This window comes from Palaemon carinicauda, chromosome 16 (genome assembly GCF_036898095.1).
Source record: "Palaemon carinicauda isolate YSFRI2023 chromosome 16, ASM3689809v2, whole genome shotgun sequence".
Classification (NCBI taxonomy): Eukaryota; Metazoa; Arthropoda; class Malacostraca; order Decapoda; family Palaemonidae; genus Palaemon; species Palaemon carinicauda.
In genome coordinates this window covers 111,737,615-112,025,972 of record NC_090740.1, presented here as the reverse complement: position 1 = coordinate 112,025,972, position 288,358 = coordinate 111,737,615, and the positions used below count along the sequence as shown (strand labels likewise).

The following is a 288,358-nucleotide window of genomic DNA, read 5'->3' as shown; positions in this document are numbered from 1 at the left end:
AGGTCCTTTAGTATGGGTTGCAGCCCTTTATACTTCAGCACCTTAGAGTTGTTCAGCCTCCTAAGAGGAACGCTGCGCTCAGTAAGGAAGACTAACTTATTAAAGGCAGAGTAATGGTTCAAGTCGACTTCCTTACCAGGTACTTATAATTTCATTGTTATTTTGAATAACTGATAATATGAAATACGGGATACTTAGCTTCTTGATTAACATGTACACTGGTTTTCACCCACCTCCCTGGGTGTGAATCAGCTACATGATTATCGGGTAAGATTAATATTGAAAAATGTTATTTTCATTAGTAAAATAAATTTTTGAATATACTTACCCGATAATCATGATTTAATTGACCCACCCTTCCTCCCCATAGAGAACCAGTGGACCGAGGAAAAATTGAGGTGGTGTTGACAAGAAGTACTGCAGTACCTGGCCACAGGTGGCGCTGGTGAGTACACCCCCCTCTTGTATAGCGATCGCTGGCGTATCCCGTCCGTAGAATTCTGTCGGGCAACGGAGTTGACAGCTACATGATTATCGGGTAAGTATATTCAAAAATTTATTTTACTAATGAAAATAACATTTTAACACTGTTCTTCATTTAATAGATAGATTAATAATAATGTATGTCTTTGCTGGTTTTAGAATACATTTATACCCTAAAGGTTCAGTGAATGGGCTATGATTAGATAAAGATATTCATTCATGTGCCTTATGCCAAGGCCAACAATATGATTTGAAGTGTAGTTTGGAATGTATAAAGTATCCAGAGAAACTTCTTATAGAATTCATCTAGTTCCAAATTGGATTTGTTGTAGAGGCTTAAAGTGGAAGGGGAATGAAGATAATAAATCAGGTTCAAGTGTCAAGTACTTGTGGTCTCTTCTACGTGGGAATATTTCCTTTACGATCTGAAACTAATCTAATTGATAAGGCTGATTGAGTTTACGACTTGGTCCCATTCATGGTGACTAGTCAAGATAGGAATTTGTAAAGCCATTGTTTGTATTTGTGATCCATATGATTGTTTTAGATATTTTCTATTTAAACTTTAATGGAATGCTTTTTTTTCAGGTACATAAGTGGGAGTGATTTGCTAGTGTGTGGCGAGCACATATATAACCATTATCATGACTGCCAAGATTCTAGCTACTTCCTAGCTCCTGACAAGATTAATGACGTCATTTCTCTTCCAGCAGAAAAGGTAGGCTTTACTTATCTTTACTAAAGCCTTATAAAATTCATTGTTTTCGTAACACTGACCAAAAATTCATAGCTATTCCTTCAAAAAAGAGAAATGTTTAGACTACATACATACATACATATAACAAGGCACTTCCCCCAATTTGGGGGGTAGCCGACATCAACAAATGAAACAAAACAAAAAGGGGACCTCTACTCTCTACATTCCTCCCAGCCTGACAAGGGACTCAACTGAGTTCAGCTGGTACTGCTAGGGTGCCACAGCCCACCCTCCCCCGTTATCCACCACAGATGAAGCTTCATAATCCTGAATCCCCTACTGCTGCTACCTCCGTGGTTATCTAAGGCACCGGAGAAAGCAGCAGGGCCTACCGGAACTGCGTCACAATCGTTCGTCATTCATTCCTATTTCTAGCACGCTCTCTTGACTCTCTCACATCTATCCTCCTATCACCCAGAGCTTTCTTCACTCCATCCATCCACCCAAACCTTGGCCTTTCTCTTGTACTTCTCCTATCAGCTCTTGCATTCATCACCTTCTTTAGCAGACAGCCATTTTCCATTCTCTCAACATGTTTAGACTAATGATAGAAAAATAGTTTACCCTTACCAGACATTGTAGTAGTGGAAAGGTTGATGGCACACAGCTTGATCCACTTCAGCCACCTCACTGATAAACAAACTAAACCTTTTGAAACGGTAACAGTTTGACAATATAAACTTGCTTATTTTGGTTCTTCTCCCAAATTTTAAGCGGAATATCGGTTTAACTTGATTCTTTTTAATTCTTTAGCTATGGTAAGCAGCCCTTATGCAATCCTTTTCTGACCAGGGTACCTATTAATTTTTCTTTTCCAGGAATTTTGTTGAAACATTCATGTCAGTATCCTATAAACTACAACAACATGATTTTCTCTAATTCCCTCAGGAAGAGAATGTAATTTTATTCTTTTCTCAATGGTGTCGTAAATAAAGTTTTGCTGCATGTATCTCTTAAATTTTATTCATTGTATTTCTATGTCTTACTTTAAATACGGTATTTACATTTCTTATGTTATGGTTATGTTGAAAGTGTCAGATGCGATAACTAGCTTCAGTCTCTGACGCCAATAGAAAAGAGTGGAAGCTTTTAACCTGGAGATGGCAAAATCATAAAGGTTATTGGTATGCACCTAGTCATCATATGATATTGCCTCTCCCAGGAGTTTAGAAGAAAAAATAACTTAGCTATAGTGTCACTCAATTTTGAACATCTACCTGGATGTCCAACACAGCATTAGGTATTTGGAGATAAAATTGGAATCTTTTCTTTGACTTTCACTCCACCTTATGCTAAGCTGCTTATTGCCAATACCTCCATCTGAGGCTATGGCTTTCTCACAAGACAAAACTCACAAATCCAGGAGAGGGGTTCATCAAAAGAGGTTTCATTCCTCTACAAAGGTGGAGCCTCTACACCATCATTAATAGTCGTCTTATCAGGTAATATCTAGGCTAAATGATGGCTGGGAAAGTGTAAATCTGTACCATCTGTTATTTTAGTAAAAGAAGATGTGGCCAGTTTCTGTCATTGTAGTTGACCCTGACATTCTTAAATGAGTCACCAGCTATTCATTTCAAATGGTATTCTCATTTGCGGTCAGAAGGGTTGTAGTCGAGTTTTTTTGGTGGCTGGAACTACTGGTTGTATAATGAATAGGAGATAGGTCAACAGTGTGATGTGAATTGATGGCAGAAACAAGCCCACAAGCTAGTATGTAGCAAGAGTAAGAAGAGTGGATGTGTGGAGGAGACTTGGTAAGTGTGCAATTGGAAGCAGTTGGGTGTTGTCTTTGCAAGAGGAGAATGGTTAGCTTATAGAATTTGTTGAGGATTGGGAACTGAAGCAAGGTCATCTGCTGGAGTGAAATTAACAGTAGAATGATTATTGGAGTTATGATCGTGATTGTGTCTGTTGGCTGCATCTGATACTTTGATTAAAACGAGTACCAGGTGTTTGAGGTAAATGAACTGACATACGAGAATGGAGGATCACTAAGTTAGACTCGCTTATGCTTGCTTATTGATAAGAGATGTACCCTCAAGCATGAGGAATTGTCTGATGCAATTAGCAAACACATTTTCTAACTCATGGAACTTAGAACACAAGAAATAAGTTAATGGAGTAGTAAGTTAATCATATTCAAGCTTATCTAAAGAAACATGGGCCTTAGTACAGCTGGCACCAAAATGAGTAGAAGTAGAAGACACCAGGAAAGTTTTAGACGTTAAAGAATTACCATCCTGAGAGTATCTTTGGGACTACTACTGTCAAGGAAAATCTCATAAGAATTCAACAAACTATGGTATGCTTCAATGCCAGCTAAAGACTAACCTGGATAGGTGTGCTCTTTGTTGTTTATTGTATTGTTTCCTGCTGAGATGATACTTACATTGAACAGGAGACCTGTTATAACCACCAGAACATGTTATATCTGGTGACAAGCCTTACCTCTGAAGCACAACTCAAGTGATGAGAAACCCTACCATAGCTGGCCGTGGAGAAACCAGAGAGCTTAACAGGAAACCCAATGCACCTACATTGAGGCATGATAGTGTATAAGTAAATATAATGCAGCATGATTAAGAAAATATCCTGTGGAAAATTTCTGCTATCAATTGAAAACAAACTGTACTAAAAGTCAAAATACTTAATATCAAGCTACTTATTGATAATTCATGAAATAATCTTACTAGGAACAGGAGTCAGTGAATGAACAAAATCTTTCTAAAAAATTGGAAAAAGCAGTTAGCTTGCCAAGGGTGCGAAAACAAACAGTAAGTAACTTATTAAATGAAAATTTATAATTAGGAATAGAATCATTCAAAGCTGACATAAACTGCACATATTAACAAATATTGTAGTGCAATCTAATTATTTACTCAAACATAAGCAATATCATATAATCTTAGATAATGTGGCAAATTGGAAAACAGAACACCACCAGCTGATTTTTATTATTTCTATGCCATGTACAGAATGTAGCTGTTCATAACTATAGTCCATTTCATTTAGCGAGTCATATTTGCACAGACTCGCAGCGGTGCCCTTTTAGCTCGGAAAAGTTTCCTGATCGCTGATTGGTTGGACAAGATAATTCTAACCAATCAGCGACCAGGAAATTTTTCTGAGCTAAAAGGGCACCGTTGCGAGTTGGTGCAAATATGACTCGCTAAAAGAAATGGACTATAGTAACAAAGATTAATGGAACTCTACACATAAATGCGTCTGTGTAAATTAAATTAACTCGGAGAAAATGGCAAAATATATAAGTGAAATGAGGTGAAAATAGCTCTTCCTCTCTAAGACCAATGTCAGGCATATTGCAATCCGAGAAATCATTTATTTGGGAATCACAGATCTATGCTCGGTACAATAATCCCTTGGGTATTGCAGGTGTTACGTTCCAAGCCCATCTGCAATCGCTGGAAAACCATGAAGTACATACAGAAATGTACGGAATATATTTTTCTTTAATTTTATGATTTTTCATGTTTTTATTATATTTTTAAATGTAAGCTTTTATAAGAGCAAAATTGAGAACTTTATTCTAATACTAAAATAATCAAAATATAAGATTTACCTCTTCAAAAACCCCAATACAAAGAGGAGTCTACGATATACAATTTTACATATGATATAAATCCATTACCTGTATATACAGTGGAAGTAATCGGTGAACCGCAATATGGTGAGGGATTACTGTATTGCTCTATAAGTAGAAACAGGTCCTCTTATTTATGGTGATCTCTGGGATACTTGGTATGCATAAAAGGCTATAATAAAAAAGTAATGATCAGAAATGATCCTACTGTTAGAGTTATATTACTAATTGGTTCACATACGCCTTGTAGCCAGTTGTGGTGGAAATATATATGGTTAACTCCCCGTACAGTGGATGGTCATAACCTGTTTATTGACATTTTCCTTTTGTTTTAAATAGGAAGTCAGGATTTAGTTTTCTTTATCAGGTTTTATAATGAAAGTAAAGGAAGGCCTTTGTATCCGTGGACTATGAAAAGTATTTTAAGTTGTTATTTTTGCATTTCCAGTTTGAATTCTTAAAGACAACGCTGTTTTCTGGAGAGGAGGTAATTTAAAAGTAGATTTGCATCACACAGATCAGTGCATTGTAGTTTTTTTAGAATTTTCTTTCTTTTAGACTTGCACATCTGTACTCAATGTTTCACCCAGCATAGCATAAGCTAATTAAATGTGCTGTATATATTTTTCAGTTAATATGTCCTTACCTCCAAATCAACCTATATTTACTGTATGTATAATCTTCCAACTTTATTCTCTTACCTGTGATATTTTTAAGTTACATTATATTATGTAGATTTCCATTAAGTATAGATTTATTCTTTATTATGTTAGTGTTATTGATATGTGCTGTGTAAAATCAATACTATTTGTAATACAAAATTCATTTTCACACAAGCCCATTACTTATGACTAGCTCTTTCGCTGTAAGCTATAGTCGCTGTTAAAACTTCAGTCTGTCGGTATCCTTGTAAACCTATGGGAGGACCCAACAGCCTGAACTAACTTTCTTAATTATAGTTGATACAATGGAAAAAGTCAGTAGGTTAAGAGGAACTCACATTAGAAATAATTCTTCAGGAAATTTAATTTCATATTTTAAACATCTCTAAGTTGTGTAACTTCTATGAGAGGACCCAACAGCCTGGACTAACTTCTTTTTTTTTATTTAGCATTTTGTAATCAATCACTACTGTAGCATGACAGATGAGCCATTTCTGCACAATATCTATACAGATACAAAAGAAAGTCCTCTAGATTTACTGGTACAGTATTTTATTTTTATGAATATTTTTTATTTATTTTTTATTTTTTGCATATGGGTGATAGTAAGACTGGGCAATTGATTTGTTTTATAGATTTGTGAATGGTATTGCTGGAGATATAAGGTCTTGATAACAGAAGAAGAAGAATTAGGAAGAATTTTTTCCGCCTGTAACAACAATGTATTCACTCTTAACTGTATAAAGAGTAGAAAACTTTGGAGAATTAATAATACCAATTCCCTAATATCGCAAGAGGGTCTGCCACCCTCTTTTATTCTTCTCCTGTACTTCTCTTTCTCCCTATTTCCTTAATCTTTCCCATTATTATTATTATTACTATCCAAGCTACAACCCTAGTTGGAAAAGCAAGATGCTATAAGCCCAGGGGCTCCAACAGGGAAAAATAGCTCAGTGAGGAAAGGAAATAAGGAAACAAATAAATGAAGAGAACAAATTAACAATAAATCATTCTAAAATAAGAAACAACATCAAAACAGACATGTCATATAATAAACTATCAACAACATCAAAAACAAATATGTCATAAATAAACTATAAAAAGACTATGTCTGCCTGGTCAACAAAAAAGCATTTGCTCCAACTTTGAACTTTTGAAGTTCTACGGATTCAACCACCCGATTAGGAAGATCATTCCACAACTTGGTCACAGCTGGAATAAAACTTCTTAGAGTACTGCGTAGTATTGAGCCTGGTGATGGAAAAGGCCTGGCTATTAGAATTAACTGCCTGCCTAGTATTACGAACAGGATAGAATTGTCCAGGGAGATCTGAATGTAAAGGATGGTCAGAGTTGTGAAAAATCTTATGCAACATACATAATGAACTAATTGAACGACGGTGCCAGAGATTAATATCTAGATCAGGAATAAGAAATTTAATAGACCGTAAGTTTCTGTCCAACAAATTAAGATGAGAATCAGCAGCTGAAGACCAGACAGGAGAACAATACCGAGTACCTTCCTTTGAGCTATTAACTGGATTGTATCCTGGGGTACTCTTCCTTTCCCCATATTCCCCACTTCCCCATTCTTATTATTATTATTAATTATTAAAGTCATCTCAGAAATAGCAATGGTAGACTACATATTAGAAAAGAATAATCAGAACTTACCTGAGTTAACTTATTCTTGAAGACAAACTTATATACCTCCGAGTCAATCTCTTCTCTGTATTATCCTCCCCTTCAGGATCTTGGTCTGGTAATCTTCAGGGCTTACCTTTTGTTTACCACTACTGTAATGGCAACCTTCTCTTCTGCACCAGGCAAGGGATTCATTTCAGCAGTTGAGGTCGTAGCTTCTATGTTAATGCTACCAGGAAAAATTCAAGATGAACTAGTGGCCAAGCTTACATTGGGCTGATCCACACTTCCATCCAGAACATGGGTCCACTATTTCTCAACTTCAACTGAAGCTTTTGAAAGATTATTCTAAAAATCTGTGTCTCCTTTCACAAGGATGATGTAATATATCATTTTATTGATGATTGTGTAAAATGGTTGCTCATGAATGTTGACTTCAGTGGTTGGAGAAATATTAGGATCCAGACTTCCAGCCAGTCTTCTGCCTCAGAATTCAAGGGTCGTATAAAGCTGACTGGATCACCTAAAGATGAGGATTTTGCCATAGAAGGACATGAAGTCATTTGAGAGTGCAAGGGCTTGAAGATAGGCAATCAATTTTAAAATGCACTGTGTACCAATAAAACCTTTACTGTTTGGTACACCAGAAATGCTAAGCACAACTTTCAGAGCTAGGATTCAGAATAGGAGAGGTTAGGATAGGATCATTGCCTTTGTTTGATGACTAGCTTACCTCTTCAGATTGTACAAACAAAGCAAAATCACCTAAAAGCTTGTGAAGTTAACTACTATCGACCCCAGCAAGCTTGGTAATATCCAGAGTGGCATTATACTCTATCCACTCCTTGATAGTAAGATAAGCAGAACTTGAGTGGGGACCGGTGTGTCAAAGCATGTCAAAATTAAGCATTTCCACTCTCATTGTATGGTATATAAAGCCAGTAAAAGATATACAACACAAATGTAATTGGTTTCTGAAATTTTTTTTTGCCAATTATTAAATGCTCTCCTAATTCTTTAGCTTCAAACAACAATGAAACAAAACGTTTCTTCTTATATGTGGCAGAAAAATTTTACAGCGCTGCCAGTTCGTATCTGAGGTGTTAAGGTGACTACTATCAGGCTTGGTAATATCCAATGTGGTATTAGCAGCCGTACTCTCAACTTATCTCAACTAGCCTAGTCTTCTCTGCCATTTTCCCAGAACTGAAAGTCGATTTTCTTCTACAACTGGAATCCTTTATGTGGGTAGCTATTAACTGTTAAGGAACTACGTTCATCACAACTGCTAATCAAATCATTCTTTTTGCCCTGGCACTGACGCAAGAGAATTTGACGTAGGCCCAATATACATTTGATGTGTACTCTACCTTTTGAGCATGCTGATTATTCCAATTACGATTGTAGGTTTGTATCTAAGAAACACATTTTGAATATTCATATACAGTATAAGTTGCTGTTCTCTTACACTTGCAATCACAGATTCATGATTCATAAGGAAACTGTACAAAGAGCACGTAAGCTGAAGTAATTAGGCCATGGAGTGCTTATTAACGTTTGCAGATGATTTTTGAAATGAAAATTTCTGTAAAGTATAAAGTACATGTAGTATTGTTTTTAAAATGAAAATCTCTGTAAAGTATGAAATGCACACCATATTGGTAATGCACTTTGATGGTATTACATGAGAAGTTACGACTATTGGATAGATTTGCATTACACTTCATATCACGAAATATATCCCCTGTATTTTAAATGTGCACTGTACTTTTTTATGCACTGCAAGGTTAGATATTAGAATATAGGATAATGTTATTCAAACTTCAATTTCTGTGAATGAGGATATGATTTTGTTCTTCTAAGTTATATGAAAATGTAGCAAATTTCAGTAGGATAGATTTTGGTTTTGAAAGGTATGTTAGACTAAATTTATCTCACAAGAAACCCATTACTGTATTTGTAATCATTTTATTTTCTAAGTCTTCAAAAAACCTAGAAACTCCTTCCTAATTAAATAAGAATAATCTGCCTGCTAGTAATACAAATTATTGGTTCACTTTTCATGTAGAGTATATACACTAATTGTGAAAAGCTTTTGTTTACCTATTTACCTACATCAATAGGCATTGGAGATAGTGATGATGATTATGTATTTCAGCTGATCGAACTCCCAGATTTGATTAATCAGTTCCCCTTTAATTTTACTGTAGTTTCATAAGAATTTATTTTAGGGTCCTCATTGATTTCTTTTGTTAGGGTTTAAAAATATTTAAATGAAATCCTAGGTGAAGTTGTCATTGCTAACTGAGTGGTGTTCCATAATCTTTTTTCTGTCTCCCCAAATGGTACTGTATTTATCAAAAGAAAAGTGTATAGGAATTATTTTGGCTCCTCATTAGGTAGTTTAATGTTGTATTAGATAGTATAATGTTTGTTTTTCTGGGGGTTAATGTGCTGTGTTGTCTCCAAGGACTTTTTTTTTTTTGTGAAAGACTAGAACATGAAATCAAATGCGACTTGAATACCAAAGAAATACTGTTTCCCCTGCTCCGGGTTCAGTATATCAACGTACAAAGCACGTACTCGGTGTATATAAAGAAAACCTTTTGAGTTCAGCCTCGATTGAATTCGACACAGCACCTCTAATGTTGAAATCCATCTACTGTACTATGGGTGACGTCATTAATATATCATCACCTCATGGAGAAAAACTATCGTCCCAGTCAGAGACAGTGCTACAAACGCATCACTTTGCGCCCAACCACCATCTACGTATTCATCGGGTCCAACCGACAATGCCTCTAAATGTCTCTTCTTCGAAGTGGAAAAGCAGAATGGAAACATTAGGATGAATAACAGCAAAGGAATAGGTTTTTCCTCATTTTGGCAATTTACCGCTAAAATACGAGTTTAATTTTGGTCAAATGCGCCGGCAGTTGATTACTGTAATTGTATTTGTTATTTCGATTCATTCATCATTGTTAGCAGTTACCTGGCTTCATGTAAACATTGATGAGTTTTATCAGTCAAACTTTCTCAGTGTTAAAATTTGACATCATTTTCTAATTGATTAATGAACTCAGATAATTTTTGTATTATTTTAGCTTGTATAGCGAACTAATTTCCATCATTCGTAACGTTATTCAGTCTTTCGAAGATTTTGGTTTTTGGGTTTCAAATTACTGGTATCTTTCATTTTTTTCATTCTGGTTATTTTGTTTAGCACGAGTGTATATATACACTCAGTGAGGGTATGAAACTGAATTGGAATTTAGCTAAATCTTATTATTTACCTATAATTATGGGTAGGCTAGTGTAATCTGATGTTGGTGTTTTCGAGTCAATTTACAAATAGTTAATTATTAACACAGTAGAGATTAACTACAAATCCTTCACTGATTGATAAAATTAGGCAGTTTCCTGACTAAATTCAATGTTTTTTTTCACATACAGGAATGGATATGGGAAAACAGATAATTTGTGGAGCGGGGTTCTCCTTTCCCCCAATGGTCAAAGTTGATGAATGTGATCTTTGCTGTTACATCACAAGAAATTTTTTATCAATGAATCAACTGTAGGTCTCTTTTTGATATGCAACATAACTTTTTAGAATTGTCATTGCTCCATTTTCATTTTCCATTCCGGATCAAATATCTGGTGAGCCCTATAAGAGATCTAAGTAAATGATTGATGATGATGGTGATTCTCTCTCTCTCTCTCTCTCTCTCTCTCTCTCTCTCTCTCTCTCTCTCTCTCTCTCTCTCTCTCTCTCTCTCATGAAATATATGATGTATATTATGTTTGTTTTTTCTCGGCAGATGAAGACACTTGTCCCCGTCTTAGCGTGCGAAGATCGACTCCTAAGAGTAATGTCAGGTTCTGATGTCTCCTATTCTGTTGAGCTTCCCTCACCTCCCTCCAGCCTCCAGCTGTTTTATAATGATGGCGGGGAACATGGAGACCAGTTACTTTATGGCACCTCGGATGGCAAGATTGGTCTAGTCCAGTTGGGAAGGTAAGATCTGGATACAAGTACGATACGTGTTTCTTCATTCGGAAGGAAATGTTTCTATGTGTTAATGTGCATGTGAATTGTAATAGTGAATGTAGGGAAATATTATTTTTATCCACATTCAAAATATTGTAAACATTTATTCACCATATACCATTTTCTTCTTTAGTCTTTCTTTTACCTTTTCACATACTACAGGCATTATGATTTGGCTGCTGCGCAAGGTTGCATACTGATATATAGGAATACAGTAGTAATAATAATGATGATTTCCTGTGATTTCCTCTGGTACTGTTCTCAGTTTTCCTCTACCGGATGGAATGGCGTTATCCAGATTGATTTTTAATATCCATCCATATACCAAGGCACTTCCCCCAATTTTGGGGGGTAGCCGACATCAACAAGAAACAAAACAAAAAAGGGGACCTCTACTCCAGCCTAACAAGGGACTCAACCGAGTTCAGCTGGTACTGCTAGGGTGCCAAAGCCCACCCTCCCACATTATCCACCACAGATGAAGCTTCATATTGCTGAATCTCCTACTGCTGCTACCTCCGCGGTCATCTAAGGCATCGGAGGCAGCAGCAGGGCCTACCGGAACTGCGTCACAATCGCTCGCCATTCATTCCTATTTCTAGCACGCTCTCTTGCCTCTCTCACATCTATCCTCCTATCACCCAGAGCTTTCTTCACTCCATCCATCCACCCAAACCTTGGCCTTCCTCTTGTACTTCTCCCATCAACTCTTGCATTCATCACCTTCTTTAGCAGACAGCCATTTTTCATTCTCTCAACATGGCCAAACCACCTCAACACATTCATATCCACTCTAGCTGCTAACTCATTTCCTACACCCGTTCTCACTCTCACCACTTCGTTCCTAACCCTATCTACTCGAGATACACCAGCCATGCTCCTTAGACACTTCATCTCAAACACATTCAATTTCTGTCTCTCCGTCACTTTCATTCCCCACAACTCCGATCCATACACCACAGTTGGTACAATCACTTTCTCATATAGAACTCTTTTTACATTCATGCCCAACCCTCTATTTCTTACTACTCCCTTAACTGCCCCCAACTCTTTGCAACCTTCATTCACTCTCTGACGTACATCTGTTCTTAAAATATTCTATTTTAATTGTTCATTACTTCTCGTGTAGTTTATTTATTTCCTTGTTTCCTTTCCTCCCTACGCTATTTTTCCCTGTTGGAGCACTTGGACTTATAGCATCCTGCTATTCCAGCTAGGGTTGTAGCCTAGCTAGTAATAATAATAATAATAATAATAATAATAATAATCCCACCAAAATAGTATTTTGCTTTGGTTTATATATTTTAGGGAGAAATTAAGACTTTTTGTTATAACTACTTTACAAGGATTGATATGTCAAGAAAGTTCCATATACAGAAATGCCTCTCACAGTCTGGATCGGGCATTCACTGTTCTGTGGTGTTGGGTAACAGTTAGCCTTACCAGATGTGTAGTAAATTTGTTTGGACATTTAAATTCTTTGCACTTGCAATAAAAATCCATGTGCTGTTTTAGAAATATTATACCTATTTGTACTATATGCGGTATATGTTAGGTCTAGGGTGATATTTAATGAAGTTTTCTATGCCTTATATTGTTTGGTGTGTTGAAGGATGTTAAGAATATTTCATATTCATTGAACATACTTAGGTCATGCTTTGAGCTTAATAGTGCTGCTAATTTATGGTCATCATGCTATGAGAAAAAAAAAGCTATTTTTACTAACTTTGTCACCAAAATGGAGAGGATCTTTATCGCTTTTACCCCCAGGCTATTTGGAACTTTCCAACCCTTAACCCCCTTGGGTTATTTTTTTTCAAGCACATTTGGTAGTATATATTTTTTAAAATTGCTCTAACAGCCTTAATTTTTGTCATAGAGAGGTCAGGTTGATCTCATTCTCTTGGAAAATGCCTGAAGTTTCTCAAAAAATTATAGAATATATGCAAAAAAAAAAAATGTAAATAGCAGTTTTTTGCAAGGACGTACCAGTACGTCCATGGGGGTAAAGGGATGAGTTTTGTGAAACGTACCAGTACGTCCTTGGGGGGTAAAAGGGTTAAGAACAATATTTTGGTCCAAATAGTTTTTGCAAAGGAAGAGAAAATTTAGATGACAACTCGCTGCATTTATTGAAAAAACATCTCTTTCTTTATAGCTAAGTTATTCTACTGGATATTTTCAGAGGCTCTGCAGCACACCGTTGGGTTTATGATGGAAGTTCGAACACTGGAAACATTACCGCATCTCGTTATGGGGGCATCACCTGTATGGATCACTACGATATGACTGGGGATGGCGTGAGAGATCTCCTTGTGGGCAGAGATGATGGTCATATCGAGGTGTTTTCTTATGAGGATGGTGATGAATCAGAACCAACTCTTCGATTTTCATTGGTAAGTACAGTGTTGTTACACTAATTTACTATACTATACTATACTATACTATACTTTTGGAGCCCTTGGGCATATAGCATCCTAATTTACCTACTAGCATTGTATCTTAGCTTATAATAATAACTTTACTAGTGAAATCGCTGGTAGTCCCTTAACGGATGTGAAAGGTGATGAAATTATTTAGGACATTTGATGGGAAGTGGTATGGAATAGTTTGTAGCAAAAGCATAAACTTGAAAGAAGAAAATGGGACAAATGAAGACTTAAACCTGACTAGAGATCTGGAAAATCACACAAAAAAAGAAACTTCTTTCCAAAATTTTATTGATTCTGTTTGATTTCAAGTTAATGTATGTAATTTTATTTATCATATAAAGATAATTGAGTATACATCATCTTGGAGTAAAATTTATGTAACGTTCTTATCGGTTTTTCCTTTACCTTTCAGGCATGTAACGAGAGTGTGACTGGAGTTCAAGGTGCAGTAGTTGGAAATGCTGGCTATGACGAGATAGTAGCATCTACGTACACTGGTAAGTGTAATGATGTTCATTCATCTGTTCATAGGTGGCAATTTGTGATTTTGTATGTGTCGAGTCTTTCTTGTCTCTGGACTAATTCCACTCTTGCTGTGGCCTGATTGGTAACGTCTCTGCTTGGTGTTTGCCAGTCGGGGGTTCGAGTCCCGCTCAGACTCGTTAGTGCCATTAGTGTCTGCAACCTTACCATCCTTGTGAGCTAAGGTTGGGGGAGCCTATAGGTCTATCTGTTGAGTCATCAGCAGCCACTGCCTGGCCCTCCCTGGTCCTAGCTTGGGTGGAGAGGGGGCTTGGGCACTGATTATATAATATATGGTCAGTCTCTAGGACATTGTCCTAATCGCTAGAGCAATGTCACTGTCCCTTGCCTCTGCCATTCATGAGCGACCTTTAAACCTTTAGACCATTGTATATTGATTTTTACGCTAAGTCTTTATGCAGTTTGGCTGAAAGTTTAAGATTCTTGAAACTGTTGTTCAACTCCTCTGAATATTACAAGTATTGTTTGGACTGATTTCTATAAGTTCTTTGGATTTTGACATAGTTCAACATTGTAAGATATATAGGTGAGTCTCCTGTGTAAAGAACAAGGGTTTATATCTATGTAGGAACAATGACCAATTTGAAAGTAATCTTTATTTTTCCTAACGATACAAACCTGAGTTTCTTTACAAATACTTGTTCCACCATCACCTTCCTCCCAGTAAATACTGCCTGCAATCAAAAGAGGTCTTGGTAGTGAGTGTGCGGGTGGGCCTGGCTTACCCCCCGCTAGTTTTTATGGCCATTTACGCCAGTTCACGCAGAATCTTTTATGCAGAGAACTTCAGGTTTGTGGGAGTAGATATAGGTGGCTGGGTAGCCCCCAGCCACTCTCCTCTACCTACCCACTGTAGTGGTTAGGTAGGGTTGCCACCTCGCACTTAAAATCTAATGGCAGCCTTCCAGCTACCGCTAGAAGTAATATCCAATGAATAGCTACAGGTCTGTATTAGTTAGGGAAAAATACCAATTATCTCAGATTTTGTCATGGTTATATTTAGGAAAAATACTATTTTAAACATAAAACTTACCCGCTGGTTATATAAGAATGGCTAGCGTTCCCGACGCCAGCCATTCTTATATAACCAGCGGGTAAGTATGTTCAAAAATTTATTTTATTATGAAAATATCATATTACTTCGAAAATTTTCATATTTCTAGAATACTGGTGTTTTACATAAAATTTAGTTGTAAGCCAATAAATTTTATTATAAATAGATTTTAAGTATTTTCAGATTTTCACGTACTGTAATTTACTTTCATTTTATTTACCTGCTTTTAGGCACATTACATTTAAAAGATGTGAATTTACTCGTGTCATATAACATGATGCAAAAATATATTCGTTGATTAAGTCATCAAATTTTAGAATCCCAGTGAAGTACAGATTCCTTTGTGTGAACACGCTGTTCTATCTTATTTCTCCTCCTCTTGTTTGTTTTTAAGTTTTTATAGCTTATAAAAGATCTAATTTAATGTTGTTACCATTCTTAGAATATTTTATTTTGATTGTTTAATACTTCTCTTGTAGCTTATTTCTTTATTTCCTTTCCTCACTGAGCTATTTTTCCCTGTTGTAGCCCTTGGGCTTATAGCATCTTGCTTTTCCAACTAGGGTCATAGCTTGGCTTGTAGAATAATAATAATAATAATAATAATAATAATAATAATAATAATAATAATAATAATAATAACTGTTACTAAATCTAGAAATGTCAGTTAATGGTCTCATAAAACTTAATTTTCAATATTAAACTTACCCGATGATCATATAGCTGTCAGCTCTGCTGCCCGACAGAAAAACCTACGGGCGGAATACGCCAGCGATCGCTATACAGGTGGGGGTGTACATCAACAGCGCCATCTGTCAAGTAGGTACTCAAGTACTCGATGTCAACATAGAACCAATTTTCTCTCTGTCGTGCCACTGGCAAGACCTACTAAATACGCTGTTACTAACTGGATTTGTTTTCACAACGATTTGGTGAAGTACACTATTCCAGTTTTGAGCTTTCGCTATGCAGGGGTTTTATCTTCATTTCAAAACTTGAACTCGTTTTGGATAGATTTAATTATGGTGACGAAGAGAGTATGGACTCTCTTTCACTTTTAAATGGAAGACCCTTCCCTTAGACGGAAGTGTGTTTAGGTTTTTGGTAATTTTGCTTAACACGTTATAGATCTATATATTTTATATCTCTCCGCCTTTATAGGCCTCTTCGATTAACTTTCCATTTATTATAAACATATAACAATAAATTTTTATGTTTGTTTATATGCGACCTTTCCTGATAGTAGGCGGTCCTAACTTGGAACCGAAGTTAATTAACATTGAGCCCGTTATATCGTATTTAACCTTTAAAGAATTTAATACTTTTTAAATTTTAATGTTTTATGAAAGAATTTCTTTGATAGTCTCGTACTGTTTTCAAAGATGAACTAACGTTTAGTTTTTAGTCTACGCAGTTGTTGACGTTCAGGACGTTCAACATGCGCTCTATCGTTACGATAGAGAGAGAGTGTATCACGGTTTCACTTTGCAGTAAGAGTAAACCGATTCTGGCGTTTCGTTCATTCTTTCTTAGCTTAAATGGTTTAAATTCTAAATTAAAGGAACTTTTTATTTGGAAAACCTTTCAGTTTTTTCCTTTAGCAAATAACATGTTTTAACGATATATAATTGGGCTCTTCTCTCAGGTGCAAAATCAAGAGAGAAAGAGAGAGAGAGATAGAGACGGAGGGAGAGAGAGGAGAATAAACGTTTCGTTCAAGCTGGTAACGTTGTTCTCGTTTTTTACTCTCCTCCCTAGTCGCTGTAGGGGAAGAAGGTAAAACGTTTCTAGGCTTTTATTCTTGTTCCCAGGCTATGTGCGGTGAGAGATTTTAAACGTAGTTTATTTGATCTAGTGTTTAGTCTCTTTCCCAGCCACTGAATTCTTTATCTTTATTTATGTTTTCTGTTGCATTGTACGACTGTTTTTCGCAATTACTACCTTTTAATGAAGGATAGGATTGCGTGTTTCAGGTAGAAATCAGTTAAAGTTTCGATTTCAGTGAAATAAGTGCAAAACAGAAAATCAAAGTGATAAAGTGATATGCGCAAAGTGTTACAGTGTTGCGTCCGAGGGTTCGTCTGTTCGTGCCAGTCGTTCACCTAGTCCGGGACCTCTTACAAGCTCCCAAGCCCAGGGGAGAAGTAATGTCGAACGACTTATGGGTTCCACAGGCCTTGATCAACGAACAGACTTTTTTTTTTCCCTCCGTGGTTTCGGGCGTATCTACCCAAGATCGCCCCACCCACACAAAGACGAGAGAGCCCATTTATTCCTCGTCTGCGGAAGAGGTTTCTCGTAAGAAACCATGGACCACATCTCGCAGCTTTTTAAGTGCAAGTCGGTCCCTTCCGCGCAAGTCCAACGGCCCAGGTGTAGCCACTGGGTCAGTTCGGACTCGCTGCAGTCATCCGACGACTGCACACCTCCCAAGAGAGGCAAGGTGGTACCGCAACAGGCAGTAACTCCGTCTGTTGCCGCACCAGCTGTTTTAGACCCTCAGTCACAACGGACAGTAGCTCCGTCTGTTGCCGCTTTTGTAGACCCTAAGTGGTCTTTACTGCAGTCTATGCAGACTCAGTTAGCTGCGGTTATGCAGGAGTTTCGTGCGGAGAAGGTTGACACTGCTCCCGTTAGCCTACAACCTGCCACAGTTGTGCGCCCAGCTCACGCTGAGGCTGCCTGCTCCCACACTCCGGCTGTGGAGAGCTCCACCACCGATGCGCAGTCGACCCTGCCAGACGCATGTTGACGTTAGCCGACGTGCGGCACCCTCCGTTGACATGCGTGAGCTACCGCATCAGCAGTGGGAAGGTGGAGTCAAGCTGCCGTGTTTTGACGCGATGCGTTAGTTTCCGCAACCCACGGCAGTCCCCACCACGCACCACCACTCCGCTTTGGTTGTTGCCTGCTCCCACACTCCGACTGCGGAGAAGGTTGACGATGCTCCCGTTTGCCTACAACCTGCCACGGTTGTGCGCCCAGTAGATGCTGCGGCTGCCTGCTCCCACACTCTTGTTGTGAGAGCTCCTCCACCCATGCGCAGTCGACCCTGCCAGACGCATGCTGACTCCCACAGACACACGGAGCACTCCGTTGCCGTGCGTGAGCTACCACAAGCTGCCGTGTTTTGACACGGTGTGTCAGCCTCCGCAACCCACTGTGGTTACCGCCACTCGCCCGCAGCAGACTAGTCAGTCAGGAGTTGAGGCTTCCCCACACAGCTTTGGTTGTTGCCAGCTCACAGACTGTCAAGCAGTTACATGACGTTGCCTTCTGGTCTGCTACTAATGCACCAGTGCTGTATGTCCTCACGCACCTGTTGTGGTTGACAGTTCACAGACTGTCAGGCAGTTACATAACGTTGCCTTCTGGTCTGCTGCTAATGCACCAGTGCTGTATGTCCTCACGCACCTGTTGTGGTTGACAGTTCAGTTTTTGACAGTTCACAGACTGTCAAGCAGTTTCATAACGTTGCCTTCTGGTCTGCTGCTTATGCACCAGTGAGACCCTCACTGAGATCACCTAGCTTTTCTCGGACATGGTTCCTGTAGATGAGAAAGTGCTGTTCTCCCTCCTACTGATATTCCTTTGAGGACTCTGTCATTTGGAGAGGAGCCTTAAGCTGCTTAGCCTCCTATGGACTTTAATTAAAGCATAACAAGGCTTCCAGGGATGGTAAATGGTTCCGCTTCAGTCGCTAACCCCGTCTGTTGCCACACCTGCTCCCGTAGACCCTAATGGGCTTTGCTGCAAGACATGCAGTCCAAGCTTGTGTCCTTGATAGAGGATTTTTTACGGAGAAGAACCTTCTGGCCAACAACCTTCCTACCGGTTGGTTGTGCGCCCTGTTGACGCTGAGGTATCCTACTCGCGTCCGCCAGTTGAGGTGGTTCCTCCACCGTGCGACCCAGTGTGGGTTGCCAGTCGCACGTTGACGTTAAGCGACTCTCGGAGGTGGTTGTGGACGTTCAGTGTGTCACTAGGAAGACGTTCAACAACCAGCAGAGGTGACTTGTTGTGACGCAGTGCGGCAACCTCAGCAACCCGGTAGGGGGTTGACTGCACAACCCAGACAGTCTTGACAGTTGCGGGTTGACGCTGTACTTCCTCGCGTCCCCATGGTTGACAGTTCACAGACTGTGCAGCAGTACCATGATATTGTGTCCGGCTCCGTCACGCATCCACCAGTGCGACCGGATTCAGCGAGTCAGACGTTGCCCACTCCGTTGCCGTTTCCTCATCAGTTTCGGATGAGGAACCCTCTGATGAGGACATTGCTGAACAAGACGATCAACCCCCAGCCCTGCTATCCATCCAGAAGATGCTGAAGAAGGAACGCTGCCCTGTCAGGCTGTGGATGAGTCTGGTTAGGACACTGTCATCCGTGGATCAATTTGTGTCACTAGGAAGACTACACCTCCGTCCTCTTCTATACCATCTAACTTTTCACTGGAAAAGGACAAGACGCTAGAAGCGGTCTCGATCCCGGTTTCCGGAAAGATAAAGTCTGGTCTGACTTGGTGAAAGGACTTTATCAACCTTTGAAAGGGTCTTCCCCTGACTGTTCAGACTCCCAACCACGTTCTCTTCTCGGACGCATCGGACGTAGGCTGGGGTGCGACATTAGGCGGTAGGGAATGCTCGGGATTATGGAACTCGAGTCAAAGGACAATGCATTTCAACTGCAAGAAGCTACTGGCAGTACGTCTGACCTGGAAAAGCTTCAGGTCTCTCCTTCAAGGCAAAGTGGTGGAGGTGAACACGGACAACACCCTGCTTTGACGTACATCTCCAAGCAAGGAGGGACCTACTCTCTGACATGGTACGAGTTCGCAAGAGACCTCCTCACCTGGTCAACAGGTCTAGACTTTTCACTAGTAACGAGGTTCATCCAAGGCAACTTGAATGTCATAGCAGATTGTCTCAGTAGGAAGGGACAAATAATTCCAACAGATTGGACCCTCCACAAGGATGTATGCAAGAGACTTTGGGCCACCTGGGGCCAGCCAACCATAGATCTCTTCGCAACCTCGATGACCAAGAGGCTCCCAATAGTTTGCTCACCTATCCCGGACCCAGCAGTAGTTCATATAGATGCCTTTCTACTAGATTGGTCACATCTAGATCTATATGCATTCCCTCCGTTCTAGATTGTCAACAAGGTACAGCTGAAGTTCGCCTCTCACGAAGGGACAAAGTTGACGCTAGTTGCTTCCCTCTGGCCCGCGAGAGAATAACTCACCGAGGTACTTTGATGGCTAGTAGACGTTCCCAGAACACTTCCTCTAAGGGTGGACCTGCTACGTCAGCCACGCGTAAAGAAGGTACTCCAAGGCCTCCACGCTCTTTGTCTGACTGCCTTCAGACTATTGAAGGACTCGAGAGCTAGAGGTTTTTCGAAGGAGGCAACCAGAGTGTTTGCTAGAGCAAGGAGAACATCCACCCTTAGAGTCTACCAATCGAAGTGGGAAATCTTCCGAAACTGGTGCAAGTCAGTATCCGTATCCTCGACCAGTACCTCTGTAACTCAATAGCTGACTTTCTCTTATATCTGAGGAAAGAACGATCTCTTTCAGCTCCCACTATCAAGGGTTACAGAAGCATGTTGGCATCAGTCTTCCGTCACAGAGGCTTAGATCTTTCCAACAATAAAGATCTACAAGACCTCCTTAAGTCTTTTGAGACCACGAAGGAGCGTCGTTTGGTTACACCTGGTTGGAATTTAGACGTGGTTCTAAGATTCCTTATGTCAGACAGGTTCGAACCGCTTCAATCAGCCTCCCTGAAAGATCTCACCTTTAAGACTCTTTTCCTGATATGCTTAACCACAGCTAAAAGAGTCAGTGAGATTCATGCCTTCAACAAGAACATCGGATTCTCATCCGAAACGGCTTCATGTTCTACAACTTGGTTTTCTAGCCAAACACGAGCTGCCTTCTCGGCCTTGACCAATATCGTTCGATATTCCAAACTTATCGTATGGTTGGAAATGAACTAGAAAGAGTATTATGTCCTGTAAGAGCTCTTAAGTTCTATTTTAAAAACCTTTACGAGGCCCGTCTGAAGCTTTATGGTGTTCAGTTAAGAATCCATCTTTGCCTATGTCAGAGAATTCTTTATCCTATTTTATCAGACTGTTAATACGAGAAGCTCATTCCCATCTGAATGAGGAAGACCAAGCTTGGCTGAAGGTAAGGACACACGAAGTTAGAGCTGTCGCAACTTCCGTGGCCTTTAAACAAAATAGATCTCTGCAAAGTATATTCGACGCAACCTAATGGAAAAGCAAATCAGTGTTCGCGTCTTTTATCTTAAGAATGTCCAGTCTCTTTACGAGAACTGCTACACTCTGGGACCATTCGTAGCAACGAGTGCAGTAGTGGTGAGGGCTCCACCACTACAATTCCCTAATTCCATAACCTTTTTAATCTTTCTCTTGAAATGTTTTATTAATATTTTTGGGTTGTCCGGAAGGCTAAGAAGCCTTTCGCATCCTACTTGATTTGGCGGGTGGTCAAAGTCATTTCTTGAGAAGCGCCTAGATTAGAGGTTTTGATGAGGACCTTTAGTATGGGTTGCAACCCTTCATACTTCAGCTCCTAGGAGTCGCTCAGCATCCTATGAGGATCGCGAGGCTCAGTAAGGAAGACGTACTTAAAAAGGCAGAGTATTGTTCAAGTCGACTTCCTTACCAGGTACTTATTTATTTTATGCTTGTTATTTTGAATAACTGCTAAAATGAAATACGGAATACTTAGCTCATAATAATGTCAACATGTAATGCTGGTCTCTACCCACCCCCCTGGGTGTGAATCAGCTATATGATCATCGGGTAAGTTTAATATTGAAAAATGTTATTTTCATTAGTAAAATAAATTTTTGAATATACTTACCCGATGATCATAAATTAAAGGACCCACCCTTCCTCCCCAATAGAGACCCAGTGGACAGAGGAGAAAATTGGTTCTATGTTGACATCGAGTACTTGAGTACCTACTTGACAGATGGCGCTGTTGATGTACACTCCCACCTGTATAGCGATCGCTGGCGTATTCCGCCCGTAGGTTTTTCTGTCGGGCAGCAGAGCTGACAGCTATATGATCATCGGGTAAGTATATTCAAAAATTTATTTTACTAATGAAAATAACATTTTATAATGATAATGAAGATGAAAATAACTTTTATGATATTATTTAACGCTTCAAATTAGTGGAAGTATTTTGATTATTTAATCCTATGGACGATTCCAGGCTGGATATTTGGGGTCACCTCTGAGCCAATGGATCGTCATATCACTTCCGAGTCGGGAATCGTACACATCTCGCAAGAATCAAAACAAAAGATACAGAAGTTGAGGTACTTTGTAAAGGGCTTTACGGCACATGTAGATGATTTCAAGTTCTAATGCACTCTCTCTCTCTCTCTCTCTCTCTCTCTCTCTCTCTCTCTCTCTCTCTCTCTCTCTCTCTCTCTCTGCGTGCGTGTGTGTGTGTAAGAGAGAGAGAAGAGAGAGCCAGCCTTAAAGACACTAACTGCACAGAACATTAAGGGTGATTCTTTTACTGTAAATAAAAGTGGACTTTACATTACACTTTTGACAGACTCCATCTGGATGGAGGAGATAAAAAAAAAAAAAAAAAAACAGCCGCACGGGTCAATAATCTAAGCCTCATACCAGTCCTGAGTGTGAGAAAGTTTTGACAAACATTTTTTTTTTTTTTTTTTAGAAAGCTTTTCCCACTACCATAGATATGTGTGAAATTTTTCCAGTTAATATAATCTTTTTTCTCTTTTCAGGAGTGAAATAGAGGAGCTACAGGAGAGAGTCTTAAAAGAACGGGATCAGTACCAAGCCGCAACACAGAGTGCATTTCCTGGTATTTCCGCTGTTCCTTTTTTCTCAGTTAATGACAAGGTAATTAGAAAAAAACTTGTCTTAAACCAAACCTTGTATTTAGGGCTCCAGCCATCCGTTGAGATACTACCGATAGAGAGTTATTGGGTCCTTTGACTGGTTAGACAGTACTACATTAGATCCCTCTCTCTGGTTATGGCACATTTTTCCATTGCCTTTGTTCATTGCTTCTCTTGTAGTTTATTTATTTCCTTGTTTCCTTTCCTGACTAGGATATTCTTCCCTGTTGGAGCCCTTGGGCTTATAGTATCTTTTTTTAAATATTTAACTTAGCCGGTGAATATATAATAGCTGCAACTCTGTTGCTCGACAGACACATACATAAAAAACTCGCGAGCGATCGCTATGCAGGTTGCGGGTGTGCCCACCAGCGCCAACTGTCGGCCAGATACCACTCTCGGATGTAAACAAAACCTTCAATTTCTTCTCTGTCGACGTGTCGACAAGACGTACTTTTACTCGCTGTAGAACCTGGAGTTTTTCCCATCATATTTGGTGAAGTACTTTAATTTGGTTTGAGCTTTCGCAGTACAGGTGTTTTTCTTCAAATAAATGCTTGAACTCTTTTTTGAATCGGATTAATTGTTGATGACTTAGATCGTTTTTTGGAATTTTCCCTTGACTAATTCAAAATGGCTGACCCTTCTCAAGTTCCCAAGTTTCAAAAGTGTAATGCTAGGGACTGTAATAGGCGTCTTCCAAAGGCTTCTCTCGACCCTCACACTGTTTGTTCCAATTGTCGGGGTAAAACCTGTCAATTGGGAGATCGGTGTGAGGAATGCATGGGCCTTTCGGAATTCGATTTTATCGAATTTGATAAATATACACGCAGACTAGAGAGAGATAGGGTAAGGAGAAGTTCTTCTAGGTCTGTAGATTTTTCCTCTCCACATGCCCCTGAACCTAATCCTTCCCCTGTAGTGGTTGTTCCTAACCCCCCTCCTAGCACTCAGGAACCGTCTATGCAAGACATGATGCGTGCTATTCATGCCTTGGGGGAGAGAGTTGAGGCTTTAGCAAGTGACCGGAATCAACTCATGGCAGACGTGAAGGAACTCAAGTGCCAAAGTGCCACGGCGGAAAGTGTCAAAGTGCCTAGTGTTACGCAAAGTTTTGTGAACAGTGTTGCGACCGAGGGTTCGTCTGTTCGTGCCTGTCGTCCACCTAGTCCGGGACCTCTTGCAAGCTCCCAAGCCCAGGGGAGAAGCAATGTCGTACGACTTATGGGTTCGAGAGGCCTTGATCAGCGAACAGACGTTCCCTCTTTGGTATCAGGCGTATCTCGTCAAGATCGCCCCTACCATAAGACGAGAGAGCCCATTTTTACCTCGTCGTCCGAAGGTGTTTCACGTAAGAAACCTTGGACCAAGGTCTCTAGACCTTTAAAACGTAAGTCGGTCCCTTCAGGACAAGTCCAACGTCCCGGATGTAGCCACTGGGACAGTTCGGACCCGTTGCCGTCATCTGATGACTGCTCGCCGCCTAAGAGAGGCAAAGTTGTGCCGTCTCATTCGCTAACCCCGTCTGTTACCGCACCTGCTTCCGTAGACCCTAAATGGGTGTTACTGCAAGACATGCAGTCTAAGCTTGCGTCCTTGATGGAGGACTACAACGCTGAGAAGGTTTCCGTTGAACCTACTGGCCATCAGCCATCCAAGCGTTCTGTTGTGCGTCCTGTTGACGTGGATGTAGCTTTCTCGCGTCAACCAGTTGGGGTTGTACCTCCACCGATGCGACCCAGTGTGGATTTCCAGCCGCACGTTGACGTTAGGCAACGCACTGATGCGATTGGTGACGTTCAGGACGTTCACCAACCATCAGAGTTGACTTGTTTTGACGCGGTGCGTCAACCTCCGCAACCCGTTATGGTGTTGACTGCACAACCCAGACGGTCTAAACAGTCTCGGGTGGACGCTGTGCGTCCTCGCGCACCTGTTGTTGTTAACAGTTCCCAGACTGTTCAGCTGTTCCAGGACGCTGCGTCCTGCTCCGTCACGTATGCACCAGTGCGACCGGACTCTGCGAGTCAAACGTTGCCTACACCTTTGCCGTTTTCTCATCAGTTATCGGATGAGGAACTGTCAGATGAGGACGTTGCTGAACCACAGCCTGAGGATCAGCCTTCAGAATTAGATGAGCCTAAAGCAGTTCAACCATCCTTGGACTTTAGAAAAGTCATGGTTGTTTTTAAAGAGTTGTTCCCTGATCACTTTATTTCTGTGGCTCCTCGTTCGCCGCCGTCCGAGTTTGTCTTAGGCGTTCCTGCTACCATGCCTGCCTTTACGAAACTCGTTCTCTCTCGCTCATCCAAGAGAGCTTTACGGCTGTTAGGCGATTGGTTAGAGACCAAGAGGAGTTTAGGGAAGACGGCATTTGCCTTCCCCCCATCTAAACTCTCGTCTAGATCGAGCGTCTGGTATGCCACGGGAGAAGTTCTCGGCTTGGGAGTTCCTGCCTCTGCCCAGGGCGACTTCTCAAGTCTTGTAGACTCTCCCCGCCGCCTTGCCATGAGACGCTCGAAGATTAGTTGGTCACCCTCGGACCTGGACCACCTTCTTAAAGGCATATTTAGGGCGTTTGAAGTCTTTAACTTCCTGGACTGGTGTTTGGGAGCCTTGAGTAGGAAAATCTCATCTGCCGATAGGGATGTTTCCTTACTCATTATGTCCTGCATGGACAAGGCCGTCCGCGATGGGTCCAACGAGCTTGCCGCTTCATTCACGTCCGGAGTCCTTAAGAAACGAGAGTCTCTGTGCTCTTTTCTGTCAGCAGGAGTAACGCCATGCCAAAGATCTGAGCTACTCTTTGCGCCCTTGTCTAAGTGCTTGTTTCCTGAAGTCTTGGTTAAGGAAATTGCCTTGTCTTTAGTGCAGAAGGACACCCACGATTTAGTTCCGTCCTCGGCTCGCAAAGCTCCCCCTTTGCCTGCCTTGTCTGCTAGACCTAGGATAGACACTCCAGCGTCCAGGTTTATCCCGCCCTTTCGTGGCAGAGCCTCCAGCAGGGGAGGTGCTCGTGCCGAAGGGAAGAGAGGAAAGAGGAAAGGATCCAAGTCCTCTAAGGGCAGAGTCTGACTGCCCGCAACTTCAGACAGCAGTAGGTGCCAGACTCAAGAACTTCTGGCAAGCCTGGGAGAAGAGAGGCGCAGATCAACAATCTGTGAGGTTGCTCAGAGAGGGGTACAAAATCCCTTTTGTACGCAGACCTCCTCTAGCGACGTCCCCCATCGATCTCTCTCCCAGGTACCGAGAGGAAGAAAAGAAACAAGCCCTGAAACTGGAAGTGTCTCTTTTGCTAGAGAAGGGAGCGGTGGTCAAAGTCTCGGACCTTCAATCACCGGGGTTTTACAACCGTCTCTTCCTAGTTTCAAAGAAGACAGGAGGTTGGAGACCGGTGCTAGACGTCAGTGCTCTGAATGTCTTTGTCACAAAGACGAAGTTTACCATGGAGACCACAAAGTCAGTCCTAGCAGCGGTCAGAAAGGGAGACTGGATGGTCTCTCTAGACCTAAGGGACGCTTACTTCCACATCCCCATTCACTCAGACTCCCAACCTTTTCTGAGATTCGTCTTCGACGATGTGGTGTACCAGTTTCGGGCCCTGTGCTTTGGCCTAAGCACAGCTCCTCTCGTGTTTACGAGGCTTATGAGGAATGTGGCAAAATTCCTCCATTTATCGGACATCCGAGCCTCCCTTTATTTGGACGACTGGCTTCTCAGAGCCTCTTCCAGTCATCGCTGTCTGAAGGATCTCAATTGGACTCTAGATCTGACCAAGGAATTGGGACTCCTAGTCAACTTGGAAAAGTCTCAGCTGGTCCCATCCCAAACTATTCTGTATTTAGGGATGGAGATTCACAGTCAAGTTTTTCGGGCTTTTCCGTCGGCCCCCAGAATAGATCAAGCCCTGCTCGTCATCCAGAAGATGTTGAAGAAAGAACGCTGCTCAGTCAGGCTTTGGATGAGTCTGGTAGGAACGCTGTCATCCCTGGAGCAATTTGTCTCGCTAGGAAGGCTACACCTCCGACCTCTACAATTCCATCTGGCTTTTCACTGGAAAAAGGACAAGACGCTAGAGGCGGTCTCGATCCCGATTTCCGAAAAGATAAAGACTTGTCTGACTTGGTGGAAAGACAATATCAGCCTACGAGAGGGTCTTCCCCTGGCAGTTCAGAAACCCAACCACGTTCTCTTCTCGGACGCATTGGACTTGGGCTGGGGCGCGACGCTGGACGGTCGGGAATGCTCAGGTCTGTGGAACTCGAGTCAGAGGAGCATGCATATCAACAGCAAAGAGCTTTTGGCGGTTCATCTGGCCTTGATAAGCTTCGAGAATCTCCTTCGAGGCAAGGTGGTGGAGGTCAACTCGGACAACACCACGGCCTTGGCGTACATTTCCAAACAGGGAGGTACCCACTCATTGACTCTGTACGAGATCGCAAGGGACCTGCTCATCTGGTCAAAAGATCGAGGCATCTCCCTAGTAACGAGGTTCATCCAGGGCGACTTGAACGTCCTAGCGGATTGTCTCAGTCGGAAAGGTCAAGTAATTCCAACCGAATGGACCCTCCACAAGGATGTGTGCAAGAGACTTTGGGCGGCTTGGGGTCAACCCACCATAGATCTCTTTGCAACCTCGCTGACCAAGAGGCTTCCAATCTATTGCTCTCCAGTCCCAGACCCAGCAGCAATACATATAGATGCCTTCCTCCTAGATTGGTCATACCTAGATCTTTACGCATTCCCACCATTCAAGATTGTCAACAAGGTATTGCAGAAATTCGCCTCTCACGAAGGGACAAGGTTGACGTTAGTTGCTCCCCTCTGGCCCGCGAGAGAATGGTTCACCGAGGTACTTGATGGCTGGTAGACGTTCCCAGAAGTCTTCCTCTAAGAGTAGACCTTTTACGTCAGCCACACGTAAAGAAGGTACACCAAAGCCTCCACGCTCTTCGTCTGACTGCCTTCAGACTATCGAAAGACTCTCGAGAGCTAGAGGCTTTTCGAAGGAGGCAGCCAGTGCGATTGCTAGAGCGAGGAGAGCGTCTACCATTAGAGTTTACTAATCGAAGTGGGAAGTCTTCCGAGACTGGTGCAAGTCAGTTTCCGTATCCTCGTCCAGTACCTCTGTAGCCCAAATAGCTGATTTTCTCTTATACCTGAGAAAAGTTCGCTCCCTTTCAGCTCCTACGATCAAGGGCTACAGAAGCATGTTGGCCTCGGTCTTCCGGCATAGAGGCTTAGATCTTTCCAACAATAAAGATCTGCAAGACCTCCTTAAGTCTTTTGAGACCTCTAAGGAACGTCGTTTGGCTACACCTGGGTGGAATTTAGACGTGGTCCTAAGATTCCTCATGTCAGACAGGTTTGAGCCTTTACATTCAGCCTCCCTGAAAGATCTCACTCTTAAGACTCTTTTCCTGGTATGCTTGGCCTCGGCTAAAAGAGTCAGTGAGCTTCATGCCTTCAGCAAGAACATCGGGTTTTCGTCAGAAAAAGCTACTTGTTCTCTGCAGCTTGGTTTCCTAGCCAAGAATGAGCTACCTTCTCGTCCTTGGCCTAAATCTTTCGATATTCCTAGCTTATCGGAGATCGTAGGCAATGAACTAGAAAGAGTATTATGCCCTGTTAGAGCTCTTAAGTTCTACTTAACTCGTACTAAACCTTTACGAGGCCAATCTGAAGCGTTATGGTGTTCGGTTAAGAAACCATCCTTGCCTATGTCAAAGAATGCTTTGTCATATTTTATCAGATTGTTAATACGAGAAGCTCATTCACACTTGAGTGAGGACGACCGATCTTTGCTTAAGGTTAAGACGCACGAGGTTAGAGCTGTAGCAACTTCCGTGGCCTTTAAGCAAAATAGATCTCTGCAAAGTATCATGGACGCAACCTATTGGAGAAGCAAGTCAGTGTTCGCGTCATTTTACTTGAAAGATGTCCAGACTCTTTACGAGAACTGCTACACACTGGGACCATTCGTAGCAGCAAGTGCAGTAGTGGGTGAGGGCTCAACCACTACAATTCCCTAATTCCATATCCTTTTAATCTGTCTCTTGAAATGTTTTTAATGTTGGTTTTTATGGGTTGTTCGGAAGGCTAAGAAGCCTTTCGCATCCTGGTTGATTTGGCGGGTGGTCAAAGTCATTTCTTGAGAGCGCCCAGATTAGGGGTTTGATGAGGTCCTGTTGTATGGGTTGCAGCCCTTGATACTTCAGCTCCTGGGAGTCTGTCAGCATCCTAAGAGGATCGCGAGGCTCCGTAAGGAAGACAGACTTACAAGGCAGAGTAATCGTCTAAGTCGACTTCCTTACCAGGTACCTATTTATTTTGGTTTTGTTATATTGATAACTGTCAAAATGAAAAAACTCTTAGCTTATACGATGTAAACATATTTAACTCTGGTCTCTACCCACCTCCTTGGGTGTGAATCAGCTATTATATATTCACCGGCTAAGTTAAATATTTAAAAATGATATTTTAATTATAAAATAAATTTTTGAATATACTTACCCGGTGAATATATAAATTAAACGACCCTCCCTTCCTCCCCAATAGAGACGCAGTGGGATGAGAAGAAATTGAAGGTTTTGTTTACATCCGAGAGTGGTATCTGGCCGACAGTTGGCGCTGGTGGGCACACCCGCAACCTGCATAGGGATCGCTCGCGAGTTTTTTTATGTATGTGTCTGTCGAGCAACAGAGTTGCAGCTATTATATATTCACCGGGTAAGTATATTCAAAAATTTATTTTATAATTAAAATATCATATTTTCCAACTAAGTTTGTAGCTTAGCTATTAATAATAATGTGTTATCTTATGAGGTTATAGTAAAGTGGTCTACATGTATATATAATTTCATATTTTAATAAATCTTATTTTTATTCATGTAAAATTTCTTGATAATGGTAAAACCATCTAGTGACATTTTTATTGCTAATAAGCTTTTTTTATCACAACCCTATCATTTGTGATTACCCATTTTTATTTTCCTATAGGTGAGTCCCAGACAAAATGTAGAAAATAAGGACAGTCAACCTATAGCCTTCTTTAAAAGAATTTACTTGGTCATGATCTATCAAATATAAGAAATATTAGTGACTGTATATCTATGAGTATGGTTTTGTGAAAAAAGTTATTATACTTGAAGATTTTCAATAATTTTACGATTTTTTTTTTATAGATAACACTGAATCGCTCTGATGCATCCTACCTCCTAAGCCTAGAGGTTCAGACTGCGGTCGATAATGTTCTCCTACAGAGTGATGTTCCGATCGACCTTCTGGATGTTGAAAAGAACTCGGCTGTTGTCAGCTACAGCACATGTGATCCAGAAGTAATTCTAGCTCATTATTGAACTTTTGCGTAAATCATATCCTGATTCATCTCTGGCTGAAAATTATCTGATGGAATATTGATTATCAGTTTTATTCACTATAATTTCATAAGATGTCTTTTTGGTAGTATATATTGTTTTTAGCTTGGATGGTCAGACATATTTTCAACAATTAAAAGTTTAATATTTGTCCATCGTCACTGATGACGACATTCAGCATGTGTGTATATTTTTATTTCAAACTATTTTGAAGCAAGTTAAGCATTAAAGTCTCACCCATTTTTATTATCTGTGAAAGTAGGTGTACAGCTACTGAATTGTATTCTATAGTTCCATGTATTTTAGACAAGGAATTTTATTTATTTATGTTTGATTTTTGGAAGCATTATTTTTGTTTACCTTTCAAAGAAAATCTGTAAGATTATTTTTTAAATAGAAAAATAAGGAAGCTTTAAATGACCTGAACAAGTTACTAAGATCATTTTTCTTTCTTTTTTTTTTTTGGCAGAGTGGAAATTTCCTGCTTGCTACTTACCGGTGTCAAGCAAATACTACGAGATTGGAAGTTCGCATTCGCACTATAGAGGGCCAATACGGTACTTTACAGGCTTACATCACTCCAAGACTTCAGCCAAAGTGTTGTCAGGTAACATATTGTGATAAGGAGTAATACCTTATTTCTTGTGAAAAGTGTATATACTGCATGTGTTATAATTGTAAACTGATATTGTTGGTGGCTAATAAGGGTCTTAACAGAAAGGCGAACTGGACATGATTGGGTTATTCCAAATGACATGACAAGCTTTTAGTGCAAGATATATATATATATATATATATATATATATATATATATATATATATATATATATATATATATATATATATATATATATATATATATATATATATATATATATAAAATATATATATATATATATATATATATATATATATATATATATAGGTATAATATATATATATACTGTATATATGTGTGTGTGTGTGTTGATGGACATAGTGTGCAATGAAGTAAAAAGAATCGCTTGGAAGTAATGCTTGATTTTTATTGCAGATTTAAAATATAAGCAAGGATGATATTGTCCAAGTGTGAATGAAGCAAAAGTATGATGTACCTAAAGTCTAGATTATTGTATGTGGAAACCTTTATAATTGTTTTTCACCCTCTATGGCAGTTTGTGAATTGAAACCTTTTCAGAAGAAGTGCAATTTTCATTCACTTCAACACTTTCTTCTAGGTTCGTCAGTATCGCATCAAGCCGCTGTCCCTGCATTCTAGAATCCACAGCTTCGATCCAAATAGGCCATATAATGTGTTAATACTTAAAGGACAATTTAGTCTTCCTGAGATGCATTCCTGGGTCGTGTTTTGCTTACCAGAGTTGCCTGAAAGAACCCCGGCAGAAGAAGAAGCAGAATTTACCTTTGTTTCTACATTTCTTGATACCCAGGTTTGTGGTAGATTATGATTAAATTATTAAAATCTTATAGGAATGTTTGTGGAAGCTTGTGATAAAATTGATGTAAGATTAATATTGGTCTCATAAATAGAAGTTACTCTGTAAATTGACCAAAAACATTAATTTTATGTCTTCAGTGATTGATAAATTCTGGCATCATGACATCAACGGTCATTGATGTTTATGTCCTCAAAGGATAACATTACAGTCCGTGTTAAATGGTCTCTAAGTAAGTTAAGTATACTTTTGCCAGCCTTAGATTTATGTGTGGTATATCTTATTTTATGTAAAAAATTTCTCATAGATATGTTGAATCTTTCCATATGGCATTCTTTTATATCAAGAAGGGTTTACATGCCATCTTAGTAATCAATGTTCCAACTATCACTGATAACTTGTGTTCAGTTCTGATGCATTTTTAAATGCAAATAAGAAATACAGCGTGCCTTGATAGAATTTGTATTTGAGGAATATTCGTATTTTGTTACAGCTCCAGTGTGTTTATCGCGCTGGTGAAGCCACCTTTAAGTCAGATAACATTTCAACGATATCTATCCTGAAAGATGTGCTTACTAAAGAAGCAACACGTAAAAAGGTAAGACTTCGTTGTTCACACTAAGCTTCCAAAGGGTTGGTAGAAAGAAGCAAAATACAAATTGGTGTATGGGGATGCACACTTTCCTTGTTGAAATATTGTACCTTAAACATGGAAAAAAAAGATGTTAGCATTTCTTCTTAATTTAGTGAATGTCTGTGTATAAAGCTCTTCACTTGATAGAGTTAGAGCAATATTGTATGTCACAATTTTATACAAAATTTCCTTAAAGTTTATCATGATCTGTAAAGCGATAGAATAAGTTTCAATTCAGAGTACTAGAATTAGGTTCATTGGCAGACGTCTGTAGGAAAATTACGCTAGTCGACTGGGCTCAATTCTAAATAACAATTGAGGTTATGAGCAAATCAGGACAGTTGTTTCAGGAATATGAGTACTGAAGGTGTGTTCATTAAGTTCACATATTGAAATGAGTTAATATATGTAGATTTGTATATAGAATAGAATATAGAAATAGAACTAATGCCTGATGAAACTTACATTGCCTGTCGACAAAGAGGAACCGGCTAAAAGATTTCATGCTGTATAAGGAGAAATCTTACAATTTTTCCTTTTCATTGCGTCTGAAGAACCACATTTAAATCTGTCATACAAAACCATGAATTTATTATTTTTTGAACCAGAAAATTGCTGTATGTCCTTGGGTCGTACTAACATTTAAGTGATGTTATTTACATAATCACAAACTTACCTCACAGTAATACAGCGAACAGTGTCTTTGCACTAGTAACTGGTATGTAAAATATTTTACATAAGTACATCGTAATGGACCTTACCCTTTGATTTTACTGCAGTCATTTATTTTGCTTTTTTAATTGTGCTTCAATAGCATGACTCGAACCCATTCAAACGATGTTATTTTCGTGTTACTGCACACCGTAGTTACTCTTTTGTTTCTAGATCAATTTATTTCATGTAAAAAGCATTTGAAAGATAATTGTTCTGACGTAAATATAAACCCTCTGGTCTGGTCTTTGAATTCATCTCTAAACTCATTCTAGTTTGTATAGCAAAGAAAATACAAATAACTTTTTTTTTATGTATATTTGACCATATATTATAAACAAGATACAGTATGTAATTTTAAATACAGTAATGCATGATAGTCATTGTAGCAACATTGAAAATAGATTATATTTAGGAACAATGATAAAGATTAAAATACCAACTAGTCTTTTCATATTTTCAAGATTCTTTTCAAGTATTCAACTAACTTAAACAAGGTTTAAGCAGTTAGTAACTCAAAAAAATCAATACTCTAGTTATAAGATATTTAAAGGTATACATAGTACTAGATTTACAAGATTCTTATATCACTAAATTTTTTTCTTATTTTTGCCACCTGAAAAGTAACAACATTTTCTTAATTTCAGAGTTTAATAGGATTTTTTCTACATTTTATATTAATGACTTGATAAAAAATGTCCTTTTTAAAATAATATTTGCTGTTTTAGGTACGTCTTGACATCTCGTGTGAAGTCAGCGAAGAGAGTGTCGTTCATGCCTTACATCTTCTTCATCCTCGCTTGGAGGCTCAGCTTATGTTGGCAAAGCAGGTTTGAAATTTTATTGAAGTTTTAAATCTAAAACTTATCCATTGTATATTATTTTACCCCAATTTTTTTTTTTGGTTAAAGATGCTTGATTTTTGTTCCTCCATTTTTGTTTAGTTATCCTCAGAAAGGATTTAGCATCACTTTCATTGGAAATACGAATTTATGTGATGAAAATTTTTTACTTATAATGAAACTATATTCTAATCCAAGTTAAGTCAAGGTTCATGATTGGAGTTGTCTGCATTTTGAGGGCAAGTAGCATATAATTCACAAAAGTGAGGTGGAATCTTGGAGGGCTATTGCTGAAGGCCGGGAAAATACAGGAACTGATTGACGAGGTCAGGAACCAGGTGTCCAAAACCAATCTCATGAACTATAGACAGTCTTACACCTTGATAGTGAAGTAATGCTATGTATTTGAGCTGTTTCAACATGGAACTGAGGTCAACTCACCATTCATGTGAAACAGTATGCTTATAGATCTAGAAAACAAAGAAGTTTCTCAATAAATGAGGGATGGATAAAGATGAAAGAAAATTGCTATACATCTGCTATATGCAGAACATGATCTGCCACAGTTAATGTTCCCAACAGTTATACATACATATACCAAAGGCACTTCCCCCAATTTTGGGGGGTAGCCGACATCAACAAGAACAAAACAAAAAAGGGGACCTCTACTCTCTATGTTCCTCCAGCCTAACCAGGGACTCAGCCGAGTTCAGCTGGTACTGCTAGGGTGCCACAGCCCAACCTCCCAACAGTTATAATCAGGTAAAATTTGCAGATGTTAACTGATATCATGTATCTACTTTATGGTGGCAGCAACTTCAGGCTTCCTCATAACAGCAATGAAAGCAAAGAGGGCCATCATCACATGCAGTTACTCTTGACACACCTCAGCAGAATAGCCTACTTAGCCAGAAGGACACTTGGTGATAAGAGAGTGTCTTACATCATCCTTCAATAATTATTCTGTTTTTTGTAACATAGTTGCCCCTCCATATTCGTGGGTATTACGGTTGGATGCCCCCTATCAAATAACTAAATCTGTGGATAATGGGCAACCAAAATTATACAGTTGTTAAACAATTTTCCTATGTAAAATATACCATTTTGATAGAGAAAAAAATATCTCTTCACTGAATACAAATAATCCTCTATTATATTCACATCATCATACTCAGACTCGTAAGGGTAACAAAACCACTCATGATTTATCAAACTAAAGTAACCCTGTGATGATCTAGAGGTTGAGCTTCCAAGCAAATGGAAATGCACCATCATCCAAAACACCATTTGATTGCCCATCTTTAGCTGATACATCACCTAAATGCCAAATTTTCTTGAATGAATTTTATCACTATTTTTATTTATTGTTAAAAGGTAATAAATTGATATGTAATTCATCATGGGATGTGTTACAGTAGACCTAAAGACTGCTATTGGTACATATAAATGTGCTGTTTAACAAGGCTAATGGACTTACAAAATGTGTAAAAAGTAGTTTGATACTAGAAGTCGTATTACTGTATGTAGAAAACACTGTGATATATGATAATTTTCAAGGCATTGAAATGCTCATTAGCATCCGCCTTGAAGTTTATTGAATAACACAAAGGCTTGTAAAGTATTTTAGTAGCTTCTTTTGATATTTTCCTTCTCTACAGGGATTTTAGAAAGCTTAAATTGAATAAAACTGTTATAATTCCATTATAGTTTCCTTCACTGGTACTTTCAAGCTTTTTAAATGAAATAATTCAATGCATATGATTTTTCTAGGTATCTCTTATTGATGCTCTAAGAGAGCTGGGGTCTCATGAGTCAGACACAAGCTTCCTCTCACCAGAATATCAGCATATTTTAGATAATGCCGATGACCTCTTGGCTCAATATAGAAAACAACCTTGCCATCTCGAGAGGCTTTATGGTGAGTAGTTTATATATTTGTTTTGTTTCATGAAAATTTTTTAATAATAGAATCTTAACAGTTGGAAGTTGTGGAAAGAAAAATCAGTTTAAAAGCATAGTAAGCAGATGAGGGAGAATGTTGTTCAGCTAGCAAATAAATAATTTTCAAGCTTTGAATCAGATGAATATCTAAGTAAAAATGTGCTTATAATTGACAACATTTTGGAGTTAGGGTAGTTTCTTAATGCTTCAGTAGAAAACAGCCTTGATCTTTGTGTCATCTCATCTATAGGCTGCAAAAAAGAAATAGTAAGGTTAAGAGTAAGGATTCACATTAAAAGTATGGTAATGGGCTTGTATTGAATAAAACATAATTTGAATCATAATATTTATTATTTCTATTAACCTCTCCTGATGTTCATATTACTTTCAATTCTGTAAGCCTCATACAGTATATCTGTTGCACGTTAAAATGAAGAAATTTCCTATTTTCTTTCCTGCTAATATGCTAATACCTCTAATGCAATGAAACTGCTAGTAGACATTGGACTTACACAGCATGTACTTCACAGCTTCAGGTGTTGTTTTTTTCTAGTGTTATACTTAATTTAGTGTTTTTAAGATGTTTTTCTCCAAGTTTGTTAGCAATTGATGCATTTTTGTGCATGAGAATTGTTTTCGGGTGATCATTTTCTCAGTGTTATACTGTATAAATGAGTTTTCCGGCCCTTGTGTAATACTTTGATGGCTTTATATCTTTCCTATCAAGGCTTGTTCTGTATTTGATGATATATAACTGAGAATAGATACCACTCAATCTTGTTTTATAAAATGCTCGCCTTTCTTGTAAATATTGAAATTTTTTAATGGTTAATCTGACTGTATAGTACTTCTGAATTTCACACAAAAAGCTCTATTATTCATTCCTTTAAATCTCGTACCGATCACAACTCTAATTCTATCTGTAAGCATACCATTAATTCTCGTGACAATTGTGCCACTGTATCATGCCTTTTCAGCGCATACTTTCATGGGGCTTGGAGCACTATGGATTAGAATTGAACACACTTCTACATATTTTCAGTTTGACTACAGTATATTCACTACTAGAAAACTCACAATTTTACCTTCATTGTTAATCTCAAACCTAACCTTTCTATCTATTTTATACAACAGGTACTGAACTACACCATAGAGGTTTCACTTGTATCATCATGAAAGCACCACATATTATTTACCACAATAAGTTATGCTACTTAATTTATGCAGTACAGTATTCAATTTCAGTGAAATTAATATTAAATCAATATTCCTCAGTCGCAATGATTACTTTATTCGTAAATCTAATACATAATTACAAGCAGACACTAACACCCTACACCAATATAGTTGGTCTCCTCAGCCACACTCGTGCTAAGATAAACATCACTACTCGTATCATGATGTTTGAATTCACAAACTCGTGCTCATTCGAATCCACGAAGAAACTATGACTAGTATATATCTGTATCTTAATCTAATCTAGTTAATATCATTTCAGGTACTGGAACTTCACTTAAGATAGGATTCACACATTTGGATGTATCTAAATCATTACCAACAATAATATTAACACCATCAACTGGTAACTTGTCCACTATTGCTAGCTTTACATCTTGACACTCCTTGACTTTCTAAGTTCATATTCAACAAGGCACAAACAAGACGAGTGTTCTGAAACCCAACTAACTTCACTTTTTTTTTCATGCTGATTACTGCCCTTATTAGCACACTATCTCTCCTAATGAGAGAGACAGAATGGGGTCATGAACAAAGCAAGGGTACCACTCTCAGATCACCTCCTTTAAGAGAAGAAACTACACTTTCAGATATAAACTTCATAATGTTTCCTAGTTTCTTTCGTAATGTCATTCTTACTTGATGAAAGATTATTAACTAGAAATACTCATTTCTTAAAATTTTTCCCTTCTGCTACACAATTCCTTGGTAGATGCCCTTTGTTATTACATTGGAAACAAGTTTAACTCGGAACTTCTAACTGTCCATTTGTTCTTACAAACCCTAAAAGTATAATTAAGTTTCCCACATGTATGACAATAGTAGGATAGTCACTTTTCCCTATTATACTAATACTTTAACTGATTTTACTATATTGCATTCTACCTGCTGAAGGATCACTTTTCTTCTTACTCTTACCTAAGCTATGGGTTTAACTACTCATCTGCAAAAGATTTGTTAGGTTTTCCAATCTCAAAACAAAAGGGATTCATTAACTGCAGTTGAAAAATTGAAAATGAATATGAAGAATCTTACCAAAAGAAACCATGTTTATTCTCAAACTTGTTCACAAAGGAAATCAGTGTTGCTGCTCCTTTACTTTCAATGCCTAAAGTGAGATGCATGTTTGTTGTTTGAAGGGGAGACTCAGTCAGAACCGTAACCCTGTCCGACTTTTGATTTTCTTAACACTTTTTTCCCTATCTCATTCTTTTCTCTCTCCTCGAAGCTTATACTGTATACCCATGCGTGGGCGGAGCTAATTATGAAGGGCAATGGACATTGCCTTATAAGGAGTTTTATGTTTTTTTTTTATATCCTGCATCTTGATTGGTTCCATTTAAAGTGCCCACTTCTGCACACCATGGTAGAGCAAGTTTTCTGGTGCAGTGTGGACCCATCGTGACACCATATAGCAAAAGCACTTCATGGGAAAGCCAGGTAGTGACGCTTCCAGAAAGAAAAGGATTTTCATCGAAGCTCGGTTTGTCCCAGAATTACTGCCAACGGTAATAAATGTGATGCAGTCTTTTGGTATAAGCTAACTGGATTTCTTCTCTTGGAGAAGAGATACAGTTTTCATATATATACATCTTTAATATTATGCATCTGCTTATTACAGCCCTCAACATTTAACCCATGTTGAGATAAGGTTGAAAGCACCATCAAAATGGCCACTAAAAGTCTTATATTAAATGGAATTTCATTGGACCCATTCAGGATGTCTAATCATCATACAGTATAATCTAGTGTGTTGTATCTAAGACACTCCAGTCTTATTTCTGTTATATTTTACTTATCATAATTTAGTTTAAGTTTTCAGATATGTACTAATTTTCTTTTTGTAATTTGTCCTACATCTTTTTTCAATTTCAGGTATGATTACTGACTTGTACATTGACAAATTCAAGTTTAAAGGAGTCAATGTAAAGAGTCGGGTGCCTCAGCTTTTAGAGATTCTTGACAATTATGGAAGCCTTGATCTCCAGCACCTAATAAATTTCTTCCAGTCATAGGGATATGGTAAAAAGTATAATTTTTATCAAGACCTTTCTTTTATAAGAGTATCTATAACTTTATGCTAGGTAATGTAAAATATACTTTTTCAATGCAATTTCAGTTTTTCTAATATTTATTTTAAAATCTGTTTTTGTAAATTAAAATGTTTAGTATACTTTACATTTAAGAGTAACGCATTTGTTTTTTGTTTTTATCATGTACAGGGTATATGATCTGTTATGTTTTTATGTATCAGTTCATGATTTCCTATCTCTTTGAAAATCTATATTTTCAAGGAGTTAATATTAGTTTGATTTTGTTTATATATATTTTTAATAGGATTTAAACAAGTAAACAGTTCTATACAATATCTTTATTTTTAACTATTTATTTCAATTTATTTATTTATTTATATTTATTTTGATGTTGTTACTCTTCTTAGATTATTTTATTTTTCCTTGTTTCCGTTCCACACTGGGCTGTTTTCCCTGTTGGAGCCCCTGGGCTTATAGCATCCTGCTTTTTAAACTAGGGTTGTAGCTTAGCAAGTAATAATAATAATAATAATAATAATAAAAAGGGAATAATAGAGCTTCTTAATCAAATGACAAGGCTTTAATCTCATGTCTACTTAAGAAGATTGTTGAGCATAATTAGAATAATATGTGCCATTCCCCAAGAAACACTGGTTACCGTAGTAGCTATAAGTATTGGGACCACATAATCATCATCATCCCCTCCTACGCCTATTGACGCAAAGACCTCGGTTAGATTTCGCCAGTCGCCCCTATCTTGAGCTTTTAATTCAATACTTGTCCATTCATGATCTCCTACTTCAAGCTTCATAGTCCTCAGCCATGCTCTTCGCACTCCCCGAGAGAGATTAGTTCACCAAATGTTCAGCTGGGCTCCACAAGGCACTGGAAGAGTTGGAAGACCCATATAATCAAGGATGATAATTTTTATGCATTTTGAGAAGCAGGTCTCTAATTCCAGTTTGCTTTTCACGCTAGCAGATGTTGTTTTACTTATCTTTAAAATATAATAAAACTTTTCAAAGGCTGAATTCTTTCATTCTCGATTGAATTCTATGATCAACCCTGTGGATCAACATCTTGATCTTTTCAATGTGTTTGATAGATGAGATAACCCTGGCATCTTTAGAATATGTTCAATACAAAACTTGAGTCTCTCTGAAGAATTTTTTAGTTTTTAAATGAGATTTGTTACAAACCCCCATTTCAAAATCTCTCCTTACCACGAACCCTCTTGATCTTTATTTTGTGTTTTGTGGTGCTTTTTGGTGTAGTTCTTTTATCTTGCAGTTTTAGGTGTAGAAATACCCTGTTTAGTAAAGCAAATTTTCATCTTAATGGGGCTGTCATTAGCACAAAAACCAGCCTGGTATCCTAATAATCTACATTTATCAAGAGGTGTTCTTTCACAGAGTAGATCTTTCATTTTTCTTTTTTACAAACTAGCATTTTTGTAGTTTCTCCACATTACAGTTCCGGTACGCCCTGCTGCTTCCTCCGGTCGCCTTGGTGACCGCGGAGGTAGCAGCAGTAGGGGATTCAGCGAATGACACTTCATTTGTGGTAGATAACGGGGGAGGGTGGTCTGTGGAACCCTAGCAGTACCAGCCAAACTCGGCTGAAACCCTCATCAGGCTGGGAGGAGTGCCTTGGTAAATAGATAGATAGAACAGTTGTCAGATGAAGCTTCTGGGTAGGAGTTTAAAGTTACTAGTTTTGTGGAAACTTTACTGCACAGGAAGTTCATCTACAAATCTGCATTTAAGGGGTGATTAATGAAGTTAATTCATTTGTTCTCCTCCGGAGCCAACCTCTATTAGCAGAACTGCTTTAATGTTGAAGAAATTTCAATTCAAGTCTTCAAATACAGTATTTATTTTATAAGGTGTAAGTTCCTAATTTTATTTAACATTGCTATTTATCCTGAATTTTTTTGTTTCTTCTTTTTTTTTTTTTTTTTTTTTGATACTTTATTCTTTACCTATGTTTCTTTTCCCTATTAGCATAATGATGTTATAAATACCTTGGGATTGTGATATTATGCTTTTCCAGCTATGATTGCTGCTTAGCTTTCAATAATAATAGTAATAACAGCAAAAAAAATAATTGTTTTAAAGAGAAATTTATTGTGTTGAAGTGTTCGATTAGAAATAATTTCATTACATTCTATAATGTTGTGTATTGTAGACATAAGAGTATGCACATAGTGCAAACTATGTTAAGTAAATTTCAACTCTAACAAAGCTTCTAAGAAACACAACTTGCCTGTTTCTTTTTCAATTGCACAAAAAATGGCCTTATTGAGAAAGTCTTTTCAGATTTTTGGTTATCAATCTCTCCTGAGGAAATGTTTTAATCATTTCATTCTGCCATGTTTTAAATATTGTTCTCATATGGTCTTCAACTGCTGACTCATTTTAATTTGTTGGACAGAAACTTGGAGTCCATTTAATTCCTTATCCCTGACTTGGATATTAATCGCTGGCGCCATCCCTTAGCTCTTTGTCCGTGTTGCATAAGATTGTTAAATATTCAGAGCATCATTTGCGTTCAGATCTTCTCAGACTATACCATCTAATATGGAATACTTGATACGATGTTAATTCTATGTCTTTACCTTCTCCATCATAAGGCCCAATACTACATAGTGTTCTAGAAATATTATTCCAGTCTTAACCAGTTTATGGAATGGTCTTCTTAATCTGGTAGTTAAATCAGTGGAACTTCGGAAGTTTGGATGCGTTGTAAATGCTTTTCTTTTTAAAAGATTAAACATAAGTTTCATTTCATAGTTTATATATACTGTATATAACTTACCTATTTCATGTTACTGATATTAATATATTTAATATTTTTTTCTTCAACTCATAGTTTATTTATTACCTCTCATTTATTTGGACTTGGTTACTTTTCCTCTTAGAGTCCTTAGGCTTGTAGGATTTTTCTTTTCGAATAATGAGGGTGTTAGCCAAGATAGTAGTATTAATAGTAATAAACCTCAGAGTGTAATTGCCATTAGGTCTAGGACATTAAATTCTCCCATCCAGATATTTTCATTGATAGCATTTCATTAATAAATAAAAGTTTTTTAAAATTCTATACTAAGTGCCTTGAGAGAATTTAACCTTTTTTAAACATTCCCAGTCTACCCTTTCCTCAGTTACATAAAGGCCTGATATATTAAGAAAGTCTTTCAAGATTTTTCGGAAATCCGTCTATACTAAGCAAGTGTTTTCATTCTTATAATCTCTTATGTTTTGGATATTATTCTATGGTTTAGCCTTTGGCAGCACACTTGAAACTTGAATTGTAGGATATAGTAAACATTTGATATTTCATTAGGTTTCTTATTCCATATCTTGGCATTAATCTTTGGCGCCATTATTCGATGAGCTCATTACAGGTTTTATAAAGTCTTTGATAATTTTGGGATTCCTTTGCACTCAGGTCTCCCTAGACTATACTGTCCACAACTCGCATTTAATTCCAACACAATTTTTTAAGATAATAAATCAGGTAATGATCTTGCTAATAATCATTAGAATTCCTAAGTTCAAACTGGGGGCCAATGCTCTTATGTAGTTTCTTTTCATAATGTACAGTAATTGATTTTTCCTTTTTATAATTTATTTTGATAATATTTACCATATTTATTTTTCCCTACTTGTCTGTTTCCTATGGGAGCTTTGGCTTTTAGCATACTGTTTCCGAATGGCATTGTAGGTTAGCTGGTAATAGTAATAATGATAATGAAAATTATATTTGTATACAAGGCAGAAACTTTATATTCATTTGTCACTCATAATAAATTTCTTCAAAATGTATTACCAACTAAGTTGCTTGAAAGATTATTAAATAAAATTTGAATGTAAAAATTACTTTCTCTACTAAGTTAAACTTTGTTAGGAAACTGAAGTTCTTGGATATTCTTTTAATTCTAGTCATGTAATAATAGTAATGTAAAGTTAGACATGCTATTCATACCAAAGAATTTCTTGTATGCTTTTGTATTCAGACACTCGAGTATTTTACATTATTAAGAAGGGTACAGTTTCTTGCCCAATGTTTTTAATGTTAAGTGTCTGAATTTGTCTAATTGAAATACAGTATAATAATTGACAAATATTACAAGCATTATACTTCCTATTCTGTTATATTTATATTTTTTAACCTTTTTGAATTTTAAAATGCAGGCATTGTAATCCATCCTTTACTGTCCATGATTTTACTTTATTCTTCCCTTTGCCCTCCTACAAGTAAGACGCTTATAAGATATTATGAAGGTTAAGTGTACTTAACAGCTTTAACCGTCCAATGAGGTAAATTTTGTGCATTGTATTTTATTTTTATAGTGTTCAATAAATGCAATATTTTCTTGTTTTCTTCCTCTTTCCTTAATATTGCTTCTTAACCATATTCAGTACTGTATATTAGAGTAAATAAATTATTATATACTTTGTTTGACATCCATAATTCATAAAATTCTAAACTTTGTACGTGGTACTTTATATATGTGATGTGATTAATTGGTAGAGAAAAAGTTACGGTAATCACAAACAGAAGAAAAATATGAAATTTTTAAAGAATTTTATATGCTAGTGTTATGAGAAAACTTATTTTATTTTTAATAGTCTCTGCATACAGGTCAAGGTGCTTCTGTGGGTGGATTTTGAAGAAGGAGCACCACTACTGTATAGACTTGGAAACTGCCAAAATGTACTTGCAAAACCAAGAACAATTCTTCTCTTTTCCAAACTTATATTTTCTCAATTCACCACCTTGCAATTTTTGACTGCTAGCACTTGACTCTTATATTAATACAAGAGAAACAGAAGTTGTAGTGCAACATGCTTAACAAAATCAGAATGTGTGTATTTTCAGGTGGTGGCATTTTTCAAATACCTTGAAATCATTGTTTCCTTCACCAGTGAGTTTGACGATGATGTACTCAATAAGATAAACAGAGCTCATATTTTTAGCAGGCTGAGAACCAGGGTTTTCCAGGACAATGATCCAAAAGAGACTACCAGCATTCAGGTATTTAAAACAGTGTGTGTCTCTACTCTTCTAAGGGGGTAAAATCTGGACTTATCCTTTTTGTGAAAAATTCAGACCTTTCATTGTATTATCTGATTCCAAACACTGATTCTGGAATGAACAGGGTATGCACAATCATAAAAACTATGCACTCCAAATGCCAACTATGTTGGCTTGGTTACTTAATCCTTATGCAGGACAAACTGCTCCCAAGATAAATTCAAACAGCCTACCAAGGATCTGGTTGCCCCAGGAAGAGGTACAAAACCAAAATGTAAAATTTCACAAATTACTCTGAGAACCCTTACCAATGACTGTATGGTTTGGAGAATGATTATTAAGAATGAAGTCCTAACACTGGTGAGGGATTATATAGTAAATCTCACTTTAAAAGGTCTGAAGCAGCACACCTGGTAAGGAGTACCTGTAGTTTCAGATAAGGTGTTGAACTTGAAGTTCAGGATTTTCCTGTAAGCCATAATAATGCACTTAGAAAGAGTAGCAGCACCGTATCTGAAAAGTCATAATACTAAGGAACATTGAATGTTGTCATCGGTTACAATGGGCTGCTTAAAAAAGTAGGCCTTCAATATGAGAGAAAATCTCATCTCTTTTGCCAGTTGCTGACTCAACATATTATGGATAAGGTGTCTTAGGCTTCCCTTGGTTAAAGAGAGCTTCTATAAAATTTTGCTGCAGCCAATATGTCATCTATTCCTTTGTGAATCAGTTAAGTATTTGTGTCATGCTTAAAAAGAAAATCTATTATCATCTGAAGTACCTAAAATGGTTGTCCAGCCTCAAAGAGACTAGACATAATCAACTTTTGCCATCTGGATTTCTATAACTTTTGAACAGAATGCGTGTCCATAGCTTGTGATCTTACTAAAGATGAATTTCACTTTGTAGAATTATATTGGTTAGGGAAGAGCTAGCTTTGAGAGGGTCAGTATTAAAAATTAAAAAATGCTACCATACAGTGAATAAGTTAATTCATGTGAAATCATACTTAAAGGATTCAGTCTGCACCTTAATCCCCGTATAGTAGTGAATAATGATGATGATTTTGAGCCACCCACCCAACAAGAACATTATGATTAAATCTAACCACTCCCTTTGGAATGCTCTACGTTATTTCAATGCAAACAGTTTAATGAGATCATTAGTCTCTGGAGCAAGCTGTAAACAAATATATGTAGCCTACTTTGTTGTAGAATTCCTGTTGTAATGTTCTATTTTCATTTACTAGTAATATTAAAACTCATCATAACATTAGAAAATGTTGTTTTAATAAGCATTACAAAATTGCATTATGCTGACTTCTGTGGCTCTGAGGATGGTCCAAAGCGGAGCCCATTCTTACACCTATCCGGGAAATGACCTACCTGATATGTGGTAGCAGATGTAGTAAAGTCCTTGACTGGTGAACGCCAGACTTGGGTTCTAGTCCCGCTCAAACTCGTTAGTTCATTTGGTCGCTGCAATCTCACCATCCTTATGAGCTAAGGGAAAGGGTTTTAGGGGAACCTATAGGTCTACCTTATGAGTAATCAACAGCCATTGCCTGGCCCTCCTTGGTGGAGAAGGGACTTTGATACTGATCATGACCAGGTTAACTGATGAATTGAATATCAGGGAGTTGTTGGACTCCCTTTCCTTGCCTCCATGGGTACCAGGAAGGATAATATCTCCTAGAAAGAAAAAAGATTCCAGTTATTATTATTATTATTATTATTATTATTATTATTACTATCCAAGCTACAACCCTAATTGGAAAAGCAAGATGCTATAAGCCCAAGGGCTCCAATAGGGACAAATAGCCCAGTGAGGAAAGGAAATAAATAACTGAAGAGAACAAATTAACAATAAATCATTCTAAAAAAGTAATGTCAAAAGAGATATGTCATATATAAACTATTAACAACGTCAAAAACAAATATGTCATATATAAACTATAAAAAGACTCATGTCCGCCTGGTCAACAAAAAAGCATTTGCTCCAACTTTGAACTTGAAGTTCTACTGATTCAACTACCCGATTAGGAAGATCATTCCACAACTTGGTAACAGCTGGAATAAAACTTCTAGAGTACTGCGTAGTATTGAGTCTTATGATGGAGAAGGCCTGGCTATTAGAATTAACTGCTTGCCTAGTAGGCTATTACGAACAGGATAGAATTGTCCAGGGAGATCTGAATGTAAAGGATGGTCAGAGTTATGAAAAATCTTATGTAACATGCATAATGAACTAATTGAACGACGGTGCCAGAGAATATCTAGATTAGGAATAAGAAATTTAATAGACCGTAAGTTTCTGTCCAACAAATTAAGATGAGAATCAGCAGCTGAAGACCAGACAGGAGACAGGGAACTTCCTCCCTATCAATGAATGACCCTCCCCATTTTAAAAGACAAAAGATTTCCATATGAGTAAGAACAACTAACACATTTTAAATGTAATTTTTTATTAGTGTTTTGAATCATAATTCTAACCACACCCATCACTCAGTCCAAGGCCTAAGAACGAAAGTGGCTATTGTGAGACTATTTATTCCATTTCCTCTCTAACAGGCTGGCAGAATAGGGCTTCTCATTGGCACCTTAGATGTCAGGATGCTAGAAAACCTCAAATCAATCAATCAATCTTTGGCACCACCTGTCACCAACCAAATACCTTGTAAGATATTCTATCTCTGCTGAAGATATATTACTATTTCAAAGGACCCAGGTTTATAGAACTAATATTTTGGTGTTTTCTGATAGTTTTCCTTTATCTTATTTGGAAATGTTTCCACTTATCTCTTGTGCTAATTCCAATACAACTTTTGTTAGTCACTGTTCATTTCTTCTTTACTTATCTTTTTTTCATATTACAGGAGTGTTTATTTTCTTCCTAATAATTAATTTTTCTCCTCCTCCTATATCTAAACATATTTTAGTTCTTGCCAGTCTATATTGCTTGGCTTTTACTTGGTGCCCAAAGGTACATAGAAGAAAATGTTTAGGAATTTACTTTAAGAACAGTCTGAATAGAAGTGTATGCTATATGATAATTTATAAGATTGCTTTGTAATTATAGAAAATAAGTCTATTGACTTGTCTGAGAAACAATATGTATAAAAACGGGTTTCGATTGTTTTCTAACCTTTCTATAGAAAAATATATGAATAAGATCAATAAATTAACACGTAAGAAAACTCTAAGGTTCATGTTTTATTTTGGAAAACCTAAAACATCGCCAACGAAGCATACCTAACGATTTAAGAGGACTAAAATGAAGGTATCAATTTAGATTTTAAAAAATCCTTATAGGCCTATATATTGGATAAAAGAATGGAAAATCGATTACCCATTGCCATACCAAACATTTATTCATAGAAATCTCCAATTAAGGTAAACTAATTGACTAAATTTTAAGAAAATTTGGCTTCAGATCATGTTTTTAACTAAACTTATACAGGGATATTTCCAAAATGACTACTGTAATTTCATTTGCAAGGGAAATTCCCCAGTCTTAGATTACATGTTTTAAAAGGCAGATACAATACCATAGATATCCTATAGTGAATACTATAAAATATCAATACAAAGAAGAAAAATCTGCCTATATATATATATATATATATATATATATATATATATATATATATATATATATATATATATATATATATATATTCGTTCTTAATCAACAAAATTAAAGATATCTAAACAAGTACGACTCGTTTCTTGCGCTTCGAAACGTTCTTCTGTTTTATTGTTTACGATTTTCCTTGGGACCTTGGGAACGGTCTTCATGTGAAACATTTTGATTGTCAACGTTAACGTTCGTGAGTAGAAAATTTATCTCCCAACATCTTTCCTATGTTATATATATAAACCTTCAATATTTTTGATAAACGTTCTTTAATACTTGGACAGTGTATTAAATAGCCAATTGAGTTACGTTTAATAGTAAATAACTTAATAAAATGAAATAAGTTTGGACGTTGAAGATGTCGCATCTCTGTTTTATGAGAGTTCTATATATTTGCAATAGTTTTCATGGACATTAATTAACCAAAACGCTTGTTAACATGTCATTGGGTGTGTATTGCAGTATTTTGTTAAATTTTGAACCTTTTAGTCGAATTTCTGTTTGCACCAGTAAGCGTGTTAATGAAAGGTTCGGTCAATAGAGTTTTCGAAAGTTATTAAATGCCTTTACCGGTAAATGCTATAATAACTTGTAAGTTATTACGGTAATATTTCGCATTACAACCCACTCTGTCAAATAAGTATAAGGTAGGAATGAAACTCCATTTTGTGCTACATGTGGTTTTGAGTTCTCAGCTAAGGCACGAGTTGCAGTTCCTAGGGTAAAGTTTTAAAACGGTAATGGAGGCTTTGCATAACGACGGACTTAAATTCTCCCAACCATAATAAGTAGGAATTTCATTTGAGTTATCCCGGCCTCTAATCCGTGGCCATCGTACAACAAAATCCGTGTCCTGTGTTTCGTGAAATCACTACCTAACCTTCAATCCCTGTCCTTACCCACTAACTAACGTGACCCCCATAGACTGCCATAATTTTAGCATCTGTTTCACTACCTGCTTCACTCCTAGCAAGGTAACACAATCTTATTTCAAGGAAGTCGTGCGTAACCATTAGAATCCCACTCAGCAGCACTTATTTTAATTCCATTGTTCGTGATTACGTGTGAAACCAAGACAAGTAGCCCCTCTGTAATGACAGACAGGACCTCCTGCATGCATGGAACACTACTTGGTTGTATTATAGTTACGGACGGGAAAACTTTGCTATTAAAAAAAACGCCTTATATCTATAGGAAAACTCGTGTTTTCTTCAAAAAACTTCTTTTCACCATAAATTCATACTTGGTGAATTATATATATATTTTAATTATATAACCGTTGATAACGGCGAACCCCTAGTGGGACCCTGGGGGTTTTGGGTGGGGAAAACGGCATATATAGGTAAAAAACCTTCCGTAACTATCATGAAACCCATTTTCTCGATACATTATATTTTTGGATGTATAATAAGGACATGGAAAACTGCACAAATTGTCTACATCTTACACTACTGGTATATTTTTCATTTGTTTGTTGAAATTCTACAAAACATATTTGCTCCCGTTCATTCGTTTGTACATACTGTATCTGTTAACCAGTTAGGGTAGAATGTAGTTTGTTGACAGGTGACATCTTTCTTATTACCTGTCAGATTGTTAATAATAATAATAATAATAATAATGTTTATTGGACAAAAAATATTTACATTCAAAGATTTACAAAAAGAAAAAAAGACTCAGTCCAAGCCCATGTGGAGCAGAGCTCTTCGGGCAATAATACAACAAAATAATATCATCAATTAAGTAAAAATAAAAAATAAAGTAAATATGGATATAGATATACAAAATGTACGCATACATATACATAATCATATGTATACAAATAGATACATATAAATGAGAATCTTAGCCTAAAAACAAATGGAAATGCATATTTATATGATAAGGAAAGATGGTATATGAAAGCTAATTGTATATACATTGAAAAAATTGTAGATATTAAGCAAAAAACTCAGTAAAAGAACTAGTTTTACAAATAAAAAAATATTCTAAACAATGAAACATACTTGCGTTGTGGTTAGGTAGGCAAGTATAAATATTTATTAATAAAGCTTAATACCCAGATAACAGGAGATTTGTATATGATTTCTTAAAAGACCGAACGCTAAGCAGTGCCTTTAGATAAGCGGGCAGAGTATTCCAAAGTTTAATACCTTGGTATAGATACGATTGCTCGCATCTATTAATACGTATGAAAGGGAGAGTTAAGTTTGAATTTCTTGTTCCATATGGATGAACTGATTGTTCCTGAATTATTTTTCGTCTTAAATCTGGAAATTTTCAATATTAATCTTACCCGATAATCATGTAGCTGTCAACTCTGTTGCCGACAGAAATCTATGGTAGGGATACGCCAGCGATCGCTATACAGGTGGGGGTGAACACCACAGCGCCATCTGTGGTCAGGTACTCTAGTACTTCTTGTCAACACCACCTCAATTTTTCCTCTGTCGGGCCTCCGGCTAGACCTACATGGATACGCTGTTGATTCTGGAGTTATTGCTCACGATTTGGTGATGTATTTGCTCTAGAGTTTAGCCTTCGCTATTCAGGAAGCTATATCATTAGCTTAGCAAGTTTTTGGAATTAATTTGATTTAATTTTTGATTTAATTTTGGTACGAAGAGAGTATGAACTCTTTCACTTTTAAATGGCCGACCCTTCCCTTAGACGGAAGTGTTGGTGTCGAAGAGAGTATAGACTCTTAATTTTGCTTAACAAAGTTATAGATTTATTTTATATCTCTCCGCCTTTTATAGGCCTCTTTGATTAACTTCCTTTTATTATAAACTTATTAAAATTAATTTTTATATTTGTTTATATTCGACCTTTCCTAATAGTAGGCGGTCTTTTCTTGGAACCGAAGTTAATTAACTTTAAGCCCGTCATTTCGTTTTTACCTGTTAACATATTATGCCATTTTAATGTTTTTGAAAGAATTTCTTTGATAGTCTTGTACTGTTTTCAAAGTTGAACTAACGTTTTGTTTTGTCTCTGCAGTTGTTGACGTTCAGAACGTTCAACTTGCGCTCTATCGTTACGATAGAGAGAGAGTCTATCACGGTGTCACGTTGCAGTAAGAGTAAACCGATTCTAGCGTTTTGTTCATTCTTTCTTAGCTTAAATGGTTCTATTCTAATAAAGGAACTTTTTATTTGGGAAACCTTTCAGTTTTTTTCCTTTAACAATAATATGTTTTAACGATATATATAATTGGGCTCTTCTCTCAGGTGCTAAGTCAAGAGAGAGAGAGAGAGAGAGATAGAGACGGAGGGAGAGAGAGGAGGGTAAACGTTTCGTTCAAGCGGGTAACGTTGTTATCGTTTTTGCTCTTCTCCCTAGTCTCTTTAGGGGAAGAAGGTAAACGTTTCTAGAGTTTTATTCTTGTTCTCAGACTTTATGCGGTGAGAGATTTTAAACGTAGTTTATTTGATCTAGTGTTTAATCTCTTTTCCAGCCACTGAATTATTTATCTTTCATTATGTTTTTCTGTTACATTGTAATACTGTTTTCGCAATTACTAACTTTTAATGAAGGATAGAATTGCGTGTTTCAGGTACAAACCACTTAAAGTTTTGAGTTCAGTGAAATAAGTGCAAACAGAAAATCAAAAGTGATAAAGTGATAAGCGCATAGTGTTACAGTGTTGCGTTCGAGGGTTCGTCTGTTCGTGCCAGTTGTTCGCCTAGTCTGGGACCTCTTACAAGCTCCCAAGCCCAGGGGAGAAGTAATGTCGAAGGACTTATGGGTTCAGCAGGCCTCGATCGACGAACAGACGTTTCCCTCCGTGGTTTCGGGTGTAACCAACTCACGTAGCCGACGTGATCACCCCACCCACACAAAGACGAGAGAGCCCTTTTATTCCTCGTCTGCGGAAGAGGTTTCTCGCAGAAACCATGGACCAAATCTTGCAGCTTTTAAGTGCAAGTCGGTCCCTTCCGCGCAAGTCCAACTCCTAGGTGTAGCCATTAGCACTGGGTCAGTTCGGACTTGCTGCAGTACGACAACTGCACACCTCCCAGAGAGGCAAGGTGGTATCGCAACAGACAGTAACTCCGTCTGTTGCCGCACCAGCTGTTTTAGACCCTCAGTTTCAACGGACAGTAGCTCCGTTTGTTGTTGTCTTTCTTAAACTCTAGTGGTCTATGCTGCTGACAATGCAGTCTCAGCTTGCGGTGTTGATGCAGGAGTTTCAGGCAGAGAAGGTTAACACACCTCCTCCTGCGAGCGCTACTCCACCTCTACGCAGTCCAGCCTGCCAGACGTATGATGTTGAGGTTCCTCAAGCTACCTCCATGCGTGAGCTGCCGCGTTGGGAGTTGCCAGATACCAGCTCTGTGCAGCAACCTCCCCTTTCCTTGAGGCAGGAGCCTCTTGCCACGCGGCAACCTCCTCAACACTTGAGGCAGGATCCTTATGCTTTGCAGCAACCTCCTCTACCCTTGAGGTAGGAGCTTCTTGCGTTGCGACTACCTCCTCCATCCTCGAGGCAGCTACCTCTTGCGGTGCGACAACCTCCACCATCCTCGAGGCAGCAACCTCAACTCCACCTCTGCGCAGTCCACCCTGCCAGACGTATGATGTTGAGGTTCCTCAACCTACCTCCACGCGTGAGCTGCCGCATTGGGAGTTGCCAGATACCAGCGCTATGCAGCAACCTCCACCATCCTTGAGGCAGCAACCTCCACTCTTGAGGCAAGAACCTCAACTCTTGAATGGGCTCTCGTGGCATGGTTGGTTTCGACCTGGCCTTTCATTAGAAGGGGCTAGCGTTCGATCCCAAGTATGAGGTAGAAATTTATTTCTATTTGAACACGATGTTGTGTTGATATTTATCCATATTGACTCATTAGGGGTAATTTGAATGAATTACTACCAATTGTGTCACGTGGTGGCCCGGGGAAATCTGGTAAAACTCGCTGGTAAAGAGACTGATGTCTCACCAGGTAAATCCTCGGACAGCTAGATTAGTGTCAGGTTCAGATTTCTTTAAAAAATCCTCCTCTACCCATCAGGCAGCCTCATGCTTATGAGGAGCCTCATGCTATGCGGCATCCTCCTCAAACCATGAGGCAAAAGCCTCATGCTATGCGGCAACCGCCTCAACCCATGAGGCAGGAGCCTCATACTATGCGGCATCCTCCTCAACGCATGCGGCATAAGCCTCATCCCTTGCAGCTTGAGCCTCATCCCATGCAGCATGAGTCTCATACCATGCAGCATGAGCCTCATCCCATGCAGCATAAGCCGCACGCCATGCAACATGCTCTGCTTACCTTACAGCATGCTCTGCATACCTTACCGCATGCTTCTCAGTCACACATCTTTGGTTGTTGCCAACTCACTAGACTGTCAAGCAGTTTCATAACGTTGCCTTCTAGTCTGCTGCTTTTGCACCAGTGAAACCCTCACTGAGAGAACTTAGCTTTTCTCGGATATGGTTCCTGTAGATGAGAAAGTGCTATTCTCCCTCCTTCTGATTTTATAATAATAATAATAATAATAATAATGTTTATTGGACAAAAGATATTTACATTCAAAGATTTACAAAAAGAAAAAAAGACTCAGTCCAAGCCCATGTGGAGCAGAGCTCTTCGGGCAATAATACAGCAAAATAATATCATCAATTAAGTAAAAATAAAAAATAAAGTAAATATGGATATAGATATACAAAATGTACGCATACAAATACATAATCATATGTATACAAATAGATATGTTTGGTCGCTAGTTTTGGATATGAATGATCAAATTTTAATTAAAATAGAATAGATTAATGAGAACATTTTTGTAATACATGAATAGAACAAGACGGAGCTCTACAACACATGTTTGGTCAGAACATTTTTGTTATACATGAATAGAATAAGACGGAGCTCTACAACACATGTTTGGTCAGAACATTTTTGTTATACATGAATAGAACAAGACGGAGCTCTACAACACATGTTTGGTCAGAACATTTTTGTAATACATGAATAGAACAAGACGTTGGAGCTCTACGACACATAATAATAATAATAATAATAATAATAATAATAATAATAATGTTTATTGGACAAAAAATATTTACATTCAAAGATTTACAAAAAGAAAAAAAGACTCAGTCCAAGCCCATGTGGAGCAGAGCTCTTCGGGCAATAATACAACAAAATAATATCATCAATTAAGTAAAAATAAAAAATAAAGTAAATATGGATATAGATATACAAAATGTACACATACATATACATAATCATATGTATACAAATAGATACATATAAATGAGAATCTTAGCCTAAGAACAAATGGAAATGCATATTTATATGATAAGGAAAGATGGTATATGAAAGCTAATGGTATATACATTGAAAAAATTGTAGATATTAAGCAAAAAACTCAGTAAAAGAACTAGTTTTACAAATAAAAAAATATTCTAAACAATGAAACATACTTGCGTTGTGGTTAGGTAGGCAAGTATAAATATTTATTAATAAAGCTTAATACCCAGATAACAGGAGATTTGTATATGATTTCTTAAAAGACCGAACGCTAAGCAGTGCCTTTAGATAAGCGGGCAGAGTATTCCAAAGTTTAATACCTTGGTATAGATACGATTGCTCGCATCTATTAATACGTATGAAAGGGAGAGTTAAGTTTGAATTTCTTGTTCCATATGGATGAACTGATTGTTCCTGAATTATTTTTCGTCTTAAATCTGGAAATTTGTTCAAAATAAGTGTTTGGAACATCATATTCATTAAGGAGAGCTTATAATTGTCTTCCAGCTTCAATATCGAGAGAGACCGGAAAAGTGGCGATGTATGAGCTAAGTAATCACTGGAGCTTATGATTCTTACCAGTCTTTTTTGAATTACAATTAATGGTTGCAAGACATTTCTACTACTACTCCCCCACGCCGTATTGCAGTAATTTAGGTGAGGAGATACTAACGAGTGATACAATTGTTTTATAATATATAAGGGGAAATACTCTTTTAAGATTTGAGTAAAGCCTTTGACACAGTGTCTCATGATGTGCTGCTTAAAAAGCTCGAACATTATGGAATACGTGGAAATGCGTTACTCTTACTAAAATCCTACTTAACGAGTCGAAAACAATTTGTGACCCTCGATGGCCATCTCTCAGAGGTTATGGATGTCAAAATAGGTGTTCCCCAGGGATCAGTCCTAGGACCGTTATTTTTCCTCGCCTATATCAATGATCTACCTCGATCAGTAGGTAGGTTAAGCTCCATACTCTTTGCCGATGACACTACGCTTCATTTTAGACATAAAAATATCTACTCCCTCTGTGATACACTAACCAATGATTTAACTTGTGTAAAAAACTGGCTACTAGCAAATAAGTTAACCTTAAATGAAAGAAAGACATACTTCATTATCTTTTCTCTACGAAGAGTTCCTGTTAACATAAGGGTTGCTATAGGAAATCACACTCTGGATCAGAAGTCCAGTGGTAAATTTTTAGGGATAATTCTTGATAATAAACTAACTTTCTGTGAGCATGTAAATATGACAGTTAATAAAATTGCCAAAGTAATGGGTATCATATATAGATTAAAAGAGTATTTCCCCTTATATATTATAAAACAATTGTATCACTCGTTAGTATCTCCTCACCTAAATTACTGCAATACGGCGTGGGGGAGTAGTAGTAGAAATGTCTTGCAACCATTAATTGTAATTCAAAAAAGACTGATAAGAATCATAAGCTCCAGTGATTACTTAGCTCATACATCGCCACTTTTCCGGTCTCTCTCGATATTGAAGCTGGAAGACAATTATAAGCTCTCCTTAATGAATATGATGTTCCAAACACTTATTTTGAACAAATTTCCAGATTTAAGACGAAAAATAATTCAGGAACAATCAGTTCATCCATACGGAACAAGAAATTCAAACTTAACTCTTCCTTTCATACGTATTAATAGATGCGAGCAATCCTATCTATACCAAGGTATTAAACTTTGGAATACTCTGCCCGCTTATCTAAAGGCACTGCTTAGCGTTCGGTCTTTTAAGAAATCATATACAAATCTCCTGTTATCTGGGTATTAAGCTTTATTAATAAATATTTATACTTGCCTACCTAACCACATCGCAAGTATGTTTCATTGTTTAGAATATTTTTTTTTTTTTTTTTTTTTTTTTTTTTTTTTTTTTTTTTTTTTTTTGTAAAACTAGTTCTTTTACTGAGTTTTTTGCTTAATATCTACAATTTTTTCAATGTATATACCATTAGCTTTCATATACCATCTTTCCTTATCATATAAATATGCATTTCCATTTGTTTTTAGGCTAAGATTCTCATTTATATGTATGCGTACATTTTGTATATCTATATCCATATTTACTTTATTTTTTATTTTTACTTAATTGATGATATTATTTTGTTGTATTATTGCCCGAAGAGCTCTGCTCCACATGGGCTTGGACTGAGTCTTTTTTTCTTTTTGTAAATCTTTGAATGTAAATATCTTTTGTCCAATAAACATTATTATTATTATTATATTATTATTAATCTATATATGATACCCATTACTTTGGCAATTTTATTAACTGTCATATTTACATGCTCACAGAAAGTTAGTTTATTATCAAGAATTATCCCTAAAAATTTACCACTGGACTTCTGATCCAGAGTGTGATTTCCAATAGAAACCCTTATGTTATCAGGAACTCTTCGTAGAGAAAAGATTATGAAGTATGTCTTTCTTTCATTTAAGGTTAACTTATTTGCTAGTAGCCAGTTTTTTACACGAGTTAAATCATTGGTTAGTGTATCACAGAGGGAGTAGATATTTTTATGTCTAAAGTGAAGCGTAGTGTCATCGGCAAAGAGTATGGAGCTTAACCTACCTACTGATCGAGGTAGATCATTGATATAGGCGAGGAAAAATAACGGTCCTAGGACTGATCCCTGGGGAACACCTATTTTGACATCCATAACCTCTGAGAGATGGCCATCGAGGGTCACAAATTGTTTTCGACTCGTTAAGTAGGATTTTAGTAAGAGTAACGCATTTCCACGTATTCCATAATGTTCGAGCTTTTTAAGCAGCACATCATGAGACACTGTGTCAAAGGCTTTACTCAAATCTAAAAAGACCGCACCAAGGTATTCATTTTTATTCATCGCATTGTAGATATTTTCAAGAAGGTCATTTACAGCATCACTTGTACTAACGCCACGCAGAAAGCCATACTGACAGGAAGAAAAGATATTACATCTAGTAAAGAAAGAGTAGAGTCGATTGTACAATAATTTTTCAAAAATTTTATTCAATAAGGGAAGGCAACTTATTGGTCTATAGTTATTGACATCCGATTTATCACCAGACTTATGTAGCACAGTAACGCATGCTATTTTAAAAATGTCAGGATAAATGCCAGAGGCAATACAACGGTTGAACAATAAGGATATAGGAAAGGCAAGTAAACTAGCATTATTCTTATATAGTTTAGTAGGGGGAGAATGAATATTTGCTTTTTTGTTCTTTAGTTTTTTTATAATGTTGATTACTTCAAGTGGAGAAGATGGGGTCAAATAAATAGAGTGCTGATTTGAAGGAGGTAAATAGGAATGAAAATCTAACTGATTATTTTGAGGCAGGGCATCTCGGAGAGTAATGCCAATTGTAGAGAAATGAAGATTAAAAGCATTTGCAATCTGTTGGCTGTCAGTAATAGTTTCGCCGTTACGACCAATGAGTTTTCTTAGCGAAGTGCGCTTTTTCTTTCCAGGCCTAAGGGACGAATTTATGAGATCCCAGGATTTTTTAGCATCATTTCGGAGTTGATCAAAAGTACTATCAAAATATTTTTTCTTTGCCATGCGAATTAATGTAAGCAACATATTACAATAGTTTCTATAGCGTTGGGCACTATAAGCACCCAATTTCATTATTCGATATAAATTATGTTTAATGTTAATTGATTTCAGTAGCCCTTTGGAGAGCCACTTATTCACCAATCTTTTAACACTTACATATTTTGTTTTTAAAGGAAAGCATTCATTGAAAAAGCTGTCTATTTCATCCGTAAAAGAGGCCGCCCCCAGGTGAGGATCTAATGAGGCTTGACCATATTCGGTCCAGTCTTTCCCCCTCAGGAGTTCCGTGAATTTCCTGTCATTCACTTCGCTCATATCTCTGAATTGAATTTTTATTTTGTTGTCTACGTTGTTTAATATAGGCATTAATACAGAAAATTGGGAAATGATCTGTGATATCTGCTAAGAATATCCCACTATTACCAACAAGATTATTATTTGCCCAAATATGGTCAATACAAGACAGCGAGTCATTCGAGCCGACTCTTGTTGGTCTAGTTATTGACGGGCGAAAGTCAAAAGATCGCATTGTGTTAATCAGTCTGCGGGTGGTCTCGCTCTCCCCTTCCCTCATTAAGCAGATGTTAAAGTCCCCAGTGACAATTGTATTCATAGGAGAGATACCTGGATTTCTTAGCACCTCCTCTAACGAGTCGAAAAACATATTTCCGTTACCTCCTGGACGTCTGTAGATACCTAAGATTACTGTTTTATGAGGCGAGTTTGGTATAGAAACCGTTACACCGACACTTTCAAAATTATCATTAGAAATGTTGAAGAAGTCATCAAGAGGTTGAAAATCAATAGAGTCTTTAACGAAAATGCTCACACCGCCGCCCCTACGACCTTCCCGATAATTGTGACACGCATTATACCCAGGAAGATAATTCATGCAGTGAGTTTCTTCCTTAGCCCATGTTTCGGTCAATACAATGATATCAAATTCATGGTTGCAGTTATTTAAGTAGCCAATAAATTCGTCATGGTTTTTCTTGAAACTTCGAATATTAAAACTTATTAATGAAAGGCATTGCCGCATATGATTAGGGAGAGAATCATTAAATGTGTCAGTAGTGTAATATTTACAGGAAAACAGATCAGATGTGTATAATATTAACAAAAATAGTAGTAATAAAAAAGGAGAAAAAAAAAATAATAATGATATTAATATCAGTAAAAGTAAAAATGGTAAATTTGATAATAGTAATGATATTGCTAACAATAGTGGAAATGGCAGTGTTAAAAGTAAAATAATGCAATTTGAAAAAAAGAAAAAATTGTGAGTGTAAATTCAAAAATTTAAATGTGAAAAAACTAATGAGGTTAGAAAAAATGGTTACAGAAACTGAAAACAATGGAGTATTTAGCACATATTTTGAAATCACTCAGGGGCACTGAGCCCTGTACTACTGTAGAATAGATCAAGGTCCTTTCGGGTACGGATAGCAAAAGTTTTGCCCGCTGAGGAAGTTTTCACTTTAATAACTCCGTCGCGAGTATGTAGGAACAGACCGGTATACTGCTGTCTTTTCACTCTACGTAATTCATAAAAAAGCTTATCACGTTTCTTTGTGAGCGCTTCGCCTATAAAGAAACCTTTTGCAGTGTCATTCCTGTGTTGAAAACACGAGTGTCTGATGTCCGCCTTCACAGCTCGCGACATCACTTTCAGCAAGATGTTGTTGTTTTCAAAAGACCCATCGACCCTTCTCTTACCGATCCTTCGCCCTTCAAGGAAGACGTGGTCAGGAAAATTCTTTTGGACACACCTTTCCACGAGATCTCGGCCTATATTCCGTGTATCCTCGTTTGGTTGGGGAGCGGGCAAAGCAGGGCCAGACAGGACAAGATTATCACATATCATTTGGGCTTCCATCTCATCCAGCTTCTCCTCGAGAATTTCCATTTCTCTAGATGTGTCTGGCCTGGCTTCAAGTGTCGCCACCCTATTTGTTAGGTCGGTAATTATTTTGTCCTTTTCACTAATTTTACGGTCTATCTCTTCTAGATGGTGGCGTAGTTTGTCCTCCACCGCAGCAGTGACCCTTTCCTCAATAGACTCCATTTTGTCCTTTAGATCACTCACTTGTGATACGAGGTTAGAAATTTGACCCGAGAGTAACGATTTCAGGGCCTGAATTTCAGCACACAGGTCGGGAGGCGAGTTCACTACACTGGAGGCTTGGAGAACTCCATTCACGTTTTTAGAGATTTTGGTTACAAGCGGCTGGCCACTCAAGACCTGGGATTTATTGACTTCTTCAGCAGAATGCATTTTCAGATCACTATTTAAAAATACAGAAAAGACAAAAAGATGTGGAGTAATAAAGAGAGCACGGAAACGATTTGTTTTCAGCAGTTCAGCAAAAAGTTTAGCACCTCATTAGTTTCACGGGGTGGTCGCTACCTCATGGGCCTAACTGAGCGGGAGGTCAGGTCAGGAGGAGAAAATAACACGTCTGATCAGTAACCAGGTCAATCCCAGACTGTTATTCTTTTTAGGCAAAAAATGTTCTTTAATATGATCTGATGTATCATAAGTTATTTTATCATTTTACATAATATGAATTGCCTTTGCCATAGCAATATTAGTTCAGCCTTGTTCACACACAAGTCACGGGTAGCTCCTGCATGGTTTCAAAATTTCCCAATACATAGTCCCATCAATATTCATTCTTACATCGGTTAATTTTGTAGTTGGTTGAGACATGTCCTTTATTATTATTATTATTATTATTTGCTAAGCTACAACCCTAGCTGGAAAAGCAAAATGCTATAAGCCCAGGGGCCCCAACAGGGAAAATAGCCCAGTAAGGAAAGGAAAGAAGGAAAAATAAAATATTTTAAGAAGAGTAACATTAAAATAAATATTTCCTATATAAACTATGAAAACTTTAACAAAACAAGAGGAAGAGAAATTAAATAGAATAGTGTGCCTGATTGTACCCTCAGGGGTATTTAATACTGATGTAATAATTATCAAGAAATGTTAGGTAGGGAGAAGTTTGTTGTAATGCATCGGTCGCTGAAGCCTCAACCAAGTTAATCTATTGTAAAATTTCCCCCCTACTATTGCTTCCTGCCTGACTTCGAGGTCGGCCTTTCTAATGTTAACCCCCGTAACGGACAGACGTGTGTCCTATAGATTTTCTTTGAGCGATGTGGTTTGAATTTATTACTTGTATCAATCGGCTTCATGCTTTGAGGGTGATCGCGTATAATTGGAGTTGCAATTGTAAAATAATCACAAAGGTAATCCTGTGTAACATTTTTATTACAGATTATTTTATATAATTTGAAGTGCTGCGCATCGCTTTTATTGGTTAGGAGAGAGATTTGCATGTTATTCACTTTATCATAAGAATTTATTTTTTATTTTGTTTTAGTTTGGGACCAAGGAAGGGGGTTTGGGGCTTGCCCCTGGATAGGGGTTGTGACCTGGGAACTAATAGGTAAGGTTAGGTTCTATTGCCTTTTACAATTTTGCTAGGGGTTGTGACCTGTGATGGGGGTCCGGGGCCTTAACTATCTGGCGTAGGCATTGTGACCTTGGAACTAACAGGTTAGGTATCATATTTACAAATTATGCTAGGGGTCGTGACCGGGGAAGGGGGTCCGATGGTTGGCCTCCGGTTAGGGGTTGTGACCTGGGAACTACTAGGTTAGGTTGATTTTTGTATACCTAGAGTCACAGGTTCCCACCTGTGTCGTTCGGGAAGGGGTTTTCCAACACATTCATACACAATGTTCCTAGTATGTAGAACGTTGGGACAAAATTGGGTTTTTCTTGGCATTCCAACTTATGTTTTGTTGGCCGTTCTCACACGTTTCCCCCATACATGCGCTGAGTGGTCCTAGTATGTAGATTGTTGGGACAAGCATTTCCAAAACTAGTAAATTCATTAATATTTCATTTGGTTATAGTTCCTGTGAAAAAACGGCTGATTGCTGACGTTTTTACTTTATTTTCTGGTGATCCCAACCCTGTCCTAGTACAGTACAGTATATAGTTTGTTGGGACAAGTATTCATAAAACTTTTTGATTCATTCTGTAATGATTCCCTTGTAAAATAGCCGATTTCTGGCGATCCCAGCCCAGTTCCAACAAATGTCAAAGGCTCCGGGCTCCACGAGGCACTAGAATAGTTGTACGACCCAGGCCTACAAGGCTGAAGCGTGAAATAAATGATGAGTGGAGAAGTATTAATTTAAAAGCTCAAGATTGAGACGAATAGCGAAATCTAATAGAGGCCCTTTTGCGTCAATAGGTGTATGAGGAGGAGATGAAGAATTCTGATTGGTCACGGGGATCCGATTTTGTTTCAAAGTACTGCAGATGCTGATTAGTTAAGTGTTCCGCTGTCAAATTGATCAAAACTTCATTTTCGGTGAATTCTAGGAAGTCTGGGCACGAGAAAGTACGTGTCTGTATTTGTTACTTATACTTTGAGGATAGGCCTTTGCAACGGCTCCTCTATTCTTTTCTTTATATGGTATAGTCATTTGTCACTCGATGTCTGGTTTTATTATTTTTTCTTATTTTCCAGATTTTTCAGTTCTTGGATAAGATTTTTTTTTTTTTTGAGCTCGTTCATTCATAATATGAGATTTAATGAGGTACAATTGAATGAGTGATAGTTTTTACCTCAAAATTTTAAGTAGGATCAAACTTTTCATCTACGGTAATGTTTGCTTTTAGTGAGCCCTGTACCTAACAAAAGCAGTTCCAATTACAGAATATTGGCTGGGAGCTGTTACATCATTATGTTATGTTGTCATATTGGGTTTCATAACCAATCACAAACTACTTCAGTAAAAACCAAGTTTCACTAGGATTTGAGTGGAGTAATAAATTTAACTGACCAGTATTCTTAGGTATCCTTGTCGGTCCGAATTCTTCGAATAAATAAGAAAGAATACGTATTTCATCTTGGCAGAGGGATTGGATGGCGTTGGTTTTGATAGATTTCCTATGGGTTACGGCAAAGTTTACCTTTGTTTGTCCAGTGGTCGTATAGAAGTAGCGCTTTAATGTTCAAAGACATAATTTAAATCTTAAGCAAAAGCATTGCGAGTGTTGTGGTGCTATTTGTACGACGGAGCTTTCAAATGTTTATGCACAAATTCCAAAAAAATTGTTCTACAATGGCCATTTTTTTTCCACCCTCCCTTTCAGTTCTAGCATGAATGTAATCACATGATGTCCAAATGTAGTGTTATTTCATGGCAATTTGATTATGTTGAAAGGAACCAACGTTTTTAGGGCAGTTCAGTGTATAGCTATGTGCTCTTGTGAAAAATATCCCCGAAATAACCTATTGGGCTGGTGTGCACAGTTCATTCATGTAATGCTTGTCAAAGCAAGGGAGTGGTGATATAATGTTAATTTTGTGAGTGTAGTGAGCTATGGGGTAGCCCAAAAAACAGGAGGAGGAGGAAATTTGAACCATTGATAATTATCATGCTTTATTTTCCTGCCGCTTACGTGAACCATATAGTTTTTCAACTAGTTATCGTGTGTTTATTATGCCTTTTTGACGTTCATCATTGCTCCAAGGGTTATGCCTTTTTGACATTAGTCATTGCTTCAAGGGTCTGGTGTTTTTTTTTTTTTGTGGAAGGGGGGGGGGGTTCAACCAAACCTCTAATTCCCAACTGGGGCAGGAATGAGGTCACTTTTCCTCAGAAATAAGGTCAGATTCATTGAATAGTACACCATAAAATGAAGAATTAACTATTTTTTTTTTTTTTTTAGGAAATGGCTATGTGGGTTGCTTCTTAAGAATTATAAAATATTCTGAAGTTTTTATTAAATACTGTGCAAGTTTGCGATAGGACTGAAAATTATAGTTATGTAGCTTTGTTGCTGTTATACATACACCTTATTTTGTTTTTATGTACTTTTAACTTTACTACTGGCCGCTGATGTACGAAGGCTCCTTTTTTACGATTGTTGAACTTTATTAGGACGACTAGCAAAGTAAAGAAAGGTATTAATAACATAATAAGACTTGCATTGTGATTGTATGTATTCTAAGGTATTTTAAATATTATTGAAGACAATATTTGGTGTAAATTGATAGCCTTTCAGTTATGGTAGTACACCATAGGTGGGGAAGAATCTAGTGTTAATTTTATTTATACTTACTCTTTTCAAATTACTAATGGCTATAAATACTAATAATACAGAAGATGGGAAAAGAAAGTGTACTGAACCACCTGTCGGGAATTTTATGAACTATTCTCTGGTTGTTCTTGTGTCATACTCATTGTGACCCCCTATTTTCTGGGTCTTCTTGTGTCATACTCATTGTGACCCCCTATTCTCTGGGTCTTCTGGTGTCGTACTCATTGTGACCCCCTATTCTCTGGGTCTTCTGGTGTCGTACTCAATGTGACCCCCTATTCTCGGGGTTGTCTTGTGTCATACTCATTGTGACCCCCTATTCTCTGGGTCTTCTTTTGTCATACTCATTGTGACCCCCTATTTTCTGGGTCGTCTTGTGTTATATTCAATGTGACCCCCTATTTTCTGGGTCTTCTTGTGTCATACTCATTGTGACCCCCTATTCTCTGGGTCTTCTGGTGTCGTACTCATTGTGACCCCCTATTCTCTGGGTCTTCTGGTGTCGTACTCATTGTGACCCCCTATTCTCTGGGTCTTCTGGTGTCGTACTCAATGTGACCCCCTATTCTCTGGGTCTTCTTGTGTCATACTCATTGTGACCCCCTATTTTCTGGGTCGTCTTGTGTCGTACTCATTGTGACCCCCTATTCTCTGGGTCTTCTGGTGTCGTACTCAATGTGACCCCCTATTCTCGGGGTTGTCTTGTGTCATACTCATTGTGACCCCCTATTCTCTGGGTCTTTTGTCATACTCATTGTGACCCCCTATTTTCTGGGTCGTCTTGTGTCATACTCATTGTGACCCCCTATTTTCTGGGTCTTCTTGTGTCATACTCTTGTGACCCAAAGAAGGAAGTTGAAAGAACTTTTCAGGTTATGGTGTTCAAACTAATATTTTATTGAGGTGATATTTGAAATGTTTGTAAAAATTTGTCTACAGATTTATGCCTCAGTAAAGTAAAACTACAAAACCATGTTTCTTTCAAAGGGATTTTGCATCCAAACAATGTTTCACTTTGACAAACTCCTTGGGGTAGTTATACTTTTCTTTAATCTTACACAGCTGGTGGAATGGGTATACATTTTAACATCAGGAAATAGGTTATTGTAATGATAGTGGAAATTTAATCATTAACCATACTGATAGAAGCACCTCAAAGTAATTCATTAGGGTCGTTGCATTTTTGGATATGCAAATGTTTATTTTTTAAAGAGCCTACTTCACTTGATTATAGTGATTGTTGGATGCCTAGTATGTTAGTTTATTAAGAATTATAACATCGGCTGTGTTGCTTCTTCATAAAGTGTACTGGAGTCGTATGATGCAGCACATATAATTAACTAATGTTCCTCTATATTATTTCCAGGAGGACGTCCTAAGAATTCAGCAACATGTCTGATGGGGAAGGGTAAGTTTATACTCTACTGCTTGTGCATACTCATATTCCCTCTAGGGGTACTCTTCTGAATATTTTTATCTTCTACTTATAGTAATATTGATTGCAAATTATTTAATGTAGAAAAACATTAGTTTGATAGAGTAATGATTTTCTTGTACATTATTCATGTTAAGTAGTCAGCAATACATTTTTAATTGTTTTATAAATTCGTTGTCAAGTTTTACTATGCAATACAACCCTAATATTTGTTGTGTATATTGATGTGCTATATACAAAAGAATTTATTATATTGTATTTAATTCAAATTTGACATCACAGTACAGTTTCGTGTTTATTACAGAGACGTTAGCGTTACTGTGGCCGTGGGTGGCCCTATGGACTTGAACACCGCAGTCCAGGAGGTATTAAAGCAAGCTCTGATGGCAGATGGCCTTGCAAGGGGACTTCACGAGGCAGTTAAGGCCTTAGACAAGTAAGGGAGACTTGTGAATCAATTGTAAATTAGTTCTTGCAAATTTAATGATATAACAAGTTGATTACAAAATTTTTTTGATATAGTTTATGTATACACAAACATACATATGCATAAATTTTCCTATTTGTATATCGTTAATTTATATCGATAATTAAACTTTCAGACGTAGGGCGTTGCTGTGCTTGTTGGCCAACAATTGTGATGAGCCTGGCTATTCCAAGCTTGTAGAGGCCTTGTGCCAAGAACATCAGATCAAGCTGCTCAAGGTTGATAATAATAAAATGCTCGGAGAGTGGGCTGGTCTATGCAAGATTGACAGAGAAGGCAAGGCCAGGAAAGTCGTCGGCTGTTCATGCATCGTTGTAACGGTAAGATATTTGTTTTATAGATACGATCAGAATTTTATTGTCAGTTTTAATGTTTATTATATATTGCTTATTAGATTCTGTATCTAGAATACATTCTTATTAAGGAATATGGAGAGTCCAGTTACATTTGTCAGAAATTATAATGGTGTTGCTTGAAGAATTTGTTGGTGAAGTGACCAGAAACGGGTTTGTTTACTTCAATTCTGTAGTAGCATATCTTGAGTGTATGTTTGCATTGAAGTTTTTATGCTTGTTAGAAAGGTAATACAACTAAGAGCTGTAAGAATAACTATAATACCTTACAAATGTATCTGCTTGGGTAAAATATGCACACGCAAATAGCTACAGTACTAAGCAAAGTATCTATTTATTATATATACTTTTAACAGAGAGAGTATTCCAGATTAATTGGCCTGTCCATTTTTTATTGTAGTAATTACTATTTGTTCCAACACGGAGTACTTACCTCGAACTACTTTCTTAGGAGTATCTGGGATTCTCCTCCCAACCGACCAGAATTTTGTGTAGTTTTCCCCATCTCCGTTTTCTATAGTGGGTCCTTCTGTTTAGTATATCAGTTTAAGGTAGTCCTAGGTGGTGGTGTGTATATTATTCATCTTAATTCTTTTCTTCTTTCTTTTTCTTCTTCTTCTTTCTTCTAAATTGTGGGCATGGATGAGAAAAACAATTGCACATAGTGCTAGATGGCTTCCCATCTGTTGCATTATTGCCTAGTTTTGCTAAAGAGCATATAGTTTCCAGACTTGAGTTTGGGAGTTGCATACTTCTTAGGCTCCTGGTTGAAAAAATTTTATTACCCCTATTTAGACTTCTTAATCCGTTCTGCTACTTTATGCTTCAGGGAAATTTTTTCTTCCCTCTCTTTGCAGTTGTTGAGATTCCTTGATAGTGACCTTTCTACATCTTGAAGCAGTCCCTTTTAATTTGTTCTATACTGCAGTGTCTTTGCAACCCAAAGAGCTGCTATTGATTTCCTTGCTTTCTCAATGTACTTACCTTTCATCTTGTTACATTTGGCTATGGCTAATGTAAATGCTGTTCACACCTGTCCCTTCTCAGATGCTGCTTCAAGCCCAGTCTCATTTCTGCTGGAAAATGCTGTCATTCCCCACTATTGCCTCTGCAATTATCCTCAGTGTACACAGCAAAGGGAAAGTGGCTAGTTCCTGTTCAGCAGAAAAGTACTTCTTTAACAGTGGGCCAACAGAGATGATTTTCAATTTGCAGATCTGACACATTGGTGGAATGTGGCAGGCTGGTGCTTATATTCCTTTAGCAGGGTACCCATTACTCTTTAACTGGTCTCTTAGTCACATTAGTGGTGGTACTGTGTACAGTACTTACATTTTTTGAGAGAATTGTCAATTAAACAGCAGCATAATTCCTGTTAAGTGGCTGAATTAAAGAGATGTTATCTTTTAAATTATCATTGTGGCTTACTTTAATTAAATTCAGGCTCTGTTTTTATGGGAAAAAGTAAAAACTAAGTGGTTTTGCTCTGTTTTTATGGGAAAAAGTAAAAACTATAATGTGGTTTCAATTTTTAAACGCGAGAGCATCGAATCTCAATCTTGGTCTATTGGTCTCGATATATTTCAGTCATGAGCCTGCTTGAATTGTGTATATGAAAATTTATTGGTATGTAATTGAATCATTAAAGGATAAGAATTGAAATATACACTTACATTTTATATTAGGTATATTCTTAAATATATGATTAAAAAAGTTAATTAGAAAAGGGAAATAATTCTTTCATTTTTGAACGATAATGAAAGTACAGTTGCTGTCACATAGAAATGTGAACGTGCTGTATGCAGTGTCTGTCTTGAACTGTGCATCATCCATGTTTGGTACTATAGATCCTAAGCAGAGATTTGCCCCTTTATTCTCGGACAGTAAAGGCAACTGCTTTGCAGCTAGGGTAGCTGTATCTAATCCCCACTCCATGGGTTGCTAGAGTCATATTCCCTAGGCCTTGTCATTAGTGTGTTCAAGTTTTATATAGTGAGGGAGGTAAACCCAAGCCCTACAGATTTGTTCAATAGACACTTGACTAAATCAACTGCATTTGTCTAGTAAGGTTTATTTAATTTTCTTTTTTATTTCATATTTAGATGTTATTGGTTTCATAGGTTGAAATACCTTTTGGTTGGTTAATTTGTATCCTATAGCAGTGGATGGGCTTACTGACTTTTGAGCGCCATAATTTCAAGATCGGTTATTACCATCGTTGATCATGAACTTGCTCTCAAAAATAAATGGTTACAATCGTTAAAATAATTTTATATTCAAAATATTATTAAACAATCTTGATGGGTTTACTGAAGGGGAAAAAAGTAAATACAACGTTTTTAGTGGTGATCTGTTATGACGTAAATAAAAATCTACACAAATCATTAAAAACATGAATGTGACCAAATTTTTATTTCTTTCAGTAAATATCTCAATTCATAATGCGTCTTCTTCAATCTAATATAAAAAAGATAGCAATCTTGTTTATGAAATCTCGGTCATCACTACCGGAGTCGTAAGCAAAGAAATTTTCCCCATCCTACGTTGAAACCCGTTTTTGAGCTTTGCCTATTTCCCGTGTTGTTGAGGGCAAACAGTGGCAATCCTTTTCAGATCATTAGTTATTTGGAATAACAGCAACTACCACTAATAAAATATAAATTGTTGGGAGCTTTTAATGTTTCACCCTTTCACTAAACTGCATCATTGATGAGCTATCCACTAACTAAGCAGAATCTAATGCATGATCGTGATCATTACCACATACGTATTCATCTTCAAAAGTGTATGTTCCTCCTTTGCATTTTCCAGTTACACAACACCTTGACTCTTCGCTACACTTGAGCATTTTCGATTCTGTAACTGTAACCTTCCTGCAATGTATTTTCTTTTCCTTTGGACGATGTTATCTTCTCTACATCGTTGGTTCTGCGAAATAAAATGAATCAAAGGGGCTTTAATATTTAGAAATATATTGTTTTAGTTTCCTAAACAGATTGATTTGAATGATAATGATTTTAATCAAACAATATACACTCGCACGAGCATACTCAGAGATTTTACGGAGTTTACTTGGGAATAGAATGATTTTAACAAGTAACCCATCAACTATTAAGAGAGAGAGAACGAATTATCAAGCGACTGTAATAACCGGCTTTTGAATTGTTGGCACTTAATTGTCTATTTATTGTCCAATCCTTTTACTTTTCTTATGTCCTATTGTTTAACCTCAACATAAATTACCACTACACGGATTTTCCACCAGTTTATGCATAATGGCCTTGTTTTTGGGCTTGATTTTTATTTGTTCCAACACAGAGTACTTACCTCGAACTACTTTCTTAGGAGTATCTGGGATCTCCTCCCTAACCGACCAAGAATTTTGCGCGGTTCCCCTTATCTCCGTTTATGCTAAAAAGGGATAAATTGCATACAAGTTATAGTGTGTTATGGCACTAGTCAGGACTAGGTGTTTGGTAGTGGCTAAAGGCCTTCAGTGACATTGCTCTTGCAAATCCTGCCATCCTTTACGTACATGCATATGCAGTTGTTTAAAAGTATTTCCTACATTGAGATGAATGTTTACTGTATATTTACTTGATATGAAGACCTCTAATTCTGTACACAAGTTTACATAATTTGTATAATTTCTCATCCTAATTTTTTTTTCTAGGATTGGGGTAAGGAGTCTCAAGCCCATGATGTTGTCAATGAGTACTTCAAGAGCAAAGGTCAATAAGTAATTGAATGGTGAGTAGTGTATGGTTATGATTAGTACACTTGAACATTCTGAATTATACAAAAGAATTTGCTTTTACTCTAGCTAAAGTCATATGTTCCGGTAAAACTTTGTGATGAAAATTTCAATATCCAGACTACCTATGATGGTAATAAAAACTGATTTAATGAGGCTGATACAGGTTATGGTAAGAATTCATAGGAAATTAGAAATTAAGATTTCAAAACTTTATTTCTGGTTTCAGGAAACCACTGTTCAACTACTGACGTAGCAGTCGACAGAATTGCCAACAGGAATAAAGAAAAAAATAAAAAAAAAAATTGCATATAATATTTTTTATTTAGACCTTTTTAATAGTATATTAATAGGTTTATTTCTAAGTGTGCCGTCTTTCAAAACTACACATGAAAACATCTTTATACTGAATTTATTTGTAAAAACTAAATCAGTCCTATAACTCAACTACATTCTGGAAAGTAAAATATTCAGGGCTTTACATTGGTTAATTCTGATAAATGAAAGGTAGGTCACCTTAATGAAGAAAGGTAGGTCACCTTAATGAAGACAAATCAATGTAGGATAAATTATAGTAACTTAGACCTTGGTGTGCAATTATAGAACTAACTCGATGCCCATAGCATCAAAGAAAACTTTCCAGTCTAAGTTAATCTAAAAATGGAACGTGAGGCCAGTCTGGAAAGTATTTTCCCTTGGCTGGAGTAGTTGATCCCAAGATTTTTTCCGGATATTTCATCTTATGTCCTCAAAAACCCAGTTATCTGAAAAAGGCAAGGAGTATTATTGGTAAGTTGTAAATGAAAGTTGTTTTGTTGCTTTGTGTGAATGCCCAGTTCTTAAATTAATACATTATCTAGTACCATTGGAGCACCTGATGCAGGACACTTAATGTTTCAATGTTTTGCAACATCCCTTTGATCCTTATCTCCACATTTTTTTAAAATTTAACATATACCTTGCTTATTTATATAAATGTTTTCAAAGTTCTCTCACCATTAGCTCTACTACAAAGTTTTCATCAGTTGAGAGTAGATGCAGAAATACCTCGCCTTACCTTTTTATCACTATTCTTATACTTTAAACCCTGTAGAAATTTGCATAGGGTACTAAAGGTTAAATTACATATAGAATAGTTGCATTTATTGCAATGACCAACCTCAGGTTAATAGTGGCTGAAGGTCTTCAATGAACCCTGAAAATAAAATTTAATATCACAAATGCTGATATACTTTTCATACTAGCTCATCTGGATGTTTCAAAACTTTTCTTACGTTTAATTGGGTGTAGACATTAGCTTGATTTGAGACTTCACATAGTGAAAGTTTTTCTAATTTTATCAAATTTACTTCAGGATTTTCTGGTATGGAGTTGTCAGTGATGTCAACGGTTATTTCTGGTATGGAGTCGCCCGTGATGTCAACGACTATTTCTGGTATGGAGTTGCCAGTGATGTCAACGAGTATTTCTGGTGTGGAGTCGCACGTGATGTCAACGAGTATTTCTGGTGTGGAGTCGCCCGTGATGTCAACGAGTATTTCTGGTACGGAGTCGCCCGTGATGTCAACGACTATTTCTGGTACGGAGTTGCCAGTGATGTCAAGTATTTCTGGTACGGAGTTGCCAGTGATGTCAAGTATTTCTGGTACGGAGTTACCAGTGATGTCAAGTATTTCTGGTACGGAGTTGCCAGTGATGTTAACGAGTATTTCTGGTACGGAGTCGCCCCTGATGTCAACGAGTATTTCTGGTATGGAGTCGCCCCTGATGTCAACGAGTAATTCTGGCATGGAGTCGCCCGTGATGTCAACAAGTATTTCAAAAGCAAGGGTCAATAGATAATTTTAAGGTAAGTAGTGTGGGGTTATCACTGGGTCGTATTGTATTCTTGAACATTCTGAAATACTGTATACAGATTTGCTCTAGTAAAACTGATGAAAACGTCAATATCCAGAATACCTATGATGGTAATAAAACTGATTTAATGAGGCTGATATATTGTATAACATTTAATAGGAAATTAAAAAATTGGATTTAATTAAATCTTTCTCTTCTGTTTTCAGGAAACACCCAGTTCACCTAATATACTTGCTTACCAGTCGACTGATTTATATCGATGGATGTTTAGTTTCTAAAGCAAAGGTCGACAGGTACCTGAATGGTGAGTAGTGCATGGTTATTACTGGTTGGAATTTGTAGACATGAACATTATGAAATACTCGACATTTTTGCTGTTACTCTTGCTAAATTCATGTTCTAGTAAATTTTGTGATGAAAATTTCAATATCCAGAAAACCTATGATGGTAATAAAACTGATTTAATGAGGCTGATACAGGTTTTACTGGAAATTGATATGAAATTTAAAGGTTGGATTTAAATCTTTCGCTTCTGCTTTCAGGAAACATCCAATTCACCTGTACTTCTCTACCAATCAACTTTGTTTGGTATCGATGAATATTTGCAAAAGAAAGGTCTATAGGTAACTGAACGGTGAGTAGTGTATGGTTATCACTGATTGGGATTAGTACACTTGAACAATCTGAAATATACAGACATTTGCTAGAACTAATGCTAAAGTCATATGTTCCATTAAAACTTTGTGCTTTGTGATGAAAATTTAACTCCATAATACCCATGATGGTAATAAAACTGATTTAATGAGGCTGATACAAGTTATACTGAAAATTAATAGAAAATTGGAAAAAATGGAAATAAATTCAATCTTTTGCTTTCAGGAAACCTCAAGTTCACCTGCGGTACTATGTACCATTGAGACTACCACTGGAGTTTTTGGTTCCTTCGATTGGCCTGACAGTACTACATTGGAGGATCCATCTCTGCAATACGGCTCATTTTGTCTTTGCCTACACGTACACCGAATAGTCTGGCCTATTGTTTCCACTTTCTCCTGTCCTCGTATGCCTAACAACACCAAGTTAACCAGACAATTTTTTGCTCCAAGAATTGCACGTTAGTTGTTCAGTGGCTAACTTTCCCTTTGGTAACTGTCGAAAGAGAGACTAGCCATTGTAAGCCGCACTTTCCTCTTGGTATGGTAGAAGAGACTAGCTATAGTAAGCAGCTCGTCTGAGAAAAGGACACTCCAAAATTAAGCTTCTTCTCTAGTCTTGGGTAGTGTCATAACCTTTGTATCATGGTCTTCCACTGTCTTGGGTTTAGAGTTCTTTTGCTTGAGGGTACCCTTATTTCTCTTTCTTTCAGGATTTTTTTTAACGGTTTTTATAGTTGATAAATGTAATAAATTTTTATGAAGTTTCTACAGTATTTGAGATCTAATTTAATGTTATTGTTCTTAAAATATTTTATTTTAGTTATTTCTCTTGTGGATTATTTTCTCCTTGTTTTCTTTCATCACTATAGCCAATTTATGAGTCCTTGGGCAAATAGTATTTTGCTTTATAAACTAGGGGTTTAGATTAGCATGTGATGATAAGTGTTTTGTCCCTAAAAAAAAAATTGGAAATAAAATAAATATGGTGCATACAAAGATTTTCCTTAAGCCTTTTCATAGTAAACTATGTAATTTACTTGTGCAATTATATCTAGTTCTCAAAACGTGAAACTAATTTATTCCTACGTCTATACAAACTTCTGAATCACTTAAATGGAGTTTCTACTAATCATATTTTTTATGACCAGCCAATTAGAATTTGGTTGATTCCATTATGCTTTGGGCTGCCCCGAGTAAATGCAGCGCATATGCAAGGAACAAGATAGAGGTAGCTCACAGTGTCTCTAAACAACACAGCCCTTTTTTTTTTTTTTTTTCTTCCCCTGATTCAGTCATTTGAGTGACTACTTCCTTAGGCTGCTACTCTCAGTTAAAAGTCCAGTAAATATCAGCATTGTTTTTTGCTCGGGACCGAGTAGTGACTATTGCAGCGTTCTTTTGAAACAGGTGGACATACACACGCACCCTCTGTATCCCTCTAGCATAGATGACATGTTCAAGGGAATAATAACTTAGGGAGTGAACTCCCAATGGGAGAGATTTTTCTTGTCACAGGAACCCTAACAAGATTTCAACGCTGCAGTGTTCCCCCCAACAGGAGTTAGAAAAAAAGATTATCGACTCGTTCCTGGTGGAACTAGGTGAGCCTGTCATTTCCCCCTCTACCGAAGTAGCCTTAGTGGAAGATCCTGATTACCATGCCAGCTCATATGCCTAAGGGTCCTTGGCAGAAAACTTAAAGGGTACAAGAAATCTGTCATCTCTATTGTGTGACCACTTTGGCTGCATCCCCCAACAAGAGATGACAATGCCTATATGTTCATGCAGGCATCTTCCAACCCTAATGATGCTCATGACAAATCTTCGTAGGGCATTATGATCCTTAAGATTTTCCAGAGTCACAGTGGGATATTGCTCTAGACAAAAAGTCGAACCATGAATAGGTACGGATCGCACACCCAGCTGCTATTTCCATGTTCATTATTTGTGTACCTGAAAAACTGAGAGAGAATGCAGATACTTCCTTAGTTAGCAAAGTTTTCAGGGAATGGTAATGGGCTCTGAGAGGTCCCGGAGAGAACCAATCTACCTGCTCGGACAGGGACAGGTGGTAAGCCTGGGGACCTGTTTGTTCTACAAGAATTATCCGAGGAGGTAACCTGCATGTTAAATAGGTTTAGCGTCTACAGTATTTTGTTTTAGGCCGTAAATGAGTTCAGGATTCTGTGTTAGCGAATGAATCTTGTCTCTTGGTTTTCTCAGTGACAGGTTTCCCTAGGAAAGACTGTCTTATTTCCTCTAGGTCAGGGGTATGCAACCTTTTCAAGAGATGATAATGCTTTTATGTTCATGCAGGCATCTCTTCCAACCCTAATAATGCTGTGAAGTTGAATGTAACTATTCCTGTCCTACCCAGAATTTCTTCGAGGAATACAGTTAGACAACATTCAAATTAACAATCCGAATGCATCACTGTATCTAATCAGGATGACATCCCTGCACGCTGCCTTATAACGCGTAATGATGGCTTACAACTCATCTCAGGGTAATCCCCACAAGGACAGATCATACGTTAGGCCTACTATATTCCTAAAATGTTTTTTCGTCGACACAGAGAGAGTGAGAGAGAGGGGGGGGTGTTGTTTGCTGTAGCCTTAACCCAATCATGGAAATACAACTCGTGTTAGCTAGGTTTGGACTGGATTACAAGAATTTAGTTTGCTTTACAACAGATGAGGCTCCTGCGATGGTAGATAAAAATAATACGTTGAGGATTGTTGAAGGGTAGAATGGAGGCTCAAAAAAATGACCGTCTTCACTTACTGTCCTGTATTGTATTAGACACCAGAAAGCATTTAATGTGTAAAAACAATAAACTTCGTTAGGTCAAAAGGCCTTAATCATTGCCAGTTTAAAGTTACTGGCATATACTGAACCACAATACAGTGATTTGAAGTATTGTAAAGTCAGGTGGCTAAGTAAAGCAGAAATGCTGAAAAGAGCTATGTTAGTAATCATATTCTCCTTTTAGAATTAACCAGATCAGGTAGATTTTTACTTGAATTTTTCTACATCTTTCCTCTTTAATGTCCAGGGACTTTACAAGCTCATCTCTCAAGAAGTACAGGAACGAACAAAGTGCTCCGACATCCCTGGTCTGTGGACTCCCTCAGGTCAGAAACAAAGCTGTTCTTCCTGAACATGGATGGCCTGTTGGCTAATGCCTAAAACAAAATTATTATTTCTAGGGTTAGTCGCCAAGGACAGTGCCGGAAAAACGTTGAGTTTTGCACCCAGTGAATTGCAAGGTTTAATGGGAGATCAAAATGGCACATCTTCAAGCCTAAAACAAAAGTGAGGTTCTCACTGGGTGACCGTGAGCTGGTTGGCCGGTCTATCTCCCCGCTATCCCTGCTAACTAGCAGAGGGTTCTTGACTCTGCACATAAAAATTTTATGGTTAGATTCCAGGTACGCTGAAAACATATACCTGTATCCGTATTACAGAGCACAGGGTTTGAATTCGTGTAGGAACAAATAAGATTGCTATAAAGAGAAAGAACTGAAATGCATTAACATTACATAACTTGAAGCAACACATACACATTACATATGTGACAGCACACTACCCTCCTAATTTCATGGGAAAATTACAACAAACCAATAACTATTTTAGGTGCATAGTGGCAATGAAAGAAAAGTATGCAAAAATACAGTAAATACATATATACACAAATTGTATTTTCCCCAACTATACAGACCTGAGCTCTTTAATTGACAGATGTCAATGCAAGCTGGCAAATGGCTGTAAAACTTTTAATGAAATGTTAACAACCATACCGGATGTTACCAGTGGTAGCGGGAGTAATTATGAGGCCCCCCTCACTCATAGGTGATGGCTGGTAAAGTACTGTGGGTAATGAGCTCAGGTTTGTCTAATTAGAAAAAATACAAATTACTCCCTAATTTGTCATTTGTGCCTACATGAATACAAACCATTCACTCTTTGCTATGGAAACTCACCTCTTTAAGTAGGTGGAAGCCCCTTCGACTGGCTGAAACTTTTGACCAGGGATCGCTGCATCCGAGCATGGTAATGTGAGGGATGAGCATCCTGCCACCTCATAAACCAGAGGCCTGACAATACCAGTGGCTTTACGCCCCTTGTGAAAGTGATTATGAGCGTAGGAATGTAACTGTGATTGTTATGGTCTATATATAATTCACAGGTTTGTGAATCTAAACAAATGGGACCACACGTCCCAACTCCCCCTCATAAGGAGATTGGGGATGTAACAGGGAATATAAATTCACATATAGTTACCAGTGATATGGGTCATACCTTCAGTCAGAGAGATCCAGCTGAAAGGTCTTCAGACATGCCCTAAGATGGGAAGATTGAATTAAAGAACAAGGCCAGGCAATTCCTTTTCATTCATCCGAGACTAACACTCCTACCTATGTACTTGAACGACTGCTAATAATCCTGAGAGGAAGTACAGTAGCTAATCCACTCGTGCAGCTACTACAGGACCTATCAAAAAGGGTCCTGTGTGTACGTCTTGCAGGTAGAGGGTAGTGAAAGTAGATTGATCCTTCCAAACCCCCATTAGAAGTACTTTCATCACAAAAGTTCTATTCAAATCTGCTCTAGCAGTATACAAAAGCAGACGACAAGGATTGTGGGTTCTGAATTTGAGTCCAGCAATGAACTTGAGAATGAAGATGACCGAGACTTGCCTCCATTCCCAAGAATGGGCATTGTCATAGTGGAGATCAAGCGACTCGGTAACCAGTTAACGCAGTGAGTGCTCCTTTTCGGGAACGGACACTGTGCGACAAAGGTGGTTTCATTTTGACTAAGGACAACCCTGTTCAGACTGCATGAGCATGGACAGCTCTATCGTGGAGGAAATAGCAACCCCATTTGTTCTAAAACCTTGGCTTGAGGTTGAAGGATAGCTTGACTGCTGAGGCTGAGCAGTTTTTCCTCTCAAAGAAAACGAGTAGTGCGGTTCCTAGTAGACCCTTCTCCTAGCTCTTAAATTTAAATTAGCTCACATGAATGCAATACTGTATTAAATTTAGACTTGGTTTTTGTTTCTTTTTTTTTTTATACCTGTGGCCATTTGGGAGTGATCATGATCAAGATGAATCTTGCTATCGTAGACTGATTGTTGAGCAATCTGCAAAACAGTGGCTGGAAAGGGGGCAGTATGTAGTATCCCTATGGATTTTCTCCCTTCCATGATGCTGACCACACAAGATAGCCTACTTTGGCTGAGGTCAGGGCCCTCCCGAGGTATCCAGACATTTGTTTTGCTACTAGTTGTGAAAACCCTCTCTCAGTGAGATGCTGGATAACCCCCTTGCATGGAGAACCCACTGTTTGATTGTAAATCTAAGCATGTGGTTGGTGTAGCAAGTCCTGGAGAAAAACTCTTCAGAACCTTTGTCAGCAGCAGAAGGAGGTCAAGGTACTAGGCTAATTGCAAAGTTACTGTGAAATAAATCTCAATTGCTTGTTTGAATGTAACCCCAACGAAGTTGTTAAAAACCCAGGTCAGTTGCTGACCTGACTCGACACAGTTCGTTGGCCCTATGCTGCAGCAAGTGGGTGCCCACTCCCCTCTTTAGATGCATCTATGAAGAGCATCAACTCGGGAGAAGGAGAAAGATCGACCCTATTGAGACAGCCCAAGATCCAACAATTCAAATTTCCCCCTTGCTCCAATCTCCCCAGACTGAGTATTTCCGGAGAATACCTGCCCTGAGACCTAAAGATCATCACCTGACACTGAAGTGACTACGTGCAAAGGCTACCGTGGGGCACTAGACACTGACAAGGCCAGGTGATCCAGCAGGTACTGCCATGGATGGGCTTGTAGTGAGGTTCGTATCAGTAACTGACGAGCCACTTTGAATATTGAGATCCTACCTATGGTGGGAAAACTTTCCTTTGTGTCTGTCTGCATTTTAAGATATATTTAAGTCCTGCTTGGGTTTCAAGGAGGATTTCTCCAAGTTTTTCCATGCAAAACTCGAGAAGCACGCTCAAAAATGGAGTTTGGTGTATCTTTCCGTGTAGAAAGAACCTTTGGTAGTTCCTCAAAGACAGATAGCAAGCTTACCTGGCGAGCGAGGCTGGGGGTTCATGGAGTCTTGGGATACCCCAGTGGCAAGGTACAGGGTAGCAGGAGGATTGCATAAATTTCTGCGTGCACTGGAGTGCTTCATTTTGAAGAGCCAGCGCTCTCTGGCAACAAGTCGCACTGGAACATATATCAGGAATGTGACTTGCCATTGGTTTGCAATCTTAATCAAGACTTGCCACTGGCATGCACTTGTGAAACTGAAACGAGATTCACTTCTGGCCCATGCCCTATTGAGAGCTTGTGAAACAAAACTCGCCCCTGGCGAGAGCTCTTGAAACGACACTTTCCCCCTGCCAGTGCATGCAAAACAAGATTCCCCCCCTCTTGAAATGAGACTCGCCACTAGCACAAACCTGTGAAATGAGACTCGCTCCCGTTGTATGCTTGTGATCAAGACTGCCACTTGCACTTGCTTGTGATCAGGACTCGGCACCAACGTGTGATCATGAACAAGACTGGCCACAGGTTTAAAGGCTGCTCATGAATGGCAGTGACATTGCCCTAGAGCAGTGGTTCTTAACCCCAGGAAGTCCACCAAGGATTTGTGGACTTCCTATTCAAAATATTATCAAAGTATTAATCCTGAATGTAGAATTCTTAAGTCATTATTATCTAATGTTAAGCAAAACATTGAGACAGACGATTTGATTGCAGCAATAAAAAAGAGTGGGCACTTCAGTCTCCAACTGGACGAGTCAACTGATGTTAGTGATGATCCCCAACTCATGACATACGTACGATATCAAGGTCCAGAAGATATGGAAGAAGAGTTTCTGTTTTGCCGGCCATTGCAAACCACAACTACTGGAGAAGACATTTTCATGAAGGTAGATTCATTCTTCAAGGAAGAAGGACTTCTCTGGAGGCAGTGTTACAGTGTTTGTTGTGATGGAGCACCAGCAATGTTGAGAGCACGTCAGGGCTTCATAGCGCGTGTTAAGCAAGAAAATTCGAGTGTGATGGTTGTTCACTGTATACTTCACTGTGAAAATCTTGCTTCTCAGAAGTTATCACATGAGTTACAGAAGGTGATGCAGCAAGTAACTCGGATTGTTAATTTCATTAAAGCTAGGGCTCTGAACTCAAGATTATTCACTCAATGTGTTCTGACTTTGGTTCTGAGCACATAAACATCTGTTGTACCACTCTGAGGTTAGGTGGCTATCACGAGGAAAGGTGCTCCAACGACTGTTGGAATTGCAGACCGAGACTAAGCTATTTTTGACAGAAAAAGGGTCATCCATTGGCCCACAAATTCTCAGATTCAAAATGGTTGATGCAAGTAGCTTATTTTGCAGATATGTTTGCTGAGATAAATTCCTTGAACATTTCGATGCAAGGTCATGATCAGACATTGGTTGGGCTTTCTGAGAAGCTATTAGCATTCAAAGGAAAACTGAAGTTGTGGATGAATAAAATAAAATCTGGAAAGACTGCATCATTTCCATCTTTTAACCTACTTCTGGAGGATGAAAGATTTTCTCCCATCCAAGTCCAAGGCATTATTGAAGGACATATATCCAAGCTAATTAGAGTGTTTGATCATTACATTCCAGAAAATACACTCAACTACAGTTGGGTAAGAAACCACTTCAACATTGAAGCTGAAGACTTGCCTGATGAAATTGCAAACATCAGCAAGCTACAGGAGGAGCTTATTGAGATCCAGAATGACGCAACACTTCATTACAATTTCAAAAGGCAAAAGGAATCACGGAGCTCATTTTGGATCAAAGTTCACAAAGAAAAGCCCAATCTTGGAGGTGAAGCCCTGAAAACGCCAATTCCCTTTGCTACAACTTTCCTGTGTGAGGCAGGATTTTCAGCCCTCACAGTCATAAAGACAAAATACAGAAACCGTTTGCAACCAGAGGATGACCTAAGATGCAGCCTATCATCAAAATCACTCAGATTTGAAGAGCTGACCAAAACAATCCAGTATCAAGGATCTTATTGATTTTAACCACTTCACTACGGACGAGGAGAAGAAGGAATGGAGGGAGCGAAAGAAGGGGTGAAGAAAAGGAGACAGAGGGGTAGGGAATGGAGAGATTGAAATGAGGGACGAAGGTAGGGAAAGGGACAATTAGGAACGGAGGAATCGGAGAAACAAAGGAAGGAAGAGAAGTGGAGGGCAGAGGCACGGATGGAAGGGGTTAATACTATATTTCATGTCAAATAGTCTTGTATGAATAATTTCCCTTTTCAACAATGGTAAATTATAGCCTAATTATACATTTTTTTTATATTAAGAAACATTTTTATTTTTATTTTAGAAAATCTCAGTGCATTGTTTTATTTCTCATGGATCATTATTAAATAGATGCACTACTTGCATTAATAAAAATGTTTGCATGTGATTTTTGTTTCTGTCACACATTTTTACAGGCAAAAGTATTTTATGATTTAAAAAAAAGTATTTATGAAGGTAAGGGTCGCCATGGTTGATCTGGACAGGATTTTGGGTCGCAGCCATAAAAGGTTATGAACCACTGCCCTAGAGACTAACCATAATACATATGATCAGCTCCAAAGCCCCCTCATGATCAGCTCCAAAGCCCCTCTCCACCCATGCTAGGACCAAGGAGGGCCAGGCAATGTCTGCTGATGACTCAGCAGATAGACTTATAGGCTTCCCCAACCACGCCATCCTTAGCTCACAAGGATGGAGAGGTTGCAGTGACCAGAGGAACTAACGATTTTGAGCAGGACTCAAACCCCAGTCTGGCAATCACCAGGCAAGGATGCTACCACCAGGTGCTAACTTGTGTCCCGCGAAGGAAAGCAACACAAATATTTGGGCTGAGAGTATGAGCCAGTGTCTGCCATGGAACCCCGAAGAGTAGGCAAGCTCAGAGAGTTGACAATAAAGGTGCCTATCATTGCACTGACCGACTTCACCGAATGCGTGCTGGAGAAGCGGTCTCGATAGCACTATCTTGCAGATCCTCAAAGAAAGACGTATGAATTCTAGTTGCTTTCTCTAAGATAGAGTCAAATGCTCGACTGTAATAGTGTATTCATAAAAGAAGTTAAAAGTAAGAAAAAGTAAAATCCTTCAAACTTTTTATTTCTTGTAGTAAAGACTCGGGCTCTCTAAGGAATTTGTTTCCATAAACACTTTCTTGAAATGTAAACGCTGGATAGAGTATGCATACAATTAGCTATCACAGGAGCACAGGATTCTCGTACGAAAGCAACCTTGAGCTCTAAGGCACAAGTGATGTCCATGTAGAAGCAATAAAACCACTTATTCGAGATTCCTAACTGCTTCATGAACGTTAAGGGCCTAGTCTGACAGTCACTACTCACTGTGAACTTTAATTGCATTCACGAGATGAGAAATCGCTTGTGTAAAGCAATTCCCAGGTGAAAGTCTCGCCGAGAGACTGAATCATGTTGCGAGCCGAACTCGTAAGGGGGAGAGAGATTGCTGGCTTCAAGAAAACTCTCGGGAGTAAGCCTAGCATTCAATTTTGGTGATGTAATCCAGGCTTGTTTTAGCCTGAAACATGTCACTAGGTGGTGGGAGGTTACTAACACAAGTGAAGCCTTCAGGTGAAAGAAAAACCTTCACTTACACTTGTTGAGAGCTTGGATCTCATGCAAGCTTGGGTTGCGAGGCGGTGAGAGATCGCCTGCTCATGCAAACCTCTCAGGTGAAAGGCTCTGGTGCAGCAGTTCCGCAAATAGTGATCTGAGGAATTGAGAGATCACTTGTTTCAAGCAAGCCTCTTGGGTAAAAAGTAGTTTTCACCTGTAGCTTGATCATGTCGTGAAGAGGTGAGAGATCATTTACATTATTAAGCAAACTCTCAGGTGAAAGGCTCGCTTCCACCTTTGACCCCCTCGGTCACTGAGACAGCGGCCTGGTTCTTCCAGTAACTTCGAAGAGGTACAGCCTTTTCACGTTGAAACATGAGAGCTTCTGAGCTACCTGGATAGAAAAACTACCAGGCTAGCACAGCAGATCGCGCTAACAACTGCGTTTGCCGGAAATCCCGAAGGGTCGGCTTGCTCAGGAGACAAAAGAATGCATATCTCTTTAAGTGAAAGACTAACTTCCACTTGAGTGCTCAAGGGCACCGGGAAGTAATGTAGCTTAAAAAGCTAACCTATGATTGATCACTGACTAAGTCAGGCGATTAATCGCAAAGCAACTGCTTCCAATAAGCAAGGTTGGACTCCAAACGCCGGGCCGCAAGTTGTTTGTGAATGTTTGCCTATGGATGGGCAAACACAGCCAGAACAGACTTCCCCTCGTGAGGATTACTGATCCTAAGACATCAGAGAACACTAACTCCTCAAGGCAGTAAAGTAAGTCCCTAGCTACAGTTGTTCACCATTAACCAACCTAAAAATTTACTGGAGTCACGAGTCTAATCAATTGGCCAACTCGAGGAAAAATCCCTGAGAAGCAAGAGTCAAAAGTAGTTTCATTTGCCATAGCCAGTAAATGTGAAAGGAGACATCTGTCTCCTATCACAGCTTAGATCAAAGTGAAGAAAGTACGAGTAAGTGGATAGTGGGGTACTTTCCCTGCTACCACTGGTAACAACTGGAGTGGTTGTTGACACCTCGTTAAAAGTTTTATAGCCATTTGGTAGCTTGCGCTAAAATCTAAATCCATAATAAAGAGCGAATGGTTTGTATTCGTGTAAGAATAAATTAAATGACTAAAATCTGTAAAAAAATAAATGGTCCCTTCTTTATAGAGCTATATAAAACAGAGTACTAATTAAAACTCTTCATCATCAGACACATTTATGTAAAAAAAAATTACTGTTTCTGATATAAGGCATCAAGTCTCTCGTAAGATTAAATTTTCTGCAATTTTCTTCATCATTAATGCATTCATAGCTGCATTTACAGATGAGGTACTCAGTACTTGAGTGTCCCAATGATGGGCTGGGCAATGGCGGTGGGGTAGTTTATCCACCCTGGCAGGCTCAACCATACCGCTAAGGCCAGTTCTGAGAGACCAGACCAAGACTGGACCCCTATAGGCCTTCTCCTTTATTTTAAGATAGGCAAAGGCTAGGAGAAGGAAAACTCCAAAATCAAACCAAACAAGACCCCAACGGCGGAGCTTCCCAGCGCCGGCGGAAGAGGGCAATGCCTGTCGGGCAGGCAACAAGGCGGGCCTTGACATAACAAGAACCCGGCAGCCCGATGCAACCAACATCAGAGAAGCCGCCTGTCTCATATGTCTTGAGCTGCGGTGAAAATGATGTGGGCCAAGTGTGTGTGCGTGGCCGTTGCAAAGCCACGACCACCCAAAACAATATACCCAGCTACTGGCATTCTGTCGTTTCCTCCACCCTTCTTCATCTCTTTCTCACCATCATCATCATCATCACCATCAGCAAGTCCTGAGGCGACAGCACCGTGGGTGAAGGGGGCAGGCCTGGATAGCTGGAAGCCCTTAGCCCACGACTGCACTCAGGCGGCGAGTCTAAGATTCAGTCGCACTCTGGTGACGGTGCCGTGACACCAGAGTTCGGCAGCTGGACCCGTGACTGGGCTGGCCTATTGAGGACACCGCAGCCCACCCCACATGGGGAGGCCCCTAGAAAAGGTGGGGTAAACATCGGACACGGCAAACCCGTCTGGTCAGCTCACCGCGGCTGGCGGACATCCCACTAATGCGGTCGAAATAACAAGAAAAAAATATTAACCTTAGGTGCATGGAACATCCGCACCCTCCAAGACGTGACAAACACCAACCGCCCGGAACGACGTACAGCCCTCGTCTGCAAGGAGCTAGCCCACTTCAATGTTGATGTGGCGGCTCTTAGCGAGACCAGACTACCCGAAGAGGGCAACATCAGGGAAGCTGGAACAGGCTACACCATCTTCTGGAAAGGCAAGGCCCTAGAGGAGCCTCGCATCCACGGTGTCGGCTTCGCCATCCGTTCCCAGCTAGTGCAGCAGCACAACCTCGCTCCCAAGGCCATCAGTGAGCGCCTGATGACTGTCCGCATCCCCATCACGCGGGACAGACATCTCACCCTGATCTCTGTCTACGCCCCGACTATGACCTCAACCGATGATAACAAAGCTGCCTTCTACACCCAGCTCGACCGCACCATCCAGGCAGTGCCCGCCAATGACAAGCTCGTTGTGCTTGGCGACTTTAATGCCCGAGTAGGCAAAGACCATCGCCTGTGGGAGGGAATCATTGGCCGCCATGGCATTGGAAATTGCAACACCAATGGCCAACTCCTACTGGGTCTGTGTGCAGAACACCAACTTGTGGTAACCAACACCATCTTCCAGTTACCAAAGCGACAAAAGACCACATGGAGACACCCACGGTCTAAACACTGGCACACCCTGGACTACGTCCTGACCAGAGCCAGAGATCGAGGAGACGTCCGCATCACCCGATCCATGCCCGGAGCGGACGACTGCTGGACAGACCACAGACTCCTCATCTCCCGACTCTCCATGACGACCCTACGACCACCCAGAAGGGCACCTGACAGCGTACCACACCAACTCTTTGATTGTAGTAAGCTCCGCAACCCACAGGTGGCACAGAACTACAAGGAGGCCTGCGAACAATACCTCGCAGACCCTGTGGGTCAGGCCACTGTTGAGCACCACTGGACCACCCTCAGAAACGCCATGGCCCGTGCCGCGGAGGAAACACTAGGCTACACCACAAAGAAACGGCAGGATTGGTTTGATGAGAATGATGCTACCATCTCTCTTCTCATTGAAACCAAACGACAAGCACGCCTGACTTTGGAAAACCAACCAACAGCAGCTAACAAATGTGCTCACAAGGTGGCTGAAGCTGGTTGCCAGAGAGGTATCCGTAAAGCCCAGAACATCTGGTGGCAAAGAAAAGCTGCAGAAATACAGAGCTTCGCTGACCAACGTGACCTGCGCAGATTCTATGCAGCAACAAAGGAAATATTCGGTCCCACACGGTCATCAGTGGGCAGCCTGAAGGACGCAGATGGGGCCACGACTATCACCGACAGCGAGGGCATCCTGGCCAGGTGGAGGTCTCACTTTGAGAACCTCCTCAATGACCAAGCAGACACCCCAGACGATCTCTTGCGAATGACCCCGCAGCATCCCGTCCGTCACTGGATGGCACTACCACCCTCCATCCATGACTTCAACAAGGCCCTGCAGCGCATGAAGCCCGGCAAAGCCCCAAGGCCAGACAACATCCCGTTGGAGCTCCTCACTCACGGTGGCCCCGGCTTGAGGAACCGTTTGATGCTCCTTATACTGAAAATATGGGAGACCAAGACCCCCCCCAGTGACTTCCGCGATGCGAACATCACTACCATCTTCAAGAAGGGAGACAGGGAGAACTGTAACAACTACCGGGGAATATCACTACTAAGTATCACGAGTAAGATTTTCGCTCGGATTCTCCTTGACCGCCTCCTTATTCTCGCAGAAGACGTCCTGCCAGAGTCCCAGTGCGGCTTTCGACCTTCCCGCGGGACCATAGACATGATCTTCTGTGCGCGACAACTACAAGAGAAGAGCCTCGAACAACAACAGCCCATAATGTTCATCTTCTGGGATTTGAAAAAGGCCTTCGACAAAGTACCTCAACCTGCCATGTGGGCTGTCCTCAAAAGATATGGCTGCCCACCCGATTTTGTCAAGCTGGTGCGTGCCCTCCATGACGGAATGGTTGGGAGAGTCTGCCACTAGAACTCTCTTTCAGACCCATTCCCCATCAACGGCGGCCTGAAGCAGGACTGTGTTCTGGCCCCGACGTGTTCCTCGCTATACACCGCAGCAATGCTCAACGAAATTCCCCCAGACACACCTTCAGTCAACCTACGTTTCCGCATGGATGGAGGCGCTTTCAACCTCGCTAGACTCCGCGCCAGAACCAAGACCACCTTGTGTGCAGTGCGAGAACTGCAGTATGCTGACGACAATGCCACCCCAGGTCAGACGGCAGAGGACCTGCAGTCGTTAGCTGATGCATACAACTCTGCCTACGAACGTTTTGGGATGCAAGTCAACTCAGACAAAACCAAGACCCTCGTCCAACATCCACCAGGACTGATGCTCCCCAACTTCAATACCACAGTGAATGACCAACCGTTAGAACAGGTGGACCAGTTCTCCTACCTAGGGAGCATCCTAACATCAACTCCCACAAGCAAAAAGGACATGGAGAACAGGATCAGGGCAGCCCACTTCGCCTTTGGCCGACTCAACTGCCGCGTATTTAACAACCACGCACTGACAATGACCACCAAAATAATGGTGTTCAGGGCAGTAGTCCTCTCCACGCTCCTGTATGCATGTGAAACATGGAGGCTATATAAAAACGATATTAAAAACCTAGAACGCTTCCAACAAATGAAACAGAGGCAGATCTTGAAAATCCCCTGGGAGAGCCACACCACCAACATTGAAGTCTTAGAACGTGCCTCGCTGACCAGCGTGGAGGCCATCATCATCCACCACCGCCTCCGCTGGATAGGACACGTGCATAGGATGGATCCATCTAGGCTCCCAAAGAAAATATTCTACGGAGAACTGACCCAGGGCACCAGACCACGAGGAGCCCCGAAAATGCGCTATAAAGATCAACTAAAGCGCACCCTGGCTCTAACTGACATCGATCCTTCCTCATGGGAAGAAACAGCCAGGGACAGGAAAACCTGGAGGAGTACAGTACACCATGGCACTGTGGACTTCGAGGAGAGGAGGAGACAAAATGAGGAGGCTAGGAGGAGAAGAAGGAGAGAGCGATTAGAACAGCCCCGCCCACCACCTACCCTCCCTTGTGAACACTGTCCGCGACTCTTCCACCACAGACTAGGACTTAACAGCCACATCAGGCATAAGCACCCACCCCACAGATAGGAGGCTGATGGCTAACGACAGAACCCAATACTCGGACACGAGTGGGCGCCGACGACGACTCAGCTTATTTCTTTGTTTGCTTTTTAATAATCAAATTTACTGAATATCCCCTCACATTCAGCATTGGAATGGAGTAGACTTAGAATTTCTGAAAAAATACGACAAATTCGGAGATAATTTGTATTTTCCCTAACCATACAAACCTTAGCTATTTAGATTGGGTTTACCTTTCGGCGTACCTGAAATGACAAGCCAATAGTTTTTAACGAGGGTTAACTACCCCCGCGCTAGTTAGCGGGCGTAGGGGAAGGGATAGCTTGCTATCCCTCCCCCCCCACACACCAGTGATTTGTTTCACTTCACTTAGAGGTAGGACTTGACTTGGGGACCAGGGTTGGCGGGCAAATATGTGTAAATAGCTAAGGTTTGTATGGTTAGGAAAAATACAAATTATCTCCGAATTTGTCATTTGTTCCGTAACCGAAATACAAACCAAGCTATTTACATTGGGTGACTTACCCCTTAGGAAGGGTGGAAAGTCCCCAGCCTTACTGACTTTGGCTTTGCCAGGGGGCTCCGCCTCCCAGTGAGTAGCACTTGAGAGAAGGAGCCCCTGCACCTCACAAGTTCCTTGCTTCGCTAGGAACAAGTGGCCTACATAAGTTGTGTGTGGAGGAAAGCGTGACTCGTCCTATGAAGTTGACCTTGAGACCTTTAAATAGGAATCTAGGATAGGACATTCCCAATACCACCTCGTCAGGGTATGGGGGACGCGACAGTATTAAACTTAATACTAGGAGCACAAGGAAGCATGGGTTACCTGCAGAGGTCGAGGTCAGCTATGCGAAGACCAGGATGCTGCTTCCCAAAGAGAGGGGAGAATGAAGAAAGAAATAAGGGTCAGACATACTCTTTCATTCACGCAGACTAAAACCGGGTAACAACGCCCTCAACCTACTGCTACTTGTCCATAAAGGAGCCTGAGGTTAGACCAGCTGTTGTGCCGCCACCACAGGGCCGATAGAAAACGTATCGAGGCTCCTGTGGGTCACGTCTTGCAGGTACTGTAGTGGGCTGTGAAGGTCGTCTGACGCTTCCAGACCCCAGCTTGAAGCAACTGCATCACAGAGAAGTTTCTCTTGAAGGCCAGGGACGTGGCAACGCCCCTGGCGTTGTGTGCCCTAGGGCGACGTGACGGAGTAGGGTCTGGATTCAAGGCGTGGTGGATAACCCTTCGAATCCAAGCCGAGATGGTGTTCCTGGTGACCCTCCTCTTCGTCCTGCCTGTGCTTACAAACAGTGCCCGCACTTGAGGACGAACTGCAGCTGTTCTCTTCAAGTAGTACCTCAGACACCTCACTGGACATAGGAGCAGCTGGTCTGGGTCGCTTGTTACAGAACGGAGACTCGCGATCCTGAAAGAGTCGAACCGTGGATCCGGCACTCCAGGATTCTGAGTCTTGGCAACAAACTTAGGGACAAACCTGAACGTTACCTCCCCCCATCCCCTTGAATGGGCGATGTCGTACGAGAGACCATGAAGTTCACTAACTCGCTTGGCCGAAGCTAAAGCGAGCAGGCAAGCAATCTTCCAAGACAGGTGGCGATCAGAGGCCTGGCGTAATGGTTCGAAGGGAGGTCTCTTAAGAGCCCTGAGAACCCGAACCACATTCCAAGGAGGAGGTCTCACTTCCGACTGGGGGCAGGTAAGCTCATAGCTACGTATGAGTAGAGAGAGTTCTAGCGAGGAAGAAATGTCCACGCCTTTCAGCCTGAAAGCCAAGCTTAAGGCTGAGCGATAGCCTTTCACTGCCGAGATAGAAAGGCGCATTTCCTCCCGCAGATATACGAGGAACTCCGCTATTGCTGGAATAGTGGTATCAAGTGGAGAGATACCCCTCCCACGACATCAACCACAAAAGACTCTCCACTTCGCCTGGTAGACTCCCTCGGAGGACTTTCGCAGGTGCCGAGACATTCTCTCCGCAACCTGTTGTGAAAAGCCTCTCTCCGTGAGGAGACGCTGGATAGTCTCCAGGCGTGAAGCCAAAGCGGGGCTACGGCCTTTTGAGGGATGTTGGAGTGGGGTTGTCTGAGAACCTCGCGTCGTGGGGGAAGTTCTCTCGGGAGCTCCGTCAGGAGCTGCAGAAGGTCCGGTAACCATTCCGCGTGATGCCATAGCGGAGCTATCAGAGTCATCGAACAGTTGACCGATAGTCTGGTCCTCTTGAGCACCCTTCTCATCAGACAGAACGGTGGGAAGGCGTACACGTCGATGTTGTCCCACCGTTGCTGGAAAGCATCTTGCCAGAGAGCCTTGGGGTCCGGGACTGGGGAGCAGTACTGAGGCAGCTTGAAATTCAACGCTGTCGCGAACAGGTCCACGGTCGGGGAACCCCACAAAGTCAAGACTTTTTTGGCTATCTGAGGATCCAAAGACCACTCGGTACTCACTATCTGCGAAGCCCTGCTCAGACTGTCGGCGAGCACATTTCTCTTGCCAGGAATGAAGCGAGCTGATAGTGTTATCGAGTGGACTTCGGTCCACCTCAGAACCTCTACTGCAAGATGGGATAGCTGCTGCGAAAAAGTACCTCCCTGCTTGTTGATATAAGCCACTACCGTGGTGTCGTCACTCATCACCACCACGGAGTGACCCGCCAGGGTCCGTTGGAACTGTTGAAGAGCCAGAAAGACGGCCTTCAACTCTAGCAGGTTGATGTGCAGGCACTTTTCTGATTATGACCAAAGGCCTGAGGTCCTCTGGTTCAGAACGTGCGCCCCCCACCCTTCTTTTGACGCGTCCGAAAACAGTGTCAATTCCGGGGGGAGGACGAGAAGATTCACTCCCTTTCGCAAGTTCTCGTCGACCAGCCACCACAGCAGGTCCGTCCGTTCCAAAGATCCTATCGGGATCTGTATGTCCGGGGAATCGGATCCTTGACTCCACCGGGACTTGAGCCGCCATTGAAGGGATCTCATCCTGAGGCGGCCGTTTGGAACCAGATAAGCCAGGGAGGACAGGTGACCTAAGAGACGCAACCACGATTGGGCGGGAAGCTCTTCTCGCCTGAGGAAGGGTTCCGCCACCCTCCTCAGCCTTGCTATCCTGTCGTCTGATGGAAAAGCTTTGTGGAGATTGGTGTCTATTAGCATGCCTAGATAAACCAGTCGTTCGGACGGCTGCAGAGAGGACTTCTCGAGGTTTACCACGACCCCCAGATCCTGTCAAGGCCCAGAAGCCTGTCTCGGTGCCAAAGAAGGGTCGACTCCGAGTCTGCTAGGATCACCCAGTCGTCCAGATAGCGAAGGAGACGAATGCCGTTCCTGTGCGCCCAAGATGAAATCAGGGTGAACACATTGGTGAACACCTGAGGTGCTGTGGAGAGACCGAAACACAGCACCTTGAACTGATAGGTCTTGTCGTCTAGGCTAAATCTCAAGTACTTCCTGGAAGACGGATGGATTGGGATCTGGAAGTACGCGTCCTTTAGATCCAGTGTGCACATGAAGTCTAGAGGTCTCACCGCAAGTCTGACCGTGTCCGCTGTCTCCATGCTGAACAGAGTTTGCTTGACAAACCGGTTCAGAGCCGAGAGGTCGATGACAGGTCTCCAGCCTCCAGACGCCTTCTTTACAAGAAAGAGTCGACTGAAGAAGCCTGGGGAGCCGTCGACGACCTCCTGGAGAGCATCCTTCTTGAGCATGGTGTCGACTTCTGCCCGAAGGGCTAGTCCCTTTACCGATCCCATGGCATAGGAGCTCAACGACACTGGATTCTCTGTCAGGGGAGGTTGAGATGTTATGAACGGGACGCGATAGCCTTGGCCGATCACAGAAATAGTCCATGCATCGGCCCCGTGTTGCTGCCACCTGTGCACGCAACGTCGAAGGCATCCCCCCACAGGTGGACGCGGGGGGACTGCCACTCCTAGTGTTTGCAGCCGCGGTCGCTCCCTCTAGGAGTCTTGCCTCCCCTGGAGGACTTACCGCCCCTCTTGACCTTGGCTGGAAAGGGCTGGGGCTTAGACACCACTTTCTTAGCTGCCGGTGCCTGCTTTGATGTCTTGCGAGGCTGCTGCTGCTGCTGCTGTTGCTGCGGAGCTGGAGGCTTATAGGGCCGAGCTGTAAGGGCCCTATGGAGGAGGGAGTCCTGGCTAGATTTCCTCCATTTCTCAGCCGTTCGTTCCATATCCTGGGGCTCCAACAGATTCTCCCCAAGGAGGGAAGCATGTCTGAGCCTACAGACATCTACGGCGGGGACCTTCGGGTGGAACTTCTCGGTCACCACATCACGCCGCTTCAATACCGAGTTGGCCCACAGGGTTGTGACCTGATGTGCCAGGAACTCGATGGAGCAGGTGCCCGAGAGTAAGAAGGTCTCCAGGGCCTTCATATTGGTCTCCTTAGACAAGTCCTCGGAGCGCAATAGGATGCCCAGAGTCCCTAGCCATATATCCAGCCACGAAGTGGCCTGCATGGCGCACTTCGCGACCTTCTCATGGCTCAGGATCTCCGACACCGAGAATGTCACCTGCCGGGCGGAGAGCTTCTCGAGAGGAACTCCCTTAGCAAGCTCTTCAACGGAATGATGGAGAGGAAGAGTGAGACTAGACTCCCCCAAGATCTCAAAATACCTCCTCTGCTGGAGACGAGGAGGTGGGATGAGTTTGTTCCCGGCAGAGGAACGACTGGAGGAAGCAAGAGTCGCGAGTTGGGCATTGGCCCTGGCTCTGGCACTCTTCAACCCCCGAGACCAGGGCAGAGCAGCACTGGTCTTAGGGGGCTTCTGAACATCGAACACCTGGTCCATGACCATGTCCTTGCCTTCTCGGGGGGCGATCACGGGGTCCATGAACCCGTTGAGTTGCCTCATCAGGCTCAGGACCTGCCAGAAGGCATGCTCAGACTCCTGCTGGTCTCCTCCTTGCGGACTGGCAGCTAAGTCTCCCGTCCCCGGAATCTCTTCCTGAGGACAAGCGTGGACATTCTCCCAGGGAGCACCGGGTTCCTAGCGAATCCTAGAAGACGACTTCGGGATTGTCTTGGAGTCCTTGGGTTCCCTCCTGGGAGGGATACACGACCCCAACAAAGAGGTTCGGAAAGCACCCTCTGCGCGAGACGATTCTCCTCCATGAGGAGAAGACTTCCCCCTTGGTGCCAAGGGGGAGACTATCACCTCACTGGATTCACCCGAGGACGGAAAAGCCTCGTCCCCGGGAGAAGGAGAAAACGCCTGCGAAGGGGATGGGGCCTTCCTGACAGACCTCTTAGGAACCAACTTCTCCCTGGGGGAAGTCACCACGAAGTCCACTCCTCTCCTTCTGTTCAACGGGGGCGAGGCAGCCGTTGGCTTGTGTCCTTGGTCGCCAGTGCCGGCTTCATAGCCTTCACTAACGCCCGCTTCAGAGGACCAAACCAAGTCTGCCGCTCCACGGACACAGAGTCCGAAATCCCCGCTGGAGGGAAGGGGATCGGGCGATCCTTCGGAGTGGACACCACAGGACCTGCCTGAAAAGGAAGAGGGGAAGAAAGTTGTACTGACCTCTCTGAAGTGTCTTCCCTATCCTGCACAAGAGTCCTGCACTTTGGCGGGGGCGATCCTGAGTGCGGTCTGGCGACACGCGTCCCTGCTGCTGTCGCGGGCTGCGAAATCCAACGCGAACGGCGATCGTGCGCAGACGAGCGGTCGCCCGGGCGCGCAGGCGAGCAGGTGAGAGGGCGCGCAGGCGAGTGGGCGCGAGGGCGCACAGGCGAACGAGCGCGAGCGCGCACAGGCGAACGAGCGCGAGCGCGCACAGGCGAACGAGCACTAGGGCGCACAGGCGAACGAGCGCGAGGGCGCACAGGCGAACGAGCGCGAGGGCGCACAGGCGAACGAGCGCGTGGGCGAGCTGGTGAACGAACGCGTCGGCGAGGGAGCGTGTTGACGCGTGGGCGAACGAGAACGCTCCGATGACCGCTGACGATGTTGTTCAGGAGACCTGTAGCGCGTGGGAGAGCGATTGCGAGCAGGCGATTGGCGGCGCGCTGCTGAACGCTGGCGCGTAGGCGAGCGATGGCGCACTGGCGCATGGTGGCGCGTTGGCGAGCAATAGCGCATAGACCGCGTAGGCGAACGACCGCGCGAGGGCGAGCTAACAGAAGGCGACCCATGTCCCTCCAGATCCTCTGGGCGACGGCGCGTTGGAGAACGCTTGCGCGCAGGCGATAGGTCACGCGGGCGGTCTGGAGGTCGCCGATGTTCAGGTGATCGCTGATGCGCTGGGGACCGTTGCCGCACAGGAGATCGCTGACGAGCAGGCGAATGTTGATGCGTTTGTGATCGCTGGCGACCAAGAGGGCGACGCGTGGAATCCTGTGAGGGAACTGCCGGCACGGAGCACAGAGGCGAACACTCATGAACGGGTTCAGGAACAGGAGGCGCGTGGGCGTACAGGCATTTTGGAAGTACGCGCTGGAGAATGCGAGCAGGAACAGGCTGACGAACAGGATCGTGAAGGTGAGGAGAAGAGTCCTTGGCCAAACTAGAGCGCTCAGGAGACTGATGGCGAGCAGTGGGGCGATGGTCATCAGAAGTGCGCTGACGAACAGGAGAGCGCTGACGGTCAGAAGAGCGCTGACGAGCAGGAGACCGCCTGTGCGCTAACACTGCAGAAGGGCGCGCAGGGGAACGCTGGCGCACTGGGCGCTCAACAGGAACAACAGGCTGAAGGATGTCCTCAGGAGAGCACTGGCGAGAAGAGGGGCGATTATCAGGAGAGCGCTGGCGAACAGGAGATCGCTGACGAACAGGAGAGCACTGACGAGCAGGAGAGCGCCTGTGCGCATACACTGCAGAAGGGCGCGCAGGGGAACCCTGACGCGCAAGGGAAGAATCCCTTTGCCCCGAAGTGACTGTTGCCCATCGGGTGACGAGGTCAGGCTGCTGGACATCTGCACCAGAAGCTGAAGGTCTGGAAGGCGTAGGAGACCGATCCCCAGAGAGGTCTAAGGAAGCTGGAGCTGCAGGCTGCTTACGGCGAGGAGAGTCCCCCTCGGAGGAAGGAGGCGAAGATTCAAAAAGGCGCCTCTTAGCACCCTTATAGGGAGACGGGAGGCCCTTGCGGCGCAGCAGACGGTGAGCCTTATGGCGAAGGCGGCCACGAGGAAGATTGTCAGGACCATCAGTCCTCCGAAGGGGAGTCTCAGTCAAAGCACTCCCCTTAGAGGGAGGCTTGGTAGCAGAAGAGCCCGCAGGACTCCCTTCCCCCTACGAAGGATGTACGGAAGGGGGAGGAGAGCCTTCAGCACTATCATCCACAACAGTACCTGCAGAGGATTGACCCGACCCGTCGAAAGCCTCTGTCACCACGACGTCGACGATAGACAGAGGATCTACCTCTGCTATCACCGGCGACTGCTTAACAGCGGCCCCCAACTGGACAAGGTCAATCAGGGCTACCCTGGAGGGCAGGCCCTTAAGCCCCAGGGAAGCCCAAATCGGAAAAAGATCATCATTAGACAAAGATTCATTAGCAACAACCTCCCCTGGAGGAGGAGGAGGAACCGCCCCGCTATGGGAGGCGACGCCCTCTCCCCAAATCCAAGGTCGGGAAACAGAACTAGGGCCTGCGCTCCCACTCGGCAGACTCTCCTTAGGAGCCGAACGAGGGGGAGCTTTGGAGGAGGTTTGGGCGGCGAAAGGAGAGTCCCGAGAGCCTTCTTCCTTCAAGGCAACCCCAGAAGGATAACGGTCTCTCTTGGACTTCTTCTTACGCCGGCGGCCAAACCTCTCCCACTGGGAGGCAGACCACTCCCTGCACTCACTACACGTATTCTCTTTATCACACCGTCGGCCTCGACATTGCGGGCAAAGGGTGTGAGGATCTGTGTCCACCGCCGACATAAAAGTACCACAAGGGCGGCCGGCAATTCCAGGGCACTTGTGCATAGTGAACAATAAGGGTGAGGTCCAACTTCAAAACACACACACACAAACTGGAAGAAAAAGCAAAAAAAGATTAAGGCTGTTAACAAGGACGATGGACAGACACGTCTGTTCATCGCCGGAGCCAAAAGTGAAGTGAAGCAAATCACCGGTGTGTGGGGGGGAGAGATAGCAAGCTATCCCTTCCCCTACCCCTGCTAACTAGCACGGGGGTAGTTAACCCTCATTAAAAACTTTTGGCTCGTCATTTCAGCTACGCCGAAAGGTAAACCCAATGTAAATAGCGTGGTTTGTATTTCGGTTACGGAACAATTGAGAATTCTTTAAAATCCTCTTCACTTTTCAGCAAAGACAGCCAAAATTTGTCAAACTCCTTACTCTCTACATTTAATAACCCCTCAACAAGAGGCAAATTTTTCCACTGGCTATCAATTATTTTGAGTAGGTCACTATTCTCTCTAGGTACTATGCCACGTAGTTCAGATATTAGTGGCAATTAGGTTGGTACTGTATTTCTGAAATCAGATAAAAATTTTATTTTCCTTAGTAAAATAAATTTTTGAATATACTTACCCGATGATCATATAGCTGCATCCCTGCTGCCCGACAGAAAAAATCTACGGGAGGAATACGCCAGCGATCGCTATACAGGTGGGGGTGTACATCAACAGCGCCATCTGTCAAGTAGGTACTCAAGTACTCGATGTCAACAACGAACCAATTTTCTCCTCTGTCCCACTGGTTCTCTATTGGGGAGGAAGGGTGGGTCCTTTAATTTATGATCATCGGGTAAGTATATTCAAAAATTTATTTTACTAAGGAAAATAACATTTTTCAATATCAAACTTACCCGATGATCATATAGCTGATTCGCACCCAGGGGGGTGGGTAGAGACCAGCATAACAAGTTGACATTATGAGCTAAGTATTCCGTATTTTATTTTAGCAGTTATTCAAAATAACAAGCATAAAATAAATAAGTACCTGGTAAGAAAGACGACTTGAACAATTACTCTGCCTTTTTAAGTACGTCTTCCTTACTGAGCCTCGCGATCCTCATAGGATGCTGAGCGACTCCTAGGAGCTGAAGTATGAAGGGTTGCAACCCATACTAAAGGTCCTCATCAAAACCTTTAATCTAGGCGCTTCTCAAGAAATTATTTTGACCACCCGCCAAACCAAGTAGGATGCGAAAGGCTTCTTAGCCTTCCGGACAACCCAAAAATATTTCAAGAGAAAGATTAAAAAGGTTCTGGAATTAGGGAATTGTAGTGGTGGAGCCCCCACCACTACTGCACTCGTTGCTACGAATGGTCCCAGAGTGTAGCAGTTCTCGTAAAGAGACTGGACATTCTTAAGATAAAAGACGCGAACACTGATTTGCTTTTCCAATAGGTTGCGTCGAATATATTTTGCAGAGATCTATTTTGTTTAAAGGCCACGGAAGTTGTGACAGCTCTAACTTCGTGTGTCCTTACCTTCAGCCAAGCTTGGTCTTCCTCATTCAGAAGGGAATGAGCTTCTCGTATTAACAGTCTGATAAAAATAGGATAAAGAATTCTCTGACATAGGCAAAGATGAATTCTTAACTGAACACCATAAAGCTTCAGACGGGCCTCGTAAAGGTTTTAAAATAGAACTTAAGAGCTCTTACAGGACATAATACTCTTTTTAGTTCATTTCCAACCATACGATAAGTTTGGAATATCGAACGATATTGGTCAAGGCCGAGAAGGCAGCTCGTGTTTGGCTAGAAAACCAAGATGTAGAACATGTAGCCGTTTCGGATGAGAATCAGATGTTCTTGCTGAAGGCATGAATCTCACTGACTCTTTTAGCTGTGGTTAAGCATATCAGGAAAAGAGTCTTAAAGGTGAGATCTTTCAGGGAGGCTGATTGAAGTGGTTCGAACCTGTCTAACATAAGGAATCTTAGAACCACGTCTAAATTCCAACCAGGTGTAACCAAACGACGCTCCTTCGTGGTCTCAAAAGACTTAAGGAGGTCCTGTAGATCTTTATTGTTGGAAAGATCTAAGCCTCTGTGACGGAAGACTGATGCCAACATGCTTCTGTAACCCTTGAGTGGGAGCTGAAAGAGATCGCTCTTTCCTCAGATATAAGAGGAAGTCAGCTATTTGAGTTACAGAGGTACTGGTCGAGGATACGGATACTGACTTGCACCAGTTTCGAAAGATTTCCCACTTCGATTGGTAGACCCTAAGGGTGGATGTTCTCCTTGCTCTAGCAATCGCTCTGGTTGCCTCCTTCGAAAAACCTCTAGTTCTCGAGAGTCTTTCGATACTCTGAAGGCAGTGAGACGAAGAGCGTGGAGGCCTTGGAGTACCTTCTTTATGCGTGGCAGACGTAGCAGGTCCACCCTTAGGGGAAGAGTTCTGGGAACGTCTACTAGCCATCGAAGTACCTCGGTAAGTTATTCTCTCGCGGGCCAGAGGGGAGCAATTAGCGTCCACTTGTCCCTTCGTGAGAGGCGAACTTCTGCAGTACCTTGTTGACAATCTAGAACGGAGGGAATGCATATAGATCTAGATGAGACCAATCAAGTAGAAAGGCATCTAAAAGAACTACTGCTGGGTCCGGGATAGGTGAGCAAAGTATTGAGAGCCTCTTGGACATCGAGGTTGCGAAGAGATCTATGGTTGGCTGGCCCCAGGTGACCCAAAGTCTCTTGCATACATCCTAGTGGAGGGTCCAATATGTTGGAATTATTGTCCCTTCCTACTGAGACAATCTGCTAAGACATTCAAGTTGCCTTGGAAGAAACTTGTTACTAGTGAAAAGTCTAGACCTGTTGAACAGGAGAGGAGGTCACTTGCGAACTCGTACCATGTCAGAGAGTAGGTCCCTCCTTGCTAGGAGATGTACATCAAAGCAGGGAGTTGACCGTGTTCACCTCCACTACTTTGCCTTGAAGGAGAGACCTGAAGCTTTCCAGGTCAGACGTACTGCCAGAAGCTTCTTGCAGTTGAAATGCATTGTCCTTTGACTCGAGTTCCATAATCCCGAGCATTCCCTACCGCCTAAGGTCGCACCCCAGCCTACGTCCGATGCGTCTGAGAAGAGAACGTGGTTGGGAGTCTGAACAGTCAGGGGAAGACCCTATCAAAGGTTGATAAAGTCCTTTCATCCAGTCAGACCAGACTTATCTTCCGGAAACCGGGATCTAGACCGCTTCTAGCGTCTTGTCCTTTTCCAGTGAAGAGCTAGATGAAACCGAAGAGGACGGAGGTGTAGTCTTCCAAGTGACACCAATTGAACCACGGATGACAGTGTCTTAAACAGACTCATCCACAGCCTGACAGGGCCGCGTTCCTTCTTCAGCATCTTCTGGATGGATAGCAGGGCTGGGGGTTGATCGTCTTGTTCAGCCATGTCCTCATCAGAGGGTTCCTCATCCGAAACTGATGAGGAAACGGCAACGGAGTGGGCAACGTCTGACTCGCTGAATCCGGTCGCACTGGTGGATGCGTGACGGAGCCGGACACAAGATCATGGTACTGCTGCACAGTCTGTGAACTGTCAACCATGGGGAAGCGAGGAAGTACAGCGACAACCCGAAACTGTCTAGACTGTCTGGGTTGTGCAGACAACCCCTTATCGGGTTGCTGAGGTTGCCGCACTGCGTCACAACAAGTCACCTCTGCTGGTTGTTGAACGTCTTCCTAGTGACACACTGAACGTCCACAACCACCTCCGAGAGTCGCTTAACGTCAACGTGCGACTGGCAACCCACACTGGGTCGCACCGGAGGAGGAACCATCTCAACTGGCGGACGTGAGTAGGAAATCTCAGCGTCAACAGGGCGTACAACCAACCAGAAGGAAGGTTTTTGGCAAGAAGGTTCTTCTCCGTAAAAAATCCTCTATCAAGGACTAAGCTTGGACTGCATGTCTTGCAACAAAGCCCAAGGTCTATGGGAGCAGGTGTGGTAACAGACGGGGTTAGCGACTGAAGCGGAACCATTTACCCTCCCTGGAAGCATGTTATGCTTTAATTTAAGTCCATAGGAGGCTAAGCAGCTTAAGGCTCCTCTCCAAATGACAGAGTCCTCAAGGGAATATCAGAAGGAGGGAGAACAGCACTTTCTCATCTACAGGAACCATGTCCGAGAAAAGCTAGGTTATCTCAGTGAGGGTTTCACTGGTGCATAAGCAGCAGACCAGAAGGCAACGTTATGTAACTGTTTGACAGTCTGTGAGTTGGCAACAACCAAAGTTGTGTGGGGAAGCCTCAACTCCTGACTGACTAGTTTGCTGCGGGCGAGTGGCGGTAACCACAGTGTGTTGCGGAGGCTGACACACCGTGTCAAAACACGGCAGCTTGTGGTAGCTCACGCACGGCAACGGAGTGCTCCGTGTGTCTGTGGGAGTCAGCATACGTCTGGCAGGGTTGACTGTGCATGGGTGGAGGAGCTCTCACAACAAGAGTGTGGGAGCAGGCAGCCATGCCGGGCGCACAACCGTGGTAGGCTGTAGGCCAACGGGTGCATCGTCAACCTTCTCCGCAGTCGGAGTGTGGGAGCTGGCAACAACAAAAGCGGAGTGCTGGTGCGTGGGATAGACTGCCGTGGGTTGCGGAGCATGCCGCATTGCGGCAAAACACGGCAGCTTGACAGCACCTTCCCACTGCTGATGCGGAAGCTCACGCATGTCAACGGAGGGTGCAGCATGAACATGCGTCTGGCAGGGTAGACTGCGCATCGGTGGTGGAGCTCTCACAGGTGGAGTGTGGGAGCAGGCAGCCGCAGTATCTGCTGAGCGCACAACCGTGGCATGTTGTAGGTTAACAGGTGCATTGTCAACCTTCTCAGCACGATACTCCTGCATGAAGGAGCAAGCTGAGACTGCATAGTCTGCAGCATGGACCACTAGGGTCTATAAAAGACGGCAACAAACGGAGCTACTGTCCGTTGTGACTGAGGGTCTAAAACAGCTGGTGCGGCAACAGACGGAGTTACTGTCTGTTGCGGTACCACCTTGCCTCTCTTGGGAGGTGTGCAGTCGTCGGATGACTGCAGCGAGTCCGAACTGACCCAGTGGCTACACCTAGGCCGTTGGACTTGCGCGGAAGGGACCGACTTGCACTTAAAGCTGCAAGATTTGGTCCATGGTTTCTGCGAGAAACCTCTTCCGCAGACGAGGAATAAATGGGCTCTCTCGTCTTTATGTGGGTGGGGCGATCACGTCGGCAACGTGTGTATATACACCCGAAACCACCGAGGGAAACGTCTGTTCGTCGATCAAGGCCTGTGGAACCCATAAGTCCTTCGACATTACTTCTCCCCTGGGCTTGGGAGCTTGTAAGAGGTATCGGACTAGGTGAACAACTGGCACGAACAGACGAACCCTCGAACGCAACACTGTAACACTTTGCGCATATCACTTTATCACTTTTGATTTTCTGTTTGCACTTATTTCACTGAAATCGAAACTTTAAGTGATTTGTACCTGAAACACGCAATCCTATCCTTCATTAAAAGGTAGTAATTGCGAAAACAGTTTTACAATGCAACAGAAAAACATAATGAAAGATAAAGAATTCAGTGGCTGGAAAAGAGACTAAACACTAGATCAAATAAACTACGTTTAAAATCTCTCACCGCATAAAGCCTGGGAACAAGAATAAAACTCTAGAAACGTTTTACCTTCTTCCCCTACAGCGACTAGGGAGAAGAGTGAAAAACGAGAACAACGTTACCCGTTTGAACGAAACGTTTATTCTCCTCTCTCTCCCTCCGTCTCTATCTCTCTCTCTCTTCTCTCTTGACTTAGAACCTGAGAGAAGAGCCCAATTATATATCGTTACAACATATTATTTGCTAAAGGAAAAAACTGAAAGGTTTCCGAAAAAGTTCCTTTATTAGAATTAAAACCATTTAAGCTAAGAAAGAATGAACGAAACCCTAGAATCGGTTTACTCTTTCTGCAACGTGAAACCGTGAAATACTCTCTCTCTATCGTAACGATAGAGCGCATGTTGAACGTTCTGAACGTCAACAACTGCGGAGACTAAACTAAACGTTAGTTCATCTTTGAAAACAGTACGAGACTATCAAAGAAATTCTTTCAAAAACATTAAAATTAAAAAAAGTATAAATTCTTAAAAGGAAAATACGATATGACGGGCTCAATGTTAATTAACTTCGGTTCCAAGTAAGGACCGCCTACTAATAGGAAAGGTCGCATATAAACAGACATAAAAATGTTATTTTCATTAGTAAAATAAATTTTTGAATATACTTACCCGATAATCATGTAGCTGTCAACTCTGTTGCCGACAGAAATCTACGGTCGGGATACGCCAGCGATCGCTATACAGGTGGGGGTGAACACCACAGCGCCATCTGTGGTCAGGTACTCTAGTACTTCTTGTCAACACCACCTCAATTTTTTCCTCGGTCCACTGGTTCTCTATGGGGAGGAAGGGTGGGTCAATTAAATCATGATTATCGGGTAAGTATATTCAAAAATTTATTTTACTAATGAAAATAACATTTTTCAATATTAATCTTACCCGATAATCATGTAGCTGATTCACACCCAGGGTGGTGGGTGGAGACCAGCATACATGTTAACACAGAAGCTAAGTATCCCGTATTTTATTTTATTAGTTATTCAAAAATAACATAAAATAAATAAGTACCTGGTAAGGAAGACGACTTGAACCATTACTCTGCCTTTATTAAGTACGTCTTTCTTACTGAGCGTAGCGGTCCTCTTAGGATGCTGAACGACTCTTAGGTGCTGCAGTATAAAGGGCTGCAACCCATACTAAAGGACCTCATCACAACCTTTAACCTCGGCGCTTCTCAAGAAAGAATTGACCACCCGCCAAATCAACAAGGATGTGGAAGGCTTCTTAGCCAACCGTACAACCCATAAAAAGTATTCAAGAGAAAGGTTAAAAAGGTTATGGGATTATGGGAATGTAGTGGCTGAGCCCCCGCCTACTACTGCATTCGTTGCTACGAATGGTCCCAGGGTGTAGCAGTTCTCGTAAAGAGACTGGACATCTATGAGATAGAATGATGCGAACACTGACTTGCTTCTCCAATAGGTTGCATCCATAATAGCCCAGCGGCATAGTAAGAAATATGAAACCTATTGTTCAAATTGTTCTAAAAGCACCAAAATTGGCACACATGTGGATTAATACATTCTGAACAATTTTGGATATGGAGGCATTCAAGATTCTCCCCGTAGCACATTTGGCGGCCATTTTTCAAAATGGCCGCTATTTACCGTTAGCGTCATTGAATATGTACCATAATTTGTCTTTTTGTGGATGCTAAAGGTGATAAGTGTGCTAGAGGTGATAAGTATTGTACAATTACACATACTTCTGTGCTTACCAAATAATTTGGCTACCATTTCACAAGAAAATTAATTTTACTTTGCAGCGGCAGCGTTGGTGGCAGTGACGGCGGCTGCAGTAATAGTATAGTGTTGATAGTCATGGTGCTTGTAGTAGTAACTTGTGGTAACATGGTGGTGTTTTGTGTCTTTGCAGGTGAGGCAGCAGCAGCACCACCTGACATCAGAGACGCGTTGTTCCAGACTGCAGCCATGGCAAAGAAGTTCCAACTGGTCGATACTTTTGAGCAACGTACTCCCACAACACCTCCTGAGACAAACTGGAAGCTGTGTCTTGTATGTCAAGAGGAGACAACAGAGTCACTTGTCTGCCCAGTACTGTCTAAACGCCGAGACCCTGGGAGTGGATACACGACAATGGCTGCAAACTTGGTCAAATTTGATGAACTCGGAGAACTGCCAAGAACTGTTCAGTTACAGAGACTAGATGAAGGACAAGGTGTTGAGGCGACAATGGTTGCCCACCAGGCCAAGTGGCATAAAACATGTATGCTCAAATACAATAACACAATGCTACGAAGAGCAGAGAAGAGACGCATCGCAAGCAGCTCAGCATTTGATAGTACTGACAATGTCCAGGCCAAGCGCGCCAGAACACACTCTTCAGAAGCCACTACCAGCGGCACCTCCTGCTTTTTCTGTGGAAAGTCTGGCACAGAGACCCTACATGAAGTAACAACCTTCCAGGTGGACACACGCGTACGGAAGTGTGCAGCGCAAGTTGGGGACAATGAACTCATAGCCAGGCTCAGCATGGGTGATATGGTGGCTCTGGAGGCCAAGTACCATTCCAAGTGTTTGTTGGCTCTTTACTATCGTGCAAAGACCACTGTAGAAGCTGAGCAGAAAACTGACCATGAAGGTGTAATGTCAAGAATCGTACTGGCTGAACTGGTCCTGTATATCGAGGAAACCCACCTAGAAGAGGGCACCACCCCAGTCTTCAGACTCGCAGAACTTGTAAAGCTATACACAACAAGAATGGAACAGCTCGGGGTTGTTTTGTGCCAGAAAGTTAATAGCACAAGGCTGAAAGAGCGCCTGTTAGCCCAGATACCAGGCCTGAGATCCCACAGCAAAGGCCGAGATGTTTTACTAGCGTTTGATGAAGACATTGGTGAAGCGCTAGGCAAAGCCTGCGAGCAAGACTGTGACACTGAGGCAGTTCACCTTGCGCGTGCTGCACAGATAGTTCGTCGATATATGTTTGAAGACACTTACCAATTCCGTGGATCATTCCCAGGCGGCTGTCAGGAGGACTCTGTGCCAAACGTACTAGTTGCAATGGTAAATATGGTGCTGGATGGCCCCACCATCAAGAATCAAAGCCATTCCTCTTCAACACAAGCAGCTCTTTCCATTGCGCAGCTTCTCAAGTTCAACAGTGTCAAGCAAAGTCGGAAGCAGGGAGCAACCAAGACACAGGAGCCTCCAGCTGTCAGACACAGTACGTCTCAAGAAACTCCTCTTCCAACCTATGTTGGGCTGATGCTGTATGCTGAAACACGCAAGAGAGGACTTGTGGACAAGCTCTTCTCTCTGGGCCTAAGCATCTCATATGACAGAGTCCTACGTCTTTCTGCCCAGATGGGAAACAGCGTGTGTCAGCTGTACCGCATAGAGGAAGTGGTCTGCCCGCCTACCCTGCGTAGCAATGTGTTCACAACTGCGGCTGTGGACAACATTGACCACAACCCAAGTGCCACCACAGCCAAGAATTCATTCCATGGAACAGGAATCTCGCTTTTTCAACACCCAACGTGTGCAGATGAGGGAGTGGATCGTAGCATTGCTCTCACTGGGCGTGATACTGGATCAAAGACGGTTGAGCCTCTACCAGAATATTACACGGATGTACGTCCTGTTGCTTCTTCTGTCAAAGGGCAAATGATCCCAGCTACTTCTGTGACCTCTCTTAGACGCCACAACTGTGAGCAGCACATAGAAGATGAGTATATGTGGCTGGAGAACACGAGAAGTGTTCTCAAAGATGATGTTGAGGCCTGTGAAAACACATCATGTGCTCTTCCAATGTTTCATGCCATCACAGGGTGTGATACTGTGTCAGCCTTCGTCGGACATGGGAAGAAATCTGCCTGGGCAACATGGAACATGCTGCCAGAACTCACTGATGCCCTGCTGAGTCTGGCAAATGCACCCACAAGCATCCAAGAGGATACAATGCATGTCATCGAGAGGTTTGTCATACTCCTGTATGACCGCACAAGCAAATGCAAGGACGTCAACAAGGCGAGAAAGCAGCTCTTTGCAAAGACGAACTCTGTTCAGAACATCCCGCCAACCTACGCTGCTCTGGAGCAGCATGTGAAGAGATCTGCCCTTCAGGGTGGTCATGTCTGGGGCCAGGCATTGGTACCAACGCCCGTGCTCCCTCCACCAACAGACTGGGGCTGGCATCGGAGTGATGATGGGCTCTACACACCACTCTGGACCACACTCCCTGAGGCATCCAAGGCCTGCTATGAGCTGGTGTCTTGCGGATGCAAGAAAGGCTGCAAAAACCGCTGCAAGTGCAAGAACGGTTCACTGCAATGCACTGGTCTATGTTTCTGTGAAGGCGAATGCCAGTAGATTGGGACAGAAAACTTGCTAACCAACATTATGATCTGTAGACATTCATAATTCTGGTGACCAGATTTGAAAAGTTCGGAATCATAATTAACATAGTGTGGCAAAATCTACGTTATTGTATTACATGTATGTACTGCAGGATTACAAAAGTACTGTGCCTAGAGACTGGGCTTTTGGTCGACTATATAACTACAATCTGACCATACTGTAAACTTCCCGTACTCTGTGTATTATTTTGACTAGCAATTTTGCCAGCAATTTGAAATAAAAAAGCAACTTGAGCAATTAAAGTGTGTTCCTGAAATCAGGTACTGGTTATTAGAGGTATTATGTCATTGAGTATTGAAATCTTCATCAAATGTCCACTTTTTCCACAAAATGGCGGCCAGTTTGGGGGCCATTTTTGAGAAGATTCATCTAAATATCTGTTAAACATTTATTGATGTTAATTCTGATGTAAAAAAAGGGAATTTTGGCCCATCTAGCACCAAACTAACGACACATAATGAAGTCTATGTAATGACGCTAATGTTAAATGGCGGCCATTTTGAACAATGGCCGCCATATCTTCCTAAGGGCTAATCTTGAATGCCTCCATATCCAAAAATGTTTAGAATATATTAATCTACATGTGTGCCAATTTTGGTGCTTTTAGACCAATTTGAACAATTGGTCTGCTATGCCGCTGTACTATAACACTCTGCAGAGAACGGTTCTGTTTGAGGGCCACTGAAGTAGCCACAGCTCTCACTTCATGTGTCCTTACCTTCAGCAAAGCAAGGTCTTCTTCCTTCAGATGAGAATGTGCTTCCCTAATCAGGAGCCTGAATAGGTAAGAAACTGAGTTCTTAGACCTTGGAAGAGAAGGCTTCTTGATAGCCCACCATAAGGCTTCTGATTGTCCTCGTAAAGGTTATGACCTTTTTAGATAGTACCTAAGAGCTCTAACTGGGCAAAGTACTCTCTCCAGTTCGTCCCCCACCAAGTTGGACAGGCTTGGGATCTCGAACGACTTAGGCCAAGGACGTGAAGGAAGCTCGTTTTAGCAAAAAACCGAGCTGCAAGGAACATGTAGCCGTTTCAGATGTGAAAACTATGTTGCTGCTGAAGGCGTGGATCTCACTTACTCTTTTAGCTGTTGTCAAGCACACGAGGAAAAGAGTTTTTAATGTGAGGTCCTTAAAAGAGGCTGATTGGAGAGGTTCAAATCTTGATGACATAAGGAACCTTAGGACCACGTCTAGATTCCAGCCTGGAGTGGACAACCGACGTTCCTTTGAGGTCTTAAAAGACCTAAGGAGGTCCTGTAGATCTTTGTTGGTGGAAAGATCCAAGCCTCTGTGGCGGAAAACCGCTGCCAACATACTTCTGTAACCCTTAATCGTAGGAGCTGAAAGGGATCTTACGTTCCTTAGATGTAACAGGAAGTCAGCAATCTGGGTTACAGTGGTACTGGATGAGGAAACTGCATTGGCCTTGTACCAGCTTCGGAAGACTTCCCCTTTAGACTGATAGACTCTGAGAGTGGATGTCCTCCTTGCTCTGGCAATCGCTCTGGCTGCCTCCTTCGAAAAGCCCCTAGCTCTTGAGAGTCTTTCGAAAGTCTGAAGGCAGTCAGACGAAGAGCATGGAGGTTTGGATGTACCTTCTTTACGTGAGGTAGACGTAGAAGGTCCACTCCTAGAGGAAGAGTCCTGGGAATGTCGACCAGCCATTGCAGTACCTCTATGAACCATTCTCTCGCGGGCCAGAGCGGAGCCAACCAACGTCAGCCGTGTCCCTTTGCGAGAGGCGAACTTCTGAAGTACCCTGTTGACAATCTTGAACGGCGGGAATGCATACAGGTCGAGATGGGACCAATCCAGCAGAAAAGCATCCACGTGAACCGCTGCTGGGTCTGGAATCGGAGAACAATACAACGGGAGCCTCTAGGTTATCGAGGTAGCGAACAGATCTATGGTTGGCTGACCCCACAGGGCCCAAAGTCTGCTGCAAACATTCTTGTGAAGGGTCCACTCTGTGGGGATGACCTGACCCTTCCGGCTAAGGCGATCTGCCATGACATTCATATCGCCCTGAATGAACCTCGTTACCAGCGTGAGCTTTCGATCTTTTAACCAGATGAGGAGGTCCCTTGCGATCTAGAACAACTTCCACGAATGAGTCCCTCCCTGCTTGGAGATGTAAGCCAAGGCTGTGGTGTTGTCAGAGTCCACCTCCACCACCTTGTTAAGCTGGAGGGACTTGAAGTTTATCAAGGTCAGATGAACCGCCAACAGCTCCTTGCAATAGATGTGAAGTGTCCTTAGCTCCTGATTCCATGTTCCCGAGCATTCCTGTCCGTCCAAAGTCGCACCCCAGCCCGTGTCTGATGCGTCAGAGAAGAGACGGCGGTCGGGTCTCTGAACAGCCAAAGGTAGACTTCCTTGAGAAGAAAGCTGTTCTTTCACCACGTGAGAGTAGACCTCCTCTCTTCGGAAACAGGAACTGAGATCGTCTCTAGCGTCATGTCCTTTATCCAGTGAGCCGCTAGATGATACTGAAGGGGGGGAGGTGGGGTCTCCCTAACTCGATGAACAGTGCCAGCGATGAAAGTGTCCCTGTTAGACTCATCCACTACCTGACTGAGCATCGGTTCCTTCTCAGCATGCTCTGGATGCAATCTAGGGCTTAGTATATCTTTGGGGTCGACGGAAAAGCCCGAAAAGCTCGACTCTGAAGATCCATACCCAGGTAGACAATGGTCTGGGATGGGACGAGCTGGGACTCCTCAAAATTGACCAGGAGGCCCAGTTCCTTGGTCAGATCCATAGTCCATCTGAGAATCTCCAGACAGCGACGACTTGTGGGAGCTCTTAAAAGCTAGTCGTCTGACGGAGCCGGACACAAGATCATGGTACTGCTGCACAGTCTGTGAACTGTCAACCATGGGGAAGCGAGGAAGTACAGTGACAACCCGAAGCTGTCTAGACTGTCTGGGTCGTACAGACAACTCCTTATCGGGTTGCTGAGGTTGCCGCACTGCGTCACAACAAGACACTTCTGCTGGTTGTTGAACGTCTTCCCAGTGACACACTGACTCCGTAAACAAAAAATCCTCTAACAAGGACTAAGCTTGGACTGCATGTCTTGCAACACAGCTCAAGGTCTATGGGAGCAGGTGTGGTAACAGACGGGGTTAGCGACTGAAGTGGAACCATTACCCTCCCTGGAAGCATGCTATGCTTAAATAAAAGTCCATAGGAGGCTAAGCAGCTAAAAGCTCCTCTCCAAATGACAGAGTCCTCAAGGGAAAATCAGAAGGAGGGAGAATAGCACTTTCTCATCTACAGGAACCATATCCGAGAAAAGCTAAGTTCTCTCAGTGAGGGTTTCACTGGTGCAAAAGCAGCAGACTAGAAGGCAACGTTATGAAACTGCTTGACAGTCTAGTGAGTTGGCAACAACCAAAGATGTGTGACTGAGAAGCATGCGGTAAGGTATGCAGAGCATGCTGTACGGTAAGCAGAGCATGTTGCATGGCGTGCGGCTTATGCTGCATGGGATGAGGCTCATGCTGCATGGGATGAGGCTCATGCTGCATGGTATGAGACTCATGCTGCATGGGATGAGGCTCAAGCTGCAAGGGATGAGGCTTATGCCGCATGCGTTGAGGAGGATGCCGCATAGTATGAGGCTCCTGCCTCATGGGTTGAGGCGGTTGCCGCATAGCATGAGGCTTTTGCCTCATGGTTTGAGGAGGATGCCGCATAGCCTGAGGCTCCTCATAAGCATGAAGCTGCCTTATGGGTAGAGGAGGATTTTTAAAAAAAAAAATCTGAACCTGACACTAATCTAGCTGTCCGAGGATTTACCTGGTGAGACATCAGTCTCTTTACCAGCGAGTTTTACCAGATTTCCCCGGGCCACCACGTGACACAATTGGTAGTAATTCATTCAAATTACCCCTAATGAGTCAATATGGATAAATATCAACACAACATCGTGTTCAAATAGAAATAAATTACTACCTCATACTTGGGATCGAACGCTAGCCCCTTCTAATGAAAGGCCAGGTCGAAACCAACCATGCCACGAGAGCCCATTCAAGAGTTGAGGTTCTTGCCTCAAGAGTGGAGGTGGCTGCCGCAAGAGTTGAGGTTGCTGCCTCAAGGATGGTGGAGGTGGCTGCCGCAAGAGTTGAGGTTGCTGCCTCAAGGATGGTGGAGGTTGTCGCAACGCAAGAGGTTGCTGTATAGCGCTGGTATCTGGCAACTCCCAGTGCGGCAGCTCACGCGTGGAGGTAGGTTGAGGAACCTCAACATCATACGTCTGGCAGGGTGGACTGCGCAGAGGTGGAGTTGAGGTTGCTGCCTCGAGGATGGTGGAGGTTGTCGCACCGCAAGAGGTAGCTGCCTCGAGGATGGTTGTAATGCAAGATACTCCTGCCTCAAGGGTAGAGGAGGTTGTAAGGCATAAGGCTCCTGCCCCCATTGTTGAGGAGGTTGCTGCGTGGTAAGAGGCTCCTGCCTCAAGGAAAGTGGAGGTTGCTGCACAGCGCTGGTATCTGGCAACTCCCAACGCGGCAGCTCACGCATGGAGGTAGCTTGAGGAACCTCAACCTCATACGTCTGGCAGATTGTACTGCGCAGAGGAGGAGGAGCGCTCGCAGGAGGAGGTGTATTAACCTTCTCTGCCTGAAACTCCCGCATCAACACCGCAAGCTGCGACTGCATTGTCAGCAGCATAGACCACTAGAGTTAGAGAAAGACAACAACAAACGGAGCTACTGTCCGTTGAAACTGAGGGTCTAAAACAGCTGGTGCGGCAACAGACGGAGTTACTGTCTGTTGCGATACCGCCGTGCCTCTCTGGGAGGTGTGCAGTTGTCGTACTGCAGCAAGTCCGAACTGACCCAATGCTAATGGCACCACCTAGGAGTTGGACTTGCGCGGAAGGGACCGACTTGCACTTAAAAGCTGCAAGATTTGGTCCATGGTTTCTGCGAGAAACCTCTTCCGCAGACGAGGAATAAAAGGGCTCTCTCGTCTTTGTGTGGGTGGGGTGATCACGTCGGCTACGTGAGTTGGTTACACCCGAAACCACGGAGGGAAACGTCTGTTCGTCGATCAAGGCCTGCTGAACCCATAAGTCCTTCGACATTACTTCTCCCCTGGGCTTGGGAGCTTGTAAGAGGTCCCAGACTAGGCGAACAACTGGCACGAACAGACGAACCCTCGAACGCAACACTGTAACACTTTGCGTGTATCACTTTATCACTTTTGATTTTCTGTTTGCACTTATTTCACTGAACTCAAAACTTTAAGTGGTTTGTACCTGAAACACGCAATTCTATCCTTCATTAAAAGTTAGTAATTGCGAAAACAGTATTACAATGTAACAGAAAAACATAATGAAAGATAAATAATTCAGTGGCTGGAAAAGAGATTAAACACTAGATCAAATAAACTACGTTTAAAATCTCTCACCGCATAAAGTCTGAGAACAAGAATAAAACTCTAGAAACGTTTACCTTCTTCCCCTAAAGAGACTAGGGAGAAGAGCAAAAACGATAACAACGTTACCCGCTTGAACGAAACGTTTATCCTCCTCTCTCTCCCTCCGTCTCTATCTCTCTCTCTCTCTCTCTCTTGACTTAGCACCTGAGAGAAGAGCCCAATTATATATATCGTTAAAACATATTATTGTTAAAGGAAAAAAACTGAAAGGTTTCCCAAATAAAAATTTCCTTTATTAGAATAGAACCATTTAAGCTAAGAAAGAATGAACAAAACGCTAGAATCGGTTTACTCTTACTGCAACGTGACACCGTGATAGACTCTCTCTCTATCGTAACGATAGAGCGCAAGTTGAACGTTCTGAACGTCAACAACTGCAGAGACAAAACAAAACGTTAGTTCAACTTTGAAAACAGTACAAGACTATCAAAGAAATTCTTTCAAAAACATTAAAATGGCATAATATGTTAACAGGTAAAAACGAAATGACGGGCTCAAAGTTAATTAACTTCGGTTCCAAAAAAAGACCGCCTACTATTAGGAAAGGTCGAATAAAAACAAATATAAAAATTAATTTTAATAAGTTTATAATAAAAGGAAGTTAATCAAAGAGGCCTATAAAAGGCGGAGAGATATAAAATAAATCTATAACTTTGTTAAGCAAAATTAAGAGAGACTATACTCTCTTCGACACCAACACTTCCGTCTAAGGGAAGGGTCGGCCATTTAAAAGTGAAAGAGAGTTCATACTCTCTTCGTACCAAAATTAAATAAAAAATTAAATCAAATTAATTCCAAAAACTTGCTAAGCTAATGATATAGCTTCCTGAATAGTGAAGGCTAAACTCTAGAGCAAATACATCACCAAATCGTGAGCAATAACTCCAGAATCAACAGCGTATCCATGTAGGTCTAGCCGGAGGCACGACAGAGGAAAAATTGAGGTGGTGTTGACAAGAAGTACTAGAGTACCTGACCACAGATGGCGCTGTGGTGTTCACCCCCACCTGTATAGCGATCGCTGGCGTATCCCGACAGTAGATTTCTGTCGGCAACAGAGTTGACGGCTACATGATTATCGGGTAAGATTAATATTGAAAAATTAATTTTATAAGTTTATAATAAATGGAAAGTTAATCGAAGAGGCCTATAAAGGCGGAGAGATATAAAATAAATAGATCTATAACTCGTTAAGCAAAATTACCAAAAACCTAAACACACTTCCGTCTAAGGGAAGGGTCGGCCATTTAAAAGTGAAAGAGAGTCCATACTCTCTTCGTCACCAACACTTCCGTCTAAGGGAAGGGTCGGCCATTTAAAAGTGAAGGAGAGTCCATACTCTCTTCGTCACCATAATTAAATCTATCCAAAACGAGTTCAAGTTTTGAAATGAAGATAAAACCCCCTGCATAGCGAAAGCTCAAAACTGGAATAGTGTACTTCACCAAATCGTTGTGAAAACAATTCCAGTTAGGGACGGCGTATTTAGTAGGTCTTGCCTGTGGCACGACAGAGGGAAAATTGGTTCGTTGTTGACATCGAGTACTTGAGTACCTACTTGACAGATGGCGCTGTTGATGTACACCCCCACCTGTATAGCGATCGCTGGCGTATTCCTCCCGTAGATTTTTTCTGTCGGGCAGCAGGGATGCAGCTATATGATCATCGGGTAAGTTTGATATTGAAAATGACAAATTTGGAAATAATTTGTATTATTCCTGAATATACAAACTTGGAGCTCTTTACAGTGGATATATTTCAGCGATAGCTAAAACTAGCTGTTGAGCTTTTTTGTGAGGTTTAATTATCTTCTACTAGTTGGCGGAGAGGGGAAGCGTGGGGTATACCAAACACCTTGCACACAGCTGCACTAGTAACTGAATGTCACTTTACATTTGTGACAGGGCTTCCAGGGATGGTGATGGCAGGACAAGTATGTGTAGAGAGCTCCAGGTTGGTATAATTAGGAACAATTCAAAATATTTTCAAAATTGTTCAGGCACTATACAGTATACAAACCCATAAGCTCTTTACAGTGGAGACTCAGTCCAAAGTGGGTGGGAATCCAAAAACCAATTGGGTGGCGACTGACCAGAGGTGTGACTCTGTGCTTTGTGCGAGCTATACAGAGGCACCCTAACACCTTGTCAACTCTTTAGAGTTAGCGGCCTGGACAATTCGTGCTATTTGCAAGAAATTAGCAATGTAATTTGACTAGGTAAGCGTAAACATGGATTTAAACTCCACGCTTAACCTCGACATTGCCCGACTCCACCTACTTTGGAGAATGGCGATTTAACAAATATATACACATATTTCAGGTTACACAAGGGACAATGGTATCCACTTGCAGCTAAGAGGTCAGCTTGCACAGTTCCTCGGAAGCTAAAACCCCAAGAGAGGGGAGAATGAAATAGGAAGTGGCCAGTCACTCACAAATTCATTCTAGTCTTACTTGTGGGTAAAGTCTGCCCTCAACTAACTGCTACTTGTCCTACAAGGAGGCTGAGGTATTATCGACCATGTTTTGTGCAGCCACCACAGGTACGTAGGCTTAGGTAAAAGTATCTAGGTTCCTGTGGGTTATGACTTGCCTAATTCAGGAAGATATTGAATTTTTTGTTATCTTCCTTTTGACCCCTCCTGTGCTCATGAAGAGCCTGCTGCTCTAAGGCAAGCTCTGGAGGTTCTTTTGAAATCTATTTCCTCAGCCTCCTTACAGGGCAGAGTAACAGCTGATCTGGATAATGTTACAGAACAGACACTCTCAATCAGGAAAGGCCTGACCTAGGATCCGCTACAGCCAGATTTTGAGTCTTAGCCCCAAAATCAGGAAAAAAACTGAGTGTCACTTGCCCCATCCCCATGAATGAGCGACTTTATCGGACAGAACTTGATGCTCGCCGAGTCTCCTAGCAAAGGGCAGGGCTACCAGGAAAACCATCTTCAATGTTGTCATGGTCTGATGACCGACTAAGCTGTTTGAAAGGCACTCCTTTCAGAGAGAATACTATGTGAACTACACTCCAAGGTGTAGGCCTGACTTCTGACTAAGGGCAAGTACAGTATGCTCAAAACTTTGTATGAGGAGAGACCATTCCTTCAAGGAGGAAATAACTCTTCTCAATGTAAAGGCTAGGCTCAAGGCTGAGCGCTAGCCTTCATTGCTGAGATTAAGTACAGGTTTTCCCTCTCTGAGGTACAACATAAAACTCTGCTATCATTGGGATAGTGACACTGAGGGGTGTGATACCCAATCCATGACACCAACCACATACGATGGACCACTTCGCTTGGTATACGACGCAACTGGTTGCGAAAAGTACTACGCTGTGAGGAGTTGCTGGAGAACCTTCAGGAGTGAAGTCGTGGCAAAGCTATCACTCAGTGGAAGATCTTCATGTGTGGATGTCAGTAAATTGGAAAGTGGAGGGCGCTACCTTGGTGCCTCTGTCAGCAGATCCAGAAAGTCCTGGAATCATTCTGCCTATTGCCACAATGAAACTACAGTATTTGGGTTATCAAGAGGTTTTGCGATGCCTTTAGCTTGTTCAGAAACCAACTTACAAATTCGTAGGTAATTTGTATTTTTCCTAACTATACAAACCTTAGCTATTTAATATGGCTAATTACTTTCGGCGTAGCTGAAATGACGAGCCATTAGAATTTTAACGAGGGTTTACTACCCCACCGCTAGTTAGCACGGATAGGGAGAGTAGCTTGTGACCCCCCCCCCCCACCTCACACACACCTGTGCTGAGCTCACTTTGCTTAGAGGTAGGACTTCACGGGGGCTAGGGCTGGCGGGCAAGTTTGATTAAATAGCTAAAGTTTGTATAGTTAGGAAAAATACAAATTACCTACGAATTTGTCATTTGTTCCGTAACTGAAATACAAACCACGCTATTTAATATGGATGACTCACCCCTTAGGAAGGGTGGTAAGTCCCAGCCAGTACTAGCTTTTGGCTTTGCCCGGGGACTCAATATCTGAGTGTGTCAGCACTCAACAATAAGGAGTCCCTGCACCTCGCTATAACCTTGCTGCGCAAGGGCTGTGGCCTACGTAAGCTGTGTGTGAAGGTCTGAAGTGTGACTCATCCTAGGAAGTTGACCTGTAGTCCTTTAAATGGAAACTTTAGGCTAGGACTCTCCCAATACCACCTCGTTAGGGTATGGGGAAGTGACAGTATAAGCTTAATACTAGGAACACAAGGAAACATGGTTTACCTGCAGTGGTTCGAGGTCAGCTGTGCAGAGAACCCAGGATGCTGCTTTCCCAAAGAGAGGGGAGGATGAAGAAAAGAATTAGGGCCAGACAAACATTTTCATTCACGCACACTAAAACCGGGTAACAATGCCCTCAACCTTCTGCTACTTGTCCATTAAGGAGCCTGAGGTTTAAACCAGCTGTTGTGCAGCCACCACAGGGCCAATAGAGAACGTATCGAGCCTCCTGTGGGTCACGTCTTGCAGGTAGTGGGCTGTGAAGGTCGTCTGACACTTCCACACCCCCGCTTGTAGAACCTGCGTCACTGAGAAGTTCTTCTTGAAGGCCAGGGACGTAGCTACACCCCTGACATCATGTGCTCTAGGGCGACGTGACGGAGGAGGGTCAGGATTCAGGGACAGATGGATTACCCTACGAATCCATGCTGAGATAGTATTCTTGGTAACCCTCCTCTGTTCTCCCAGTGCTCACAAACAATGCCTGCACTTGGGGACGAACTGCAGCCGTTCTTTTGAGATATAGCCTCAGACTCCTCACTGGGCACAGTAGGAGATGGTCTGGGTCATCTGTTACAGAACAAAGACTCGAGATCTGGAAAGAGTCAAACCGAGGGTCCGGCACTCCCGGATTCTGAGCCTTAGCAACAAACTCAGGGACGAATCTGAACGTTACCTCCCCCCATCCCATTGAATGGGCGATATCATACAAGAGACCATGAAGTTCACTGACTCGCTTGGCCGAGGCCAAAGCTAGTAGGAACACCGTCTTCCAAGGTAGGAGACGATCTGAAGCCTGGCGTAATGGTTCGTAGGGAGGTCTCTTAAGAGACCTGAGAACTCGAACCACGTTCCATGGAGGAGGTCTCACTTCTGACTGAGGGCAGGTAAGTTCATAACTTCGTATGAGTAGGGAAAGTTCCAGCGAAGAAGAAATGTCCACTCCTTTGAGCCTGAAGGCTAGACTTAAGGCTGAACGATAGCCTTTCACTGCTGAGACTGCAAGGCGCATTTCTTCTCGCAAATACAGTACACGAAGAACTCTGCTATTGCTGGAATAGTGGCATCGAGTGGAGAGATACCCCTTCCACGATACCAACCACAGAAAACTCGCCACTTTGCCTGGTAGACCCCTTCGGATGACCTTCGCAGGTGTCCAGACATCCTGTTCGCAACCTGTTGCGAAAATCCTCTCTCCGCGAGGAGATGCTGGATAGTCTCCAGGCGTGAAGTCGAAGCGAAGCTACGGCTTTGTGAAAGATGTTGGCGTGTAGCTGTTTGAGTAGCTCGTGTCGTGGAGGGAGTTCCCTCGGAAGTTCCGTTAGGAGTTGCAGAAGGTCTGGAAACCATTCCGCGTGATGCCATAGCGGAGCTATAAGGGTCATCGAGAGATTGACCGATATTCTGGTCTTGTTGAGTACCCTCCTCATCAGACAGAACGGGGGAAAGGCGTATCCGTCGATCTTGTCCCACCGTTGTTGGAAGCCATCTTGCCAGAGTGCCCTGGGATCCGGGACTGGGGAGCAGTACAGCGGGAGCTTGAAGTTCAGCGCTGTAGCGAACAGATCCACAGTCGGGGGAACCCCACAAAGTCAGGACTTTGTTGGCTACTTGAGGATCCAAAGACCACTTGGTACTCACTATCTGAGACGCTCTGCTCAGACTGTCGGCGAGCACATTCCTCTTGCCTGGAATGAAACGAGCCGATAGTGGAATCGAGTGGACTTCGGTCCATCTCAGTATCTCTACTGCGAGATGGGATAGCTGCTCTGAAAAGGTACCTCCCTGATTGTTGATGTAAGCCACTACTGTGGTGTTGTCGCTCATCACCACCACAGAGTGTCCCGCCAGGTACTGTTGGAACTGTTGAAGGGCCAGGAATACGGCCTTCATTTCTAGCAGATTTATATGGAGGCACTTTTCTGATTCTGACCACAGGCCTGAGGTCCTGTGGTGCAGAACATGGGCCCCCCACCCTTTCTTTGAGGCGTCCGAAAACAGCATCAAATCCGGGGAGAGGACAAGAAGATCCACTCCCTTTCGTAGCTTATCGTCTGTCACCCAGCACTGAAGGTCCGTCCGTTCCGCAGGACCCATAGGGATCATGACGTCCGGGGAATCGTGACCTTGATTCCACCAGGACTTGAGTTGCCATTGAAGAGATCTCATTCTGAGGCAACCGTTGGGACTAGACAGGCCAAGGATGAGAGGTGACCGAGGAGACGTAACCACGATTGGGTTGGAAGCTCTTCTCGTCTGAGGAAAGGGCTTGCGACCCCTCTCAGCCTTGCTATCCTGTCGTCTGATGGGAAGGCTTTGTGGAGATTGGTGTCTATAATCATGCCTAGGTGAACCAGTCTTTGAGATGGAAGCAGAGAAGACTTCTCGAGATTTACCATGATCCCCAGATCCTGGCAAAGTCCTAGAAGTTTGTCTCGGTGTAGAAGAAGGGATGACTCCGAGTCGGCTAGGATCAGCCAGTCATCCAGTTAACGGAGGAGACGGATGCCGATCCTGTGTGCCCACGAAGATATTAGGGTGAACACTTCTGGTGAAACCCTGTGGTGCTGTGGAGAGACCGAAACACAGCACCCTGAACTGGTACCCCTTGTAGTTTAGGCTGAATCCTAAGTACTTCCTTGAAGACGGATGGACTGGGATCTGGAAATACCTGTCCTTCAGATCCAGTATACACATGAAGTTTTGCGACTTCACTGCAAGACTGTCCGTCTTTGCGGTCTCCATGCTGAACGGAGTTTGCTTTAATCTGGACCTCTGCCCTAAAGGCCCGCCCCCTTGCTGATCCCATGGCAAGGGAGCTAAATGAAACCGGATTCGTCCTCGGGGGAGGTAGAGATGTTGTGAACAGGACGCGATATCCCTGACTGATTACGGAAATCGTCCAGGAATCGGCCCCGAGTTGCTGCCACCTGTCTGAGCAACCTTGTAGGCATCCCCTCACTGGCGGACATGCAGGGGGACTACCAATCCTAGCGTTTGCGGCCTCGGCTGCTCCCTATAGGATTCTTCCCTCCCCTGGGGGGAGAATGCGGTGATGCCGCCCTTACCGCGCGTTGTCCGGCAGCCTCGCGCGTGGGAGGGTATTGGCGATTGCGCTGGGGAGGGTATTGGCGATTGCGCTGGGGAGGGTATTGGCAATTGCGCTGGGGAGGGTATTGGCAATTGCGCTGGGGAGGGTATTGGCAATTGCGCTGGGGAGGGTATTGGCAATTGCGCTGGGGAGGGTATTGGCAATTGCGCTGGGGAGGGTATTGGCGCCATCGCAGGTTGGCGATGGCGCGATGTGGCATGTCGACGCGTTGGCGAGCAGCATGCGCAGGTGAATGACCGCGCAATGGCGAGCGATGGCGAGCAGCATGCGCAGGTGAGTGATCGCGCGATGGGGTGCGATGGCGATCAGCATGCGCAGGAGGGCGATCGCGTGATGGCGAGCGATGGCGAGCAGCATGCACAGGAGGGCGATCGCGTGATGGCGAGCGATGGCGAGCAGCATGCGCAGGTGGGCGATCGCGTGATGGGGAGCGATGGTGATCAGCATGCGCAGGAGGGCGATCGTGCGATGACGAGCAGCATGCGCAGGAGGGCGATCGCGTGATGGCGAGCGATGGCGAGCAGCATGCGCAGGTGGGCGATCGCGTGATGGGGAGCGATGGTGATCAGCATGCGCAGGAGGGCGATCGTGCGATGGCGAGCAGCATGCGCAGGAACTGGAAGATCGCTGGCGCGTTGGCGAACATGTGTTTTTGACACACGCGCAGCACGATGTTGCGTAGCCACAGGACCAGGTAGATGGTGAGCAGGGAGCTCAGCAGGAACTATAGGATGGTCAGAGACCGCAGGGCGATGGTCCTCAAATGAGCGCTGACGCTCAGAAGAGAGCTGACGAGCAGGAGAGCGCTGGCGAGGAGGGCGAACATCAGGAGAGAGCCAACGAGCAGGTGAGCGTCGGCGAGCAGGAGAGTCTTGACGAGCAGGAGATCGCTGAAGATCAGGAGAGCGCTGGCGAGCAGGAGAGCGCCTGTACGCTAGCACTGCTCGAGGAAGGGAAGGATCCCTTAGCCCCGAAGGGACCGTTGCCCGTCGGGTGACGAGTTCTCCAGAAGGCGAAGATCTGGCAGGAGATGGTGAACGGTCTGCAGAGAGGGTCAAGGAAGGCGGAGCTGTAGGTTGAGGCTGACGAGGAGAGTCCCCCTCGGAGGATGAAGACCCAAAAAGGCGCCTCTTAGTCCCCCTGTAATGGGAAGGGAGGCCCTTGCGGCGTAGCGGACGGCGAGCCTTACGGCGGAGGCGGCCTCGGGGAAGATCGTCGGGACCATCGGTCCTCCGAAGGGGAGTCTCCGTCAAAGCACTTCCCTCAGAAGGAAGCTGAGCAGCAGCAGAGACCGAAGGACTCACTTCCCCCTTCGAAGGAAGTACGGAAGGGGGAGGAGAGCCTTTAGCACCATCATCACCCAAGGTCGGGAAACAGAACGAGGGCCTGCGCTCCCACTCGGCCGACTCTCCTTAGGAGGCGGACGAGGGGGAGCTTCGGAGGTGGTTTGGGCGGCGGAAGAAGAGCCCCGAGAACCTTCCTCCTTCAAGGCTAACCCCGAAGGAGAACGGTCTCTCTTGGACTTCTTCTTACGCCGACGGCCAAACCTCTCCCACTGGGAGGCAGACCACTCCCTGCACTCACGGCACATGTTCTCCTGGTCACACCGTCGGCCCCGACATTGAGGGCAGAGGGTGTGCGGATCCGTAGTTACGTCCGACATGAAAGTCCCACAAGGACGACCGGCAACTCCAGGGCATGTACGCATTGTAAAGAAATAATAATGAAGGTCAACTTCCAACCAACACACACGCTGAAAAGAAAAAGCAGAATATTAAAGGCTGTCACGAGGACGATGAGCAGACACGTCTGATCACCGCCGAGCCAAAAGTGAAGTGAAGCAAGTCACCGGTGTGTGGAGAGGGGAGGGGTAGCAAGCTACCCTTCCCCACTCCCCGCTAACTAGCGCGGGGGTAATTAACCCTCGTTAAAACTATTGGCTCGTCATTTCAGCTGCGCTAAAAGGTAAACCCTCTGTAAATAGCGTGGTTTGTATTTCGGTTACGGAACAAATAAGAATTAAGTATGCGCCCTCCTTCCCCAGATGGCATCCACGGGAGAAGGGGGCCGGAGTAACAATAATAAAAACAGAATTATAACAATTATAATTATCTATATCATCTAAGAATATACACTAATAGTGAGAACCACTGACCCCCCGAAGGGAAGTGTTCCCCACGGATAAAGCTGAAAAGTTAAAATACAATTAGATTTCACTAAAAATAATCGAGACAAACAACGGAATAGCAACCTAACCTGCAACGGGAAAGGAGCTACAGCATCGTAATAGTACGTAGTTGTAGTAAGGGTGAACGACCTCGAGTAGAGAGAGACCGTAGTCAATCTAAAAAAAGGCCACATTCCCTTCGCTGAGAATCCAAGTTTCCCGTAGGAAAGAGGCAAAGCGAAGATAATAGATGAATGAAGAGAGTCCAGGCGATGACGATTCCCCTGCGGCGGCCGAGTTAACGGATATAAGCCGACGGGAAGACCGAAGGACCAGAGAGGGAGAGGTCGTTCCCCACGAAGTGGAACTGTGGTGGCCTTGCACTACGCAAGTTTCGATGTTGTACAACACACACACAGCACAAACACTGAAAAGAAAACTTACAACATTTCAATACACAAATATATACATAAACATTAAGAATGTTTATATATGTATTACATGTATAAGAAAAAGTAAGTAAAAATACAAAAATCATTAATGGCTGTCAAAGAGGCGGGAGTGAGAGCGGATACGTCCAACTACCACCCGAGCCGAGAGCAAAGTGAGCTCAGCACGTGTGTATGTGAGGGGGGGGGGAGCAAGCTACCCTCCCTACCCCCCGCTAACTAGCGGTGGGGTAGTAAACCCTCGTTAAAATTCTAATGGATCGTCATTTCAGCTACGCCGAAAGTAATTACCCATATTAAATAGCGTGGTTTGTATTTCAGTTACGGAACAACTGAGTTTTCCCGTTTAGATTGTCTGCCAGTACAATCTTTATGCCCAGGATGCAACAGGCTGATAGGAGTACCGAGTCGTCTTCCATCCATCTCAGGATTCCTAAAGATGGATGGCAAGGGGGCTATGAAAAGTGCCTCCTTGGTTGTTAATGTACGCCACTAACGTGCTGTTGTCACTTTCCTCACACCACGGAGAGCCCTGAACGAAGCTATGCTATAATGGCAAAGCGGCTGCGACAGAAAACAGACGTGCTACCCGTTCCATCCTCTCTGTTCTTTAGTTGGACACATAGACTTTGCCTAATCTAGTATCATTCTTTATTCCTAGATATATGAGTTTTCTTCAGGGAGGCACGTACACTCTATGCAAACCTCACGAACCAGCGCGCTCTCGCCCACTACCAAAAGTAAGACGAATAGGTAGAGCGGGGTGTGTATCTCTAAAACGGAACCTATAGCAAGCGCGATTTCTCAACCACCTTACAGTGAAGGGAATATTAGCGATGCAACTGTTGTAAGGCAAGGATACGCGAGCACCTATATTGGTGTGCTCAGGTAAGGTGAGGTCAATGAGTTGGTAGGTTATGAGTTTACCCACCCTAGAACAGCAAGCATTCATGGAATCTCACTTTTCACAGCTGTCTATTACCCAGCCCTGTTAATGTGGGCTGACTATAATCTCTCTCTTTCTCTCTCCATAAAAGACAATAACAATTAGTTACTTCAACAAAAATTTTTACCAAGGAGTGACACACAGTTTGTGATGGGTAGCTTAGGGTTCAAGTTCCAAAATCTACTCTCAACTACACCTTTTTCAGAATCATAAATCGGACAACCTACTGTCAGTCGACTTATAACACTGCCACTGAACTTTATAACTTGGAAGTTTCTTTACTAAACTTTCTTCGTAAGTTAACCCAAAGACATTTTACACAACAGAGGATGGTTAATTTCTACTCTTAAAACAAGATTCTGTAACTGTTCATTTGTTTGTGATTTACCAAAATATGAACTCACTAATGGCTGTCTCATGATAGCACTTATCAATAAAAGAACACTGGTTCTTAGGTCTTACCTTTCATCCTTATTACAAAATTTCTTGCAGTCATAATTATGTTATACAAGTAACATTTCGTTTTATAAGCATCGAAATTCAAAACAGGCGGTCTTCACTAAGTTCCTAACTCCACAGATGACGATGATTAATTTGATAGATTAGGTTGACAACTGACAGGTTGAGATATAAACAATGAAAAACTGGTGGTGATTCTCCCTACACTGGAATATAGAAATGTATCACTGGCTAATGTTTGACCAACATAATTAATTAAACAATAAATAATAGTCATAAATATATAAAGTTAACAAATATATGAAATGAAATAACTAACACCACATTTAGGGTATGACTATAATGACACATTACACAAAAATAAACTAGGGAGGATAGCACACCACTTTGATAAAAAAAAATAAGTTATAAGAGGAGCTGAATACATAATAATTCATTCAAAATCATTATAAATTATATATGTGACAGCACAAAATCATATGAAGAATGTTTAGGGAAAATCTTTTTAAAGATATAAAAAAATGAAAAAAAGCAAAGTCGAGAAATTTATAGTTAAAATGGCAAATAAAATTATATGAAAACCTAAGGAAAAGAAAACAGAGAATTATTTTAATGATATGGTTGGTATTTGTCAATGGAAATGACAAAGGGGATTACGTAGGAGTTAATAGGAAGGTGTCAAATTAATGAGACATTTGGACAAGGTTGCACAGGATAAACTAAGAAAAAGAACATAGACACGGGAATTATTATCATTATGATAGACTGAGAGTTGTGCTGTGATAAAGATGATTCAACATAGAATTTTCAAGCTGTAGGTAATTAATGCAATTGAGAAGCAATTACAAATTAGAATCGGCAACTAAATAAATTGTCTGATACATTAAACAGTATATGGAACTTAGAAATAAAAGTAAGAAATTTAAACTATCCGTTAAGTAGGTAACTATAAATAAAATAATGTGGAATGATCTTCCTAATCGGGTAGTTGAATCAGAAGAACTTCAAAAGTTCAAAGTTGCAGCAAATGTTTTTATATTGAACAGGCTGACATAAGTTGTTTTTTTTTTATAGTTTATATAGGACATATCTATTTTGCCATTGTTACTGTTTGTAGAATGATTTATTGTTAATGTGTTCTCATCATTTATTCATTTCCTTTCCTCACTGGGCTATTTTTCCCTGTTGGAGCCTTCGGGCTTTTAGCATCTTTTTTTCTCCAACTAGGGTTGTAGCTTGGCTAGTAATGATAATAATAATAATAATAATAATAATAATAATAATAATAATAATAATAATAATAATAATAATAATAATAATAATGAACTTTCTGCAGATTTGAATTTGAGGCGCATCTAGTAATGTGCCCACAATCATAGATTCGTGGGCTACCAAAACAAACTTGGGAAAACTGAGGTGACAGAAGTATCGTAAACTCGTAGTACACAATTTATGTTCGGTTAATAAAAAATAGAAAAATAGCCTGCCAAGGCATATAATATTTGGCCAAAATAATCTGAGTCTAGCAGTAATTCATTAAAGTAAGTAATCTATATCGTTAGCTTTCAGTAGTTGCCATTGAATGTTGGTCAAGTTGTACTTATATCCTGATTTCCTTTACTGTAGTACATTATTCGTAAATAGCTTTTTTACCAATATAATTGAATATCACCATCCTGGGGGGTAATGTAAGGCAAGGTAGTAGTTGGCCCTCTATAATTAAGGTCATGCCCCCTAGGTTAGGTTAGTTGGGGGAACCATAGAATACAGTACTATAATATCGGTGTGACGGTCTGAACGATCCCCCAGTCTCAGAATTCTCCTTGATAATCTGCGCATGCGCGAACATTACCGTTTGCCAGTGCATACGAGGTTGATGTTTTATTTTCCTGTAATGTTAGCGTGCGCAGCTCAACATTACCGCTTGCCAGTACATACGAGCTTGATGTTTTATTTTCATGCGAGCGAAGCGAGCTAATGGCGGAAAAGAACCATTATACAATGTCAAGGAGAATTCTGAGACCGGGGGATCGTTCAGACCGTCACACCGGTCTTCTTATGTCTGGTTCTCTTACAAAATGTGTTTTTCTTAGTCTGTCCCAATGAACTATAAAGGCTCCGTATGACACTTGTTTTTTATTATTTACGAAACATGATTTAGTGTTACCGGTACCTTTCCATGAGTGATCTCAGATGGTTGAGAAGCAAACATAGGGTTAAGACGTGGTCTTAGGGTAACCTAAGAAGATGGCAGTATAAGGAGCGGTAGGTAAGGGCACGGCTCCTAGGTTAGGTTAGGTGGGTAACCTTAAGTTAGGTGGTGTTCTTGAGTTTGTTTCCATTTTAAAATGTGCATCTTTTGAAATTTCATACCCGTTTTGTCCAAGCCTGATGAAATAGGGTTTTTCCTATAACCTATGGTCACCAGCTACTAATATCCTAGATACTTATTTTTGTTAAAAATTTATATTTACTCTCATCATTCTATATTTGATTAAGTTTTGCACCCTCACCATGTGAAGCTCCTGTACACTTCATAGAATCTCTGACAGGTAGTGCGTCTGTCCGGAATAAGAATTTCCATTGTTCATACATGCATTAAAACAAACGTCCTTTAAGTAGGGAATATGTTTCAGCGAGAAAGCTGGATTGCCGTTGAATCTTTTAACGAGCGTTTAAGCGACTGGTTGGAGCTATTACGAGGAGCCCCGCCCCCTTACTTATCAGTCTTGTCACTTACGATTTTGGTGGCCTCGAGTATGAATATACCAGTGCATTCTTAAATGAACTCTTAAATTTTCATTATCTTTCAGAAAGGGAATACTGGCTGTTGATTGTAAAGCAAGCCACTCAATTATGGGAGGATTGACTTTACATCTAATTTTGTTAAATCAGCTGTAGATCCACACACACTATGCTCTTGCTAGGGGCAGGATTGGTCTTTATCACCCCCCCCCCCCCCCTGTGCAGGTCATGACCTCCTTGCAGTGGCAGGTATATGATTTGATGAAGAAGAAGAGATGTTTGCCTCTTCTTTCCACTCATCGGGTGCTTATGTTTCCGCTGCTCTTGCGCTTATTCTTCTGACTCACTCCCCAGGAGAGGTAGCGGCAGAGGCAAGAAGCTATCGGGCCTACGTTGGCAGGTTTTCAGATTCTGGTGCCATGTGGGGTTAATAATAATTTATTTTCTCTAGCTATACAATTGGGTGCAACCCAAAAGAGATGGAACAGTTGATCTAATGCAACAAAATGGCTAGTTTCATAATAGCTATTGCCAAAATCACCTGTGGGATGAAATAGCTTGTAAAATACATTGTAGCTTGTCCTAAAGTACCTGTTAGCCAATACAGTACTGTATAGCTAATTTCAAGAAACATTTAGTTTGGTAGAGTACCGGGATAGTTAGTAGAAGAAAATACTTTGCTCTTAGCCATTAGCCTATATTTATTTTTTTTCAGCAGAACAAACATTTTAACAGTATGTATATAAAATATTTTTCAATATTAAACTTAGCCGGTGATCATATAGCTGTCAGCTCTGCTGCCCGACAGAAAAACCTAAGGACAAAATACGCCAGCGATCGCTATACAGGTGGGGGTGTACATCAACAGCGCCATCTGTCGAGCAGGTACTCAAGTACTCCATGTCAACACAGAACCAATTTTCTCTCTGTCGTGCCACTGGCAAGACCTACTAAATACGCTGTTACTAACTGGATTTGTTTTCACAACTATTTGGTGAAGTACACTATTCCAGTTTTGAGCTTTCGCTATGCAGGGGTTTTATCTTCATTTCAAAACTTGAACTCGTTTTGGATAGATTTAATTATGGTGACAAAGAGAGTATGGACTCTCTTTCACTTTTAAATGGCCGACCCTTCCCTTAGACGGAAGTGTGTTTAGGTTTTTAGTAATTTTGCTTAACACGTTATAGATCTATATATTTTATATCTCTCCGCCTTTGTTAGGCCTCTTCGATTAACTTTCCATTTATTATAAACATATAAAAATAAATTTTTATGTTTTGTTTATATGCGACCTTTCCTGATAGTAGGCGGTCCTAACTTGGAACTGAAGTTAATCAACGTTGAGCCCGTTATATCGTATTTAACCTTTAAAGAATTTAAAACTTTTTAAATTTAATGTTTTATGAAAGAATTTCTTTGATAGTCTCGTACTGTTTTCAAAGATGAACTAACGTTTAGTTTTTTAGTCTACGCAGTTGTTGACGTTCAGGACGTTCAACATGCGCTCTATCGTTACGATAGAGAGAGAGTGTATCACGGTTTCACTTTGCAGCAAGAGTAAACCGATTCTGGCGTTTCGTTCATTCTTTCTTAGCTTAAATGGTTTAAATTCTAAATTAAAGGAACTTTTTATTTGGAAAACCTTTCAGTTTTTTTCCTTTAGCAAATAACATGTTTTGACGATATATAATTGGGCTCTTCTCTCAGGTGCGAAATCAAGAGAGAAAGAGAGAGAGAGATAGAGACGGAGGGAGAGAGAGGAGAAAAAAACGTTTCGTTCAAGCGGGTAACGTTCTCGTTTTACTCTCCTCCCTAGTCGCTATACGGGGAAGAAGGTAAAACGTTTCTAGGGTTTTATTCTTGTTCCCAGGCTATGTGCGGTGAGAGATTGTAAACGTAGTTTATTTGAACTAGTGTTTAGTCTCTTTCCCAGCCACTGAATTCTTTATCTTTATATATGTTTTCTGTTGCATTATACGACTGTTTTCGCAATTACTACCTTTTAATGAAGGGTAGGATTGCGTGTTTCAGGTAGAAATCAGTAAAAGTTTCGATTTCAGTGAAATAAGTGCAAAACAGAAAATCGAAGTGATAAAGTGATATGCGCAAAGTGTTACAGTGTTGCGTACGAGGGTTCGTCTGTTCGTGCCTGTCGTTCACCTAGTCCGGGACCTCTTGCAAGCTCCCAAGCCCAGGGGAGAAGTAATGTCGAACGACTTATGGGTTCGTCAGGCCTTGATCAACGAACAGACGTTTTTCCCTCCGTGGTTTCGGGAGTATCTACCCAAGATCGCCCCACCCACACAAAGACGAGAGAGCCCATTTACTTCTCGTCTGCGGAAGAGGTTTCTCGTAAGAAACCTTGGACCAAGGTCTCGCAGCTTATTAAGTGCAAGTCGGTCCCTTCCGCGCAAGTCCAATGGCCCAGGTGTAGCCACTGGGTCAGTTCGGACTCGCTGCAGTCTTCCGATGACTGCACACCTCCTAAGAGAGGTAAAGCGGTACCGCAACAGGCAGTAACACCGTCTGTTGCCGCACCTGCTGCTGTAGACCCTAAGTGGTCTTTGCTACAGTCTATGCAGACACAGTTAGCATCTTTTTTGCAGGAGTATCGTGCGGAGAAGGTTGACGCTGCACCCGTTAGCCTACAACCTACCACGGTTGTGCGCCCAGCAGACGCTGTGGCTGCCTGCTCCCACACTCCACTGTGAGAGCTCCTCCACCCATGCGCAGTCGACCCTGCCAGACGCATGCTGACGTTCACAGACGCACGGAACCCTCCGTTGACGTGCGTGTGCTACCACAACAACAGGAGGGTGGAGTTAAGCTGCCGTGTTTTGACACGGTGCGTCAGCCTCCGCAACCCACTGTGGTTACCGCCACTCGCCCGCAGCAGACTAGTCAGTCAGGAGTTGAGGCTTCCCCACACAGCTTTGGTTGTTGCCAGCTCACAGACTGTCAAGCAGTTACATGACGTTGCCTTCTGGTCTGCTACTAATGCACCAGTGCTGTATGTCCTCACGCACCTGTTGTGGTTGACAGTTCAGTTTTTTGACAGTTCACAGACTGTCAAGCAGTTACATAACGTTGCCTTCTGGTCTGCTGCTAATGCACCAGTGCTGTATGTCCTCACGCACCTGTTGTGGTTGACAGTTCAGTTTTTGACAGTTCACAGACTGTCAAGCAGTTACATAACGTTGCCTTCTGGTCTGCTGCTAATGCACCAGTGAGACCCTCACTGAGATAACCTAGCTTTTCTCGGACAAGGTTCCTGTAGATGAGAAAGTGCTGTTCTCCCTCCTACTGATATTCCTTTGAGGACTCTGTCATTTGGAGAGGAGCCTTAAGCTGTTTAGCCTCCTATGGACTTTAATACGGAGAAGAACCTTCTGGCCAACAACCTTCCTACCGGTTGGTTGTGCGCCCTGTTGACGCTGAGGTATCCTACTCGCGTCTGCCAGTTGAGGTGGTTCCTCCACCGATGCGACCCAGTGTGGGTTGCCAGTCGCACGTTGACGTTAAGCGACGCTCGGAGGTGGTTGTTGACGTTCAGTGTGTCACTAGGAAGACGTTCAACAACCAGCAGAGGTGACTTGTTGTGACGCAGTGCGTCAACCTCAGCAACCCGGTAGGGTGTTGACTGCACAACCCAGACAGTCTAGACAGTTTCGGGTTGACGCTGTACTTCCTCGCGTCCCCATGGTTGTTGACAGTTCACAGACTGTGCAGCTGTACCATGATATTGCGTCCGTCTCCGTCACGCATCCACCAGTGCGGCCGGATTCAGCGAGTCAGACGTTGCCCACTCCGTTGCCGTTTCCTCATCAGTTTCGGATGAGGAACCCTCTGATGAGGACGTTGCTGAACAAGACGATCAACCCCCAGCCCTGCTATCCATCCAGAAGATGCTGAAGAAGGAACGCTGCTCAGTCAGGCTGTGGATGAGTCTGGTAGGGACACTGTCATCCGTGGATCAATTTGTGTCACTAGGAAGACTACACCTCCGTCCTCTTCTATACCATCTAGCTTTTCACTGGAAAAAGGACAAGACGCTAGAAGCGGTCTCGATCCCGGTTTCCGGAAAGATAAAGTCTGGTCTGACTTGGTGAAAGGACTGTATCAACCTTAGAGAGGGTCTTCCCCTGACTGTTCAGACTCCCAACCACGTTCTCTTCTCGGATGCATCGGACGTAGGCTGGGGTGCGACATTAGACGGTAGGGAATGCTCGGGATTATGGAACTCGAGTCAAAGGACAATGCATTTCTACTGCAAGGAGCTACTGGCAGTACGTCTGACCTGGAAAAGCTTCAGGTCTCTCCTTCAAGGCAAAGTGGTGGAGGTGAACTCGGACAACACCACGGCTTTGGCGTACATCTCCAAGCAAGGAGGGACCTACTCTCTGACATGGTACGAGATCGCAAGGGACCTCCTCACCTGGTCAAAAGGTCTAGATATTTCACTAGTAACGAGGTTCATCCAAGGTAACTTGAATGTCATGGCAGATTGTCTCAGTCGGAAGGAACAAATAATTCCAACAGAATGGACCCTCCACAAGGATGTATGCAAGAGACTTTGGGCCACCTGGGGCCAGCCAACCATAGATCTCTTTGCAACCTCGATGACCAAGAGGCTCCCAATATTTTGCTCACCAATCCCGGACCCAGCAGCAGTTCATATAGATGCCTTTCTACTAGATTGGTCACATCTAGATCTATAGGCATTCCCTCCGTTCAAGATTGTCAACAAGGTACTGCAGAAGTTCGCCTCTCACGAAGGGACAAGGTTGACGCTAGTTGCTTTCCCTCTGGCCCGCGAGGAAATGGCTCACCGAGGTACTTCGATGGCTAGTAGACGTTCCCAGAACACTTCCCCTAAGGGTGGACCTTCTACGTCAGCCACGCGTAAAGAAGGTACACCAAGGCCTCCACGCTCTTTGTCTGACTGCCTTCAGACTATCGAAAGACTCTCGAGAGCTAGAGGCTTTTCGAAGGAGGCAACCAGAGCGATTGCTAGAGCAAGGAGAACATCCACCCTTAGAGTCTACCAATCGAAGTGGGAAATCTTCCGAAACTGGTGCAAGTCAGTATCCGTATCCTCGACCAGTACCTCTGTAACTCAAATAGCTGACTTTCTCTTATATCTGAGGAAAGAACGATCTCTTTCAGCTCCCACTATCAAGGGTTACAGAAGCATGTTGACATCAGTCTTCCGTCACAGAGGCTTAGATCTTTCCAACAATAAAGATCTACAGGACCTCCTTAAATCTTTTGAGACCACGAAGGAGCGTCGTTTGGTTACACCTGGTTGGAATTTAGACGTGGTACTAAGATTCCTTATGTCAGACAGGTTCGAACCGGTACAATCAGCCTCCCTGAAAGATCTCACCTTTAAGACTCTTTTCCTGATATGCTTAGCCACAGCTAAAAGAGTCAGTGAGATTCATGCCTTCAGCAAGAACATCGGATTCTCATCCGAAACGGCTACATGTTCTACAACTTGGTTTTCTAGCCAAACACGAGCTGCCTTCTCGGCCTTGACCAATATCGTTCGATATTCCAAACTTATCGTATGGTTGGAAATGAACTAGAAAGAGTCTTATGTCCTGTAAGAGCTCTTAAGTTTTATTTTAAAACCTTTACGAGGCCCGTCTGAAGCTTTATGGTGTTCAGTTAAGAATCCATCTTTGCCTATGTCAAAGAAGGCTTTATCCTATTTTATCAGACTGTTAATACGAGAAGCTCATTCCCATCTGAATGAGGAAGACCAAGCTTTGCTGAAGGTAAGGACACACGAAGTTAGAACTGTCGCAACTTCCGTGGCCTTTAACCCTGGATAGGTACGGTCCTCGGACACCCCTTTAAGGGTATACTCGGACGCGAACGACCCCGACGCCAAAAAAAATTCTTGAAAAATCAGTTTTTGCAGTAACCTCCTTTTTTCTTTTGCCAAAAAAAAACTTCAATGAATGCTTAAAACAACTGTAAAGATAAATACTACTCATCTGCAGAAAAACTATTTATTATAAATATTTTAAAAAATTAAGTAGAAAAAAAAAAGACCTGACGTAAAAATTCATAAAAAAAAAAGTTTATACATATATACACAAATCCTTTTAGGAATTGATTCTTGAATGTTTAGGACACATCTTGATGTATTTTGGATGAAGTCAGACCCATGGAGGTGAAGATCTGAAATGAGAAAAAAAGGGTAACTTTTTTTGGCCAAAAAAATTTGTCCAAATTTCATGAATTTTTTTGGGTACCCAAATGAAATAGGAAGTGGCTAATTTTTTTAGGGAATAAACATATGTTATCCTAAAATAGAAATATGTAAAAAAATCTTCATTATTTTGTAAATTACATTTATATCAGGGGCCATATCTAAAGGTAATTTTTTGAGTACTTAGAAATTTCGTAAAATATACATATATTTAATATATAATATGATATTTATGCAGGTAAAAATATACCAAAATATCACAAATTCTATAGGGAACAAGAATATATATAGATAGGGCAGCTTACGCTTCGGATATGTCCACAAAATGGCCGCCAACCACACTGACTCAGACTCCCTAATCTGCCACTTGAAATGTAGGAAGGGTATGTCAATTTCAAGGTGTTATTTACTAATCTAATTATTATTGGATATGCATAAAAATTGTATGGTGGGTTGCTGGATAATTGTCGATTATTTTACGACTATAAAATTAAAATTCTGACCCAAAAAAATTTTTTGAAGGGAAATAAAATCGAAAAAAAAAAAATGTAAAACAATATTTTAGCTAAAAAAATTTGATGATATTCAATCAAAAAAAAAGGTAAACAAAATTTTCCGACAAATAAACATCTAGAGGAATCATTACTCTGTGATAGTTCCTTAGTACGTAGTAATTTTGAAAGAATTGGGAAAAAACGAAAAAATGGCAATCACCGGAAAATCGAACACATACCTATATATAAGCCATATCTGGCTAAAAAAAAGATAGGCATGGGTAGTCAGATCATCTAGAAACACTTTCCAACACTATAAAAATATAAGTTTTGCGACACTACTTGCCAATTCCTTACGGTAACATGACTAAGCAAAAAAATGCAAAACAAATAAAAAGGGGCACTCGCGGAAAAATGGCTAACATTCTAATATACGGCATTTCAGAAAAAAAAAATTCAGCCACGTGCTAGGCAAACCATCAAGGCACATTTTCCGACAAATAAACATCTAAATGAATAATTACTCTGAGATAGTTCCTTAGTACGTAGTAATTTTGAAAGAAATGGGAAAAAACGAAAAAATGGCAATCACAGGAAAATCGAACACATACCTATATATACGCCATATCTGGCTAAAAAAAGAAGATAGGCATGGGTAGCCAGATCATCTAGAAACACTTTCCAACACTATAAAATTATAAGTTTTGCGACACTACTTGCCAATTCCTTACGGTAACATGACTAAGCAAAAAAATGCAAAACAAATAAAAAGGGGCACTCCTGGAAAAATGGCCATTCTAATATACGGCATTTCAGAAAAAAAAAATTTCAGCCACGTGCTAGGCAAACCATCAAGGCATATTTTCCGACAAATAAACATATAAATGAAATATTACTCTGTGATAGTTCCTTAGTACGTAGTAATTTTGAAAGAAATGGGAAAAAATGGCAATCACAGGAAAATCTAACACATACTTATATATACGCCATATCTGGCTAAAAAAAAAAATAGGCATGGGTAGCCAGATCATCTAGAAACACTTTCCAACACTATAAAAATATAAGTTTTGCGACACTACTTGCCAATTCCTTACGGTAACATGACTAAGCAAAAAAATGCAAAACAAATAAAAAGGGGCACTCGCGGAAAAATGCCCAACATTCTAATATACGGCATCTCAGATAAAAAAAAAGACATGCACGTGTTAGCCCAACCATCAAGGCACACTTTCTAACACATAAACATGAAAAAAAAATCAATAATATACGGCAATTCCTTACTATGTAGTAAATTTTTACAAATATTGAAAAAAAACAGAAATTGGCAACCGCAGTTAAATACCCAATATACCAATAACTACGTCGTATCTGACAAAAACAAAATCACGCATGGGTAGCCAGATCATCTAGACACACTTTCCAACATTAAAAAAGCAAAAGTTTTACGACACTATTTCGCAATATCTTACGGAAAAATGACTTGCAAAAAAATGAAAAAAAATGAAAAAGGGACACTCGCGGTAAAATGCCCGACATTCTAATATACGACATCTCAGATAAAAAAAAAGACATGCACGTGTTAGCCCAACCATCAAGGCACACTTTCTAACACATAAACATGAAAAAAAAATAAATAATATACGGCAATTCCTTACTACGTAGTAATTTTTACAAATATTGAAAAAAAAACAGAAATTGGTAACCGCAGTTAAATACCCAATATACCAATAACTACGTCGTATCTGACAAAAACAAAGTCATGCATGGGTAGCCAGATCATCTAGACACACTTTCAAACACTAAACAAGCAAAAGTTTTACGACACTATTTGGCAATATCTTACGGAACAATGACTTGGCAAAAAAATGAAAAAAAATGAAAAAGGGGCACTCGCGGTAAAATGGTCCTCGTGGTGATGAACGACCTTTTAACTAAAAAAAAAAACATGCACATGGTAGCCAAACAATCCACCAAGACTTTCCACAACTGATAACCTATACAAGTTGCACCATTCTACGACAATTTCATAATACGTAATAACTTTGATAATTATGCAAACTACCTTAGAAGGGTAAACTCGGACGCGAACGACCCCGACGCGTCTCAGAAATCGGGGAAGGAGTACAGCTACAGCAATGCACATCTGGACACTACTAGAGCGTGTAGGGGAGACACCTCCTGCAGGTCGATCACCCACAAATTCAGTCACGGGGGTGAGTCACGTGAGAAAAACCTGTTTTTTTTTGACGCTCGGGGTCGCGAACGACCCACCGTACCTATCCAGGGTTAAACAAAATAGATCTCTGCAAAGTATATTCGACGCAACCTATTGGAAAAGCAAATCAGTGTTCGCGTCTTTTTATCTTAAGAATGTCCAGTCTCTTTACGAGAACTGCTACACTCTGGGACCATTCGTAGCAACGAGTGCAGTAGTGGGTGAGGGCTCAACCACTACAATTCCCTAATTCCATAACCTTTTTTAATCTTTCTCTTGAAATGTTTTATTATTGTTTTTGGGTTGTCCGGAAGGCTAAGAAGCCTTTCGCATCCTACTTGATTTGGCGGGTGGTCAAAGTCATTTCTTGAGAAGCGCCTAGATTAGAGGTTTTGATGAGGTCCTTTAGTATGGGTTGCAACCCTTCATACTTCAGCTCCTAGGAGTCGCTCAGCATCCTACGAGGATCGCGAGGCTCAGTAAGGAAGACGTACTTAAAAAGGCAGAGTAATTGTTCAAGTCGACTTCCTTACCAGGTACTTATTGATTTTATGTTTGTTATTTTGAATAACTGCTAAAATGAAATACAAAATACTTAGCTCATAATAATGTCAACATGTAATGCTGGTCTCTACCCACCCCCCTGGGTGTGAATCAGCTATATGATCACCGGCTAAGTTTAATATTGAAAAATGTTATTTTCATTAGTAAAATAAATTTTTGAATATACTTACCCGGTGATCATAAATTAAAGGACCCTCCCTTCCTCCCCAATAGAGACCCAGTGGGCAGAGGAGAAAATTGGTTCTGTGTTGACATGGAGTACTTGAGTACCTGCTCGACAGATGGCGCTGTTGATGTACACCCCCACCTGTATAGCGATTGCTGGCGTATTTTGTCCTTAGGTTTTTCTGTCGGGCAGCAGAGCTGACAGCTATATGATCACCGGGTAAGTATATTCAAAAATTTATTTTACTAATGAAAATAACATTTTAATATATCAATGATAATTTTATTTAAGATACAGTACTTTATTAGAGAATGGGTAGGGTACAATGATCAATGATAAAAATTTAGTACAAAATATTTTTTTTTTTTTAGCATTTAGTGCAGATCGATATGAATGATCATTGAATGTTTTGAGAAATTTATCATGTCTTGTTTCTCCATTTCAGGAATGGGTGAGGAATGTGGAAAGGAAGGTCCAATCCTCAGCATTTTCTTTTCAGAGTTTCACAATATAGCTGGGCCAAAGATTATGTATCAGTATCCTGAAAACTCTGTTAGTAAGGATATCTTTGATGCTGTCTCCGTGTATATTATTCCAAAGCCCCAAATACAAAAACGGATTATCACCGTTAATGTTCTTGGCCATAAGATTACTGGATATCCTAATGAAATCAAGAATCCCAAGTATGTGAGGAATGCTTTGATTTTCAATCTATGTTTTGTTTGCGATTCAAATGCTCGCACTGTTCACTATGAACCGGCAGTGAAAAAGTTGTCTGAATACTTAGCAAACTTGGAGTTAGATAATGGATTTTTGTCAAATGATGATAGCAAGGAACAGATTCCTGGTATACTTAAGCAGATCTTAGAAGACTTAAATGCTTCAGGAAAGTGTACAATTACTATAAATGTTGGAGATAAGAAGGTTAACAACTGTGATATCAGCGACCGTCGATTTGAGAAATGTGACCGTCGGCCAAGCATGTTGTGCGAAAGAAGATTTACAATTGATGGGAAATGTGGATTAGACTTACAGGAGAGAAGAGTGAGCATGGTTGGAGATCTAAAATCCCAAGAGTCTTTTAGGGGATTGAGGAAAAGTTCGGATTCAGAAAATAAACTTCGAAAGACACTTGATCATTCAAACAAGGAAAATCATGTTAGTACTTCAGTTCTACACCTCAAGGTATGTTGAACACAGATTATACTTTAATCAAAACCCTTTTATATTTAAAAGAAAACATATTTTTATTACAGTACAGTACTGTACACTATACACTACAGTACAGTACTTTTAATTTTATAATGTGGTTTTTTTTTTTCAGTGAATTTTGTATGCAATACTGGATGACTTAATTTGTCTAGTTTTAATTTTCATTATCCCTACAGCTACTTGTTTTCATATGAAGTTTTTTGTACTATTCTTATACAAATTCAAAATTGATACTGTTTTCATTCTTTATTAATTGTGTGACATTTTTGTACGAGCATGTAATTATGATTAGTTAAGAATGGTAAACAAAAGGGAAATTACCGATTACAAAAAGTGAGGTAACGTATGCAGCGCAGTGGAGATGTCCCTCTGTGTTTGGTTCTCATTATTTGTAAGAATGCAAAATATGATATTTATGAATTGTTGGGCATTATTTCCAGTGGGGGTAGCAGGGAATGTAATTATTAGTTAACATGTAGAAATTTTCTTAGTCTAAGATTACTTTTGTTTGTTCATGGTTATGGGAAAAGTGATGTTTCTAATGGTAGAGGTTATTGGGACTTTACTTCAATAATTTGGTAGCATTTAGGTGTCTATAGCCAGTGATTTTTTTACTGTTTAGACATCTGTCTCAGATTGCACCTTTTCTTGGCGATACAATGGGAAGTGAAAAGTGTTTATATATACTAACCAAGTGTTATGGCTATGAGATTGAAGTATTCTACTGGTAAGACAACATGAATTTTTCTTTATGAATACTAAAGCATCCTCACTTTAGTGGTATACTTTCCTTTTTTTGATAGTTTCATTACTACCTATAAAGGATTGGCATTTTATACATGGGAAGCAGTTGAGGAGGTAGTAGCCAGATCCATTCCTCTCAACGTGGTGACTACCAATATTTCGTCAGGCAGAATATATTTTCTATCATTAAGGTTGAGTCAGGTAGAGTAAATTTCCTGGCAATACTCTTCAAGATTTTTTTATATTCAAATATGGTTCTTGAAAATTAAACACTTTCTTAATATAGTACAAAGTTGTCCTTTCCATATTAATGAAACCCCCCACCTGGCCTCTAGCTTTAGATTACACAGAGTATGAGAAGTTTCACAGACATAGGCACTGGGCCAATTACCTTCCTACTGGACAAACAAGTAATACTGAATTGATTTTTCTTTTAGTAAGTGTCAAAGAAACTTCTAACTGCAGGATTAGTAGTATGTAAACTGGTAGAGTTGTATTCATCATCATCTCCTACGCCTATTGATGCAAAGGGCCCTGGTTAGATTTTGCTAGTCATCTCTTTCTTGAGCTTTTAATTCAATACTTCTCCATTCATCATCTCCTATTTTGCACTTCATAGTCCTCAGCCATGTAGGCCTGGGTCTTCCAACTCTTCTAGTGAACTAATCTCTCTTGGAGAGTGTGAAGAACATGCCCAAACCATCTCCATCTACCCCTCCTCATGATCTCATGAGTTGTATTAGAAAGAATAATTTTATTTTGAAACATAACTCTTGACTCTTCACTTTGAAGGTTGCTGGTATCCTGCCTGACCCTCCGCATGTTCTGGATCATCATGTACCGATTCTTACCGCTGAGCGCGTCTTCAGTCGAGGCGATCACTGGGATTTGACCACACACCAGATTCTTCCGTATATTGATGGATTCTCTCATATAGCCAAAATTGCTGCAATAGCTGATGTTGAAAGCAATTTAGTCAAGGTAACAATTAAAATTTTTTTTATATACACATATGTATAGATGTAAGGCCATACTTATATATGTATATATAATCATCATCATCATCATCAACAATTGTTACTAGTCCAATACAGAACGAATGCTTCCGACATGTCTTTCCACCCATGTCTGTTTATGATCATTCTGTGCCAGTTTATACCCATCAGTCCTTTGATGGATTTATCACTAATACTCAGGATTTTCATTTTGTCAAGTAAGCCACAAATATTCTTTAATGTGGAAGACTCTGGTACAGAGGAATTGACACTACCCAAGACTAGAGATAATGGTTCGAATTTGAAGTGCCCTTTTGCTAGAAGAGCTGCTTACCATAGCTTAAGAGTCTCTTCTACCTTTGCCAAGAGGAAAGTAGCCACTGAACAATGACAGTGCAGTAATTAACCTCTTGAGAGAAGAAGAATTGTTTGATAATTTCAGTGTTGTCTGATAATTTCAGTGTTGTCAAGTGTATGAGGAAAGAGTAAAGAGTAGGATTTTAATTAGTTTTGCAATCATTGGGAATACTCCATGAGTGATGTGTGTATAGAACATTTAATACATAGGAATTTCCTTTTGGATTTCAGGCTTGTGTTGAAAATCTCATGTACTACAATCAAGTGGAATTGCTACCAGTTTTCCAATACTCCAATGTCTATAGAGTGACATCTAGAATTCACAAGCTGTATTCGTGCCATGAATTGCAGGAAGAATGTCAGCGAGCAGTTTCAAAGAATTTCACTATTGTACCCCAACTCACGCACATATTAATGTTGTATTGCAGGTAAGGCCCAATAAGTTTTCAGGAACCTCAAAAGTTTACCTTGTTCTGTAGGCCTTTCAATAATCAGTAGTATAATAAAACCGCTATGATACCTGAAAGGGAAAGATCCAATCCTTGATGCTTGAGCCCCCTAACCTACTAACCATAGCTGGCCTGGGAGGTGGAGGATGACTTGGAGAGTAATCTATTTTGCTAGCTAGCTCTTTTGAATGACTAGCTGGCTATCAATGGTTCTAACACTGAAGGTAGGCTAAAAACACTAACTAAAGTATCATGTTAGGTTACGACTCAGGCAACTCCAATTGTAAAGTATCTGCTGGCACACCATCAATAAAAGCTTTTAAGCATAGGCTAGCTTTGTGCTCATTTCATTAATTCTATGTTGATGAAGTTAACAGTTTCCATATGCCAACAGTAATCCTTTTCTGTCAATTTACTTAGACTGGGAGGAGTAGCAGAGGTGCCTGCCATCATTAAGATCCATGGTTGGCACTGGGGTACCGACGTTGAATGTAGGCGAGGCCTTATCTGGATGTAGCCTGAGAGTAATGTAGGCTATGCTAGCACAGGCAATATATGGGATACCTTTCTGCATAGAAAATACAGCGAGTAATTACTGTTTTGTTGTTGATGGGTTGTGGGTAAGTGGTAAAAAAATGTAGCGTTACCTCTACCATCATTCATTTGGCTAACATAAATAATATCTAACTACCTGGAAAAAAGGAACATAGAAACGTAAAAATACAGAAAAGTTATCATAACTAAAAGATATTCCATAATATTAAATAAAATATACTTTTCCAGGAAGAATAAATAGCAAAGAATATGAAAAGTAGAATAAATAAAACTTACTTGATGCTGTGTGTAATAAAGGATCAAAATATTAACAGACTGGCAGTAGCACTGCACAGCAACCCTCACCGAGATGACGCTGTGAAGGTCCGAGAATAAATGGAACTTTATTTAAAATATTTTGTGGACGTGAATTATCGAAATTCCAAAGACTTTAATGATTTAGAAGATACCGAGACAGATGGTGATTCCCAATTCAAGGTTTTACTTGGATACATTGCGTAACTTTTCTCAGTAAAGGAACTTCAGGTTAGTTCTGACTCGGCTATTCTTCGATGTCAGCTTTTGGCTAGAATAAGACAATATAAACCCCAATACTCTATTATTTTTAAGGAGAAAAGGGAATAGTTTAATGATTGAGTAGTTGAATCGGTAGAACTCCAAAAGTTCAAAGTTGCAGCAAATGTTTTTATGATGAACAGGCTAACATAAAGTCTTTTTATAGTTTATATATGACATCTGTTCTGATGTAACTGTTTGTAAAATATTTTATTGTTAATTTTTTCTCATATCGTTTACTTCCTTATTTCCTTTCCTCACTGGGCTATTTTTCCCTGTTTGAGCCTTTGGGCTTAAAGCATCTTGCTTTTCCAACTAGGGTTGTAGTTTACCTAATAATAAGAAGAATAACAAGCAGTAATGAATAAAAATTAACAGTCTACCAGTTCACACTGCTGATGTAGATAAATCACAAAACTTAAGAAAAACTTTTTACACAGACATACGATCTGCAGATATAGCATAGCTTTTGCTTGCCTTTGTGTAAAAATCTGTAAAAATTGTACTTATTTGCTTATGGAAGTGTTAAACAATCCATGAGTTTTGTTACTGTAGAATGTTATGGAATGGGTCAATTTTCAATATTAAACTTACCCGATAATCATGTAGCTGTCAACTCCGTTGCCCGACAGAATTCTACGGGAGGGATACGCCAGCTATCACTATACTAGAAGGGGGTGTACTCACAAGCGCCACCTGTGGCCAGGTACTACAGTACTTGTTGTTGACGCCACCTCACTTTTTCCTCTGCCGTGCTTCCGGCAAGACGTTCTTGGATACGCTTATGATTTTGGAGTATTGTTCACGGTTTGGTGAAGTATTTCTCTAAAATTTGCAGCTATTCGCTATACTGGAAACTTCTATATTAGCTTAGTTAGCTTTTGGAATTAATTTGATTAATTATGGTGACGAAGAGAGTATGAACTCTCTTTCACCTTTAAATGGCCGACCCTTCCCTTAGACGGAAGTGTTGGTGTCTAAGAGAGTATAGACTCTCTTTCTTAATTTTGCTTAACAAAAGTTATAGATTTATTTTATATCTCTCCGCCTTTTATAGGCCTCTTCGATTAACTTCCTTTTATTATAAACTTATTAAAATTAATTTTTATATTTGTTTATATTCGACCTTTCCTAATAGTAGGCGGTCTTTTCTTGGTACCGAAGTTAATTAACATTGAGCCCGTCATTTCGGTTTTACCTGTTAACATATTTTGCTATTTTAATGTTTTTGAAAGAATTTCTTTGATAGTCTCGTACTGTTTTCAAAGTTGAACTAACGTTTTGTTTTGTCTCTGCAGTTGTTGACGTTCAGAACGTTCAACTTGCGCTCTATCGTCACAATAGAGAGAGAATTTTCACGGTGTCACGTTGCAGTAAGAGTAACCGTGTCTAGCGTTTCGTTCATTCTTTCTTAACTTAATGGTTTTAATTCTAATAAATTGGGAAATATTTCAGTTTTTTCCTTTAACAATAATATGTTTTAACGATATATATGATTGGGCTCTTCTCTCAGGTTCTAAGTCAAGAGAGAGAGAGAGAGAGAGAGAGAGATAGAGACGGAGGGAGAAAGAGGAGGATAAACGTTTCGTTCAAGCGAGTAACGTTGTTATCGTTTTTGCTCTTCTCCCTAGTCTCTTTAGGGGAAGAAGGTAAACGTTTCTAGAGTTTTTTCTTGTTCTCAAGCTTTATGCGGTGAGAGATTTTAAACGTAGTTTATTTGATCTAGTGTTTAGTCTCTTTCCAGCCACTGAATTATTTATCTTTCATTAGATTTTTCTGTTACATTGTAATTCTGTTTTCGCAATTACTAACTTTTGAGAAAGGATAGAATTGCGTGTTTCAGGTACAAACCACTTAAAGTTTCGAGTTCAGTGAAATAAGTGCAAACAGAAAATCAAAAGTGATAAGTGATTAGCGCAAAGTGTGTCAGTGTTGTGCGTGAGGGTACTTCTGTGCGTGCCAGTCGTCCTCCCAGTCCGGGACATCTTGCAAGCTCCCAAGCCCAGGGGAGAAGCAATGTCGAAGGGCAAAAGGGTTCGGCAGGCCTTGATCGGCGCACAGAAGTATCCTCGGTGGTTGCGGGCGTGTCTTACAGAGACCGTCACTCCCACCCGCAGACGATTGAGCCCTTATTTTGCTCGTCTGCAGAAGAAATTTCGGGGAGAAAACGCTGGTCTCAGGTCTCAAGACCTCTTAAACGTAAAGTCCAGACCTATGCCAGACGTACGAAGTTAGAGTTCAACAACCCGGATGCAGTCATTGGGTTAGCTCTGACTCTCCTCAGTCATCAGGTGACTGCACACCTCCTAAGAGAGGTAAGGCGATGCCTCTACAGACCTCATCTTCTATTAAGGCTTTGCCTTAACAGACCTTATCGTCTGTTGATCCCAAGACGACTTTGCTGCAGTCCATGCAGTCGCAGCTTGCGGTCTTAATGCGTGAGTTTCAGGCTGAGGTTACCAGCGGTGTGCAGCAACCTCCGCCTCCTCCTGCGAGAGCTCCGCCTCCGCAGTCCAGTCTGCCAGGCGTACGAAGTTGAGGTTCCTCAGGCTACCTTACCGCGTTCTGAGTTGCCAGTTACCAGCGTTGTGCAGCAACCTTAACCTTCCTTAAGGCAACCTCAGCAATGGGAGCAGGAGTCTTATGCCTTACTTCCTCCGCTTCCGCTTGCGGTTCCACCAGCGAGGCAACAATCTCTTGAGGTACGACAACCTCTTCCATCAATGAGGCAGCCACCTCAGCACTCGCTGCAGCGACCACCTTAGGCTAGCACCTCAGGAACCTCAACTCGCGAGACAAGAACTGCGTTCTGCGCAGCCGCTACCTCAACTCTTGCAGCTCACACCTCAGGAACCTTAACTCGTTCCTCAGGAACCTGCTACTGCGCATCCGCAACCCTTACAGCAAGCGCAACTCTTAAGGCAGCAACCTCATGCTATGAGTCAGCCACCTCAACGCATGCATCTGCCATTTTTTCCTCAACTTGAGCTTCTTCCCATTCAACTTGGGAATAACAAAAGACAATAATAACACCTCATTACTTTCATAACTTGCATTTGTAATCATATACATGTATGCCTACACAAACATTATGATAATGGAGGTTATTTGTATTACTTATATAAAAATATATATGTATTCCTTGCAATATATTTTTAACAAATCGCAAAATATGGCAAAAATATCTTCTAAACAAAAATGAATCATGAGTTATGAATGTAAGGTAATATTATGTTGATATTAAACCCCATGCAAGCATGCATGAAGTAATGCAGTGTTGCCAACAGGGCGAGTTTCCCTTTCCTGAGGTGAAGTAGATTATAGTACATTTAGTGTAGCTTAATTCTACGATTATCATGCCGGCTATCAAATTCATCAACAAAACAGTCTAAATCAATTCCCTCGGCACGTGCACTTTCAATGAACGGTAATGCGATATTACTCACTCTAGCACTGGTCATGGAATTTCTGGGAAATGTTACACGCCATGCAACACGCTCTGCTTACCTTACAGCATGCTCTACATACAGCATGCTCTGCATACAGCATGCTCTGCATACAGCATGCTCTGCATACAACATGCTCTGCATACCTTACCGCATGCTTCTCAGTCACACATCTTTGGTTGTTGCCAACTCACTAGACTGTCAAGCAGTTTCATAACGTTGCCTTCTAGTCTGCTGCTTTTGCACCAGTGAAACCCTCACTGAGAGAACTTAGCTTTTCTCGGATATGGTCCCTGTAGATGAGAAAGTGCTTTTCTCCCTCCTTCTGATATTCCCTTGAGGACTCTGTCATTTGGAGAGGAGCCTTTAGCTGCGTAGCCTCCTATGGACTTTTATTTAAGCATAACATGCTTCCAGGGAAGGTAATGGTTCCACTTCAGTCGCTAATCCCGTCTGTTACCACACCTGCTCCCATAGACCTTGAGCTGTGTTGCAAGACATGCAGTCCAAGCTTAGTCCTTGTTAGAGGATTTTTTGTTTACGGAGTCAATGTGTCACTGGGGAGACGTTCAACAACCAGCAGAAGTGACTTGTTGTGACGCAGTGCGGCAACCTCAGCAACCCGATAAGGAGTTGTCTGTACGACCCAGTCTAGACAGCTTCGGGTTGTCACTGTACTTCCTCGCTTCCCCATGGTTGACAGTTCACAGACTGTGCAGCAGTACCATGATCTTGTGTCCGGCTCCGTCAGACGACTGGCTTTTAAGAGCTCCCACAAGTCGTCGCTGTCTGGAGATTCTCAATGGACTATGGATCTGACCAAGGAACTGGGCCTCCTGGTCAATTTTGAGGAGTCTCAGCTCGTCCCATCCCAGACCATTGTCTCCTTGGGTATGGATCTTCAGAGTCGAGCTTTTCGGGCTTTTCCGTCGGCCCCAAGGATCTTCCAAGCCCTAGAATGCATCCAGAGCATGCTGAGAAGGAACCGATGCTCAGTCAGGTAGTGGATGAGTCTAACAGGGACACTTTCATCGCTGGCCCTGTTCATCGTGTTAGGGAGACTCCACCTCCCCCCCCTTCAGTATCATCTAGCTGCTCACTGGATAAAGGACATGACGCTAGAGACGGTCTCAGTTCCTGTTTCCGAAGAGAGGAGGTCTTCTCTCGCGTGGTGTAAGAACAGCTTTCTTCTCAAGGAAGTCTACCTTTGGCTGTTCAGAAACACGACCGCCGTCTCCTCTCGGACGCATCAGACACGGGCTGGGGTGCGACTTTGGACGGACAAGAATGCTCGGGAACATGGAATCAGGAGCAAAGGACACTTCACATCAATTGCAAGGAGTTGTTGGCGGTTATTCTGGCCTTGATAAACTTCAAGTCCCTCCAGCTTAACAAAGTGGTGGAGGTGGACTCTGACAACACCACAGCCCTGGCTTACATCTTCAAGCAGGGAGGGACTCTTTCGTGGAAGTTGTTCTAGATCGCAAGGGACCTCCTCATCTGGTCTAAAGATCGAAAGCTCACGCTGGTAACGAGGTTCATTCAGGGCGGTATGAATGTCATGGCAGATCACCTCAGCCGGAAGGGTCAGGTCATCCCCACAGAGTGGACCCTTCTCAAGAATGTTTGCAGCAGACTTTGGGCCCTGTGGGGTCAGCCAACCATAGATCTGTTCGCTACCTCGATAACCTAGAGACTCCTGTTGTATTGTTCTCCGATTCCAGACCCAGCAGCAGTTCACGTGGATGCTTTTCTGCTGGATTGGTTCCATCTCGACCTGTATGCATTCCCGCCGTTCAAGATTGTCAACAGGGTACTTCAGAAGTTCTCCTCTCGCAAAGGGACACGGCTGACGTTGGTTGGCTCCGCTCTGGCCCGCGAGAGAATGGTTCTTAGAGGTACTGCAATGGCTGGTCGACATTCCCAGGACTCTTCCTCTAGGAGTGAACCTTCTAAGTCTACCTCACGTAAAGAAGGTACACCCAATCCTCCACGCTCTTCGTCTGACTGCCTTCAGACTTTCGAAAGACTCTCAAGAGCTAGGGGCTTTTCGAAGGAGGCAACCAGAGCGATTGCCAAAGCAAGGAGAACATCCACTCTCAGAATCTATCAGTCTCAAGGGGAAGTCTTCCGTAGCTGGTACAAGACCAATGCAGTTTCCTCAACCAGTACCACTGTAACCCAGATTGCTGACTTCCTGTTATATCTAAGGAAAGTAAGATCCCTTTCAGCTCCTACGATCAAGGGTTACAGAAGTATGTTGGCAGCGGTTTTCCGCCACAGAGGCTTGGATCTTTCCACCAACAAAGATCTACAGGACCTCCCTAGGTCTTTTGAGACCTCAAAGGAACGTCGGTTGTCCACTCCAGGCTGGAATCTAGACGTGGTCCTAAGGTTCCTTATGTCATCAAGATTTGAACCTCTCCAATCAGCCTCTTTTTAGGACCTCACATTAAAAACTCTTTTCCTCGTGTGCTTGACAACAGCTAAAAGAGTAAGTGAGATCCACGCCTTCAGCAGGATCGTTGTTTTCACATCTGAAACGGCTACATGTTCCTTGCAGCTCGGTTTTTGCTAAACGAGCTTCCTTCACGTCCTTGGCCTAAGTCGTTCGAGATCCCAAGCCTGTCCAACTTGGTGGGGAATGAACTGGAGAGAGTACTTTGCCCAGTTAGAGCTCTTAGGTACTATCTAAAAAGGTCTTAACCTTTACAAGGACAATCAGAAGCCTTATAGTGTGCTATCAAGAAACCTTCTTTTCCAAGTTCTAAGAACTCAGTTTCTTACTATTCAGGCTTCTGATTAGAGAAACACATTCTCATCTGAAGGAAGAAGACCTTGCTTTGCTGAAGGTAAGGACACATGAAGTGGGAGCGGTGGCTACTTCAGTGGCCTTCAAACAGAGCCATTCTCTGCAGAGTGTTATGGATGCAACCTATTGGAGAAGCAAGTCAGTGTTCGCATCATTCTATCTCAAAGATGTCCAGTCTCTTTACGAGTACTGCTACACCCTGGGACCATTCGTAGCAACGAATGCAGTAGTAGGCGAGGGCTCAGCCACTACATTCCCATAATCCCATAACCTTTTAACCTTTCTCTTGAATACTTTTTATGGGTTGTACGGTCGGCTAAGAAGCCTTCCACATCCTTGTTGATTTGGCGGGTGGTCAATTCTTTCTTGAGAAGCGCCGAGGTTAAAGGTTGTGATGAGGTCCTTTAGTATGGGTTGCAGCCCTGTATACTTTAGCACCTTTGAGTTGATTCAGCCTTCCAAGAGGAACGCTGCGCTCAGTAAGGAAGACGATCTTATTAAAGGCAGAGTAACGGTTCAAGTCGACTTCCTTACCAGGTACTTATTATTTCATTGTTATTGTGGATAACTGATTATATGAAATACGGGATACTTAGCTATCCTTTAGTCTTGTACACTGGTTTTTCACCCACCCCCCTGGGTGTGAATCAGCTACATGATTATTGGGTAAGTTTAATATTGAAAAATGTTATTTTCATTACTAAAATAAATTTTTGAATATACTTACCCGATAATCATGATTTAATTGACCCACCCTTCCTCCCCATAGAGAACCAGTGGACCGAGGAAAAAGTGAGGTGGCGTCAACAACAAGTACTGTAGTACCTGGCCACAGGTGGCGCTTGTGAGTACACCCCCTTCTAGTATAGTGATAGCTGGCGTATCCCTCCCGTAGAATTCTGTCGGGCAACGGAGTTGACAGCTACATGATTATCGGGTAAGTATATTCAAAAATTTATTTTACTAATGAAAATAACATATTTACTTTCATTAGATGAAATATTTAGTTAAGTATTAAAGGTGTACCAGCTATAATGATTTCAATTTCATGTACAGAATATAATACAGCTTAGTTCTTATGAAAGAGAATATCATCAAGATTTACCTGTAGCTAATAAAACTATCAAAATATGTTATTTTCATTAGTAAAATAAATTTTTGAATATACTTACCCGATGATCATGTAGCTGTCAACTCTGTTGCCCGACAGAAATCTACGGTCGGGATACGCCAGCGATCGCTATACAGGTGGGGGTGTACACAACAGCGCCATCTGTGAGCAGGTACTCAAGTACTTCTTGTCAACAAGAACTCAATTTTCTCCTCGGTCCACTGGTTCTCTATGGGGAGGAAGGGCGGGTCCTTAAATTCATGATCATCGGGTAAGTATATTTAAAAATTTATTTTACTAATGAAAATAACATTTTTCAATATTAATCTTACCCGATGATCATGTAGCTGATTCACACCCAGGGTGGTGGGTGGAGACCAGCATACATGTTAACAAAGAAGCTAAGTATCCCGTATTTCATTTTATTAGTTATTCAAAAATAACATAAAATAAATAAGTACCTGGTAAGGAAGACGACTTGAACCATTACTCTGCCTTTATTAAGTACGTCTTCCTTACTGAGCGTAGCGGTCCTCTTAGGATGCTGAACGACTCTTAGGTGCTGAAGTATAAAGGGCTGCAACCCATACTAAAGGACCTCATCACAACCTCTAACCTCGGCGCTTCTCAAGAAAGAATTGACCACCCGCCAAATCAACAAGGATGCGGAAGGCTTCTTAGCCGACCGTACAACCCATAAAAAGTATTCAAGAGAAAGGTTAAAAAGGTTATGGGATTATGGGAATGTAGTGGCTGAGCCCTCACCTACTACTGCACTCGCTGCTACGAATGGTCCCAGGGTGTAGCAGTTCTCGTAAAGAGACTGGACATCTTTGAGATAGAATGATGCGAACACTGACTTGCTTCTCCAATAGGTTGCATCCATAACACTCTGCAGAGAACGGTTCTGTTTGAAGGCCACTGAAGTAGCCACAGCTCTCACTTCATGTGTCCTTACCTTCAGCAAAGCAAGGTCTTCTTCCTTCAGATGAGAATGTGCTTCCCTAATCAGAAGCCTGATGTAGTAAGAAACTGAGTTCTTAGACATTGGAAGAGAAGGCTTCTTGATAGCACACCATAAGGCTTCTGATTGTCCTCGTAAAGGTTTTGACCTTTTTAGATAGTACCTAAGAGCTCTAACTGGGCAAAGTACTCTCTCCAGTTCGTTCCCCACCAAGTTGGACAGGCTTGGGATCTCGAACGACTTAGGCCAAGGACGTGAAGGAAGCTCGTTTTTAGCAAAAAACCGAGCTGCAAGGAACATGTAGCCGTTTCAGATGTGAAAACTATGTTCCTGCTGAAGGCGTGGATCTCACTTACTCTTTTAGCTGTTGCCAAGCACACGAGGAAAAGAGTTTTTAATGTGAGGTCCTTAAAAGAGGCTGATTGGAGAGGTTCAAATCTTGATTACATAAGGAACCTTAGGACCACGTCTAGATTCCAGCCTGGAGTGGACAGCCGACGTTCCTTTGAGGTCTCAAAAGACCTAAGGAGGTCCTGTAGATCTTTGTTGGTGGAAAGATCCAAGCCTCTGTGGCGGAAAACCGCTGCCAACATACTTCTGTAACCCTTGATCGTAGGAGCTGAAAGGGATCTTACGTTCCTTAGATGTAACAGGAAGTCAGCAATCTGGGTTACAGTGGTACTGGTTGAGGAAACTGCATTGGCCTTGCACCAGCTTCGGAAGACTTCCCATTTAGACTGATAGACTCTGAGAGTGGATGTCCTCCTTGCTCTGGCAATCGCTCTGGCTGCCTCCTTCGAAAAGCCTCTAGCTCTTGAGAGTCTTTCGATAGTCTGAAGGCAGTCAGACGAAGAGCGTGGAGGTTTGGGTGTACCTTCTTTACGTGAGGTTGACGTAGAAGGTCCACTCTTAGAGGAAGAGTCCTGGGAATGTCGACCAGCCATTGCAGTACCTCTGTGAACCATTCTCTCGCGGGCCAGAGGGGAGCAACCAACGTCAGCCGTGTCCCTTTGTGAGAGGCGAACTTCTGAAGTACCCTGTTGACAATCTTGAACGGCCGGAATGCATACAGGTCGAGATGGGACCAATCCAGCAGAAAAGCATCCACGTGAACTGCTGCTGGGTCTGGAATCGGAGAACAATACAACGGGAGCCTCTAGGTCATCGAGGTAGCGAACAGCTCTATGGTTGGCTGACCCCACAGGGCCCAAAGTCTGCTGCAAACATTCTTGTGAAGGGTCCACTCTGTGGGGATGACCTGACCCTTCCGGCTGAGGCGATCTGCCATGACATTCATATCGCCCTGAATGAACCTTGTTCCCAGCGTGAGCTTTCGATCTTTTGACCAGATGAGGAGGTCCCTTGCGATCTAGAACAACTTCCTCTAATGAGTCCCTCCCTGCTTGGAGATGTAAGCCAAGGCTGTGGTGTTGTCGGAGTCCACCTCCACCACCTTGTTTAGCTGGAGGGACTTGAAGTTTATCAAGGCCAGATGAACCGCCAACAACTCCTTGCAATTGATGTGAAGTGTCCTTTGCTCCTGATTCCATGTTCCCGAGCATTCCTGTCCGTCCAATGTCGCACCCCAGCCCGTGTCTGATGCGTCCGAGAAGAGACGGCGGTCGGGGTTCTGAACAGCCAAAGGTAGACCTTCCTTGAGAAGAAAGCTGTTCTTCCACCACGTTAGAGTAGACCTCATCCCTTCGGAAACAGGAACTGAGACCGTCTCTAGCGTCATGTCCTTTATCCAGTGAGCAGCTAGATGATACTGAAGGGGGCGGAGGTGGAGTCTCCCTAACTCGATGAACAGGGCCAGCGATGAAAGTGTCCCTGTTAGACTCATCCACTGCCTGACTGAGCATCGATTCCTTCTCAGCATGCTCTGGATGCATTCTAGGGCTTGGTTGATCCTTGGGGCCGACGGAAAAGCCCGAAAAACTCGACTCTGAATCTCCATACCCAGGTAGACAAAGGTCTGGGATGGGACGAGCTGGGACTTCTCTAAATTGACCAGGAGGCCCAGTTCCTTGGTCAGATCCATAGTCCATCTGAGATTCTCCAGACAGCGACGACTTGTGGGAGCTCTTAAAAGCCAGTCGTCTGATGGAGCCGGACACAAGATCATGGTACTGCTGCACAGTCTGTGAACTGTCAACCATGGGGAAGCGAGGAAGTACAGCGACAACCCGAAACTGTCTAGACTGTCTGGGTAGTACAGACAACTCTTTATCGGGTTGCTGAGGTTGCCGCACCGCGTCACAACAAGTCACCTCTGCTGGTTGTTGAACGTCTTCCCAGTGACACACTGACTCCGTAAAAAGAAATCCTCTATCAAGGATTAAGCTTGGACTGCATGTCTTGCAACAAAGCTCAAGGTCTATGGGAGCAGGTGTGGCAACAGACGGGGTTAGCGACTGAAGCGGAACCATTTACCCTCCTTGGAAGCATGTTATGCTTAAATAAAAGTCCATAGGAGGCTAAGCAGCTTAAGGCTCCTCTCCAAATGACAGAGTCCTCAAGGGAATATCAGAAGGAGGGAGAACAGCACTTTCTCATCTACAGGAACCATATCCGAGAAAAGCTAAGTTCTCTCAGTGAGGGTTTCACTGGTGCAAAAGCAGCAGACCAGAAGGCAACGTTATGAAACTGCTTGACAGTCTGTGAACTGTCAAAAACTGAACTGTCAACCACAACAGGAGCTTGAGGACATACAGCACTGGTGTATAAGTAGCAGACCAGAAGGCAACGTCATGTAACTGCATGACAGTTTGTGAGTTGGCAACAACCAAAGATGTGTGGGGAAGCCTCAACTCCTGCCTGACTAGTTTGCTGCTGGCGAGTGGCGGTAACCACAGTGTGTTGCGGAGGCTGACACACCGTGTCAAAACACGGCAGCTTGTGGTAGCTCCCGCACGGCAACGGAGTGCTGTGTGTGTGGGAGTCATCAAACATCTGGCAGGGTTGACTGTGCATGGGTGGAGGAGCTCTCACAACAAGAGTGTGAGAGCATGAAGCCATGCCGGGCGCACAACCGTGGGAGGTGTAGGCCCACGGGTGCATCGTCAACCTTCTCCGCAGTCGGAGTGTGGGAGCTGGCAACAACAAAAGCAGAGTGCTGGTGCGTGGGAGGGGCTGCGGTGGGTTGAGGAGCATGCGGTATGGTATGCAGAGCATGCTGTAAGGTATGCAGAGCATGCTGTAAGGTATGCAGAGCATGTTGTAAGGTATGCAGAGCATGCTGTAAGGAATGCAGAGCATGCTGTAAGGTATGCAGAGCATGCTGTAAGGTATGCAGAGCATGCGGTATGGTATGCAGAGCATGAGGTAAGGCATGCGGCATATGCTGCATGGTATGCGGCTCATGCTGCATGGGATGCGGCTCATGCTGCATGGTATGCGGCTCATGCTGCATGGCATGCGGCTCATGCTGCATGGGATGAGGCTCATGCTGCATGGGATGAGGCTCATGCTGCATGGTATGAGGCTCATGCTGCATGGAATGCGGCTCATGCTACATGGTATGCGGAGCATGCTGTAAGGTCTGCAGAGCATGCTGCATGGGCTGAGGAGAATGCCGCATAGTGCTGGAACCCGGCAACTCCTGATGCGGCAGCTCACGCATGTTAGCAGATGGTGCAGCAAGAACATGCGTCTGGCAGTGAGGACTGCGCATCGGTGGAGGAGCTCTCACAGGTGTGGTGTGGGAGCAGGCAGCCGCAGTATCTGCTGAGCGCACAACCTCGGCGGGTTGTAGGTAAACAGGCTACATTGTCAACCTTCCAGCATGATACTCCTATATGAAGGAGCAAGCTGAGACTGTAAAGTCTGCAGCATGGACCACTAGGGTCTATGAAAGACAACAACAAACGGAGCTACTGTCCGTTGTGACTGAGGGTCTAAAACAGCTGGTGCGGCAACAGACGGAGTTACTGCCTGTTGCGGTACCACCTAGCCTCTCTTAGGAGGTGTGCAGTTGTCGTACTGCAGCGAGTCCGAACTGACCCAGTGGCTACACCTAGGCCGTTGGACTTGCGCGGAAGGGACCGACTTGCACTTAAAAGCTGCAAGATTTGGTCCATGGTTTCTGCGAGAAACCTCTTCCGCAGACGAGGAATAAATGGGCTCTCTCGTCTTTGTGTGGGTGGGGTGATCACGTCGGCAACGTGTGTAGATACACCCGAAACCACAGAGGGAAACGTCTGTTCGTCGATCAAGGCCTGAGGAACCCATAAGTCCTTCGACATTACTTCTCCCCTGGGCTTGGGAGCTTGTAAGAGGTCCCGGACTAGGTGAACCACTGGCACGAACAGTTGAACCCTCGAACGCAACACTGTAACACTTTGCGCATATCACTTTATCACTTTTGATTTTCTGTTTGCACTTATTTCACTGAACTCGAAACTTTAAGTGGTTTGTACCTGAAACACGCAATCCTATCCTTCATTAAAAGGTAGTAATTGCGAAAACAGTATTACAATGTAACAGAAAAACATAATGAAAGATAAAGAATTCAGTGGCTGGAAAAGAGACTAAACACTAGATCAAATAAACTACGTTTAAAATCTCTCACCGCATAAAGCCTGGGAACAAGAATAAAACTCTAGAAACGTTTTACCTTCTTCCCCTCTATCGACTAGGGAGAAGAGCACAAAAAACGAGAACAACGTTACCCGCTTGAACGAAACGTTTATCCTCCTCTCTCTCCCTCCGTCTCTATCTCTCTCTCTCTCTCTCTTGACTTAGAACCTGAGAGATGAGCCCAATTATATATATCGTTAAAACATATTATTTGTTAAAGGAAAAAAACTGAAAGGTTTCCCAAATAAAAAGCTCCTTTATTAGAATTAAAACCATTTAAGCTAAGAAAGAATGAACGAAACGCTAGAATCGGTTTACTCTTACTGCAACGTGAAACCGTGAATACTCTCTCTCTATCGTAACGATAGAGCGCAAGTTGAACGTTCTGAACGTCAACAACTGCGGAGACTAAACAAAACGTTAGTTCAACTTTGAAAACAGTACGAGACTTATCAAAGAAATTCTTTCAAAAACATAAAATTAAAATAGCATAAATTCTTAACAGGAAAAACGATATGACGAGCTCAATGTTAATTAACTTCGGTTCCAAGTAAGGACCGCCTACTATTAGGAAAGGTCGCATATTTTTTTTTTTCTTTTTTTTTTTTTTTTTTAAGGAAAGTTAATCGAAGAGGCCTATAAATGGCGGAGAGATATAAAATAAAAAGTGAAAGAGAGTCTATACTCTCTTCGACACCAACACTTCCGTCTAAGGGAAGGGTCGGCCATTAAAAGTGAAAGAGAGTCCATACTCTCTTCGTCACCATAATTAATTCAAATTAATTCCAAAAGCTTGCTAAGCTAAAGATAAAGCTTCCTGAATAGCGAAGGCTAAACTCTAGAGCAAATACATCACCAAATCGTGAGCAATAACTCCAGAATCAACAGCGTATCCCAGTAGGTCTAGCCGGTGGCACGACAGAGGAAAAATTGAGTTCTTGTTGACAAGAAGTACTTGAGTACCTGCTCACAGATGGCGCTGTTGTGTACACCCCCACCTGTATAGCGATCGCTGGCGTATCCCGACCGTAGATTTCTGTCGGGCAACAGAGTTGACAGCTACATGATCATCGGGTAAGATTAATATTGAAAATTAGATGATAAAGTAATTTAACCTTTTATTTATTGTATTTAAAAATTTCATAATGAAAAATACCCAAATGTGTATGTTTTATTTCTCCCACAGCATGACATACGGTATTTCTGTGAGAGATCTCTGTCTACGATTCAATCCTCAAGCTTTGAACATAGACGAACGCAAATTAGTCCAGTTCGGCCTCTTGAATAAAATCATTGAGCGACTTCACCAATATCCAGTTCATTTGCTGCCTGAAGATTTGCACTTCAGTACTCCAAGTAAACAAAATTCTTTGCATAAACTGTGCAATGGATTTCATTCCTACGATGAAATTTGCTGCAAGTTAGGCTTGACCTATAAAGAACTTAATGACCAAGTAGAAAAGGATCCAAATATTCTAGTCCTGTGGAAGTAACTTTTAAATATTTATACCTTATGATCCAGAAATATTTTTTGGAAAAGTTCTAAAGGTGCAATTTATAAGCGCAAGATTTTTTCTTGGAGAATGAAAACCATCTTGCATGCTTTATCAGAATTTACATCCCAATGATATTTACAGGCTGGAGTTTATCTGTAAATAGGGAATATTATTGTACAGTATATAAAGACTAGGATTTATTATGTGTAAGCAAAGAAACCTTGTTATTTTTCCTATACACACACACTTCAAATGTGTATATTTTATTAAACTTTACAAAACAACCTATAACCATTATTTTACCCTATACAAGAAAGTATCTATCGTTGGTAAATTGGTGTTAATCAGTACCCGAGAGAAAACGCACGAAAACATTCAACTCATAGTTATTTAATACCTGAAATTTTCACAAGCAATTAAGATAATACAGATTAGTCAAGACTTGCAGAATGGATGAGGAGATAAATATAAAATATATGACTCAGGTTTGTACAGCTAGGAAAAATAAAAATGATTTATAAAAACTAGTTTGCTCCTACGTGAATATAATCCCTCATCATTTATATGGGAAGGTTTTCTTAGGAGAGAGAAAGTCTCGGCGAACAAGCTAGCCTCTGTCTAACCCTTGACCTAATAGTAAAGTTGACAATTTTGACTGGTTCACGGGAGAGGCAAGGTCGAGATGTCGGCCTCAAAAAGAATAAGTTACTGGGTCACTGGCCCAACAAGGTTGTACTGTAAACTGAAAGGAACAAAATTTATAAATCTATGTCAATATGTTCAAACTTAAACTAAATGTCACATAAACAAATCTCTTCTTCATTGCTGATATTCCCAAGAGAGGGATATTTTGAAGAAAGAAAAGGGAAGAGTTCATTCAGGCTACTATTTTGAAGAAAGAAAAGGGAAGAGTTCATTCAGGCTACTCTTGAATATAGTTATGCTGTGAAAAGTAAATGACGTGACAAAATCTAGTTGTCTTGAAACATTGTATGACTACCACCCATCCTCCTAAGGCTGGGAAGGATCGGTTGAGTTAGCGAGGTAGCCCCACTTCTCTCCTGGTCGTGCTCATAAGTGCACGTCGTCTACGATCGCTCTCCACGCTGTTGCTTTAGGCTATGGACATGAAACAAGAAATTTGCACTTGCTTGGAAAAGGTAGACATTGCAGCTGGTTTTGGGGGAACTGGCTGCAGATCCACACTTTCATACTTCTTATAGAGGGCATTATTATTCGCAATCATCCCCGAGTGCCGAGTGTAGGCCATGGCCTTTTGCGCATTGCCAGGCATCTTCACCCCTGTTTCTGTTACCTAAACCCTGTGAATATAGAGGGCTGACTTTTCTTTAAAAGGGAAAGTTCAAGGTTTTAATTATTATACTGTATAAGTCTAGTTTTAAAAGGTGGATAGCGGGTTTAGATTTAGAATCCAACTAAGAAATTCAAGAGTTTTTGAGATTACTTACGGTTAGGATTGGTAGTTAAATTTATTAATGTAGTTCATTTTACCAACTCTTTCCTTCACTATCTCACCTCCGTTAGATTGTGGGATTTAGCAATATGAACATCAGGGATGTTCCAAAAATGTATAAACAGAATTTTAATGATATAATTTCTTATCCTACTTGCCGGATGTTTGTATACATGGCCCCATTCCTCAGCGAGTTTCATGAGACTAATGATTGGGTTCGCAAATTCAAGAACTGAAAAGCAGGAAGTAAATGGTCGTGTCAGCAACTAGTTATTTACCATCAATCATCAGATGGCGAGGAGATTGCCAAGGGGGGAGAGAATGGGCAATGGGAAATTTTTATGGGGTAGACATCAACATAGCTTCGAGTAGAAGCAACATGAACATCAGGTGAGTAGAAAAATAAATCTTATCGAAATTCTGTTAATTTTAAAACTGGATAGTCATACCTTTCAACTCCTTCAAATTCTGTACCAAATTACCGATTTCAATCTTAAACTAAGTTGGATCAGAAGAGACCGGTCCACACTGTAAGCACGATATGATTACATGAAGTTCTTATGATGGAATGGCCATTTATTTGTTAGCCAGTGGTGCCACCTATTGGGTCTACTGGACATCACAGGGAAGGAGGAAATGGGGGAGAGAGAGAGATAAATATGATATTTTAATTATAAAATAAATTTTTGAATATACTTACCCGGTGAATATATAATAGCTGCAACTCTGTTGCTCGACAGACACATACATAAAAAACTCGCGAGCGATCGCTATGCAGGTTGCGGGTGTGCCCACCAGCGCCAACTGTCGGCCAGATACCACTCTCGGATGTAAACAAAACCTTCAATTTCTTCTCATCCCACTGCGTCTCTATTGGGGAGGAAGGGAGGGTCGTTTAATTTATATATTCACCGGGTAAGTATATTCAAAAATTTATTTTATAATTAAAATATCATTTTTAAATATTTAACTTAGCCAGTGAATATATAATAGCTGATTCACACCCAAGGAGGTGGGTAGAGACCAGAGTTAATTATGTTTACAGCGTATAAGCTAAGAGTTTTTTCATTTTGGCAGTTATCAATATAACAAAACCAAAATAAATAGGTACCTGGTGAGGAAGTTGACTTAGACGATTACTCTGCCTTGTAAGTCTGTCTTCCTCATGGAGCCCAGCGATCCTCTTAGGATGCTGACAGACTCCCAGGAGCTGAAGTATCAAGGGCTGCAACCCATACAACAGGACCTCATCAAACCCCTAATCTGGGCGCTCTCAAGAAATGACTTTGACCACCCGCCAAATCAATCAGGATGCGAAAGGCTTCTTAGCCTTCCGAACAACCCATAAAACAATATTAAAAACATTTCAAGAGACAGATTAAAAGGATATTGGAATTAGGGAAGTGTAGTGGTAGAACTCTCACCCACTACTGCACTCGCTGCAACGAATGGACCCAGTGTGTAGCAGTCCTCGTAAAGAGTCTGGACATCTTTTAAGTAAAATGACACGAACACTGACTTGTTTCTCCAAAAAGTCGCGTCCATAATACTTTGCAGAGATTTATTTTGCTTGAAGGCCACGGAGGTTGCTATATCTCTAACTTCGTGCGTCTTAACCTTAAGCAAACATCGGTCTTTTTCATTCAAGTGAGAATGAGCTTCTCGTATTAAAAAAATCTGATAAAATATGACAAAGAATTCTTTGACGTAGGCAATGAAGGTTTCTTAACTGAGCACCATAATGCCTCAGATTTCCCTCATAATGACTTAGTACGAGCTAAATCGAACTTAAGAGCTCTAACAGGACATAATACTCTTTCCAGTTCGTTGCCTACGATCTCTGATAAGCAAGGAATATCAAAAGATTTAGGCCAAGGACGAGAAGGCAGTTCATTTTTGGCCAGGAAACCAAGTTGAAGTGAACAAGTGGCTTTTTTCTGTAGAAAAGCCGATGTTCTTACTGAAGGCATGAAGTTCACTGACCCTTTTAGCCGAAGCCAAGCACACTAGGAAAAGTGTCTTGAGGGTGAGATCCTTCAGGGAGGCTGAATGTAATGGCTCAAACCTTTCTGACATGAGGAACCTTAGGACCACGTCTAAGTTCCATCCAGGAGTTGCCAAACGACGTTCCTTAGAGGTCTCGAAAGACTTAAGGAGATCTTGGAGATCTTTATTGTTGGAAAGATCTAAGCCTCTATGTCGAAAGACCGAAGCCAACATGCTCCCATAGCCCTTAATCGTGGGAGCTGAAAGGGAGCGAACCTTTCTCAGATGTAAAAGAAAATCTGCGATTTGGGCTACAGAGGTACTGGACGAGGACACAGATGCTGACTTGCACCAGTATCGAAAGACTTCCCACTTCGACTGGTATACTCTAATGGTAGAAGCTCTCCTAGCTCTTGCAATCGCACTGACTGCCTCCTTCGAAAAACCTCTAGCTCTTGAGAGTCTTTCGATAGTCTGAAGGAAGTCAGACGAAGAGCGGGGAGGCTTTGATGGACATTCTTTACGTGGGGCTGACGTAACAGATCTACCCTTAGAGGAAGACTTCTTGGAAAGTCTACCAGCCATTGAAATACCTCGGTGAACCACTCTCTCGCGGGCCAGAGGGTAGCAACCAACGTCAACCTTGTCCCTTCGTGAGAGGCGAACTTCTGCAGTACCTTGTTGACTATCTTGAATGGTGGGAATGCATATAAGTCCATAAAAGACCAATCCAGTAGAAACGCGTTTATGTAGATTGCTTCTGTATCTAGGACTGGAGAGCAAAAGATTGGTAACCTTTTGGTCAACGAGGAGGCAAAGAGGTCTATGGTTGGTTGACCCCAAGAAGCCCAAAGACTCTTGCCCACGTCCTTGTGGAGGGTCCATACCGTGGGTATCACCTGATCCCTCCGACTGAGACAGTCTGCCAAGACGTTCAAGTCCCCCTGGATGAATCTTGTCAACAGGGAGATGCCTCGAATTCTAGACCATAAGAGAAGGTCCCTTGCGATCTCGAGCAGCGTGAAGGAGTGTGTGCCTCCTTGCTTGGAGATGTACGCCAAAGTTGTGGTGTTGTCTGAGTTGACCTCTACCACTTATTTTCGAAGACGCTTCCTAATATCATCAAGGCCAAGTGGACTGCTAATAGCTCCTTGCCGTTGATGTGCGTGCTCTTCTGACTTGAGGTCCACAGACCCGCGCATTCCCGACCGTCCAGGGTCGCACCCAACCCAAACCCGACGCGTCTGAGGACAACACGTGGTTTGGGTTCTTGACTGCTAGGGATAGTCCCTCTCTCAGACTGATATTGCTGTCCCACCATTTCAGGCATGCCTGTATTGGTTCGGAGACTGGGAATGATACCGTCTCTAATGTCTTGTCCTAGTTCCAGTGAGAGGCTAGATGGAACCGGAGAGGCAGAAGGGGTAGTCTCCCTAGTGAGACAAACTGCTCCAGGGATGAGAGAGTCCCTACGAGACTGTTCCAACTCCTGACTGAATAAACGTTTTCTTTTCAGCATTAGTTGGACTTCGAGCAGGGCTTGACTGTGAATCTCCATCCCCAAAAATAGAATAATCTGGGATGGGATCAGTTGGGACTTTTAGGTTGACCACAAGTCCCAACTCCCTGGCCAGACTCAACGTCCAATGTAGATCCTGCAGACAGCGAAGGCTGGACGATGCTCTGAGAAGCCAGTCGTCCAAGTACAGGGAGGCTCGGATCCCCAATAGCTCGAAACTGGTACCCCACATTCCTGTAAACAAACTTCAGAAACGGTTGGGAATCCGGGTGTATAGGAATGTGGAAGTATGCCTCCTGAAGGTCGAGAGAGACCATCCAGTCGCCTTCCATAAATGCTGTCAAGACAGCCTGGTAGACTTCATCGTGAAGTTTGTCTTGACAATGAACACATTGAGCGCACTTGCCTCTTACGTACTCCTGCAGTGAACATGGCTGCCAAATCATGGAGCCATCCCTGAGGGACTTGTTCCTGCAGAGAACGTGGCTGTCAGATCATTGGAGCTATCCCTGAAAGCCTTGTTTATGCATGACATAATTGTACAGCAAAACTTCAAAGGCTCGAAAACACCTGTGAAGTTGACCTGTAAAATCTTGGAGCGTCTCATGGCCAGGCCCCAGGGAGAGTCTATGAGGTTTGAGAAGTCTATCTGGGCAGAGGTAGGAACTCCCAAGCCGAGAACTTCTCTCGTGTCATATCAGACTCTCGCTCTATAAGCCAGTTTAAAAGAAGGGAAAGCAAAGGCTGTATCCCCCAAACTCCTCCTGGTGATAAACCAGTGGCCTAGCAAACGTAAAGCTCTCTAGGAGAGCGAGAGAGCACTAGCTTATAAAACAACGGCTTCGAAGTAGCTAGGCCTAGTGTAAGCTCTGACGTTTAGGCGAACGAGGAGCAGCAGTTACAAAAAGATCCGGACAAAGATCCTTAAAAATCAGCATGATTTATTTAAAGTCCATAGAGGGCTAAGCAGCTTTAGGCTCCTCTCCGTCTGACAGAGTCCTCAAGGGAATATCAGTAGGAGGGGGAACAGCAACTTCCTCATCTGAAGGAACCTTGTCCGATAATAGCTGAGTCTCAAGCAAGGGAGAGACCTACCGTGGTGGCAATGCTTTACAATCAGAGTCCACACGCACTGGTGCATTAGTAGCGGACCAGGACGCAACGTCATGTAACTGCTTGACAGTCTGTGAACTGTCAACAACAACAGGTGCGAGAGACCAGGACGCAACGTCATGTAACTGCTTGACAGTCTGTGAACTGTCAACAACAACAGGTGCTTGAGGACGCACAGCGTCCACTCGAAACTGCTTTGACCGCCTAGACTGAGCAGTCAAAACAACTCTAGAATGCGGAGGTTGACGCTCAGCGTCAAAACAAGTCAACTCCGATTGTTAGCGAACGTCCTGAACGTCAACAGGAGCATCAGCAAGTGGCCTAACGTCCAAATGTGGCTGAAAATCCACACGAGATCGCATCGAGTGTGGTTCTAAACAACCTGACTGACGTGACTTAGCTACGCCAACGTCAACAGGACGCACAAAGGAACGTTAGGGTGGCTGAAAGCCAGGATCTTGATGAGATAAACGGCTAGGCTCAACGGACTTATTGGCAGAATAGTCTTCCATAAGGGAGGCAAGCTTATTCTGCATGTCTTGCCGTACAACCCATTTAGGATCAACGGAAATGGTTGTGGTAAGAGACGAGGGTAACGTCTGTGACCGCAAAACCTTGCCAACAAAAAGACTCTCGGAGTCTGTGTTACGCTTTTGTTAGGCGGCGAGCAGTTTTCCGACGACTGCATAGGGTCAGAGCTGTCCTAATGGCTACAACCAGGACGCTGGACCTGTCCTGAAAGGACTGACTTTCGCTTAAGGGCCTCGAAACCTTGTTTCAGGTTTCTTATGCGAAAAGCCTTCGGATGACGAGGAGAAAATTGTCTCTCTCGCCTTATGGTAGGGGTGATCTTGGTAAGATACACCCGATACCATAGAGGGAACGTCTGTTCGCTGATCAAGGCCTCTCGAACCCATAAGTCGTACGACATTACTTCTCCCCTGGGCTTGGGAGTTTGCAAGAGGTCCCGGACTAGGCGAACGACAGGCACGAACATACGAACCCTCGGTCGCAACACTGATAACACTTTGCGCAATATCATTTTATCACTATGATTTTCTGTTTTGCACTTATTTCACTGAAATCGAAACTTTTACTGATTTCTACCTGAAGCACGCAATTCTACCCTCATCAAAAGGTAGTAATTGCGAAATCAATCGTATAATGCAAGCACATTAATACCAGCAAAAAACAGTAAACATCTTTTAAGATAAAAAATTCAGTGGCTGGGGAAGAGACTAAACACTAGTTCATTCAAAACTACGTTTTCAATCTCTCACCGTACATTGCCTGGGGACGAGAATAAAAAACTAAAAACGTTTTATCCTTTCTCCCCTTACAGAGACTAGGGACGAGAGTAACTCGAGAACAACGTTACCCGCTTGAACGGAACGTTTTCTCTCCTCTCTCTCCCTCCGTCTCTATCTCTCTCTCTCTTGATTTCGCACCTAAGAGAAGAGCCCACTTACGTTTCGTCAAAAAAACATGTTATTTGACCAAATGAAAAAAAAAAAACTGAAAGGTTTTTCAATTAAAAAGTTCCTTTAAAATAGAATTTAAAACATTTAAGCTTTGAAAGAAGAATGAACAAAACGTCAGAATCGATTTACTCTCTGCAAAGTGAAACCGTGATACTCTCTCTCTCTATCGTAACGATAGAGCGCAAACTGCGTAGTATAAATAAACTAAACGTTAGTTCATCTTTGAAACAGTACGAAGACTATTCAAAGAAAATCTTTCATAAAATATCTATTAAAAAATATTCATTTAAAAAGTTTTAAATCATTAGCTCTTTAAAAGTTATTTATGATTGAAAGGGCTCAACGTTGTTTAACTTCGGTTTCCAAGTTAGGACCGCCTACTCTCAGGAAAGGTCGCATATAAACAAATCATTAAAATTTATTTTTCAATATTAAACTTAGCCGGTGATCATAGAAGCTGCAACTCTGTTGTTCGACAGAAAAACCTACGGTCAAAATACGCCAGCGATCGCTATGCAGGTGGGGGTGTACATCAACAGCGCCATCTGTCGAGCAGGTACTTAGTACTCCAAGTAAACAAAGAACCAATTTTCTCTCTGTCGGGCTACCGGCAAGACCTACTAATACGCTGTTACTAACTGGATTTGTTTTCACAACTATTTGGTGAAGTACACTATTCTAGTTTTGAGCTTTCGCTATGCAGGTGTTTTATCTTCATCTCAAAACTTGAACTCGTTTTGGATAGATTTAATTATGGTGACAAAGAGAGTATGGACTCTTTCACTTTTAAATGGCCGACCCTTCCCTTAGACGGAAGTGAGTTTAGGTTTTTAGTAAGTTTGCTTAACACATTATAGATCTATATATTTTATATCTCTCCGCCTTTATTAGGCCTCTTCGATTAACTTTCCATTTATTATAAACATATAAAAATAAATTTTTATGTTTTGTTTATATGCGACCTTTCCTGATAGTAGGCGGTCCTAACTTGGAACCGAAGTTAATCAACGTTGAGCCCGTTATATCGTATTTAGCCTTTAAAGAATTTAAAACTTTTTAAATTTAATGTTTTATGAAAGAATTTCTTTGATAGTCTTCGTACTGTTTTCAAAGATGAACTAACGTTTAGTTTTTTAGACTACGCAGTTGTTGACGTTCAGGACGTTCAACATGCGCTCTATCGTTACGATAGAGAGAGAGTGTTTCACGGTTTCACTTTGCAGTAAGAGTAAATCGATTCTGACGTTTCGTTCATTCTTTCTTAGCTTTAATGTTTTAAATTCTAAATTAAAGGAACTTTTTATTTGGAAAACCTTTCAGTTTTTTCCTTTAGTCAAATAACATGTTTTTTTGACGATATATAATTGGGCTCTTCTCTTAGGTGCGAAATCAAGAGAGAAAGAGAGAGAGAGATAGAGACGGAGGGAGAGAGAGGAGAGAAAACGTTCCGTTCAAGCGGGTAACGTTGTTCTCGTGTTACTCTCCTCCCTAGTCGCTGTACGGGGAAGAAGGTAAAACGTTTTCTAGGGTTTTATTCTTGTCCCCAGGCTATGTGCGGTGAGAGATTGTAAACGTAGTTTATTTGAACTAGTGTTTAGTCTCTTTCCCAGCCACTGAATTTTTTATCTTTATATATGTTTTCTGTTTTTTGCTAGTATTAATGAGCTGCATTATACGACTGATTTCGCAATTACTACCTTTTAATGAAGGGTAGAATTGCGTGTTTCAGGTAGAAATCAGTAAAAGTTTCGATTTCAGTGAAATAAGTGCAAAACAGAAAATCGAAGTGATAAAGTGATATGCGCAAAGTGTTACAGTGTTGCGTACGAGGGTTCGTCTGTTCGTGCCTGTCGTTCACCTAGTCCGGGACCTCTTGCAAGCTCCCAAGCCCAGGGGAGAAGTAATGTCGAACGACTTATGGGTTCGTCAGGCCTTGATCAACGAACAGACGTTTCCCTCCGTGGTTTCGGGCGTATCTACCCAAGATCGCCCCACCCACACAAAGACGAGAGAGCCCATTTATTTCTCGTCTGCGGAAGAGGTTTCTCGTAAGAAACCATGGACCAAAGTCTCGCAGCTTATTAAGCGCAAGTCGGTCCCTTCCGCGCAAGTCCAACGGCCCAGTTGTAGCCACTGGGTTAGTTCGGACTCGCTGCAGTCTTCCGACGACTGCTCACCTCCTAAGAGAGGCAAAGCGGTACCGCATCAGGCAGTCACACCGTCTGTTGCCGCACCTGCTCCTGTAGACCCTAAGTGGTCTTTGCTGCAGACCATGCAGTCTCAGTTAACGTCATTGATGCGGGACTTTCGTGCGGAGAAGGTTGACACTGCACCAACCTCTAGCCTACAACCAACACGGTTGTGCGTCCTGTGGACGCTGAGGCGACCTTCTGCCGCACTCCAGCTGAGAGAGTCCCGCCACCCATGCGTTCCAGTGTACCCTGCCAGCCGCATGTTGACGTTCAGTAACGCACGGAACCTTCCGTTGACGTTCGCGAGGTACAACAACAGTCTAAGTTGTTTTGTTTTGACGCGGTGCGTCAACCTCCGCATTCTAGAGTTGTTTTGACTGCTCAGTATAGACAGTCAAAGCAGTCTCAAGTGAACACTGTATGTCCTCACGCACCTGTTGTGGTTGACAGTTCAGTTGTTGACAGTTCACAGACTGTCAAGTAGTTACATGACGTTGCCTTCTGGTCTGCTACTAATGCACCAGTGAGAGACTCACTGAGATAACCTAGCTTTTATCGGACAAGGTTCCTGTAGATGAGAAAGTGCTGTTCTCCCTCCTACTGATATTCCCTTGAGGACTCTGTCATTTGCAGAGGAGCCTTAAGCTGCTTAGCCTCCTATGGACTTTAATTAAATCATGATGATTTTTTAAGGATCTTCGTCCGGATCTTGTAACTGCTGCTCCTCGTTCGCCTAAACGTCAGAACTTACACTAGGCCTAGCTACTTCGAAGCCGTTGTTTTTAAGCTAGTGCTCTCTCGCTCTCCTAGAGAGCGTTACGTTGGCTAGGCGACTGGTTTTGCACCAGGAGGAGTTTTAGGGATACAGCCTTTGATTTCCCTTCTTTTAAACTGGCTTATAGAGCGAGAGTTTGATAGGACACAAGAGAAGTTCTCGGTTAGGGAGTTCATGCCTCTGCCCAGATAGACTTCTTAATTCTGGTAGACTCGCCCTGGCGCCTAGCCAGGAGACGCTCCAAGTTGTTTACAGGTCAACTTCTCAACTTTTGTCGAGCCTTTGAAGTTTTGCTGTACTATTATGTCACACATAACAAGGCTTTCAGGGATGGTAAATGGTTCCGCCTCAGTCGCTAACCCCGTCTGTTGCCACACCTGCTCCCGTAGACCCTAAATGGGCTTTGCTGCAAGACATGCAGGCCAAGCTTGCGTCCTTGATAGAGGACTTAAATGCGGAGAAGAACCTTCTGGCCAACAACCTTCCAACCGGTTGGTTGTGCGCCCTGTTGACGCTGAGGTAACCTACTCGCGTCTGCCAGTTGAGGTGGTTCCTCCTTCTGGCCAACAACCTTCCAACCGGTCGGTTGTGCGCCCTGTTGACGCTGAGGTAACCTACTCGCGTCTGCCAGTTGAGGTGGTTCCTCCACCGATGCGACCCAGTGTGGGTTGCCAGTCGCACGTTGACGATTAAGCGACGCTCGGAGGTGGTTGTTGACGTTCAGTGTGTCACTAGGAAGACGTTCAACGACCAGCAGAGGTGACTTGTTGTGACGCAGTGCGTCAACCTCAGCAACCCGGTAGGGTGTTGACTGCACAACCCAGACAGTCTAGACAGTTTCGGGTTGACGCTGTACTTCCTCGCGCACCCATGGTTGTTGACAGTTCACAGACTGTGCAGCAGTGCCATGATATTGCGTCAGGCTCCGTCACGCATCCACCAGTGCGACCGGATTCAGCGAGTTAGACGTTGCCCACTCCGTTTCCGTTTCCTCATCAGTTTCGGATGAGGAACCCTCTGATGAGGACGTTGCTGAACAAGACGATCAGCCCCCAGCCCTGCTATCCATCCAGAAGATGCTGAAGAAGGAACGCTGCCCAGTCAGGCTGTGGATGAGTCTGGTAGGGACACTGTCATCCGTGGATCAATTTGTGTCACTAGGAAGACTACACCTCCGTCCTCTTCTATACCATCTAGCTTTTCACTGGAAAAAGGACAAGACGCTAGAAGCGGTCTCGATCCCGGTTTCCGGAAAGATAAAGTCTTGTCTGACTTGGTGAAAGGACTATATCAACCTTAGAGAGGGTCTTCCCCTGACTGTTCAAACTCCCAACCACGTTCTCTTCTCGGACGCATCGGACGTAGGCTGGGGTGCGACATTAGACGGTAGGGAATGCTCGGGATTATGGAACTCGAGTCAAAGGACAATGCATTTCAACTGCAAGGAGCTACTGGCAGTACGTCTGACTTGGAAAAGCTTCAGGTCTCTCCTTCAAGGCAAAGTGGTGGAGGTGAACTCGGACAACACCATGGCTTTGGCGTACATCTCCAAGCAAGGAGGGACCTACTCTCTGACATTGTACGAGATTGCAAGGGACCTCCTCACCTGGTCAAAAGGTCTAGACATATCACTAGTAACGAGGTTCATCCAAGGCAACTTGAATGTCATGGCAGATTGTCTCAGTCGGAAGGGACAAATAATTCCAACAGAATGGACCCTCCACAAGGATGTATGCAAGAGACTTTGGGCCACCTGGGGCCAGCCAACCATAGATCTCTTCGCAACCTCGATGACCAAGAGGCTCCCAATATTTTGCTCACCAATCCCGGACCCAGCAGCAGTTCATATAGATGCCTTTCTACTAGATTGGTCACATCTAGATCTATATGCATTCCCTCCGTTCAAGATTGTCAACAAGGTACTGCAGAAGTTCGCCTCTCACGAAGGGACAAGGTTGACGCTAGTTGCTTCCCTCTGGCCCGCGAGAGAATGGTTCACCGAGGTACTTCGATGGCTAGTAGACGTTCCCAGAACACTTCCCCTAAGGGTGGACCTTCTACGTCAGCCACGCGTAAAGAAGGTACACCAAGGCCTCCACGCTCTTCGTCTGACTGCCTTCAGACTATCGAAAGACTCTCGAGAGCTAGAGGCTTTTCGAAGGAGGCAGCCAGAGCGATTGCTAGAGCAAGGAGAACATCCACCCTTAGAGTCTACCAGTCGAAGTGGGAAATCTTCCGAAACTGGTGCAAGTCAGTATCCGTATCCTCGACCAGTACCTCTGTAACTCAAATAACTGACTTTCTCTTATATCTGAGGAAAGAACGATCTCTTTCAGCTCCCACTATCAAGGGTTACAGAAGCATGTTGGCATCAGTCTTCCGTCACAGAGGCTTAGATCTTTCCAACAATAAAGATCTACAGGACCTCCTTAAGTCTTTGGAGACCACGAAGGAGCATCATTTGGTTACACCTGGTTGGAATTTAGACGAGGTACTAAGATTCCTTATGTCAGACAGGTTCGAACCGCTACAATCAGCCTCCCTGAAAGATCTCACCTTAAAGACTCTTTTCCTGATATGCTTAGCCACAGCTAAAAGAGTCAGTGAGATTCATGCCTTCAGCAAGAACATCGGATTCTCATCCGAAACGGCTACATGTTCTACAACTTGGTTTTCTAGCCAGACACGAGCTGCCTTCTCGGCCTTGACCAATATCGTTCGATATTCCAAACTTATCGTATGGTTGGAAATGAACTAGAAAGAGTCTTATGTCCTGTAAGAGCTCTTAAGTTCTATTTAAAAACCTTTACGAGGCCCGTCTGAAGCTTTATGGTGTTCAGTTAAGAATCCATCTTTGCCTATGTCAAAGAATGCTTTATCCTATTTTATCAGACTGTTAATACGAGAAGCTCATTCCCATCTGAATGAGGAAGACCAAGCTTGGCTGAAGGTAAGGACACACGAAGTTAGAGCTGTCGCAACTTCCGTGGCCTTTAAACAAAATAGATCTCTGCAAAGTATAATTGACGCAACCTATTGGAAAAGCAAATCAGTGTTCGCGTCTTTTTATCTTAAGAATGTCCAGTCTCTTTACGAGAACTGCTACACTCTGGGACCATTCGTAGCAACGAGTGCAGTAGTGGGTGAGGGCTCAACCACTACAATTCCCTAATTCCATAACCTTTTTAATCTTTCTCTTGAAATGTTTTATTATTGTTTTTGGGTTGTCCGGAAGGCTAAGAAGCCTTTCGCATCCTACTTGATTTGGCGGGTGGTCAAAGTCATTTCTTGAGAAGCGCCTAGATTAGAGGTTTTGATGAGGTCCTGTTGTATGGGTTGCAACCCTTGATACTTCAGATCCTAGGGGTCGCTCAGCATCCTAAGAGGATCGCGAGGCTCCGTAAGGAAGACGTACTTAAAAAGGCAGAGTAATTGTTCAAGTCGACTTCCTTACCAGGTACTTATTTATTTTATGTTTGTTATTTTGAATAACTGCTAAAATGAAATACAAAATACTTAGCTCATAATAATGTAAACATGTAATGCTGGTCTCTACCCACCCCCCTAGGTGTGAATCAGCTTATATGATCACCGGCTAAGTTTAATATTGAAAAATGTTATTTTTATTAATAAAATAAATTTTTGAATATACTTACCCGGTGATCATATATTAAAGGACCCTCCCTTCCTCCCCAATAGAGACCCAGTGGACCGAGGAGAAAATTGGTTCTTTGTTTACTTGGAGTACTAAGTACCTGCTCGACAGATGGCGCTGTTGATGTACACCCCCACCTGCATAGCGATCGCTGGCGTATTTTGACCGTAGGTTTTTCTGTCGAGCAACAGAGTTGCAGCTTATATGATCACCGGGTAAGTATATTCAAAAATTTATTTTATTAATAAAAATAACATTTTTATGTTTATTATAAATGGAAAGTTAATCGAAGAGGCCTAATAAAGGCGGTGAGATATAGAATATATAGAGGAAAATCTATAATTAATTTATAACGTGATAAGATAATTGCTAAAAGCCTAAACACACTTCCGTCTAAGGGAAGGGTCGGCCATTTAAAAGTCAAAGAAAGTCCATACTCTCTTTGTCATCAAAAATTAAATCTATCCAAAAACGAGTTCAAGATTTAAGATGAAGATAAAACACCTGCACTGCGAAAGCTCAAACCAAAATGAAGTACTTCACCAAATATGTTGAGAAAACTCCAGGTTATACAGCGAGTATTGATACGTCTTGTCGATACGTCGACAGAGAAGAAATTGAAGGTTTTGTTTACATCCGAAAGTGGTATCTGGCCGACAGTTGGCGCTGGTGGGCACACCCGCAACCTGCATAGCGATCGCTCGCAAGTTTTTTATGTATGTGTCTGTCGAGCAACAGAGTTGCATCTAGTATTATATATTCACCGGCTAAGTTAAATATTTAAAAATTTTTTTTGCTAAAGATCAGGAAAATTGTACTTTGATGGTTAAAGCATGATGACTAATAAGTAGATTCATTTAAATTATTGACGCACACTGCATTCTAATAAATATTGGTCTTCCTCTTTTCATTTGTTTTCAGTAGCAATTCTTAGCTTAGTACACATAAATACAAACAAAATTAATTAAGAAAGCATGTACGGTAAGTCATATGACATAAACACAGGTAAACTATCTGAATTTATAAAATTCATGTTTGGTTTTCAATTACACGGCTTTGAAACTGGTAGCACAAATCCTCTCAAAGAAAAAAAAATTCCACATATCGTCACCCTCATAAACTAACTGCTTTAGTCATTTTCTCCACTTGTTGGAAAATAATAAAAAAAAACCTTCTCATTTCCTAATTCTTTATATCATTGTGTTGAGCTTCAATTCACAAATTCTTCTGTTAAAAATTTGTGAATTGAAGCTCAAGATAATGATACAAAGAATTAGGAAATGAGAAGGATTTCTTTTGATTTCCCAACAAGTGGAGGAAATGACTTAGGCAGTTAGTTTATGAGGGTGATGATATACATAATTACCTGACAGTTAAGAGACTCACAGATGAAAAAGAGGGAAAAACAAACTATAATTGTTTGGTATTTAATGAAATAGGCACTCATGAAAAACTGAGGTATTATAAGATTTTTTGAGGTATAAGCACAGTAAGCATTGGAAATGATACAGAAAAAAAAAGGCTCTTTTATACTCGGCAAAAGTTGCTAACAGTTCTTTAACTAAAATCTTCAATAAAAAAAAACTTCTTATGGAACATGAATGAAAAAATAACTAATAGGTATAAAAGTCAACAATTTTGTGACCTAATTAAAGCCATTAATCATCACGATATGATATGGTAAACAATGATATAAGTACAGTATAAAATTAAGGATCACATTCTTTATCACAATATTGTACATGAATACTTGGTATGTTTATCTTTTTACATTAATACTCGATGCAAGAAAGTTAGGAGACTGAGATCTGTTAAACAAAATCCATAATGCATAAGATATCAGACTTAGGTATTAGTTATGTTCCCTGAGGTTTTGTATGATTATAAATGAATAAAACGTCTTCATCTGTACCATAACTTTTTCTAGCTTTATCGAGTCTACTAAATGCAATCGAACATATGTGATTCTTGAAAGAGGGATTTCTATAATAAACCAAATTTTTCTTCATGCTATACCCAATTAGGAGTATGTAGTGGCCCTGGTATGGCGGCGAGCAAGGAAGACACGATCGTAGCTGGGGCATAACTTTTGCGCATTTTTCACAAATTAGTAAATGAGCATTTGTGAGGAGGATGACAGGTCCATTATGGTATAGATGGCTGAGAATATTCGACAACGTAACACATCCTTGCTCTACGACAACTCCCTGACTGTTGGCCTCTCGAAAACGATCTAAAACTCTCTTTGCATCCTGTGCAATACCAAAGAAAAAAATTGAATTTTAGTAATATTTTTTTTTATTTATTTCTATACTCACCTGATGTACATACTGTATTGGTATGTAGCCCATGGCAGTTGCAAGGACATTGCTGAAAACCATTCAATACGATAATTATACAGTTACCTCCCTATTTGGAATGAAGACGAATAATGTGTTTACGACTAAAAATGGCGTACCTCATAATGCGTACAAAGAATATTTACTTTGACCCCGATGCTAACTCAATTTCTATGTTACTCATAAACTAAACAAAATTTCCCTTTTCTTCCATTCACATCTTGCCCACCAAAGTAATACTTGATGGTTAATGTTAAGTTAAATCAGTCTCAATGTCGAAACTAATACCCCATCTTCTTGACCTTATCAGTAGGTGGAGAGAAAGGCAACATTATATGAACATCAGGTGACTATAGAGATAAAAAAATGTATTATTAAAATTCAATTTACTTCCATGAACCTCTCCTGATGTTCATATTGCTGACTAACACACTCTGAAAGAGGTAGGTCATGAAGGAAAGAGAGAAAATTTAAAGTACTGTACTAAAGAAAATACACCAGACTCCCCTCTCAGCATAGTGCCTCGGCACTGAAACTGTTACAACTCGGATTATTCTAAACACTTCAAAGACTAATTAAATTCATCCATTAATAAAACAAAAAGAAAACCAAATTTTTAGAAAAAAAATCATCCCCAACAACTACAAATTTAATAGCCCCTAATTTGTGGCTATACAGTGGAACCTCTACACACGAACGTATCTACATCCGAATTTTCCAACATCCGAAGTAAAATTCAAGCAACTTTTTTACTCTACACCCAAATTTTATTTCGACACACGAAGTAAGCAATTTTTGTCGTACCGGTTGTATGGTTGTATCCGAATTTTTCTACACGCGAAGTACAATTCGAACACGTTCCTACTCTACACCCGAATGTTTTTTTCGACACCCGAAGTAAACAATACTCGTACGCGTAGTCGGTGCTTATAGCGCCTGAAGTCTTTTTTAACTTCCGCCGATAAAAGGCAGCACTTCAACCTTGGAGGGACCCTCAATTAGCGCGGCTTGGGTCAGTTCTCTGTGCTCGTCGGCTTCTTGCGGTTGTGCTCTGTGCGTTCTGCTATTAACTCTGTTTCAATCGTGATTTTTTACATGCATCCTTTAACGGTAATTTACGTAAAGTATGGGTCCTAAAAGGCTTAGTTTTGCCAGTGGTAGTGGTAGTGGTGAGAAAAGGAAGAAGGAAATGCTTTCTTTAGAAGTTAAGCAGGAAATTATTGAAAAACATGAGCGTGGCGTCCACGTGAGTGAAATTTCTAAAACAGTATGGCCGTAATATGTTGACGATCTCGACAAACCTTAAACAGAAGAAAGATATTAAAGCAGTGAAACCTTCTAAGGGGATCATCATAATTTCAAAACACCGTAGCCCTATCATAGAAGAGATGGAACGACTTCTGCTAGTGTGGATCAAGGACAGAGAGGTCGTTGGCGACACCATCACCGAGACCGTCATCTGCGAGAAGGCGCACGCCATCTTTACGGACTTGAAGGAGGAGAGCTCTTGGGGTGATGCTGGGGAGAGTTTAACCGAGCCTTCCTCAGATGATTTCAAGGCATCTCGTGGCTGGTTTGAGAAATTTAAGAAACGGTCCGGGATTCAATCAGTTGTTCGCCACGGAGAGGCTGCTAGTGCAGACACAAAGGCTGCAGCTGACTTTGTCAAGAACTTCGAAAAGATCATGCAGGAAGGAGACTACGTAGAGCAGCAAGTGTTTAATTGTGATGAAACCGGGCTGTTTTGGAAGAAGATGCCCAGTCGAACCTACATCACCGCCGAAGAGAAGAAATTGCCTGGGTATAAGCCAATGAAGGATCGGTTGACTCTTGCCATATGTGCCAACGCTAGCGGGGACTTTAAAGTCAAGCCCTTACTAGTTTACCATTCAGAGAACCCTAGGGCCTTTAAGGCACACAACGTCGATAAGGATCAGCTTCATGTTTTCTGGCGATCCAACTCGAAGGCCTGGGTTACAAGGAAATTCTTTGTGCAATGGGTTAACCAAGTTTTCGGCCCTTCTGTGAAGAAGTATCTTCATGAACAGAAATTGCCTTTAAAGTGCCTGCTATGCCTTGACAATGCACCCGCTCACCCGCCCCAGACTTGAAGATGATATCTTCGATGAATTTAAGTTCATAAAGATGCTGTATCTTCCACCGAATACCACCTCTATCCTCCAGCCCATGGACCAGCAAGTCATCTCTAATTTTAAGAAGCTGTACACCAAGCACTTATTTAAGCAGTGCTTTAATGTCACGCAACGCACCAACTCAACTTTGCGTGAATTTTGGAGGGGCCACTTCAACATCGTGCACTGCTTGAAGATCATAGATCAGGCTTGGGTGGGATTAACTCGACGGACCCTCAATTCTGCCTGGAAGCAGCTGTGGCCTGATGCAGTTTCTTCCCGAGATTTCGAAGGTTTTGACCCCGAACCTGATCCCGTGGTGGGTGCAGCGGAAGCCGTAGAGGAAATCGTCTCCCTTGGCAAGTCCATGGGTCTGGAGGTCGACGCAGATGACCTTACGGAACTCGTCGCCGAACATCACGACGAACTTACCACGGATGAGCTCAAGGAACTCCATGCTATGTCTGAGCACATGAGTGATGACGAGGAAGGGAGCGAGGAGGTAGAACATGTGTTAGGTTCGGCGCATATAAAAGAGGTGTTAGAAAATATCAAGATGTGGTCGACTTCATCGACAAATACCATCCAAAGAAATTGCAGGTTTGTCGTGTAGTTTCGCAGTTCGATGATGTTTGCCTAACTCACTTTTGAAACATTCTGAAAAGCCGTACCAAGCAATTATCTGTCGATAATTTCTTTAAAAAAACTGAGAAAAAAACTCGTGATGAATAGGATGTAAGCGATTCGAAGAAAATGGCAAAGAGTGAAGTGGAAGAAAGTGAAACAAAGAAAACAAAAAAGAGTGAAGCGAAAGAAATTCAGTCAATTTTAAGTGTAGAGAGTGAAAGTGATTAAAATTACGTAATCATCAAAAAGAAAAAAAGAAAATGTAAAAAAAAAATATAAAATATAAAAAAAAAAAAAAAATAAGCTAAGTTATGTTAAAGTTCACTTAGTGTAAGTTAGAATAAGTTACGGTAGTGTACGTTTATCGTAGTTAACCTCTCTACCTCCTCGCCGCCCATCCGTCTCCTCTCTGCGTAGCAAGACCAACAACACCTGCGCTGGAGTTTCTAAGGTAAAGTGACGCTAAAAACCCGTTTCTTATTTATCATTTTTTGCTAATTCTTCTTATTTACATGTCTATTATCTAATTTAGTGTGTTTTATTCTCATGGGAAAATTATGTGTAGTAGTTTATTAAGAAGTTATCATAGGTTTTTGGGCTCGACCACGGATTAATCCTATTTCAATGTATTCTTATGGGAAAATTCGTTTCGACATCCGAACATTTTCTACATCCGAAGTTGGTTCTGGAACGGATTAAATTCGTATATAGAGGTTCCACTGTACAGTAATTCTTTCCAAAGCAAGAATCCTAAAACATCTCAGCAATATAGCTGCACTTCTAACTCACAAATCTTTACTCTGACAGGTTCGAGTCCCACTCAAACTCATCAGTTTCTTTGATTGCTGAACCTCACCATCCATGTGACCTAAGGATGGTGGGTTTGGGGGAGCCTATAGGTCTATCTGCTGAGTCATCAGCAACCATTGCTAGGCCATCCTTGGTTCTAGCTTGGGCGATGATCATTTGTATGTATATATGGTCAGTCTCTAGAGCACTGTCCTGCTCGATAGGACAGTGTTACTGTCCCTTGCCTCTGCTATTCATGAACGGCCTTTAAACCTTTAAACGACATGTCCTGTCATAAAATTATAAATAAGTGGTTCTTTCTTGCTCCTACTTCAGCAAGTGGATGGATATTAAGATTATTGGGCTACCAACTTGCTCTTCTACCTCCTAATTCCAATCTAACAAATGCTCTGCAATACTTTGTTGATTGGAATATGGATAAGTAAAGGTTGGGTAATAGAAGATTCCAAAGTACTGTCGTTAAGAGTGCGAGACTCTAAGAGAATATCTAGACTACATTATATGTTGCGCACCATCAGAACCCTGGATCAATGATCAAATTTTGTTCTGTCAAATAACCACTGGACTAACTTCTGGCATGTAAAACTAAACTAAGCAGCCAACATCTTATCATGAAGCTCATTATCTAAACCAGGAAAATCATTAAAGACTGGGCCTATTTAAGGTCACCCATCTATGGTTAATTAGCCTAATCTCTCTGGATTTTACCCTTAACTAAAAGCTTGTTACTTTTACGAATGCATCTTATTTACACAAAACTGATTTTAGATCAAGTTGTCTACTGTAGATGCTACCAAGCCAGGAACTCTGGAGCAGACAGAAATATTCTGAGAATAAGTTATCTACAATTTAATTATTCTCAAAATAAATTCTTTGAATACATCACAAACCACGAGGGAAACACTAAAAACATTGCAGCGGTGGAAACAAATAACCAGTATCAAACGGTTGCTCATGAGCACCTTGTAAACACCAGTTGAATTTACCAGTTCTTGGCTACTTTTCTTGAGAAACAAGACTAGGGAGATATGTTACTTTAGGTTAATATTTGTAGAATATAAAATCTATGGTTTTCAAAATATTTAAAGGAGGAGTTCCCCACTGGTGTAATAAAAAATGTCTGTTGAGTATCCCGCGATGGAAGAGATTGATTTAGTTGACAGTAATCCCCAGATGTCACCTTGGTGGGCAACAAGTGTGGCCTCTTGAAGGGAAGAAAACAACTTTTTTTAGGTTTTTGAGGTAACGTTGGTACCGAGTAAGCTTCGGGGACAAAGCAATATGAACATCAGGGAAGGTTCATGGAAATAATATGACATCTATAAGTAATTGAAATTATAGTAGAGTATAAATATGCTTAAAGATGCAATTCTACATTAAATTAATCCAAGCATATGAAAATATTCATTTTCTGTCTAAAGATATAGTTTTCAGTAAGCACAACAAGAAACAATTTATTCTTCCATCACTTTCTTAGTATGTAGCAGAATAAATTCTAGGCAAAACTAAAAAAATTTAATACAATTTGTATTTTTCCGTTTTACAAACTTCCGAGTTATTTATATGGGCTTGCTCTTATGTAAATTCACTATGACCATAAAAAAAGAAAAGGCACCTAACTGGTAACTACATAACACCTCCAAGGCTGGTCAGCCTCATGAGCTACTGCGAGGCTGAGTCACTCTACTTACAGTCAAGATTTGTGAGGTGGATAAGGTGGGGCATTTGGATAAATGACTCGGGTTAGTGTAACTATAAAAATATAAAATATAAAACATAATTTGTAATTTGTTCCTACCCAGGTACAAATTTCCAAGTTATTTACAAAGGGGGTCTTCCTTGGGTGGGAGAAAGTCTCCATCAAATATGGGTCTCTGTTTTTCTCTATATTAATGATAGGTAACCACAAAAGGGGGAGCTTATATAAATATATGTATTATGCATATGACAATCAGACCAGCTTGTCCGGCTGGAAGCCTAGCGACCAGCTCAGAACTGGCATGGACACGGGAAATACGACTGTTTAATTAAACGAAGGCAGGGTAACTTTCATGAAGTTCGACAAATACGAGGTGAGAATAATTGGGAGAGTGATGGAAATGAAGGTACAGGGAACGAGAAGGAGAGGGAGACCAAAGCAAAGGTGGGTGGACGGTATCAAGGATGTTTGATCAAAGGGATTAAACGGTGATGAGGTGTGGGACAGAGGTAGATGGAGAAAGCTGACCAGAAACATCAACCTCACATAGAAGTGGGAAAAGATGTAGACAAAGAAGAAGAAGAAGAAGACAATCAGACCAGCTTGTAACAAGGCAGTGTCAATATATCATTCTCAATATCCTTGTCATTAACCTGACCTAACAAGAGTTAATACCTCCGTATGAACAGTAATCATGTCCCATAAATATGTCACAAAAGAAAAAGATATGTTATTTTTACTTATAAAAGAGTTCCTTCAATGAGTGTACTTCCTAGGTGCAACTGGCTAAAGGAGGAAGTGAAAAGCAACACATAGTCCACTTTTCATACCCTTTCAATGCAGAGAATAGCTAACATTGTGACAAAGGGTTCAGCACCCTGTATGAGGTTGATCTGGATCAGTTGTTGTGCTGCAACAAAAGGACCTAAAGAGAAGGTATCCAGGGATTTATGGGTACAATCCTTCAAGTAGTGGCCTGTGAAATTAGTCTGTCTTTTCAAGAACTCTGCACTAAGAACTTGAGCTACTGAATGGTTCTTACGGGACATCAAGGACGCAGCAAGACCACAAATGTCATAAGCTCTAGGAGGGTGGGTGGGGGCTAGCAACACTTCCCCTGAGGATTTTTAGGATTTAAGGATAACATCCCATAACCAAAAAGATTGTGTTATTGAAAATCTTCTTCTTCTAAGACCTTCTTAATGGCTCATACGCCGAGCATTTAAGAGACAAGAACTGTAGTGACATCCCACGATGGGGGTCTGAGTTCTCTAGGAGGACATGACTGCTTGAAGTTCTTCATCAGCATGAACAGTCCCCAAGAGGAGAAAATGTCCAAGCCTTTCAGTCTGAAGACTTAGCTCAAGACTGAGCAGTACAGTAGACTTTCACCACAGAGACTGAGAGGAGCTTTTCTCGACAAAGGTAGACAAAGAAATCGGCAATTAGTTGCAGAGAGGCTCTGACCAGAAAAGTAACCCATTTAAATTAGCTGCAGAAAATCTGAAAGATGTATCCAGATATCTCCAGTGCAGTACATACATACATATACCAAAGGCACTTCCCCCAATTTTGGGGGGTAGCCGACAACAAGAAACAAAACAAAAAGGGGTCATCGAGTTGTGGAACCTCTGCACTTGCAGTTGATAGAGAAGGGGTAGTTGCACTAATACCTTGACCAGGAGCATCAGCAAGTCCAGAAACCATTTGGCTTGTGCCCAATTGGGAACGACCAGGGTTAGCCTTACATTCAAAGTTACAACATCTTGTTGGGTATTCATTAAATCAGGCAAAAGGGAGAAAAAGCGAAAGTGTCAAGGTTATCCCATGGATGTTGGAACAAGTCTTCCAGAGCGACAGATGGATCTAGGACTAGTGAACAAAACACTTGTAGGTTCTTGTTCAGGCAAGTTGCAAACATGTCTATCATTGGGGAACTCCTACGACCAAGAAGCCTTTCTGCCACACAGGGAAATAGGGACCACTCTGTTCCCACTACAGTACCTACCCCCGACAGCTGAGAGAGTCCACTAGGACATTCCTCTTGTCTTGACTGTACCTTGCTGACAGCTCCACCGTGTTGTTGAATGCCCAAGTATGTGGTTGCTTTGCCAAGTCGCAAAGGGATTGGGACACTATCCTCCCTGCTTGTTGAAGTAGACTACTATGCACATACTCTTTTCTTGAAGAGGTTGTGGATGCAGCATAACATGGTCTTGGAACAGACGCATGGCCTTTCCTCAATCAAGAACCGACAGGACCACCCGAACCCAAGGATTTGGCTGCTGTTCCCTTTGAAGGGCCGGAGCCCTTGGAAGAAACAGCTTGGGTCAGGGAATCCTGTATAGCAGTCCTCCACAAATCCATCGCTGCCTGCACACGACTCTCTGGAAGCAGAGGCGCGGCTCCCAGCACCGACTGTGAGGCCCTGCACTCTCATCAGTCGGATAACTGCTTGTTGTAAAAGTAAATAAGTATAGTTAGCGAAAATAGAAAACATTTTTTTACAAATTTATTATGGGTAAAGAAAGTAATCTCCCTATTTACAGAACAAAGGTTTATATATAGTGTAAGAACAAATGGAAATTGCATAATGTATCTAGAGAATACAGCATGTACTTACTTTACATAAGACATTGTTGTAAAAACTCTCGGAAGAAAATCCAGGGTCGACACCTAAAGTAACGGTCACATATCGATGCTTAATACCAAATCTCTGGAGTAGGTAGGCCAGATCAATGCTCCATGTACTGAGAAAATAAGTTTGGCTATTACTTTCAGGTACATATCTATTCTCTTGTCATAAAAAGTACTGCTACATACAAATATATTACTCATGATTAACATATCTAATATTTTGTCATAAAATATACTGCTTCATAGAACTGCTTCATCATTAGTCCTCTTGTTATACAACTTTAACAACTGATTCCAGCTTGCACTGAAATTATATCCCCTAATTAAAGCACTTGGGTTTGTATGGCTGATATAAGGACAAATTACTTTTCAGACATTTTATACTGTATTACTGATCTTGATATTAACCTCTGGCATAGCATTTCAGTCAGTTCTTTATGAATGATGCATAAGATTTTTCATAATTCTGACTATCATTTTGCATTCGGATCTTCCCAGACTGCGCTATCCCGTACATAATACTATGTAGGCAGTTAATTCTAACTGTCTTACCTTTTCCTTCGTAAAGCTCAGCACTAAACAGTTTTCTAGAAGTTTTAATCCAACTTTGACCAGATTTTGAAATGATCTTCTTAATTGGGGTGTTGAATTGGTGGAACTACATAAGTTCAAACTTGCAGCCAATGTTTTGATGTTGAACAGGATGACATGAGTTTATTTTAACATTGTTACTGATCATAAGATATTCTATTTTTTTTTTTAATCATTACTTCTTATATAAATTTTATTTACTTATTTCCTTTTCTCATAAGGCTATTTTCCTTGTTGGAGCCCTTGGGCTTGTAGCAGTCTGATTTTCTAACTAGGGTTGTAGCTTAGCCAGTAAATAATAATACTAATCTTCCCTATACAGTATAATAAATAACAAGTGTCTGGCTATACAGTATACAGTATATGTACAGTAAATATACCTGTACAGTATACATATATTTCTTTTTTTTTCAGTCACGCTAAGCTCTCTCCATCCCTCAGGTAGGGGGAGAAAGCATAGTTATACCCTGGTGAGAGGGGGTGCATGTGTGCGCATTTTTCAGTCACGCTAAGCTCTCTCCATCCCTCAGGTAGGGGGAGAAAGCATAGTTATACCCTGGTGAGAGGGGGTGCATGTGTGCGCATTTTTCAGTCACGCTAAGCTCTCTCCATCCCTCAGGTAGGGGGAGAAAGCATAGTTATACCCTGGTGAGAGGGGGTGCATGTGTGCGCATTTTTCAGTCACGCTAAGCTCTCTCCATCCCTCAGGTAGGGGGAGAAAGCATAGTTATACCCTGGTGAGAGGGGGTGCATGTGTGCGCATTTTTCAGTCACGCTAAGCTCTCTCCATCCCTCAGGTAGGGGGAGAAAGCATAGTTATACCCTGGTGAGAGGGGGTGCATGTGTGCGCATTTTTCAGTCACGCTAAGCTCTCTCCATCCCTCAGGTAGGGGGAGAAAGCATAGTTATACCCTGGTGAGAGGGGGTGCATGTGTGTGCATTAATAATAAAATCATTTGAAATGTATTTTCAGTGAAAATAATGACAAAATTACTATATTGTACTTCCCAGATATTATGGGAAGAAATATCACAAACTTCCTGAGCACATGAAGAACAACTTACCACTTTAAATATGCATGGGTATCTATAAGTTATAGTGAAATGGAAAACATTCCTTTTTTGGGCTCAAGCCATGTCGTCCTGATGGAAGTTCCTAAAGGATAGCTTCCTTGGGTATATATAACTACGGCGATATTCCCAGAGAATTTACCTTAAGGCACCCAGAATTCTAACTCCTGAAGCGAATATCCCTAATAAAAGAACCAGGGATATCGTGAAATATCAGAGGACGTATTCTTGACACACCACATAGCAATCTGCACCCCGAACACAGTTAACACTTCAAAGGGGTCAACTGGCAAGAAAACGAAAAACGAGAAAGAAAGGAGAGCCGCTCGCAAGGTATCTCTCCTCTCCCGTTTTGTATTCCTTTTTGCGTAGCTCAACAACTCGGTGTTTTTTCTCGGTGTTTTTTCCCTGTGTTATCTCGCAATTCTTGGATTATTTCAACTTTATAATGCTTTCTCCAACTTCTTCTGCTTCTGATAAGTTGAGTTTTATTTCTTTTATGTATAAATGTAAGCTCTTGGTAATTTTGAAAATGATTTGATAGTGATATCGTTGTTACAAGAGCTGTTGCCTACCGGAGGCATCCTGGACGCTGTCGCTCACTATGCATGATTTATTTAGTTAGCCAGAGCGATGTTCCCGGCTGTTTTGCTTTAATAATTTTAGCTATTCAGCGTTACATAGGATTTCTTTACATAATGCTTTTAGTATTTTCGTTTTGGCGAATGATTTGCCGATTCTGGCCTACGCTAGACCTTGTAGCCTAGTCGTTTGGCCCTAGTACTTTCCTGCATGATATTCAGATTTCCTGGTGTTTTAAAATTTTACTGAAGCTTTAGGCAATTTTATACATTTAAGATTATGTTGAATTTCGGTGATTTAGGTAATCGATTCTCTTCGCGCCTAGGCTAGTTGTCTATGGGGCCATAGTATACTTTCTCACACTCTCCGGTTGCTCTCTTCTCTTCGGAGAATGTGTGCAATCCCTTTCCCTCTGTTTAAGCCTTGGGCTTAACCCTAATGGTTTATCTGAATTGACTTTAGATACAACTATATTGGGGTGTTCTGTTCCTTCCTGTTTCCAGTAAGTCTGGCTTCAGGAAGGGGGCAGGACATCAGAGTTCTTGGTCTGAGTCTTTTTCTGTCTAGCTTTGTGGTTGAGATTCCCTTGCTAGGCTGACAGCTGACAGCTGACATAGGAGGCTTAGCCTCCTTAGTTCACTTTCGAAGGTTTCTGTAGATGATTCCTTCATTTTGTGATCTAGCAGACTAGTCCAGTGTTGTTGGTCTTGGTGTGGAGGATGAGATCCTCTTTTTCTGTGAATAACAACGCCTTCCTTGCTTTGGTTACGAGGGAGTTGGCAAGTATTGCTGGCCTCCCTCCTCGGATCTCCCCTAGGCTAAGATGAGTTTTCTTGGCTGCGGGTGATTCATTATTAGAGCAAGGTTGGCAGGACCCTCTTTCCCCCTCTCCCCTTCTTTCCTTAGTGATGGCCTAGACATTGCATCCCTGTCTGTCATTCTACATCTGTACCTAGCATAGGTTAGGATGTGGAGTTGACTTAGTCCCTTGCCGGCCGGCAAGGGTCTTCTGCTTTGAGTGCTACTCGGAAATCCCTTGGACTCTCATCCATGTTTGTCTGTAGAGCCAGATGGCATTGGTCAGGAAGCCTGAAGTTATATTCTCCCCTTCCTTATGTGCACTCTTTCGGGTTGCCGGGCTATGAGGCAGTGCAGTCTCTTATCCCGGCATCCATTCTGTTTTTCTTCTAGTGTTTGTACCCTAGCCCAGCTGCCGGCCTAAGTGGCCGGCAGCCAGGCAGTTGGAAGTTCTCTGGTTCTTTTGCTGCCGGCCGGCATTGGTTGTATACCTTTGCCGGCCGGCTATAATATCACACCATAGTTCTGCGGGCCGCTACGATTAGTGGGCGGCAGCCGGGTACTATCGTTGTTTAGTTGCTGGCCGGCAGTCCCCTGCCGGCCAGCAATAGAAACACACCGAGGTTCTGCCGGCCGCTACATTAGAAGCTTCGTACCTGGGTAAGGGGCTTTCAGAAGAACACTTCTGGCCCCTATCTTCCAAGTGAGAAGATGAGGGCTTACCTTTTCCCCAAGGCGTCAGCGGAGGCAGTGATTCCTCAGCCTCAAGCGGAGATACCGTTGGTGCAGATCCCGGTGGATGCTGAAGTCGCGGACGCCCTGCAGGACATCCAGTTGGACGATACGATGTCGGAGGTGTCCGAGTGTTTGGAAAAAGACCTGCTGGCAGAAGACCAGGAAGAGGAGCAGGCTCCAGACAATGAGGAGGAAGAGTTCGACGAGGACCGGCTACTTCGGTTCAGGCCCCTGAACCTATTCCCTCAACATCGTCCTCTCACCCAGATGAGCTGGGAAAGACCCTTTCCTCCATCGTTGGAATGATCCAACAGATGCAGAGGGAAAATAATGAGAAGGCTGCTGCAATGAAGCTGGAGATGCGGAGACTTGCAGCATCACATGGGCCCCAGAAGAAGCTCAGTGTGAAAGACCTTCCCTTGTGCTCAGATGCCAACCCTTGGAGGTATGCCGAGCACATGCCTATGACGACGGGAAAGATCGTCATTTCGGAGAAGTTGGGCTCCGTCCTCCTTGAGGAGGTGGAATTCTGGCCCAGCAAAGAGTCGTATCCGGACTGTTATGTCCCTCTAAGGAAGGAACCAGCCTCAAAGGAAGAAACGGAGCCGAAGGAGGTCATAGTTTTTGACCATGCTAAGGCTAAAGTTTTGCTGTCAAGCTCGATGAAAGAGAGGGGCTTCACAAACTCAAAGGTACCTGCTTTGAGTAAGAAGCATCCTTCCTTTGTGTCCTCTCCTTCTAGAGCCTTCCCCTTTATGCAGAAAGGGTTTACGGCTGTGCTGAAAGCGATCGAGGCAGGTAAGCCATGCCCCTCCTTGGAGGAGTGTAAACCTCTGTCTTTGGCCCTACCCATGGACCACAAAGACTGAAAGGACGTCCATCTTACCTTCTCAGTCGGGAAGTTGGAGGCTGATATTGCCGGACGTCAGTTCGGTGAGAACCTCCCCAAGCTGTCTGACTTTCTTTTGCACAGGGAGCTTGAGACAAAAGAAAGACTTGCTGCCTCAATGTCTCATCAAACGACTCTGGAGACAATGGCAAGTGACCCCAAGGTCCATGAGATGTTTATGGTAGTAGCTAAGTCACATCTAGCCACAGTGACGAAGGACATTTATAGCATCGTCAAAGCTAGGAGGGCTTGTAGGGAGTTCGTGTTAGCCTCGGCTGCGGTGAGGCACGAGCCAAGGAAGCTAATCTCCTCCAGCATTTGGGGCAAAGACCTCTTCCCTAGTGAAGCGGTCAAGGAGGTTGTAGATAAGGCCGCCACGGAGAATAGAAACCTTCTCCAGAAGTGGGGCCTATCTCTCAAGAGAAAGTCTTCCCCGGATGAGGGTCCCCAACCAAAGAGGAAGACTAAGAAGACTAAGCTACCCTTTCGGCCAGCCAAACCATTCAGACAGCAGCAGCAACAACTTCCTATGCCTAAAGTGCCCCAGATGGTGGCACAAACCCCGACCACGTACCAGTGGGTACCCCAAGCCGTGTCTACGCAGTCTCCGGTATTTAACCCTGCGTTCGAAGGGCAGTCAACTACCTTTCGAGCGAAGCCTAGAGGAGCAGCCAGAGGTTCGTCTAGACGCCCCTCAAGGGGGAGGGGATTCAGGGGTGGTCGCGGTCAAGGAGGCAAGACCTCAGGGCAGCAGCAGCCAAAGTGAGATGATACCGGTAGGAGGAAGACTTCAGAATTTTCGGGATCGGTGGACCTTCGATCCCTGGGCCCACAGCCTACTCAAGAATGGACTGGGTTGGAGCTGGTACAGCACTCCACCCCCGTGCCATCGATTTTTCCAACACTCCAGGAGGAGGAGTACATTCAAGAACTCTTGGAGAAAAGAGTAATCCGAAGGGTAAAGTCCATCAAATTCCAAGGGAGGCTGTTTTGTGTTCACAAGATGGACTCAGAAAAACTCAGAGTCATTCTGGACTTGTCGCCACTCAACAAGTTCATAGTGAACTGCAAGTTCAAGATGCTAACACTGCAACACATAAGGACCTTACTGCCCAAGAGGGCATATACCGTCTCCATAGATTTGTCAGACGCCTATTGGCACGTTCCAATCAATCGCCAACTCTCCCCCTACCTAGGGTTCAACCTACATCGAAGACTCTACGCCTTCAGAGCCATGCCATTCGGGCTAAACATAGCCCCAAGGATCTTCACGAAGCTTGCGAGCGCAGCTCTCAAACAATTACCCCTAAAGGGAATCCAGGTGGTAGCCTACCTGGACGACTGGCTGGTGTGGGCAGCATCCAAGACAGAATGTTTGCAAGCTTCCCTACAGGTGATCCAGTTCCTAGAGCATCTAGGCTTCAAGATCAACAGAAAAAAGTCTTGGCTTTCTCCATCTCAAAAGTTCCAGTAGTTGGGAATCCACTGGGACCTAGTGTCACACCAACTCTCCATCCCGGCGAAGAAGAGGAAGGAGATAGCTGGTTCTGTCAAGAGACTTCTGGATTCCGAAAGAATAACAAGACGCGAACAGGAGAGAGTGCTGGGTTCTCTCCAGTTTGCCTCAGTAACAGACCCGGTGCTAAGAGTACAGCTAAAGGATGCAACCGGAGTTTGGAGAAGTTATGCATCAAACGCGCAAAGAGATCTGATAAGACCAGTACCGCTTCGTCTACGTACGCTTCTCAGGCCTTGGTCCCAGGTCAGGCAACTAAAGAAGTCGGTGCTTCTTCAGCCACCTCCCCCCCTCGTTGACTATTCATACAGACGCCTCGAAGGAGGGGTGGGGAGGTCATTCTCATCGGAAGAAGGCCCAAGGAACTTGGTCCAATCTATTCAAGACATTAAACATAAACTTTCTGGAAGCTATGGCAGTACTCCTTACCTTGAAGAAAGTCTCCCCTCATCGCTCGATCCACATAAGGTTGGTACTGGACAGCGAGGTGATTGTGAGATGCTTGAATCGACAAGGATCGAGGTCACCACCACTCAACCAGGTGATGTTGGCCATCTTTCGACTGGCGGAAAAGAAGAAGTGATACCTGTCGCAGTTCACCTTCAAGGAGTCCGCAATGTGACAGTAGACGCTCTATCCAGGTTCACACCGATAGAGTCGGAATGGTCCCTAGACGCAGGATCATTCTCCTTCATCTTGAGTCAAGTCCCAGAACTGCAGATAGACTACTTTGCGACGAAAGACAACAAGAAGTTACCCCTTTACGTGTCCCCGTACGAGGATCCCTTGGCGGAAGCAGTGGACGCGATGTCCCTCGACTGGAGCAGATGGTCCAGGATTTACCTGTTCCCTCCTCACAACCTTCTATTGAGGGTCCTCAATAAACTGAGATCTTTCAAGGGAGTAGCGGCTCACAAGTGGCCGAACAGCTGAAGTGTCTACCGTTACCAGATCCAGTTCTGACCCAGCGAATTCAGAAGTCAACTGTCTGCGCTTCATCACAGAAAACCCGGAACTTGCAGCTCATGATTTTCTCTCCCTAGCGGTGAGAAAACGTTTCGGGATTTCGAAAGACAGTATAGACTTCCTAGAGGAATATAAGTGCAAATTCACTAGAAGGCAATATGAGTCATCATGGAGAAAATGGGTGGCCTTTGTCAAGGCGAAGAATCCGCAAAAGATCTCAACGGACTTATGCTTATCTTTCTTCATCCACCTCCATGGTCAAGGGTTAGCAGCCAACACTATATCAACGTGTAAATCTGCTTTGACAAGACCCATTTTGTATGCCTTCCAGGTCGACCTCGCTAACGATATTTTTAATAAAATTCCGAAAGCCTGTGCTAGGCTCAGACCATTAGCACCTCCGAGGCCCATTTCATGGTCTCCGGATAGTTCTTCATTTCGCTTCGCTGTTGAACAATGAGGAGTGTGCTTTAAAGGATTTGACCAAAAAGTTATATTTCTATTTGCACTCGCTTCGGGGGCCATGGTTAGTGAAATTGTAGCCCTCTCGAGAGAGGAAGGTCGTGTTCAGTTCTTGGATGAGGGAGAACTGAACTTGTTTCCGGATCCTACGTTTCTCGCCAAGAACGAGTTACCCACCAACAGGTGGGGTCCCTGGAGAATCTGCCCTCTGAAAGAAGATGCATCTCTATGTCCAGTGGAATGCCTAAAGGTCTATCTTTGTAGAACTTCAGACTTCAGGGGTGGTCAACTATGCAGGGGAGAAACATCAGGCTCAAATTTATCCCTGAAACAACTTAGGGCAAAAATCACCTATTTTATTCGCAGAGCGGATCCAGACAGTACACCCGCAGGTCACGATCCGAGGAAAGTTGCCTCATCCTTAAATTTCTTCAATAGTATGGATTTCGAACATCTTCGCTCATACACTGGCTGGAAGTCTTCCAGAGTTTTCTTTCGTCACTATGCGAAGTGGAGCAACTAAAGAGGTCTGTGGTAGCAGTGGGTTGTGTCGTTAAACCTGCTGTTTAACTCTGCGAGGAACAGTGAATTTAATTGGGGACGATTAATTCCGGGGTGGGTGTGTAGTTACGAACTGTTCTACAAACCAAGTGTTAGGGCACGAGGGTGCCCACATTGACTGTTCCATATTTAAAGGTGAACCTAGCATAAGTGCAGTCATGTGTGCCAAGCGTTTCCAACGCTAATGTATCTGATTAGTAATACAGACTTTTATGATTTTGATACTTCGGTATGTTAAAAGTGGCGTTAATGTTTTCTTTCAGATAAACAAGTTTTCTGTTTACTATCATGCTTATGCTTATTTTTTGGTTATCCTCCTCTTATATATGTATAATTGTTGTTTAACCTGTTTTATTTTATTGTTTGTCAATAAACTAGTTCTTGTGAACCTTGCGTCTCCTTCGCCTGTGTCATTTTCTTGAAATGATTTAGCATTACGTTTACTATGTATATTTATCTGGGATAATTCTAATAGATTGTTCCTTTATGCAAGCATTTTTTCATTGGTTTATGCTTTCCCCTAGGGGGAGGACTCTATGTCCTAAGGGGAGGGTGGCGGATGTGCAAGTTTTCCTCCTACCCGGATATAAACCTTTGTCCAATCCAGTAATCGAACGGGGAACTGGTCGATATTTCATATTGACTCAGTGGTTCTTTACAAACTATGCTTTACATGATATAGAGTGAGACCACTATATTGGCTTGTCTGTTATTCATACATAGATACATGTACTCTTCGAAACTTTTCCAGAGTCTAGTATGACTCTTCCCTGTAGGGGGCAGGAAGCACTAACATGGTCTATGGTTAGATGAAAAGATGTATGACGGCAACATCTAAGGTCTCTAGGTCTAGTTGGCCGGGAAATACCTTCGGGGAGTACGGCACGTTTTGAGAATCCACAAATACAGTGATGCTCTGGTATACTTCCATCAGGACGACATGGCTTGAGCCCAAAAAACGGATTTTGAGCGAAGCGAAAAATCTATTTCTGGGCTTGAACCTGTGCCGCCCAGTGAATAAGCTCCTATTAGCACTTATTCTTAGGTAATTTACTGCTAAATATACCAGAGAAAAAATGTAAAGGAGTGCTAGGTTAACTAGCTCGCTCACCTATTGGTGTCGGTATAGAATTGGGCGTATAATCCAGAGGTCTCGCACTATTTAGATTCATCCACGACAAAGACCCCAATAGAGGAGAGCCGTTCAACCTCACTCGGCACCACCAACTCTGCATCCGCTCAGAACCCAACTCCTTTTTAGCACGCCTGTGTGGTAACCCGCTTGTTTGTGCTCTCGTGTTTTGCCTTATTTTTCGCTGGATTATGGCTTCTACATCGGTTTCCCAGGAGACACCGTCTAAGTTAAGTACCAAGCTATGTTTTGCTGTGTTTTGAGCAATCTAGATCGTTTAATATTTAAATTATAGGAGTTTATTCTCTTCGATCATCTCGGTCTTGCTCGATTCCGCTTACGGTTGGTACTCCTGTTTTGAGAGCTTTTAGTTTCACTCGCGGTGTTACTAAGTGTATTATTTTTATTATTAGTTTAAATTTTTATATGTTTTATTGTGGATATTCATTATTTAGCGTTTAGAACCCTTGTGGTTCATATTTAGGGCCGATATCAGGTTACGTATCGTAGATGGCTTGCCGACCTTCGTTACTGGGCGGCAATTTTTATTATATAAGCCATCAGGTTGTTGTCCTTTGGGATTTATTCATTATTTTGCATGCCTTGCCCTAATTTTTTATGTGTATATTTATATATTTTTCAACGCTATTACTTTTATAATGAATATTTGTGCTTATTACTCCGTATGATCTGTTTTGGTAGTGTTTGGGGATCGTCAGTTGGTAGCCCTGCTGCTCCGTATCACGTGATCCTCCCCCAAGCTCCCCCTCTCGCTAGGTTGGTGGCTAGGCTTCTCTCCCCCCTCCCCTAGGGGACCGTTGCCTTCCCTCCTTTTAGAGGGGGTAGTTCAGTGTTTATGGACTTTGTCCTCCGGGTGTCCCGGCGGTTTCGTCTCTGTCTAGACTGGTTGGCCACCGGTCAACAGAGTAGGATCCCGGTGCACCCTATTTTATATTCACCTATCACACTTTTATTATGTTATACGAAACCCTCCGGGTTCTGTTGGTGGTTCTTATCTACGGTTCCGCCCCCCTCTTAATTTATAACAGTTCCTATGATTATATATGACAGATCACTATCCCGGAGTTCCTATATGTATTGGTTTATGGATGTACTTTTATTTCCCGGTCCAGGGCTTAACCTCGCTCCGGGAAATCAGACACCATGTGTCTTAATTCTTTGTTGCATCCTTCTTTATGATCCCGGCTCGACCGGAATGGATAGCTATACTCTAGTCTTAAGTTAGACTTATGTTTAGGCCCGGGTCCTCCGGACCCGCCCCTACTTAAGAGTATTACAGTTAAGCTCTAGTCTTAAGTTAGACTTATGTTTAGTCCCGGGTCCTCCGGACCCGCCCCTACTTAAGAGAATTACAGTTTCTCATATACTATTCTTTTTATAGATGGTGCATTGTCAGACGACGGCCTGTGCGGCTGTTCTTCACCAGCCTTGTGGCCATACTGTGTGTAGATCTCACGCCCTCTGCGGAGTTCAGCTGGAAGACATCGTAGTCTGGCACCCTGATAATTGTATGGTCTGTTTTGACCTCATCACCACCCTCGGATCTGATTCGGTGAGTCCCGTTGGCTATGTTGTCTTTCTAATTATTTTACCTTTATTTGGTATACATACACTATTTAGTAAGATTTCTATGGTCTTGAAGGACCGCCGGGAATCTTCCTTTCTGTAATTCCCACTATTATTTCAGGCATCCCCGGAGCAGAAGACTGCGGCTCGGGCCACACTGAAAGTGTGGGTTGGGGGATTTGCCCGAAACGTGAAATCGAAACAGCCTTACGTCCTATCTGAAGACTACTGTGCTATGATCTACCCTAATGCCAAGTCTTCAGCCGCTGTGGCTAGGCATGTTGCGGCACCCATCATTGCCGACATTGATGCCACTATTGCGGGATTCATCGACCAGGAACAAGATCCGTTGGATGCCCCCGGAGATCTGGAAGACAATGTTGCCTCCTTGAACTTGGATGTGGAGCCTATGTTGTTGGATGATCCGGATGCAGGTAGGGTGGTAAGTGAGGCAGGTGTTACCGGCGCTGAGATTCCTATCCTCAGCCCCGCTCTTTCTTCTTCATCTGATCTCTCTTCTTTCCATGGTTTTTCTGGGGACCGTGATTCGTCTCACCGATCACACCCGGTTCCCCCCAAAGATAAGTCTATATCTAGAACTTTGCCAAAAGCTCGTAAGCCCCACAAGGCTTCCCATAGTTCCAAATCAAATACAAACCCGTCATCTAAGGCTTCCGGCTCCTCCTCTAAGTCTCACGACCCGGGAGTACAATCCGCCACTTCTGCTCCTAACCCGGGCCTTTCCGAATCAGCCATGCTTCGCATTGTGTCGGAGATGCAATCTAAGATTGTGTCGGAAATGCAGGCCAAGATGGACACGATGTTCTCTAACATTGGTCAGAGACTTGGGGCATTAGAGCATGGTGCTCCGGAGCGAGTTCAAAGCTCTCTCATCCCGGATGCCTCTAAGCTTCCGCCGTTTACCAAGAATAACCCTTGGCGCATGGCTCTTCATTCCCCATTCTCAGACGGGATGTTAACGTTGGAAGGTCTTGGTACTCGTCCACTAGAGGATTTTGAATTCTTTCCTCCTGGTCTCGCATTTCCATTTCATGGTTATGCCAGGCTTACCGAGGAAGCTCTGGTTCGGCTGGATAAGGTCCCCAAAGAGACCGTCATTTTCCCAAAGGAACAAGCCCAATCTGTTTGGGCTAGGTTTCTGAATGATATAGGTTGCACCAATACCATGTTGACGCCTCATAAAAGTTCTTTCACAATGTTCTTAATGGACAAGAATACCGTGACTCCATGCGTCAATAAGATTGCAGAGCTTGCTTTTCAATATGCTCTGGAGGAGAAGCCCTTGCCTCCCATCCGAGAGGTGGATCCGATCTCCCTCCTTCTTCCTTCAGGTAATGAGTGTTGGGACAATGTCCATACCACCTTTACTTCTGGCAAGCTAACAGCGGACTGTGCGTCAGTTATGTTTAGTGAACGGCTTCCCCGTCTCCCGGAATCCCTTATTAAACAGGAGTATGATTCCCGCCTACGTGTTGGTCGAACTTTGAACTTGGCCACGTCTACGGAGTCGATAGCCTTAACTTATGATACTGAGAGTATCTTTAAGTCTCTCAATAAGGCTACTTTGCAGTCGTTATATTTTGATTTATATGACTTTGCTCTTGCTAAACGTAGGTGCCGCAAACACGTCCTGGCTGAGGCGACTATTAGGCACGAGCCGAATAAACTTATCCGGTCCTCTTGTTGGGGTCCAAATCTTTTCCCTGAGGATCTTGTGGAGGAAGTCTTGGCAGAGGCTACTAGAGTTAATCAGAGCCTTAAAGCCCGTTGGGGTTTGACTCCTAAGCGGAAATATGATCCCGCAAGTTACCAAGCCCGGGGTAGGAAGAAGCTCCGCCCGTATACCTCCACTCAGTTCCGGCAACAGCAGAGTAGTTCGTCCGTTTTCCGGCAGCCTCTTCCTCCATCTCCTGCTGTTCCTGCACAGCCTTCCACCTCTCAGGCTCCTTCCTCGGACGACTACGTCACCGTTCTGCTCCCTAAGAGCCAGCTTCCCGGTGCCTCCACCACCTCTCCAGCCTTTAACCAATCTTATGAGGCTCAAGGCTCTTCCCAGGGTTATAACAGAGGTAGAGGCTACCACCGTGGTTCATACCAGAACAGAGGTAGAGGTAGATTCTTTCGCAAGGGAAAGAACTTCCGAGGCGGACGTGGAGGCAACTCCTCAAGCCAATACTGAGGTGCAGCGGGTAGGGGGGAGGCTTTATGCCTTCCGCAACAAATGGAGGTTCAGTCCCTGGGCTTTCAGTATCATCTCCAAGGGACTGGGGTGGAGTTGGATTCAAGGACCTCCTCCACCAAACAGATTTCATCAGCATTCCACTCCGGACCTAGTCGAATTTGTCCAGGACCTGTTACAAAAGAACGCCATACAAGAAACGAAACACCTGAAGTTTCAGGGTCGGCTGTTCAGTGTCCCGAAGAAGGATTCGGACAAGAGAAGAGTGATTCTAGACCTATCCCTTCTCAACTTGTCCATTCAATGCGACAAGTTTCGAATGCTTACCGTCTCGCAGGTGCGGACCTTACTTCCCCGTGGGGCCGTCACCACCTCTATCGATCTTACAGACGCCTATTATCACGTCCCGATAGCGAGACACTTCCGTCCGTATCTAGGCTTCCGCCTAGGAAACAAAAATTACTCCTTCAAGGTGATGCCTTTCGGGCTCAACATCGCCCCAAGGATCTTCACAAAGTTAGCAGAAGTTGCTGTTCAGGAACTCAGAAATCAAGGGATTCAAGTAGTAGCCTATCTGGACGACTGGCTCATTTGGTCAGACACCTCCCAAAATTGCCTAAAAGCCACTCACAGAGTCATCCAATACCTTCAATCTCTAGGCTTCCAGATCAACTTCAAGAAGTCCCGTCTTCTTCCGAAATCAAAGTTCCAATGGCTCGGCCTGCAATGGGATCTTATATCTCACACTCTGTGTCTTCCCAAACCCAAGAGGTTAGAGATTGCAATGAACACCAAACGCTTTCTCAAAGACAAAGTAAGTTCCAGACGACTCCAAGAGAGGATCCTAGGGTCCCTTCAATTTGCTTCAGTGACGGATCTGCTTCTGAAAGCAAAATTGAAAGATATCAATCGTGTCTGGCGTTCGAGGGCGAACCGGAAGCTCCGGGACAGGAAAGTCCGCCTTCCTCCCATTCTCCGGGAAAGACTTCTACCTTGGACAAGGGCCAACAATCTGTCAAAGTCAGTTCCCCTTCGATTTCCGCCTCCGAAGTTAATCATTCACACGGACGCATCCCTATCAGGTTGGGGAGGCTATTCTCAGCTCAGGAAAGTTAAAAGGTCTTTGGTCTCCCTTATTCCGCCAATTTCACATCAATGTGCTGGAGGCCATGGCAGTTCTTCTAACCCTGAAACGTCTCGCTCCATCCAAGAGACAACACCTTCGTCTGGTTCTCGACAGCGAAGTGGTGGTCCGCTGCCTCAACAGAGGCGGATCAAAATCAGGGCCTCTGAACCATGTTCTAGTAGCCATATTCTCCCTAGCAGCCTCGAACCATTGGCATCTTTCAGCTGTCCACCTGGCGGGAGTCCGGAACGTAGTTGCAGACGCCTTGTCCCGGACCTCCCCTCTAGAATCGGAATGGTCACTCGATCTAAAGTCATTCCGGTGGATTCTCTCTCGGGTTCCGGGTCTCCAAGTGGACCTCTTCGCCACGGAGTCCAACCACAAATTGAGAGTATATGTGGCTCCCAATCTAGACCCTCAGGCCTACGCCACAGACGCCATGTCACAGAATTGGGACATCTGGGAAAGGATTTATCTCTTTCCCCCGGTGAATCTTTTACTGAAAGTCCTAGACAAACTGAGATCCTTCAAGGGACGAGTAGCCTTGGTCGCACCCAACTGGCCCAAGAGCAATTGGTACCCTCTCCTGCGAGAGTTGAGACTACATCCTCACCCGATACCCAATCCGGTTCTGTCTCAGATAGTACAAACACGCGTTGTGTACGCTTTCTCAAACATTCAGAGCGCCCTAACTTTATGGACTTCATGAAGTTTGCGGCCATGCATGGTGCCAATATCGATCCTCAAAACACCCTGTTCCTAGAATCAGATAAACGGGATTCCACCATCCGCCAATATGATTCTGCGGTTAAAAAGTTGGCTAAATTTTTGATAGACTCAGACGTACACTGTATGAACTTGAACCTTACAGTCACTTTCTTTAGAACTTTATTAGAATCAGGTCTGGCAGCCAATACTATCACCACTATTAAATCTGCCTTGAAAAAGATCTTCCTAGTGGGTTTTAACATAGACTTAACCGACTCTTTGTTAGCTTCAATTCCGAAAGCCTGTGCCAGACTGAAACCGGTTACTCGTCCTACCCCGGTTACCTGGTTCCTTAATGATGTACTCAAATTGGCTTCTGATACCATTAACAGTTCTTGTGATTACATTCCCCTTCTCAGGAAAACACTTTTCCTGGTGAGTTTGGCTTCCGGGGCAAGAATTTCTGAACTGGCAGCTTTATCAAGAGACCCGGGTCATATTGAGTTCCTTCCTTCGGGAGAGGCCCTTCTTTCACCTAACAAATTCTTTTTAGCTAAGAACGAAGACCCTCAGAACAGATGGTCCTCCTGGAAAATTGTTCCCCTCACGCAAGATCCGTCTCTGTGCCCTGTTACTACTCTTAAGTCTTATTTATCCCGGACCTCCTCTAACTCCTCCGGGCCTCTATTCGTTAGAGAACAAGGCGGTACCATTACCATTAAAGGGATCAGGCAACAGATTTTGTATTTTATTAAACAAGCTAGCCCTGACTCTTTTCCTCTTGCACATGATATCAGAGCGGTTGCTACTTCGGTGAACTTTTTTCACCACATGAATTTTACGGATCTTTTCAGGTATACAGGGTGGAAGTCACCGTCAGTGTTCAAGAAACACTATCTTAAACATTTGGAAGCCCTTAAATTTCCTACAGTAGCTGCAGGGAGCGTAGTTACCCCCAGGTAACTCACATGTTAATTCCTTGTCATTTTATCTCTCCCCCTTACCTGCCTCATTTATACCCTATTTGTATTCGTTGGTTTCGCACCTGATTACTATTACTATATTTGTAAATTTTTGACTCCTGAGTATCTGTATATATCATCACTCACGGCATTATTATACCTTACCTTTTTTGTCAATTGTTCTACCAAGTGGATTTATGTTCTTTTTAAGATACCCTTAGAGCTGTTTTTGGCACTCATCTCTGATTAAAGTAACTTGTATTTTCCTTATGTTTATGTTTTTTCCTTTATTTTGCAAGTTTGGTGACATTTCTCTTGTATATATTCACTGGCCGGCACAGGTTCAAGCCCAGAAAAGGGATTTTGACGTAGGAAAAATCTATTTCTGGGCGAGGGACCTGTGCCGCCCAGTGAACCCTCCCAGCTCCTCTCCCTTGGAGTCCCCAAACTTTGGGTGCTAAGGAGTTGGGTTCTGAGCGGATGCAGAGTTGGTGGTGCCAAGTGAGGTTGAACGGCTCTCCTCTATTGGGGTCTTTGTCGTGGATGAATCTAAATAGTGCGGGACCTCTGGATTATACGCCCAATTCTATACCGACACCAATAGGTGAGCGAGCTAGTTAACCTAGCACTCCTTTACATTTTTTCTCTGGTATATTTAGCAGTAAATTACCTAAGAATAAGTGCTAATAGGAGCTTATTCACTGGGCGGCACAGGTCCCTCGCCCAGAAATAGATTTTTCCTACGTCAAAATCCCTTTTTTGGGTGAGATGGCCATGTCGTCCTGATGGACCCGCCCTTCCCTTTTCCTCTAAAAAGGGCTGTAGGTCCCCTCCCTACATACAGTATCTGTAGCACCTCGTGTATCGCTACAAGGAATACAGATGGCACCGTGAGCGGCACAATGCACGCTTACGAAACGGGAGAGGAGAGATACCTTGCGAGCGGCTCTCCTTTCTTTCTCGTTTTTCGTTTTCTTGCCAATTGACCCCTTCGAAGTGTTAACTCTGTTCGGGGTGCAGATTGCTGTGGCGTGTCAAGAATACGTCCTCTGATATTTCACAATATCCCTGGTTCTTTTATTAGGGATATTCGCTCCAGGAGTTAGAATTCTGGGTACCTTAAGGTAAATTCTCTGGGAATATCACCTTAGTTATATATACCCAAGGAAGCTACCCTTTAGGAACTTCCATCAGGACGACATGGCCATCTCACCCAAAATGATATTTTGATTATAAAATAAATTTTTGAATATACTTACCCGGTGAATATATAATAGCTGACGTCTCCGACGGCTCAACAGAATTCAAAAACTCGCGAGCGATCGCCATGAAAGTAGCGGGTGTGCCCACCAGCGCCAATTATCGGCCAGATACCGCATATACATGTAAACAGCTCCAGTTCTTCTCATCCCGCTGGGTCTCTATCGGGGAGGAAGGGGGGCCTTTAATTTATATATTCACCGGGTAAGTATATTCAAAAATTTATTTTATAATCAAAATATCATTTTTAAATATTAAACTTAGCCGGTGAATATATAATAGCTGATTCACACACATGGTGGTGGGTAGAGACCAGTATTAATACAGTTTACGGCGTATATGCTTAGAGTTTTTGACAGTTATATCATAACAAAACCCAAATAAATATAGGTACCTGGTAAGGAAGCTGACTCTAACGATTACTCTGCCTTGTTAGTCCGCTTTCCTCACGAAGCCCAGCCATCCTCTTAGGATGCTGAAAGACTCCCAGGAGCTGAAGTATCCAGGGCGACAACCCATACAACAGGACCTCATCAAAACCCTTAATCTGGGCGCTCTCAAGAAATGACATTTGACCACCCGCCAAATCAAAAAGGATGCGAAAGGCTTCTTAGCCTTCCGTACAACCCAATTAAAAACATTTCAAGAGAAGATTAAAAGGATATTGGAATTAAGGGAATGTAGTGGTAGAACCCTTACCCACTACTGCACTCGCTGCAACGAATGGACCCAGTGTGTAGCAGTCCTCATAAAGAGTCTGGACATCTTTTAAGTAAAATGACGCGAATACCGACTTGCTTCTCCAAACGGTCGCGTCCATGATACTTCGCAGAGATCTGTTTTGCTTAAAGGCCACAGAAGTTGCTATAGCTCTTACTTCGTGCGTCTTAACCTTAAGCAAGCAACGATCTTTTTCACTCAAGTGAGAATGAGCCTCTCGGATTAAAAATCTAATAAAATATGACAAAGCATTCTTTGACATAAGCAATGAAGGCTTCTTAACTGAGCACCACAAAGCCTCAGATCCACCTCGTAAGGATTTAGTGCGAGCTAAATAAAACTTCAGAGCTCTAACTGGACACAGCACTCTTTCAAGCTCGTTGCCTTCGATCCCTGACAGGCAAGGTATATCAAATGACTTAGGCCAAGGACGAGAAGGCAGTTCATTTTTGGCCAAGAAAACCAAACTGAAGTGAACATGTGGCTTTATCTGTAGCAAAAGCCGATGTTCCTACTGAAGGCATGGATCTCACTGACCCTTTTAGCCGAAGCCAAGCACACTACGAAAAGCGTCTTGAGGGTGAGATCCTTCAGGGAGGCTGAATGTAATGGCTCAAACCTGTCGGACATTAGGAACCTTAGGACCATGTCTAAGTTCCATCCAGGAGTTGCCATACGACGCTCCTTAGAGGTCTCGAAGGACTTAAGGAGATCTTGGAGATCTTGATTATTGGACAGATCTAAGCCTCTATGTCTGAACACAGACGCCAACATGCTCCTGTAGCCCTTAATAGTGGGCGCTGAGAGGGAGCGAACATTTCTCAGATGTAGGAGAAAGTCTGCAATTTGGGCTACAGAGATACTGGAAGAGGAAATGGATGATGACTTGCACCAGTCTCTAAAGACTTCCCACTTCGACTGATAGACCTTGATGGTAGATGCTCTCCTAGCTCTCGCAATCGTTCCGGCTGCCCCCTTCGAAAATCCTCGAGCTCTTGAGAGTCTTTCGATAGTCTGAAGGCAGTCAGACGAAGCGCGGGGAGGCTTTGATGAAGACTCCTTACGTGGGGCTGCCGTAAGAGATCCATCCTTAAAGGTAGACTCCTTGGAACGTCTACCAGCCATTGAAGTACCTCTGTTACTCACTCTCTCGCGGGCCAGAGTGGAGCAACCAATGTCAACCTGGTCCCTTCGTGAGAGGTGAACTTCTGCAGCACCTTGTCTAGGATCTTGAAAGGTGGAAAGGCATAAACGTCCAGGTGAGACCAGTCCAGCAGGAAAGCGTCTATGTGAGCTGCCTCTGGATCTGGAACTGGAAAGCAGTGAGTCGAGAGCCTCTTTGTCAGTGAGAGTAGCAAAAAGATCTATGGTGGGTAGACCCCATGTCATCCATAGCTTCTCGCACACAGTCTTATGCAACGTCCACACCATGGAGAAGACTTGTCCTCTTCTGCTGAGGCCGTCTGCCAAGACATTCATTTCTGCACAAATCTCGCCAAAGGAGAGATGTTACTGCCTTAAAAGGAGTTCCTTCTGATCCGTGGATCAAAGAACCGAGCCTTCCATACTGTCCAGTGGAGCTCCCTAACCCAAATCCGCTGCATCTGAAAACAACACATGGTTTGGGTTCTTGATCGCAAGAGAAAGACCTTCTCGAAGTCAGATGTTGCTGTCCCACCAAGTCAGACATGTCTAGACTGAGTTGGAGATTGGGAAAGATACTCACTAAGCCCTTCTCCTTGTTCCAATGTTTTAGGTGAAATAGGAAAGGGCATAGGTTGAGTCTCCCCAGAGAGATAAACTACTCCAGCGATGAAAGAGTTCCCACGAGGCTAGTTCAAACTCTTACAGAGCAACTGTTTTTCTCTTGCAAGTGAAGGACTTTTAACAGAGCTTGTTCCATTCTTGCGGGAGACGAAAAGGGCCGAAAAATCAGACACTGTATCTCCATTCCCAAAAAAAAAAATAGTCTGGGATGGGATACTGTAAGTTACGACTTCTCTACGTTCACTATGAGACCTAGCTCCTTGGTTAGGTCTAATGTCCATTAGAGGCTCTCCAGACAGCGATATAATGACGAACGCCCTGATTAGCCAGTCGTCAAAATAAAGGGAGGCTCTGAACCCTCAAAAAATGTAGAAAGCTTGCTATATTTTGCAAGGGCCTTGTGAAATGTTATTTTTATTAATAAAATAATTTTTTGAATATACTTACCCGGTGATCATATAAGCTGCAACTCTGTTGCTCGACAGAAAAACCTACAGTCAAAATACACCAGCGATCGCTATGCAGGTGGGGGTATACATCAACAGCGCCATCTGTCGAGCAGATACTTAGTACTCCAAGTAAACAAAGAACCAATTTTCTCCTCGAACCACTGGGTCTCTATTGGGGAGGAAGGGAGGGTCCTTTAATATATGATCACCGGGTAAGTATATTCAAAAATGTTATTTTCCTTAGTAAAATAAATTTTTGAATATACTTACCCGATGATCATGTAGCTGCAACTCTGTTGCCCGACAGAAAAAACCTAAGGTCGGGATACGCCAGCGATCGCTATACAGGTGGGGGTGTACAACAACAGCGCCATCTGTCGAGTAGGTACTCAGGTACTTCTTGTCAACAAGAACCAATTTTCTCCTCGGTCCACTGGGTCTCTATGGGGAGGAAGGGAGGGTCCTTTAATTCATGATCATCGGGTAAGTATATTCAAATATTTATTTTACTAAGGAAAATAACATTTTTCAATATTAATCTTACCCGATGATCATGTAGCTGATTCACACCCAGGGGGGTGGGTGGAGACCAGCATACATGTTAACATAAGAAGCTAAGTATCCCGTATTTCATTTTAGCAGTTATTCAAAATAACAAACATAAAATAAATAAGTACCTGGTAAGGAAGTCGACTTGAACCATTACTCTGCCTTTTTAAGTACGTCTTCCTTACTGAGCCTAGCGATCCTCTTAGGATGCTGAGCGACTCCTAGGTGCTGAAGTACGAAGGGCTGCAACCCATACTAAAGGACCTCATCACAACCTCTAATCTAGGCGCTTCTCAAGAAAGAATTTGACCACCCGCCAAATCAACCAGGATGCGAAAGGCTTCTTAGCCTTCCGTACAACCCAAAAACAACAATAAAAAGCATTTCAAGAGAAAGATTAAAAAAGGTTATGGGATTATGGGAATGTAGTGGTTGAGCCCTCACCTACTACTGCACTCGCTGCTACGAATGGTCCCAGGGTGTAGCAGTTCTCGTAAAGAGACTGGACATCTTTAAGGTAAAATGATGCGAACACTGACTTGCTTCTCCAATAGGTTGCATCCATTACACTCTGCAGAGAACGGTTCTGTTTGAAGGCCACTGAAGTAGCGACAGCTCTAACTTCATGTGTCCTTACCTTCAGCAAAGCATGGTCTTCCTCATTCAGATGAGAATGGGCTTCTCTAATCAAAAGCCTGATGTAATAAGAAACTGCGTTCTTAGACATCGGTAAAGAAGGTTTCTTAATAGAACACCATAAAGCTTCTGATTGTCCTCGTAATGGCTTTGTACGTCTTAAATAGTACTTAAGAGCTCTTACTGGGCATAGTACTCTCTCTTGTTCGTTTCCAACCAAATTGGACAGGCTTGGGATCTCGAACGATTTGGGCCAAGGACGAGAAGGAAGCTCGTTTTTAGCTAAAAAAACCAAGCTGTAAGGAACATGTAGCCGTTTCAGATGTAAAACCTATGTTCCTGCTGAAGGCGTGAATCTCACTGACTCTTTTAGCTGTTGCTAAGCAAACGAGGAAAAGAGTCTTCAAAGTGAGATCTTTAAAAGAGGCTGATTGAAGCGGTTCGAACCTTGCTGACATCAGGAACCTTAAAACCACGTCTAAGTTCCAACCTGGTGTGGCTAACCGACGCTCCTTTGAGGTCTCAAAAGACTTAAGGAGGTCCTGTAGATCTTTGTTGGTGGAAAGATCTAAGCCTCTGTGGCGGAAGACTGCTGCCAACATGCTTCTGTAACCTTTGATCGTAGGAGCTGATAGGGATCTTACATTCCTTAGATGTAAAAGGAAGTCAGCTATCTGCGTTACAGAGGTACTGGTTGAGGAAACTGAATTCGCCTTGCACCAGCTTCGGAAGACTTCCCATTTTGACTGGTAGACCTTGAGAGTGGATGTCCTCCTTGCTCTGGCAATCGCTCTGGCTGCCTCCTTCGAAAAGCCTCTAGCTCTTGAGAGTCTTTCGATAGTCTGAAGGCAGTCAGACGAAGAGCGTGGAGGCTTGGGTGTACCTTCTTTACGTGCGGCTGACGCAGAAGGTCCACTCTTAGAGGAAGAGTCCTGGGAACGTCTACTAGCCATTGCAGTACCTCAGTGAACCATTCTCTCGCGGGCCAGAGGGGAGCAACCAACGTCAACCGTGTCCCTTCGTGAGATGCAAACTTCTGCAGTACCTTGTTGACAATCTTGAACGGGGGGAACGCATACAGGTCTAGATGGGACCAATCCAGAAGAAAGGCATCTACGTGAACTGCTGCTGGGTCCGGAATCGGTGAGCAATAATTTGGGAGCCTCTTGGTCATCGAGGTAGCGAACAGATCTATGGTGGGGTGACCCCACAGGGCCCATAGTCTGCTGCAAACATTCTTGTGAAGGGTCCACTCTGTAGGGATGACCTGACCCTTCCGGCTGAGGCGGTCTGCCATGACATTCATGTCGCCTTGAATGAACCTCGTTACAAGCGATATCTTTCGATCTCTTGACCAGGTGAGGAGGTCCCTTGCGATCTCGAACAACTTCCTCGAATGAGTCCCTCCTTGCTTAGAGATGTACGCCAAGGCTGTAGTGTTGTCGGAGTTCACCTCCACCACCTTGCCTAGAAGGAGGGACTTGAAGCTTCTCAAGGCCAGATGAACTGCCAATAGCTCCTTGCAGTTGATGTGAAGTGCTCTTTGATCCGGATTCCACGTGCCCGAGCATTCCCGTCCGTCCAGTGTCGCACCCCAGCCCGTGTCCGATGCGTCCGAGAAGAGAAGGTGGTCGGGGGTCTGAACAGCCAATGGTAGACTTTCTTTGAGAAGAATGCTGTTCTTCCACCAAGTCAGCGCAGACTTCATCTCTTCGGATATAGGAACTGAGACCGCTTCTAGCGTCATGTCCTTTCTCCAGTGAGCAGCTAGATGATACTGAAGGGGTCGGAGGTGGAGTCTCCCTAACGCGATGAACTGGGCCAGCGATGACAGCGTCCCTGTTAGACTCATCCACTGTCTGACTGAACATCGGTTCCTTCTCAGCATGCTCTGGATGCATTCTTGGGCTTGACTGATTCTGGGGGCCGACGGAAAAGCCCGAAAAGCTCGACTCTGAATCTCCATACCTAGATAGACTATAGTTTGGGATGGGACGAGTTGGGACTTTTCTATATTGACCAGGAGACCCAATTCCTTGGTCAGATCCATAGTCCATTTGAGATTCTCCAGACAGCGACGACTTGACGCAGCTCTTAAAAGCCAGTCGTCCAAATAGAGGGAGGCTCTGATGTCTGCCAAATGCAGGAATTTGGCAATATTCCTCATCAGTTTGGTAAACACTAGAGGTGCCGTGCTCAGGCCAAAGCACAGGGCTTGGAACTGGTAAACGACCTTTCCAAAGACGAACCTTAGGAAAGGTTGGGAGTCTGGATGGACGGGGACGTGAAAGTACGCGTCTTTTAGGTCCAACGAGACCATCCAGTCTTCCTTCCTGACCGATGCTAGCACCGACTTCGTCGTCTCCATGGTGAACGTCTGCTTGGTGACAAAAGCATTGAGAGCACTGACGTCCAGCACCGGTCTCCACCCTCCTGTCCTCTTCGCTACTAAGAAGAGACGGTTGTAGAAGCCCGGGGATTGATGGTCCCGGACTATGACTACCGCTCCCTTTTGTAGCAAGAGAGACACCTCTTGCTGTAAAGCTAGCCTCTTGTCCTCCTCTTTGTACCTGGGAGAGAGGTTGATGGGAGTAGTTGCTAGAGGGGGCTTGCGCAAGAACGGAATCCTGTACCCCTCTCTTAGCAACTCCACAGACTGTGCGTCTGCACCCCTGTTCTCCCAAGCCTGCCAGTAGTTCTTGAGCCTGGCTCCCACTGCTGTCTGGAGAGGTAGGCAGTCAGACTCTGCCTTTTGAGGACTTGGAACCCTTCTTCTTTTTGCCACGTTGACTGTCGGCACGGGTACCTCCTCTGCTGGAGGTTCTGCCACGAAAGGGCGGGATGAACCTAGACGCTGGTGTGTCCATCCTAGGTCTAGGCACGGAAGGTAAAGCTGTGACTTTACGTGCGGATGACGCCACCAGGTCATGGGTATCCTTCTGGATCAACGAGGCAGCAATCCCCTTGATCAGCTCTTCCGGAAAGACACTTGGAAAGCGGAGCAAACATCAACTCCGACTTCTGACATGGTGTGATCCCCGCAGACAAGAAGGAGCAAAGGTGATCTCGCTTCTTAAGAACTCCAGACACGTACGAAGCCGCAAGCTCGCCAGATCCATCCCGAATTGCTTTATCCATGCATGACATGATGAGCATGGCAGAGTCCTTATCCGAAGGGGAGGTCTTTCTGCTTAACGCTCCCAAACACCAGTCCAGGAAGTTGAAGATCTCAAAAGCACGAAAAACTCCCTTCAACAGATGGTCCATGTCCGAGAAGGTCCAGCAAATCTTGGAGCGTCTCATAGCCAGCCTGCGGGGAGAGTCAACCAGACTTGAGAAGTCGCCCTGGGCAGAGGCAGGAACTCCCAAGCCGGGATCTTCTCCCGTGGCATACCAGACGCTATTTTTGGAAGCAAGCTTGGTCGGTGGAAAGATGAAGGCTGTCTTACCAAGTTGCTTCTTGGACTGCAACCACTCTCCCAGTACCCTTAAAGCTCTCTTGGATGAGCGCGCGAGTACGAGTTTCGTAAAGGCAGGAGCTGCTGACTGCATGCCTAAAGCGAACTCAGAGGGAGGTGAGCGCGGGGTTGCAGACACAAACTGGTCCGGATACAACTCCTTAAACAGGGCAAGGACTTTCCTAAAGTCTAAGGAGGGAGGCGTAGTCTTGGGTTCTTCTATGTCGGAGTGCGGATCGTCCAAATGCGCAGCTTCGTCGTCATCAGAGACTCCTTCATTCGAATGCTGAGGAGGAAGCGGCAAAGGAGGTGAAGAAAGCTGAACGGCTGAATCCGGCAGCACGGGTGCATGCGTAGCTGCACTGGAACCAACATCATGCCGCTGCTGGTCAGTCTGAGAGCTGGCAACAACAAAAGCGGAGTGATGGTGCGTGGTGGGGACTGCCGTGGGTTGCGGAGACTGCCGCATTGCGTCAAAACACGGCAGCTTGACAGCACCTTCCCACTGCTGATGCGGTAGCTCACGCATGTCAACGGAGGGTGCCGCATGTCGGCTAACGTCAACATGCGTCTGGCAGGGTCGACTGCGCATCGGTGGTGGAGCTCTCACAGGCGGAGTGTGGGAGCAGGCAGCCGCAGTATCTGCTGAGCGCACAACCGTGGCAGGTTGTAGGTTAACAGGTGCAGTGTCAACCTTCTCAGCACGATACTCCTGCATGAAGGAAGCAAGCTGAGACTGCATAGACTGCAGCATAGACCACTTAGGGTCTACCGTGGTTGGTGCGGCAACAGACGGAGTGATTGCCTGCTGCGGAACCACCCTACCTCTCTTGGGAGGTGTGCAGTCTTCGGAAGACTGCGGCGAGTCCGAACTGACCCAGTGGCTACACCTGGGCCGTTGGACTCGCTCGGAAGGGACCTTGCGCTTGAGAGGTCGTGAGACCTTGGTCCAACGTTTCTTCCTAGAAACTTCTTCCACAGACCAGGAATGAATGGGCTCACTCGTCTGTTTGTGGATGGGACGATCTCTGCAAGATACGTCCGCAACCACTGAGGGTACATCCGTACGCTGATCAAGGCCTGTCGAACCCTTTGGTCCTTCGACATTGCTTCTCCCCTGGGCTTGGGAGCTTGCAAGAGGTCCCGGACTGGGAGGACGACTGGCACGAACAGATGCACCCTCATGCGTAACACTGACACTGACACTTTTCACCACACTTGCACTCACTACACTTCCCACTGCACTTTTCTCTTTCAACTCTTTGACATCGGCCAAGAGTTGATTGCGGTCATTAGCTAATGACTCCACTCTGTCACCAAGAGCCTGAATGGCACGCATCATGTCCGCCATCGAGGGTTGAGCACTAGTAGCAGGGTCAGGAGTCACCACTACAGGGGAAGGAATAGGTTGAGGGGCATGGGGAGAGGAAAAATCAAAAGAGCGAGACGAACTCCTCCTGATCCTATCCTTCTCTAGCCTACGTGCATTCTTAAGGAATTCGTTAAAATCGAATTCCGAAAGCCCAGCGCATTCCTCACATCGATCTTCCAATTGACAGGATTTACCCCTACAATTGGAACAAACGGTGTGAGGATCTATAGAGGCCTTCGGAAGACGCCTAGAACAGTCCCTAGCGCTACACTGCCTGTACTTAGGGACTTGAGAATGGTCAGACATCTTGAATTAGCCAAGGGGGGAATCCAAAATCTATCAAAGTCGTCAACAATTAATCCAAAACTAATCAAAAAAGCTTGATAAGGTAATGATAATAACTCCTGTACAGCGAAAGCTAATATCTAGGGAGAATACATCACCAAAAAGCGTGAAATCAACTCCAGAAACAACAGCGTATCAAGTAGGTCTTGCCGGTGGCACGACAGAGGAAAAATTTGTTCTTGTTGACAAGAAGTACCTGAGTACCTACTCGACAGATGGCGCTGTTGTTGTACACCCCCACCTGTAGAGCGATCGCTGGCGTATCCCGACCTTAGGTTTTTTCTATCGGGCAACAGAGTTGCAGCTACATGATCATCGGGTAAGATTAATATTGAAAAATTTATTTTATTAATAAAAATAACATTTTTCAATATTAAACTTAGCCGGTGATCATATAAGCTGATTCACACCCAGGGGGGTGGGTAGAGACCAGCATTACATGTTTACATTATTATGAGCTAAGTATTTTGTATTTCATTTTAGCAGTTATTCAAAATAACAAACATAAAATAAATAAGTACCTGGTAAGGAAGTCGACTTGAACAATTACTCTGCCTTTTTAAGTACGTCTTCCTTACGGAGCCTCGCGATCCTCTTAGGATGCTGAGCGACCTCTAGGATCTGAAGTATCAAGGGTTGCAACCCATACAACAGGACCTCATCAAAACCTCTAATCTAGGCGCTTCTCAAGAAATGACTTTGACCACCCGCCAAATCAAGTAGGATGCGAAAGGCTTCTTAGCCTTCCGGACAACCCAAAAACAATAATAAAACATTTCAAGAGAAAGATTAAAAAGGTTATGGAATTAGGGAATTGTAGTGGTTGAGCCCTCACCACTACTGCACTCGTTGCTACGAATGGTCCCAGAGTGTAGCAGTTCTCGTAAAGAGACTGGACATTCTTAAGATAAAAAGACGCGAACACTGATTTGCTTTTCCAATAGGTTGCGTCGATTATACTTTGCAGAGATCTATTTTGTTTAAAGGCCACGGAAGTTGCGACAGCTCTAACTTCGTGTGTCCTTACCTTCAGCAAAGCTTGGTCTTCCTCATTCAGATGGGAATGAGCTTCTCGTATTAACAGTCTGATAAAATAGGATAAAGCATTCTTTGACATAGGCAAAGATGGATTCTTAACTGAACACCATAAAGCTTCAGACGGGCCTCGTAAAGGTTTTTAAATAGAACTTAAGAGCTCTTACAGGACATAAGACTCTTTCTAGTTCATTTCCAACCATACGATAAGTTTGGAATATCGAACGATATTGGTCAAGGCCGAGAAGGCAGCTCGTGTTTGTCTAGAAAACCAAGTTGTAGAACATGTAGCCGTTTCGGATGAGAATCCGATGTTCTTGCTGAAGGCATGAATCTCACTGACTCTTTTAGCTGTGGCTAAGCATACCAGGAAAAGAGTCTTTAAGGTGAGATCTTTCAGGGAGGCTGATTGTAGCGGTTCGAACCTGTCTGACATAAGGAATCTTAGTACCAAGTCTAAATTCCAATCAGGTGTAACCAAACGACGCTCCTTCGTGGTCTCAAAAGACTTAAGGAGGTCCTGTAGATCTTTATTGTTGGAAAGATCTAAGCCTCTGTGACGGAAGACTGATGCCAACATGCTTCTGTAACCCTTGATAGTGGGAGCTGAAAGAGATCGTTCTTTCCTCAGATATAAGAGGAAGTCAGCTATTTGAGTTACAGAGGTACTGGTCGAGGATACGGATACTGACTTGCACCAGTTTCGGAAGATTTCCCACTTCGATTGGTAGACTCTAAGGGTGGATGTTCTCCTTGCTCTAGCAATCGCTCTGGCTGCCTCCTTCGAAAAGCCTCTAGCTCTCGAGAGTCTTTCGATAGTCTGAAGGCAGTCAGACGAAGAGCGTGGAGGCCTTGGTGTACCTTCTTTACGCGTGGCTGACGTAGAAGGTCCACCTTTAGGGGAAGTGTTCTGGGAACGTCTACTAGCCATCGAAGTACCTCGGTGAACCATTCTCTCGCGGGCCAGAGGGAAGCAACTAGCGTCAACCTTGTCCCTTCGTGAGAGGCGAACTTCTGCAGTACCTTGTTGACAATCTTGAACGGAGGGAATGCATATAGATCTAGATGTGACCAATCTAGTAGAAAAGCATCTATATGAACTGCTGCTGGGTCCGGGATTGGTGAGCAAAATATTGGGAGCCTCTTGGTCATCGAGGTTGCGAAGAGATCTATGGTTGGCTGGCCCCAGGTGGCCCAAAGTCTCTTGCATACATCCTTGTGGAGGGTCCATTCTGTTGGAATTATTTGTCCCTTCCGACTGAGACAATCTGCCATGACATTCAAGTTGCCTTGGATGAACCTCGTTACTAGTGATATGTCTAGACCTTTTGACCAGGTGAGGAGGTCCCTTGCGATCTCGTACAATGTCAGAGAGTAGGTCCCTCCTTGCTTGAAGATGTACGCCAAAGCCGTGGTGTTGTCCGAGTTAACCTCCACCACTTTGCCTTGAAGGAGAGACCTGAAGCTTTTCCAGGTCAGACGTACTGCCAGTAGCTCCTTGCAGTTGAAATGCATTGTCCTTTGACTCGAATTCCATAATCCCGAGCATTCCCTACCGTCTAATGTCGCACCCCAGCCTACGTCCGATGCGTCCGAGAAGAGAACGTGGTTGGGAGTCTGAACAGTCAGGGGAAGACCCTCTCTAAGGTTGATATAGTCCTTTCACCAAGTCAGACAAGACTTTATCTTTCCGGAAACCGGGATCGAGACCGCTTCTAGCGTCTTGTCCTTTTTCCAGTGAAAAGCTAGATGGTAAAGAAGAGGACGGAGGTGTAGTCTTCCTAGTGACACAAATTGGTCCACGGATGACAGTGTCCCTACCAGACTCATCCACAGCCTGACTGGACAGCGTTCCTTCTTCAGCATCTTCTGGATGGATAGCAGGGCTGGGGGCTGATCGTCTTGTTCAGCAACGTCCTCATCAGAGGGTTCCTCATCCGAAACTGATGAGGAAACGGCAACGGAGTGGGCAACGTCTGACTCGCTGAATCCGGTCGCACTGGTGGATGTGTGACGGAGCCGGACGCAATATCATGGAACTGCTGCACAGTCTGTGAACTGTCAACAACCATGGGTGCGCGAGGAAGCACAGCGTCAACCCGATACTGTCTAGACCGTCTGGGTTGTGCAGTCAACACCCTACCGGGTTGCTGAGGTTGACGCACTGCGTCAAAAGAAGTCACCTCTGCTGGTTGTTGAACGTCCTGAACGTCAACAACCACCTCCGAGCGTCGCTTAACGTCAACGTGCGGCTGCCAACCCACACTGGGTCGCATCGGTGGAGGAACCACCTCAACTGGCAGACGCGAGTAGGTTACCTCAGCGTCAACAGGGCGCACAACCGACCGGTTGGAAGGTTGTTGGCCAGAAGGAGGAACCACCTCAACTGGCAGACGCGAGTAGGTTACCTCAGCGTCAACAGGGCGCACAACCAACCGGTTGGAAGGTTGTTGGCCAGAAGGTTCTTCTCCGCATTTAAGTCCTCTATCAAGGACGCAAGCTTGGACTGCATGTCTTGCAGCAAAGCCCATTTAGGGTCTACGGGAGCAGGTGTGGCAACAGACGGGGTTAGCGACTGAGGCGGAACCATTTACCATCCCTGAAAGCCTTGTTATGTGTGACATAATAGTACAGCAAAACTTCAAAGGCTCGACAAAAGTTGAGAAGTTGACCTGTAAACAACTTGGAGCGTCTCCTGGCTAGGCGCCAGGGCGAGTCTACCAGAATTGAGAAGTCTATCTGGGCAGAGGCATGAACTCCCAAGCCGAGAACTTCTCTCGTGTCCTATCAGACTCTCGCTCTATAAGCCAGTTTAAAAGAAGGGAAATCAAAAGCTGTATCCCTAAAACTCCTCCTGGTGCAAAAACCAGTCGCCTAGCCAACATAACGCTCTCTAGGAGAGCGAGAGAGCACTAGCTTAAAAACAACGGCTTCGAAGTAGCTAGGCCTAGTGTCAGTTCTGACGTTTAGGCGAACGAGGAGCAGCAGTTACAAGATCCGGACGAAGATCCTTAAAAAATCATCATGATTTAATTAAAGTCCATAGGAGGCTAAGCAGCTTAAGGCTCCTCTCCAAATGACAGAGTCCTCAAGGGAATATCAGTAGGAGGGAGAACAGCACTTTCTCATCTACAGGAACCTTGTCCGATAAAAGCTAGGTTATCTCAGTGAGTCTCTCACTGGTGCATTAGTAGCAGACCAGAAGGCAACGTCATGTAACTGCTTGACAGTCTGTGAACTGTCAACAACTGAACTGTCAACCACAACAGGTGCGTGAGGACATACAGTGTTCACTCGAGACTGCTTTGACTGTCTATACTGAGCAGTCAAAACAACTCTAGAATGCGGAGGTTGACGCACCGCGTCAAAACAAAACAACTTAGACTGTTGTTGTACCTCGCGAACGTCAACGGAAGGTTCCGTGCGTTACTGAACGTCAACATGCGGCTGGCAGGGTACACTGGAACGCATGGGTGGCGGGACTCTCTCAGCTGGAGTGCGGCAGAAGGTCGCCTCAGCGTCCACAGGACGCACAACCGTGTTGGTTGTAGGCTAGGGGTTGGAGCAGTGTCAACCTTCTCCGCACGAAAGTCCCGCATCAATGACGTTAACTGAGACTGCATGGTCTGCAGCAAAGACCACTTAGGGTCTACAGGAGCAGGTGCAGCAACAGACGGTGTGACTGCCTGATGCGGTACCGCTTTGCCTCTCTTAGGAGGTGAGCAGTCGTCGGAAGACTGCAGCGAGTCCGAACTGACCCAGTGGCTACAACTGGGCCGTTGGACTTGCGCGGAAGGGACCGACTTGCGCTTAATAAGCTGCGAGACCTTGGTCCATGGTTTCTTACGAGAAACCTCTTCCGCAGACGAGAAATAAATGGGCTCTCTCGTCTTTGTGTGGGTGGGGCGATCTTGGGTAGATACGCCCGAAACCACGGAGGGAAACGTCTGTTCGTTGATCAAGGCCTGACGAACCCATAAGTCGTTCGACATTACTTCTCCCCTGGGCTTGGGAGCTTGCAAGAGGTCCCGGACTAGGTGAACGACAGGCACGAACAGACAAACCCTCGGACGCAACACTGTAACACTTTGCGCATATCACTTTATCACTTCGATTTTCTGTTTTGCACTTATTTCACTGAAATCAAAACTTTTACTGATTTCTACCTGAAACACGCAATTCTACCCTCATTAAAAGGTAGTAATTGCGAAATCAGTCGTATAATGCAGCTCATTAATACTAGCAAAAAACAGAAAACATATATAAAGATAAAGAATTCAGTGGCTGGGAAAGAGACTAAACACTAGTTCAAATAAACTACGTTTACAATCTCTCACCGCACATAGCCTGGGGACAAGAATAAAACCCTAGAAACGTTTTACATTCTTCCCCGTACAGCGACTAGGGACGAGAGTAACACGAGAAAAACGTTACCCGCTTGAACGGAACGTTTTCTCTCCTCTCTCTCCCTCCGTCTCTATCTCTCTCTCTCTTTCTCTATTGATTTCGCACCTAAGAGAAGAGCCCAATTATATATCGTCAAAAAAACATGTTATTTGACTAAAGGAAAAAACTGAAAGGTTTTCCACATAAAAAGTTCCTTTAAATTAGAATTTAAAACATTTAAGCTAAGAAAGAATGAACAAAACGTCAGAATCGGTTTACTCTTACTGCAAAGTGAAACCGTGATACACTCTCTCTCTATCGTAACGATAGAGCGCATGTTGAACGTCCTGAACGTCAAATACTGCGTAGCATAAAAAACTAAACGTAAGATCATCTTTGAAAACAGTACGAAGACTATCAAAGAAATTCTTTCATAAAACATTAAATTTAAAAAGTTTTAAATTCTTTAAAGGCTAAATACGATATAACGGGCTCAACGTTGATTAACTTTGGTTCCAAGTTAGGACCGCCTACTATCAGGAAAGGTCGCATATAAACAAAACATAAAAATTTATTTTTATATGTTTATAATAAATGGAAAGTTAATCGAAGAGGCCTAATAAAGGCAGAGAGATATAAAATATATAGATCTATAACGTGTTAAGCAAAATTACTAAAAACCTAAACACACTTCCGTCTAAGGGAAGGGTCGGCCATTTAAAAGTGAAAGAGAGTCCATACTCTCTTTGTCACCCTAATTAAATCTATCCAAAACGAGTTCAAGTTTTGAGATGAAGATAAAACACCTGCATAGCGAAAGCTCAAAACTAGAATAGTGTACTTCACCAAATAGTTGTGAAAACAAATCCAGTTAGTAACAGCGTATTAGTAGGTCTTGCCGGTAGCCCGACAGAGAGAAAATTGGTTCTTTGTTTACTTGGAGTACTAAGTACCTGCTCGACAGATGGCGCTGTTGATGTACACCCCCACCTGCATAGCGATCGCTGGCGTATTTTGACCGTAGGTTTTTCTGTCGAGCAACAGAGTTGCAGCTTATATGATCACCGGCTAAGTTTAATATTGAAAAAACAAGAGGAGCAGGAATGAGGTCGGAGTACAGTGCTCGACAGTGGTACATTACTTTCCCGTCCACAAACCTCAGATGTAGTTGAAAGTTTGGATGAATCAGGATGTGGAAGTATGCATCCTGAAGGTCGAGAGAGACCATCCAGTCGCCTTCCCTTAATGCTGTCAAGACAGCTTGGTAGTCTTCATCGTGAAGTTTGTCTTGACAATGAACACATTGAGCGCACTTACATCTTAAGTACTCCTGCAGTGAACGTGGCTGCCAGATCATTGGAGCCATCCCTGATAGTCTTGTTCCTGCAGAGAACGTGGCTGTCAGATCATTGGAGCCATCCCTGATAGCCTTGTTTATGCATAACATAATTGTACAGCAAAACTTCAAACGCTCGAAAAACTCCTAACAGGAGATGGTCTAGCTCTGAAGCCGACCATAAAATCTTGGAGCGTCTCATGGCCAGGCTCCGGGGAGAGTCTATGAGGCTTGAGAAGTCTCTCTGGGCAGAGGCAGGAACTCCCAAGCCGAGAACTTCTCCCGTGTCATACCAGACGCTCGCTCTATAAGCCAGTTTAAAAGGAGGGAAAGCAAAGGCTGTCTCCCCCAAACTCCTCCTGGTGATCAACCAGTCGCCTAGCAAACGTAAAGCTCTCTTAGAAGAGCGAGAGAGCACTAGCTTAGAAAACAACGGCTTCGAAGTAGCTAGGCCTAGTGTAAACTCTGACGTTTAGGCGAATGAGGAGCAGCAGTTACAAAATGGTCCGGACAAAGATCCTCAAAAATCAGCATGATTTATTTAAAGTCCATAGAGGGCTGAGCAGCTTTAGGCTCCTCTCCGTCTGACAGAGTCCCCAAGGGAATATCAGTAGGAGGGGGATCAGCAACTTCCTCATCTGAAGGAACCTCGTTCGACAATTGCCGAGTCTCAAGCAAGGGAGAGACCTGCCGTGGTGGCAATGCTTGACAAGCAGAATCCACACGCAAAGGAGCATCAGTAGCAGTCAAGGATGCTACGTCATGTAACTGCTTAAAGGACTGACCAGCAACAACAACAGGTGCGGGAGGACGCTCGACGTCAAGTCGAGATTGCCTTGACTGCCTAGATAGAGCAGTTAAAACAACTCTTGACTGCGGTGCTAGACGTTCAACGTCAAAACAAGGCAACTGAGCTGGTTGGCGAATGTCCTGAACGTCAACACGAGACTGCGGCAGCGGCTGAACGTCAACACGAGGCTGCGGCAGCGGCTGAAAGTCAACACGGGACAGCAGCGAGTGAGGATCCAAGTCACGTGACTGACGTGACAAACTACCGACATCACGTTTCATAACGTCAAAAGGACGAGTAAATGCTCATTTGGGCGGCTGACGGCCAGAGTCTCGTTTAGTGTAACGGCGACTCGAAAGCGAAGGTTCATCGTGAACCTGCTCAACGTCATACTTCTCCATAAGGGAGGCAAGCTTAGTCTGCATGTCCTGCAGGACAACCCATTTAGGATCAACAAGAGTCGGAACGGGCCGAGACGACGGTAACGTCTGTGTTGGCAAAACATTGCCTTTACCGCGACCCTCGGACCCCGTGTTACGCTTGCGTTTAATAGGCGAACCGTCTTCCGACGACTGCAAAGGGTCAGAGCTGTCCCCATGGCTACAGCCAGGACGCTGGACCTGTCCTGAAGGGACTGACTTCCGCTTTAAGGGTCTAGAAACTTTGCTCCAAGGTTTCTTTTGCGAGAAGCCTTCGGATGACAAGGAGAAAAACAGCCTCACTCGTCTTATGGTAGGGGCGATCTTGCTAGACACGCCCGATACCATAGAGGGAACGTTTGTTCGTTGGTTAAAGCCTCTCATCCCCATAAGTCCTACGACATTACTTCTCCCTGGTAGCATGGGAGCCTGAAAGAGGTCTCGGACTAGGTGAACGACAAGCACGAACAGACGAACCCTCGGTCGCAACACTAAAAAACACTTTGCGGAATTATCACTTTATCACTACGATTTTCTGTTTTTGCACTTACTTCACTGAAATCGTATTTTTCAATAATTTCACATTAGGCATGAATAAAACTGATTTCTACCTGAAGCACGCAATTCTCCCCTACATCAAAAGGTTATTATTGCGAAATGAGTCGTATAATGTAAGCACATTAGTACAAGCAAAAATCAGTAAACATATACAGTATATCGAATAAAACGGAAATATATAAAGTTAAAAGGATCAGTGGCTGGGGAGGAGACTAAACACTAGTTCATTAAAAACTACGTTTTCAATCTCTCACCGTACAGTGCCTTGGGAAGAGAATAAAAACTAAAAACGTTTTATCCTTTCTCCCCGTACAGAGACTTGGGACGAGAGTAAAAAACTGAATCGAGAACAACGTTACTCGCTTGGGACGAGAATAAAGATCGGAACGTTCTCTCTTCCTCTCTCTTTCTCCGTCTCTCTCTCTCTCTCTCTCTCTCTCTCTCTCTCTCTCTCTCTCTCTCTCTCTCTCTCTCTCTCTCTCTCTCTCTTGATTTCACACAGAAGAGAAAAGCCCACTCACCCTTCGTCAATAAACAGGTTATTTGCCCAAAGGAAAAAACTGAAAGGACTAAGAAATTGAAAATTAACAAGTTCCTTTAAATTAGTATTTAAAACACTTCAGTTTGAAAGAAGAATGAACAAAACGTCAAAATCGATTTACTCTTTCTGCAAAGTGAAACCGTGATTCTCTCTTTCTCAATCGTAACAATAGAGCGCAAACTGCGTAGCATAAATAAACCAAACTTTAGTTCATCTTTGAAACAGCACGAAGACTATTCAAAGAAAATCTTTCATAAAATATCTACTAAAAAATATTCATTTCATAACTCTTACAGAGCAAATGATTTAAACTTAACGAAAATGTTATTTTCATTAGTAAAATAAATTTTTGAATATACTTACCCGATGATCATGTAGCTGTCAACTCTGTTGCCCGACAGAAATCTACGGTCGGGATACGCCAGCGATCGCTATACAGGTGGGGGTGTACACAACAGCGCCATCTGTGGTCAGGTACTCCAGTACTTCTTGTCAACACCACCTCAATTTTTTCCTCGGTCCACTGGTTCTCTATGGGAAGGAAGGGTGGGTCAATTAAATCATGATCATCGGGTAAGTATATTCAAAAATTTATTTTACTAATGAAAAATGTTATTTTTATTAGTAAAATAAATTTTTGAATATACTTACCCGATAATCATGTAGCTGTCAACTCCGTTGCCCGACAGAATTCTATGGAGGGATACGCCAGCTATCACAATACTAGAAGGGGGTGTACTTACCAGCGCCACCTGTGGCCAGGTACTATAGTACTTCTTGTTGACACCTCCTCAATTTTTCCTCGGTCCACTGGTTCTCTATGGGGAGGAAGGGAGGGTCAATTAAATCATGATTATCGGGTAAGTATATTCAAAAATTTATTTTACTAATAAAAATAACATTTTTCAATATTAAACTTACCCGATAATCATGTAGCTGATTCACACCCAGGGGGGTGGGTGAAAACCAGTGTACAAGATTAAAGGATAGCTAAGTATCCCATATTTCATATAACAGTTATCTCAAATAACAATGAAATAATAAGTACCTGGTAAGGAAGTCGAATTGAACCGTTACTCTGCCTCTTTTTTTTAAGTTCGTCTTCCTTACTGAGCGCAGCGTTCCTCTTGGAGGCTGAATCAACTCAAAGGTGCTAAAGTATATAGGGCTGCAACCCCTACTAAAGGACCTCTACACAACCTCTAACCCAGGCGCTTCTCAAGAATGAATTGACCACCCGCCAAATCAAAAGGATGCGGAAGGCTTCTTAGCCTACCGTAACAACCATAAAAACAACAATAAAAGCATTCAATAGAAAGGTTAAAAAAGGTTATGGGATTAAGGGAATGTAGTGGCTGAGCCCTCACCTACTACTGCACTCGCTGCTACGAATGGTCCCAGGGTGTAGCAGTTCTCGTAAAGAGACTGGACATCTTTAAGATAAAATGATGCAAACACTGACTTGCTCCTCCAATAGGTTGCATCCATTATGCTCTGCAGAGAACGGTTTTTATTAAAGGCCATCGAAGTAGCTACGGCTCTTACTTCGTGGGTCCTTACCTTCAGCAACGCAAGGTCTTCCTCCTTTAAGTGAGAATGGGCTTCTCTGATCAGAAGCCTTATATAATACGAAACCCCGTTCTTGGACATGGGCCTCGAAGGTTTCTTGATGGCACACCATAAGGCTTCTGACTGTCCTCGAATAGGTTTAGACCTATTAAGATAATACTTGAGAGCTCTGACAGGGCAAAGAACTCTCTCTAGTTCGTTACCTACCATGTTGGAGAGGCTAGGTATTTCAAACGATCTAGGCCAAGGACGTGAAGGAAGTTCGTTCTTAGCTAAGAATCCGAGCTGAAAAGAACATGTTGCAGATTCGGTCGTGAAACCAATGTTCTTGCTGAAGGCATGAACCTCACTGACTCTCTTAGCTGTTGCAAGGCAGACGAGAAAAAGAGTCTTGAGGGTAAGGTCCTTGAAGGAAGCTGACTGGAGAGGTTCGAACCTAGGTGACATAAGGAACCTTAAGACTACGTCTAGGTTCCAGCCTGGAGTAGATAGACGACGCTCTTTAGAAGTCTCAAAAGACTTAAGGATGTCTTGAAGGTCCTTGTTGGAAGAAAGGTCCAAACCTCTGTGGCGGAGAACTGAAGCCAACATACTCCTGTACCCTTTAATCGTAGGGGCTGAAAGGGATCTCTCATTCCTAAGATGTAATAGGAAGTCAGCTATTTGGGTCACAGAGGTATTGGTAGAGGATACTGCATTGGCTCTACACCAGCTCCGGAAGACTTCCCTCTTAGATTGGTAGACTCTACGAGTGGAAACCCTTCTTGCTCTGGCAATCACGCTGGCTGCCTCTTTCGAAAAGCCTCTAGCTCTAGCGAATCTTTCGACAGTCTGAAGGCAGTCAGCCGAAGAGCGTGAAGGTTTGGGTGCAACCTGTCTACGTGAGGTTGACGTAGAAGGTCCACTCTTAGAGGTAGAGTCCTGGGGACGTCGACTAGCCATTGAAGTACCTCTGTGAACCATTCTCTTGCAGGCCAAAGGGGAGCAACCAGCGTCAGCCGTGTCCCTTCGTGCGAGATGAACTTCTGAAGGACTTTGTTTATTATCTTGAACGGTGGAAATGCGTAAAGGTCGAGATGGGACCAGTTCAGCAGAAAAGCATCCACATGAACTGCTGCAGGGTCTGGAACTGGGGAACAGTACAGCGGAAGTCTCTTGGTCATGGAGGTGGCAAACAGATCTATGGTAGGTTGACCCCACAAGGTCCAAAGTCTGTTGCACACACTCTTGTGGAGGGTCCATTCCGTGGGAATGACCTGATTCCTTCTGCTTAGGCGATCTGCTGAGACGTTCATGTTGCCCTGAATGAACCTCGTGACTAAAGTGAGGTTTTGACTTCTTGACCAAATGAGGAGGTCCCTTGCGATCTCGTATAGGCTCCTCGAATGGGTCCCTCCTTGCTTGGAGATGTAAGCCAAGGCTGTGGTGTTGTCTGAGTTCACCTCCACCACCTTGCCTAGCAGGAGGGACTTGAAGTTCAGCAAGGCTAAATGAACTGCTAGTAGCTCCTTGCAGTTGATGTGGAGCGTTCCCTGTTCCTCGTTCCACGTTCCCGAGCATTCCCGTCCGTTCAAGGTCGCACCCCAGCCCGAGTCCGATGCATCTGAGAAGAGATGAAGATTGGGGGTCTGAATAGCCAACGATAGGCCCTCCCTGAGAAGGAGATTGGTCTTCCACCACAAGAGAGTGGTCTTCATCTCTTTGGTGACTGGGATAGAGACTGCTTCGAGAGTCAAACCCTTGTCCCAATGAGCTGCAAGATGGAATTGAAGAGGGCGGAGGTGGAGTCTCCCTAGCTCGACGAACAGGGCCAGCGATGAAAGGGTCCCTGTGAGACTCATCCACTGTCTCACCGAGCAACTGCTCCTCTTCAGCATGCTCATGATGCAATCTAGGGCTTGGCTTACCCTTGGGGCCGATGGAAAAGCCCGAAAATCCTGACTCCGAATCTCCATTCCCAGGTACACAATGGATTGGGAGGGAATGAGCTGAGACTTTTCTATGTTGACTAACAGACCCAGTTCTCTGATTAAGTCCAAAGTCCAGTTGAGACTCTCCAGACAGCGACGACTCGTGGAGGCTCTCAACAGCCAGTCGTCTAAGTAAAGGGAGGCTCTGATGTCCGATAGGTGGAGGAATTTTGCTATATTCCTCATCAGATGCGTAAACACCATAGGAGCTGTGCTTAGGCCAAAACACAGGGCTTGGAATTGGTAGACAACCTTTCCAAAAACGAATCTCAGGAAAGGTTGGGAGTCTGGATGAATAGGAACGTGAAAGTAGGCATCTTTCAGGTCCAACGAGACCATCCAGTCCTCCTGCCTGACCGCTGCTAGGACCGACTTCGTCGTCTCCATCGTGAACGTCTGCTTGGTGACATTCGCATTGAGCGCGCTGACGTCCAGCACCGGTCTCCAACCTCCTGTCTTCTTGGCCACCAGAAAGAGACGGTTGTAGAAGCCCGGGGATTGATGGTCCCGGACTATAACCACTGCCTTCTTCTGTACAAGGAGCGACACCTCCTGGTGCAACGCTAGCCTCTTGTCCTCTTCTTTGTAGTTGGGAGAGAGGTTGATGGGAGATGTGGTCAGAGGGGGTTTGCGGCAGAATGGTATCCTGTAACCCTCCCTCAGCCAACTGACAGACTGGGCGTCTGCACCTCTCTTTTCCCAGGCTTGCCAGAAGATCTTGAGTCTGGCTCCTACTGCTGTCTGGAGATGCGGAGAGTCAGTTTTTTCCTTTAGAAGCCTTGGAACTTTTCCTAGACTTGCTCCTGGAAGAGTCTGGACGGGAGCTTCCTCGGCTGGGGGCTCTACCACGAAAGGGCGGTATGAACCTCGTAGCAGGAGTATCAGCCACTGGGGTGCGATAAGTCCTGGGGACTGAGGTAGCAACCTTAGTCTTACGAGCCGATGAGGCCACAAGATCATGTGTGTCCTTTTGTATCAGGGCAGCAGACAAGTCCTTAACAAGCTCTTCGGGGAAGAGGAACTTCGAGAGCGGAGCGAAAAGGAGTTGAGACCTTTGACAAGGTGTGATGCTGGAGGAAAGGAAGGTACATAGTTGTTCCCTTTTCTTAAGAACCCCTGACACAAACATCGAAGCAAGCTCGCCAGATCCATCTCTAATGGCCTTATCCATGCAGGACATTAATAGCATGGCAGAATCCTTGTCCGCAGGGGAGGTCTTCTTGCTGAGGGCCCCCAGGCACCAGTCTAGGAAGTTGAACATCTCAAATGCTCTAAAAACACCCTTCAGGAAGTGATCAAGGTCTGAGAAGGTCCAGCAAACCTTAGAGCGCCTCATTGCTGTTCTACGAGGCGAGTCTACCAGACTTGAGAAGTCAGCCTGGGCAGAGGCAGGTACTCCCAAGCCTGGTTCCTCTCCTGTGGCATACCAAACGCCCGCTTTAGAAGTGAGCTTAGTCGGAGGAAACATGAACGAAGTCTTTCCAAGGTGTTGCTTAGTCTGCAACCACTCCCCTAAGATCCTTAACGCTCTCTTAGAGGACCTTGCTAGGACTAGCTTAGTATAAGTAGACTTAGCTGGCTGCATGCCCAGCGAAAACTCAGATGGCAGAGAGCGGGGGATAGCAGAGACAAAGTGGTCTGGGTATACCTCCCTAAACAGAGCCAAGACCTTACGAAAGTCAATAGAAGGTGGAGAAGACTTGGATTCATCCACGTCTGATGAGGGATCCAGGTGTGCCGCCTCATCATCAGACGCCTCATCACCAGAGTGTAGCGAAGAGATCGGTAAGGTATGCTGAACAGCAGAGTCAGCACGAGCTGGAACAACAATATTAGTGGTTTCCTCTTCAAGACTCTGTTGAGGGAACACCTGAGGCTCAGACTGCAAAGGCTGAACAAAAGAAGTAGCAGAAGGTAGGCGCATGGGTGGAGGAGGCTGACTCCTAGCATGAGTGTCTGAACTCAAGGGTTGCGCTTGCTGAGCGGTTGGCGGATGCGCAGTAGCAAGTTCCTGAGGAACGAGTTGAGGTTCCTGAGGTGTGAGCTGTGAGCGATGAGGTAGTGGCTGCGCAGAACACAGTAATTGTCTCGCGAGTTGAGGTTCCTGAGGCGCAAGGCTAAGGTGTTGTGCTTGCCTTGAGGAGGGTTGAGCTCGCTGCAGCGAGAGCTGAGGAGACTGACTCATGGATGGGAGAGGTTGTTGTACCTCAAGAGAGTGTTGCCTCACTGGTGGAACTGCAAGTGGAAGCGGAGGAAGTAAGGTATAAGCTTCCTGTTCCCATTGCTGAGGTTGCCTTAAGGAAGGCGGAGGGAGCTGCACACCACTGGAAACAGTAAACTCAGAACGTGGTAAGGTATCCTGAGGAGCCTCAACATCGTACGCCTGGCAGGCAGTACTGCGGTCAGGCGGAGCGATCGCAGGAGGAGGTGTAACCTGCTCAGCCTGACACTCACGCATCAAGACCGCAAGTTGTGACTGCATGGACTGCAGTAGAGTCAACTTGGGGTCGGCAGACACTAAGGTCTGCTGAGGTAAAGCCTTAACAGCAGAGATCTGTTGTGGCAGAACCTTACTCCTCTTAGGCGGAGTGCAATCAACTGATGACTGCGGCGAGTCAGAGCTGATCCAATGACTGCAGCCCGGTTGAGTTCTAGAGGTCTGGACTCTGCGTTTGAGTGGTCTTGAGACCTGAGTCCAGCGTTTCTTCCCTGACAATTGATCAGCAGACGAGTAAAAGACGGGCTCAATCGTCTGCAGGTGGGAGTGACGGTCTCTGGAAGACACGCCCGCAACCACCGAGGATACTTCTGTGCGCCGATCAAGGCCTGCCGAACCCTTTTGCCCTTCGACATTGCTTCTCCCCTGGGCTTGGGAGCTTGCAAGAGGTCCCGGACTGGGAGGACGACTGGCACGCACAGAAGTATCCTCACGCACCACACTGACACTGACACTAGCACTTGGCACTGCACTGACACTAGCACTCGTCACAGCACTGGCACTAATTCCACCCACTGCACTCTTGACCTTAAGTTCCTTGACTTCGGCCATAAGAGACTTATGATCACTAACCACTGACTCTACTTTATCGCCTAAGGCCTGAATGGCACGCAAAACAACAGACATATCAGGCTGAGGGCAAATAGTAGGTTCGGGGGAAGCCACTACAGGGGTAGGAAAAGGTAGGGGATCATGAGGTGAGGAAAAAAGTGAAGAGTGAGAAGAACTCCTCCTAACTCTCTCTCTCTCTAACTTGGTTGAATACTTAAAAAGACGGACAATATCAAGTTCCGAAAGTCCGGCGCATTCCTCACATCGATCTTCTAACTGACAGGGCCTTTCCCTACAGTCAGAACAAGCGGTGTGAGGATCTACCGAGGCCTTCGGAATACGCCTATTACAAGACCTACATCGTCTATGGGTGGGGGCTTGTGAAATGTCAGACATCTTGAATCAAAAGAGTTAGCCAAGTGGGGTTTCAAAATCAAGCAAAAGATCGTTAACCGTTAAATCAGGACTAAATAATAGCTATCTAAGCTAATATAGAAGTTTTCCAGTAAAGCGACAGCCGAAATCTGAGAGAATACTTCACCAAAAACCGTGAAAATACTCGAAGATCATAAGCGTATCCCAGAACGTCTTGCCGGAAGCACGACAGAGGAAAAATTGAGGAGGTGTCAACAAGAAGTACTATAGTACCTGGCCACAGGTGGCGCTGGTAAGTACACCCCCTTCTAGTATTGTGATAGCTGGCGTATCCCTCCATAGAATTCTGTCGGGCAACGGAGCTGACAGCTACATGATTATCGGGTAAGTTTAATATTGAAAATAACATTTTTCAATATTAATCTTACCCGATGATCATGTAGCTGATTCACACCCAGGGTGGTGGGTGGAGACCAGCATACATGTTAACAAAGAAGCTAAGTATCCCGTATTTCATTTTATTAGTTATTCAAAAATAACATAAAATAAATAAGTACCTGGTAAGGAAGACGACTTGAACCGTTACTCTGCCTTTATTAAGTACGTCTTCCTTACTGAGCGTAGCGGTCCTCTTAGGATGCTGAACGACTCTTAGGTGCTGAAGTATCAAGGGCTGCAACCCATACTAAAGGACCTCATCACAACCTTTAACCTCAGCGCTTCTCAAGAAAGAATTGACCACCCGCCAAATCAACAAGGACGTGGAAGGCTTCTTAGCCGACCGTACAACCCATAAAAAGTATTCAAGAGAAAGGTTAAAAAGGTTATGGGATTATGGGAATGTAGTGGCCTACTACTGCATTCGTTGCTACGAATGGTCCCAGGGTGTAGCAGTTCTCGTAAAGAGACTGGACATCTTTGAGATAGAATGGTGCGAACACTGACTTGCTTCTCCAATAGGTTGCATCCATAACACTCTGCAGAGAACGGTTCTGTTTGAAGGCCACTGAAGTAGCCACAGCTCTCACTTCATGTGTCCTTACCTTCAGCAAAGCAAGGTCTTCTTCCTTCAGATGAGAATGTGCTTCCCTAGTCAGAAGCCTGATTTAGTAAGAAACTGAGTTCTTAGACCTTGGAAGAGAAGGCTTCTTGATAGCACACCATAAGGCTTCTGATTGTCCTCGTAAAGGTTATGACCTTTTTAGATAGTACCTAAGAGCTCTAACTGGGCAAAGTACTCTCTCCAGTTCGTTCCCCACCAAGTTGGACAGGCTTGGGATCTCGAACGACTTAGGCCAAGGACGTGAAGGAAGCTCGTTTTAGCAAAAAACCGAGCTGCAAGGAACATGTAGCCGTTTCAGATGTGAAAACTATGTTCCTGCTGAAGGCGTGGATCTCACTTACTCTTTTAGCTGTTGTCAAGCACACGAGGAAAAGAGTTTTTAATGTGAGGTCCTTAAAAGAGGCTGATTGGAGAGGTTCAAATCTTGATGACATAAGGAACCTTAGGACCACGTCTAGATTCCAGCCTGGAGTGGACAACCGACGTTCCTTTGAGGTCTCAAAAGACCTAAGGAGGTCCTGTAGATCTTTGTTGGTGGAAAGATCCAAGCCTCTGTGGCGGAAAACCGCTGCCAACCTACTTCTGTAACCCTTGATCGTAGGAGCTGAAAGGGATCTTACGTTCCTTAGATGTAACAGGAAGTCAGCAATCTGGGTTACAGTGGTACTGGTTGAGGAAACTGCATTGGCCTTGTACCAGCTTCGGAAGACTTCCCCTTTAGACTGATAGACTCTGAGAGTGGATGTCCTCCTTGCTCTGGCAATTGCTCTGGCTGCCTCCTTCGAAAAGCCCCTAGCTCTTGAGAGTCTTTCGAAAGTCTGAAGGCAGTCAGACGAAGAGCGTGGAGGTTTGGGTGTACCTTCTTTACGTGAGGTTGACGTAGAAGGTCCACTCCTAGAGGAAGAGTCCTGGGAATGTCGACCAGCCATTGCAGTACCTCTATGAACCATTCTCTCGCGGGCCAGAACGGAGCCAACCAACGTCAGCCGTGTCCCTTTGCGAGAGGCGAACTTCTGAAGTACCCTGTTGACAATCTTGAACGGCGGGAATGCATACAGGTCGAGATGGGACCAATCCAGCAGAAAAGCATCCACGTGAACTGCTGCTGGGTCTGGAATCGGAGAACAATACAACGGGAGCCTCTAGGTTATCGAGGTAGCGAACAGATCTATGGTTGGCTGACCCCACAGGGCCCAAAGTCTGCTGCAAACATTCTTGTGAAGGGTCCACTCTGTGGGGATGACCTGACCCTTCCAGCTGAGGCGATCTGCCATGACATTCATATCGCCCTGAATGAACCTCGTTACCAGCGTGAGCTTTCGATCTTTTGACCAGATGAGGAGGTCCCTTGCGATCTAGAACAACTTCCACGAATGAGTCCCTCCCTGCTTGGAGATGTAAGCCAAGGCTGTGGTGTTGTCAGAGTCCACCTCCACCACCTTGTTAAGCTGGAGGGACTTGAAGTTTATCAAGGCCAGATGAACCGCCAACAGCTCCTTGCAATTGATGTGAAGTGTCCTTTGCTCCTGATTCCATGTTCCCGAGCATTCCTGTCCGTCCAAAGTCGCACCCCAGCCCGTGTCTGATGCGTCCGAGAAGAGACGGCGGTCGGGTTTCTTAACAGCCAAAGGTAGACTTCCTTGAGAAGAAAGCTGTTCTTTCACCACGTTAGAGTAGACCTCCTCTCTTCGGAAACAGGAACTGAGACCGTCTCTAGCGTCATGTCCTTTATCCAGTGAGCAGCTAGATGATACTGAAGGGGGCGGAGGTGGAGTCTCCCTAACTCGATGAACAGGGCCAGCGATGAAAGTGTCCCTGTTAGACTCATCCACTACCTGACTGAGCATCGGTTCCTTCTCAGCATGCTCTGGATGCATTCTAGGGCTTGGTAGATCCTTGGGGCCGACGGAAAAGCCCGAAAAGCTCGACTCTGAAGCTCCATACCCAGGTAGACAATGGTCTGGGATGGGACGAGCTGGGACTCCTCAAAATTGACCAGGAGGCCCAGTTCCTTGGTCAGATCCATAGTCCATCTGAGAATCTCCAGACAGTGACGACTTGTGGGAGCTCTTAAAAGCCAGTCGTCTGATGGAGCCGGACACAAGATCATGGTACTGCTGCACAGTCTGTGAACTGTCAACCATGGGGAAGCGAGGAAGTACAGCGACAACCCGAAACTGTCTAGACTGTCTGGGTCGTACAGACAACTCCTTATCGGGTTGCTGAGGTTGCCGCACTGTGTCACAACAAGTCACTTCTGCTGGTTGTTGAACGTCTTCCCAGTGACACACTGACTCCGTAAACAAAAAATCCTCTAACAAGGACTAAGCTTGGACTGCATGTCTTGCAACAAAGCTCAAGGTCTATGGGAGCAGGTGTGGCAACAGACGGGGTTAGCGACTGAAGCGGAACCATTACCCTCCCTGGAAGCATGTTATGCTTAAATAAAAGTCCATAGGAGGCTAAGCAGCTTAAGGCTCCTCTCCAAATGACAGAGTCCTCAAGGGAATATCAGAAGGAGGGAGAATAGCACTTTCTCATCTACAGGAACCATATCCGAGAAAAGCTAAGTTCTCTCAGTGAGGGTTTCACTGGTGCAAAAGCAGCAGACCAGAAGGCAACGTTATGAAACTGCTTGACAGTCTTGTGAGTTGGCAACAACCAAAGATGTGTGACTGAGGAGCATGCGGTAAGGTATGCAGAGCATGCTGTAAGGTATGCACATGCTGTAAGGTATGCACATGCTGTAAGGTATGCAGAGCATGCTGTAAGGTATGCAGAGCATGCTGTATGTAGAGCATGCTGTAAGGTATGCAGAGCATGTTGCATGGCATGCGGCTTATGCTGCATGGGATGAGGCTCATGCTGCATGGGATGAGGCTCATGCTGCATGGTATGAGGCTCATGCTGCATGTGATGAGGCTCATGCTGCAAGGGATGAGGCTCATGCCGCATGGGTTGAGGAGGATGCCGCATAGTATGAGGCTCCTGCCTCATGGGTTGAGGAGGTTGCCGCAAAGCATGAGGCTTCTGCCTCATGGTTTGAGGAGGATGCCGCATAGCATGAGGCTCCTCATAGCATGAGGCTCCTGCCTTATGGGTTGAGGAGGATGCCGCATAGCATGAGGCTCCTGCCTCATGGGTTGAGGAGGATGCCGCATAGCATGAGGCTCCTGCCTCATGGGTAGAGGAGGTTGCCGCATAGCATGAGGCTCCTGCCTCATGGGTTGAGGAGGATGCCGCATAGCATGAGGCTCCTCATAGCATGAGGCTCCTGCCTCATGGGTTGAGGATGATGCCGCATAGCATGAGGCTCCTCATAGCATGAGGCTCCTGCCTCATGGGTTGAGGAGGATGCCGCATAGCATGAGGCTCCTGCCTCATGGGTTGAGGAGGATGCCGCATAGCATGAGGCTCCTGCCTCATGGGTAGAGGAGGTTGCCGCATAGCATGAGGCTCCTGCCTCATGGGTTGAGGAGGATGCCGCATATCATGAGGCTCCTCATAGCATGAGGCTCCTGCCTCATGGGTAGAGGAGGTTGCCGCATAGCATGAGGCTCCTGCCTCATGGGTTGAGGAGGTTGCCTCATAGTGCTGGAACCCGGCAACTCCCGATGCGGCAACTCACGCATGAAAGCAGGAGGCGCAGCAAGAACATGCGTCTGGCAGGGTGGACTGCGCATCGGAGGTGGAGCTCTCACAGGTGGAGGGTGGGAGCAGGCAGCCGCAGTATCTGCTGAGCGCACAACCTCGGCGGGTTGTAGGTTAACAGGCTACATTGTCAACCTTCCAGCATGATACTCCTGTAAGAAGGAGCAAGCTGAGACTGTATAGTCTGCAGCATGGACCACTAGGGTCTATGAAAGACAACAACAAACGGAGCTACTGTCCGTTGAGACTGAGGGTCTAAAACAGCTGGTGCGGCAACAGACGGAGTTACTGCCTGTTGCGGTACCACCTTGCCTCTCTGGGAGGTGTGCAGTTGTCGTACTGCAGCAAGTCCGAACTGACCCAGTGCCAATGGCTACACCTAGGAGTTGGACTTGCGCGGAAGGGACCGACTTGCACTTAAAAGCTGCAAGATTTGGTCCATGGTTTCTGCGAGAAACCTCTTCCGCAGACGAGGAATAAATGGGCTCTCTCGTCTTTGTGTGGGTGGGGTGATCACGTCGGCTACGTGAGTGGGTACACCCGAAACCACGGAGGGAAACGTCTGTTCGTCGATCAAGGCCTGATGAACCCATAAGTCCTTCGACATTACTTCTCCCCTGGGCTTGGGAGCTTGTAAGAGGTCCCAGACTAGGCGAACAACTGGCACGAACAGACGAACCCTCGAACGCAACACTGTAACACTTTGCGCTTATCACTTTATCACTTTTGAATTTCTGTTTCCACTTATTTCACTGAACTCGAAACTTTAAGTGGTTTGTACCTGAAACACGCAATTCTATCCTTCATTAAAAGTTAGTAATTGCGAAAACAGTATTACAATGTAACAGAAAAACATAATGAAAGATAAAAAATTCAGTGGCTGGAAAAGAGACTAAACACTAGATCAAATAAACTACGTTTAAAATCTCTCACCGCATAAAGCCTGGGAACAAGAATAAAACTCTAGAAACGTTTACCTTCTTCCCCTAAAGAGACTAGGGAGAAGAGCAAAAACGATAACAACATTACCCGCTTGAACGAAACGTTTATCCTCCTCTCTCTCCCTCCGTCTCTATCTCTCTCTCTCTCTCTCTTGACTTAGAACCTGAGAGATGAGCCCAATTATATATATCGTTAAAACATATTATTGTTAAAGGAAAAAAAAAACTGGAAGATTTCCCAAATAAAAAGTTCCTTTATTAGAATTAAAACCATTTAAGCTAAGAAAGAATTAACAAAACGCTAGAATCGGTTTACTCTTACTGCAACGTGAACCCGTGAATACTCTCTCTCTATCGTAACGATAGAGCGCAAGTTGAACGTTCTGAAGGTCAACAACTGCGGAGACAAAACAAAACGTTAGTTCAACTTTGAAAACAGTACGAGACTATCAAAGAAATTCTTTCAAAAACATTAAAATAGCATAAAATCTTAACAGGTAAAAACGATATGACGGGCTCAATGTTAATTAACTTCGGTTCCAAGAAAAGACCGCCTACTATTAGGAAAGGTCGCATATAAACGAACATAAAAATTAATTTTAATAAGTTTATAATAAAAGGAAGTTAATCGAAGAGGCCTATAAAAGGCGGAGAGATATAAAAAAAAAAATCTATAACTTTGTTAAGCAAAATTAAGAAAGAGAGTCTATACTCTCTTCGACACCAACACTTCCGTCTAAGGGAAGGGTCGGCCATTTAAAAGTGAAAGAGAGTTCATACTCTCTTCGTCACCAAAATTAAATCAAATTAATTCCAAAAACTTGCTAAGCTAATGATAAAGCTTCCTGAATAGCGAAGGCTAAACTCTAGAGCAAATACATCACCAAATCGTGAACAATAACTCCAGAATCAACAGCGTATCCAAGTAGGTCTAGCCGGTGGCACGACAGAGGAAAAATTGAGGTGGTGTTGACAAGAAGTACTGGAGTACCTGACCACAGATGGCGCTGTTGTGTACACCCCCACCTGTATAGCGATCGCTGGCGTATCCCGACCGTAGATTTCTGTCGGGCAACAGAGTTGACAGCTACATGATCATCGGGTAAGATTAATATTGAAAAATAAAAGTTGAATGGGCTCAACGTTGTTTAACTTCGGTTTCCAAGTTAGGACCGCCTACTCTCGGACTAGGGGAGGAATAGGTAAGGCCGGATATAAACAAAACATAAAATTTATCTTGATGTTTAGTATAAATGGAAAGCTAATCGAAGAGGCCTAATAAAGGCGGGTGAGATATAAAATATATAGAGGAAAATCTATAATTAACAACAACAATTTATAACGTGATAAGATAATTGCTAAAAGCCTAAAACACACTTCCGTACACTAAGGGAAGGGTCGGCCATTTTACTCTGGAAAAAAACCAGAGATAAAAGAGCAAGGGCAAAACACTTTTACTCTCTTTTCAAAAGCATTTCTTTTGAGGATAGTATTGAATAATCCAACACGGCGAAAGCAATAAAACCAAAACCAAGTACTTCACCAATTCGGTAGAAAACTCGAGGTCATAATAGCGAGTGGAATCGACTTGTCGATGAAACCGACAGAGAAGAACTGGAGCTGTTTACATGTATATGCGGTATCTGGCCGATAGTCGGCGCTGGTGGGCACACCCGCTACCTTCATGGCGATCGCTCGCGAGTTTTTGAATTCTGTCGAGCCGTCGGAGACGTCCGCTATTATATATTCACCGGCTAAGTTTAATATTTAAAAAATAGATTTTTCGCTTCACTCAAAATCCGTTTCATGGTTCACACATTATTCAGTCAGAATTTCAAATCAAGTGTTGAACTTATCAAACCCCTCTGAGCCATAGCTAGAGTAAGTAATAAAATAGGTTTGTCTGTTATGTAGATACAATCAATTTCCACATTAAATACAATTTAACTACCTTAAAAATAGTTTTACCTTTCGTAAAATCCTTCCTCTTATGGGCTATTGCTAAAGCAAGTAATAAAATGATATTTTAATTATAAAATAAATTTTGGAATATACTTACCCGGTGAATATATAATAGCTGCAACTCTGTTGCTCGACAGACAAAAAACAGTAAAAACTCGCCAGCGATCGCTATACAGGTTGCGGGTGTGCCCACCAGCGCCAACTGTCGGCCAGATACCACTCTCGATGTAAACAAAGACTCAATTTCTTCTCATCCCACTGCGTCTCTATTGGGGAGGAAGGGAGGGTCGTTTAATTTATATATTCACCGGGTAAGTATATTCAAAAATTTATTTTATAATTAAAATATCATTTTTAAATATTTAACTTAGCCGGTGAATATATAATAGCTGATTCACACCCAAGGAGGTGGGTAGAGACCAGTTAAATATGTTTACATCGTATAAGCTAAGAGTTTTTTATTTCATTTTGACAGTTATCAATATAACAAAATCAAAATGAATAGGTACCTGGTAAGGAAGTCGACTTAGACGATTACTCTGCCTTGTAAGTACGTCTTCCTTACGGAGCCCAGCGATCCTCTTAGGATGCTGACAGACCCCCAGGAGCTGAAGTATCAAGGGCTGCAACCCATACAACAGGACCTCATCAAACCCCTAATCTGGGCGCACTCAAGAAATGACTTTGACCACCCGCCAAATCAACCAGGATGCGAAAGGCTTCTTAGCCTTCCGGACAACCCGTAAAAACAACATTAAAACATTTCAAGAGACAGATTAAAAGGATATGGAATTAGGGAATTGTAGTGGTTGAGCCCTCACCTACTACTGCACTCGCTGCTACGAATGGTCCCAGTGTGTAGCAGTTCTCGTAAAGAGACTGGACATCTTTCAAGTAAAATGACGCGAACACTGACTTGCTTCTCCAATAGGTTGCGTCCATGATACTTTGCAGAGATCTATTTTGCTTAAAGGCCACGGAAGTTGCTACAGCTCTAACCTCGTGCGTCTTAACCTTAAGCAAAGATCGGTCTTCCTCACTCAAGTGTGAATGAGCTTCTCGTATTAACAATCTGATAAAGTATGACAAAGCATTCATTGACATAGGCAAGGATGGTTTCTTAACCGAACACCATAAAGCTTCAGATTGGCCTCGTAAAGGTTTAGTACGAGCTAAGTAGAACTTAAGAGCTCTAACAGGGCATAAGACTCTTTCTAGTTCATTGCCTACGATCTCCGATAAGCTGGGAATATCGAAAGATTTAGGCCAAGGACGAGACGGTAGCTCATTTTTGGCTAGAAAACCAAGTTGCAGAGAACAAGTAGCTTTTTCTGACAAAAATCCGATGTTCTTGCTGAAGGCATGAATCTCACTGACTCTTTTAGCCGAGGCTAAGCATACCAGGAAAAGAGTCTTAAGAGTGAGATCTTTCAGGGAGGCTGACTGTAAAGGCTCAAACCTGTCTGACATGAGGAATCTTAGGACCACGTCTAAATTCCACCCAGGAGTAGCCAAACGACGCTCCTTAGTGCTCTCGAAAGACTTAAGGAGGTCTTGCAGATCTTTATTGTTGGAAAGATCTAAGCCTCTATGCCGGAAGACCGATGCCAACATGCTTCTGTAGCCCTTGATAGTGGGAGCTGAAAGGGATCGACCTTTTCTCAGGTATAAGAGAAAATCAGCTATTTGGGCTACAGAGGTACTGGTCGAGGATACAGAAACTGACTTGCACCAGTCTCGGAAGACTTCCCACTTCGATTGGTAGACTCTAATGGTAGACGCTCTCCTTGCTCTAGCAATCGCACTGGCTGCCTCCTTCGAAAAGCCTCTAGCTCTCGAGAGTCTTTCGATAGTCTGAAGGCAGTCAGACGAAGAGCGTGGAGGCTTTGGTGTACCTTCTTTACGTGTGACTGACGTAGAAGGTCTACTCTTAGAGGAAGACTTCTGGGAACGTCTACTAACCATCGAAGTACCTCGGTGAACCATTCTCTCGCGGGCCAGAGGGGAGCAACTAACGTCAACCTTGTCCCTTCGTGAGAGGCAAACTTCTGCAGTACCTTGTTGACAATCTTGAATGGTGGGAATGCGTAAAGATCCAGATGTGACCAATCTAGGAGGAAGGCATCTATATGTATTGCTGCTGGGTCCGGGACTGGAGAGCAATAGATTGGAAGCCTCTTGGTCAGCGAGGTTGCAAAGAGATCTATGGTGGGTTGACCCCAAGTCGCCCAAAGTCTCTTGAACACATCCTTGTGGAGGGTCCATTCGGTTGGAATTACTTGACCTTTCCGACTGAGACAATCTGCTAGGACGTTCAAGTCGCCCTGGATGAACCTCGTTACTAGGTGGGTGCTTCGATCTTCTGACCAGATGAGCAGGTCCCTTGCGATCTCGTACAACGTCAGTGAGTGGGTACCTCCCTGTTTGGAGATATACGCCAAGGCCGTGGTGTTGTCCGAGTTTACTTCCACCACTTTGCCTCGAAGGAGATACTCGAAGCTTCTCAAGGCCAGATGAACCGCCAAAAGCTCCTTGCAGTTGATATGCATGCTCCTCTGACTCGAGTTCCACAGACCTGAGCTTTCCCGACCGTCCAGCGTCGCGCCCCAGCCCAAGTCCGATGCGTCCGAGAAGAGAACGTGGTTGGGTATCTGAACTGCCAGGGGAAGACCCTCTCGTAGGCTGATATTGTCCTTCCACCAAGTCAGACAAGACTTTATCTTTTCGGAAATCGGGAACAAGACCGCCTCTAGCGTCTTGTCCTTTTTCCAGTGAAAAGCCAGATGGAATTGAAGAGGACAGAGGTGTAGCCTTCCTAGCGAGACAAATTGCTCCAGGGATGACAGCGTCCTTACCAGACTCATCCACAGCCTGACTGAGCAGCGTTCTTTCTTCAGCATCTTCTGGATGGAGAGCAGGGCTTGATCTATTCTGGGGGCCGACGGAAAAGCCCGAAAAACTTGACTGTGAATCTCCATCCCTAAATACAGAATAGTTTGGGATGGGACCAGCTGTGACTTTTCCAAATTGACTAGGAGTCCCAATTCCTTGGCCATATCAAGAGTCCAATTGAGATCCTTCAGACAGCGATGACTGGAAGAGGCTCTGAGAAGCCAGTCGTCCAAGTACAGGGAGGCTCTGATCTCCGATAGCTCGAAACTGGTACCCCACATTCCTGTAAACAAACCTCAGAAACGGTTGGGAATCCGGGTGTATAGGAATGTGGAAGTATGCCTCCTGAAGGTCGAGAGAGACCATCCAGTCGCCTTCCATAAATGCTGTCAAGACAGCCTGGTAGACTTCATCGCGAAGTTTGTCTTGACAATGAACACATTGAGCGCACTTGCCTCTTACGTACTCCTGCAGTGAACATGGCTGCCAAATCATGGAGCCATCCCTGAGGGACTTGTCCCTGCAGAGAACGTGGCTGTCAGATCATTGGAGCCATCCCTGAAAGCCTTGTTTATGCATGACATAATTGTACAGCAAAACTTCAAAGGCTCGAAAAACAGCTGTGAAGTTGACCTGTAAAATCTTGGAGCGTCTCCTGGCCAGGCGCCAGGGAGAGTCTACGAGATTAGAGAAGTCTATCTGGGCAGAGGCAGGAACTCCCAAGCCGAGAACTTCTCTCGTGTCATATCAAACTCTCGCTCTATAAGCCAGTTAAAAAGAAGGGAAAGCAAAGGCTGTATCCCCCAAACTCCTCCTGGTGATAAACCAGTCGCCTAGCAAACGTAAAGCTCTCTAGGAGAGCGAGAGAGCACTAGCTTATAAAACAACGGCTTCGAAGTAGCTAGGCCTAGTGTAAGCTCTGACGTTTAGGCGAACGAGGAGCAGCAGTTACAAAAAGATCCGGACAAAGATCCTTAAAAATCAGCATGATTTATTTAAAGTCCATAGAGGGCTAAGCAGCTTTAGGCTCCTCTCCGTCTGACAGAGTCCTCAAGGGAGTATCAGTAGGAGGGGGAACAGCAACTTCCTCATCTAAAGGAACCTTGTCCGATAATAGCTGAGTCTCAAGCAAGGGAGAGACCTACCGTGGTGGCAATGCTTTACAAGCAGAGTCCACACGCACTGGTGCATTAGTAGCGGACCAGGACGCAACGTCATGTAACTGCTTGACAGTCTGTGAACTGTCAACAACAACAGGTGCGAGAGACCAGGACGCAACGTCATGTAACTGCTTGACAGTCTGTGAACTGTCAACAACAACAGGTGCGTGAGGACGCACAGCGTCCATTCGAGACTGCTTTGACCGCCTAGATTGAGCAGTCAAAACAACTGTAGAATGCGGAGGTTGACGCACAGCGTCAAAACAAGTCAACTCCGATTGTTAGCGAACGTCCTGAACGTCAACAGGAGCATCAGCAAGTGGCCTAACGTCCAAATGTGGCTGAAAAACCACACGAGACCGCATCGAGTGTGGTTCTAAACAACCTGACTGACGTGACTTAGCTACGCCAACGTCAACAGGACGCACAAAGGAACGTTAGGTTGGCTGAAAGCCAGGATCTCGATGAGATAAACGGCTAGGCTCAACGGACTAATCGGCAGAATAGTCTTCCATAAGGGAGGCAAGCTTATTCTGCATGTCTTGCCGTACAACCCATTTAGGATCAACGGAAATGGTTGCGGTAAGAGACGAGGGTAACGTCTGTGACCGCAAAACCTTGCCAACAAAAAGACTCTCGGAGTCTGTGTTACGCTTTTGTTAGGCGGCGAGCAGTTTTCCGATGACTGCATAGGGTCAGAGCTGTCCTAATGGCTACAACCAGGACGCTGGACCTGTCCTGAAAGGACTGACTTTCGCTTAAGGGCCTCGAAACCTTGTTTCAGGTTTCTTATGCGAAAAGCCTTCGGATAACGAGGAGAAAATTGTCTCTCTCGCCTTATGGTAGGGGAGATCTTGGTAAGATACACCCGATACCATAGAGGGAACGTCTGTTCGCTGATCAAGGCCTCTCGAACCCATAAGTCGTACGACATTACTTCTCCCCTGGGCTTGGGAGCTTGCAAGAGGTCCCGGACTAGGTGAACGACAAGCACGAACAGACGAACCCTCGGTTACGCAACACTGTAACACTTTGCGCAATATCACTTTATCACTACGATTTTCTGTTTTGCACTTATTTCACTGAAATCGAAACTTTTACTGATTTCTACCTGAAGCACGCAATTCTACCCTCATCAAAAGGTAGTAAATGCGAAATCAGTCGTATAATGCAAGCACATTAATACCAGCAAAAAACAGTAAACATCTTTTAAGATAAAAAATTCAGTGGCTGGGGAAGAGACTAAACACTAGTTCATTCAAAACTACGTTTTCAATCTCTCACCGTACATTGCCTGGGGACGAGAATAAAACTAAAAACGTTTTATCCTTTCTCCCCGTACAGAGACTAGGGACGAGAGTAACTCGAGAACAACGTTACCCGCTTGAACGGAACGTTTTCTCTCCTCTCTCTCCCTCCGTCTCTATCTCTCTCTCTCTCTCTCTCTCTCTTGATTTCGCACCTAAGAGAAGAGCCCAATTACGTTTCGTCAAAAAAACATGTTATTTGACCAAAGGAAAAAACTGAAAGGTTTTTCAATTAAAAAGTTCCTTTAAAATAGAATTTAAAACATTTCAGCTTTGAAAGAAGAATGAACAAAACGTTAGAATCGATTTACTCTTTCTGCAAAGTGAAACCGTGATTCTCTCTCTCTCTATCGTAACGATAGAGCGCAAACTGCGTAGCATAAATAAACTAAACGTTAGTTCATCTTTGAAAACAGTACGAAGACTATTCAAAGAAAATCTTTCATAAAATATTTATCAAAAATATTCATTTAAAAAGTTTTAAATCATTAGCTCTTTAAAAGCTATTTACGATTGAAAGGGCTCAACGTTGTTAAACTTCGGTTTCCAAGTTAGGACCGCCTACTCTCAGGAAAGGTCGCATATAAACAAGTCATCAAAATTTATTTTTATGTTTATTATAAATGGAAAGTTAATCGAAGAGGCCTAATAAAGGCGGTGAGATATAAAATATATAGAGGAAAATCTATAATTAATTTATAACGTGATAAGATAATTGCTAAAAGCCTAAACACACTTCCGTCTAAGGGAAGGGTCGGCCATTTAAAAGTCAAAGAAAGTCCATACTCTCTTTGCCATCAAAAATTAAATCTATCCAAAAACGAGTTCAAGATTTAAGATGAAGATAAAACACCTGCACTGCGAAAGCTCAAACCAAAATGAAGTACTTCACCAAATATGTTGAGAAAACTCCAGGTTCTACAGCGAGTAAAAGTACGTCTTGTCGACACGTCGTCAGAGAAGAAATTGAGTCTTTGTTTACATCGAGAGTGGTATCTGGCCGACAGTTGGCGCTGGTGGGCACACCCGCAACCTGTATAGCGATCGCTGGCGAGTTTTTACTGTTTTTTGTCTGTCGAGCAACAGAGTTGCAGCTATTATATATTCACCGGCTAAGTTAAATATTTAAAAATAGGTTTGTCTGTTAAATGGACACAATCAATTTCCAGGTTAAATACAATTTAACTAACTTAAAGATGGTTTTACCTTTTGTCAAATCCTTCCTCTTCACAAATCTGGTATAATTTTGCTGAAAAAGAGTCTCTGGTCTGGGGAGAAAGAATCATCATCACACAGGCTAATCCGCAATCCCAGTTGTGTCTCTGCTGCACATGGTCAATACTCAGCATAAAATGTTCTTCCACGCCTCCTCCCTCTGACCCTCCCATGTTAGTAACCAACCTGAAATAATTCAATTATCAAATATTTGTACATAAGAAAATTGTTTTTTCATACTAAACCATCACTTATAAACAGCCTATACTGTATTTATTTTACAGCGCAGTGCTTTAATACAGTATTGCAAACAATACAATCTTTTGCCTTACAGACAGAAAAAGAGCAACAGTAGTACAGTACTGAACAAACTGGCGCATCACATGGATTTCCTGGTTTATAACAGGTAAGTACAAACTCAGTGGAGTTAGGGAGAACATTTGTTATAAAAGAGGTAGGTCTACAAGAAAGAAATTATCACATTATTTCTTTGCAAATACAAACAATCCCACTAGCTTATGAGAAGGATATTCCAAAACCAAACCATTGTTCTCTAGTTCTGGGAAGTGCTTAGCTCTGTACCATGGCCTTCCACTATCTTGGGTTAGAGTTCTCCTGCTTGAGGGTACACTTGGACACACTATTCTATCTTATTTCACTTCCTCTGGTTTTGTTAAAGTTTTTAGTTTATAAATGAAATATTTATTTCAATGTTATTACTGTTCTTACAATATTTTATATTTCCTTGTCTCCTTTCCTCACTGGGAAATTTTCCCCTGTTGGAGCCCCTGGGTTTATAGCATCCTGCTTTTCCAACTAGGGTTGTAGCTTAGCAAGTAATAATAATAATAATAATAATAATAATAATAATAATAATAATAATAATAATAATAATAATAATAATAATCATCATCATCATCATCATTAAAGAAAAGTGTTCTTTGTTCCCTCTCCCGTCAATTCCTTACCACCGACAAAAGGTCATGCAGGTTTGGTCTTCAAGTATAAGAGTAACTAAATCAGACCATTGGTTGCTTCCTCCCAATTTGCAGTCAGGATGGAGAAAAACCCCGGAATCTGTTAGAGCCAGTTCAGCATGAGGACTTCCTTCAGCACAGGGTGAAATGGTGAGACCCAGAGCAGGACCAAGGGAGCTGAAAAGAGTGGTTAGATTTCCTAATGTGTCAATTCTACAGAGACCCCAAACGTTCTTCTGCCGTGACAAAACACTCTTAAAAGGCCACTGACCCTGTTACATCAGATCCCACAGGGGAAAGAGAAACGACATGTTGCTCACCCGATCTGTTGACTACCTCGGAAAATAACGACATGCAGTAACGCTTACCTCCTAACACTTCATCCACCAAGTAAGGTCTAGAAGGATTATCTGATGCCAGTCAATCAACTGAACCCTCTCCCTAAGTGTTTGCTTGGAAAGTTTTCTGAGCTAAGATAGTCATACTGTTTACATACACTTCTCTCACTGAGAGACCAAGTTGTACATACATCACATATATCAGTCAGGTTACAATTCCCTCCTCTACAGTTAACAAATAAAAGACGGGTATCAAATGCAAATCTGCAACTTATTTTTATTTTAAACTTGTGGCATGAAGTGTAATGGGAAGCTTGGTCTAAAGTAGAAGGATGGTCGATCTGGTCCATGCTGACGAAGAACTCTAAATCACTGTCCAATTCTTCCTAAGTCTTTGTTGAATATTCATCAATGAGTTGATAACACTGAATAATTGTTATAAAGAAGCAAGCTTCCTACTATAGTTGAATCAAAAGCAGAAGCCGGGAGGTCTACTCACACCGGCAGTAAGATCAGAAGAGGTGGTTCCTGGTGGTGAGACAGGATACTACCCTATTGGTTTACAGATTGGATACCACACAAGTCCTGAGTGCCCTGGGTAGCCTTATATCACTCTGATATTGCTCCTAATTAAGAAATTGAGCCGACAGATCACTCTTGTCAGAAAAGATGACAGCCAAAACAAATATGGCAGCTGAATAACTAGTCAAGGATGTGCATAAGCAATTACCAGAAATCTTACAATACTAAACTGATATAATTATATCATTTAATACGGGACTTAGTGTGTATATTTTCCTTAAGTAAAAGAATTACAGAGTAAATTATACTAGAAGCAATTTGCTGCAACAAGATCTATTGGCAAATGTTGATTGTGCAATTGATTATTAGACAGAGAGTATTTAGTACAAGTGAGTCCTAAAGAGACGAATTCTCTGCAGGCAAAACTCCTGATGAAGCATCAGGATGAGGGGCACCTGGAAGAAGACTCCTTCTGTTAATAATTTCAACAACCATTCCAGCTCTGATGAAGACACTCCCTATTTCTAAAGAACATATTGGCTTATGAATATAATGTACAGTATGTGGGATACAGTATTAATCTAGATATTACTAGCAAGAATATAAAACCATGTATTCCATACTAAGACACCTTCCCTGTCATGCCTGGTTCTCAGTACCGCACTGTCTCTCACTCATAAACGGGGAGACGTCAGTTGTTGGAGTCTTACACGGCTCCTGTCAAATGGTCTTCCTTGACTTCTTGGAAGATAACTTCTTAAAAATAGCATCTGAAAAATCTAACTAAAGTGCAGTAGAGGAAGAGGAAGAACTAGAAGAGGAGGAGCGTATACACGCTTCTTCTTGCCAGCTTCTATGAAGTCAAGGTCTTGGTAGCCAATGACAATGCTCGCATGGATCAAGAGGCCATAGGATCCTCTACAAAAGCAGCATAGAGAACACCAGGTGCCATTCAGCGCCTCCCCGGGTGAAGCATGAGTTGGGAAAACACTGCAAGGGCAGCTTAAGAAGTCCTGGCCACAGCACTGCCCAAGGGACACCAACTATCTTAGGTTCAGGGATAACTGGAAACAAACACGCACCCCCCAGGCACAATAACGAACGACTAAATTAATGGTAGGTTTGCAAATAAACCTGCAATACATTAACTGCATTTCATTGTACTGTACTTTTTATCAAACTTTCCCAGATTTACCCAAACATGACAGCATGTCTCCACACTTATCCACTTATTCTGAAAGAGAAAACAAAAAATTCAAACAGCCAAAAATTAAATGGCAGCAAGAGTATGTGTGTACTGCTACTCCTTGCGTCCAAAGTTAAATTTTTAACAGCCTCCAACTTCACTAAACTCATACTCCAGCCAAATGACGATGGTTTGTATTCATGAAGGGAAAAATAAAGGGATTGCAGCAGCCATAATAACAAAAAATAAGAAAATTATTGCAAATGTTTTATTTAAGGAGGAAGGATTAGAATAAAAGAAAAGAAATGATATACCAAATATGAAAATAAAATCAAAAGACATTCAAGATTATATAAAATTTTTTAAAATTAATTAGTATTTTTCCTAGCCATACGAACCTGAGATTACTTCAACGCGAGCTGATATTAGTTGTTGAAATGAACAGGTGAAGGAGCAGGGCAAAGTCGCTTCTCTATTCACTTTGTGCTACTCTGAAACAGGATTTAGAAGGGTGTGGTTTGATTAGGGAAGCTACTGTATATTAAAGGACACTGGTTTTTATGACTAGGAAAAATGCTACCGATAATTCATTTTAAATTTTGTTATTTGTTCCTATGCAAATTACAAACTTTTTCCTTTAATTAGGGAGCTTCTCTGCTTGACGGGTTGGAAGTCCACCTTGAATCAGAGTGGGAGATTCTTAACTTCTCTAAAGAGATTAACGCTGGGTTAAAGGAGAGTGAAGCAAAGCCACTAACACCCCTTATCTGTTTATCATAAGGATGATGAGACTGATAGGACCTGAGGTGTACAAAATGTACAGTAACAATTCAAAGGAAAATTTTTTCATGGAGAAATGTCAGCTGAACCAAATACTATGTATATGAGTACTGTAATGTGTTAGTAAAAAATTTACCATCACCCATAATATACTTCTTTGGTTTCAAAGAATGGAGCTCTGAAGTCTATCAGAAGATTGAATTTCTCTATATGTTCTACTATTGAATCTATTATAATTGATTCAAAAATTTTGCAAGACACCATCTAGTCCGACCCGGTTGTAACATTTTGACCGTTGACCCCAAGAGATGGGCAAAAATGAAGAAGAGGAGCCAGTTATATTTCATTGTCAACAGCCTGCCCAGCAGTAGGAGTCTTTTCAGCCTCTGCTGGGAACAGCGAATACTCAGAATTCCCAGCAAACAAGTGAATCCTGAAAAAAACACATAATTCTATCCACGATCTCCTAACCTCCACAGAATACTCCCTGGGGATTGATCCAGGGGCATAACTGCAGAGGCAGCAGCAGCAGGCACATCGCCAGTGTTTTCATTGACATTGCTCAGCCGGACCCCGACAAACGCCTAGCGTGCTTCTTCACCTTCAGCGCATACGCCTACCACTGCATCGGAAGTCACAATTGACCCTTAGCACAAGGGGATACCAGCGAACAGATTTGCTCTTGACTCAAGGAACAGAGGAAGTGCAGGTCTACCTCCAACTTTGTCATGAAGAAACTGCAGCACCCCCTCTTCCCCCCACAAACACAAATTTCTTGTTTCTACAGTATCCCATTGTCAACAACAAAACAAACAGAAGAAAAAGCATCAAGTAAAGAATCAACAGCTTGAAGAGCACTACCACACGTGTGAACAACACATGGTCGAACAAAAAAGTAAATAGAGAACTAACTGGGGGGTTCGCCCCGCCCCTCACTTGTCAGATAACTGATCGTTATCTATTTCATCGACCAATTCCAGTTCACGCCAAAATAATGTCCCTAATTAAAAGACAAGGATTTGTACCATATATCACGTAGGAACAAAAGGCGCTTCAAAGCAGAAAGCTAAGGAGGTCCCAATGAAGAAGACCAACTCTCTTAGCCAGAACTAATCTCTCTTGGGGAGTGCCAATATTTATAGAATTAATAATCAAGGAATGTTTTTCTGGTCCTATACTGCAGGGGAACACTACTCTATAGAGGACCTACACGTTCAGTTTATCGTATGTATTCCAAGGCATTCAGCACTTCGCACAGCATATTGTTCGTTTAATGACAAATCCACATTATCGAAGCACTTAGAAAAGAAGAAAGTCTTCAGTTTCTGGAACATGTGAAGCAAATCAGTGCATAGTTCATACAAAAATACAATATTACAGTCCGTCTTGCAATCCCGACTGAGATCAGCGATGTTTTAGAGTTGTGAGGAAATTAAGGGGATAGGCGCTACCCTGAGGTACCCTTGCCTAACCTGACATAAATTTCAGTGTTATTGCATATCGCAATGTATATTCGACCTTACCTTGAGCTTTAATAAATAACCTTGTAATTACCTTTACTCAAAAAACCCTTATATTTCTAAGAAAAATTACGGTTATAAGATATATTGATACCAAACTTAGGGTTAGGACCTGGTGTGACAGTCTGAACGATCCCCCAGTCTCAGAATTCTCCTTGACATTGTATAATGGCTCTTTTCCGCCATTAGCTCGCTTCGCTCGCATGAAAATAAAACATCAAGCTCGTATGTACTGGCAAGCGGTAATGTTGAGCTGCGCACGCTAACATTACAGGAAAATAAAACATCAACCTCGTGTGCACTGGCAAACGGTAACGTTCGCGCATGCACAGATTATCAAGGAGAATTCTGGAACCGGGGGATCGTTCAGACCATCACACCGGAATAGAGACTAGCGAAGTCTAATTTGTATAACATACTTTAGTCTCCCTCTGGACTGGATTAATGAACTTGGGGGTGTATTTATGATAGCGGCCACCTGTATGTATGATGACGGCTGACTAAGAATATGGCAGTGTAAGGGCGGGTTTCATTGTAGTGAATTACATGGCAATGTAACCTAAGAAAAAAACTACTGTTTATAATAGAAAAAATTACGCTCTCTTCGAAAATGACACTCGTTCCCGTCGCAAATTAATAGTTTCAGAAATATGTATACATCTATATCCTCCAATAATGGGGGACCCCCAGTGGGAACTCGGGGTTTTGGGTGGGGAAAACACACTGGGGAATCGATATATAAACGTAAAACAAGCCTTTTCTTCTCTATACATTACCTTCTTGAAATTATAATAACCGGAGGAAAATACAAAACAGTATATCTGGATAAACTTTGGAGGCGCCGTTACAAAGATTGTGTCATGAAAAAATACAGTAACCAGTGCTGCCAACGTCCGATGTAGATCAAATATTATTTTGTGACCTGTCATACTACTAGGCTAGGTTAGGTGGGTTTGTTAGGTTCTGTGCCCTTTTTGTACTTTTTATATAGAGTAAAACTTATATGGAGAAATTATTTAATATATGGAAATATCTATCATTACTATCTTTAGTAATGTCAACGTGCTGTTGGTAACTCTGTGTACCATAAGTCAACGTTGGTAACACTGTGTATTATTGATAAAGTTATCCGAATTGGTTGATCTGTTTGTTTCCGATTGAAATGATCATCAAATTCGCTTAATTCACGTTATTTACTATAGGAAAACAATTATATTTCGTTTCCCCAGTATGTTTTCCCCACCCAAAACCCCGAGTTCCCACTGGGGGTCCCCCATTATTGGAGGATATAGATGTATATATATTTCTGAAACTATTCATTTGCGACGGAAACGAGTGTCATTTTTTAAAAGATCGTAATTTTTTCTATAAGAAACAGTAGTTTTTTCCCTAGGTTACATTGCCATGTAATTCACTACAAAAATACCTATGGGCGTTCGAAAGGGGGCGTTTGCGCCCCCCCCCCCCCCGTTAGGTAAGTAGGTAAGGACACGGCTTGTAGGTAAGGTTAGAGGGAAATTTAGGTTAGTTGATGTCTATCTTTTAAGATGGCGGAGGAACAGACCGCTGAAATACAATGCCTCCTGAAATTGTGCTACAAAGCCCCGTATTGGGTAAATTTTTACTGTATTACAGATTCTCATTGGGACCTGGGAGGCCATTCAACGCTCATATACCTCACAAATATCTTCAAGGAAAGTCTTGCAGAAGGCACAAGAGATTTCAATGTCTTTTATACATATTCTTTACCCTGTTTATACTAGAAAATCCCATTCTCTTTTAATAATCACACAGAAACAATAAGATTTCCAAAAAAGAATTAGTTCCTTTTACTTATCCTTGCCTCTAGGCCTATGGTGAAATAGGACTGGCACTTGCAATGATAAGAAGATGGTCGCTTAATTACCTTTTACATCCATTTGATCAAAATGGCAAAGAAGGAAAATAATATAAAAAATTAGAGAACCAGAATTATTTCTGTTTATATGTAAAATAATTTATTCTATTCAAGTTTTATACCAATAATATTGTATATTCAATGCTACGAAATGTGATTTAATTTAATAAGCAATCTCACGCAGAAGAAGGTCGCGAAAATTAATTACACTGTCGTAATCTCTAATTATCTCTCATAAAAAATCTATAATAAGAATTAAATACAAATATTAATTTATTGTATAGTGCAGATTACTTCGATTAACTAGACATTCCATCAATATATAATATATAGTGCATACAAACAAAGTCTTGTTTACATTGATACACTGCATTCGTATTTAACCAAAGTGGCAGTGACTTTAACGTAGTTTCTTACTTCAGTATTTCAGAAAGTATTAAAAAGTAAAGTATTTTCTCATAATATACAAGATTTATTAATATTCAGTAATTATTTGGCATTATTGGTATTACAAAGTAGAATTTAAAGATTAATATCTTTCAATCGATTTTCATTAAATCCGAACACAACCAGTTTGGTTCAACATTTCCGTAGATTTCCCATGAATCAAACGCGAGGCGACTTTCAGTGTTGTTTGGCACTGTGAGAAGGAGGTTTGTCCATTTTCTCGTAGAGAATAAAAGAGTGCCTTATTTAAATCAGTCATTAAGCTTCTATAAGTTAAGTATGTGTAAGTTTTCGCACTTTTATTTTTGATGAACATAAGCCTGATATATCATTATATAGTCTTTTATTTGAAAAAAAAAATAATAATTTATTGTTTACGATAAAATGACTGCGAAGGTCGTATAGAAAGTAAGGTTCCACTGCAGTACAGGAATAGTAAAGTAGCCCTTAAAAGTATTTAAAGTATATAATTTCCGTGATAATCCTGTGCTTGAGATGCCTTTCACATAAAAGTTCTACAGAAGAAGAGTGCGCTTAGGCCTTAGTACAAGTAAAAGGCCTTAATGTGATGAAATAACGTAAATTTCCCCTACTTGCTGAAAATCTGTCTTTGATCAACTCTTAAATCTATTTAGGCTGTATTGTCGATAGTATAAGATGGTGATATTTTATGTTATCAATGAATGTATTTGGCTCTTAGTCAACTGGTCTATATATATATATATATATATATATATATATATATATATATATATATATATATATATATATATATATATATATATATATATATATATATATTATATATATATATATATATATATATATATATATATATATATATATATATATATATATATATATATATATATATATATATATATATTATATATATATATATATATATATATATATATATATATATATATATATATATATATATATATATATATATATATATATATATATATATAATTCACATGATGTTTGAAAATAAGAAAGAGGCGTATCCTGCTGATTGGATAAAGATAAAAAGTGACATAATGTGTCCATTTACTTTATAGTTATGGCCCCAATTTACTATTGGGCCTACCAACTTTAGGTTTCTGCATTTACTAGCTTTGCGCATCATTTATAAGATTCTAATTCACGAAATAAAGATAACATTTGACAGTTGCAAAATTCTATTTATTTAGCAATTAACAGAAAGAAAAAAGAAATTCCCCTGGTGGACCATTAAAATTTTCGTCTATCTGATTACAGATCTTTTTAATTGGTAGTAAATTTTATCATTTATACAATTGTAGCATCCTGCTTTTCGAACTAGGGTGTAGTTTAGCAGGTAGTAATAACAATAATGATGATAATTGTGCTACCGTTCGCCTGATAGGATTTCAATTACTATATATATACTGTATATATATATATATATATATATATATATATATATATATATATATATATATATATATATATATATATATATATATATGTGTGTGTGTGTGTGGGGGGGGGGTCTGCGAGACTACGTGAACTATGTAATATTGTAATATTAATCAGAAACTATAATAGGGTTCGCCATGATTGACGAGTTACTTCTGTTTTATGCATATAGTTATATGGTCACTGTGTTAGCCAAGTGGATAGAAGTACGCTTTAACCAGGCTTGTGGCATTAACCCATGACAGGACTCCCGAACATTTCACGCTCTCCTTTCGTACAATTTATTACATTGATATTACAACTGAAGTTAATATAGTTGCATAGGCCCCTGCTCTTGGTGCAGCCCTAGACCTAAACCTAGTCAGCCCTTGAGAGAACTCAGAAACTATATTGTTTCTTGTCTTATTTAGTGTTTTAGCTCTGTGCCTTTTCCTCCTGTTATCTCTTATTCGAACGTCGCATATTCATTCTAACTCTTTATCTGATAATTCATACTTAAACACTTGCACCAAATGGCATAAATTCTTTTTCAATGCGCAGTGAGTCAATCATGAGACTATGAGTGCACACATGTTCACAAGGCACAAGTGTAAACGTTCATGAAATTACCAATGAGCGCAAGATCCGGGTATCATTACTCATGCTAATAAGGGAAACTTCAGGAAAGGAACACTTATTAAACCAGGCAAATATCAGGATATATATATATATATATATATATATATATATATATATATATATATATATATATATATATATATGTGTGTGTGTGTGTGTGTGTGTGTGTGTACTTTAAAATAAAAAAAATTTTCTTGTATATATCATGATATAAATATATAAAAAAAAAACCCACATTCACGAAAAAATATATTTTTCATGGATGTGGATTTTTATTTGATATATATATATATATATATATATATATATATATATATATATATATATATATATATATATATATATATATATATATGTGTGTGTGTGTGTATGTATATATATATATAAAGGATTTTTTCACTATTTATGAAAGATATTTTATACTATAACATATTAGGTCTACCTAATATTAAACAAGTGCCATCAATGTACAAAAATTATCATCATTTAATGTAGCAGCTATTTCTAGATGTCGCAAAATATCTTCAGCCAGATATATCATTATTATCGTCATATTTGATGGATTTAAATTGTGTTTTTAATATAATTTAATCTTTTTAAAGGGTTTGGTCCTTGGGTGTTATTCTTAAACCTCATCATGGCAGAAGCCAATGAGATAGTCCCGCAGATTCCCAACGGTGTTGAACTGGGCACTGTGTCCATCTACAATATTTGGGAGCACGCTCTTCGTCAGCAGAAAGGTCTGGCTGTTCAACGGGAAAATCCAAGTGAGTCCTTGAAATTGCTAATTGTAAATTGGGTGATATAGCTTTCTTTATTTCAGGCAAAGTTTTAAAACTGTACGTGAGAAATCGATATAACTTTTGAGACAGTTCTAAACTCCTCGAACTTCAAAAGTTCAAACTTGCTGAGAATGTTTTTAATGTTGAACGTGCTGATATGAATATCTTTTTATAGATTATATATGAAATTCTATTTTAATGTTACTATTCTTAAAATGTTCTATTTTAATTGTTCATTACTTCTCTTTTAGTTTATTTATTTCATTATTTCCTTTCCTTATGGTGTTATTTTTCCCTGTTGGAGTCCCTGGACTTATAGCCTCCTGCTTTTCCAACTAGGGGTGTAGCTTAGCAAGTAATAATAATAATAATAATAATAATAACAATAATAATAGTAGTAGTAGTAGTAGTAGTAGTAGTAGTAGTAGTAGTAGTAGTAGTAATACCGCTAGAGAGTTATGGGGTCTTTTGACTGGCCAAACAGTACTACATTGGATCCTCCTCTCTGGTTACGGTTCATTTTCCCTTTGCCTACATACACACTGAATAGTCTGGCATATTCTTTACATATTCTCCTCTATCCTCATACACCTGACAACACAGATTACCAAACAATTCTTCATCACCCATGGGGTTACTGCACTGTAATTGTTCAGTGCCACTTTCCTCTTGGTAAGGGTAGAAGAGACTCTTTAGCTATGGTAAGCAGCTCTTCTAGGAGAAGGACACTCCAAAATCAAACCACTGTTCTCTAGTCTTGGGTAGTGCCATAGCCTCTGTACCATGGCCTTTCACTGTCTTGGGTTAGAGTTCTCTTGCTTGAGGGTACACTCGAGCACACTCTCCTATCTTATTTCTCTTCCTCTTGTTTTGTTAAAGTTTTTATAGTTTATATAGGAGATATTTATTGTTGTTACTCTTCTTAGAATATTTTTATTTTCCTTTTTTCCTTTCCGCACTGAGCTATTTTCCCTGTTGGAGCCCCTGGGCTTATAGCATACTGCTTTTCCAACTAGGGTTGTAGCTTAGTAAGTAATAATAATAATAATAAAAGGTAGTTAAAAAATGCTAGTCCCACTAATCATTAAAATTATGTTACTGTTTGGATCACGAGAAACTTGTGTAAGAAGTGAATGTTGAATCGACACACACACACACACACACACTCAGATTGCTTACATATGAAACACGCTATGTTTTCAGTATAAATCTCAACTTTGAGAGCGTGTACATTGCTTAGTCTAAAATCACGAATTTCAATTGTAAAAAATTTTGAATGAGAACCACAAAAAATAACATATTGGTCGATTAGTATTTACAAATATCAAAGTTATTTTTTACTTCGTTGTAATAACATATTTTTATAAATATATATGATACTATAAGTGAAAATTCTAAGAAAAAAAAATAGTAAGGCTGCAATATATTACTATAGTTTAAACGTATTCATAACATTAAAATCGTCATAATATAATCTTCAAAATCAATAGTTTCCGAAAATGACAGAAAATATTAGGAATGTTATTCCAGAAATCGTTTTATTTGATAATAAAGAAAACGAAATAAAAAAGGAGAGAGGAACAGTACATTTTATACATTGACAGAAATACGTGAATCTTATACCTAAGTTGATGATTAGAAGGTCGTCGTAATATACATTTTCGAGCCAAGCAAGTTATTTACATCGTACTATTCAAACCTCTTCTGCATAACTTCGAGTGTCAGTGAGTTCTTGTGTGAATGATTCCTAAAGAACTTATCTCTAGGAGACATGACAGTTATTTTTCATGTTAAGGATGAACTTCATATCTGATCGTGGTTCCTGGTTACTAAGTGCTCACTGCGCAAAATAAGTTTGCGGGCACTCTATCACCTTATAGATACTGTAGGTGCAAAGCTTCTAAGCTTATTCTTATTATTAAGGGCAAACTTTACTGGTTATTTCCCTTGTGCTACGACATTTTGACTTCAGAAGAAAAGACATGTGTAGCCATGGGATGTTCCTTGGCACATATATTTTCAAATATATGTAGAACGTGTGTGTAGCTCTTGAATGTTTGAAATACTTCTATTGAAGTTTTATTTCATTTTAGTTGAGGTTACAAAAGGAAGTTATATACTCTTAATTTTATTACATGATTATCTTTTTATCATTATACCACAACTTACCCTAATTTTCATGGCGTAATATTCTATAATGATTAACTTATCTATAAGGCTGAGATATTTTTGTTTTATAACTTGAATACCTTTTTTATTTATATTTTTGGATCTTAGTATTGTATACAAGGCACAGGAGAATGTTCTTTAGTTTGTCTGCTGGCAGATAGCTAGTTTAAACTTGAAAAATAATAAGATTCTCCAGTCTAGACATCCTCAAAGGATTCTGTTTCAACAGTTAAATTTCAGTGAATTGTTATTTAAGGACAATGTAGAGATCTATTCACTATAAGGTTTAGATACCTGTAGACGAAACTTGACAGACTGCAAAGAAATACTCAATACTCGATTTACTGAAAAGGGGGGAGGGGCGAGTTCAGTGTATGAAGATAACTATACCCTAACCTGGTTTTATGTCAAAGAAATAATTGATTTACTAAAAAATAAGTTCCATGTGTGAAGATAACCATACCTTCGCCCTGGCTGATTGTACAGTATACGTTTATGGCGTGTAGCAATGACTAAAGACATTTTTTCTCTTATCCCCGCAGACATTGGGACAATTCTCTCGCCGGAATTCTTTCTCGTCATAAATCTAGTGCCACAGGACGCCCCGCATCCACTCTATTCTGATAAATATGCAAGCTTGAGAACCGAGTTTCTTCTCGACTACATGATTCAAGAACCCGTCTTGCCGGATGATGCTCGCATGACTGCGCCAGAGGGACTCGTAGTGACCAATCTTAATGGCAAGCAAATCAAATTCCAGAAAGATGGCGAAGGTAATATTTTAGGGAGTCTTGGTGAAGCTAATATTTTAGGGAGTCTTGGTGAAGGTAATATTTTAGGGAGTCTCTCAAGACGGGTTTACACGGTCGAACGGTTCGTCGAACGCGGTTCGACAGGCAAGTGTTTGAAGTAATGTTTGAATGTGTGAACGGAGTATTTGGTTGTCGAGCAGTTCGAAGAAAGTCTGTTCTTGGCGGCACGACAGACAAGTATTTGTAGTGATGTTCGAATGTGTGAACGGAGTATTTGGTTGTCGAACAGTTCGAAGAAAGTCTGTTCTTGGCGGCACGACAGACAAGTATTTGAAGTGATGTTCGAATGTGTGAACGGAGTATTTGGTTGTCGAACAGTTCGAAGAAAGTCTGTTCTCGGCGGCTCGACAAACAAGTATTTGAAGTGATGTTCGAATGTGTGAACGGGGTATTTGATTGTCGAACAGTTCGAAGAAAGTCTGTTTTTGGCGGCTCGACAAACAAGATTTGAAGTAATGTTCGAATGTGTGAACGGAGTATTTGATTGTCGAACGGTTCAAGAAAAGTCTGTTGACTCTGTTCTCGCCTGACTGTTGTGGGCGGGGCTTAATTGTCCATAATCATTATGCGTTTGTGGTTAACTTCACCTCTTCGAACCGTTTGACAAGCAAGTGCGACAACCAGGTTCGACGAACTGTTTGACTGTGTAAACTCAGTCAGAGGGTGAGCACCAATTTGGCCCTTGGATAATTTAGGAAAACCATATTTTTTTTCTTTCTTTTTTTTTTTAATCCTACCTTAAGAAATTTGGTGAAATTATATCTTCCGTTATTTTTGTTTCAAAGTAAAATCCCTACCTTGGCTACCCAAAATCCTATGCCACTTCATGCAGAAACAGACCACCATTCTTGTTTCCACGAAAAATTTTCAAATGTGTATAAACTATCAGACAAAAATTCTTCTGTCGTAGTACTTGACCAAAAGCTTCATACAAGATCAAATAAACGTAATCAATTTTGTGTATGTTTGGATCTTTAGTTCATTTAACTTCATGATGATGTGAACATACCCAATAGCAATATGTACTAAAATGAGTGACATTTTTGTCTGGTCTAAATCCTAGGATAGAAATATATTTTTTTCATGAAATGAAAATTCTTAGTATTATAGCCTTAATAAAAATGTAATTGTTGGTGCAAAACTCATCATTATCTCCAGGAGTACGACTGATCACGATTTACTTTTTTTCAAACTTGAACTGTTTAAGAAATCTGCAGTAAGTGACATTCAACCTTTTATTTACTACTACTCCTTACAGGAAATCTCTCCGTCAATGGGGTGAGTGTCGAAGGAACGAACCCTGTGAAGGATGGACCAGTTGTCTACAACATTTCCGACTTCCTCTTTAACCACAAAGAGAGAGTGGATGTTGCATTTCAAGATCTTCTCAGATCAGACACCTCACACTTCGGGCATCAAATGAGTAAGAATTGTCCCCCTTTTATTCAGGATTGAAGTTCTTTATTACTTAGTCCTGATTTGTAGAAGATACAGATATTTTCAGAAGGTCGAAAGATTGTCAGGATAAGTAGAAGAAGAGTCAAGGGTTATAACCGTGACTGATAGACCCGAGAAAATTTGATTTCAATCTTGTTTTCAAAAGATTGAAAAGTTCTAGAAAGTCTAGATAATAAAGAGGAATCAGTGCTGAGTTTACGAGGCCATAATTTAGGCCTTCTTCGTGAGCCTGTTGACTAAATTTTTCTAGGAAAAATTAAGCATATCTTTCTAAGCTAAAATCAATACTATCTGTAAGGTTAAGAAATAGTGACATTCTAAATGATAATTTGTTGTTCACTGAAAAATGTCAAATTAATATTCTATTTTTTCCTTTCAATCAGAGAAAATATGAGTTCTACTTTCTTTATAGTAATGATAACACTTCAAATTATTTAGATTGAGATGCTCTTTTATTTTTGTTTTCGCTAATACATAAAAATTATTAAAATTTCAGATCCCTTGATGCCACCACCTCCTCCTGGAAACTTCTAGAACAGTGGTTCTTAAACTTTTTTGCCTTGCGCCCCCTTCTGCATTAAGCAGAGATCCCATACCCCCCCCCTCCCCACCCTTGAAATTTCTGCCAAAGTAGAAAGTATTATTTCAATAAAATAAACATTGTTCATAGAAAATGGGTAAAATAGATATATTATGATGAAACAAAATTTTACCATAATCTTTTTTTCAAACTGTTTTAGCATTATACAAATTACCGTTATTACATTGATAGAAAATACTGGAAAAAATACAAATTACTGCAAAAATAAACATAATTTTTACTCTTAATACAATCATTCATGGATCATGACCACATCAAAAAATATTACACATCCTCCTTAGTAATTGATTTATCCATATTTATGTAGTATTGTAAAACAAAAGCCATCATAATTACTACACTTTTATTTTCATTGTTACTATTTTAACTACTTGCACCCCCCTTCAAAGCTCCTGGCGCCCCCCAGTTTAAGAATCACTGTTCAAGTTCAGTTGTTGTCGCCATACTGGGAAGCATCTGTGGTAAATTTGATGATTAGGCTAAAATTAGTGAAATTCGGTATACTGGAATGATGAAGAAATAAAACTTAAGATCTGACTTTCTAATGTTATTTATCAACCATATGTATGTGTATGTTTACACAAACACACACACACACACACACACACACACACACATATATATATATATATATATATATATATATATATATATATATATATATATATATATATATATATATATATATATGACCATGAATGGGAGGTAAATCAGTTGTTGTTTGTGGATGATACTGTACTGGTAGCAGACACAGAAGAGAAGCTTGACCGACTAGTGACAGAATTTGGAAGGGTGTGTGAGAGAAGGAAGTTGAGAGTTAATGTGGGTAAGAGTAAGGTTATGAGATGTACGAGAAGGGAAGGTGGTGCAAGGTTGAATGGAGAGTTACTTGAGGAGGTGGATCAGTTTAAGTACTTGGGGTCTATTGTTGCAGCAAATGGTGGAGTGGAAGCAGATGTACGTCAGAGAGTGAATGAAGGTTGCAAAGTGTTGGGGGCAGTTAAGGGAGTAGTAAAAAATAGAGGGTTGGGCATGAATGTAAAGAGAGTTCTGTATGAGAAAGTGATTGTACCAACTGTGATGTATGGATCGGAGTTGTGGGGAATGAAAGTGATGGAGAGACAGAAATTGAATGTGTTTGAGATGAAGTGTCTAAGGAGTATGGCTGGTGTATCTCGAGTAGATAGGGTTAGGAACGAAGTGGTGAGGGAGAGAACGGGTGTAAGAAATGAGTTAGCGGCTAGAGTGGATATGAATGTGTTGAGGTGGTTTGGCCATGTTGATAGAATGGAAAATGGTTGTCTGCTAAAGAAGGTGATGAATGCAAGAGTTGATGGGAGAAGTACAAGAGGAAGGCCAAAGTTTGGGTGGATGGATGGTGTGAAGAAAGCTCTGGGTGATAGGAGGATAGATGTGAGAGAGGCAAGAGAGCGTGCTAGAAATAGGAATGAATGGCGAGTGATTGTGACGCAGTTCCAGTAGGCCCTGCTGCTTCCTCCAGTGCCTTAGATGACCGCGGAGGTAGCAGCAGTAGGGGAGTCAGCATTATCAAGCTTCATCTGTGGTGGAAATGTGGGAGGTTGGGCTGTGGCACCTTAGCAGTACTAGCTGAACTCGGTTGAGTTCCTGATTAGGCTGAAGGAACATAGAGAGTAGAGGCCCCCTTTTTGTTTTGTTTCATTGTTGGTGTCGGCTACCCCCCAAAATTGGGGGAAGTGCCTTGGTATATGGATGGATTGATATATATATATATATATATATATATATATATATATATATATATATATATATATATATATGTATGTATGTATATATATATATATATATATATATATATATATATATATATATATATATATATATATATATATATATATGGCATAATTGTGTCTAGTGAGTCATGGGTGGAATTACAAGAGATGATAGAAGATTTGAATAGAGAAAGCAGAAATATAGGACTGAGAATGAATATGAGTAAAACTAAGATAATGTTCAATGAAAATGCAGAGAAACAACAAATAAGAGTTATGGACGAACCTCTACAGATAGTTAATGAATATACGAACTTAAGAAAGACAGTAAGTGTTTCCCTAAGTCACAAAACCGAAATTAAAAGATAAGTATTGGATGGAGAGCATTTGTTAAACAAAATGAGTTTATGATAATTAAAATGACACTTTCTCTAAAAAGAAAAGTATTTAATGAGATGGTCCTACCAGCATTAACTTAATCCTCAGATATATGGAGCCTTACGAAAACCTTAGAACATTAGGTAGTTACAACCCAAAGAGCTATGGTAAAAATAATAATGGGAATAACACTAAGAGACTGAAAAAGAGCAATATGGATATGAGAGCAAACTAAAGTACAGGATATTCTAACCACATGTAACAAAAAGAACTGGACTGAACATAGCAGGATATATAAATAGAAGGACAGGCAATAGATGGGCATTAAGAATAACAGAATGAGTCTATGGAAATTGTAAAAGAAGCAGGGGAAGGAAGAGAAGACGATGGATTGACGGACGAAGACAGTTTGCGGGCGTGGACTGGTACAGAAAGACCATAAACAGACAAGTGAAACGATATGTCTGAGCCTTTGTTCTGCTGTGGACTAGCAACGGCTGATGATATACATATATATATATATATATATATATATATATATATATATATATATATATATATATATATATATATATATATATATATAAATATATGTGTGTGTGTGTGTGTGTGTGCATTACAGACACGGAAGGAAAAATTAAAAGACGTACGTCCGTCCATTAGGGACATTGACAGACTCAACGCCGAGAATTCATATACAGAGCCATCCTATTTATACAGGAGAATGGGATCCCACAGCTGTCAGTTCCTTGATAATTCCAAATAAGTCAGAGTTTAGATAAGAGAATAATACCGGATTAACGGAAAGCAGACCAGGGCTTAGAGATAAATTTTAACCTGTGGTAGCCCACAAGAGATTAAAAAGGATTCAACAATATTCCTTTGGGTGTAGTCATCTACATGGATTATTTTAATCCTCTTTGACTAGCCAATTACATAACTAAATCCTAGCCAGTGGGAGGCCAAGGCATTATTAAGAGTAGACACGGCCACTTATACTGTTCTATCCTGACTGAAGTACCTTTGGATGTTTGGCCCAAGATCTATAGAGTAAACTTAGTTTTGCCGACATAGAACAAGTTACAATCTGAACAAGGAATACTATGTACTATATTATTATAATTTCAAGAACTATTGTTAATCAACATACCTTTTAAAGTACAATTATATTCAAACATTACTCTAATATTTAGTTTTTTTTTTTTTTTTTTTTTTTTTTCAAAAGGGGTATGCCATCTAAAAAACAATCATGAAATACCAAACAAAGTATATTATTGTTTATTTCTTTAATGGTCACTATATATAAACTGTCTTAGGCTTTATTCACATAATTTTCTAGAAAATACTTGGAATTGTAGAGATTTGTAACATTTTTTTTTTCAAGTTTTACTGAACTCATCCATTGTGTACTTAGGGCTATATATTCTAGGGACCCGAATGTACATAAAGGAAAAAAAAATCACAGAATATTTTATATATTTAGAATGACCAGAGTAAAAATGTACGTATGAAAAGTTATTGGTAGGCTTAAATTCATCTACTTATCTTACTATTAAACCGTCTAAAAAAGGGATATATGTCTACTGTAGGCTCCAGAGCCCTTAAATATGCGGCCCCGAGACTATATAAAAAGCTCACACGAAACATTCGAATGATTGAAGACATTAAGGCTTTCAAGAGGAAACTGAAGACTTTCTTATTTCATGAGTCTTTTGACAGTGACGATTTAACAGTAAATGAACAATACGCGATATGAAATGTTAAATACTCTGAACGAACAAGGTAAGACGACAGTGGAGGTCCTGTAGAGAGTAAGTAAGTAAAGTAATGCTCATAAAGATAAGTTCATTAACAGTATGGGTTGGATAAAGTAATTGATAAGCATCTAAAGTACCAGACAGGAAATCCAATAAATCATCAACAAGTACCTTGGAGAAACAACGACATAACACCAAAACTTACTTGTCTATGGTTAGAGTTTAGAAGTTAACATTTTGTATTTTTTTTTTCTTTTTCGCAAAGATTAGCTGAAATTTTTTTTTATACATGTGGGTTTGAAATATATCCTGAAATTGGAGAAAGTAATTTGACGAAAGGTTTTTATAATTTATAATCAATAGATCCTGTTGCACTAATAATTGGTCTTATTGATTTTCCTTTTTTTTTTTTTTTTGTGAGTTTTGATTATAACATATAAATAAGACACTTATACTCTGGCCACTCTAAAAATATTAAGTATTCTGTTTTATTCCTCCATCTACTTTAGGGCACTTATAATATGTAGTCCTGATTACAAAGAGAATGAGTTCAGTAAAATTGAATGCTTAAAAAAAAGAAAAATACAGAAAATTCTTCGGAGAAAATTAATCTATGTTCACTCCATAGAGGAACTTGATTATTATTATTATTATTATTATTATTATTATTATTATTATTATTATTATTATTATTATTATTATTATTATTATAAGCTGCAGCATAATCCCATCCCCATGTTGAATTCAGAATATTACAATAATTAGTTTTCCAATAGGGAAAACAGCTCATTATTAGTAAAGGAAAAAAATAAGAGCATTAACTATGAAATATTTCAAGAAATTGAAATCGTATTTATTAATTTCGTCACTTTGGAGAAGGCAAGTGATAAGGTTATATACCGTATATCAAAATGGCACTCCAAATAATTCTGCTTAAAATCTGTATACAGTATCATAACAGATATATTGTTATAGGTCCAGAAGCCCGTATTTCACAGAAGGTGATCATGAAAATAAAATTAAGATTAAATAAATGCTAGAAACTTTACCTTGGACAATAATATTATGTATTGGATTATCAAAGAAGGGGAAGAATAACATTGCGCATGGCGCTGCTCAACTTGAATAGTTTAGTTTCTCTCCGCTAGAGGCGCTTCTCTTTCTTTAGCTCTGTGTTTGTACCGAAGGTGTGTAAAATTTCCCGTTTCTGTTTTGTTCCCGGTGTTCTGTTAATTTTGATGCTTTTAAAGCTTATTTTAAACTTTTAGTGTGTATGGTAGGTATTTTGAGAGAGTTAAAGTGCAATATTACTTTAGGAATTCCTCGTTTCATCGAGTTGAAATGACTACGGTCTCACACATGGTTCGAGTGGAGGCTGGCCATCTGTAGAGGTGCCGTGTTATTTACACGTGTTTTTCTTATTTCATTAATTAAATCTTCATTCCCGTATTAAATAGTAATGTCAAATACGCATTTTGTTATTTATATTTATTTTTCGGTGTTGAGATTTGTTTAGAACCCATTTTATGTTCTAAAATACTCAATTTTTATACCAGGCCATACAAGACACCGTAGTTGGCCAATACTATATTACTATTGTCTTTTGAAAGTTACTAATTACGTTTATTTCATTGGAATTTACTAATTACATGATTTTCGACCATTTATGCCTGTAAATCTGCAAATTTGTGTCCTAGTGTAGCCCCATAGGCAGGCACTTATATCGTGGTCGTACTGGGAAGCTTTGCCTGACCGTGACCTTATTGCCTATTATATATATTCTTACAACTTACGATTATGTTATAAAATATATACCTTCAATTTTATGGTTCTTATGTCTGCTAATTCCTTGGTTTTGCGCTTTACAATTCCCTGGGAGTCGTACCCCAAACTGACAGCAAGCGAGATTTTTCATCGGTCACACACTAGTGCTGTGCCCATAACCCATTGTTAGACCTAAAGATGCCCGGGGTGGGTGTATGTATGATAGCGGCCACCTGTATGTATGATGGCAGCCGACTAAGTACGGAAGTGTAGGGGGTTAATACCTCCAGCTATTCAAGTAGGTAAGGCCACGGCTCGTAGGTTAGGTTAGGGGGAAATTTACATTAGTACTGTTTTTAATGCATGTAGGAGGAACTGGCTGCCAATATATAAAGGCTCCACGACTGTGGTGCCTACTCGTCCGAAGTGTCTTCTAGCCTAACGTGACCTCTTGAATATATTCTTAAAAATTATACATTACGATAGTGTATATCAGCGAGTCAACCGATATAGGTAGTGTGTAAAATACACAGGAGGCATCCTTGGTGGCCAATTTGTGTTCAATCAAAATTTAAACCCTAACATTGACACAAAGTTTAAAGGCTTGGCCATCGATCCTCTTACCACACCTCCATCCATGTCCACCTGTCAGTTTGTTGATACCTGATCTGCTGGTTTAAAACATAATAGCTAATGGTTTGTGCATGCAATCGACATGCTTTACTTAAGACCCCTAGAAGGTTGTATAGTATATTATGAAAGATATACCGGAGTCTTTGTATAATAGTGGCCAGTTCCTCCTGTGTGCATTAAAAATGGACCCTAGTTAACGTAAGCTCCCCCCCCCCCTCAAACAACCCACAAGCCTTGGCCTTACCTACTAAACCAAGGGGTCTTTCGACCCCCCTTACACATATTCTTAGCCCGGCTGCCATCATACATACACCCCAATATCCCCCCCTGCGACCCCCCCTTAAGGCCACAGTAATTTTCAGGGCACCACAGAACCTAACAAACCCACCTAACCTAACCTAGGGGCCCTGTACCCCTGCGACCCCCCCTTTAACCAGGGGTAAATTTGAATATATATATTTTGTTAAATCACTTCTTACCTTAAACGGAAGATGACGATGAAGATGTGGAAGGTTGTGGTTGACCCTCTTCTGAATCATCAAGTACTGGAATACGTTCAGATTTGGTACAATACCACACATGTCTATCCTCACGAAAATGTAAAGCCGAATCACATTTACCACACTGGACACTTAAAGGTAATACAGAATGCTCCCTTAGAAAACGATTCACTACTTCAGGAGTTCCATTATAATTCCCATGAAATCTGCCGATCACATCAAAATAGGAATAACGACATATTTCACACAACCGTACCGGAGGATCCATGACAGTCAAGTGACGTGTGATGAAAATATAGAAACCGGAACTTTTGAAAACCGAAAACAAACGACAATCACGGGTTTCTCCCATAATGAAATAGGGAAAAAAAACAAAATACTATCATTTACAATGTTATATTGCACGAAAAACAGATCCTTGAAACAAGACTGAGAGACCAATGAATCGTCCAATAATAACCCTTGAAAAGAACCCAGTAGTATTTAGATTGGAGGAGCGACATTAGTGGGAGGAGCAAATGCGCATTCAAGCAAATATTGTCACATTGCGCAATGGGGAGGAGCCAAGTATGATGAAAACAGATATACAAACGAACAAGAGCTACCTTGCGTGCCCATGGAAAGATATACACTAAACTTAGAAAAAGTCAAAGACCTTCAATTCCTGAAATATTTTTTTTCTCTAAGTATGCATTAGCGACAATAATGTATTGAGAAGAAGTGTTTTGTTATCACGTGCTTTACTAGGAAAATATATTAATATAATACATTTCCCAATTTGGTTGAATCCAAAACTTTACCTTTATTTCTTTTCTAGAATCCTGGCAAAAAAAGTTATTCCAATCTTCCTCATCACAAAAATTAATTTACGTTTCTCCATTGGCTTTACAGTACAGTAATTAATTTTAACATACTAATTCTTGCTGTAAAGATATCACTGATGCATATGTACAGTATTGTTATATATTTAATTTTCACTTTCTGTATATATATCTAAGCTCACTTTGCTCTATTTCTTCCAGTTTTCAGCATCTCATTTTCTGGTTTTGTATTTTATTTCTGACAAGGTCATTATTTCTCATCTGTCCTTATTGAATGTCCAGGAGTATTTTCAGTTTTTTCCCCATTCAGGCTATGGTTTATGTACTGCAGCTTTCCCATCTTATCACCCCTGTTTTCACAGATGCCTCTCTCCTTATATTAGTATTAGTTGTACTTTTAGCAGCACCTAATATTTTCCTAATACAGCATGTCATTCTCTATCCTATTTAAGTCTTTATTAAGGTTTGTTGAATTTTTTTTCTTCCCATAGAATAGATGGTAATGTAAGAATTTTCTAAAATGTTTTTCCTATTACATTATTACAATTTTTCTCTGATTGTTTAGTTAGCCAGGTTTTGTAGTTTTTTCTCATTACCCTTTTCTGATTTAGTTATGATCATATTACAATCTAGTTTAATTCCTGGTTCCTCGTTGCTTTCCACCATACAATGATTGTAGACCACTACTAGAAGGTTGAATTTTCTACTATTGATTCCTTATATGATCTGCTTTTCTTTCATGTTTTATACTATTTTACTCTTCTTTAATTCTAGCCCAAATTTTTTCAAGTTTCTACTAAAAGTTTTGATGTTGCAGTTTATAATTGTCATAGATTATCAACTGTCAGTGGTAGTTTGTTATTGTTGACTAGTGCAAAGATAATGGTTTTCCTATTTTGCAACATTTGTAGGAAGTGCTTGGGATATCATAAGTCAAATATTTGTAATAACATTATATTGACTAGAAGCTCTTGGTATCATTACTCTAATTATACTTGGTGATTAGATACGTATGTGATCGATAATGAAACATGGATTCTGTTTTAAGGCAGTGCGTTTAGGGAAATTATATGAAATTGCCTTCAAAGTAAACAGAATATTAGTAATAACAAAATCATTACATAATCAATACTGGGTAAAGTATGCTGCTGCAAAAGCTAACTGGTACGCAGACATGTAAATGTCTTCATTTGTTCTTTATTATTCGCCAAGAAATGCATTCAAAACAATGCCTGGTTTAGGTGTTGTGGTGAGGAAGACTTTGATAAAAAAAAAAAAAATGCCCTTTTAGTTAACATGGGAGTTCAAATGACCCAGCAAAGCTAGCCCATACACTGATGGTTTTGTAATTAATAACCAGTCAACTTAAATTCATCAAAATTTGTCCTAACCTTCATCTTATACACAAATATACAGCATTTACACCCCATCCTTGAGTGTAATTTTAAACTTCAGGTTATTAAAACTTTAAAACCTTTTTAAGGTTTAACTAGGCCAATTTGATATTAAGAAATATATATAGTACATTGGAATGGTTGAATATAGGTAATTTAATAGAAAAATGATGTACATGGGTATTATTGAAAATAGGTTCTATAAAAAGTTAGACGGGAAAGTTATTTGCCTTGGCCCTAATGCAATTAGTTACTGTTGTATTGACATCTCCGATTCTCCAGTTCTGAGAGGCCGTAGATCAACCAAATTCTTACGTAAATGGGGGGCCATTCATTCGTACAGCTGGCATATGAGCCATTTATGTATTGTCTTGCTCATAGTAAACCAGATAAACCTCAGCATTGGTTGATCCAATGAAAGTAGTGCTTCATACAATCATCAATGGGGTGAGGTGAAACTTCCTTTCAAGTTGACATTGAGGCCTGTTGGCGGTGAATAGACCCACACATTCCACTCTCGTCCTAATGCCATGCTGTTGACTGAAACCTTAACTTTGCTGTGTTACATGGTGAACATGTTGAGTGAAGTTAGTTTTCCAAGTATTCAAACCTATTCCACAAGTTCTGTACCATTTGAAGGCTAGGACTGCATACAATTCCCCAACTGAAGAGACCATGCTGCACCCTGTTTTACAGTGTGGACTTTCCCAAAGCTGCCTGATTGTTAGCTCTTTTCGTTGTCATCTATAGTGATCTTGGTAGCCTATTGGTCATGCCTGAATTTCTCGTGTGGAATTTGTGGAGTGGAGTGCTTGTGTTCTCTCCCTTCCTTCATTATTAAAGGGTATGATTCTCTTCTCCTTGGGGAGAGAGACGATTACCTCTTCTTGATATTCTTCTTAGTATCTACAGGGACCATCACTGGAGGTAAGAGCAACGCAACCTCCCCTTGCCTCCAGTTGTAGCATGGCTCAGGAAGGTTAGGCTGTGCAGTCACCCTTCTCGTTTCCTCTTGTTAAAATGGAAGATAGATACAGTACTGTAATTTCTTGCGTTAACATGCTTCTTTGTTCGGAGTTCTGGCAAATGTATAGTTATTCTCGAATCACTTGTTTTTTTTTACTGTATGACTTTTACTCGGGTTGGTCAGTTAAAGAAAATGGTGTGATAGTTTTTTTGCTCCATCAAATGTTAAATCCTTCCTCAATGTATCCAATCTTGCCCCATACAAAAAAGTGGTTGGTGTGACTTATCATCTGCTTATGATAAGGCTGGTCATAGGGTTTACCCCTCTTATTTTTAAGGTAATTTGGTGTTGGAAGGGAAAGGATTATCATCCACAAGTGTATTGAGGCCAAGAGGAACCAGTGATCAGTTTCTCTCTGGTGGGGACCATGGCAGTTTGTAACGGTCCTTTTTTTTGTATACTATCTTGCTTCTCGACCCAGGGAATTGTATTTGTAAAATGTTCCTACAGCAAGCTCCGGGCCAAGCTGTGCGTGTCGGACGGCAGGAATAAAATCTTGGTTTCGTCTCCAGGGTATAGTTACCTCTCTTGTATAGTAGGGAACAGGATCACCTGTCTGCTGTTTTATCCGTGTGGCTCATTCACACACGAAGGGGTTCCCAAATGTTAATTTTAATACCTGTCTAATATATTTCGCTGAATATGCATCTTTTGTTAAAGGTCTTGACTGATAAAAGTTTTGTATGATGTTGACTAACTAATTGCAGCTGGGTTTGTCATTGGCCTCTGTGTTACTATGGCGTTGGGAAATAAATAATAAGGGATGAGGTGGTGAATTAGACAACTTTGAAAGGTTGCACTGAAGTCATGCTGAGTGCCAGACTGATACATAGCGTCATCCCTCCCTTCCTTGCTGGTGGTGGTGTTATTTTTTAGAATATTAGTTAAAAGGAAAATAAATTAATGTTTTGTTGCAAATACTGGTGATGAAAACTCATTATGCAATAATTTGACTAGTCTACTACATAGTGGAAGGAAAAATAAAAGAGTATTGAAATGAGAGGAAAGTATAATGTTAACAAATTCAAATAGCCTTGCATCATTATTAGAAATATTAGAAAGTAAAATTTTTAAAATATAGAAAATTTTGCAAGTAAGAATTAAAGGAATGATGGTACAAGAGGTGGAAATTCTTTACGGTAAGCATTGAAACTTGAAGGAGAAAATCTGAGATATGTAAAACAGAAGAACAAACTCATAAACAGAGAAGGAAAAATAATGGGGAATGAAATGAAAGTAGGGCGTAAGTGTTATGATAAAAAGGGAAAATGGTTAGCCAATGGAAATATGGAAGTGAAAGTTTCTAAGAAAACTCTATTCGCAGTCACAAGAATATTGAAGCTTAATTCAAATAGAAGTGTTGATGGTACCTATGAACAAAAATATCAGTAATATTGAAAAGTAATGAGTAAGGATGAATCTAATCCAATGCTTTACTTTGTTTAAAGCTTGAAAAGTTCAGAGTAATGTGAAGTGTAGGTTAGTTAATAAATGGATGGAGTTTGATGGAATGAGATAATTTGAAAAATATTCAGAACATGGCACATTACTGTACGAAGTATAATTCCATACCTTATGCCCTTTTTCATTTTGCTTAGTTTTCCATTTTCAATTTCATCATAATGGCTTTACTGCCATCTGTAGTCATTTATGCTTTACAGATACAGTATGATGCACAGAAAAGTAGGCACAAAACTGTCCAAATGAGAGAAGCACCGAAATTACAAATGCCTATCGTAAGCAAAGATGGCAAACTAATTGTAAAATGGCACAACACACTACTCCACAACCAAGCTACAGTTTACTGCTCTTGGTATCGGCAAGTCATTTGTTGTATTAAGGAACGTAACATAATTCGATATTAATATTGAGTTGCAATGGGAGGACGTTCATAACCTAAGGACCTCCTATTAGGGTTAGACCCAAAAAGGGTCTTACTGGTTATAGTAGCACCCCTATATAGTGCAAAATGTTTACGTTTTTTTTTTTTTCTTTCTTTTTTTATATACTTTATCAGTAAATTTTAAGAAGTATCATTTCTTTCAGATGCCGCGTGCTAAAAAGGAGAAGGGAAAGGGGCAGTCTGCCATTGATAAGGTGGTTACGAGGGAGTATACCATTCACTTGCACAGAAGATTGACAAATGTTGGGTTAAAGAAGAGATCAGTGCGCGCCATTAAGGAGATCCGCAAGTTTGCAAGAAAGGAAATGAGAACCGAGGATGTCCGTATTGAGCTCAGACTGAACAAGTTCATCTGGTCTCGTGGTATCAAGTAAGTACAGAACGGCTCTCTCAATTAATTATATTTGCAAGTTTCACAAAAAAAAAAAAAAAGTGCAAATGGAATTGGATTACCCATTAGAGCTATAAATTGATTTAGAAAGATTTGGGTTTTGATTTATCTTTTTACCTATTACAGGAAGATTTTATCATGTGGTATTTGATATCATAATCAGCTGACCAGTTAAACTACAGTATTAATTTTTATGCAGTTGGCCCTTTGACCATTTTCCTAAGAAATCCAATGAGTTTTGGATTATTTTTTTTTTTATTTTTGGGTAATTTATAAACTATAATACTCAACGTCACCGGTTATTGTTATAATACTCATCACTGGTGATAAAACAAAATACTCTCGTGGTTTCATTTAAGCATGCTGTGATTATCCCAAAACGCAATGTGTTATATTTTAGTTCTTGAAAAGTAATGTTATACAATACTTTGAAATTATACAAAGGTCATGGACAAGTTTGATGTATTGAATTGCTTTCAGAAGCCATGGATAGATATAAAACCAAAGGTTGGTTTTATGAAATACATCTAAGCAGTTGTTGGTGTCTACTGCTAAAAGTAATTTTTGCTGTCTTTCAGAAATCCACCTTTCCGCGTGCGTGTTCGTCTCTCCCGTCGCCGTAACGAAGACGAAGATTCTCCCCATGCGTTTTATACCCTTTGCTCCTTTGTGCCAGTTGCAACCTTTAAGGGTCTAACAACTGAAAATGTTGATGAAGGCTCAGATGATTAAATTCTGGTTTTAAACATCTTTTTTTCCTATCCTCTCTCTAGGATAAGAGTATCTTATTTTAACTTTATTATGGAGCTTCTTAACTATGAAGATTAGAATACTGTACTGTTTATTGAATTGACAAAGCACCCTTTGCTGAGCAAAGTATCTGAAAATTTAAGTCCAAGGTTAAGAAACAAATACTAAATTATGGCAAATGTACGACTGGCATTATTACCATTGTACGCATTTTTCAGTAATTCCCTCTAGAGTAAGGGGGTAGATGGTAATAGTTCTAAGCTACTGTCGGTACTTTTTATCAATCCCTTATCATATATCCAGATGATCTAACTTGATATTCCAAACTATTTGCAAGGCAATTGTACAATCTCTTGTTTTTTGTTTAAGGTATGTCTCTTACAACTTTACACTGCAGCCATTAGTAAAGGGTCAGCAGCATGCCTTTAACCCTGGATCTACCTCCTTCCCCCTCTTTGTACTTCCTTTTCTTCACCTTGATGCCACTGGATTTTTCTTTTTTCCCATAGTTTAACGTAATCCGAGTGGGCCCCATTGCTGGGCCTTATTAATCATACTCATCTTAGTCTGATATTTGTTCCAACATGAATACAAACCCTTGTTGTTTACTACATCACAGGTAGAAGGTAGAAATAGCACAAGATTGAACACGGCCATAAAAATCTTTAACAAGGTGACAACCCCAGTTCTGGTTGTTACTATTTGATGGAGAAGCAGGTGCCTGCACACACTTGATGCTCTCACTTTGGTTATGGCTGTGGTGTTCCTTAAACTGGCTCACATTATTAAACAAACTTAACAATTTTTTTTTTCAATCATTCCCTCCCACGTTTGCATCCCTTGAATCGAGTTTGCAGGACAGGCTTGCCTTTTCTCTGTGCTGTCACTCACCTCGAGGAAAGGTTTGCCCGTCCTCTTGGGCGCACCTTCTCTCCAAAGACCTTCGACCGATGACCTTGCAAACAAGAGAGACTGTCCTTAGCTGAGAGTACATGTCCCCAGGTAGCTCAGAAATCCTGTAGCCCCCTGAAGAGCTTACTGCCTAATCCTTTAGTGATCATTAGCAGACGCTGGTTTGGCCACGTTTTCTCTCACTTCTCGGTAAGTTGTCAGTACACGTGAATTTTGTGATTGCTATCGTGCTCACCTGACTAGGTTGAGAACTACACAGTTGTATGGTCTCAGCCATTTATTTAACTTTGACCTATTGAGACAGCGCACATCAACTTGCCTCCAGTTTATGTAAGGCTGACATGGTGGTTTTTGTATTTTTACTAGCTCTACAAACCTTAGTCGTTTATATTAACCACCCATCCCACAAGTCTTGATTAAGTTGTAATACCCTGAACTTGGAAAAATGTAGATAGTATTGCATTTCATCACAAGGTTTAATTAGTTTTTTTAATTTACTTAAAGTGGTTTGATTTGGTTTATAGGTAGAAATGATATGAACGTACAGATATGGTTAATTTAATTTTATCATAGTACTGAATTGGCGTTTGATGTTTTAGTGCTTGGTTTGAGGCCTAAACTTTATAATTCATCCATCCATATCACAGATCTTCAAGGGTTAAGGTAACCAGCAGGACCCAACACTTGTATATCCCTATTGGTAATGGTAACATAGGGCAACAGTACTGTTCCTAGACAGCGTACTTCTTAGATTTTATTTGTAACAAAATAGCAACAGGGTATACCCATATAAATGACGGGGTTGTACTGTATAGTAAACACGCAAGAGCTTTCAAGAAGGTTTACAGGCTCATAGAGTTTACTGGATTCTTGGTTCTGGTTCCCCCCAACATGCCATTCAAGATGGGCACTTGTCAACAGTATACAGTTAATTACTTACATTCTACTTATATGGCCGCCTTGATTCCCCAATTCTGTCTTTCAGCAAAATCACTTCACAAATTGTTCGAATCAAGACAGCTACGGAAGGTAGGTTGACTTGACAAGGACAGTGCCTTCATTGTATACTGTATTAGCATGGTGTTCCCTTCACGACTTTACTGGGAAAAAGCAAGATAACATTGTGGTTGTCCCAACACCTATCAGTTTATCATCTTTATTGGTAATCACGTTAGAGGGTGATAGTTCTCACTTCTCTTATTAACATGTGAAGCCTGGAACACTTAGAGAAGTTACAAAACCTCCAAGTTTTGGTTTGGAGAGGACTTGAAAAAACTGAGGCTCCCTAATTGAAGGACAAGGGATTGTATGTTGCATAGGAACAAATCTTTAAATATGTTTTTATTCTTAGCCTTACAAGTCTGAGTTAATCTAACTAACCTCCTCAAATCACTCCTGTATTTCCCTTGTAAGCCGAGGACTACCTGTATCATGTTGAAGATAAATTTGTGGGCCAGGATTTTTGTATTGAACCTTTCCTTTATTATCCCACTTCTATTAGTGTGTGGAAGTCGGCAATATGAATATCGGGAGGTTCTTAAAATTCAACGAAATTTTAGTCAGAAAATTTATAGATCCTTGCCTGATCATACAGGTGCCGACTATCCCACTGAATAGTGGCCTAAAGAAGTTAATTATTCCAACTTGAGACTGAAGAGCAATGCAAGTCATATTATTGGATAATGTTATGTCATTGCTTTACTTAGAGACATTAGTACAGTATATTTGAAGGAAAGAAAATAGGAAAGTTGTTGATTTAAAGAATATTGGAGACAAAAGCAATATGAATATCAGGTAATCCCAAACTACTTGCGTAAGTCAAAATCTCGGTGTTCTATAAGCAGGGTCTAAGACTTCTAGGGGACGCCAGTCATCCTGATATCTCTGATACCTTGTGCCCAGGCTGAAACTACTAAAAACCTGAGCTGGTGTTGATAGGCTGATGCAAAGCTTCTTGACATGTAATATTTTCTCTCAAAAAGGAAACATTGGGTAGTTCCTTGAGACGGGATAGGTGTGGATCTCTTGCACCCTTTGGGTCTAGTCAGACAGAAGTTGTTCTTCCTGATTTCCTGAAGAACAGTGTCCATTTTACACCTTATTTGTAAGACGAAAGGGTTCAAATTGGACAAGCCTGGGACAGGTCCCCAACTTCCCATCAGCTTTTCTAATAATAGATTGCTGATGAAGGCTGCATGGTAGTCTGAAGACTTCCTCTATGCCTCCTTTGGCTGACTTTAAAATAGAATGGCTCAGGATGTCAGTTACGGAGGAAAGTTTGACTCTATGCCCTGAAGCAGTACAGTACTTCTTCAGTCCAGGGTCCCACCTGTGCCAATAGCTTTATAGGCATCTCCCTACTGGTGGTAAGTGGGGGGGGGAGGGGATATGCACTCCAAAGGGAATCTCTTTAACCACAACCTCTACGGCCAAAGGTGTTCCTTTTTGGGGTTTTTGTGGGGGGCAGGTGTTCTTGGTGCTACAGCTCCAACTCTTCATAAGAGAAGCCTGGCCAATTTTCTCGACTTTTTTATGGCGGCTACATCTGATGGAGCAAAGATGGGAAGTTCACCAGGTAAGAGTTCCTCGGAGTATCCCTAGGAGACAACTGTTTAGTAAAATAAATGAGTCCAGTCTTTTTAGGATGCAATTGCCCCCAAAGGGAACTCTTAGAGCTTTGGCTCCAGACCTTTAGAGATTCTTCAAATTGCTTCAGGATGCTCTCGTCCTGCAGAACTATTGCCGCAGACAGTGATACTGCTCCTAACCAATAGTCCAACCAGGAACAGGCCTATATGACACGCTGCCATCTCCATATCCTGCATCTCAGGACCCAAGAACATGGAGAAAGGTCGGGTATAGATACTCTCGGTGCCAGGTTTGCAACTATGGCATTGATAGGAAGTGGGCTCGGATAAGTGCAAGTGAACATAAGATCACCTCTGGCAGAAGTTTGATTGGAGAGCATCACGTCAAACCTATTTATTGGGTTTTAAGATAGAGGGACTAAGGTCTATTACGTACTGCCTAGTAGCAATTTCTGCGCAAAGACATCTAGGCCATCCAAACGGCAGATTAGGATAATTTTTATGAAATGCGATGCTTCTAAACCAGACATCAGATCCTTGAGGCGGCTACATCAACTGAGCTGGTGCCTGCGCACGCAGCGAGGTGTTTTTGGAGAGCCAGTAACAAGGAGGAAATTCTGATCATTACTCTCCATGGTTCTACCTTGATAGTTACTGTACATTAAGAGACTGAACTTTTCCTTGAATGCTCTTTCTTTTCTCATGACATTTAGTGATAGGAGAGAAGAGGGGGTGGAGAAAGAAAGGAAGGTGTTGTGCTCACTCCTAGCATATGAAGTTCCACCTCTAGCATTTTGCGAGGGAATAACAGGAAGTTCCCTTTCTGACCTAGCCCTGTGATAGGAGAAGGATTTCTCTGAAAGGTCATTAAGAGTGGCTTATACGAGGACAGTGTCTACGGCCTCGAATTTGTGTAACATCACCTGCTGCAGAGGGGGTTGTCAGTTAAGGAAAAGGGCAAAGGAGAAGTAATTCCAGTGCCCTTTCCCTATCCTGAACCTGAAAAATAATGTTCTTGCTGTTCCAAAGAACATGTAAATATTGAAGTACAGTATTACAAACATTAGGTAAGGTACTTGTGTGAATGCAGTTTGGAAGTAACAGGTTTGTCATTTATATAACCAACAGTTGTTGGGTTATGAGAACGTGGTTGTTAGGGATTGAAAGACGAAGTTACCTGACATTGAGCTCAAGCTGACGATGGTACACGACCAGGATCATATACGAACTTAGGTTGTGGTAGCATGATCAGAATGTTCGCCACGGAGAATATCATGAAACGAAGTGGTTTTGAGCAACTTGGTCTGGCCAAAGTTGCTGCTATAGACACAGCCGGAGCAGTCCGATCAACCTCAATGTACAGTATTGTGATTTCTAGTATAAGTTCGAAGAACTTCTAAGAGTAGAGCAGTGCCTAAGACCCCTAGTGGTACGAGGCAAACCAAGCTCGTGTGTACAAGCGTGACGATAAAATGGATCCATCAGTGTTGCCCAGTCCGGAGGGAAATAGCAGTCTCAATTAGAGGTTTCTGCGTACGGGATCGTGAGTGGGGGAGACTTTCGATATCTATAGTTAAATTCAAGAGGAAAAAGGCAAAAAACTATCCCAGATAAAATGAGATTTATAAGACTCGCCATTCAAAATGCTAGTGGGATGTTTGGGATATCCATGCATTTCTGAATAATCAGGGACCAAGGATACAAAATTGAATCTGGCTCAGGGAGCACAGCAACCGTAGCCAAGGGATCTGTCGCAAGCATTGACTCAGGATAACCAGGCACAAGTTCAATACTACTGATGGTCCAGCACTTTGCTGCAGTAGAGGGGCTTGAGTGTCCCAATGATGGGCTGGGCAATGGCGGTGGGGTAGTTTATCCACCCTGGCAGGCTCAACCATACCGCTAAGGCCAGTTCTGAGAGACCAGACCAAGACTGGACCCCTATAGGCCTTCTCCTTTATTTTAAGATAGGCAAAGGCTAGGAGAAGGAAAACTCCAAAATCAAACCAAACAAGACCCCAACGGCGGAGCTTCCCAGCGCCGGCGGAAAAGGGCAATGCCTGTCGGGCAGGCAACAAGGCGGGCCTTGACATAACAAGAACCCGGCAGCCCAATGCAACCAACATCAGAGAAGCTGCCTGTCTCATATGTCTTGAGCCGCGGTGAAAATGATGTGGGCCAAGTGTGTGTGCGTGGCCGTTGCAAAGCCACGACCACCCAAAACAATATACCTAGCTATTGGCATTCTGTCGTTTCCTCCACCCTTCTTCATCTCTTTCTCACCATCATCATCACCACCAGCAAGTCCTGAGGCGACAGCACCGTGGGTGAAGGGGGCAGGCCTGGATAGCTGGAAGCCCTTAGCCCACGACTGCACTCAGGCGGCGAGTCTTAAGATTCAGTCGCTCTCTGGTGACGGTGCCGTGACACCAGAGTTCGGCAGCTGGACCCGTGACTGGGCTGGCCTATTGAGGACACTGCAGCCCACCCCACATGGGGAGGCCCCTAGAAAAGGTGGGGTAAACATCGGACACGGCAAACCCGTCTGGTCAGCTCACCGCGGCTGGCGGACATCCCACTAATGCGGTCGAAATAACAAGAAAAAAATATTAACGTTAGGTGTGTGGAACATCCGCAGCCTCCAAGACGTGACGAACACCAACCGCCCGGAGCGACGTATAGCCCTCGTCTGCAAGGAGCTAGCCCGCTTCAATGTTGATGTGGCCGCCCTTAGCGAGACCAGACTACCCGAAGAGGGCAACATCAGGGAAGCTGGAACAGGCTACACTATCTTCTGGAAAGGCAAGGCCCTAGAGGAGCCTTGCATCCACGGTGTCGGCTTCGCCATCCGTTCCCAGCTAGTGCAGCAGCACAACCTCACTCCCAAGGCCATCAGTGAGCGCCTGATGACTGTCCACATCCCCATCACGCGGGACAGACATCTCACCCTGATCTCTGTCTACGCCCCGACTATGACGTCAACCGATGATAACAAAGCTGCCTTCTACACCCAGCTCGACCACACCATCCAGGCAGTGCCCGCCAATGACAAGCTCGTTGTGCTTGGCGACTTTAATGCCCAAGTAGGCAAAGACCATCGCCTGTGGGAGGGAATCATCGGCCGCCATGGCATTGGAAATTGCAACGACAATGGCCCAACTCCTACTGGGTCTGTGTGCAGAACACCAACTTGTGGTAACCAACACCATCTTCCAGTTACCAAAGCGACAAAAGACCACATGGAGACACCCACGGTCTAAACACTGGCACACCCTGGACTACGTCCTGACCAGAGCCAGAGACCGAGGAGACGTCTGCATCACCCGATCCATGCCCGGAGCGGATGACTGCTGGACGGACCACAGACTCCTCATCTCCAGACTCTCCATGACGACCCTTCGACCACCCAGAAGGGCACCTGACAGCGTACCACACCAACGCTTTGATTGTACTAAGCTCCGCAACCCACAGGTGGCACAGAACTACAAGGAGGCCTGCGAACAATACCTCGCAGACCCTGTGGGTCAGGCCACTGTTGAGCACCACTGGACCACCCTCAGAAACGCCATGGCCCGTGCCGCGGAGGAAACACTAGGCTACACCACCAAGAAACGGCAGGATTGGTTTGATGAGAATGATGCTACCATCTCTCTTCTCATTGAAACCAAACGAAAAGCACGCCTGACTTTGGAAAACCAACCAACAGCAGCTAACAAATGTGCTCACAAGGTGGCTGAAGCTGGTTGCCAAAGAGGTATCCGTGAAGCCCAGAACACCTGGTGGCAAAGAAAAGCTGCAGAAATACAGAGTTTCGCTGACCAACGTGACCTGCGCAGCTTCTATGCAGCAACAAAAGAAATATTCGGTCCCACACGGTCATCAGTGGGCAGCCTGAAGGACGCGGATGGGGCCACGACCATCACCGACAGCGAGGGCATCTTGGCCAGGTGGAGGTCTCACTTTGAGAACCTCCTCAATGACCAAGCAGACACCCCAGACGATCTCCTGCGAATGACCCCGCAGCATCCCGTCCGTCACTGGATGGCACTACCACCCTCCATCCATGACTTCAACAAGGCCCTGCAGCGCATGAAGCCCAGCAAAGCCCCAGGGCCAGACGACATCCCGTTGGAGCTCCTCACTCACGGTGGCCCCGGCTTGAGGAACCGTTTGATGCTCCTTATACTGAAAATATGGGAGACCAAGACCCCCCCCCCAGTGACTTCCGCGATGCAAACATCATAACCATCTTCAAGAAGGGAGACAGGGAGAACTGTAACAACTACCGGGGAATATCACTACTAAGCATCGCGAGTAAGATTTTCGCTCGGATTCTCCTTGACCGCCTCCTTATTCTCACAGAAGACGTCCTGCCAGAGTCCCAGTGCGGCTTTCGACCTTCCCGCGGGACCATAGACATGATCTTCTGTGCGCGACAACTACAAGAGAAGAGCCTCGAACAACAACAGCCCATAATGTTCATCTTCTGGGATTTGAAAAAGGCCTTCGACAAAGTACCTCGACCTGCCATGTGGGCTGTCCTCAAAAGATATGGCTGCCCACCCAATTTTGTCAAGCTGGTGCGTGCCTTCCATGACGGAATGGTTGGGAGAGTCTGCCACCAGAACTCTCTTTCAGACCCATTCCCCATCAACGGCGGCCTGAAGCAGGACTGTGTTCTGGCCCCGACGTGTTTCTCGCTATACACCGCAGCAATGCTCAACGAGATTCCCCCAGACACACCCTCAGTCGACCTACGTTTCCGCATGGATGGAGGCGCTTTCAACCTCGCTAGACTCCGCGCCAGAACCAAGACCACCTTGTGTGCAGTGCGAGAACTGCAGTATGCTGACGACAATGCCACCCCAGGTCAGACGGCAGAGGACCTGCAGTCGTTAGCTGATGCATACAACTCTGCCTACGAACGTTTTGGGATGCAAGTCAACTCAGACAAAACCAAGACCCTCGTCCAACATCCACCAGGACTGATGCTCCCCAACTTCAATACCACAGTGAATGACCAACCGTTAGAACAGGTGGACCAGTTCTCCTACCTAGGGAGCATCCTAACATCAGCTCCCACAAGCAAAAAGGACGTGGAGAACAGGATCAGGGCAGCCCACTCCGCCTTTGGCCGACTCAACTGCCGCGTATTTAACAACCACGCACTGACAATGACCACCAAAATAATGGTGTTCAGGGCAGTAGTCCTCTCCATGCTCCTGTATGCATGTGAAACATGGATGCTATATAGAAACAATCTTAAAAACCTAGAATGCTTCCAACAAATGAAACAGAGGCAGATCTTGAAAATCCCCTGGGAGAGCCACACCACCAACATTGAAGTCTTAGAACGTGCCTCGCTGACCAGCGTGGAGGCCACCATCATCCACCACCGCCTCCGCTGGATAGGACACGTGCATAGGATGGATCCATCTAGGCTCCCAAAGAAAATATTCGACGGAGAACTGACCCAGGGCACCAGACCACGAGGAGCCCCGAAAATGCGCTATAAAGATCAACTAAAGCGCACCCTGGCTCTAACTGACATCGATCCTTCCTCATGGGAAGAAACAGCCAGGGACAGGAAAACCTGGAGGAGTACAGTACACCATGGCACCGTGGACTTCGAGGAGAGGAGGAGACAAAATGAGGAGGCTAGGAGGAGAAGAAGGAGAGAGCGATTAGAACAGCCCCGCCCACCACCTACCCTCCCTTGTGAACACTCTCCGCGACTCTTCCACCACAGACTAGGACTTCACAGCCACATCAGGCATAAGCACCCACCCCACAGATAGGAGGCTGATGGCTAACGACAGAACCCAATACTCGGACACGAGTGGGCACCGACGACGAATGCTGTACTGTAATACCTTTAAGATTATAATCATCAACGATTAAATTATGGCTGTCTTCCTCCGTAACTGAAGGCCTAAGACACGAAGGAGCAGGATGGGGATAACTTCCGACGCAGAAAACAATCTCTTGGCTCGTTTCTTGCCTTAAGGATATCTCTCCCACTGGGAGGATGGCTACTCCCAACAATACTTGTATGAGATTCTACAGAACATCATTTGTCGTGACCTGAGGGGCAGATAGGGATACAGATCAACATTAACCCCACTTATGAAGGTGCTACAAGGCAGGAGGAGGACTGCATGACAGCAGAGGTACTAGCCATAGTGAAGCACATTTGTTGCACAGATAATGTTAAAAACACAGTGACAAATGATAAAAGACATTAAGCACTATAAATGTAATCCACGATATCATTGAAGAGAAGAGGGGGACAATTATTGTTACACCAACCAGGATATTAGTGAAAGCTACTGCGCAGCACCGCATAACGGTGCCATGCAGTGGAGTAACCAATTATGATGCAACCAAAATCTTTTTCTTTTTTATCGCCTGGTCGTAGATTACAGAACTAGGATAACCCATTTAAATGACTGAAGTTAATATAAGTGTAGGAATAAATCCTCTAGATTTGATTCTAATACAATTGTAATAGGCATATTATGTACAGTATAAAGGAAATTATTGCTAGAATATTTTTTACAATATAATTTGAAAATTGGTCTCGAATCTGCATATTGATAGAGGATTGAAAAAACATTTGTTAAACTTATATAATTTCAATGAACATCAATTACAGTACTGTATAGCAAAAGCAAGGAAAGTATATAATTATATACAAGTAAATAGATACAAACAGGCACAGGAATACAGGAAGACTTAACAACTAGCAATAAAACCTCGCATTACTCAAAACCAGGAGTTAGAACTGGCCCCATTTCTAACTATCTTGACCTCCATTCTTCCCAATTGCTGCTCACTAAACGGTTTCTTTCCTATTACTAGACATAAATTCCTATTCAAAAATGGTAGTTGTGGGGCCATACTATACAGTAATTCAAGACTTCAACATAGTGAAGTTCAGCCTTATCACTAAAATTCAATGCCTGGTGGGGTGCTTCAGAACAAATCTTACATGATACTTGAGTTCTTTTTTTTTGTCATCTACTAAAATATGTCTATACAACTAAGTGAGATATGGAAAACTAGAAACGTCAGATTCATACAACACTCTAGCACAAATTATGGATAGAGGAAAAAAAAAAAATAATAATAATAAATGCTCCCTGTCTTTACAAAAATGTCTATTAAGGATATTTCTACAAAATTTGAATTCTAAATACATAATGTTTTTAAGGATACAAACCATATTAATGATTTGCATTCTGTACATTGCAAGGTACATTGTATGCACTTGCATAATATAGCACTTTAATCCCTTTACTAATACGGTAGTTATATTACATATGAAAATCTATTCCAAGCATACACGTTAATATTATGTACAACTATAAAACACTTTTTTTCACATTATGCAGGTTGTTCATACAAAACTAAATCATGCATTTTTAAAAATATCGCACACTCAATTAACTTTTGATCCACCCAATACATGTTGAAGCAGTAATCTATCTCAAAATCCTACTTTTATTGTGATGTATACATATTAAAACCATACTCTTTCAGTCTTAAAATAACATTGGACATAATCTCCCACCACCTAGCAAAGTTATTTAATACCCAAAACTGTCATTATAAGAGCAGAGCCATCAACAGGTCCTATATACTGCATCTATATCAAATACTACACAACTTACACGGTAATAAACAGTGGCATTATTGGCATTCTCACAATTTCAGAAACTGTTACAATATTTTCATGTAGAAAGTCACTAAAACACAATTATCAAAGTAAAATAAATTATTTCCGTATTTACATCCCTTTGTTATCAACTTCACTACCTCAGAGTACACATAAAAATAAAAGTTTTCTCTCGCATCCATGGAACGGCTATACCGACAACAGCCAGTCATGTCCTGAGAAGTACAGTAATAGAAGGAAAGTGGTCCCTAAAAATATGCACCAACAAATATCATGATTCAGAATAATTGAGGTTTAACTAATACCAAAATGTTCCTTCCTGGAATTTTCATCTCCTTTTTGCTTAGCCTAAACTAATTCAAGAATTTCACACAATGATATCATGAATAACTAATGAACTATGTCTCCCTGCATAGAACACAATAAATGAAAATCTACTGTATTACCCTGTTTGTCTTGCTTAAAAGACAAAAGCTGGGTAAATAACCAACACAAGGCATACCTGAGTAATGTTGGAATGTACATACAGTATAGACTTTCATCAATTGTAAAACTCAAGACATTTTTATTCATACAAGGATGGTAGTGGTCCCTAAAAGACTGTACATGAACGTGAGGGAAAATTCTAAAACTGTATAGTTATTTCAAGGTAGTGAAGCTGTCACTTTGAAATTAATAACAAAATTAGATTAATAAAAACTATTCTTCTTTTTTTTCTTTTTGGAACAGATAGGGATGAGTCCTAAGTCCTATAGTATTTATATATATCCAAGAGTCAATTTGCAAGAAAATATTACTTATTAGAATAAGGCTTTCCTTTTATGATGTTATTGTAACAGGTTCTTGAAAAGACATTGTAAACTCCTTATGAAAATATCCAATACCCCAGCAATATTAAAAAATTTGTAACAATAGAATGATAAGCCATGGCCAGAGTGGGGAGGGAAGATCATATAAATAAATAGTTGCTAGGGTGTGGGTTATTCATGGGCTGGAAAAGATCTCCCAAGATTTTAATGGATTTAATGAGTGATGATGAGAAGGAGGCGAGTTGTAGTCAGGTGTGGTGTTAGTAAGATGAGACCAAACGGATCTTACGCAAGGACCAACACCAGTTGGAAATTTAAGCAGAAAGAGCACTAACCACAGGAGTGGAAATAATTCTAAACCTATCCCCCTTGAAATTAAAAATCTTGGAATTAAAATCTCGAATAAGATCATAAAGAGAATTATGATTAATTCCTATAAATAAAGTGGCAGTAAATAGAATTATAACCAAAAGTAGATACTGTACATAATGACGATAAATAATCACAATAAAGGAATTTGAAGAGACAGTTCATGTGATAAGAGCAAATACACGATACAAAGAAATCTCATTGGAAACTCTAGTAAAATAACAATGACCATAACTGGCAAGCAGAATTTACTTGAAGATTTCATGCATTCTATGTATATATACAAGTAAAAAATAAATATGAAATTAAAGATCAGAATCTTTCAAACTCTCTTTAAAACGTAACCGTTAAATTGAAGTAATTTGAAATAAAAAGGGTTATGAAAATGAAAAAAATATCATCTCACTTTCATAACTTTGCAATGTAAACCTAAGAATAAAACTTGCATACCTTTGCAAACAAGATAAGATGACAAAAGTTATATATATACATCAGGTACTTTTAAGTTATAGTTTTATAACCAATAAAAGATGAAAATCCTAAAACAAGAATTAAATTTTACCCTTGGGATATAACAAAGTCTTGTAACTCTCCTAGACTTTCAAGCTTTAAATTATGCTCATTAGCTAGATGTAAAAGTGCAATGAAGGCCAAGGGTACAGACAGACTTTCTGTCATTTTTGCCGAGAGTTTAGAAGGCAGTGTGTTAAACAGTCTGTTAAATCTTATTGAAAAACCTTCTTCCATCTGCTGTCTTGGTTCTTTGTTTGCCTCCGCTCTGTTTTCCGATCTACAGGTAAAAAGAGAAAGAAATATGAAAACTATATGCAAGTAGTAAGCAATTAAAACACTGGATATATAATTATTTTTACCTTATATTTTAACCCTACTGATAATCAATGAAGTATAATTTTAAATAACTCCATTACACTAAGGGACTATAATTTTACATAATTAAGGAAGTGCCAATACAATAACTCTTAACCATACTAAAATTGAACAAACAAACTTTCTCCAACACATGTATGCAAAAAATAATAATAATAAAAAGATTAAAATACATAAAGAATTAGAATTATAGGTGGCTAAGCGATAGGTTACTTTGCCGCATTGAACTTCACTGGAAAATACTTTAAGAAATTAGGGAGTTTAGTTTTATTAATATCAGTGAGAGCGAGGTTTGTATAAGATGTAAACTGGAATACTTTTCTTACATAAAATCATGAAATATTAAAAATAACTGAATATACTCGGGAGACATAAACCTTAACATGTATCAAAGAATATCCAGCAAAAGTAATATTCAAAACAAGATAACTCACCCTTTTTCATTCTCCTTATTGGTGGATGTATCACTTAACATCATCCACATGGTGCCCTTCAATTTCTTCATGTCAATCCTCTTGGCTTGTCTTGCATAGCCTATATTAATTTTTGCTACCTGGAATATACAAATGATATCTGTAGATTTAACTGGTATAGTACTGTACAGTATTAAAAGCATTTCACTAATAAATTCAAAGACTTTACTAATAACTCACGCTGAATATGATATGAATACTGTATGACATTACAGAAAAGATTCTCACTACAAAACGGACAATAAATCAACATGGCAAAGCCTTAATTTTCTGAAGCTTGACATAAACTATCTAATTTCCAGCAATAAGAAAATAATTATAAGGGCCAAAGGAAAAAAATAATTCATTAAAGTAGTCTATATGTGGGTAAAAATAATTAAAAATATATAAAGCATTCTCATGTAGTGAGGCATAATCCACAAAGAGGACTTGTAAACTTCCTTACATATTTCTTTCAGTATCAAAATTTTTAAAAACCTCGACTGCTGATAAAAGAAAAAGAATTTGTTTGAAAGACAAATGTTTCGTGTGTGTGTCATAATCCAAATGTTTTATGTTGGACAAATCATAGCTTCCACAAAAAGTAGACAATTCATTACTGAACATTAGGTTTCATACTTGCCAAAACCTGTTGGAATTAAATGAAAATGTATGATGGTTCCCACTATAAGTGATGAAAACTTTTAAACAAACTTTCTTACCTTATTAGGAGCTGCAACTAAATTGTCAAAGAAATTTCCAGAACCCTTGTCCATATCGGAACTCAGTGGAGGAGCACCAATTACTGTCTGACTAAATATTTCTGTCATGTCATAGCCTACTGTTTGGTCTCCATAATTACTGGCAGCATCATCCTGAAAATGAATCATTATATTAAACATAGGACCAGTAACTTTGGTAAAAAAGGGAAATAATAAAGAGCTACGAAAAACACGTACGAACGTTCACGGGTGCTAACAAGGAAGGATGGGAGAAGGATAGGTAGTGGTGGTGGTGGTGGGGGCAGTAGCTGTAGCGAACGACGCCTCGTAGTAACGGGGGATTTTGAGAGGGAGAAGTCTAATTGAAAAGGGATCTCTGGTAGTGGTATCACTAGCCCCAGTTTTAATACCGACACCCTTTAGGGGTGAGCGAGCTGGATATATTCCTAGCATTCCATGCAAATTTTTTCTCAGGTATATTTAGCAGTATTTATACCTTTGAAATGGTGCTTTAAGGAGCATTTCACTGGGCGACACAGGTTGAGCCCAGAAAATAACAATTAATTGAAACAATTTTATTTATATCTTCAGCTAAAGCATTTAAGAATTATTCGATTGGATTTATGAATTTGGGGAAGGCCATTCAACACTAAGGTGAAGGTAAGGTTTAGCCAATGCAGTTATTCTAAGAGGCTAAAGTCATAAGGCCGGACAGCACCATTGAAAAAGTAGGCAAGAACAAATGTAAAGTGGCAGATTATAAATTTGATGCAGCTTCCTGCCAAAGCAACATTACAAAGCCCCTAAAGTAATTCCTGCAATATACGGCATTAGGTGAACTGAAGGCTCTACCACAATATGAGCATTAAAGGACAAAAAAGAGAGACTGAAATCTAAGAAGAAAAATGAGAAAAAATTGTTCAAAAAACATCCCGTGGTTTTTAATAGGAAAAATATTTTGTCAGCAGTGGTTCAAGAATGCACTAAAACAATTTCAAAACTTATGAACTAGCTTTATGTTCACACCAACAAAGCCATGAATATAAAATTTTCATCTTTGGTATTGATATATATTTTCAGCACATTGTCAAAAATTTTTTTTCTTATCTGGAATAAGAAGTGGTCTACACCTCAGAGAAATTTCCTTACCATATCTGCACAGAGATTGTCCCCGTCATTTGCATTATCATCATCATAATCTGTTACATTACCATCCACGACAACTTTGGCCTGTCTTCTTATAATAATGGCAGGGCGACCATGTAATCTGCAATAACAAATTTAGTTACAAGACATATTAACAATTTTTAATAGAATGTGGGTAGGCTGGGAGGAACATAGAGAGTAGAGGTCCCCTTTGTTTTTGTTTCATTTGTTGATGTCGGCTACCCCCCAAAATTGGGGGAAGTGCCTTGGTATATGTATGTATGATTGGGCCACTTTTACAGACGATTTTAAGAGTTGTTACAAGTTATTACGAGGTAAATATATTATGAGTTCCTATGATGTATTTACGGTAAAAAATCCACAATTTTTCAGGGATAACTAAGAACATTTTACAGTTTTATTAAAAGTACTTGCTGCCTTAGTAATGAACTTTTTCTATTGTTCTCATTATCTTTTTTTCTTCATTACTGCATTCCACCAGTAACTGTGAAAGGGACATAATTCTCCATCCATTACCTTTCTCATAAAGCATGTCCCTTTTACAGTTTAAAGGTTTAAAGGCTGTTCATGAATGGCAGGGACAGGGAACAGTGACAATGCCCTATATATTAGGACAAGGCCCTAGAGACTGACCATATATACATATGACCAGCACCCAGGCCACTCTCCACTTAAGCTAGAACCAAGGAGGGCCAGGCAATGGCTGCTGATGACTCAACAGATAAACCTATAGGCTCCCCCAAAACCCCCATCCTTAGCTCACAAGGATGGTGAGGTTGCAGCGACCAAAGAAACTAACGAGTTTGAGTGGGCCTCAAACTGATGTTCACAAGGCAGGGATGTTACCACATAGGCCACCACAACCCTGGCGGAATGCAGCAATGAAGAGAAAAAGACCATAACAGAAAAAGTTCATTACAAGATTAACGCCACTAAGGAAGCAATTACTTTTAATAAAAACTAAGTCAGTTACTCTCTATTTTCTCTTACACAGATCCCTTGCACATTGCTCTTTCTACCATCTACCTAGCTTCGCAGAATGAACAAAATCAAATAAATAAAACTGAACCCAGGAAAAGATAGAAAAAATATGCTACAAGTTACAAAACAGAAAGATGCTGCTACCAAAAACCAAAAAAAAAAAAAGCTTACTTTGTAAAGTTTCTTGCATCATAGTGGAGATCAACTGGAAGTGTTGTTTTGGCACTACTCCAAGACTTCAATGTTATGTGAGATAATTTTGTTGTTTTCTTTGTCTGCTCAAAGTACTTATCCAGAGAATGATCTTCTACATACTCCAGAGTTATAAAAGTTTTCTTTCTCTTTTTGCCATCAGCAGTATTTGCATCACTTTTAACTGAAAAGAAAAAAAATACAATTGGTATTAATGAACTGAAGAAGAGCACTTGGATCTGCATTGCTTTTGACTGGCAATAAAAATATAGATTGGTTTAACTTTGCCAGTAATGTTGCCGTTATTATTAAGTAATTCAACATGACTTTGGATAAACACAAAACAGCAGTTAAGCAGAAATATGTGAATATGAAGACAATTAGAGGTATCAGCATAACCGCCTTGACATTCAAAAAGGGTACTTAACACCAAAAACAAGAAAACCTTTGCAGTTCTATAAAAATAAATACAAGGAAACATTAAGTTATAGAAAACCAAATACATTAAAGTATTCGGTCATACAACACGAGAAAACCTTCAATTATATACATTGATACCAACGTTTATGAGTAAATTAGGAATGGTTTTTTTTGGTATATGACCATGAAATTTCCTTTTGATATACTGTACAGTACAGTAAAATTTAATACCAGACAAGGTTATAACGGATTCCTGATATACTGTGATGGACCAAATCAAGATTAAGAAAGTATTGCTCTATTGGCAAAGGTCAACATAAGGAGTAGGCTAAATAATTCTGAGATATTCATATCTATTTCCTATATATTCATTTACATAAATGTAATAAAACCATTTCTATCATAGATATTGACGTATCTTCATAATAAATAGAATATTTGAGGAATAATTCTATATCAATGATATCAACTTTTTTCTATGCGAGCTCATCAAAGACTCAGCTCATTTTACCATCAGCTAATTTCAAGCTACCGCTCTCGAAGATGACAAGTAGTATTCTTGATATCATCATCATCATAGCCTCTACGCCTATTGAGGCAAGGGGCCTCGGTTAGAATTTACCTGTCGTCTCTATCTTGAGCTTTTAATTCTAAAGCGGGGTTTACACGGCCGAGCAGCTCGACGAGCCCGGTTGTCGAACCTACTTGTAGAACGGCTCGAAGAGCTTTCAGACAGTACATCGAGCCTCAGTGTGCCTTGTGCTAAAACAATGTCAACATGTCTCTCGACCAGGACGATTTGATAGCCATTGCTTTAGCAGTGGCACTAAGATGGGGAAAAAAAAAGATCAAAAGACATAAATTTTCATATACCAACTTGCTTGTTGCTTTAAAATTAGAGCCTGATGACTGGCGCAATTATTTGCGTATGGATGAAGACACGTACATTGATCTACCGAATCGTGTCAGCCCTTTCATTACTATGAGGAAGGCCATAATTCCACATGAAAGACTGAGTGTTCGCTATTCCTTTGTTTCTGGCTACTTTATTGGAATAGTCTTTTGATTTAACTTTCCATAAAGCTGGATGAGCTCGATATGCATGTATGAAATCAAGTACGACTTCCTTCTCATTCTTACTTTCATTAATGGCAGCAATTATGCATTTCTTTGATGATGTTTCCTCTAGCAGGTTTGAATAACAACTGAGGTTCAATGCTCGACACCCGTTCACACCGATCGTCAAACAATGTAGCTCCGCCCACAAAAGTCGAGATGAACCTGACTTTCATCGAGCCGCTCGACAACCAAATAACCCGTTTACACGCTCAAACATCAATTCAAACACAGGGTTGTCGAGCCAGGCTCGACGAGCTGCTCGCCCGTGTAAACCCCGCTTAATAGACAGGCCTTCTCCATCATGAGGCTCAATACTACAAAGTATTCTAGAAGTTTTATTCCAGCTGTGACCACGTTGTGGAATGACCTTCCTAATCGGGTAGTTGAATCAGTAGAACTTCAAAAGTTCAAGCTCGCAGCAAATGTTTTTACGTTAACAGGCTGACATGAATCTTTTTTATAGCTTATATATGACATATCTGTTTTGATGCTGTTATTGTTTTTAGAATGATTTATTGTTAATTATGTTATTTTTATTAGTAAAATAAATTTTTGAATATACTTACCCGATAATCATGTAGCTGTCAACTCCGTTGCCCGACAGAATTCTATGGAGGGATACGCCAGCTATCACAATACTAGAAGGGGGTGTACTTACCAGCGCCACCTGTGGCCAGGTACTCAAGTACTTCTTGTTGACACCTCCTCAATTATTCCTCGGTCCACTGGTTCTCTATGGGGAGGAAGGGAGGGTCGATTAAATCATGATTATCGGGTAAGTATATTCAAAAATTTATTTTACTAATAAAAATGTTATTTTTATTAATAAAATAAATTTTTGAATATACTTACCCGATAATCATGTAGCTGTCAACTCCGTTGCCCGACAGAATTCTATGGAGGGATACGCCAGCTATCACAATACTAGAAGGGGGTGTATTTACCAGCGCCACCTGTGGCCAGGTACTCAAGTACTTCTTGTTGACACCTCCTCAATTATTCCTCGGTCCACTGGTTCTCTATGGGGAGGAAGGGAGGGTCGATTAAATCATGATTATCGGGTAAGTATATTCAAAAATTTATTTTATTAATAAAAATAACATTTTTCAATATTAAACTTACCCGATAATCATGTAGCTGATTCACACCCAGGGGGGTGGGTGAAAACCAGTGTACAAGATTAAAGGATAGCTAAGTATCCCATATTTCATATAATCAGTTATCCACAATAACAATGAAATAATAAGTACCTGGTAAGGAAGTCGACTTGAACCGTTACTCTGCCTTTAATAAGATCGTCTTCCTTACTGAGCGCAGCGTTCCTCTTGGGAGGCTGAATCAACTCAAAGGTGCTAAAGTATACAGGGCTGCAACCCATACTAAAGGACCTCATCACAACCTTTAACCTTGGCGCTTCTCAAGAAAGAATTGACCACCCGCCAAATCAACAAGGATGTGGAAGGCTTCTTAGCCGACCGTACAACCCATAAAAAGTATTCAAGAGAAAGGTTAAAAAGTTATGGGATTATGGGAATGTAGTGGCTGAGCCCTCGCCTACTACTGCATTCGTTGCTACGAATAGACCCAGGGTGTAGCAGTACTCGTAAAGAGACTGGACATCTTTGAGATAGAATGATGCGAACACTGACTTGTTTCTCCAATAGGTTGCATCCATAACACTCTGCAGAGAACGGTTCTGTTTGAAGGCCACTGAAGTAGCCACAGCTCTCACTTCATATGTCCTTACCTTCAGCAAAGCAAGGTCTTCTTCCTTCAGATGAGAATTTGCTTCTCTAATCAGAAGCCTGATGTAGTAAGAAACTGAGTTCTTAGACATTGGTAGAGAAGGCTTCTTGATAGCACACCATAAGGCTTCTGATTGTCCTCGTAATGGTTTTGACCTTTAGATAGTACTTAAGAGCTCTAACTGGGCAAAGTACTCTCTCCAGTTCGTTCCCCACCATGTTGGACAGGCTTGGGATCTCGAACGACTTAGGCCAAGGACGGGAAGGAAGCTCGTTTTTAGCCAAAAAACCGAGCTGTAAGGAACATGTAGCCGTTTCAGATGTGAAACCTATGTTCCTGCTGAAGGCGTGGATCTCACTTACTCTTTTACCTGTTGCTAAGCACACGAGGAAAAGAGTTTTTTAATGTGAGATCCTTAAAAGAGGCTGATTGGAGCGGTTCAAATCCTGATGACATTAGGAACCTTAGGACCACGTCTAGATTCCAGCCTGGAGTGGACAACCGACGTTCCTTTGAGGTCTCAAAAGACCTAAGGAGGTCCTGTAGATCTTTGTTGGAGGAAAGATTCAAGCCTCTGTGGCGGAAAACCGCTGCCAACAAACTTCTGTAACCCTTGATCGTAGGAGCTGATAGGGAGCTTACGTTCCTTAGATGTAACAGGAAGTCAGCAATCTGGGTTACATTGGTACTGGTTGAGGAAAACTGCATTGGCCTTGCACCAGCTTCGGAAGACTTCCCATAAAGACTGAAAGACTCTGAGAGTGGATGTCGTCCTTGCTCTGGCAATCGCTCTGGCTGCCTCCTTCGAAAAGCCTCTAGCTCTTGAGAGTCTTTCGATAGTCTGAAGGCAGTCAGACGAAGAGCGTGGAGGTTGGGAGTACCTTCTTTACGTGAGGTTGACGCAGAAGGTCCACTCTAGGAGGAAGAGTCCTGGGAACGTCGACCAGCCATTGCAGTACCTCAGTGAACCATTCTCTCGCGGGCCAGAGGGGAGCAACCAACGTCAGCCGTGTCCCTTTGTGAGAGGCGAACTTCTGAAGTACCCTGTTGACAATCTTGAACGGCGGGAATGCATACAGGTTGAGATGGGACCAATCCAGCAGAAAGGCATCCACGCGAACTGCTGCTGGGTCTGGAATCGGAGAACAATACAAGAGGAGCCTCTTGGTCATCGAGGTAGCGAATAGATCTATGGTTGGCTGATCCCACAGGGCCCAAAGTCTGCTGCAAACATTCTTGTGAAGGGTCCACTCTGTGGGGAAGACCTGACCCTTCCGGCTGAGGCGATCTGCCATGACATTCATATCGCCCTGAATGAGCTTCGTTACCAGCGTGAGCTTTCGATCTTTTGACCAAATGAGGAGGTCCCTTGCGATCTTGAACAACTTCCTCGAATGAGTCCCTCCCTGCTTGGAGATGTAAGCCAAGGCTGTGGTGTAGTCGGAGTTCACCTCCACCACCTTGTTAAGCTGGAGGGACTTGAAGTTTATCAAGGCCAAATGAACTGCCAACAACTCCTTGCAATAGATGTGAAGTGTCCTTTGCTCCTGATTCCATGTTCCCGAGCATTCCTGTCCGTCCAGTGTCGCACCCCAGCCCGTGTCCGATGTGTCCGAGAAGAGACGGTGGTCGGAGGACTGAACAGCCAATGGTAGACCTTCCTTGAGAAGAATGCTGTTCTTCCACCACGTTAGAGTAGACCTCATCTCTTCGGAAACAGGAACTGAGCCCGTCTCTAGCGTCATGTCCTTTATCCAGTGAGCAGCTAGATGATACTGAAGGGGGCGGAGGTGGAGTCTCCCCAACTCGATGAACAGGGCCAGCGATGAAAGTGTCCCTGTTAGACTCATCCACTGCCTGACTAAGCATCGGTTCCTTCTCAGCATGCTCTGGATGCATTCTAGGGCTTGGAAGATCCTTGGGGCCGACGGACAAGTCCGAAAAGCTCGACTCTGAAGATCCATACCCAAGGAGACAATGGTCTGGGATGGAACGAGCTGAGACTCCTCAAAATTGACCAGGAGGCCCAGTTCCTTGGTCAGATCCATATTCCATTTGAAAATCTCCAGACAGCGACGACTTGAGGGAGCTCTTAAAAGCCAGTCGTCTGACGGAGCCGGACACAAGATCATGATACTGCTGCACAGTCTGTAAACTGTCAATCATGGGCAAGCGAGGAAGTACAGTGACAACCCGAATCTGTCTAGACTGTCTGGGTCGTACAGACAACTCCTTAACGGGTTGCTGAGGTTGCCCACTGCGTCACAACAAGTCCCTTCTGTTGGTTGTTGAACGTCTTCCCCGTGACACATTGACTCCGTAAACAAAAAATCCTCTAACAAGGACTAAGCTTGGACTGCATGTCATGCAACACAGCTCAAGGTCTATGGGAGCAGGTGTGGTAACAGACGGGATTAGCGGCTGAAGTGTAACCATTACCTTCCCTGTAAGCATGTTATGCTTAAATAAAAGTCCATAAGAGGTTATGCAGCTAAAGGCTCCCTCCAAATGACAGAGTCCTCAAGGGAATATCAGAAGGAGGGAGAAAAGAACTTTCTCATCTACAGGGACCTTATCCTAGAAAAGCTAAGTTCTCTGAGTGAGGGTTCACTGGTGCAAAGCAGCAGACTAGAAGGCAACGTTATGAAACTGCTTGACAGTCTAGTGAGTTGGCAACAACCCAAGATGTGTTCAGAAGCATGCGGTAAGGTATGCAGAGCATGATGTATGCAGAGTATGCTGTATGCAGAGCATGCTGAATGCAGAGCATGCTGTATGCAGAGCATGTTGTATGCAGAGCATGCTGAATGCAGAGCATGCTGAATGCTGAGCATGTAGGAAGTAGAGCCTGCTGTAAGCAGAGCCTGCTGAAAGGAAAGCAGAGCGTGTGCATGGCGTTTAACATTTCTCAGAAATTCCATGACCAGTGCTAGAGTGCTTTATGCATGCTTGCATGGGGTTTAAACCATGGTATGCTGAACAGCAGAGTCAGAACGAGCTGGAACAACAACAGAGGTTTCCTCAACTTGAGGGAAAACCTGAGGTTCAGACTGCATAGGCTGAACAACAGACGGAGCAGAAGGCAGGTGCAAGGGTGAAGGAGGTTGACTCCTAGCAAGAGTTGCACCCAAGGATTGCACCAGCTGAGCGGAGGACGGAGGCGGAGTAGTCCGTTCCTGTTCCTGTGGTATGAGTGGAGCGTGAAGAGACCGAGGCTGTGCAGAACAAGGTAAAGTTCCCGCAAGCAGAGATGTCTGAGGAGCAGGATCAGGGTGCACGGGTAGAGCTCGGTGCAGCAGCTGAGGAGACTGACTCACAGGTGGAAGAGGTTGTTGTACCTCCACCGAGAGTTGCACCGCCGGTGGAGCAGCCAGGGGAGGAGGAGGAAGAGTGGAGTAATCCTCCTGATCCCAAACCGAAGGTTGCCTTAAAGAAGGCTGATGCTGAACAACACTGGGAACAGTGAACACAGAAAGTGGTTCAACATCGTACGCCTGGCAGATGGAGCTGCGACTGGGTGCAGCGAGTGCAGGCGGGTGCAGCACAGGCTGAACGGGTGCAGGAGGTTGGTGCACCACCGGTGCAGGCGGGTGCAGCACAGGCTGAACGGGTGCAGGAGGTAGGTGCACCACCGGTGCAGGCGGGAGCAGCACAGGCTGAACGGGTGCAGGAGGTTGGTGCACCACAGGTGCAGGAGGAGCAACACTCTCAGCACGACACTCACGCATCAGGTCCGAAAGCTGTGCTTGCATGGACTGTAGTAGAGTCCACAACATCGTACGCCTGGCAGATGGTACTGTGATCAGGCGGAGCGAGTGTAGGAGGAGGGAGTGTAGGCGGAGGCGGAGGAGCAACACTCTCAGCCCGACACTCACTCATCAAGTCCGAAAGCTGTGCTTGCATGGACTGTAGTAGAGTTCACAACATCGTACGCCTGGCAGATGGTGCTGCGACCAGGCGGAGCAGGTGCAGGCTGGGCGAGCACAGGCAGAGCAGGTGCAGGCTGGGCGAGCACAGGTGCAGCGAGAACAGGTGGAGGGAGTGCAGGCGGTGCAACACTCTCAGCCCGACACTCACGCATCAAGACCGAAAGTTGTGACTGTATGGACTGCAGTAGAGTTAACTTGGGGTCGGCAGACACTAAGTTCTGCTGAGGTAAAGCCTTAACAGCAGAGATCTGTTGTGGCAGAACCTTACTCCTCTTAGTCGGAGTGTAATCAACTGATGACTTAGGAGAGTCAGAGCTAACCCAATGACTGCATTCGGGTTGTGAACTTTAACTTCGTACGTCTGGCATAGGTCTGGACTTAACGTTTAAGAAGTCTTGAGACCTGAGACCAGCGTTACTCTGCCTTTATTTTCTCCCCTAATCTCTTCTGCAGACGAGCAAAATAAGGGCTCAATCGTCTGCGGGTGGGAGTGACGGTCTCGTTAAGACACGCCCACAACCACCGAGAATACTTCTGTGCGCCGATCAAGGCCTGCTGAACCCTTATGCCCTTCGACATTGCTTCTCCCCTGGGCTTGGGAGCTTGCAAGAGGTCCCGGACTGGGAGGACGACTGGCGCGCACAAAAGTACCCTCACGCACTAATCACTTATCACTTTGATTTCTGTTTGCACTTATTTCACTGAACTCGAA

The 288,358-nt window shown here is 42.2% G+C and overlaps 8 protein-coding genes and 1 long non-coding RNA gene across 14 annotated transcripts in view; 6 read left to right on the top strand and 3 right to left on the bottom strand.

Moving 5' to 3' along the window:
* LOC137655808 (Bardet-Biedl syndrome 7 protein homolog) overlaps nucleotides 1–43,713 on the top strand; it is a 90,161-nt gene extending 46,448 nt beyond the window's left edge. For 2 of the 3 annotated variants that reach the window (XM_068389965.1, XM_068389966.1), the window contains exons 5-17: nucleotides 1,072–1,201; nucleotides 10,969–11,165; nucleotides 13,384–13,594; nucleotides 14,043–14,127; nucleotides 22,481–22,586; nucleotides 23,028–23,145; nucleotides 30,329–30,481; nucleotides 30,990–31,127; nucleotides 31,738–31,950; nucleotides 32,450–32,554; nucleotides 34,030–34,131; nucleotides 35,914–36,061; nucleotides 39,196–43,713. In XM_068389965.1, the coding sequence (XP_068246066.1) occupies nucleotides 1,072–1,201; nucleotides 10,969–11,165; nucleotides 13,384–13,594; nucleotides 14,043–14,127; nucleotides 22,481–22,586; nucleotides 23,028–23,145; nucleotides 30,329–30,481; nucleotides 30,990–31,127; nucleotides 31,738–31,950; nucleotides 32,450–32,554; nucleotides 34,030–34,131; nucleotides 35,914–36,061; nucleotides 39,196–39,335 (1,846 nt within the window). In that variant the 3' untranslated portion in view covers nucleotides 39,336–43,713. Of the gene's footprint in view, nucleotides 1–1,071; nucleotides 1,202–10,968; nucleotides 11,166–13,383; nucleotides 13,595–14,042; nucleotides 14,128–22,480; nucleotides 22,587–23,027; nucleotides 23,146–30,328; nucleotides 30,482–30,989; nucleotides 31,128–31,737; nucleotides 31,951–32,449; nucleotides 32,555–34,029; nucleotides 34,132–35,913; nucleotides 36,070–39,195 lie in introns of those variants that run through there. The other variant, XM_068389967.1, reaches the window with a different exon arrangement.
* Nucleotides 43,714–48,105: 4,392 nt separating this feature from the next.
* RpS12 (ribosomal protein S12) lies at nucleotides 48,106–70,331 on the top strand. Its single transcript, XM_068389964.1, has 6 exons — nucleotides 48,106–48,219; nucleotides 65,354–65,395; nucleotides 65,727–65,858; nucleotides 66,025–66,229; nucleotides 69,936–70,012; nucleotides 70,246–70,331. Exons 2-5 carry the CDS (start codon nucleotides 65,379–65,381, stop codon nucleotides 69,999–70,001), a joined length of 420 nt encoding a protein of 139 aa, XP_068246065.1. The 5' UTR covers nucleotides 48,106–48,219; nucleotides 65,354–65,378; the 3' UTR covers nucleotides 70,002–70,012; nucleotides 70,246–70,331.
* Nucleotides 70,332–70,643: 312 nt separating this feature from the next.
* On the bottom strand, nucleotides 70,644–156,040 carry LOC137655807 (uncharacterized). Its single transcript, XR_011046866.1, has 3 exons — nucleotides 155,880–156,040; nucleotides 122,279–122,481; nucleotides 70,644–70,780 (listed from the first exon to the last, which is right to left on the bottom strand). It is a non-coding gene; the product is annotated as an uncharacterized lncRNA (long non-coding RNA).
* Nucleotides 70,666–73,539, top strand: LOC137655805 (uncharacterized). Its single transcript, XM_068389963.1, has 5 exons — nucleotides 70,666–70,805; nucleotides 71,371–71,865; nucleotides 72,080–72,177; nucleotides 72,416–72,507; nucleotides 72,753–73,539. Exons 1-2 carry the CDS (start codon nucleotides 70,759–70,761, stop codon nucleotides 71,795–71,797), a joined length of 474 nt encoding a protein of 157 aa, XP_068246064.1. The 5' UTR covers nucleotides 70,666–70,758; the 3' UTR covers nucleotides 71,798–71,865; nucleotides 72,080–72,177; nucleotides 72,416–72,507; nucleotides 72,753–73,539.
* On the top strand, nucleotides 123,661–154,240 carry Nprl2 (Nitrogen permease regulator-like 2). The gene is made up of 5 exons (XM_068389962.1): nucleotides 123,661–123,816; nucleotides 135,128–135,867; nucleotides 137,431–137,619; nucleotides 138,222–138,418; nucleotides 153,647–154,240. The coding sequence occupies exons 2-5, from the start codon at nucleotides 135,130–135,132 to the stop codon at nucleotides 153,951–153,953; spliced, it is 1,431 nt and encodes a 476-aa protein (XP_068246063.1). The 5' UTR covers nucleotides 123,661–123,816; nucleotides 135,128–135,129; the 3' UTR covers nucleotides 153,954–154,240.
* A 13,522-nt stretch (nucleotides 156,041–169,562) lies between the features above and the next one.
* On the bottom strand, nucleotides 169,563–242,285 carry LOC137655803 (protein GUCD1). 3 transcript variants are annotated; one of them, XM_068389958.1, is made up of 4 exons: nucleotides 242,212–242,285; nucleotides 235,047–235,241; nucleotides 178,382–178,508; nucleotides 169,563–170,403 (listed from the first exon to the last, which is right to left on the bottom strand). In XM_068389958.1, the coding sequence occupies exons 2-4, from the start codon at nucleotides 235,226–235,228 to the stop codon at nucleotides 170,008–170,010; spliced, it is 705 nt and encodes a 234-aa protein (XP_068246059.1). In that variant the 5' UTR covers nucleotides 235,229–235,241; nucleotides 242,212–242,285; the 3' UTR covers nucleotides 169,563–170,007. The 3 variants fall into 3 exon arrangements, with proteins under 3 accessions (XP_068246059.1, XP_068246061.1, XP_068246062.1); XM_068389960.1 differs by having other exon boundaries at nucleotides 242,222–242,285; XM_068389961.1 differs by lacking the exon at nucleotides 242,212–242,285 and adding an exon at nucleotides 238,708–238,730.
* A 580-nt stretch (nucleotides 242,286–242,865) lies between these two features.
* On the top strand, nucleotides 242,866–251,142 carry LOC137655802 (uncharacterized). The gene is made up of 5 exons (XM_068389957.1): nucleotides 242,866–243,005; nucleotides 245,386–245,550; nucleotides 248,277–248,507; nucleotides 249,805–249,969; nucleotides 250,501–251,142. Exons 1-5 carry the CDS (start codon nucleotides 243,002–243,004, stop codon nucleotides 250,536–250,538), a joined length of 603 nt encoding a protein of 200 aa, XP_068246058.1. The 5' UTR covers nucleotides 242,866–243,001; the 3' UTR covers nucleotides 250,539–251,142.
* Nucleotides 251,143–255,571: 4,429 nt separating this feature from the next.
* Nucleotides 255,572–263,670, top strand: RpL31 (ribosomal protein L31). 2 transcript variants are annotated; one of them, XM_068389956.1, is made up of 3 exons: nucleotides 255,572–255,678; nucleotides 262,677–262,903; nucleotides 263,503–263,670. In XM_068389956.1, the coding sequence occupies exons 2-3, from the start codon at nucleotides 262,677–262,679 to the stop codon at nucleotides 263,654–263,656; spliced, it is 381 nt and encodes a 126-aa protein (XP_068246057.1). In that variant the 5' UTR covers nucleotides 255,572–255,678; the 3' UTR covers nucleotides 263,657–263,670. The 2 variants fall into 2 exon arrangements, with proteins under 2 accessions (XP_068246057.1, XP_068246056.1); XM_068389955.1 differs by lacking the exon at nucleotides 255,572–255,678 and adding an exon at nucleotides 262,381–262,443.
* Nucleotides 263,671–274,317: 10,647 nt separating this feature from the next.
* LOC137655799 (condensin complex subunit 2-like) overlaps nucleotides 274,318–288,358 on the bottom strand; it is a 54,551-nt gene continuing 40,510 nt past the window's right edge. Inside the window, exons 11-15 of the mRNA XM_068389954.1 lie at nucleotides 280,412–280,616; nucleotides 279,242–279,359; nucleotides 278,093–278,245; nucleotides 277,353–277,471; nucleotides 274,318–276,820 (exon numbers count right to left, since the gene is read on the bottom strand). Of these exons, the coding sequence (XP_068246055.1) occupies nucleotides 276,589–276,820; nucleotides 277,353–277,471; nucleotides 278,093–278,245; nucleotides 279,242–279,359; nucleotides 280,412–280,616 (827 nt within the window). The 3' untranslated portion in view covers nucleotides 274,318–276,588. The remainder of the gene's footprint in view (nucleotides 276,821–277,352; nucleotides 277,472–278,092; nucleotides 278,246–279,241; nucleotides 279,360–280,411; nucleotides 280,617–288,358) is intronic.

What these genes read in the sequence shown, in the direction of transcription:
- LOC137655803 (XM_068389958.1), bottom strand. Translation starts at nt 235,228, where the DNA reads ATGGGAGGGTCAGAGGGAGGAGGCGTGGAAGAACATTTTATGCTGAGT. An exon ending in GAGGAAGGATTTGACAAAAG is followed by an intron (nt 178,509 to 235,046) that starts GTAAAACCATCT and finishes TTATTTTCTCAG; the next exon opens with TACATGGAGCATTGATCTGG. An exon ending in ACAACAATGTCTTATGTAAA is followed by an intron (nt 170,404 to 178,381) that starts GTAAGTACATGC and finishes GGTATTGCACAG; the next exon opens with GATGCAAAGAGAGTTTTAGA.
- RpL31 (XM_068389955.1), top strand. Translation starts at nt 262,396, where the DNA reads ATGGCACAACACACTACTCCACAACCAAGCTACAGTTTACTGCTCTTG. An exon ending in GCTACAGTTTACTGCTCTTG is followed by an intron (nt 262,444 to 262,676) that starts GTATCGGCAAGT and finishes CATTTCTTTCAG; the next exon opens with ATGCCGCGTGCTAAAAAGGA. An exon ending in ATCTGGTCTCGTGGTATCAA is followed by an intron (nt 262,904 to 263,502) that starts GTAAGTACAGAA and finishes GCTGTCTTTCAG; the next exon opens with AAATCCACCTTTCCGCGTGC.
- LOC137655805 (XM_068389963.1), top strand. Translation starts at nt 70,759, where the DNA reads ATGTCCTCAAAAACCCAGTTATCTGAAAAAGGCAAGGAGTATTATTG. An exon ending in AAAGGCAAGGAGTATTATTG is followed by an intron (nt 70,806 to 71,370) that starts GTAAGTTGTAAA and finishes AATTTACTTCAG; the next exon opens with GATTTTCTGGTATGGAGTTG.
- RpS12 (XM_068389964.1), top strand. An exon ending in GCAGTTAAGGCCTTAGACAA is followed by an intron (nt 65,859 to 66,024) that starts GTAAGGGAGACT and finishes TTAAACTTTCAG; the next exon opens with ACGTAGGGCGTTGCTGTGCT. An exon ending in GTTCATGCATCGTTGTAACG is followed by an intron (nt 66,230 to 69,935) that starts GTAAGATATTTG and finishes TTTTTTTTCTAG; the next exon opens with GATTGGGGTAAGGAGTCTCA.
- Nprl2 (XM_068389962.1), top strand. Translation starts at nt 135,130, where the DNA reads ATGGGTGAGGAATGTGGAAAGGAAGGTCCAATCCTCAGCATTTTCTTT. An exon ending in CTTCAGTTCTACACCTCAAG is followed by an intron (nt 135,868 to 137,430) that starts GTATGTTGAACA and finishes TTCACTTTGAAG; the next exon opens with GTTGCTGGTATCCTGCCTGA. An exon ending in ATATTAATGTTGTATTGCAG is followed by an intron (nt 138,419 to 153,646) that starts GTAAGGCCCAAT and finishes TTTCTCCCACAG; the next exon opens with CATGACATACGGTATTTCTG.
- LOC137655802 (XM_068389957.1), top strand. An exon ending in TGTTCAACGGGAAAATCCAA is followed by an intron (nt 245,551 to 248,276) that starts GTGAGTCCTTGA and finishes TTATCCCCGCAG; the next exon opens with ACATTGGGACAATTCTCTCG. An exon ending in ACACTTCGGGCATCAAATGA is followed by an intron (nt 249,970 to 250,500) that starts GTAAGAATTGTC and finishes TTAAAATTTCAG; the next exon opens with ATCCCTTGATGCCACCACCT.